General features: G+C 43.2%; 3 protein-coding genes and 1 pseudogene across 9 annotated transcripts; 2 read left to right on the top strand and 2 right to left on the bottom strand.

The window, feature by feature from the left end:
- Positions 1 to 60877: 60877 nt before the first annotated feature.
- On the bottom strand, positions 60878 to 129429 carry LOC121278348 (sterile alpha motif domain-containing protein 12-like). 4 transcript variants are annotated; one of them, XR_005943119.1, is made up of 6 exons: positions 129292 to 129429; positions 122746 to 122886; positions 119914 to 120106; positions 102964 to 103047; positions 87333 to 87473; positions 60878 to 60940 (listed from the first exon to the last, which is right to left on the bottom strand). XR_005943119.1 is itself a non-coding variant. In XM_041188665.1 (5 exons), the coding sequence occupies exons 2-5, from the start codon at positions 122824 to 122826 to the stop codon at positions 60930 to 60932; spliced, it is 426 nt and encodes a 141-aa protein (XP_041044599.1). In that variant the 5' UTR covers positions 122827 to 122886; positions 129292 to 129429; the 3' UTR covers positions 60878 to 60929. The 4 variants fall into 4 exon arrangements, 3 of the variants coding, with proteins under 3 accessions (XP_041044599.1, XP_041044598.1, XP_041044597.1); XM_041188665.1 differs by lacking the exon at positions 102964 to 103047; XM_041188664.1 differs by lacking the exons at positions 60878 to 60940; positions 102964 to 103047 and adding an exon at positions 63757 to 63835.
- LOC121278502 lies at positions 119488 to 119712 on the top strand (annotated as a pseudogene).
- Positions 129430 to 142414: 12985 nt separating the features above from the next.
- On the bottom strand, positions 142415 to 184349 carry hadhb (hydroxyacyl-CoA dehydrogenase trifunctional multienzyme complex subunit beta). Of its 4 annotated transcripts, none has more exons than XM_041188661.1 (16): positions 183996 to 184349; positions 180443 to 180526; positions 174089 to 174130; positions 173860 to 173956; positions 172632 to 172676; positions 172428 to 172527; positions 166427 to 166514; positions 165966 to 166153; positions 161725 to 161905; positions 154892 to 155013; positions 153909 to 153988; positions 153731 to 153778; positions 153528 to 153615; positions 151789 to 151863; positions 143815 to 143979; positions 142415 to 142802 (listed from the first exon to the last, which is right to left on the bottom strand). In XM_041188661.1, the coding sequence occupies exons 2-16, from the start codon at positions 180507 to 180509 to the stop codon at positions 142764 to 142766; spliced, it is 1425 nt and encodes a 474-aa protein (XP_041044595.1). In that variant the 5' UTR covers positions 180510 to 180526; positions 183996 to 184349; the 3' UTR covers positions 142415 to 142763. The 4 variants fall into 4 exon arrangements, with proteins under 4 accessions (XP_041044595.1, XP_041044593.1, XP_041044592.1 ...); XM_041188659.1 differs by lacking the exon at positions 183996 to 184349 and adding an exon at positions 182737 to 182880; XM_041188658.1 differs by lacking the exon at positions 183996 to 184349 and adding an exon at positions 182495 to 182623.
- LOC121278346 (trifunctional enzyme subunit alpha, mitochondrial-like) lies at positions 183458 to 255089 on the top strand. Its single transcript, XM_041188657.1, has 20 exons — positions 183458 to 183569; positions 197505 to 197546; positions 198734 to 198804; positions 203653 to 203786; positions 212142 to 212280; positions 214678 to 214797; positions 216635 to 216737; positions 217361 to 217483; positions 227497 to 227615; positions 227713 to 227769; positions 228474 to 228583; positions 230367 to 230501; positions 230831 to 231002; positions 231917 to 232003; positions 237122 to 237262; positions 241505 to 241573; positions 246581 to 246776; positions 250521 to 250635; positions 252715 to 252860; positions 254780 to 255089. Exons 1-20 carry the CDS (start codon positions 183500 to 183502, stop codon positions 254923 to 254925), a joined length of 2295 nt encoding a protein of 764 aa, XP_041044591.1. The 5' UTR covers positions 183458 to 183499; the 3' UTR covers positions 254926 to 255089.
- The last annotated feature ends 33269 nt before the right edge of the window (positions 255090 to 288358 follow it).

Raw genomic sequence — 288358 nt, 5'->3', positions numbered from 1 at the left:
TTCTTTTTTTGTGACTTTGTAGCAGTTTGATACTGCTGAGTGGCTTGTTAGGCCATTTCAGGGGGCATTTAAGAGCCAACCACATTGCTGTGGGTCTGGAGTCACATATAGGCCAGACCAGGTAAGGACAACAGATTTTCTTCCCTAAAGGACATTAGTGAACCAGATGGGTTGTTATAACAATCAACAATGGTTTCATGGTCATCATTAGACTTTTAATTCCAGATTTTGTACTGAATTCAAATTCCACAATTACCCTGTGTCTCTGGATTACTAGTCCAGTGACAATACCACTACACCTATGGAGCTCTGAAAGGAGCTGCTGGCATAAGCATTGAGCGCCGTGGTCACTTTCATGGTACTGGCAGTGGATGCCCTCCATGTCCCAGTGGCACCAAATCCTGCAGCAGGTGGTAGGTGTGACTGACTAGTTCCCTAGACATGCGCAGTCTTCGGTGACACTGGTTCTTGGTCACCTGCAGGAAACAAAGGCGGCCTCTATAGGCCCTGGGGTGGTGCTAGGTGCTGACCAGCGATGGCTCGATGTGGCTCTTCAGCAGCGCGTGTAGGAGCACCAGCTGCCCCTTCTTTCTGACAGTGCTGCTCCTCCCTCTGCCCAGACTGGTGCCTCTGTCACTCTCTTCTCCTTCGTCAACCACTCTGTACACCATGAGGCTTACAGCTAGGTCACCAGCCTCCATGCTCCTGATGTATTCCTCCTCCAGAATTAAAGAGAGAGAGAGATGCGTGGGTTAGCATGGTTGTGCTAAGTACCTCTGTTGGTTAAGTCTGAAGGCCTCTTAACACATCCCGGAGAGTGCTGGCCACCACTTGGATGTCCAGAGTTTAGTGCGCTGCATGGCTGCTTGAAACCCCACCCACCTCCACCCCACTCCACCTGACCGATTGGCAGCAGCTTTGCCCATTGGACTGCAGGCTGTGCTCTCAGCTCAGGCACAGGCATTCTCCTAACCCACACTGCAAGGCTGCACTGTTAGCTTGAACCATGGGGGAGACTGGTCCAAACCAGGATGATGACATTGCAAGGGGCAGTGAGCACCTCCACCAGTGACTGTTCCATGGCCAGATTTCACAAAGAGTTTGTACAATGTGCGCAGTTGTCCAATTGTTCCGCAGTCCACTGAAACACTCATTAGTTTGCAGCCTGTGCCTGAGGGGTGAAAAGCTCTGGAGCATTTGATGGCGCTTCCAGGCCTCTGCGTTGCTTGAGTGGATCAGCTGGAGGCTCGACTCCAAGCCTGTCAATGCGGCTCTGCCTGAACTGTCTCAGCTACAGAGGAATGGTCACTTTATACAAAGCTTCCCTAACATGTGGCCGCTTACCTCTCCACCCCACCACCACACATGCTTGTTCCCAACCATCAACCAGACTGCAGCCCTTCCCCCCTCACCTCAAACGGAGTGCTGCACCTTGCCCATCACACCCCCCACCAATCCGCCTCAACTGCAATGCAACCCTTGCCCCAGCACTGCACGGTCAGCCAGCCAGGTAAAAGCGACTTGCCTCTGCCCTTGCCTGAAAGCGCCAGTGTCTCAATCTTCAGGACCAGTAGGTAACCCTCATGAGCGCTGCACAATATTACCATGCACTCACCTTCAAGTTCCCCTCGAAGTGCAGCTCGCTAGGTGCATGCCTTATAAAAGCTGTTGTGAAACACATTGGCAATTGCGCCGACTTGCTCAGACAATCCAGCATGGGGGGGGGTTTGATTCCATCGAGCTGGGTTTATAATGATATGCAGAGGTATTCCAACATCAGGCAGCAGGAAATGTGGCCAGCCTTTGGCGGGCGGAGCAGACAATTTCAAACGTGTTTCACGACGGCATGAAGCCACTTGTTGGCCTTCCCGGCATATTATGCACTCATGCCCCCCCATAACGCCCACCGCCAGTGGGCATGGACGATTCCGTCCACAGTTTTCCATTGCCTAGTCTGCCAATGAAGACTACATGGACCGCACATTGCCTGGCACCTCTCCCGACCTTGCCACCATGGGTGGCCCTACCAGGAGCAAGGAGCTCCTGATAGCATCACACAAGAACTCATCAGAGCACACAAGCTTCTCAAACACATCAAGGTGGTGTCTACAGAAGGGCCACCAATGGTAAAGCCAGAGTTGAAAGTCTGGAAGATCTGTGCTTGGACACAAGTCTTGAGCTGAAGGAATTGTGGGAAACCAATGGGCCTTACCCACATTCAAAACCAAATTGTGCGGCTGGCAATGACTCAGGCCCTGCCACTGAAATCCCCATATAATCAATATGGATGTTAAAATATTGTTCAGTATTTATTCATAGGAAAACGTCTATCTCCACAGAGAGTTGCCACTTTGGGTCTGGTTTTTCCATGTTGCTCCAATGACATCACTGATAGTAAAATAGTCCATCTGTCTCAGAGCAGCTCCTGTCATTACAATGAGTTTTGACTTTGGACTCGCCTGACAGCTAATCCACAGTCACGTGTCCCATGAAAGTGCTCGGTCAAATAATCCAGGAATTCCAGATGTCGACAACTCACAGTCGTCGCTTTGCAATGAGTCTGAAGTTGCAGTTCCTATCTCAATCAATAAAACCATTCTGGGATGCTCGTCTTTAGCAAGTCACTGGAATGGTCTACTGGAGAAGAACAAAACATGGGTAAGATGCTGTGAGGAAAGCTATTACTTTTGAATTAAAAATGAATCCTTTCTTTAAAAGAAAATGTGACATAAAACTGAAATACTTTATAAAACAAAACTTTGGACCATTACAATTATTAAAACAGAACTGAAGTCATCTGCATTTTTACTTCCATTTTTATCCTAAGTGCACTATTAATCCTAAAGGGAATGAAACACAATTAATCACTCTACCATTGCAATGCTTTTAAAAAGACCCCTGTATGAGAAAGAAATAAACTATACACAGCTCAGTAAGTGGTAAACCATACAGTGACCTTGTATTATTTTACTGCTGCTATAAAATATTTGCTGTGTTGAGTGATTCATCTTCACATTCAAGTCACTTGAAGTTTTTGTCTTTGCACTGCAACCTTTTACCTGTTAAGGATTATTTTTCAAATTTTTCAGCCCAATCAAGGCACTACAATTGATGGAAATTGGTCAACGTTATAAGGAAAGAATGATTGTGAAGCATGTTGTCACCTCTCAATTCTTATGGTTTAGCTCTTTTACACTATTGAAATTACTTCTGTTGGGAACTTAATATTTTCTATGAATTTAGATGCAAGTACCTTTGTGATATTGAAAGACAAGCATTTGATCCATAGCATCACCGGGGTTTTCAGAATGCCTGTCAGAATGAAACCTAGGGCGGGATTTTGTCAGTACAGTGGAGACAGGCCGGAGGAGTAACAAAATGTCAGTGGAAGGCATCAGGATAGAAGCCCAACATGATTACACCATGAGTGAAGACTCTGGAAGGCTGGTGGATTGGCGGGTGGAGGTCAAGCCCGAAGACAATGGGAAGGTAATTCAGCCTGTTGCACAGGAAATTTATGGTGGCCTTAACCAGCTTTTTAGATTTACACAAGAACAACGGAGCTACAGAGATAAAAACAAAAAACTGCGGATGCTGGAAATCCAAAACAAAAATAGAATTACCTGGAAAAACTCAGCAGGTCTGGCAGCATTGGCGGAGAAGAAAAGAGTTGATGTTTCGAGTCCTCATGACCCTTCAACAGACCCAGTGAGGGGGACCATTAGAAAGGGGAAATCTTCAGCCACAGGAAGAGAGGCTACAACACCCGGAGAGGCACCAGGGATCATGATGCTGGAAGGAAATATGGAAGGGGAGGGCGTGGAGGGGCATGCAATCAGCCAGATGTGAGCAGATGTTGCTGCCCACCAGAGAGAGTCATAAGCTCTAATTCCTGCAAATGGCGCTGCATAAATGTCACTGAAAAGTGCACCGCTCCAGGGATGAGGTCACTGGGCCGTGTGCGATGATGGAGAGTTGAGTTCAATGGGAAGGTGTGAGAACCAATTGCCTTTGGTGGTGAAGGTCACTGTGATGGTGAATTTCTCTGCTTCAGGGTCATTCCAAGGACCTACTGGAGATATCTGTGGGATCTCCCAGACCGTGGCTCATTGCTGCATCAAGATGGTCACCAATATGTGTGTGGTTTCACACCAATCTGCACAGCCAGGCTGAGAAGGCTGTAGGATTTGGGGCCATTGCTGAACTCCCCAAGGTCCAGGGTGCTATAGACTGCACACACGTGTTATCAAGGACCACACAGGCCAAGCAGCATCCTTCAAACACAGCTCGATGTACAGCTGGTATGCGACCATCGTAAATGGACCCTTCAGGTCTGAGTGGGTTTAGTGAGAAGCTGTCACAATGCTTGCATACTAAGGCAACCCCAGGTGCCTGACCTTTTTAGGCCATACACTTGACTTCAGGTATGAACTTTGGGTGACATGGGCTACCTGGTGAAGACATGACTCCTCACGTCTGTGTAGAGATGCAGAGGAGAGATACAGAAGCTGCCAGCGGACAACTCAAGTGACCGTTAAGCAGGCCATAGGGTTCTGAAGATGCTGTTCGGATGCCTTGATTGATTGTGTGGAGCCTGTCAATATGCCTCAGCAAGGGTCTAGAGCAGGGTTCTTCATTGCAAGGCCCTCAAGCCAGTGACGGCTCCCATCAACACTATGTCCGTCTCCCCAGCCAGTGGTGCAGTGCTGCCAGAGCAGAGTTCTGGCACCTCCATCCAGGGCCTGGAGAGCAAAGTGCGGTGGAGCGGAGTGCCAAAATCCCGGAGAGGAGAGACTGGCTGCGAGGTCTGGGGCCCTGGGAAGGGGGTCCGGGAATGAGCCTCTGCGGAGAGGAGCCCCAGGTCATGGGAAGTGGGGTGGGAGGAAGATGCTGACTGCTGAGTGTGTGTGTGGGAGTGAGAGAGTGGGTGCATGAGTTGGAGTGAGAAGGTGAGTCAGTGCGTGTGGGAGTGAGAGGGTGAGTGACTGTGTGTGGGGGTGAGAGTGAGTGAGAGTGTATGTGTGTTTGTGTTTGTGCGTGTGGGGGTGAGTGTGTGTGGGAGTGAGAGAGTGAGTGACTGTGTGTGAGAGTGAGAGGGTGTGTGTGTGTGTATGTGTGTGTGTGAGAGTGAGAGGGGGTGTGTGTGTGTGTATGTGTGTGTGTGGGAGTGAGAGGGAATGTGTGTGGGAGTGAAAGGGTGTGTGTGTGTGGGAGTGAGAAGGTGTGTGTGTGTGTGTGGGAGTGAGAGGGTGTGTGTGTGTGTGGAAGTGAGAGGGTGTGTGTGTGTGTTTGTGGGAGTGAGAGGGTTTGTGTGTGTGGGAGTGAAAGGATGTATGTGTGTGTGTGGGAGTGAAAGGATGTATGTGTGTGTGTGGGAGTGAAAGGGTTTGTGTGTGTGGGAGTGAAAGAGTGTGTGTGTGTGTGGGAGTGAGAGGGAATGTGTGTGGGAGTGAAAGAGTGTGTGTGTGTGTGGGAGTGAGAAGGTGTGTGTGTGTGTGTGGGAGTGAGAGGGTGTGTGTGTGTGGAAGTGAGAGGGTGTGTGTGTGTGGGAGTGAAAGGGTGTGTGTGTGTGAGTTTGTATGTGTGGGAGTGAGAGATTGAGTGATTGTGTGTGGGGATGAGAGTGAGTGAGAGTGTATGTGTGTGTGTGTTTGTGCGTGTGGGTGTGAGTGTGTGTGGGAGTGAGAGAGCGAGTGAGTGTGTTTGTGAGTGTGTGTGGGAGACCTGTTTGTATCCAGGAAATGGGCCCACTCCCTCAGGAGGGAGCTGATCCTGACAGTGGCCTCCCCCTGGGGAAGCACCGCCTGGCATTTCGGTGCAGTCTGCTACTGGAAGTGTTCAAGAGGCAGTCGCTATTGCAGTAGGATGTGGCGTACAGGAGAGCACCTCCAGCTCACCAGGAGAGAGAAGCACATTCTGCAGATAAATCCCTCACCCTAGCACTGAGACATGGCCAAGTCAGCCCACTTCAAGCCTGCATTCCCCCAGAAAGAACAATGGGAAGGATTTTCCCGCCGTTGGGGAGGAAGTTCAGGAGCGGGCGCGCCTCCGATTGGTGCCCCCTATTGGGGATGCGCCACCATTTTACGTCTGCAAGCCAGTTAAGGCCTGCCCAGCGTGACATCTGCCACGTTATGTGCACCCTGTGTGGGTCGGGGGGGGCTTTCCCTCAGCCGGGAGTGTGCTCTTTCGTGCATGTGTGCAAAAGAGTGCACTCACCTCCCTGAGGCTAAGTGCTGCCTCAGGGAGGTCGGTGCCAAATTCAAAAATGGTCAACGTAGAGAAATGAAATTTCCCTGACATGTCCCCTCGTGTGACATTGTCACATGAGTTGGGACATGTCCATCACTTTTAAGTAAACTTTTATTAGATGTTTAAAAACCTACATGAAACCTCACCCTGCCCGTGGATGAGGTTTGATGCTTTCTCTGAAGCCCGCCAGGGCTCCCGGCCTGTCCACCAACCTTAAGGTTGGATGGGCAGGTCCACTAACTAGTTCAATTAGTTTATAAATGGCCTCAATTGGCCGCTGACAGGTCGGTGGGCGCACAGCTGATTCGGCTGAGCCCCCGCCAACCTGAAAATTGAAATGACGCGGGGTGACGCTGGGAGTTCCGTTCAAATTCATCTCGCCTCATTTTACATGTCGGTAAGGGGGCCCCGCCCCCTGCTCGCTGACCTCAATATCCTGGCCAATGTATTCTGCTTTTCAATTAATGTCCTTTCTTCCTTTGTGTTATTACAAGCAGGAGTGAATCAGGCAATGGCCTCTATTACAGTAGACCATGTGGCTTTCACATTGCTGGCTTTTTAACTGAAGTGGCTTGCTGGAAAAATAGTGAAGATCAGGGGTCTATAGTATCGTGGAGCTGTACTCTGCATAACTTGGCATAACAGAAGGGAGAAGCTTTGAACAATGATGACAACCTGGACTGTGACCCCTCCTCCAAGGATGAGGATTTGAAGCAGGCTCATGACCAGCTGGACCGTAATGAAGAGCTCGAGGGACTGTGGGCAGGACGCAATGACGCAATGATATACGGGCAAGGGAGGCTCACAACTCACTAGTACCGTACAAAGTTCTCATGAGCCTTCTTTACACATGCAATGCAATCAAATAAATCTTCCACCTTCTATTGCCCTGTTACCCATTCCTTAAGTGCTCTTCGCATCACACAGGATCCATCATTACATCAGGTCATGACATGGGAAATGCATTAACCTCACGCAGTCCTGCTTTGCATGCCCTTTGCAAGAGTCAGTAGTGAATAAAGAAGTAAAGGATTCTTTTTGGGGTCCAGTATATCTGGTTTCATTAAAGATGAATAAACAGCAAGGTGATGTCAAACTACAAGTTATAACGCCGTGAAACTCAAATGCAACTAAACGGACTTTCTCACATGCTTGGGGTGCTCCTACTGCCTTTCCAGCGGAAATGGAGGCAGGTGCTGACCTTTCTACCCCATGGCTTTCAATGGCTGTGGTGGTCTTGAGGGCCCAGACACAGATGCAGGAGCCACCTCTGTCACCGCATCTTCTTGAGAGACATTGGTGTCACCAACAGAGAAGATGGGGACCTATTGTCCACACCAGGATTGCCCTGAGAGGAACCCCTAGGTACTCAGGTATTCATTCCTCTACCCTTTCAGGGCACACTTGGCCCTCCCTGCTCTCCTGAGGAGTTTGAGTGAGTGGCACTGAAACAGGTATCTCATATCCCTCCCATCCAGCCATTGTTCCACAGAGCTCATAGAAACGGTGATGGTATTCAGGCCTACACACAATTAAAGCATCCACTGGGTGGTTTGCTGGATGAGGCTCTCCATGGGGTTGCCACCCACTCAATGGAGGATGTCATGCACACACACATGCCAGAGACATGGCTTCACTCATGGTCTGGATGGACTCCTCGCTGTTCACTCATGGATGAGAATAGCTTATAAAAACTCCCCCAGATGCTCATGTACCTCACTCTGCAGGTCCAACATCTGCCACCTCATTGTTGACTGCAGAGGCATGTCATTAGCCTGAAGCTGAGTATCGCCACACCCCCTCACAGCCCGCTCGGTATGATTGGTTGCAACTGTCACAGCCTCCATCAGCTGCACTCCAGATCGTGACCCCTTTTGCTACTTGTACATGACAACCCACGTATGAGAGAGTATCTGTGTTGGTGGAGGATGGGGGCGATGATGTGATGTTGTATCCTCTGAGATCCCCTACTCCTCAGAGTTGGAAGGTTGCCTCACAGGTTCTGCAGCTGGTGGTTCTTGTCCTTGACCTGTGTGTGAGGGAGAGAAGAGTGATGACAGGGCAATACATGTTCCAACATGCTCTCCGGGTACTCAGCATCTGCAGCTCCATGTGAGCGGTGGTTTAAGGATGCAAGCTTAATGATATGCACTGCACTCAAAAAATTATCTTTTGACACTGCAGCTAAGTGCACAAGGTCAAGCCTTGGCTGCTGACCCATTCCACAATCTCTGTCCACGCCCTTTTTGCCTGGCAAACCAATCTCTTCCTGCCAGCCCGAGGGAAAGTGACTTCCCTCCAAGCTCTTGCCGCCTGGAGGAGCAACTCGATGCAGGAATCAGAAACTCTGGATGCTACCCTTGCTCTGGCCTGGTCATTTCCCCATCTCGGCTTCATCTCAGATTCCTCTGGTGCTGCTGCTTTTTGTAGTATTGCTGGCCGACTTTTAAAAATGGAACCGGCCTTGCCTGACTAAGCAGTATCGACCCGCTCCTGCCCCTCTGAACTGCCTGGCTCCCATCCCCTCCGGTCATTAATTCGATGGGCTGCATTTTACGTTCCCCCTACCAGGGGACAGGGGGGGCAGGTGGGTGCCAAAATCAGCAGCCCACCCACCATATTTAAATACACCATGTTAATACATAATTGTTAACAAGCTCAACTGATGGTGGACAGTAGGGCAGGAGGGGGCAGCTGCTTTTTTATAAGATGTTTTCAAAGGATGGGGAGGGAGGGAGTTACGATCTTCCGGGGTGCCCTTTGCCTATCGGGGGGGCAGCCCTCCGAAGAGAGTAGCTCCCCCCTTTCTTCCTACCCGCATGCTCTATGAAACACCGCCCCCGCCCCCACCCCCAAACTGCCCAAAGCCTCCCAGCCCGAAACCCCTGGACGTACCTGTCTCCACGGGCCTTCCTCCTATTGCTGATTGCTTCTTGCTGCTGCCGATACTGCTGGAGCTGCTGGCCAACCCGACTGGCCAGCAGCTCCCCAGGACGGGCGGCTTCCTCACCCGGTGAGGGTGGGTGGGGGGGGTGGGGAAGTTCCAGCCTGCGCCAACTCAGCCCGCCCGCGGCACGTTATGGCTGTAGGGTGGGCTGGCACGGAACAGGACAGCTCCATGTCAACTCTGCTTCCAGGGGGTGGGGGGCTGGGGTGGTGTTATCCACCTGCCCTCTTCGTAACACGCTGCCCAATATCACCCTCCCACATCTGTCCCACACCCATGTGACCATGTCATCCACCTGAGGTCCAGACATCTGGACTTTCTTGGTGCTGATAACATACTGGCCATAGAAACTGTGAATCACAAGTATGCCTTTGTAACTTTTCTTTTAGTATTATATAGTTAAATTTGCATAAATACATAGTTTTTGTTCCTAATTGACCAGTTTATTCTGTTACAGCTTTTTCTTTAAAAATTGTAGAAGAGGAAAAGAAGCCCTTTGATATACAGAGAATTCCCATCATCTTTCCTTTGGAAAAAACTTGCTTGACTTTTTTTAAATATTTTTGTACAGTACTGACTTCCCACAGGAAACTGCAATAGCATCTCCAGCCCCCTCCTGCATCAGTTCACTGATGGAGGTTAGTGGCAGGAGGCAGGATGGTGGGCATTAGGGTGTTCTTGGAGAGATTCCATTGATTTCAGCCAAAGCTCATAAGTCAAACTACCTTGAGGCCGAATCAACACCAATGAAAAATCCAAGACACCAACTACGATTTAAATCAATGCAACCACTCCTGAACTCATATTGGTCATCAGCCAAGTATACTTCACTGAAACAGCTTGTGAGTGCACAATTGCCAAGTGCTTCCCCATCAGAGTGTTTTTTTTCCAGGGTCGGTGGAGGTTTTTGACTGATTGAACACAGAACCACTCTAGCCCCCAGAATCTTGGACTGTTGCCTGTTGCAACATTTAATTGAAAGTCATTTAAATATATTTTTTACCATCCTTACCAAGGGATTGTATAAACTATTAGCTAAAACTAAATATTACCCAATATTAGCTACATGTATATATATATATATATATATATATATATAAAAACTCATCTATGGCTAGGAGTCAGGACAAGTTACTGCTCAGCTATCTGCTTCTATTTAGACTTTTTTCCTAAACCTGCCCAGTGTTCATCACCGCAGTTTCATAGATAAGTATCACTCTAACCATTCTGCTATGTGAACGGTTCCTAAGTACTAAGATTGATGTTCAATATCAAGCTGGTAACCCTGCTTTGAGGGCTTTTCTCTTGCATGCTAAATAGAAAAAAACACATTTTAACCAACACACATTTTAGTTACAGATATTACCAAGATAAACATGCCTGCGAGTGGCTAGTGTCAAGATTCAGGATATAATTTTAATCGAACCAACCCAGCAGGACACTGACTGGATCAGCTGGGCACTGGATTTCACACACCGCCCGATGTTATTTCCCATTGACTTCTGATTTAATGCCTTAAGTTTTCTATTGGTTAGATTAGGTTCAAACTACCCCTGAATTCTTGGCACCAGTCTCCAATTAGCTCTGTCTTCCTAACACCTGGGGCTGAATTTGACAGCCCCCCTGCCGAGTGCATGTTCATCGGTGGGAGACGTGTGACATATGTAGTAGGATGCCCAACCCACCTCCTTCCTGCCCACCCCTGACCTCTTCCCCATAATACGGAGGGTGGGCAAGCCACCACTAAGCCACCCACTCCTAGGCCTATTGAGGCCCTTAGTTACCAAGTTAATTGGCAGTTAAGGGCCTCAATCTGCCTCCACTACCACATAACATTGGGCAAGTCGGGCCACGGTGCAACGATCGTTTTTGAAATGGCTTCTTTGAAAAGATGGGAAGGAAGGGGGCACTCATAAATCGGGCAGTGCCCTGTGAGCATTGGGGGCACCCTCCCCAAGATGTCACTCCACTTGATTCCTTCATGTCTGCTCTCTAAAACCTGGTCTCCAAAACCTCTTCCCCCTCCCTAGGTTCTGCGATCCCTCCCTGTCCTGAAACCCTGGGACTTAGCTCTCTCCGGTAGCCATCAACTCTTCTTCCTGCCCCTCCTTGAAGTCCTGGCGGCGCCCAGTGCCGAGCTGCTGGGACTGCTAGAACTGCCCGGTCAATCAGATTGGCCAGCAGCTCACGAGGGTGGGTCTGCCTGTCCACTGAAGGGCCAAAGTCCGACCTGGAATTTTATCGCTGAGGGGCAGGGCTTTTTAAAAGTCAGTCCACTCAGGGCTGACTTTCCTTTTGGGGGGGTGGGGTGGGGACGTGGTGGGGTGGGGAGGTGGGGGTGGTTGGGGGCGGTGCAAGTAGTACGGCCCCCATAAAATCCAGCCCCTTGGGGTGGGGAGGGTCTTGCCAGACACAGAGCCTGCCCTTTCCCTCTGTCCCTGGGCAAACCGGCAGGAGTTGGAGTTGTGTACTTAGAATGTGTTCTTAGCCAACCTGGTCTCAGGCAGAATCTATCTCCTACGTCCCCATTTTAAACCAGATGTGCTGGAAGATCAGCTGTAAGGTTAGTTTTTTCCCACATCAATTGAAACATGGAAAATTGAAACTTCCGAATGGAAAAGCTCCTTTCACACAACAAACTTGTCTGGTTCTGGTATTAAATGACTGAACTTGCCATAGAGGGATGTGTCAGTTCCAGTCTCCTTTCGCCATTGTGTCATCTTGGAGCAACCTTGACCCAAAGAGGCCCCACATCCCACCCTTTTCAGATCATTAGGTAATGTTGGTTTCGTATCTTTCCTAGAACAGCAGGGTCAAGCAAGGGGCAGAGTTGGATTCTCAGGCCGTCTGTTAAAAAAACCATGTACATAGACAGAGAGGGAGAGAGTCCTGGAGAGAGAGAGAGAGAGAGACGGGGACAGTAGCTGCTACAGCCAGCAGAGGGGAAAAAGGCTGTTTCTCTGTTAGCCCCGAGGTGGAATGTGGGGGGGAAGAGTTCGCTGGTCAAAGAGATGGAACCCATGGAAATTTAAGGACACTAGAAGATTTGTCCTGGCGTGGTCAGCAGTAGGAATCAGCTGAGTGAGCCACACCACTGAAGGCTGTTTCAGGATTTCTTGGAAAACTGAGGAAAGGACTTCGACAGTCACTAGACATTATGAGTCAGTGGAAAGAGGAAAAGTGAGCCCATTGGAAACCAAGAGTAATTTTGGACTGATTCTGTAAAGACTGCAACTCTGCAGAGACTGTACTGTGTAACATATAAATGTGGCACGGCATTTTTGAGTATGTTGGAATGCTAATAATGGATTTATTTTCTGTAGTTTAGTGCTTTCGTTGCCTACTAAATAATGCTTAGTCAAGATTGATTTTATTTTGTTTGTTACATTAAAAGTCTTAAAACATGAAATCTTGTTGTGTGATCCTTTTAGTTGGCCACTGGGAATTAAAATCTCTTTTTCAAACAGTTATCAATTTCTACAGGGATCAGAACAACAGTAAAAGGCCATTCAACCCATCTGGTCTATGCCCAATCTCTATGCTTCACATGTGCCTCCTCCTACCCCTACTTCACCTAACCCTACCTGCATATCCTTCTACTCCTTTATCCCTCATGCGTTATCTATTTTCCCTTAAATGCATCTATGATGTTCACTTCCACTACTTGTGGTAGTGAGTTCCACATTCTGACCACTCTTTGGTTCAAGAATTTTCTCCTGAATTCCCTATTGGATGTATTAGTGACTTCTATTAGTGACCCTAATTAATTACTCAGAAAATGTATTGTTTGAATTGAATTTACAGCCGCAATGCAGTCAGGAAAGGCAGCTCTCTCATCCTCACCATTCCCTCCCTCCATGCCCATCTTCACTTCACTCCCCAGGAGGCAGTCATTGACTCTACAGACCCCTCCCTTGCCCATTCACCTGGACAGTACCCACCTTACTCCCTCCTCCACCCTTACTCCCTCCTCCACCCTTACTCCCTCCTCCACCCTTACTCCTTCCTCCCTGTGTACTCCTTCCCCTCCTGCACTCCTTCCTCCTCCTGGACTCCTTCATCCCTCCAAACTCCTTCCCTTACACCTTCCTCCCACCTTAAACCCAGCTCCCCAGTTGCCGCATTCTCCCCCATTACATCCTCCTCCCTGTACTCCCCACCCCTCGAACCTCACCGCCTCGACACCTTCATTCCGCCCCCTCCTGACCACATTCCCCCAACACCTTTGCTCAGCCCCTCCCAGCCTCTGCCCCAGTACACATTCCTCTCCCAGTCAAACTTAGACCTTCCTTTCCCACTGCCCCCAGTACACCTTCCTCTCTCACTCACAGCTGGACCTTCCTGTCCCCCCCAACCATGATGATCAGCCAGAGCAGCCAAAGGCCAAGGCCCTGGTCCCCTGAAGCAGACCCCAGACATGAACAGAGACTTCCCACCTTCCGTGAGCTGCTTCCATGAGAACCCACCCAGCGTGCGATGTACGTGTTCCTCCAGAGTCCGGTAGCTGTAAGGCTCCAGCGCTTTCAACTCCTCCAATGCCCTCGATGTGAGCAAGGCCCAAATGGTAAATCCCAACTTCTGCACTTCAAGATGTGCTCTGGGCTGACGTGTTCTCCCGCTGGCTAGGGCAGGGCTAATAATAAGATGCAGATGTATTAAAATGACGTTCCCAACATGACCCACCATTGATGGGCGGAGTGGACGATTGCAAACTGGTTTCACAATGGCGTGAAGCCAACCTTTGGGCCAGCCATGATGCCCGGTGCCAAGGAGAATTCTGGCCAAGGAGGAAGAAGTTCATGAAAGCTCATCTCATTTTCTTCCCTCGCTTGTATTTGCTAACAACCTTTACATGTTGTGACTTTACCATGTTTTTTCCAAAAAAATATGTTAACGTGGCTCGAGCTGGCAACACACTTTCTAATCAAAGACAAGGGAATTCTATGAATTTTAATTTAATATTCAAGCTTAGACTGACAAAATATTTGAGCCAGTGGGAATACAGCATTAAGAGTATTTTTATCAGCATGAACAGCCAAAACAGTCTAGAGCTAAGGAACTAAAAGGGTGCAATTGCACTGCCCTCTGTAGGCTATAGGCCACCAGCTACTGGGAAGGACGTAGAGGAACAAATCTGCACAGAAATTACTGAGAGATGCAAACATTATAGAGTCGCTAAAATGGGGGGCTTTAATTACCCAAATGTAGGCTGGGACAGTGATAGTGTAAAGCATGGAGAGGGGCAAGCGTTTCTGGGTTGTGTTCAGGAGAATTTTCGACAGCAGAATGCATCCAGTCCAACAAGAAATGATTCACTGCTAGGCCTGGTTCTTGGAAGTGAGCTGGGCCAAGTACATCAAGAGTCTTTGGGGGAACCTTTAGGAGACAGTGATCATTGTATCGTAAGGTTTAGGATGATGGTAGAAAAGGACAATGTGCAATCCAGAGTAAGAATAATTAACGGGGGGAGAGCTGAATGGGGCAAGAACAGGTCTGGGCTGGATAGACTGGAATGAAAGGTTGGTGGGATGGACTGTAGCTGAAAAATGGGCTACCTTCAAAAATAAATGGTTCAGGCACAGTCAAGGTATATTCCCTCAAAAGGGAAAGGTAGGACAAACAAATCCAGAGCTCCCTGGATGAGAAAGGAGATGGAAATTAAGATAAAGGAGAAAACGTGTGCTTTTGACAGGTGTCAGGTAGAAAATATAATTGAGAACCAAGTGGAATACAGAAGGCCAGAGGAGAGGTGAAGAAGCAAATAAGAGAGGCAATGAGGGATTATGAGAAAAGACTGGCAGCCAACATAAAGGCAAATCCCAAAGTCTTCTATAGGCAGTTAAATAGTGAAAGGATGGTAAAAGGAGGAATAAGGCCTATAAGGGACTAAAAAGGGGATTTACACATGGAGGTGGAGGGCATGGTTGAGGTGTTAAGTGAATACTTTGCTTCTGTATTTCCCAAGGAAGCAGATGCTTCCCAGGTTATGGTGAAAGAAGAGGAAACTCTGTCACTTGATAAAGGGGAAGTGTTGGATAAACTGTGGGTAGTTAAATTTGACAAGGCACCGGGACCAGATGAGATGCATCCAAGAATATTGAAGGAAGTGAGAGTGGAAATTGCAGGGGCACTGGCCATAATCTTTCAGTCTTCCCTAGACCCAGGGAAGGTGCCAGAGGACTGGAGAATTTCAAACAATACACCCTTATTCAAAAAAAGGGTCATAAGGATAAACTCAGCAATTACAGTCCAGTCAGTTTAAATTCAGTGGTGGGGAAGCTTCAAGAAACAAGTGTTCAGGATAGAATTAGTAGTCACATGGAAAAATTTGAGTTGATTAGGAAGAGCCAACATGGATTTCTAAAGGGGAAATCATGTTTAGCTAACTTGCTGGAGTTTTGGGAAGTGGTAACAGAGAGGGTTTATAAGGGTAATGTTTTTGATGTGGTGGACACGGACTTTCAAAAGGCATTCGATACAGTGCCACACAACAGACTTGTGAGAAAGGTTACAGCTCATGAAATAAAAGGGACAGTAGCAACATGGATACAGAATTGGCTGAGTAATAGGAAACAAAGGTAATGGTCAATGGATATTTTTCAGGCTGGAGGAATGTTTGTAGTGGAGTTCCCCAGGGGTCGGTTTTGGGACCCTTGCTTTCCTCTTATATATTAATAATCTAGATCTTGGAGTGCAGGGGACAATTTCAAAGTTTGCAGATGATACAAAACTTGGGAGGATTATAAACTGTGAGGAGGACAGTATAGAACTTCAAAAGGACATAGACAAGTTGGTGGAGTGGGCAGATAGGTGGCAGATGAAGTTCATTTTAGAGAAGTGTGAGGTGATGCATTTTGGTAGGAAGAACATGGACAGACAATATAAAATAAGGGGTGAAATTTTGAAGGGGGTGCAGGAACAGAAAGGCATGGGTGTATATGTGCATAGATCATTGAAGGTGACAGGACAGGTGGAGAGATCAGTGAATAAAGCATATAGTATCAAGGGCTTTATTTATACGGGCATTGAGTACAAGAGCAGGGAGGTTATGCTGAGTTTATACAAGACACTGGTTAGACCTCAGCTGGAGTATTGTTTACAGTTCTGGGTGCCACACTACTGGAAGGATGTGAACACATTGGAGGGAGTGCAGAAGATGTTTACAAGAATGGTTCCAGGGCTGAGAAACTTCAGTTACGAGGATAGATTGGAGAGGTTGGGACTGTTCTCCTTGGAGAGGAGAAGGCTAAGAGGAGATTTGGTAGAGGTGTTCGAAATCATGAGGGGGCTGGGTAGAATAGATAGAGATAAACAGTTCCCACTTGTAAAATGATTGAGAACGAGAGAGCTCAGATTAATGTGATTTGCAAAAGAAGTAAATGTGGTGTGAGAAGAAACTTTTTCACACAGCGAGTGGTTCGGGTCTGGAATGCACTGCCTAGAAGTTTGGTAGAGATAGGTTATATTGAGGCATTCAAGAGGCATTGGATGATTATTTGAATAGAAACAATATGCGAGGGTACAGGAAACAGGCAGGAGAATGGCACTAAGTCATTATGCTCTTTTAAAGAGCCAGTGCAGACATGATGGGCCAAATGATTTTTTTCTGCGCCAAAGCAATTCTGTAATTCTGTGAAAACACATGATCCCAGGAGAACCTCAACTTAAATGTAACACTAAGGAAGTTTCTCTATGCCTATACAAAGCCTTGGTTAGACCATATCTGGAGAACTACGTATAGTTCTGGGCACTGAACCTTAGAATGGATATATTGACCTTGGAAGGGGCCAGAACTGAACAGATTCATGCAAATCTTACCAGCACTCCAAGGATTAGGCTGAGAAGAGAGATTATAAACTATGCTTGTGTTCCCTGGAATATACAGGTTTAAGGAATGATTTGGTTGAGCTTGTTAAGGTTTGAAAAGAATTGATAGGGCAGATAGAGAGAAACCTTTTCCACTAGTGGGACAGTCTAGGACAACTGGATGAAGCCTTAAACTCAGATCCAGAACCGTTGGGAAAGAAGTCAGGAAACATTTCTTCATGCAAAGGATGGCAGAGTGTGGGTCTCTGGTGCCATCAAAAGCAGTCAATTATCACTGAAATAATAATTTTAAATCTAAGATCATTAGATTTTTGCTAGGCAAGGCTATGAATGGATACGGAACTGAGACAAGTGGATGATGTTAAGATACAGCTCAGCCATGTTCTAACTGAAAGGTAAAACAGGTTCTAAAGGCTAAATGGCTTACTCTTGTTCTTATCTTCCTCTTGCCATCCAGTACACTTTCTTGAATGGCAGATGACCATCAGCCAATGAGGTGATTAATAAGCTCTAGATCATGTAGTATCCATGTGATATCAAGAAACTGCTGAAGGCACTGGATATTACAAAGGTTATGAGCCTTGATAATGTTCTGGCGCTAGTAATGAGTGTTTGTGCTCCAAAAGTAGCCACACCCGCTAACCAAGCTGTTCCAGTACAGGTACAACACTGGCATCTACCCAACAATGTGTAAAATTGTTCACGTATGTCCTGTCCACAAAAAGCAGAACAAGTCCAACTCGACCTATCAATTTATTCTCCATCATCAGCAAAGTGATGGAGGTGTCATCAAAGGTGCTATCAAGCGCTACTTACACTGCAGTAATCCAACTAACACTCAGTTTGGATTCCGCAAGGGCCACTGAGCTCCTGACCTTATTGCAGCCTTGGTCCAAACATGGACAAAAGAGCTTAAACTCCAGAGATAAGGTGAGAGTGACAGCCCTTGACATTAAGGCAGCCTTTGACCTAGTGGTAGTGTCAAGGAGCCCCAGCAAAATTTAAGTCAACAGAAATCATGGGGGAAAATTTTCCACTGGTTGGAGTCATACCTAGCTCAAAGGAAGATGGCTGTGGTTGGTGGAAGTCAGTCATCTCAGTTCCAGGACATCACTGCAGGAGTTCCTCAGGGTAGTGTCCTCAGCCCAACCATCTTCAGCTGCTTCAACAATGACCTTCCTTCCATCATGCATTGAGAAGTAGGGATGTCTTCTGATGATTGCACAATGTTCAGCAACATTCGTGACTCCTCAGGGAGTAATTTGCAATCACTGAAGCTCTGCAAAATTACTTTACCGCCAAGTTGGGTGCATAGCCCTTTAAATAACGTGAGTGCAGGGCCCATCTTGCAGCTCAGAACCAGCTCTTTGTGGAATGGTGCACAATTTCAATGCCTGGAACTGCATTGTCCAAATTAGGCATTTTGACATCACATCAGGCAGTAGGACTACATGGCACCAGGATAACACTCTTCTGAGGTTTACGATGCTCACTGGGGACCCCTGAATGGGCACCTTTCTCAGGAGGGAACAGCCAATGGCATATTGTTCCCCAGCAAAAGGGTGCTAGGCTTCCATAGCACCATTGATGATAATGCTACAGGGGTGAAATTCATTCTCTCAGACTTTACATCGAACTTTTAAATTGTGATTTCAATGTATTTAATTGCTTGGGGCTTATCTAGGTGGAAACATTATATTACTAGGTGCCTATACTTTCAATAAGCAACTCACATTTTATACAGCATTTATAACTTTTTTGGATTTACAGCTCTTACATCAACAATAACACATTTTCATTGACAGCAACAATCACATCTGACTGTATGATACAAGAAGCAGCCATCAATCGTTAATGCACAAAAAGGTTATCAATGATAATGTAGACATTCTGATAGCTTCTTAAATGCTTCATAATTAACTACAATCAGTTAAGATACCAAATGCTTCATTTGCTGAAGACATTTCCTGAATCACAAGCTTTATCTATTAATTTTTCAGCACCATGGACAAATGATGTATAGCATTTCATGTTCACATCTGTCAGAAGGTTTTAAAAGTATTTATTGCATCCTGTGCTACCGGAATTCTCTTAGAGATTCTTAGATTAAAGGGATAATTTTGCGAGGCTTTGATGACTGCCTGGAGGCTCAGGAGAGACTCACTGAGAGTCACAAAATCAGCCCAATAATGTTATGGACATATCTCTGATCTGTGTTCCCATCTAGTCTCACCAAATTGCCCATTACTATTTTAAAGGGAGTCATTTCATGAATAACTCAAATAAATTTCACCCTTATTCTATTTAATTACTTATTTATTTGCTGATAATTTGAGGATAGGAGCAAGTAAGGTCTTGCCCCACTAGCAGCACTTCCACATCTGTGTTAGCAGCTTGTAAGTTACATCCACATTCCAGACTGGAGCACATTATCAAGCCTGACACTTTAATTCAGTACTGAGAGAGTGCTGCATTGTCAAAGGGTTTTGTTTTTGGATGGGACTATTATGCTTTGAGATCCTGCCTGCCTGCTCAGATTGACCCAAAAAATGCCATAGCATTATTTAAACAAGAATACAGAGTTCTCCCATGTCCTGGCCAACATTGGTCTCTCAAGTAATATCAAAAACATAGTCAATTAATTTGCTGTTTGTGGACCTAACTGTGTGCAGACTGACCACTGCGTTTGCCTACTTAACAGTAGTAACTACACTTTGGATGCGATTTGTTGGTGGTGAAACACATTACAATGTAGGGCATAATAAAGCACTATAAAGAAACATGTCTTTCTCAGGATAATGAAATGATCCTCTTCACAATTGAAGTAAGATCCTTATATTTGGATTGAACTGGACCAGCCATGTAAAAATTGTGGCTACAAGAGCAGGTCAGAGTCTAGGAATTCTGTGGTGAGTAACTCACCTCCTGGCTCCCCAAAGCCTGTCCACCAACTTCAAGGCACAAGTCAGGAGTACAATGGAGTACTTCTCACTTGCCTAGATGAGCGCAGTTCTAACAACACTCAAGAAGCTTGACACCAACCAGGACAAAGCTGCCCGCTTGGTTGGTATCACAATCACAAACATTCACTCCCTCCACCACCGACGCACAGTAGCAGCAGTGTGTGTACCATCTATAAGATGCACAGCAGCAATTCACCAAGGCTCCTTCGACAGCACCTTCCAAACCCACGACCACTACCATCCAGAAGGACAAGGGCAGCAGATAGATGGGAACACCACCACCTGGAAGTTCCCCTCCAAGTCACTCACCATCCTGACCTGGAAATATATTGCCGTTCCTTCACTGTCACTGGGTCAAAATCCTGGAACTCCCTCCCTAACAGCACTGTGAGTGTACCTCAACCTCAAGGACTGCAGCAGTTCAAGAAGGCATCTTCTCCAGGGCAGTTAGGGATGGGCAATAAATGCTGGCCTAGCCAGCAATGTCCACATCCCTTAAATGAATGAATGAATAAAGAAAAATATCCCATTCCCTCCCCCCCACCCAACACCACCACCAGCATCGCACCACCACCAACCACCCCCCCACACCCGCCCCCCCCGCCCCCCCCCCCGACCTGCCGCCCCACACCCAGTAAAATTCAGATCAGTTGGAAATAGGGACTGTACTTTGAGATCTGGGGCCCAAGTGACATTTTGGCAGAGCCTCCTCAACTCTGCAGTTACTGGGCCCATGAGTCTCCTGGAATAAAAAAAACTATTTACATAAAGCACTCAAGTTAAAAAAAAGTTTTCAGAGCAACTAATGATATAGGGCACTGAGCAGGAGTTGAAAAGATTTAGGCCTGGACTTTCATAGAGATATGGAGGCTCCATGACATATACAAAGTCATGATCAGGCCCCCTGTCCAGAAACGCCACCCCCAACATCTGCCAGAAACCACTTTCGACAAGAGGGGAATGTGGGCACAGTGTGACTCCCACTTGTGGGAAGCCTAAACTAAGCAGGGCAAATTGAACTCAGTACTGAGTTCAAACAGACGCTATTTTCACTAGAACAAAGGCCTTATCCTGCAGTCTGGGAGTTATGAATCTTCAAAGAATTTGCAATTGCCCATTAAGGGTGGATAAGGTCTGTCAAGTTATTAAAATAGCCAACCCTTTAAAAATTGAAAAAAACTGCCTGTCTGGGTCTGCAAAATGTTAAAAAAAATTAGATCCAGTGGTTTTAATAGCTGTTGCTGACATAACTCTAGTGCTATCATTGTAGCAATAATAGTGGTGAATTGCTTTCCACAACTTATCATTCTCACAGTGGGGTTTGTAAGTTCACAACTTGATTGACAGCTCAAAGGTGTTATTAAAGAATTTGTTGTTTTTTTAAGTGGGCTTATGTTTGCAAAGGTCTCCTTTATAAGGGATTAAGAACTTAAGGGGAATTAAATTTGAAAGGGCTTTCATGAATAAGAGCTTTTTTTCTCTAGAATGGAGTCTGTCATAGATATTTAGAACTTTATTTTATTCAATCTCAGGAAGACTTCTGAGGTCTGCCCATGGTGGATACTCAGTGCATTGGCATGGAAGATGTAAGAGCAAAGGGTGGTGGTGGGTTGGGAATAGGAATTGGCATGAGTTGGCACTAAGTTGGCATAGGGGCTATAAGGGGCCATGGGGGCGGATGGCGGTCATGAGTTGGCATGGAGGTTATGAGGGTCCATGAGCAGTTGGAGGCCAGGATTGGCATGGAGAGTTCAAGGTTAAGGCGCCGCACATTCAGGTGAGGGCACAGATAAGCTGCTTTTTTCTGGTTGGCTGATAATGCGATGCTGGGCCAAGGGCTGCACTGTGATTGGGGCAACTTGGGGGAGGTGGTGCAAGGGCTGCCCTGCGGTTGAGGCGAGTTCGGGGGGGGCAAGTGCACAAGCATGTGCGGGGAGTGGGGGAGGGAAGCAGCCACACATTAGGGAAACCTTGTATAAAGTGACCATTCCTCTGCAGCTGAGACAGTTCAAATGCAGCCACATTGACATGCGTGGGTTCGGGTCTCTAGCTTATCTGACCACTCAAGCAATGCAGAGGCCTGAAATTGCCACCAAATTCTCCTGCACTTTTCACCACTTGGGCACAGACTGCAAACTAATGAGCGTTTTGGGTGACTGGGCACATTGTACAATCTCCTTGCTGAAGCTGGCCGTGGAACAGTCATTGCTGGGAGGCGCTCACAGCCCCTTGCAATGTTATCATCCCGGTTTGGACCAGTATCCCCCATGGTTCAAGCTAACAGTGCAGCCTTGCAGTGTGGGTTAGGAGAATGTCTGTGCCCGAGCTGAGAGCACAGCCTGCAGTCCAATGGGCAAAGCTGCTGCCAATCAGTCAGGTGGAGTGGGGCGGAGGTGGGTGGGGTTTTGGCCAGCCATGCAGCACACTAAACTCTGGACATCCAAGTGGTGGCCAGCACTCTCTGGGACGCATTAAGGGGCCTTCAGACTTAATCAATGGAGGTTCTAACCCATACGTCTCTCACTTTCATCCTGCAGGAGGAATACATCTGGAGCATGGAGCCTGGTGAGCTAGCCCTATGCTTCGTGGCTTACAGAGAGCGGAGATGAAAGAGAAGAAAGCGACATCAGCGCCTGGCTGGGCAGAGGGAGGAGCAGCACCCTCAGGAAGGAAAGACAGCTGGGGCTCCCACTCGCGCTGCTGAAGAGCCACAGTGAACCATTATTGTTGAGTGCCAAGCTAGACCCAGGGTCTATAGACGCTGCCGTTCATTCCTGCAAATGACTGAGAACCAGTGTCGCTGAAGACTGCACATGTCAAGGGAACTGTTCAGTCACATCTGCGAGCTGCTGCAGGATTTGGTGTCATGGGGACTTGGAGGGCATCCATTGTCAGTGGCCATGAAAGTGACCTCAATCCTCAATTTCTATGCCAGTGGCTCCTTTCAGGGTTCCATAAGTGATCACAAATCACGAAGGCACCCAACTTTGTGGATTTCGCCCAGGACCAGGAAAGTCAGGATGCAAGAGTGATAGGATTTGCCCAGATCTCAGGTTTCCCACAGGTGCAGGGTGCCATCGATTGCACTCACGTGGCGCTCAGGTTTCCATCACAACAAGCGGGCAACTATGTCAACTGCAAAGGCTGCCATTGGCTAAATGTGCAGCCGATGTGTGACCACTACAAACGCATCCTGCAGGTCTGCGCACCGTTTCCTGGGAGTGTCCAAGAATCCCACATTCTCAGTCGGTCTCAGATCACAGGCATCTTCCAGGGTGCACAGGGGCTGCAGGGGTTGGTTCCTCAGGGACAAAGGCTACCCAAAGAGGTCGTGGCTGATGACAGCTTTGTGCTGGCCTCAGACTGCAGCAGAGCGAAGGTGTAATGAGGCTCATGCTGCAAACCTGCAACTTGGTGGAACAAACCATCGGGATGCTGAAAATGAGGTTCCGGTGCCTGGACCGATCTGGTGGAGCCCTGCAATAGGGTCCACAGAGGGTGTCACACATCATCGTCACCTGCTGCACCCTTTACAACCTGGCGCTGCGACAGGGGGAGCAGCTGGATGAGGAGGAATGGAGAAGCTGGACATCTCCTCCGATGAGGAGGGTATCAACGGTGATGAGGGTGAGGAGGTCCTCGAAGGCAAAGGATGACGGCAATGTGGCCCTCGCACTAGCCAATCAAGGCACACACGCTCGGGAGGCCCTCATAGCTTGGATTTGTGGAGGATGATGATGACATACAGTGAGGAGACACCATAGATCCTCACATTGCATCTGTGAACATTTGATTCCAGTCTGGCTGATGGCAGTGTACATAGTGATAAGGCTCCTGTTATGCAGATGCAGCAGAGGCCTTAATAGTCTCTCGATTCCAGGAGGATGATGGAGGCGTTAAGTGAGGTCACTCCATATATCTTCACATAGCCTCTGTGAATGTCTGACTCCTGCCTAGCCAAGGGCAACTCGCTTGCTTTCTGTGATCAGTGTCATATCATGGAGACACAGCCATGAAACTTGAAATACACCTTGGTCTTTTGTCAGCCTTCAGCACCTGACCCCTTCAGGAGCACAGCATCACTGGTCACAGATGCTGAAGAGATGCTGAGAGCACACAGAGAGAATGAGAGAACTCTGTGATGCCTGCCCCCAACATTCTGGCAGCAATAACCAGCTCCATCGAGGTGCAGGCATCAGTAATGTGTCCAGGGAGTGTTAGGCCGAACTTTGGTCTGAAGGCTGCACAGACACAGGGAAGAGACCCTGGACTAAGATACCTACCTTTATCTTGTGCAGGAAACAATGTTTCACATCTGAGTGATACAAACACTGCTCATCATAAGAAGGAGCCATAGGTAGGGAGACATTATTGGGAATTAATTTAAAATAGCGAACAATATGTTCAAGTGATTAATACCCGTGCCCAGGCTATGGAAGTACATCTTCTTAACCTTCCTAACCCTGCCGCTCCGTCTTGGTGCTCCGCAAATATTCACTGCGGAGGTGGAGACAGCCTGCTGACCGATTAGCCCTGTGTGTGATGACCTTGATGGGCATCCTCTGGAGGGCCGAAGCCTGGAAAGCCCTGACCTGCTTTTGGGATCCTGCTGTGCTGCAGTGACACCCTCCTCAATCTGTGGAGCTGGAGCTGACGGGACCACAGGAAGAGGGGATTCAGATGGGCCGGTCAATCCTGGAATCACTTGGGTTGATGGCCTCGGGATGTCGGATTGCTGATCCTCCTCCCTATGGGTGCCCGAGGGCCCCTGGCTGATTCCTTGAGGAGAAGGGGAAGCTAGACTGAGATCGAGCTGCCTCACACCCCTCTCGTGTGCACACTGTTGGGGCCAACTATGGTGTCAACAATTGAGTTCAGCCCGGGGAGCAGTGCACGACCGATGTTCTGGGCCAAGGTCTCCTTGGCAGCCACCATCCTACCAGTGCTGACCTCGGTGAGTTAGTATGCCGGCACTATCACCTCTGGCTGAAGGTGAATGGACTCCTCCATCCTGCCTTGCAATCTGAGGAGTGCAGCGGACATCCCTTCCTGATGTTCCTGAGGTTGTCTTTGCAGCTCCAGCAACTGTGACATGACCCTGTCCAAAGGCTCGTCATCTGACTTGGACTCAGCAAATTTCTGGCCTCCAGGGAAGTCCCTGCCTCCATCTGCTGTGGATCAGACAGTGCGACGTGTTCACCAGATTGTGGTCCCAAAGCTATTCTAAAGCAAGGTCCCACCGAGGTGTGTGTCTCGGAGCTGGTGGAGGGTGTGGGTGAGTTTAGTGATGGGACTTCAATGAAAGTTCCTTCAGATTCCTCTTCAGAGGTTTCTTCAGGGTTTGATTGGAGGCCCTGGGTCATGAACTCTGTCGGCTGTTTCCCAGATGTGCCTGTGAAAACAAGGGGAGATAATTAGTGCATGGCAGTGGCCTGTGAAACAGGACACATCACTCACAGCATGGTTGTCCGATGGATGTTGCACTGCTGGATCCTCACTTGGTAGAGCAGCACCGACCTCACCGTCAGCACAGGACCGGTCCCGGTCATCGCCGGCCAGCTGGGTGGCTCTGATTTCAAAGTCCGTGAGGACCTTGATTTCAGCCATTCCTCCACCAGTCTGTGACCTCTCTCTCTTGTTGTGTGCCAGCTTGTCCTGCATGAATAGAGATGGAGAGAGTGTAAAGAGGACGCCTGCCAGGCCAGATGATAAATGTGCCTGGCCTGTGTGGGTGGTGAGTGGTCCCATATGGATGGGATGAGGACAATGAAGGTGTGTGTGAGGGAGTGAATGGCGATGTCCCTTGAACTGGCAGTGAGTGAGGGCCCTGTGGGTGTGTGATGGGTTTGTGAGTGTGTGAGTTGAGAGTGATGAGAAGAGTGACTTACCCTGGCGGAACGGAGAAGATCATTCATCCTCTTGCTGCACTGGGTGGCTGTCCTCTTTTGCAGGGCATTGGCACTGACCACCACTGTCCCCACCTCCAGTGCTGGATTGGTGATGTTGCTGCCCCTCCTGCAGCTAGAGTGGGGGTAGAGGACATCACGTTGAGTCTCCACTGCATCCAAAAGGCGCTCGAGGGACTCATCATTAAACTAGAGAGGAGGTTCAATCTACTTGCCTTTCGGGGCCTTGTCTTTCCTGCAGCAGAGTTTGTCTGGAAGCACTGAGAGGTGTGCACACGGCTGCACCTTTAATGTGGCACCCAGCATGATGAAGTGGCGAGCTAATGAATTGGTGGGCAAATGAGTGCTCGCCCGCCATCAAAACGGACTGTATCCCAGGAATGCATTATTAATGAGGCGGGTTTGGGATGAAACGGCATGAAAAGCCACTACTGTGGCCGGCAGGTAAAACATCCTTTTCCCTGCCCGCTACTGCAGTTAGTGCAAATCTGGGACACTTCCACCCTTTAGTTACTGGTCACAGCAAGCTTGTGGGGTGCCCTATAGGATGAACATGATGGGGGGAGGTGGTGGCCTTGTTTGGAGAGGCTTTTTAGGCCATAAAGTTCTGGATTGACTTAAGCTTGTGAAACGTGAAGGGTGAAGGTGGGTGTCTGGTGAGAAAAGCATTTTGATTGCTCAGGGTATATCCAGAAGGAAGAATAATATTACTAGGCACTTAAACTTTCAATAAACAATTCACATTCTATACAGCATTTATAAATCTTTAGGGTTCATATCTCTTACATCAACAGTAACAAATTTCCATTGACAGCAACCATCACATCTGACTGTGTGATACAAGGAGCAGTCATCAATCGTTACTGCAGACAAAGCTTTATCTATGATAATGTAGACATTCTGATAGCTACGTAAGCATTTCATAATTGGCTACAATTCACCCTCATAGTAATGAAAACATATATAGGAGCCTAAGCAAAGTTTCAGTTGTGGCAGGTGCCAATCTTAGCAATGGCCCATTGGTTTTACAGCATAACTCAGGGTTGAGCAGAATGGCAAAGCCTATGAATCATCAGGTTCCATCCAGGCGGGCAGCTGAGTTTCACTGAGTCAGAATATAAAACAGATTGGGTGCTGGGAAGAAGAGGAAAAAATGCCTTCAGTTTGGTCAACATTCAGCTGTAGTTAATTTTGGATCATCCAGGTTTTCTTGAACAGATGGATTGTATCTCAATAGCCCTGAAATCAGTGATGTGTTAGAGAGTTAGAGTTCTGATTTTCTTTTACAAAGAAAGAAGGCACTAACTGCGAAATTCATTCTTTAATTTTATTGGAAAATTATATTCCATTTCTTACTTTCCATAGTGGCCGGCAGGTGAGGGTGTCACAAGAGGAAAGCACAAAAGTGAAAGGACAAATTTATCTGAGGTCAAAAGAACGCAGTGAATACTAGAAATGTGAAATGAATTATTTAATGAAAAATTCTTTCTTAGCTGCTCAGACTAGGAAATGTGCTTTCAATTAATAATAATGCTCAGCAATTTTGCTGATAGCACCATTAAAAAGGTGAATTTGCTGCTCGGGATGGTTTCCAAATGAATAGGAAGAAAACTGGTTTAACTTTTACTTGCTTTTTCTTACTTCTGACCTCATTGGAAACTGTTTGCTCCACCACCATGGAGCCAAACGTGTTGCTGGTGGCTCTGCTTATCAAACAAGTGCGGAAAAGAACTTGGGCATGAAATCAAAAGACGCATTAGGAAAACCTTGTATAAAGTGACCAGTCCTCTGCGGCTCAGACAGTTCAGATGCAGCCACGTTGACATGCTTGGAGTCGGGCCTCTAGCTTGCCTGCCCACTCGAGCGATGCAGAGGGATGAAATTGCCACCAAATTCTCCTGAACTCTTCACCAGACTGCAAACTAATGAGCGTTTTAGTGGACTGGGCACATTGTACAATCTCCTTTGCTAAAGCAGTCACAGGCGGAGGTGCTCACAGCCCCTTGTAACGTTCAGGTTTGGACCAGTCTACCCCATGATTCAAGCTAACAGCGCAGCCTTGCAGTACGGGTTAGGAGAATGTCTGTGCCTGAGCTGAGAGCACAGCCTGCAGTCCAATGGCTGAAGCTGCTGCCAATCGGTCGGGTGGAGTTGGGTGGAGGTCTTTTTCTTTCTTTATTCATTCACGGGATGTGGGCTTCGCTGGCTGGGCCAGCATTTATTGCCCATCCCTAACTGCCCTTGAGAAGGTGGTGGTGAGCTGCCTTCTTAAACTGCTGCAGTCCATGTGGTGTAGGCACACCCACAGTGCTGTTAGGGAAGGAGTTTCAGGATTTTGACCCAGCGACAGTGAAGCAACAGCGAAAAATTTCTAAGTGAGTGACTCGGAAGGGAATTCCAGCTGTGGTCTTCCCATCTATCTGCTGCCCTTGTCCTTCTAGATGGTAGTAATCGTGGGTTTGGAATGTGCTGTCTAAGTTGCCTTGGTGAACTACTGCACTGCATCGTGTAGGTGGTACACACTGCTGCTACTGTGCGTTGGTGGTGGATGGAGTGAATGTTTGTGGAGGTGGTGCCAAACATGTGGGCTGCTTTGTCCTGGACGGTGTCAAGCTTCTTGAATGTTCTGGGAGTTGCACTCATCCAGACAGGTGGGGAGGATTCCATCTCATTCCTGAATTGTGCCTTGTAGATGGTGTTCAGGCTTTGGGTAGTCAGGAGGTGAGTTACTCATCACAGGATTCCTAGCCTCTAACCTGCTCTTGCAGCCACAGTATTTATATGGCTGGTCCAGTTCAGTTTCTGGTCAATGGTAACCCCCAGGATGTTGATAGTGGGGGATTCAGAGATAGTAATGCCATTGAACATCATGGGATGATGGTTAGATTCTCTCTTGTTGGAGGTGGTCATTGCCTGGCACTTGTGTGGCATGAATGTTGCTTGCCACTGTTCAGCCCAAGCTTGTATATTGTCCAGGTCTTGCTGCATTTGGACATGGACTGCTTTAGCATCTGAGGAGTCGCGAATGGTGCTGAACATTGTGCAATCATCAGTGAATATCCTCACTTCTGACCTTATGATGGAAGGAAGGTCATTGATGAAGCAATTGAAGATGGTTGGGCCTAGGACACCACCCTGAGGAACATCTGCAGTGATGTCCTGGGACTGAGATGACTGACCTCCAACAACCACAGCCATCTTCCTTTGTGCTGGGTAAGACTCCAACCAGTGGAGATTTTTCCCCTGATTTTCATTGACTCCAGTTTTGCTAGGGCTCCTTGATGCCACACTCGGTCAGATGTGGTCTTGATGTCAAGGGCAGTCACTCTCACCTCACCTCAGGAGTTCAGCTCTTTTGCCCATGTTTGAGCTCTGTCTATCACTTGCTGCTTATGCTGTTTGGCATGCAAGTAGTCCTGTGCTATAGATTCACCAGGTTGACACCTTATTTTTAGGTATGCCTGGTGCTGCTCCTGGCATGCCCTCCTGTACTCTTCATTGAGCCAGGGTTGATCCCCTGGCTTGATGGTAATGGTAGAGTGGGGGATATGCCGGGCCATGAGGTTACAGATTGTGTTCAAGTACAATTCTGCTGCTGCTGATGGCCCACAGCGCCTCATGGATGCCCAGTCTTGAGTTGCTAGACTTATCAAAATTTACCCCATTTAGCACAGTGGTAATTCCAGACAACACAATGGAGGGTATCCTCAATGTGAAGGCGAGGCTTCGTCTCCACAAAACTGTGTAGTGGTCACACCTACCGATACTGTCATGGACAGATGCATCTGTGGTAGGCAGGTTGGTGAGGATGAGGTCAAGTAGGTTTTTCTCTCTTGTTGGTTCCCTCACCACCTGTCACAGACCCAGTCTAGCAGCTATCTCCTTTAGGACTCAGCCAGCTCAGTCTGTACTGGTGCTAACAAGCCACTCTTTGTGGTGTGACATTGAAGTTCCCCACCCAGAGAACATTCTGCGCCCTTGCCAGATTCCAGATTTTTACTGAATTCAAATTCCACCATTTGCCGTGGTGGGATTCGAGTCTAGCTCCCAGAGCATTACCCTGGGTTTCTGGGTTGCTGGTCAGCAACAATATCACTACACTACCACCTCCCTGCTCTCAGGCAGCCATGCAGCACACTAAGCTCTGGCCATCCAAGTAGTGGCCAGCACTTTCCAGGGTGGGTTAAGGGGCTTTCAGACTTAACCAAGTGAGGTTCTTCGAACACCCAAGCTAACCCACGCATATCTTTCTTTCATCCTGCAGACGCAGTACATCAGGAACATGGAGCCTGGTGACCTAGCTGTATGCCTTGCGGCTTACAGAGAGCGGAGACAAAGGAGAAGAGGGTGACGGTGGCATGGGGCTGGGCAGAGAGAGGAGCAGCACCCTCAGGAAGAAGGGGCGCTGGGGGTCCCGCACATGCTGCTGAGGAGCCATCACTGTCCATTACCTAGCTAGACCCAGGGTCTATAGACATCCTGCAGATGACCAAGAACCAATGTTGCTGAAGACTGCGCATGTCTAGGGAACTGGTCAGTCACATCTGCCAAGATTTGGCGCTATGGGGACATGGAGGGCATCCACTGCCAGTGGCCTTGAAAGTGATTGGGGCATTCAATCTTTATGCCAGCATCTCCATTCGGTGCTCCACAGGTGACCCCTGTGGGATATTGCAAGCCTCCGCCCACAAAAACATCCATGAGTTCACGGATGCCATCTTATGGAAGGCACACAACTTTGTGCATTTCACCCGGGACCAGGAAAGCCATGATGCAAGAGGATTTGCCAAGATCTCAGGGTGACATCGACTGCACTTACTGCACTCAGGTCTCCGTCATAACAGTCAACTATGTCAACCGCAAGGACTTCCATTCGCTGAATGTGCAGCTGGTGTGCGACCACCACAAACATATCCTGCAGGTCTGCGCACAGTTCCCAGGGACAGTCCACAACTCCTACATTCTAAGTCAGTCTCAGATCCCTGAAGTCTTCCAGGGTCCACAGAGGCTGCAGGGTTGGCTCTTCAGGGACAAGAACTACCCGCAGAGGACGTGGCTGATGACACCCGTGTCTCAGGCTGCAGCAGAGCGAAGGTGTAACGAGGCTCATGCTGCAACTCGCAACTTGGTGGAGCAAACCATCGGGATGCTGAAGATGAGGTTCTGGTGCCTGGATTGCTCTATTGGAGCCCTGCAATACAGTCCGCAGAGGGTGTCACGCATCGTTGCAGTCTGCTGCATCCTTTACAACCTGGCGCTGCAACAGGGAGAGGACCAGAAACAATGTGCTTTGAAAGTGACATCGTCTTCCATTGGGCTTAGTGAATTGCTTACAATTGCTGGCATAGTTTTGATAGATCTTATAATACCTATACAAGTAGATATTTGTTGATATTCCGAGCATGCAGCTTGTATTTTTAGAGGTATGTATAAACAACATTTTCAGAAATGGCTTACAAATATTAAAAAAGGACATATTAAAAAAAACTATTGTCCTTAACAGGCAAGCGGAACACTTGAATCTCTTATAACTGTTTTTTCGAAAACCATGGTAAAAAATAAAAAACAAAGACTTGCATTTATAAAACACTTTAAGAAAAGAAGTATTTAGATGAACACTTGAAACGCCATAACATACAAGGCTATGGGCCGAGTGCTAGAAATGGGATTAGAATAGATAGGGGCTTGATGACTGGCATGGCCTTGATGGGCCAAAGGGCCTGTTTCAGTGCTGTAAAGCTCTAGGATTCTGTGACTTTTCGTGACCACTGGGTGTCTCAAAGCACTGTACTGCCAATGCAGTATCTTTGAAGGGTAGTCACTGTTGTAATGCAATGGCCAATTTGCGCCCAGGAAACTCACACAAACAGCAATGTGATAAAGAGTGGATAATCTATTTTTGTGATGCTAATTGAGGGATCAATATTAGCCAGGGCACCAAGATCTTGTTTGAAATAGTGCCATGGGATCTTTTATCTCCACCTGAGCTGGCAGATGGGGCCTTGGTTTAAAATCTTATCTAAAATACATCACCTCTGACAATGCAGTACTTCTCCAGTACTCAGAACACCCAAAACAATTCTGTCTGAAAATTCAGGCTCAAATAACACAATAAAACAGTCGAACATATTATGGGAAATTGTCATTGCCTTTTCCGACTGTCACCCAGTTCATCTGCTTCCCTAAACTCGGACGCAGATGAAGTGGGTCACAGTAGGAAAAGGTTGCACAGGAAACTTAAGTTACCTAGCATTATGTACAGGAAGATCTGAATGAAATAGTGACAATGGGCAGACAGCTGCAGGAGCTGGCAATGAGAAGATTGTGATGGCTAAAATTGTGTAACATCTTGTGATATCATAACCTGGAGCTGAGTTTTTCAGCTAACGGTGTTTCCCATCCAACACCAATAAAGTTGACAGGAAACGCATTCCCTTCACATCAGCCATTTAATGCACCATGGAGCTATCATTGGCTGGAGGCAGGACTTCTCACTTTGGTGGAGGTCACACCTCAGGGGGCATCCTGGCAGCTAATTGGCCAGCGGCTCAGCAGTCCTGACAGTGCCACCTGGAGTGTGGCCATTGCGGGGACTGCAAGCAGTCGCCAGTCTAAGTGCCAGGGCCACAGGACAAGGTAAGTCTAGCATCTCGCAGCTTGTAGGAAAGGAGAGCCAGGCAAAGGGTGGGGAGAGCTGGGGATCATGATGGCAAGGCCAAGCAGGAAGGGAGTGGGCAAACCTCTGTGGTGGGGGAGTATGCTTGATCTGGAAAGGGAGCCAGTGAGGGAGGCACCCCCATCTCTCCTGCCCAAGATCTGAGCAGGTTCACCTGCTGAGCCTCCACCCATCCCCCCGTCACTGAACTCCTCCCGCCAGTCTTAGTTGGGGTGGGGGCAGGTGGGGCACCATAGACCTCGCCCACCTCCCTTAAAATTGTGGACAGGTCGGGACCGGGCGGTAGACGGGAAGGCATCTCGGGGAATTTTACAGGACCCTGCCTGCAAACTGCTGGTGGGGTATGAAAAAATTCTACCCCTGATTACAATGGCTGATTGACCAAAATCTTACCTGCTATAGAAAACAACAATGTCATCTATTGCGCTAATTAGGAAGGCATGACTGCCAATTAGCAATGGTATGGAAGGAAAGGGAATGCACAAAAAAAAAGAGCTGGAGGAATGCAGAATTCTGGAGGGTTTGCAGAGCTAGAGGAAATGACCAAGGTAATGCCAGTAAATATGAGGATAAGAATGTTAAATTGGAAGGTATTGAGAGACCTGGGACCCATGCATTTCAGCAGGATCAAGGTTCCTCAGCACATGTTTAGCAGGTGAAGAATAGGAGATCACTGGATGGGTTGTTTGATGAATGGGGTGATGCTGGTGGTTTTGACAGCAAGCCAGTATCTGAGTACACTCTTAACAATACATGCTTAAGTAGAGACAAAGATACCTATAAACCAGCTTTTACTAGTATCAGTAAAAAACTGTGAAAAGCATATTAACAGAAAAAACAGATATGGAGAATCCCTGAAAGGCTTTGAATGACTGCATCTCCGAACTTTACATTAATTTTTAATTTTACGTTACTAACTGCTGATTACTTATAAATAGAACAAAAGCCCAGAAACCAAACCATCCAATATACAATAAAATTAAAACTTCTCCCGAAAGCAAAATAATTAGGTTTAAATACTGAAATTTCAAAAAGAACCTATGCTCTATGGATTGTTATACATCCCGGTAGAGGGCTCAGAGAAGAAAAATGCTGCAGCTGCTCAGATTCATTCATCATTGTACTCTCTAGTTATTCAGCAAAAAATAAAAATCAGAACTACAAAATTAAATTAAGGTAGAAGCAACATATGATTTATATTACTGCAAGACTGAATCTTCTATTAAAAAAGGAAAAAAGCTTTCAGTACACATGGATCATAAATAACATGGAACAAATTAGGTAGGAAACATCACATCAACCTGGAACAGGCCTACCCGGTCTGCCTTGCCTTGACCTGTAAATGCTGCAGATCCACTGTTTTTTAAAGCAAAGATAAAGCAACCTCCAAAGGTCTGCTGATGTCAACAAAATATATCACTCATACCGTGTGCTATTCAAGAAAAACTAATTTTCTATACCCTGATAATAAACTACACTGCACTCTGGCCTTTCTGGCAGCCTGCCCATCACAGCCAGGGCTATGTCCCTCAGGTATCTTGACAAATGGCTGATCCAACAGCATTAGCCACATTGAAACTGGAGATGTTCCCCAGGTCTGACAGGAAGGTTTGTATTCTAATGGAAGCCTGACAGCTTGCTCGATTGCTACCTTCTATCACAAATCTTCACTCAGACCTCCGATTTTATTACTAACTCTTCAGCTTTTATTCTCAAAGGTAAGAAATAGTAATCATGCTCTCCACAGTCATCAATGCTGTAAGTATCATTACAAATCAACTTCCTGTTTTAGATAGAGGATTGTGAACGAGTTTTTAAATGCGCAGTCTGGTGACCAAAGGTTGTGTTTCTTCTAGTTCTTAGATTCAATTTACCCTTTCCAAGAAAGGAGGGAGAGGGAAGAAACAGGGAAATACAGTTCAGTTAGTCTAGCATCAGTCATTGGGAAAATGCTGGAGTCTATTATTAACAGATAGAAAAATATAGCATGATTATAATAAATCAACATAGTTTTACTAAAGAGAAATCCTGTTTGACAAATTTATTAGTCTTTTGAGGCTTTAACTAGTAGTATAGATAAATGGGAACTAGTAGATGTAGGATACCTGGATTTCCAAAAGATGCCACACTAAAAAGGTTAATAAGCAAGACAAAGGCTCATGGAGTTGCAGGTAATTTATTAGCATGGATAGAGGATTGGTTAATGGACAGGAAGGAGAGAGTGAGCATAAATGAGGCATTTTCAAGTTGGAGGCTGTGACTAGTGAAATGCCACAAGCAAAAGGAAGGCAAATGGCATGTTGACCTTTATTGCAAGGAGATTGGGTACAGGAATAAAGAAGTCTTGCTACAATTGTGCAGGCTCTTGCTGACACCACAAACTGTGTGAAGTTTTGGTCTCCATAGTTAAGGAAGGATATATATGCATTGGAGTTGCTACAGTGAAAGTTCACTAAATTGGTCCCTGGGATGAGGGATTGGCCAATAATGAAAGGCTTAGTAAGAAACCTATATTCCCTGGGGTTTAGAAGAATGAAAGGTGATCCTAATGAAACATACAAGATTCTAAAGGGGCTTGGTAGGGTGGACAATGAGAGATTGTTTCCGCTGGTCGGGGAATCTAAAACATGGGACAAACTTTCACTTAGGACTGAGATGAGAAGAAATTACTTCACTCAAAGGGTTGTGAAACTTTGAAGTTCTCGACCCAGAGGATTGCAGGTGCTCCATCATTGAATACAGTTAAAGCATGAGATAGACAGATTTTTGGTCTGTCATTGGAATCAAGGGATCTGGGGGGGTAAGTGGGAAAATAGAGTTGAAACCCAAGAATCATATTGAATGGCAGAGCAGTCTTGATGAGCCATATGGTCTACTCCTGCTCCTATTTCTTATGTCCTAGTGCTCTTGTGTACCCTGGTTAAAATTTGGAACATTCAGGACAAGTCAAAAAAAAACTAGACTTATTTCTCATTAGCTCCATTTTGCCTTTTTACACAAGTCGGTGAGCCAAAGATTTCACGTTGCAAACTGCTTGATGGTGAAGTTCCACGTATAATCATTTCTAAAGGTAAATTTGAGACACCTCTAGACAAAAGAAAGGTCTGTGTGATTGCAGAGTCCTTTGTTTTTCTCTGTCATCTGTGATTCAGTTGGTTGCACTTTTGCCCAGGGCCAGAAGGGTTGTGGGTCCCAGCCCCAAACCAGAGGCTGAATTTTTGTTGCCACCAAAAATTGGCTCCGAGTTTCACCAGGGCCTCCCCTTAGTTTCATGGAAACTGGTTTGGCTGCCAATTAGCAAACACAGGGGTGGGAAGGGAAGTGCGAAAACCCAAGTGGGAGCCTGATTTACACAGGACCTGGCAGCAATTACTGTGGCTGGTATTTGAATGCTATTAATCCAGACTGGAAGAGAAGAGAAGATTTGTATTCAAGAGTGTGAGAGCCAGATACCTGATGTTTTCGTTGATTCTCTGAGGCAGGCTTGGGTGTCCTGCTGCAGACTATGAGGGAGAGGAGGGAGTTTCTCTTCCCGGAAGGTGTCAGGAGGAATCCGCCAACCCAGGCAGGCTAAGCAGACAGAGATGGACGTCGCTGACACGATGCAGGGGAAGTGTGGCCCAGAGAAGTCGAATCCAACGTTGGAAAAGGTTTAATGATTTGGTTACCTCTGGCCAGGTGAATGCAACACCCAATCCTCAGGGCAGGCTTCTGGTTATTCACCCCCAGCAGACACATTACATGAGGAGCTGCAATGCATATGCTGCTCCTGAACATGGGAGGGGTGTGAGCCCAGGGCACCTACTGACCCCTCAATAAGATTCACAGCCATAGCGCTGCTGACGTGCTGAGGACTTTGCCAGCACTGATACGTGCGCTGCTTCTATTGTATTGGAGTAGCTGTTATTGACCAGTGAGGACAGCAGTGCCTTACCAGGCTTCTCTTTTGTGCTTGCAGGAAAAACAGGTTCATAAAGCTTAGGAAAGGGCCCAGACTGGTGGAGGAGTCTCCTACCTTCAGGTCATCCCACCGAGAAGGGAGAGATGGGAATAGCCAGGATTGCAGACCATGATGGAATCACTCAGACATAGTGAGATGGGCACTTGTGGTTGAAGTGGTGATTATGGAAGTCAAATGCATATTAGATGGTGCACTGCACTCCACCCCAACCAACAGTACGTCAAACCCTGACTTGCATTAGGAAGCCTCAGCGCTGCGGGGGCTTCTGCTTTTCCTGTCTCTCTCTCATGACCTCTTCTCGTGTCAAGACAAGGAGACCATTTCCTTCACCATCACTGGGCCAAGAGCAGTAGTAGAGGTCCAAAGAACTCTCAATCCTTACAAGCATACAGTCCACCAGCACAGGTGCAGTCACCTTGGTAGGTCTTCGTGCTCGGTTAGATGGGTGGCATTAGTCTGGAGGAGGAAATGCTGGTGGCACAGGAGGCTGTGGGCAATGCCCTGCATAGCCCTGCACAGATGGGCACAGATGCAAGGTCGCAGGAGTCACTGGAAAAGAGGTTTTACATAGACCAGCAGCAGCATTTATTCTCCCACGTCAGGGATTCCTGGGGCAGAAAAGGAGGAGGCCATCCAGCTCAGGTACACTACCGTGGTTCAGGACATTCAGCGCATGAGCTGCTCCACTGAGAGATTGGCTATCTTCATGGGCAGCCAAATTTGGTAGCCAGCGGTGGGAAATCTGCGGCCCGTGGGCTGTGTGTGGCCCATCAGGGTTCTGAGTGCGGCCCGAGAGACATTTTGCTGACTGTTGCTCACTTTGCCAGATTCCAGTGGTTTCCAGCGGTCAGCGTAGTTTTTTTCCGATTGGTTTAACTAAAGTGATACACAAGTAAAGCAAGGGCCCTTTAAGTGAGGCGTGTGCTGATTGCACACAACCTTGACTGTGAGAGATGTGCCCACTCCCTCTGCATCCAATCAAACCATTGCCACGGTTCAATCTCAGTGCATCCTGCAAATTCTAGGCACGCAAGCGCAGTTAGCAAAATCACCCTATCCCAGGAGACCGTCTTGGTTACAACACCAATGGACGTGGGAGGTGGCGCTTTTTTATGTTACTTTTGCCAGTAATTTTTAATCTGCCTTTAATTATATAATGGATTGCTTTGTGTTGAAGTGGTGTGATAAAGAAGGAGAATCAAGTGCAAAATCAAAAAGTACAGAGGAAGAAGAAGTAGTCAAATAGAGGAAAATCGGAGACCAGGGCAGAATGGTAAAAGAGAGTTGGGGGCTGAATTATTTTGTTACTGAATAGAAAGGGAGGCCGTTTTGCTAAATTTGCAACAAGGTGATATTTTCTATAACTCGTTATGAAATAATCAACGTGTATTAAACATATTTAATCTTATTCATGGGGTCATGGTTAGTGCACGTGCCCGATTTCAATCTTGCAGCCCACTGAGATGAAGGAGGACCACTCATGTGGCCCACTCACTAGCCCAGGTTGTCCATCACTGGTGGTAGCCCTTGGAGGTGTATGCAGGAATTGCATACTGATGTGCACAGGATGCTGGGTACATTGTGTAGCAGGACTGGTTAGTGGCACTGGATGGCAAAGAGGTGTTTGGATGAGATGTCAGTTGACCCAACTGGTGCTCCGTTCCGGACATCTGAAGCACCAGCTAAGGGCTGCGGCTGTCACCAAAGAGGACGGAGATGTCATCCCTCATGGGGTGCCTTCACTATCCTTGACCTCCTTGGCCCCTCTGACACAGGGAGGATCTGTGGAGCAGGGCCCAGTGATGGAGGCTGGCCCTGCAATGATTCAGGTACAGCAGCCTCTAGAGATGTCCCCACTGGCCCCTCCATGACGAGGATACCCCATGTTTCTCAGCCATAGGCAGAGACAAGTGAGTTGGCTGCCACCATCCACTCCAGGCCGCAAGGGATGCACCTTATAGAAGTGGTCGAGTTAACCACATAATGCAAGCACTGAGTGGGCCACTGGCATGTCTACTTCCTGTAACTGTGTACTGTTTCCCTTAATGAACACCATCTATATAACGACACTTGAAATCAGACCTGTGGGCCACCTTTTATTAATGGTCATCCAAGAAAAGAGATATGAGGCGGTGAAAGAGTACAAGGATTCTTCAACTATGACAGTGAAACTTCCGTGCAGATTTGTATCCTTCTTTGGTGGTAAGAGTTTACATGTTCCAGACTGCATCTTCAATGGAAGTGTTAGAACAGGCACCTCAAAGTGAATTCCACAGTATGCCATTCCCCCTGATTCAGAGATGCTCAGCTGAAACATTCCTGGATCAAATGATCCCTGTACTAATGACATCCTGATGAGACCCTCAAGCCCTGTGTTGGGCCTGGCTACCTCCCTGTACACCCAGGGCACTTCACTGTTCTGTACCTTCCCCTTCCACTTCCTCTTCATCCTCATCTTCCATATCCTGCTCCTCTTCTTCCTCCAATGAGCTGTGTCTATCCAGGGTCTCACCGTCCACGAGGTCCACACTCTCCTGGAGGGCCATTATGGAGAGTGCAACAGACTAGCAAAATGAGCAAGATCCTTGCAGGAATGCACGGCAGGCCCCCACTAAACCAACCTAGTCCCTGGAACCACATCTTCAGAAGTCCATAGGCCTGTTCACTGGTGGTTCAGGTGAGTAGGTGGGTTTGGTTGTCTCATTTCTGTGCCTCTGTCTGGGGCTCTCGTAGAAGGGTGAGTAACCATCTCTACAAGATTGCTATTATTGTCCCTAGAATCTTTTTGTGGTGTTAGGGGGATAGAATGCAGAGCTGTGGCATGCTGGACTGCTGAAGGATAAAGGAATCATGGCAGCTGCCAGGAAAGTGAGTACAAATATAGAGGAAGCTCCTGTTGTGATCACAGACCAGCTGAACAGTGAGGGAATGGGAGCCCTTCCTGTTAATGAATCTGAATGGTCAGTCACCGGGTGCCTTGATGACTACATTGGCTGCAATAAGTGATGCCTTCTCCCTGGGGGATTCCAGTATTGGTGGTGAAACCCAGTGCTCTCCGAGCTTGAAAGGCCCTATCTGTCTGGAATTGAATGTACTGTCTAACTCTCACAAGTAGGGCATCATAGACCAGTGAGATACAAATAGTGTGCAGCTGTTTGTGAGGTGCCACCAAGGTCTGCAACTGATCCTTGAAAAGCACCAGAAGTGAAGACGTTGGAGGCCACAGTGACTTTGACAGCTACTGGCAAGGAATGTTGATCAGTGCTGCGAGGTTGAAGTCCTCATTGACAAGGGCACAGAAGTCTGGGATCATTTGCTTGCAGAGTCACAGTCACTTGTGGCGCTGGTTCTATGCCATCTCCGAGTAGTTCAATCTTCACCTGTAGATCCTGCACTGGGGTCATGGCCTTCATGTCCTTGCTACCCCTTGTCCCTCTTCCCTGCCCTCTGGAAGTCCAGTGCTCTGTCCTTCCTGTGGTGGGTGTTGCTCCTCATTGTTACCTGGCCCAAAACCTGTAAGTCATACATTGCCCCAGTGCCAGCTGCAGACTTCCTGGTGCTCGGGTGCTCCCCCTCCCCCAATTGCTTGTCAACCTTGGCCTCCCCTCTTATGCCCCCACAATTCCAAAAGGGTGACAACCCATTATCTGAAAGCTTATTGCCCAGTTCTCCCTGCCACCTGTGCCAATGGTACCTGTCTCCTAATGGAGAAGTCTCCCTCTGCATCGTTCACCCTTTTATGTGGCCCAGTTAATTCCCAATGGTCATGACTGGCTCCTTGCTGTGTAGCTGCCTCCATTCAGCTCGTCTGCCTCAGACAGAGCATGAAAATAGTGCACCCCGTGAAAACCACAACATCACCCTTAACAAGCTCTCAACCATCTTATCTGGCCTTCATAATGAGGCCTTCATAATGAATCGCCCAGGATCACAGGTTCTCCCCACCCCCCTCCCCCATTCCCACCCTGGTGAAAATGGCTGGCGCGGGAATGGCTGTTATTTCTGACCCCTGCCGGCCTTGGCTCTCACCCTGAAAACTCAGGGGTAAGATTTAAGCTCAAGAATCAAAGCTGACACTCATGTGCCTTATTGAGGAAGCACTGAACTGTCAGAAGTGCCATCTTTCCAACGTGGTGTTAATCTGAAGCCCAACTTGCTATGTCTATTATCAGAATGCTCTTTGTGGGATCTTGCTGTGCCAAAATTGGATGTTGCACTTCCTACGTGACAACAGTGACCGCACTTCAAAATTAATTCATTGCCGGAAAGTACTTTGGGATATCCTGTGGTTGGGAAAGGTGCTATTTAAAGGCAAGTCTTTTTTACTTCTTGAGCTGTGTTAAAATGGTATTACCTATCACATACTTTGCCGGGATCAATCGGTTCGGAAAATCGTATTCCGGCACAAACACAGTAGGCTACCAAGGCAGTTCCACAACAAAACAGGATATTTAAGCAAGTGAGTCAAAGGTCATAGTGGATTTGGTCAAAAATAAAGCCCAAGAAGAAGGCATTCACTAAGATTAAGGTCAGTGATATATTAAAAAAAACCTGAAAGCAATACCAAAAGCAATGATGAGAATCAAAAACAGTAGATAGACGAAGAAGAGGCATGGTCACTATAAAAGGTATTAATTATTTGGAAAGGATTAGAATATAAAAGCAGGGACGTGCTGCTGAGACTTTATAAGGCTCTGGTCGGACCACATTTAGAATATTGTGAGCAATTTTGGGCCCCGTATCTCAGGAAGGATGTTCTGACCCTGGAGAGGGTCCAGAGGAGGTTCACAAGAACGATCCCAGGAATGAAAGGCTTAACATATGAGGAACGTTTGAGGACTCTGGGTCTCTACTTGATGTGTTTAGAAGGATGAGGGGGGATCTGATTGAAACTTACAGAATACTGAAAGGCCTGGATAGAGTGGACGTGGGGAAGATGTTTCCATTAGTAGCAGAGACTAGGACCCGAGGGCACAGCCTCAGAGTAAAGGGAAGATCTTTTAGAACAGAGATGAGGAGAAACTTCTTTAGCCAGAGAGTGGTGAATCTATGGAATTCATTGCCGCAGAAGGCTGTGGAGGCCAGGTCATTGAGTGTATTTAAGACTGAGATAGATAGGTTCTTGATTGGTAAGGGGATCAAAGTTCACAGGGAGAAGGTGGGAGAATGGGGTTGAAAAACTTATCAGCCATGACTGAATGGCAGAGCAGACTCGATGGGCCGAATGGCCTAATTTCGGCTCCTATGTCTTATGGTCTTATAATAAAGGCTTTTGTAATCACATCAAAAGAAGAGCATAGTCAAATTGAATAAAGGCAGCAATTTTTCAGCATAGAATAAAAGAATGGCCGAGGTGCAGAACAAGAATTTTGCCTCTGCCCTGATAGATGAAGGTGAAGGTGAAGGTGAATAGTTGGTTTAGCCATTCCCCACTAGATCTGGCTGGACCATGTAAAGCACTATCGGTTTCTGCTCTTATCTTCCAAAACTGCTCATCATACCGGTGAAATGCAAAAAAAATTCCAGCCTTCTTTTCTCCTGTAATATTAAACGCAGTGAGCTCATTGACTTTTTTGTCACAAAGATTGAGACCACCTAATCAGCTGCCTCTGATGCTTCCCCCCTCTGAGGTATCAGACTGCTCATTTGACATCCTTTGAAGAATAAGCAGAAATGTCCCCGAACTAAATATTGGGAAGGCGAAAGCAATTTTCTTCAGTCCGCACCACAAACTCTGTTCCCTAGCTATGCACTCCATCCCTCTGCCTGGCGACTATATGAATCTGAACCAGACTCTTCACAAACTTTGTATTATGCTGACCAAGTCTCCTTCAACAGCACCTTCCAAACCCACGATCTCTGCCAGCTAGAAGGATAGCAGATGAAGGGGAGCACCACCACCTGCAAGTTCCCTTCCAAGGCACACACCATCCTGACTTGGAACATGATCGCCACTCCTTCACTGTTATTGGGTCAAAATCCTGGAACTCCCTCCCTAACAGCACTGTGGGTGTATCTACACCACTTGGACTGCAGCGGTTCAAGAAGGCGGCTCACCCCCACCTTCTCAAGGGCAATTAGGGATGGGCAATAAATGCTGGCCCAGCCAGCGATGCCCACATCCTGTGAAAGGATCATAAAAAAAAATTTGACTCCAAGGTGAGCTTCCGAAAACATATCCGCGCCATCACTAAGACCACTTATTTCCACCTCAGTAGCGTTGCCCAACTCTGCCCCTGCTTCAGCTCAGCTGCTGCTGAAACCCTCATTCGTGGGCAGAGTTTTTAGGTCTGCATGGGGGGGCGCACTGGACCCCAATCGGACACGGAATCGCGCGAGATGATGTTGGGTGAGCGTCGCGTGATATTTCAGTCAGCGGGCACACACGAAATTCGGAAGCGGGCCCACCGACAATTAAGAGGTCCTATTAAGGTCATTAAAGTTGGAATTGTCTCCGATTTTTCCAGGTCCAACTTTACGGTTGGCAGATGGGCGAATCAGCCAGGCAGGCTTTGCATTTTTCATGAGACCTCATCCAAGGGCAGGATGGGGTTTCCTTTATTAAATAATAAAAAAAGATCTATGGACAGCATTTTTATCATGTACATGTCCAGGTGACTGATTCTGATGCGTGGACATTTTTTTTCCTGAGCTTAAGAACTTTATTTAATTGTTTTCAAGTCTTCAAATCCCTGAGGCAGCTCTCTGTCTTCAGGGAGTTTTCATTCAGTGCTCGCCCTTACCTGGGCTTAAGTCAGCACCCACCCTCCTCCCACCCTCGCCCTTGCAACGCTGAGCATTTCATCAACGGCCGTTAATTGGCCAGCGAGCGTGAAATCACAGATGGGGGCCGATCGCAATCAGCGGTCCGTTCCCTGACTGATCCTGGACCCGCCGATCGCAACCGCCCACCCGCCGACCTCAAAGTTCTGCCCCATGTGTTTGTTAGCGTGAGACTTGACTATTCCAGCAGACTCCCGGCCAGCCTCCCACGTCCCACCATCTCTAAACCTGAGGTTATCCAAACATCTGCCGCTCGTGTCCTAACTCACACCAAGCTCTAGTTCACTCATCACCCAATGTTCACTGACCAACACTGACTCCTGGCTAAGGAGAGCCTTGTTTTTAAAATTCTCATCCTTGTTTTCAAATCCCTCTGTGCTCCCTACCTGTGCAATCTCCTCCAGCCCCACAGCTCTCTGAGGTATCTGTGCTCCTCTAGTTCTGGCGTTTTGAGCATCTCCAATTAATGGCCAAGCCTTCAGCTGCCAAGGTCCTCAGCTCTGGAATTCCTTCCCTAACCGCTTGACCTCTTTTTTCTCCTTTAAGACGCTCCTTAAAACTTTTCCCTCTGAACAAGTATCTGCCCAAATAAACTCCTCATGTGGCTAAGTGTCAAAATTGATTTTATAATGCTCCTGTGAAATGCCTCGGGATATTTTACTACACAAAAGGTGCAATTTAAACTTGTTATTGCTGTTGTGTGAAAGCAGGGCTGCAGAAAAAGCAGAGAATTGGGGAACAATTAATAGGCATAAATATCAACATTTTCCAAAATACTTTGGAAGCAGGAATTGTAACGAAAGAACAGAGTGTCAACCGTTACAATCTTGTTGAAAAAGGGGAAAGTAACTAATAAGACTAATATCCCCATATCAAAATTAATAAATGGCTAGAGACATAATAAGGAATATTTAGGTAAACGCTTAGAAAGATATGGCTAATCATCAGCAGTCAACATGAACTTGTAAAAGGCAAATCACGTTCAAAGACTTTAATCACATGCATGATGGGAATTACTGAGCTTCAGGCCAAGAGAATGCATTGTATTTAGATGTTTGACAAGCATTTGATAAAGCTTTTCAGTAGTGACCTGTTGCAAATATTAAGTGTTAAAAGTAATATTGTAAAAAAAACAGGGAGATAGCTGAATGCAGAAAGCAGAGAATGGGAGTAAATGGGTGTTCCACAGATTGGCAAAATGTAGCTACTGGCTTGGCCAAGAGATATCTGTTAGGACAAAAGCTTTGATATGAGCTGCAGACAGTATTTAAATTTGCTAATAACACTGAATTAAAGGTACAGCTAACTGTTAGGAAGAAAGTTGAAGACTACAGGACAAAGGGAATTGCCAAATACTTAGCAATTAGAGCTTGATGTAAGTGAAAGTGTATCCGTTTTTTTTATATAGTCTTTCACAGGATGACGGCATCGTTGAATAGGTCAGCATTTATTGCCCATCATTAACAACCCTTGATATGGTGGTGGTGAGCTACCTTCTTGAACTGCTGCAGTCCATGTGGTGTAGGTACACACACAGTGCTGTTAGGAAGGGAATTCCAGGATTTTGACTCAGCAACAGTGAAGGAATGGTGATATAGTTCCAAGTCAGGATGCTAAATGGCTTGGAGGGGAACTCAGAGGTGGTGGTGTTCCCATCTATCTGCTGCTCTTGTCCTCCTAAGTGGTAGAGGTCATGGGTTTGGAAGGTGCTGTCAAAGGAGCCTTGGATTTTGCTGCAGTGTACCTTGGAGATGGTACACACTGCCGTCATGGTGGAGCTGATGGTGGAGAGAATGAATGTTTAAGTTGGTGGATGGGGTATCAATCAAGCGGGCTGCTTTGTCCTAGATGGTGTTGAACTTCCTGAGTGTTGCTGGATCTGTGCTCATCTAGGCAAGTGGGCAATATTCCATTTCACTCCTGATTTGTGCCTTATAGATAGTGGACAGATTCTGGGGAGTCAGACAGTGAGTTACTCTCCACAGAGTTCCAGCCTCTGACCTGTTCTTGTAGCTACAGTATTTATATGGCTGGTTCAGTTCCTGGCCATTGGTAACTGTCAGGGTGTTGATAGTGGCAATGCCATTGAATTTAAATGGGAAATGCTTATATACTCTCTTTTTGGAGATGGTCATTGCCTGGCACTTCTGTGGTGCAATCTTGCCGCTCACCAGCCCAGACCTGAATGTTATGCATGTCTTGTTGCATAAGGACACAGAGTGCTCCAGTATCTGAAGAGTCGCAAGTGGTGCTGAACATTGTGCAATCATCAGCGAACATCCCACTTCTGGACTAATGTTACATAGGAACATGGAAAATAGGAGCAGAAGGAACTCATTCAGCCCTTCGAGTCTGCTCCGCCATTTCCCAATCTATCACCATTTAAATAATACTCTAACATTCTGTTTTTCCTACCCCGAAGTGGATATTTGCCCACTCACCCAACCTGTCCAAATCACATTGAAGCCTCTTAACACCCTCCTCATCGCTCACATTCCCACCAAGTTTCATGTCATCAGTAAACTTGGAAATATTACATTTGGTTCCCTCATCCAAATCATTGATATATTTTAAATAGGTGGGGCCCAAGCACTAATCCATGCGGTACCCCATTAGTCACCACCTGCCACTCTGAAAAAGACCAATTTATTCCTACGCCCTGTTTCCCTGTCTGCTAACAAATTTGCAATCCATGCCAATATATTACCCTCAATCCCATGTGCCTTAATTTTACACTCTTGTGGGGCACTTCATCAAAAGTTTTCTGAAAATCCAAATACATCACATCCACTTGTTCTCCCTTATCTATTCTGTTGGTTTTGCCCTCAACAATTCCAGTAGGTTTGTCAAACATGATTTCCCTTTCCTAAATCCATGTTGACTTTGTTTAATCCCGTTGATATTTTCTAACTGTCCTGTTGTTACAACCTTTACAATAGACTATAGCATTTTCACTACTACTGATGTGAGGCTAACCGGTCTGTAATTCCCTGTTTTCTCCCTCCCTCCTTTTTTTTTAAATAGCGGGGTTACATTTACCACCCTCTGATCTGCCGGGACTGTTCCAGAATTTTGGAGGATGACAATCAACAAAACAACTATTTCCATGGCCACCTCCTTCAGTGCCCTGGGATGTAGATTATGAGGCCCCTTGGGGATTTATCAGCTTTCAGTCCCATTCATTTCTCCAGCACTATTTTTTTAGTAATACTAATTTCCTTCAATTCCTCCTTCTCACTTGACCCTTGGTTCCCTAGTATTTCTGGGAAGTTATGTGTGTCTTCCTCTGTGAAGACAGAACTAAAGTAGTTGTTTACTTGCTCTGCCATTTCCCTGTTCTCCATTATAAATTCTCCCGTTTCAGACTGTAAGGGACCTACATTTGTCCTTGCTAATCTTTTTATTTTTACATACTTGCTATAGGGCAGGTCATTAATGAATCAGCTGAAGATGATTGGACCTAGGACACTACCCTGAGGAACTCCTGCTGCGATATCCTGAGACTGAGAAGATTGACCTTCAACAACCACAACCATCTTTCTTTGTGCTAGGTATGACTCCAGCCAATGGAGAGTTTACCCCCTGAATCCCATTGACTTTGGTTTTGCTAGGGACCCTTAATGCCATGCTGGGTCAAATGCTTGATGTCAAGAGCAATCACTCTTAACTGTTGCAGGAAAAAGGGAAGAGAAGGCAATTAACCTACATGGGGCAGTTCTCAATAGAGTGGGGGATCAGAGAGTTCCTGGTATGCAGGTGCTAGAGCTTTGAAAATAGAATTCTAAGTGTAAATAGCCATAAAAGGAATAAATGCGTTTTTTCATTAAGATGCACTGACTACATAATGAACTGCTTAAAAAACAGAAAACGCTAGAAATGCTCAGAAGTCATACATCATCTGTGAGGAGAAACAGAGTTAACATTTCAGGTCGTGATGACCCTTTACTAGAAAGTTTGTAGTAATAAATGATGTTGGATCATTGATGTTGAATGTTTAGCTTCTGAGGACGTTAAGAAGACACTGGGTGGGATTTTCGAGCCCCAGGGATCGTCCGGCCCCTCCGAAAGTCAATAGCCTTTCGACTGGGCTGCTAAATCTCCCAGGGCAGGTCCTGCCATGATGGGGCTAAAAGATTCTGGCCATAGGAAATGAAACCAAAGCCAAGCTCACCAGGACAAAAACAAGGTATCACCACTGCCAAGATCAATTCATTAACTATTGAAGAAGGGTTGAAATATTCCTCACCTGGATCCCTAAGGATTGGAAATTGGTTGCCCACGATACAGCAGCGATTACCATTCCCAAACATATAATTGGCTGTGAAGCACTTTGCCCTGAGGTCACGAAAGGTGCTATATAAATGCAATTTATACTTCTATACTTTCTCTTGTTTCTTGATCTCTTCAGATGGTATGAATTGCATTCAACTTACTTTCCAGTCTCAGGAAGTAGTCGTATGAATGGAGATTCCCTGCTTAAATCTGGGAAAATGAAGAAAGTTAATGCCAAAGTTCCGTGGGTGCTTCAGTTTGTAGCCTGAAGAGGATTGTCAAAGGGATTTTTGACAAGCAGGTTCAGTTGTCAAAATATGTCAAGAGTAGCTCAAAAGAAGGCCACCTCCAACTGACATATAGTTTCACCATCTCTCAGAAAATGATGAGGCATTTGAGAGCCAGCCAACGTACCGAGCTTTTGTCAAAGATTTCCATTTTGTTTTATGATTAATATTAGTGCATCATAAGTCCTTGGGTGGAATTTTCCAAGCCCACTGATGATGGGTGTGATAGATGGTGTGCGCAGAAAGTATGGCGGGACCCACCTCACCACAGCGTGAAGGTAGGTCACCGATCTTCCGCTCAGCCTGCCAATGGCAGGCCAGATTTCCCACCATCAGTCGGCGGGGAGCTAACTATAATACATTGGCATATAACTAAAAGACCACCCCGCCAGGCTCTTGGAACCCGGCCATATCGTCCGTCCACATTGGCGGGAAAGCGCGTCGACATGTTTCACAACAACACGCAGGAGACATGCACTTGGCGGCCTTCACTCTGGGGGGAACTGAGGTGAGTGAGCAGCAGCGTTCTCCATGGCTCGCCCATTATTTACAGGCCTCAGGGGCGCCGGGGGAGGGGACAACTGATGCCTGGCCCCGCAGGCGACTGCTGAGGGGTGGGAGATGTCTGGGGGCAATTGTTGGCCACGGTCAGAGGTGACTGCTGATGGCGGGGGGCGGGGGTTCAAGTGCTGCCCTGGCGCTGCATCCAGCACACAGGTGGGGGTCAGGGTAAGTGAGGGAAGTGGCCGCGCATTAGGGACACCTGTATAAACTGACCAGGCCTCAGCAACTGAGACAGATCAGACGCAGCCACAGTGATATGATTGGGGGTCAGGCTCCCAGCCTGCCTGCCCATGCAAGCAACACAGAGGCACCAAAGGGCCACCAAATGCTCCATACCTTACCCCCCACCCCCTGGCATAGACTTCGAGTCCGCCACCACTTTATTGGACCGTGAAGCAGTTGGACTGCACACATTGTACAATCTCCTCGCCAACACTGGCCATGTAACAGTCACTGCTGGAGGTGCTCACAGCCCCTTGCAATCTCAGCATCCTGGTTTGGACCAGTATCCCCCATGTTGCAGGTTGACAGGGCAAACATGCAGCGCACTCTCTGGCCGTCCGAGGGGTGACCAGCACTGTCTGGGAAGCATTAAGGGGAGGTCACACAAGGCCAGGAAAGTACAGCCATGATAACCACGTCTCTCTCTCTTTCATGCTGCAGGAGGACCATGTCAGGATCATCGAGTCTGGTGACCTAGCTGTGTGCCTGATGGCCGACAGAGAGTGTAGAAGACAGAGGAGAGAGTGACTGAGGCTCCTGGCCGTGCGAAGGTAGGAGCAGCAACCTCATGAAGAAGGTGCAGCAGGGGGTCCCACACACACTGCCCAGGAGTGACAGTGAGCCATGGCTGGTCAGTGCCTAGCAACACCCGGGGTCTATAGACACCGCCTGCCATTCCTGCAGATGACTGAGAACCAGTGTCACCGATGACTGCACATGTCTAGGAACCTGGTCCCTCACATCTGCCACTTACTGCAGGACTTGTCGCCAAGGGGACATGAAGGGCATCCACTGCCAGTGGCTGTGAAAGTGACAGTGGTGCTCAATTTCTACACCAGTGGCTCCTTTCAGGGCTCCACAGGTGACCTCTGTGGGTTTTCACAATCCACCACCCACAAATGCATCCATGAGGTCACAGATACCATCTTCTCCATGGCAACAACTTTGTGCATTTCGCCCAGGACTGGGACAGCCAGGATACAAGGGCCATTGGATTCACCCTGATCTCAGGATTCCCACAGGTGCAGGGTGCGATCGACTGCACTCATGTGGCACTCAGGTCTCCATCACTACACTCGATGGACTTCATCCACCACAAGGGCTTCCACTCACTGAATGTGCAGCTGGTGTGCGACCACCAGAAATGGTAGCTCCTTGGAGACAAGGGCTACCCACAGACAGTACGATGTGCTCACCAGATTGTGATCCCAAGGTTATTCTAAAGCTAGGCCCCACCGAGGTGTGTGTCTCTGTGCTGGTGGAGGGTGTGGGTTATACTGTGATGGGACTTCAGAGAGGGTGCCTCCAGATTCCTCTTCAGAGGTTTCTTCGGGGCTTGATTGGAGGCCCTGGGTCGTGGACTCCGTCAGCTGTTTCCCAGATGTGCCTGTAGAAGCAAGGAGAGATAATTAGTGCATGGCAGTGGCCTGTGAAACAGGACACATCACTCACAGCATGGTTGTCTGATGGATGTTGCACTGCTGGATCCTCACTTGGTAGAGCAGCACCGATCTCACTGTCAGCACAGGACCGGTCCTGGTCATCGCCGGCCAGCTGGATGGCTGTGTTTTCAAATTCTGTCAAAACTTTGAATTCCGGTATCCCTCCACCTGTCTGCGACCTTTCCCCCCTGTTGTGAGCCAGTTTGTCCTGCATGGATAGAGATGGAGAGAATGTATCAGGACACCTCCTGGGCCAATGATAAATGTGCCTGGCCTGTGTGGGTGGTGAGTAGTCCCATGGTCAGGATGAGGACAATGACGATGTGTGTGTGAGAGAGTGAATGGTGATGTCCCTTGAACTGGCAGTGAGTGAGGGCCCTGTGGGTGTGTGATGGGTTTGTGAGTGTGTGAGTTGAGAGTGATGAGAAGAGTGACTTACCCTGGCAGAACGGAGGAGATCATTCATCCGCACGTGGCACTGGGTGGCTGTCCTCCTCTGCAGGGCCTTGGCGCTGACCACCACTGCCCCCGCCTCCCAAGCCCATCCTGCGGCCAGAGCGGAGGTACAGCACATGCCAGCGGGTCTCCAGGGCATCCAGCAGTCGCTTAAAGGACCAGTTGTTGAAGCGGAGTTGGGGGGGAGGGGGGTGGAGGCTGCAGTCTTTTTGCCTTTATTGGTTATGGCTCCCCGGCAGCGGTGGTGAGTTGGTGGCGATGCGCACTTTGCTGGAGGCTGCCTTTTAAAGATGGCGGCCAGTGTGATGTAACAGCGGGGTGACGGTGAGCAGGTGAATGAGAGCCCTCTCACCATGGAAACAGCGTGTTTCACGGGAGTGAATATATAACGAGGCAGGCTCAGGAAGATACAGCGTGAAAACCCACCATTCTGATCGGTGGGTAGGGCCCCATTTTACCCACCCGCTACTGCATTTAGTGCAATTCTGGGAAAATTCAGCCCCTTGAGTGCTTAGTGACATTTAAAAGTTTAAGCCTTTGCAGTAACAAGCATCATACCAATTTTTACTTTTGAAAATTAAATGCATAAAAGATAAAAATGCCTGTTTTTAAAAATGGACAAAGGCTAACTCATCAACCACCCGGAACATGACATCCCCTTGCATCGCATGAACATTCCAGTCAAGCCGACACAAAGGACTAGCAGACGAGATGTCTGTACTAGCCAGCTCTGGACAAAGACTATTGACTCATCATATCCAACATTGTGCTAATAGTTCCACAGTTATCTGCTTAAAGTACAGTGGGTTTTAACAAGGGTCCTTACAGTACATCGGTAGCTGAATGGCTCGACTCTGTCACATGGCCGAGGCTTGAGTTGTTTGAATTGCTTTAATTATCCAGCTTTTGGATTCTGTCTTCTGCTGTGGTTGAACCTCAGAGTGACAATATTTACTAGTGTACAAGGTGGATCTACCAGGAAAGACAGAAGACACAAGAGGGAATGGATAATTACACATGGGTGTTCCCCATTCTGCTACATTAGTCTAATGCTGGTGACCAGAGACATGATGTTGTACGGGTACTGGACCCCGTATCCAGGAAGCTTGGGACCTAGGCCTAGCACGTGCTTATAATACATAACATAAAGTATGAACAATAAAGAATAAAGGGGTTTTATTCAAATTGCAATCCAGGGCGCCAGCTCCAAATGTAGTCAGTTGTCGGGTCCTTCTGGATTTTGGGGCACCGGATAAGGGGTTCAGTACCCGTATAGCATTGAGGAATTACACTGCTTATGCTCTCAGTTTACAAGCAAATTGTTGAATTTTAACATGCTAAGTTATGGAGGTGTGCAATCTGCCTTTTAACTTAAAGTGTATTAATGTAATCAGTATATTGCACCTGATTGATTAATGTTTAGTATTAAAATGGCACTAATAGTGTTACAAGTATTAGTAAAGAAAATTAGGTTTTTTTTGCCTAACTGTTAGTGTTACACAACAGCTTATATAAGATAGTTCAAGTAAGCAAGATCTCTGCTAATTAGCAGACTTGGATAGTAAATTCCCCAACAATTTCTTGTTGAGTTTAAGGAAAAAGAGTTAATGATTCATCTATGCCTTTTAATTCCGGTTCCTTGATAAGTTTACTAAACACAGCACTTTTCTTATTTGCTGATTAACAAAGGGACCTCATGCGTAACATGCGATAAGCGATATGTACAGTGGGGAGTGCACTGGGACACAGATTTATCGTGACTTAACCTGCAGTTGCACCAAATATCTCATCAGATTATCAGAGGGAGAAAGAAATCCAATTACAGAATTAAATTTTGTAGAGTTAGAAATTTTCGAAGGAGGAAATGTAAATATAGGGGCCAAAGCTCCTGTGGAATGGCAATCACTGTCGGACTGCAGCTCTGCTCCTGTTTTCTTACCTCCGACTGGAGCTCCACATTTCGAGCCAAGTCTTCCGAAAGGACCTGCTGGGAAATGAGGAGCACAGCTGCTCCTGGATCACTTCAGTTTGTGCAGGATTGACAGAGGAAATGAAGCCACATCACCGTTTTGTGGCACGAGCTGCTGTATACCGATAAGTTTAAATGTCCCTTTGTTTAAAAGCCAAGCTACAGAGAGAAGGTAAGTGAACGAGAGAGTAGGATGGATCCGGGCTAGGGGTGGAGGGAGGGGGCAGGGGCGGGGTTTGCGTCAGGTGGTCGGGACAACGTTGGGAGGTCAGGGGGCTTGGGTGGTCGGTGGGGGTGGGGTGTGTTAAGCGGTAGTCAGGGATTGGAGTTAGTGAGGGGGGGGGCAGGGGGTAGTCGAGTTGTCAGAAGGGGTCAGCGGGTGAGGGGTAGTTGAGGGGTGGGGTTAGTTGGTGGTTGAGGGGGGGGTGTAGTTGTGGGGTCGGAGGATAGATGGGGAGTGGGGGATTAGTAAACGGTGGGGGCACTGGGGAGGTAGTCAGGGGTAGGGGGTGGTCAGATGGTCAGCGGAGGCCAGGGGGTGGGAGTGTAATCAGGGGCTGGGGGTAGTCGGGGAGTCTAGTAGGGTGTCCGGTGGGTGGGTGGGGTGGGGTGGGGGGGTTGGGGGATGTCAGTAGTATAGTTAACCAGAATTAGAACTGGTTTAATGGGTCGTAGCCTCCAAGCTCCCTAGCGTCAGATTTGGGGGTACCCCAAAGATGCGCTGGGGAATCCTTCTGGGAAGTGCTAACATTCTCTGGATAATTGCTGTGGCTGGAAACCATTGAAAATGTGGTTTAAATCACACATTTCGGATGGTTCTGCCGGGGTTACCCCAATAGTTACCCAGAAAAGGTTAGACGAATTAAAACCTCTTCTAACTTCTGGGTAACTATTGTAAAGACCCAGACCGATCCCGCCTTGGGACTCCCCCCATTGTCCCCACTCCCCCACCCCCTGGCCCCAGGAGACTCCCCCCACCCCTGGCTAACCACCTACCAACCCCCTCCCACAGCATTTCCCACCTGCCAAACTCCCCATGGGATTCCCCCCCACCCGCATGGGACTCCACACCTGGCACCACCAAGCCCCACTCCCCCCCACCCACCTCCACCACCCCCCCCACCCCACCCCCACCCCCACCGCAGGCCAGACTCTTACTCCCCGACCCAACCTACCCAAACCCCTGCCAAACTTCCAACACCCCCCAGCCCCTCAAATATCTAACCCCCCCCCAACCCCACCGAATGTCCGGCCTGCTCCACCCCATCCCAACATCAGACACCCACCGCATCCCTCCCGGATATCCAGCCAAGCCCCACGATTGTCCCGCCCACTGCATCGCCTCCCAATGTCCAACACCCCCAGGACCCTCCGAATGTCTGACCCCACCCCCCCACCCCGCCAACCCCCCAAAATGTTCAGCTCGCTGCACCCCCATCCGACTCATGTCTGACTCATCCCAAAACCGCCCCCGATGTCCAACCCGTTCCCCCCATCCCCACCGGACCTCTGAACAGCCCCCGCCCCCCCGAAATTCCTTTTACCTTCCCTCAGGCACCTACCTTCTCCCTGGCCTGTCGGTTTCTAAGGGATCTTCAGGCCAGGATTGTTAGCTTGTCGGGCGGACATGGTGAGCGTGGGGGGCCCGGGAGTGGACACGACGCTGACCACGGCCTGCGGTCAGGCCCCAACACCGATTTCACGCCGGCTAGCTAATTAACGACCAATCAGCGTGAAACACACGCTGCAGTGCTCGGCGCTTCCAGGGTCGTGGGGGTGGGTGGGGGGTGGGGGGGGGGTGGTGGTGGCTGGGAGGAGGGCAAGGGCGTCGAAGTTCACCCAATGAAAGAAGACTTATAAATTTTATATATATGTTGGAAAACCTCAACCCGCCCACCGACGAGGTCTCCTAAAGAAAGTCCAAAGTCCACTTGGCCTTCTCGCCTGCTCACCAGCCATAGGGTTTGACGGGCAGGGAAAAATCTCATTCAGTTAGAACTTCAGAGGCCTGAAGATGCCGGTTAATTGTCGACGGGTGCGCTGCCGATTCTGGCGCACGCCTGCCAGCCGAAATATCACCCGGCGTTTTACGCTCGACCGGCTCAGTGCAAATTCCTGCCCTTAAACTTACCCTGCTTTACAGCAACTAGTGCCGTAAGAAAGGGGGCGCAACCTCCTTCAATTCGACAGAGCTAGGCTTCGGCGCTGGACTTTGGAGTCAGCTGCACTGCCTGGATCTCCCCCGGCCTGCGGTGGTGGTATTATCTCAGGAATGTGCTAATGGGAGCATTAAGGGTAGCAAGCAGGACAAGATGGCCCTAGTGGGGGTGGGGTGGGGTTGGGGGGGTGGAGTGGGGGGGAAGGGATCGAAATGGGCCAAAAGGTGGAGATAAAACAATAGATGGAAATACATTTAAAAACAAGTGGGAAAAGAAAAATATATTTGTAAAAAAAATTATAAATTATTGGAGAAAGGGGGATTGGAAAGGGGTTGGGGATGGAGTTCATGATCTGAAGTTGTTGAACCCAATGTTAAGTCTGGAAGGCTGTAAAGTGCCTGGTCGGAAGATGAGGTGCTATTCCTCCAGTTTGCGTTGAGCTTCACTGGAACAATGCAGCAGGCCAAGGACGGACATGTGGGCATGAGAGCAGGGTGGAGTGTTGAAATGGCAAGTGACAGGGAGGTCTGGGTCATGCTTGCGGACAGACCGAAGGTGTTCTGCAAAGCAGTCACCCAGTCTGCGTTTGGTCTCTCCAATGGAGAGGAAACCGCATTGGGAGCAACGAATGCAGTAGATTAAATTGAGGGAAGTGCAAGTGAAGTGTTGTTTCACTTGAAAGGAGTGTTTGTCCCTCCTGGACACCCTGGGCCACTCCTCCATCACCCCCTACACCTCAATCCCCTCCCACGGCACCTTCCCATGCAACCGCAGAAGGTGCAACACCTGCCCCTTTACTTCCCCCCTCCTCACCATCCAAGGGCCCAAACACCAGCTCGATGGTGGTTCTTACGAGCAGATTGCTTCAGCCTCTGTGCCTTGGTTTTGGGGTCATATATAGGTGTGATTAGCCACCTCTTAAAGGATATACATTGTGCCTAGAAGCCATCCACAAAGTCTTGGTGGAGACTGCCAGAGGATGAAGGAAATATGGCATCTGCCAGGATAGCGAGCACACACAGTATAAAACGCTGGTTAGGCCCCAACTAGAGTATTGCGTGCAGTTCTGGAATCCGCATTATAGGAAGGATGTGATTGCACTAGACAGAGTGCAGAGGAGATTTGCCAGGATGTTGCCTGGGCTGGAGAGTTTTAGTTATGAGGAGAGATTGGATCGACTGGGGTTATTTTCCCTGGAGCAGAGGAGATTGAGGGGGGACGAGATTGAGGGGGGACATTATTGAGGTGTAGAAAATTATGAAAGGCATAGATGGGGTAGACAAGAAGGAACCTTTCCCCTTGGTGGAGGGGTCAATAACCAGGGGCATAGATTTAAGGTAAGGGGCAGGGGGTTTAGAGGGGATGTAAGCAAGAATTTTTTCACCTAGAGGGTAGTGGGAATCTGGAACTCACTGCCTGAAAGGGTGGTGGAGGCAGAAACCGTCATAACATTTAAGAAGTATTTGGATGTGCACTTGCGATGCCATGGTATACAAGGCTATGGGCCTAGTGCTGGAAAATGGGATTAGAATAGTTAGGTACATGTTTGATGGGCCGAAGGGCCTTTTTCTGTGCTGTAGACCTCTATGACCCTATGACACATGCTTAAAGCATTTGTTGCTGTCACATGCAACTGAACACTTAGGGCGTAGAAGCCTTCCTGTTGATGATCACACTGACTGCTCATTTGGCATCTTGATAGCCACACGGGCGCAATTGATGATGTATTGAATCTGTGGAAATCCAGCAACAGAGATGAATCATACTGCCCTTTGTACCTGTGAGGTCCTATCTGGAATTGTCCATTCTACCCTACATTCGTAAATATAGCATCAGCAACTGCAATATGCAATGACATGCTGCCATTTAAGAGCTACCACTAAGATCTATGGCCATTCCAGATCCAACATGGATCCCATGTCTTCCCTCAAAAATTGTAGGCTAGTCTATAATGTACTGACAAGCTCGTTACCAGGCTTAATTGGACATATGCTCAGAATTAGTTGGGTTGCCAGGTCCTATCTTCCTCCCTCATCATAAGAAATTCTGACTATCAGGACAGATTCAAAAGCTGGCACTGTAGTATAAAGGGTTAACAGATGGGGTAGGCTAATGTAAAATGTAGATGACGATGTGCTACTGACACTAGTCAGTCATGTGTTAGATTTTCAAGGGAGAGTATGGAATCATGCCTAAGAGCTACTTGCCTACTCTAGAACCTGTTTGGAAGTAGTACTGATAAACAAGTGTTAAGCAGATACCAAAGTATGCCTGCAGTGTCAGAAATACCTGGAAAAACTCAGCAGGTCTGGCAGCATCGGCGGAGAAGAACAAAGTTGACGTTTCGAGTCCTCATGACCCTTCAACAGAACGGAACATTCCGATCTGCTGAAGGGTCATGAGGACTCGAAACGTCAACTTTGTTCTTCTCTGCCGATGCTGCCAGATCTGCTGAGTTTTTCCAGGTATTTCTGTTTTTGTTTTGGATTTCCAGCATCCGCAGTTTTTTGTTTTTATGCCTACAGTGTGTTTAAGAGCCAACTCCCATGCTTAGAGTCCAAGGCAGATCTCAGAAAATGGTGGCAGCACAGAGCAGGCACAACAGCCTGAAATTATATACACGCCGACCAGATCTGGCCACCAAAATCCTGCCCCATATAATTCTAAATGTTACATGCAGCAAACTTTTTACCTACTTTGGTCATTGGCTTATGTAATTTTGCCTAGAGGTTCAGACAGGAGTGTAAGAACAATTTCACACAATTAAAAGTGGTTTCTTCCAACACTTGATTTATTTTGAAGCCTTTAACATTTCCATTATAATGATCCATGAATAAAACACAAACAAACAACACTTAAGAATGGAAATTTCATCATATCCTACAACGCTTAATATCATTAAAACTCGACCACGAAAGAAATGCTCCATTCTTCAGTAGGTCAGTATGTAAAAGAGCATAGGAAACATAACTTTTCATTCCATCAGCATGCCTGACCTCCTTTGACAAATGTACATCAGGAGTAGGGGGACATGACTATATTTCCATAGTATGGTAACGCTGATAAATCTAAACCTTTTGCTGTGCCTTATTTACAAGACAGTTTTATTGATTTCTTCGTTCAGCCAGAGCTATGAATAAATTATGAGGCAGTGACAAACAACTTACATGTGTTGATGAATGAGGAGGGAAGAAACTGGTTTTATATGCAATTCATTTAATCTTACATTCGAAATTCTTATGGCAAGTTGGTCATTGCTTTCTGTAAACAATGCACCTCCTTCATCTTTCAACTGCAAGATTAGCAACCTCTGCAAGTTATCCTTCTTAAAATAGATTTGATTAAACTGCTTCCTCAAGAAAAAATGCAAGTCACAAAATAGGTTATTTTTTGAAGTATATATTTTCATCCTTTCTTGAAGAAGAGTTGTTTAAGCCCTATGTTCCCCTCTGTCTATTGGAAGAGGAATAAATACACCTGCTCTGGAGAACTCACGCAGATTCGAAATATTAACTCTCCACAGATGCTGTCAAACCTGCTGAGATCTTCCAGCATTTTCTGTTTTTATTTCAGAATTCCAGAATCCGCACTATTTTGCTTTTATATTATAATAAATACATGCGGCTTGGTTCCCTTAGTATTTCTTAAACCAAGGCAACTGGATGATGGATGAGTTCAAGTTTAAAGCCTAGTAACAAATGTGAATGGAGAGTCTCATCAATTTAATTCACGTCTATAGCTAACGGAATAACTGATAACCAATAGATTAGGGCCATCCAATGGTTAGAATTTACATCAGTTTTCAGAAGGCATTTGATAAAATTTCAGAAGAACTCAAGGAGTTTGTGAAATTAATAGCAATCTGGCTGGCTGGATCAAAATGGATAAAGTGTGTCCAGTGACCAGTGATCCATGGAGGCCTACAAAAGTTCCTCTCTGTGCACATTATTTATATATTAATTGAAGGTAGGCATGTCTTTTCTCAGAATGCCAAGCTATAGGACATTGATAAACATAAAGGAAAGCCACAACATGCAACTGGATATTAATGCAAATTAATTAAGATTCCATGGCTCAATTCTTCCCACTAAATGTAAGGTGGTGAATATTGCAGCAACTGATGGGTACACAATGAATAAATACTACTGAACAACCTAGTGAAACTGCAAAAAAAAAATGATTTGGATATAATCATTGATCATTTGGCAAAACAAATGCAGTAACTTTGCTTGATTATCAATGAGGCTATGTGTAGAACATTATACACAATTTTAGACAGCCTTTCTTCAAAAGGATTTCAGCATTAGAGGTGGTTGAGAAAAGAGTGACAAGGATGATTCCGGGATTTAGAATTGTACTTTACAAATAATGGGTCAGTATGGTGGGAAAATTCAGCCCGAGTCCCACAGCAAGGTACTCCAATGTGCTTGCATTATTGTGTTAACTAATATTTTTAACAACTGTCCACTGCATTTCCAAAGGGGGTATGTTTTCCTTGGGCTGGATTTTATGTGCCCCCGCTACTGAGTTTGAAGGTGGTGGGGCAAGTAAATCCAGCAGGTGGCCTTCCCGCCTCCTATCCTCCACCCCTGATCTGTCTGAAACTTTACAGGGGGCCGGGGGGGGGGGGGCGGGGTGGGGGGGGGGGGTCTGCCTGCCCACACCTGAGCCCTTTGAGGTCCTTACATGACCAATTAATAGCCACTTATAGATTTCATCCTGCTACCACTAGTATTTAGTTGCACAGGCTGGTGTTAGGCTGGGTGGGAATCTCCTTTGCAGGCCCCTTGGACCCAGTGGAAGCACCCTCATCCAAAACCACATTCCCCCCTTTATAAAATGCATGGCAGGTGCAGTATAATGTGGAGAAATGTGAGGTTATTCACTTTGGTAGTAAAAACCGGAAGGCCAATTATTATCTGAATGGCTATAAATTGAGAGAGGGGAATGTGCAACGAGACCTGGGCGTCCTTGTACACCAGTCACTGAAGGTGCAGCAGGCGGTAAAGAAGGCAAATTGTACGTTGGCCTTCATAGCCAGAGGATTCGAGTACAGGAGCAGGGATGTCTTGCTGCAATTGTACAGGGCCTTGGTGAGACCACACCTGGAATATTGTGTGCAATTTTGGTCTCCTTATCTGAGCAAGGATGTACTTGCTATAGAGGGAGTGCAGCGAAGGTTTACCAGACTGATCCCTGGGATGGCAGGACTGACATATGAGGAGAGATTGAATCGGTTAGGATTATATTCATTGGAGTTCAGAAGAATGAGGGGGATCTCATAGAAACCTTTAAAATTCTAACAGGACTAGACAGGGTAGATGCAGGAAGGATGTTCCCGATGGTGGGGGAGTCCAGAACCAGGGGTCACAGTCTGAGGATATGGGGTAGACCATTTAGCACTGAGATTAGGAGAAATTTCTTCACCCAGAGAGTGGTGACCCTGTGGAACTCGCTATGTTTTAAATTGTATGTTTTAAATAAGTAGTTAGATATAGCTCTTGGGGTGAAAGGGATCAAAGGATATGGGGAGAAAGTTGGAGCAGGCTATTGAGTTGGATGATCAGCCATGATCATAATGAATGGCAGAGCAGGCTTGAAGGGCTGAATGGCCTACCCCTGCTCCTAGTTTCTATGTTAACCCTCCACTCTGGCCTCTTGAGCCCAGCTCCCATACCCCTCACCATGGACCTCCATCCCCAGATTTACCTGGGCTCCTCAGTGTGGTGGAACTGCCTGTCATCTCAGCAGTGGCCACCGCTACGGACTGGCACTGCTGGGACTACAGAGCTGCCATCCAATCTGATTGGCTGGCAGTTCTCCGAGGCAGGACTTCCTGCCAAGAAACAGGTATGAGTCTCACCATAATTCAATCAACGCTGCTCCCAGCATTGGGAAGACTCCCCATCCAACATTTTAGCCGGGACATTGGAGATCAGGGCATCCCTTAAAATCCAGCCCCTTGCAATGATAGCCAAGTTGCAAGTTTTATTCTAGGTTGAAACCAAAACTGAAAACCTGGTCAGCGAAGGCTGTAGGTGCTGATAAATCAGATTGGGAAGGAAGGAAGAGAACTGCATCTCAAAGTACTTCACAATGAATGAATTAATTTGCGTTGTAAGCAATCTGGCAGACAGTTTGTAACCAAAAATGTCCCACGGACAGTAAATGAGATGAATAACGTTTTTATGTTTAGGGTCCAAGGAGGAAAGTTGGCCAGAACAGCTGCCAGGCATTGGGTCTTTAATGTCCATCTGAAAAGGCAAACAGGGATGCAGTTTAAGATTACATGTAAACTTGAAAACTTACAAAGCAATGCCCCCCCCCCACCAACTCCCCCCCCCCCCCCCCCCCCCCCCCCCCAGTATTGTACTGAAGTGGCAAGGTTAGGTAAGCAAGGCCTGAAATATAATAGTGGCTATAATATATAATATAATACATTCTGGGTGAAATAGCCTATCAGAATCTTTGTGTACAATAAAATCAAGGATATACTTTAAGTGTTTGCCGTTATGAACTATGGATGCATTTACTTTACTGGTTTAGTGAGGCATAATAGATACTGATTCCTGTCTCATTAAAAGTTTCAAGGAAAAATAGCTGCTAAAGCTGGAGCGATGAACACTAATTTATCCGATTGCAAATGGTGTGAAGGGTTATAGACTATTTAATTATATTATAGACTGCTTAATATGAGCAAACATTTAGAATGCACGCGTGGAGATAAAATTACTGAACATTTAGAAATGCATGAGTTAATCAAGAGGAGCCAACAAAGATTTGTTAAATGTGTGTCATGTTTAATTACATAATGGAGATTTTTGGAAATGACTGAATGGGCAGATGGAAAAATAGCAGTGAGTATGGTACTTTTGCTTGTTTATGTATATATCAAATATCTTGCAACATTTTTCTATGTTAAAAATGCTATGGAAAGACAAAACACAAAATATAGTAGGCTCTTCTTATGGTTTATTCGATGCAGGAGGTGGAAGGCTAGCTCAGTCTGGATTTTGTCAACAGTGTGCTTGTTCCTGAAGTCCTAACCAGAATTGGGCGCCACTTCCGCACTCTCTCTTTTACTGTTTCCCGCACGATTATAAATAAAATTCTCAGTGCCAATGCAAGCGTTTGAAACATGTGCAATTAGATGGCAGGATAAGCTGTTCATTGGTGAAACCCACCATCAGCTGATAATGTCACATCAATGGGCATGCTAATGAAAGCGCCTCCTGTTGAAGCAGGGATGCTGTGCATCGCAGCCAGGGCACGGCAGTGCTGGAGACTGACATATTCACCTGGGTTTGATCCCATCAGACCCAATGTCTGACCTTCGAACCAGACGAGCCCCAAAGTTCAGGCGATGCCTCCCTGCAGGTTCTCCTCCAGGCTGTCAGGGAAAAGGCAGGGGGTGTGCTCTTTCCTGAAGATGGCATCAGAAAGCCCACCCTGCCAGACCAAGGCGGTCTGAACAGAGGTGGCAGAGGAGGTGAGCAACTGTGGAACGACAAATCAAACCTGGGTCCAGTGCAGGAAACAGGTCAACAACCTGCTCCAAACTGCAAGGGTAAGTGCCGGTGTCTCACCTTCAGCAGGCGTCTCCTGTGTGGTCATTAATAATATATATGTGTAAGTGGACAGCTATGCCAGAAGAGTGATTGTGTGATTAGCCTTAGTGCCATATGGTAACTGAGGCCAAAACATGTCTTTTGTGTGGACTTGGATGCAATGTGTGAATGTCAGGCCAGCATGTATGACGAGGATGCATGCAGACAGGGGACATTTGTTACATGTCGCTAACTCTGCACTTTGTCATACAGAACAAGCAGACCCACAATTCCCAGGAAAGGAGACGGACACGGACAGGAGAAGGAGCTCCTCCCATGGCTGTGGACTGGTCCTTGGATGATGATGACCTGTAGCGGAGAAGAAAAAACACAGATGGTGAAGCTGGACAGGCCAGGTGTAATGAAGACAAGCAACCATCCTGTTGTTAGCAAATGAGCACACACAATGGATGCAGTGAAACGTAAAGTGCTCAAATGGTAACTGATTCTTAATGTGACTCTTTTTATTCTCCACTACAGGTCATCATGAATCGAAGACCAAGCAACAGCCAAGGGAGGAGCCTAAAGACTCCACCTCTGGGGACAAAACAGCCACTGCTCCAGAGGATGCTCAGTTATCTTCCTTATCATCAACCCCCACCACCAGCACAATTACACCCACACAGTCTGTGGAGGGTTCACCTGTAGATTGGGGAGCACAATCTGGTAAGTATACCGCAGACAAGTCCCAGTAGGTGCGGGTGGATGTGACAGCTGGGTCCCCAGACGATCAGTGGCTTGCTGGGGACCGGGCCCCTACTGAGGCCGATGCTGACAACTGACCTCTAGTTGCGGCCACAAGAAGGCTGCTGCTCACGCAGCAGAAGCTAGGGGAAAATATATCAGATGCTAGGGATCCCGTGCAGCTATGCGTGGGTATGGACGAGTCCATTCACATCATGAGTTCTGCCAGGCTTCAGGCATTTGAACATATGGCTTCATCCATGGAGAAGATGTCAAGGAGAGCCATATAGCATAAAGGGTTAATGTTAAATATGTAAATAGAGCGTCTAAATCATCAGTGATGTAAGATCATGTGGCAGCAGAGCACGGGGAGAGATAGTTCTATGTAGAGCCTTGTGCTGAGTCTGTATTGAGCATAGTTAGTATAATGTTCAATAAAAAAGGTAGAATTTACCACCAGCCTTGCCTCCAGCATTATCTGTAAGTGTAGCTCATGGACAACCCCATCTAAGACCCACAATGATGACAACAGATGGTAGCAGTGGAAAACATGAAAAAAGAAATAACCAGTGAAGAACCCAGTGACTGGAAGAAGCAACAAGAAAAATGACTGCAGGACAAGGACAGCACAGGAAATTCTTGAATGAAACTCAAGAAAAGGTTACAGTGAAGGGAAACCATGGAGAAAATCCTACCTTTACCAGAGTGCTTTGATCACATGGAAGCCCCGATCAAGTCAAGAAGTGGCACTGGCATCGTAGGTTTACTAGGTACGGAACAGCTTTGGAACGAGCAGAGAAGACTAGCAAGGAATAGGTCAGTACTTTACTCTACACCATAGGCAGTAGTGCAGATGACCTAATTATCAGACAGGGCATAAAGGAAGAAAGAAGCAACATATGAAGAAGGTTTCAAAGCCTTTGATACCTATTTTAGTTTTTGGAGAAATGGCATTACAAAGAGGGCAAAATTCAATAGACACATCCAAAGACCAGGAGTGAGCGTAGATTCTTTAATTAATGATTTAGATTGATCAACTGAGAATTCTGAATGTGGAGCCCTGAAAGATGAGTTAATTCAGGTTCGCATTGTTGTAGATGTCTTAGAAGAGACTTCATCAGATTTCCCATGGCTGAGGGAAGATTTGACCCTATCGAAGGCTGAGCAGTTAATGAGGCAAGCGGAAGTAAGACGTCAAAACCAAATTTTCATTTAAGCCACGAAAGAAATTTCGTAGACAAAAACAGCTGAGACAGTGCCCTTTTCAGCACATAGAAGTGGCTGGGAACCAAAACAAAAACCAGGAGAAAATGAAGAGGGTGAGGTAGCCCCATTATTCAGTATTCGCGTTGTGGCAGAAAGAGGCTGCATCGGGGCAAAGAATGTCCCACCAAAAATGCAGAGCGCCATTCCTGCAAGATGGGCCATTTTAAAATGATATGCCACAACAAAAAGCTCTTAACTCGAAAATTAAAGGAGAAATAATTAAAATCATGTACCACCTAAGAAGTTAAAGAAGAAAAAGATAATGAAGTGCCATTCATGGAAGAAATTAAGGATCCAATGGGAGCAATTGGAGCACAGATATTATGGTTAATGAACATAAAACCAATGTCTAATTAGACACTGGAACAGGTGTTTATATTCTTTTAGCACTGATCAGTGGCTAAAACAAAACTCCTTCCAGCTATTGACCATATGACTCAATGGCCTAGGAGGCATTCAACTGTGAATCAAAGGACAGTTGACTGCTATACTCCAGTACAGATCCACCACAAAGAATGATCACTATTAAGTCGAAAAGCTTGCATAGATCTACAACTCATCTTTTATCTTTATTCATTCACAGGATGTGGGCATCACTGGCTAAGCCAACACTTATTGCCCATCCCTAATTGCCCTTGAGAATGTGGTGGTGAGCTGCCTTCTTGAACCACTGCAGTCCATGTTGTGTGGGTACACCCAGTGCTGTTAGGGAGGGAGTTCCATGATTTTGACCCAGCACCAGTGAAGGAATGGCGATATATTTCCAAGTCAGGATGATATGCGGCTTGGAGGGGAACTTCCAAGCAGTGGTGTTCCCATGCATCTGCTGCCCTTGTCCTTCTAGATGGTACAGGTTGTGGGTTTGGAGGATGCTGTCTAAGGAGCTTTGGTGAATTCCTGCAGTGCGTCTTGTAGATGGTACACACTGCTGCTACTGTGTGTCTGTGGTGGAGGGAGTGAATGTTTGTGAAAGGGGTGCCAATCAAGCGGGCTGCTTTGTCCTGGATGGTGTTGAGCTTCATGAGTGTTGTTGGAGTTGCACTCATCCAGGCAAGTGGAGAGTATTCCATCACACTCCTGACTTGTGCCCTGTAGATGGTGGGCAGGCTTTGGGGAGCCAAGAGGTGAGTTAATCATCATAGGATTCCTAGCCTCTGACCTGCTCTTATAGACATAGTACTTAAATGGCTAGTCCAGTTCAGTTTCTGGTCAATGGTAACCCCCAGGATGTTGATAGTGGGGGATTCAGTGATGGTTATGCCATTGAATATCAAGGGACAATGGTTAAATTCTCTCTTGCTGGAGATGGTCATTACGTGACACTTGTGTGGCATGAATGTTACTTGTCAGCCCAAGCCTGGATATTATCCAAGTCTTGCTGCATTTGGACATGGACTGCTTCAGTATCTGAAGAGTCATGACTAGTGCAGAACATTGTGCAATCATCAGTGAATATCACCACTTCTGACCTTATGATGGAAGGCAGGTCATTGATGAAGCAGCTGAAGATGGTTGGGCCTAGAGCACTACCCTGAGGAATTCCTGCATTGATGTCCTGGAACTGAGATGATTAAACCTCCACAACCACAGCCATCTTGCTTTGTGCTAGGTATGATTCTAACCAGTGGAGAGTTTTCCCCCTGATTCCCATTAAACCCAGTTTTACTAGGGCTTCTTGATGCCATACACAGTCAAATGCTGCCTTGATGTCAAGGGCAGTCATTCCCAGCTCAGCTCTTGAGTTCAGCTCTTTTGTCCATGTTTGAACCAAGGCTGTAATGAGGTCAGGAGCTGAGTGGCCCTGGCGGAACCCAAACTGGGCATCAGTGAGCAGGTTATTTCTAAGCAAGTGCTGCTTGATAGCACTGTTGATGAATCCCTTCCATGCTTTACAGTTGATCTAGAGTAGACTGATTGGGTTGGATTTGTATTTTGTGTGCAGGATATACATGGGCAATTTTCCACATTGCCGGGTAGATGTCAGTGTTGTATCTGTACTGGAACAGCTTGACTCGGGGTGTGGCAAGTTCTGGAGCACAAGCAACCGGAATATTGTCAGGACCCATAGCCTTTGCAGAATCCAGTGCCTTCAGCAGTTTCTTGATATCATGTGGAGTGAATTGAATTGGCTGAAGACTGGCATCTGTGATGCTGGGGACCTCCAGAGGAAGCCGAGGTTGATCATCCACTCGGCAATTCTGGCTGAAGGTTGTAGCAAATGCTTCAGCCTTATCTTTTGCACTGATATTCTGGGCTTCCTCATTATTGAGAATGGGGATATTTGTGGAGTGTCCTCCTCCAGTGAGTTGTTTAATTGTCCGCCACCATTCATGACTGGATCTGGCAGGACTACAGAGCTTAAATCATATCCATTGGTTGTGGTATTGCTTAGCTCTGTCTATTGCATGATGTTTTTGTGGTTTGGCACACAAATAGTCCTGTGTTGTGGCTTCACCTGGTTGACAACTCATTCACCTGGTGTTGCTCCAGGCATGCCCTCCTGCACTCTTCTTTGAACCAACGGATTCAATGCAGAGTGCAGCCAACGCCAAGTGATGTTCTACTGTTAAACACCACTTGGAGGAAGCACTGAGGGTGGCAAGGGCGCAGAATGCACTCTGGGTGGGGGATTTCAATGTCCATCACCAAGAGTGGCTTGGTAGCACCATTACTCACCTAGCTGGCCGAGTCCTAAAGGAAATAAATGCTAGACTGTGTCTGCAGCAGGTGGGGAGGGAACCAACAAGAGGGAAAAACATACTTGACCTCATCCTCACCAATCTGCCTGCCGCAGATGCATCTGTCCATGACAGTATCAATAGGAGTGACCAGTGTACAGTCGCTTCAGAAATGAATTCCTGCCTTCATGCTGAGAATACCCTCCATCGTGTTGTGTGGCTCTACCACCATGCTAAATGGGATAGATTTCAAACGGATCTAGCAACTCAAGACTGAGCATCCATGAGGCGCTCGAACACAATCTGTAACCTCATGGACTGGCATATCCCCCACTCTACAATTAGCACCAAGCTAGTGGATCGACCCTGGTTCAATGTAGAGTGCAAGAGGGCATGCCAGGAGCAGCACCAGGCATACCTAAAAATGAGGTGTCAATCTGGTGAAGCTACAACACAGGATTAATGCATGCCAAACACCATAAACAGCAAGTGATAGACACAGCTAAGCGATCCCATACAGATCAGATCTAAGCTCTGCAGTCCTGCCACATTCAGTCGTGAATGGTGGTGGACAATTAAACAACTCCCTGGAGGAGGAAGCTCCACAAATATCCCCATCCTCAATGATGGAGGAGCCCAGCACACCAGTGCAAATGATAAGGCTGAAGCATTTGTTACCATATTCAGCCAGAAGTGCCGAATAGATGATCCAACTCAGCCTCCTCCGGAGGTCCCCAGCATCACAGATACCAGGCTTCAGGCAATTTGATTCACTCCACGTAATATCAAGAAATGGCTGAAGGCACTGGATGCTGTAAAGGCTATGGGCCCTGACAATATTCCAGCAATAGTACTGAAGACGTGTTCCAGAACTTGCTGCTCCCCTAGCCAAGCTGTTCCAGTGCAGCTACAACACTGGCAACTACCCAGCTATGTGGAAAACTGCCCAGGCATGTCCTGTACACAGAGAAACAGGAAAAATCCAACCCGGCCAATTACAGTCCCATCAGCCTACTCTCGATCATCAGTAAAGTAATGGAAGGGGTCATCAAGAGTGCTATCAAGTGGCACTTGCTTAGCAATACTCTGCTCACTGATGCCCAGTTTGGGTTCCGCCAGGGCCACTCAGCTCCTGACCTGATTACAGCCTTGGTTCAAACATGGACAATAGAGCTGAACTCCAGAGGTGAGGTGAGAGTGACTGCCCTTGACATCAAGGCCACATTTGACCGAGTGTGGCATCAAGGAGCCCTAGCAAAATTGGAATCAATGGGAATCAGGGGGAAAACTCTCCACTGGTTGGAGTCATTCCTATAACAAAGGAAGATGGTTGTGGTTGTTGAGATCACTCATCTCAGCTGCAGGACATCACTGCAGGAGTTCCTCAGGGTACTGTCCTCGGCCTGACCATCTTCAGTTGCTTCATCAATGAGGTCAGGTATGGGGATGTGCGCTAGTGATTGCACAATGTTCACAACTCCTCAGTTACTGAAGCAGTCCATGTCCAAATGCAACAAGACCTGGACAATATCCAGGCTTGGGCTGACAAGTGGCAAGTAGCATTTGCACCATACAAGTGCCAGGCAGTGACCATTTCCAACAAGAGAGAATCTAACTTAATATTCAATGGCACTGCCATCACTGAATCCCCCACTATCAACATCCTGGGGGTTACCATTGACCAGAAACTGAACTGGACTAGCCATATAAATGCTGTGTCTATAAGAGCAGGTCAGAGGCTAGGAATTCTATGATGATTAACTAGCCTCCTGGCTCCCCAAAGCCTGCCGACCATCTACAAGGCATAAGTCAGGAGCATGATGGGATACTCCCCACTAACCAGGATGAGTGCAGCTCCCACAACAATCAAGAAGCTCGACACCATCCAGGACAAGCAGGCCGCTTGAATGGCATCACATCCACAAACATTCACTCGCTCCACAATCAATGCACAGTAGCAGCAGTTTGCACCATCTACAAGATGCACTGCAGGAATTCACCCAAGGCTCCTTTGGCAGCACCTTCCAAACCCACGACCACTACCATCTACAAGGACAACGGCAGCAGATGCTTGGGAACACCATCATCTGAAAGTTCCCCTCCAAGTCACTCACCATCCTGACTTGGAAATATATCAGCCATTCCTTCACTGTCGCTGGGTCAAAATCCTAGAACTCCTTCCTTAACAGCACTGTGGGTGTACCCACACCACATGGACTGCAGCGGTTCAAGAAGGCAGCTCACCACCACTTCTCAAGGGCAATTAGGGTTGAGCAATAAATGCTGGCCCAGCCCATACCTGTAAATGAATATTAAAAAAAAGATAAAAGCAAAATACTGCGGATGCTGGAAATCTGAAACAAAAAGAGAAAATACTGGAAAAACTCAGCAAGTCTAGCAGCATCTGTGGAGGGGAAAAAACAGAGTTAACATTTCGAGTCCTTACGACTCTTCTTCAGATATCCTGGCCTGCTGGTAGCGGTAGAGTGGGGGATATGCCGGGCCATGAGGTTACAGATTGTATTTGAGTACAATTCTGCTGCTGATGACCCACAGTGCCTCATGGATGCCCAGTCTTGAGTTGCGAGATCTGTTCGAAATCTCTCCAATTTAGCATGGTGGTAGTGCCACACAACACAATGGAGGGTATCCTCAATGTGAAGATGGGACTTTGTCTCCACAATGACTGTGCGGTGGTCACTCCTAACGAAGCTGTCATGGACAGATGCATCTGCGGCAGGCAAATTGGTGAGGGTGAGGTCAAGTATATTTTTCCCTCTAGTTGGTTCCCTCACCACCTGCCACAGATCCAGTCTAGCAGCTATGTCCTTTAGGACTCAGCCAGCTTGGTTATTATCGGTGCTACTGAGCCACTCTCGGCAATAGACATTGAAGTCCTCACCCAGAGTATGTTCTGGGCCCTTGCCATCCTCAGTGCTTCCTCCAAGTGATGTTCAACATGGAGGACCACTGATTCATCAACTTTTGAATTGGAAAACCTTGGGCAAACCAGGAAAGAATTCCCAAAAAGCTTGAGAACTCTTCTGAAAACTGAAAACGGCCTATCGCATCACATTGAGACCAGATGCAAAACCGGTATGCTTGTTCACCCCAAGGAAGGCTCCAAAACCACTTTTACAGAAGGTGAACCAAGGAATTGAGTCAATGCTGCATCAGGGAGTCATCTCACCTGTAACCAAACCCACTAGCTGGTGTTCTGGCATGGTTCCAGGACTGAAAATTAATGGCTCAATACAAACCTGTGTTGACCTTACACAGTTAAATAAGGCAGGGAAAGGAAAATCCACCCAATGATATCTGTGGGCAAGAGTCTGGCAAAGCGAGCATTTTTACAAAGTTGGATGCAAACAGTGGCTTCAGGCAACTACCTTTAGATGAGGAATCCAAACCACTGATTACATTTATTACACACTTTGGGAGATATTGCTTCAATTGCCTATTCCTTTGAATCGCATTGGCACAAGAGATTCTTCAGAGAACAATGGCAGGCATTTTGGCAGGATTAGAAGGGGTCATCTTCCACAAAATGACATACTGATCCACGGGTCTACCACACTGGAGCACAATGCAAGAGTGGGAACAGTGTTGCAATGCTTGCAAGAAGCAATGAGTGTGAGTTCTCACAACTGACTATTCATTTTCTGCACACACTGCATCGTACACACATCAGGCATCAGGGCTGATCCTCAAATGACCAAGGCAATCAAAGTTTTCCATCACCTGGTAACATTACAGAGTTCCAGCGTTTCATGGGATGGTTAATCAAATAGGGAGGTTCCTACTCAAACTGGTACATGTGAACAACCCATCATGATAATTGCTCAGGCAAAACCAAGAATAGTGTTGGAAGAACATCAACAGCTCTCATTCCAAAAATTGAAAGAATTGCTCATTTCATCAGACATATAAGACCATAAGATGTAGGAGCAGAAGTAGGCCATTCTGCCCATCGAGTCTGCTCTGCCATTCCATGAGATCATGGCTGATATGGTAATCCTCAAATCTACTTTCCTGCCTTTGCCCCACAAGCCTTCATTCCCTTACTGATTAAAAATCTGTCTATCTCAGCCTTGAATATACTTAACGACCCAGCCTCTACAGTCCTCTGTGGTAAAGAATTCCACAGATTGACTACCCTCTGAGAGATAATATAAATGACATAGATGACTATGTGGGGGTAGGATTAGTAAGTTTGCAGATGACACGAAGATTGGCCAAGTGGTTAACAGTGAGGTTGAATGTCTTGGGCTACAGGAAGATATAGATGGGATGGTCAAATGGGCAGATAAGCGGCAGATGGAATTTAACCCTGAATAGTGTGAGGTGATACACTTTGGAAGGAGTAGCTTGACAAGGAAGTATTCAATGAACAGCATGACACTAGGAAGTTCTGAGGAACAAAGGGACCTTGGCGTGTGTGTCCATAGATCTCTGAAGGTGGAGGGGCATGTTAGTGGGGTGGTGAAAAGGGCATATGGGACACTTGCCTTTATCAATCGAGGCATAGATTACAAAAGTAGGGAGGTCATGTTGGAGTGTATAGATCCTTGGTGAGGCCACAGCTGGAGTACTGTGTGCAGTTCTGGTCACCATACTATAGGAAGGATGTGATTGCACTGGAGGGGGTGCAGAGGAGATTCACCAGGATGTTGCCTGGGATGAAACATTTAAGTTATGAAGAGAGGTTGGACAGATTTGGATTGTTTTCATTGGAGCAGAGAAGACTGAGGGGCGACCTGATCGAGGTGTACAAGATTATGAGGGGCATGGACAGGGTGGAGAGGGAGCAGCTGTTCCCCTTAGTTGAAGGGTCAGTCACAAGGGGACATAAGTTCAAGGTGAGGGGCAGGAGGTTTAGGGGGGTTGTGAGGAAAAAATTTTTTACCCAGCGGGTGGTGACGGTCTGGAATACACTGCCTGGGAGGGTGGTGGAGGCGGGTTGCCTCACATCCTTTAAAAAGTACCTGGATGAGCACTTGGCACGTCATAACATTCAAAGCTATGGGCCAAGTGCTGGTAAATGGGATTAAGTAGGTAGGTCAGGTGTTTCTCACGTGTCGGTGGAGACTCAATGGGCCGAAGGACCTCCTCTGCACTGTGTGATTCTGTGATTCTGTGAGAAGAAATTCCTCCTCATCTCTGCTCCCCTTATTCTGAGATTATGCCCTCTGGTCCTAGACTCTCCCACAAGGGGAAACAACCTCTCAGCATCTACCCTGTCAAGCCCTCTCAGAATCTTATATGTTTCAATAAGGCCGCCACTCATTCTTCTAAACTCCAATGAGTACAGGCCCAACCTACTCAACTTCTCATAAGAAAATCTCTCCATACCCAGGATCAACCTAATGAACCTTCTCTGGACATTCCTTAGATAAGGGGACCAAAATTGTTCACAGTATTCCAGGTGTGGTCTAACTAGTGCCTTGTATAGTTTTAGCAAGACTTCCTTCTTTTTATACTCCATTCCCTTTGAAATAAAGGTCAACGTTCCATTTGCCTTCACTGTTACCTGTTGAACTTGTATGTTAGCTTTTTGGATTCATGCATAAGGACTCCCAAATCCCTCTGTGTTGCAGCCTTCTGCAGTCTTTCTCAATTTAAATAATTTTCAGCTTCTCTATTCTTCCTGCCAAAGTGCATAACCTCACATTTTCCCTCATTATATTCCATCTACCAAGCTTTTCCCACTCATTTAACCTGTCCATATCCCTCCGTAGGCTTCTTGTGTCAACCTCACCACTTGTCTTCCAACTATTTTTGTGTCATCCTTAAACTTGGCGATAGCACATTCACTTCCCTCATCTAAGACATTAATAGATATTGTAAATAATTGAGGCCCCAGCATTGATTCCTATGGCACACCATTAGTTACAGGTTGCCATCCTGAAAATGCCCCCCTTATCCCAACTTTCTGTCTTCTATTAGTTAGCCAATCCTCTATCCATGCTAATATACTACCCCCAGCACCATGGGCTCTTATCTTATTAAATAGCCTTATGTGCGGCACCTTATCGAACGCCTTTTGGAAATCCAAATATATTACATCTACTGGTTCCCCTTTATCTATCATGCCTGTTACCTCCTCAAAAAATTCTAATAAATTTGTTAGGCATAATTTCCCCTTCATGAAGCCATGTTTACTTTGCTTGATTAGATTAGGTATTTCTAAATGCTCTGCTATTACATCCTTTATAATAGCCTCTAACATTTTCCCAATGACAGATGTTAAGCTAACTGGCCTATAGTTACCTGTTTTTGTCTCCCTCTCTTTTGGAATAAGGGCGTTAACATTGGCCATTCTCCATCCTCTGGGACTTTTCCAGAATCTAAGGCTACTTGGAAGATTACTACCAGTGCACCCATGCTCTCAGTAGCTATTTCCTTTAATATCCTAGGGTGTAACCCCTCAGGTCCAGGGGACTTATCAGCCTTTAACCCCATTAGTTTTCCCAGTACTTTTTCTCTAGTGATAGTTATTGTATTTATTTTCTGCACCACCCCCCTCCTCTTTTTCCCCTTGATTATTTAGTATTTTTGGGATGCTATTAGTATCTTCTAACATGAAGAATGAAGCAAAGTATTTATTCAACTGCTCTGCCATTTCCTGGTTCCCTATTATTATTTCCCCAGTTTCATTCTCTAAGGGGCCTATGTTCACTTTGGCCTCTCTTCCTTTTTATATATTTAAAGAAGCTTTTACTGTCCATTTTTATATTACTTGCTAGTTTACTCTGAAAGTTTATTTTCTCGCTTTTTTTTTTGGTCATCTTTTGTTCCCAATCCGCTAGCTTACCACTAATCTTTGCCATATTGTATGTTTTTTCTTTCAATTTGATACACTCCTTAACTTGCTTGGTTAACCATGGTTGATTTAATCCCTTTCTTGAATCCTTCTTTCTCACTGGGATATATCTTTGTTGAGAGTCATGAACTATTTTCTTAAATGTCTGTCATTGTTCATCAATCGATTTCCCAGTCCACTCCAGCCAACTCTGACCTCATTCCATTGTAATTACCATTATTTAAGTTTAGCACAGTTGTTTCTGACTCAAGTTTCTCACTCTAAAACCGAATGCTCAATTCTACCATCTTATGGTCACTGTTTCCTAAGGGATCCTTTGCTCCAAGATTATTTATTAAACCTGCCTCATTAGACATTACCAGAACCAAAATAGCCTGATCCCTCGCTGGATTCACAACATATTGTTCTAAGAAATGGTCCCGAATACACTCTATGAATTCCTGCTCATTTCCACCTCAGCCAATTTGATTTTCCCAATCTGCATGAAGATTAAAGTCACCCATGATTAATTTACTGCCTTTTTTACATGCCTTCATTATCTCCTGATTTATTCTCTGTCCTACAATATAGCTACTGTTAGGGGGCCTATAGACTACTCCCACCAGTGTCTTCTTCCTCTTGTTATTCCTTATCTCCACCCATATGGATTCCACATCTTCTGATCCAAGATCCTTTCTAGCTATCGTACTTAGTCCATCTCGTACTAACAAAGCTGCCCCACCATCCTTTCCTTCCTGTCTGTCCTTTCAAAAAGTCACATACCCCTAAACATTTAGTGCCCAGCTTTGATCTCCTTATAACCATGTCTCCATAATGGCTATAAGATCATAAGACCATTAACCTCTATTTGTGCTGTTAATTCATTTATTTTGTTCCAAATACTACGTGCATTTAAGTAAAGAGCCATTAATTTTGCCTTTATACCATTTCTTTCCTCTTTTGACCCTATCTGCTGCCATTTTTTTATGTTTGTACACTCTGTCCCTTCCTGTCACGCTCTGGGTATCATTACCTAAATAGCTGCCCTGCAGGGCTGCCATATCCTTTTGCTTTGTAATCCTAAGTATCTCCTCTCCAGAACCCTTCCCCACCTTTATTTAGTTTAAAGTCCTCTCTACAGCCCAACACAGTTCAAGTGAAGCCTGCCCTACCGGGCCAGCTCCCTTCTGCCCCCGTACTGATGCCAGTGCCCCATGAACTGAAATCCACTCCTCCCACACCAATCTTTGAGCCACGCAATCAACTCCTTGACTTTATTTACTCTATGCCAGTTTGCCCATGGCTCAGGTAGTAATCCCGAGATTATTACCTTGGAGGTTCTGTTTTTTAATTTAGCTCCTAACTGTTCAAATTCTTTCAGCAGAGCCTCCTTTCTAGTCCTGTCAATGTTGTTGGTACCAATGTGAATGATGACAACTGGATCCCTCCCCTCCCACTCCAAGCTCTTCTCCAGCTCTGAGGAGATGTCCTTAACCCTGGCACCGGGCAGGCAACACAGCCTTCGGGACTCACACTTACTGCTGCAGAGTACAGTATCTATCCCCCTAATTATACTGTCCCCAACCACCACTATGTTCCCATCTCCTCCTCCCACTTGAATGGTTCCCTGTACCACAGTGCCATGGTCAGTTCACTCAACCTCCCTGCAGTCCCTGCTCTTGTCCACACAGCTCACAAGAACCTTGTAACTGTTGGACAATTGCAGGGCCCAAGCATCTTCGAACACTACCCCCTGGGTCCCCAAACCTGTTTCACCTGCAGTCACACCCTCCTGTCCCTGATCACAGGCCAAATTTGAATTACCTAATCTGAGGGGTGTGACCGCCTCCTGGAGCAACGTGTCCAGGTAACTTTCCCCCTCCCTGATGTGCAATTCGGATTCCAGCTCCTTAACTCGGATCCAAAGTCCCTCAAGCTGCAAACACTTGCTGCAGATGTGTTCACTAAGGATCACCTTGATATCCAGCAGCACCCACATGCTGCAGCAGCAACACATCACCCATCCTGCCATTGCTATCATATTTTAGTCGATTTATTAATTAATTACTCCAGTGTCCTCACTCTTTAGACTTTATTATAATTTTTTTTATACATAGCAGTATCGATCTTATACTTAACAAGCTATCTTTAGGAAAAAGAGAAAAAAAAGACCAGTGATATTGTCACACTATGACCCAGAACTGCCCACAATAGTTGTTGCAGATGTATCAGCAACTGGAATAGGAGCAGTAGTCTTTCAATCCAGAAAGATAGAGCAGGCAGACCAATATATTATGCTACTTGGTCATTGACTAAAATGAAACAAAGTAACACTGTAGCCGAAAAAGAGGCATTAACAGCCACATAGGTTGTGAGAAGTTTACTGACTTTGTCTTAGGTCTGCAGTTCACCATCAAAGTAGACAGTAAGCCATTGGTCACCTTATTAAATACCAAAGAACTAGCAAATATGCCAACTAGGGTCCAGAGATTTCGGCTGAGACTCATGAGGTTTAATGCCACAACCAATTATATGCAAGACAAACAGCAAAACATCAAATGCATTGTCACGCAAGTCATGTAGTTGGATTTCTAGAAGGTATTTGATCAGGTGCCACATCAAAGGTTTTAATGAAAAATAAAAGCACATGGTGTAGGAGGTAACATATTAGCACGGATAGAGGATTGGCTGGCTGGCAGAAAGCAGAAAGTATGCATAAATGGGTCTTTATTGGATTGGCAGAATATGACGAGTCGAGTCCCACAGGGGTCTGTACTGGTGCCTCAAATTTTTACAATTTACATCAATGACTTAGATGAAGAGAGTGATGATATGGTAGCTAAATTTGCAGATGACACAAAGATAGGTAGGAAAGTATGTTGTGAAGAGGACATGAGGAGGTTGCAGATGGATATAGATAGGTTGAGTGTCATGAAGCTATTAATGTACATAATATTATTGGAAAATATTTTTCTTTTAAAATAGAGGTTTAGGCTGTGGGTGTGTCTTAATTGGATTAAAACCAGCTAGTCTGAGTGCTTTAATGTGTACTAGTTTTGAGATGTAAACAGGGAGATAGAGTGCATTTGTATTTTTTTGAATAGAGCATTCAAGAAGGCAAGTGAAATTTGGCACCTAGCTAGCAGAGACCAAACAATATGTTTATATTACTAATAAAATTGGTACAACGAAAGGAGTTTTATTGTTAGTAGAGGCTGGTGATATAATGATAATTTACATTCAATGAGCTGTGCTAGGGTGGTCCATCTGGTTCTATTCTTTTTAGGCTTTTTAACATATTGATATGACTGAGTGGCTTGCTAGGCCATTTCAGAGTCAACCACATTGCTGGTCTGGATCTGGGGTCACATGTCAGCCAGACCAGGTAAGGATAGCAAATTTCCTTCCCTAAAGGGCATTAGTGAACCAGGTAGATTTTTACAACAATTGCTTCATGATCATCATTATACTTTTAATTCTATCTGTCGTGGTGGGATTCGAACCCAGGTCCCTAGATCATTATCCTGGGCCTCTGGATTACTAGCCCAGAGACAATACCACTATGGCACCGCCTCTTGTCCCATTGTGATATCATGGCATCATTGACATATAATTAGCAACCCTTGGACAATAAGGATGCTACATGAAGAGGGAGAGAGATGGAGAGAGGGAACGAGAGAGTGTGTGTGTGAGAGAGAGGTAGAGAGGGAGAAGGAGAGAGAGAGTGAGAGAAATGCTTTCCACAATTGCAGACAGTGAAAAATGAGCATGATTGAACTTGAAGACCTAAAGTACAGTTCTTCTTAAAATATATGTTGGAGTTCAGAATCTGCCTTTCATACAATTGCAGCATATTAACATGGCAATCCTGAAGTTGCAATCTGTAATGCATTGCTCCAACACAGGCTACTATGTGGAACTACACCATTCCCCCATCCCCCCCACCATCCAGAGCTTACAATCAGAAAAATCAATTGATATGGTGAAAACCTTCCCTTCTCTGCTCTCAGATTACAGTTGAAAACCCCTAAAAAGTTATTCATTGTTCAATCAGTTATCACTGGGTTTTTAATAGTGAGCTATTGACAACTAGTGAGCACCAACAACTAGTGTAGAACAACTGATCCTGTCCTGAAGAAATGATTTTGTATTTATGTTAAGTGTCTCCATTATGATTAATTCTAGATTTTTTGAAGTAGGCTTTTAAAAAGGTTTGCTAATATTTTAGTCTCTATCTTAAACCCATGTGTATAACCCAAACATGATTTCACACTCTGTAACATTTTTAAAAGGTGGTTTAATTATTAGTGCTTTTCATTTCCTGCTTGGCAATCTGTGAGAGTTCTTTAATGCAATTGACTGCTTGGACAGCTTGATGATGTCACTGCAGCTCGATGATGAGAATCCCCCTTAAACTATGTTACGATCAATTGTATGGCAAGGGCCAAAGCTCTCGTCACAGAGATCACAAGGTCTCTCCATGCAGCTTTCTTCAAGGTCCATGGTGAGCGTCTTTGCTTCGTCACTGACCACAGAATCCAGGCCAAAATTTCCATCTCTGCGAGCAAAACTTTAACAATTTCATGTCAAAAAACATAACCTTAGAAACACAAAATGGTATTGTAGACAAAGCAGTCCTTGACCTACCGTCTTCTAACTTATTGTACATGTTTCAATTTACCTGGAAGGCCAGACAGCAGGTTCCTAATTAAATATTTTACTGAATGGACTAATGGTTTTAACAGTATATTTATGCCTCTTTGGACAATATATTTTGCAGATGCTTTCACGGATTAATTTTAGCAAAACCTGAAAATACTGAATTCCAGACTTATTGCGTACACAACAGCAGTACTCTACTAATGATAATATATGAAACTCCTATGAAGATGCCTTTCCATTAGTTATTTTACCTTACAGTTCAGTCATGAATTGACTAATTCAAAACATGACTTCATACACATTTACCATCATCTATGTGAACTCCTGAGAAGTCAGACAGAAAATCCTCCCACCTTTTGACTGCAATTATATGCCAGCAAATTAATTAACCTCCCAAGAGCTAACTTCTATAACTTTCTTCCAAGATACACTATATCTTTTCATATAGATTATAAATTAAATTTAACTAACATGCACAGTAGCAGTTTATAGTTAAAATAATATTGTTGCAAAGTCAATAATGTAATAAGTCACTCCACATTGCTAATGGATGAACTTTTCTCTTTAAAATTACTATTAACAATGTACTGAGCATTGAAATAATTAGTACAGAACACTAAGAGAAAATTTACTTTTTTGCCTTACCTGTAATTTAGATCTGATCTCTGTTGCATACTATTAACATGTTGATGCAAAGGTTCATCAATATTGTCAAGCGCTTTATATTCTCACCCCCAGTAACATGAGGTAAAAGCACACAGGTTTATAAATCCCCAAAATTTTAATTTTATTTTCGAAAGCAAAATCCAATTAACTTGAAATTCTAACTGTTCTTCAGAGTTACTGTGTAAAGCATGTTGCTCCATATGCACACACAAGTGAAATTAGTGAATCTTAATTGTACATTCGACATCTTTCATCAACCTGGATAACATATGGGAGCACTTTGCGGTTACGCTGTTGATTATAAGTCACTGACAATGTTTCATTATCTCTGTACGTCTAAAGCTCCAATCCAACATCTGAGAGTGGATTTACCTCCCATTGACAGGTTAGCAACAGTGCAGTACTTCCTCATGCCCATTTCAATCCATCTCCAGTGTGCTGAAGTTTCCTCTTAGGGCCATAATTTTACATGCAGAATGGGGTGGCAGTCATATTAATACCTTTCCTCATTGGGTTACTGCTGCTGGGAAAGGAAGCAAGTCAAGTGCAGTTGCCACCTTAAAAAGGTTGCAGCCAATTAAAAGGTGGACATGGCTTTTTGCATAATGGCAGCCTTAAAGTCTCATCTGCAAGAATCACTAACACATTTATGGGTATCATAAGGGCTATAGGGAATGACTCATGAGGGGTCAGGGCAGACTGCATTCAAAGGAGGAAGCTGAAGTAGTTGGTCCAACCTCCACTACCCCGAAGTCCTAACACAGCTTTAAAAGAGATTCATTGTCTTCAAAAGAGTAGCCAAGGGAAGTCACTGTTCTCAATATCCATCCTGTACTAGTAGCAGAAGCTTCATATACCCTTCTTTGTGGCATCAGTTTTGTGCCAGAGAAACTGACTTATTCAATGGGAATCTCTGAAAACATTAAAGGACCTCTGTACCTCAGAAGAAATCCATGACGCACACTGACTGGTTCACAAGGGGTTTGTAGGGCAATTGATTTAAAGGGATAATGCAATTAAAGAGATAATGCAATTCTCATCATGGGATGCATGTGAGGTGATGCATTTTAGTGGGAAGAACATGGACAGACAATATAAAATAAGGGGTGAAATTTTGAAGAGGGTGCAGGAGCAGAAAGACTTGAGTATATATGTGCATTAATCATTGAAGGTGGCAAGACAGGTGGAGAGAGCAGTTAATAAAGCATATAGTATCCTGGGCTTTATTAATAGGGACGGAGAGTACAAGAGAAGGGAGGCCATGCTGAATTTATATAAGACACTCGTTAGAACTCAGCTGGAGTATTGTGTACAGTTCTGGGTGCCACACTATAGGAAGGATGTGAACACATTGGAGAGAGTGCAGAAGAGGTTTACAAGAATGGTTCTGGGATGAGAGTCTTCAGCTATGAGGATAGATTGGAGAGGTTGGGACTGTTCTCCTTGGAGAGAAAAAGGCTGAGAGGGGATTTGATAGAGACGTTCAAAATCATGAGGGGGCTGGGCAGAGTAGATAGGGAGAAGCTGTCCCCACTCATAAAAAGATAAAGAATGAGGGGACACAGATTTAAAGTGACTTGTAAAAAAAGCAAATGTGACGTGTGAAAAAACTTTTTCACACAGCGAGTAGTTAGGGTTTGGAATGCACGGCCTGGAAGTGTGGTGGAGGCAGGTTCAATCGAGGCTTTGAAGAGGACATGAGATGATTATTTGAATAGAACCAATGTGCAGGGTCACGCGGAAAAGGCAGGGCAATAGCGCTAGGTCATAATGCTCATTTGGTGAGCTGGTGCAGACATGATGGGCCAAATGGCCTCCTTCTGTGCTGTTAAGATTCTGTGATTCTGATTCTGTGTGCTTATAAGGGAGAAAGCAACTTGTATTCCTTGAACACTGGCCAGAAGTTTTCGAATGCCAGAGTTTCCCTACCCAACATCCAATGAATCGGCGGCAAACACATTGTCACCAATACTGGCTGCCTGCAGCCATTTAATGCTCCAAAGAGCAATAATTGGCTTGAGGAGAGATTTCCACCTCTCACTCGCGAGGAAGTCACACCTCAGGGAACTGCGGCCAATCTGATTGGCTGGTAGCTCTCCAGTCTCAACAGAGTCACAGACGCTGCAATGGACAGAACTGGAACTGCAAGCAGTACACAGAGTATAAGTCCTGGGAGTTCTTGACTGGGTAAGTTTGGGGTCTCAGAGTGGGGAAGGGAGGTGAGACTCGGTGGGTATTGGACCGTGGTGTTGGAGTGTTGGTGAAAGATCATTTGGGGGGCGGGGGGGGTGGGGGGTGGTGTAGGAAGCACCCTCAGGAGCCAGACATTTTGGGGTGGCACCCGAAGTTGAAACGAGGCTGTTGATGGACGTGGCCCTCCCCTACTTCCTGCTCAAGGCCGGAGCAGAGTCACTTTTCGGGCATTCACCCATGCCCTGAACTCCTCCCAGTGGCCAGAAAACTGAGTTGATTAACTGGCCAATTAAGGGCTTCAATTGGGACAAGGGCAGGGGAGTCTCCCTCACTGTAAAATTGTGGAGAGGTCGGGAAAGGGCAGAGCCCAGTGGAAAGGCCATCCGAAGATGTTTAAGGCCATCCTCCACACCCTCAAACCCATCGGCCAGGGAAGGTAAAATTACAACAACTGTGTTTGTTGCCTGCAAAAGAAAGATAGAGAAAAGGAAGGGGAGATTGAGAAGTGGAGACAGTAGCAACTAAGCAAATAACCATGATTTTGTTGATATCATTCACAAGCTCCTCTCTGTTAGTGCTCAAGATGAAGGTAGAAGTTGCAAAGGAGGGAAGCCTGATGAGATGGTTGTTAATGCTGAAGAGAAGTTTGGAGGCACATTTTCTAAAAGGTCCTGGAATAAGAAGAATTGATTGTGGTGAGCGAGAAGCGGTATTGCTGGAGGCAATCATGCCAAACTGGGAGGTAAGTAGCCAAGGCAGTTGATTCCCAACATGCTCTCTGGTCTGTAGCCCAAAGACTTAAGTAGCACAGCTGGAACAAATAGCGAGGGTGCGAGAGACCATTATGGATATGATGGAGACAAGAATATAGATGGAAGGAAATCTTGGAAATAGCAATATTAATATGGACGTTGGCCCAGAGAGAATGTCAGAAACTTGCGGGATTGAGGATATTTTCCACTGCACAAGGAAAAAAACGAGAGAGAAATGGGGTTTCAAATAGACAAGAAGAAGAAGCTGAGGAATTGGCTGAGGAATGTCCGAGTGTCTAAGGAATTAGTTGCAAATTGCCTGATCACTGACCAAAAACTGCAGACAACTCAGCACTCTTGATTGGAGATTGGAGGAATTAAGTGGCAAAGTGTGTACTGTGGGACATTTAGTGAGAAGTTTGGGATTGAAAGGGAAAAGAAGGGGAGCATGAGAGAAGATGGGTCAGGGTAGAATCCTAGTGCAGGTTGTGGTCTCCACAAATGAAGATTTGTGAACACCGAGGCTGTTTGAAAATAAGAAGGATGCTCCCAAAGGCCGGAGAAGAGTTATAGATGATTAAGGATCATGAAGAAAACAAGCCTCGGTCTTGTTTGTGAAGGAGAAGATGTTTTACAAAGTGTTTTTTTCTCACAGTCTGGGACAATCCATTTCCTGAGCTGCGTGATCCTAATTTTTGTGAATAAAATGATGGGCAGAATCTTCTGTGGAGATGCAATCACCGTCAGATAGCCACTCCACTCCTTTTTACTTACATTAGACTGGAGCTTCACATTTCTCACTCGGACATCTGACCCAGGGCTACTGGGAAACGTGCAATGTAGTTATTCCAGGAGGCCTTCAGTGCAGTGCAGGATTGCCAGAGGAAACAAAGCCACATCCCCTTTTTATGGCATTACCAGTAGGTTTCAATGGCCCAGCCACTTTAATAAGCTAGGGGAGAAGGTAAGTGCTTAGGGTAAGTACTTGAGTGGTAAGGTAGGTGGGGGTGTTGGTTATTGGCGGTGAGGTGGAAGTGGGGGGCTAGCCGGGTAGTGAGCGGCTAGTGAGGTGGCGGAGGTAAGGATTTAGCCGGGGGGGGTTGCCATGGGGTATAGTTGGGGGTGCAAGGGATAGTTGGACGGTTGTTGGGGGAGTTGGGGTTTGTTGGGAGGTTGGGGGTAGTTAGGGGTGGGTGGATGGGATAAGTCAGGGGTGCAGCCAAGGGGGCAGGGGATAGTCAAGGATTCAAGGGCAGTTAGTCGAGGGGTGGGGTTTACTTTGGAGGGCCCAGCAGGGAAGGGGAGGGTCAGGGGGATCAGTACCATGGTTACCCAGGAATTTGAACCGGTTTTAATCCTTCTAACTTTTCCTGGTAACTATTCTGCTAAGAGAGATGGAACCAGTTGAAGTCTTTGACTTTAAATCAGAGTTTCGGAGGGTTCCAGGTGTAGGGTAATTGCCCAAAGGAAGTTGAAACTTCCCAGGCAATTCCCATGCAGTCCTTGTGTGGGGGCTTCTGAGGGATCCCCCAGCGCAGATTCCGGGTACCTCCGGGTTACAACCCTCCAGAGAATGGAAGATCTGGGCCAATGTATTTTTCTTTTGTAAAATAATAACGTTGAATTAACTATTCTTATATTTTGTAAAGGAAAATAACATTTTGTGCCAATTGTATCAGCCAGAGGTGACGCAATTTCCTCAAGCAGATGGCTGTTCTATATTGTCTAGTGATATTCCGTGCTGTTAGTGAAAGTTTAACAATTGAAGAAGGCCAAATCTAAACGAAAAAAGAAAACATATTAAAACTATTTAGAGTTTACAGTGTTTGGTGTTGATTACTGTGCTGATAGGTTACAAATTACATTCACCAGGTTAAAGGTATCTGTGTTTTATCAATAATAATGTTCATTTGCGAAGAGCAGTGGGAAACCAGGGGGTTGGGAAGCCTACAAAGACCAACAGAGGACAACTAAAAAAGAAATAAGGAGGGAGAAGATTAAATATGAGGGTAAACCAGCCAGTAATATAAAAGAAGATTGCAAGAGTTTTTTTAGATATATAAAGGGTAAGAGAGAGGCAAAAGTGGACATTGGGCCGCTGGAAAATGACGCTGGAGAAGTAGTAATGGGGAACAAAGAAATGGCGGAGGAACTGAATAGGTACTTTGCGTCAGTCTTCACGGTGGAAGACACGAGTAACATCCCCAAAGTTCAAGAGAGTCAGGGGGCAGAGGTGAGTATGGTGGCCATTACCAAGGAGAAGGTGCTAGGAAAACTGAAAGGTCTGAAGGTGGATAAATCACCTGGACTAGATGGATTACACCCCAGAGTTCTGAAGGAGATAGCTGAAGAGATAGTGGAGGCGTTAGTGGTGATCTTTCAGGAATCACTGGAGTCAGGGAGGGTCCCAGAGGACTGGAAAATCGCTAATGTAACCCCCCTGTTTAAGAAGGCAGTGAGGCAAAAGACGGGAAATTACAGGTCGATTAGCCTGACCTCGGTCGTTGGTAAGATTTTAGAGTCCATTATTAAGGATGAGATTTCAGAATACTTGGAAGTGCATGGTAAAATCAGGCAAAGTCAGCATGGTTTCATCAAGGGGAGGTCATGCCTGACAAATCTGTTAGAATTCTTTGAGGAGGTAACGAGTAGGTTAGATAAAGGAGAGCCAATGGATGTTATCTACCTGGGCTTCCAGAAGGCCTTTGACAAGGTGCTGCACAGGAGGCTGCTCAGTAAGATAAGAGCCCATGGTGTTAGAGGCAAGGTACTAGCATGGATAGAAGATTGGCTGTCTGGCAGGAGGCAGAGAGTGGGGATAAGGGGGTCCTTCTCAGGATGGCGGCCGGTGACTAGTGGAGTTCCGCAGGGGTCAGTGTTGGGACCACAACTTTTCACTTTATACATTAATGATCTAGATGAAAGAACTGAGGGTATCCTAGCTAAGTTTGCAGATGATACAAAGATAGGTGGAGGGACAGGTAGTATTGAGGAGGCGGGGAGGCTGCAGAAGGATTTGGACAGGTTAGGAGAATGGGCAAAGAAGTGGCAGATGGAATACAACGTGGGGAAGTGTGAGGTCATGCATTTTGGTAGGAAGAATAGAGGCATGGACTATTTTCTAAATGAGGAGAGAATTCAGAAATCTGGAGTGCAAAGGGACTTGGGAGTCCTAGTCCAGGATTCTCTTAAGGCTAACTTGCAGGTTGAGTCGGTAGTTAGGAAGGCAAATGTAATGTTGGCATTTATTGCGAGAGGACTAGAATATAAAAGCAGGGATGTGCTGCTGAGGCTTTATAAGACTCAAGTCAGACCACATTTAGAATACCGTGAGCAATTTTGGGCCCCGTATCTCAGGAAGGATGTGCTGGCCCTGGAGAGAGTCCAGAGGAGGTTCACGAGAATGATCCCAGGAATGAAAGGCTTAACATATGAGGAACGTTTGAGGACTCTGGGTCTGTACTCGATGGAGTTTAGAAGGATGAGGGGGGGATCTGATTGAAACTTACAGAATACTGAAAGGCCTGGATAGAGTGGACGTGGGGAAGATGTTTCCATTAGTAGGAGAGACTAGGACCCGAGGGCACACCCTCAGAGTAAAGGGAAGACCTTTTAGAACAGAGATGAGGAGAAACTTCTTTAGCCAGAGAATGGTGAATCTATGGAATGCATTGCTACAGAAGGCTGTGGAGGCCAGGTCATTGAATGTATTTAAGACCGAGATAGATAGGTTCTTGATTGGCAAGGGGATCAAAGTTCACAGGAAGAAGGTGGGAGAATGGAGTTGAGAAACTTATCAGCCATGATTGAATGGCGGAGCAGACTCGATGGGCCGATTGGCCTAATTTCTGCTCCTATGTTTTATGGTCTTGCCTACAAAAAAATGCAACACTTACATAAAAAAAATTAAAAGCAAGCACTTATAAGCTGCAGCACAGTCTAAGTCCTCTTTCTGTCAGCTTTGATTAAATGTTTCCCCCTGAGGTATATTTCCTTTTACTGCAAGTCAGCAGTTCTTTGATGCATTATTGCATCATCACGGGAAATCAAGTGCCAAGAGTTTCTGAAACAAGTTATTAATCACAATCTTTAATTCAATATCAGGTTACAAAATCCCCTCAAGGTATACAATAGCCACAGCTCCAGCAATTAGTTATGTTCATAGAGGAGAAAATGCATATATATTACACACATATAATAAAAAAAGTATGAAACAAGTGGATTGACCTGTTAACATGAGTCACCAATCATAATCATTAGTCCGAAGCTTTGGTAACTTTTAAAGGAATAGTTAGAAAAACTGAAGTACATACCCAAGTGCTTTTGTTTATATTTTGTATATTACTGGACTACCATTATGTGCATTTAAGCTGAAAAAAATCTTGTTAAAATATTAAAATTCATTGCAGAAGGACACCCCTACCTCTGCTTTGCTCCTGTCCCACCATTGACTCCAATGTAAATTAACTTTGAACACAGGACCAAACAAGTTATATCAGCCACTAAACCTGCAATGGTCCCAAAACACTAGTTCCTCAGGCAGCAATATGTTCGTCCCAAAGACAAAATGCAGACAGGACACACAGGGCTGGATTTTACAGGGTATTATCTTCTCTAACCCTGGCTAAAAAGTTGGTGGCGAGCCTGCCCATGGCAAGAATAGCTGCCCTGCTGTCATTTAACAGTCAGTTGGCCATTAATAAGCTGGTGGCCGGATTTCTGCCCCTCAGGAGTAGGAAGTCATGCCTCAAAGAGTTTTTTTTAATTCTTTCACAGGATGTGGGTGTCTCTGGCTAGGCAAGCATTTATTGCCCATCCCTAACTGCCCTTGAAATTCTCCATGGCAATGCCTTGGCCAATCAGACTTGCCTGATTTGAGTTTAAACAAAAACTTGGCAGTTAACTGTTCCCTGGTGCATTCTCCACAGAAGGCTGTGGAGGCCAGGTCATTGGGTGTATTTAAGACCAAGATAAATAGGTTCTTGATTGGTAAGGGGATCAAAGGTTACGGGGAGAAGGTGGGAGAATGGGGTCCACTTGCCGACCAGTCAGCACCCTCTTCTCTTGCAGTATAAATTGCTGATGGTATTCTGTCCTAATGAGTGCAAGACAAAAAGCTTCAACGTCTCTTTTTTCAGCAATACTCAAATACTGTATCACCAAAGGACTATTCATATTATTTTTAAAGTTCTTGCACAGATGTGATCCAAAGCATCAGCAAGCCATGCTCATTTAACCTCATTCCTAAACCCACAAGTAGTTTGTTGGTGGTGCTTTAATTTATTTCATTAAAGAAGGAGCAATTATTTGTGCCCAGAATCCTGATTTATTCATACCTGCAAAGGCAGCACTCAGACTTTCCACATCATCTTGTATACGCAGTTGCAATATTTCCTTAAGCAATGATTGACGATGGCTCTCCTGGGCAATGCCCATTTGTTCCAACTTTCCAGCAGTGAGCCTCAACAAAGCACGTCCTGTTGATTATAAATTTTATAAGTAAGCACTTACTCATTTGGATGGGTTTACTTATTTATAATGGCAACTTCTGAAGAGTGATAACATATGGAAAACTAATTCTGATTACAGTTTAATCACTACCTTGCAGAATTAGAATTTTCATTAACTAGAAGCAAACTAACACCAGTTTAAGAAACATCTCCATAATTTTTTTTTTAACAAGCTATGATACCAATTTCAACTTTTTCTTAAAAACTGACATGTAAAGCAAAAACAACCTTAGCCAATAATTAGCAACTGCCAATTTTAATATTTGCTTTAACCAGGATTCGAATGTGTGTGCTGTTCTAGGTCTTTTTTTTAAAAAAAAACTGAGCTGTAAGAAAATGTAAACTTCTGGCAACAAAAAAAAAATGCAAATCTCATTTTTAATTTGCAAAGAAGAAAATTACACTATCTGTATCCTGAACTGTTTCGGAGAATGATGTTGCAATTTCAACAAAGCAGGTAATGAACTTTTGGCCTTTCAACTTTAAAGAGCTTTGATGACATAGATCGCTCAGTTCCACACTGAAAGCTGAAAAACAAGTTAAATTCTGCAGAGTGTCAATAAGAACACATTACTCAGACAGAACACAGTTTATGAGGGTCAATAATTGCTATCAGTGTCACTGTCAGCTCCAGTTGTAATTCAGGACAGCAAAGCATATCAAGTTAAATTACTTATCTTCCACATGGCCTTCGTCTGAATGTGGTTTATCGCTCACGTTCAGCCAAAATAGGCTAGAGAGGATGTTAATCATAGGCAAATGCCCTCTGACTTGCACTTGCAGTAGCCTTGCATGAACTATATGATCATCTTGTGCTTTGTAACAGCCCAAATCATTCAGCTCTCTTCAACCTTAACTCTTAGCACCAGAAAGAGAAGGAAATACACACACATTCATTAATGCATTTCCTGTGATATTGTTCATGCTAAATTGGATGATCTGCTGAATTATAAAGGGCAGAGACGTAATACAGAATGTATTTCCTTCTGAGATGCAGCTGTGTCCGTTTAAGAGCACAATGTCAAGTTACGTATTACAGTAAATGGGGACTCAGGTTATTCTGAGTTTATCTGTATGTTGACAATGCACTGTGGACACCTGTTTTGTTTAAAATAAAGACTCGACTGCTGTCCCCTCCACCCATGTGACTAGGACCCTTCCCCCATTGCTACTGGGACCATCCTCCCAGCTCCATTGCACGCACCACCATTCAAACTCACCCCAGGGGCTGAGATACCAGAGGTCTCAGAAAATGTGTTGGCTATATCATTTCTAAATCTACTATTATGTTGTTTTCCTAAGTATTAATTATTTGAGCCCCCAAAAGTCAGTAAAATGATGCTTTTTAAGTGAAAAATATTAGTGTCAGTAGGCATTATACTTCAAACCAAGTGGTATTTTGAATCACCAGCCTTTAGCATAGCTAGAATTTTATTATGCAACAGTTTAATTATTTAATACAAGCCTATTAAAAACATGAATTACAGAAAACTTTACTTACTTCTGACTGGGGAATGGTATATGGAGGGGCCACTGCTTTTCTTGATTTATATTAATAACCTAGACCTGAGGTACAGGGCACAATTTCAAAATTTGCAGATGATGTATGACTTGGAAGTATTGTGAACTGTGAGGAGTATAGTAATAGACATCAAGAGGATATAGACAGGCTGGTGGAATGGGCAGACACTTGGCAGATGAAATGTAATGTAGAGAAGTGTGAAGTGATACACTTTGGACAGAAGAATGAGGAGAGGTGATATAAATAAAAGGTACAACTCTAAAGGAAATTAAGGAGTAGAGGGACCTGGGTGTATATATGCATAAATCATTGAAGATGGCAGAACAGGTGGCAGTTAATGAATTATACTGAATCCTGGGTTTTATAAATAGGGGCATAAGGTATCAAAGTAAATAAGTTATGAACCTTTATAAAACACTGGTTCTGCCTCAACAGGAAGGATGTGAAGGTTTTAAAAAGGGTGCAGAAAAGATTTACGAGAATAGTTCTAGATGGCTTCAGTTACATGGATAGATTGACGAAACAGGGGCTGTTCTTCTTGGTAGACAGAAGGTTGAGAGGAGATTTGTTAGACATGTTCAAAATCATGGGGGGTCTGGATAAAATAAATGGGGAGAAACTGTTCCCATCAACAGAAGGTCGAGATTAACAGAAGGTGATTAACGAAAGAACCAGAGGCAGCATGATGAGAAACTTCTTTGTGCAATAAGGAGTTTAGATCTGGAATGCACTGCCTGAGAGTGTGGTGGAGACAGATTCAATTGTGGTTTTCAAAAGGGAACTGGATTATTATCGGAAGAGAAAAGGTTTTCCAGGGCTACATGGAAAAGGTGGTGGAGTGGGACTAGTTGTAATGCTGTTGCAGAGAACAAACATGGAGACGATGTGCTGAATGGCCTCCTACTGTTCTGTAACCATTCTATGATTCTAGTATAGATATATATTCAAGGAACATGATAAACATACGAGGAAGAAAGAAGCCGAAGGTTACCCTGATAGTGTGATCAAGAAGGGTAGAGGAGGCTTGTGTGGAACATAAATAGCAACATAGATGGGGTGGGCCGAATGGCCTTCCTATGCTGTAAATTCCATGTAAAGCTGCCAGCAGGGAATACACTGCATCACATATCACACAGCCCCACGTGCGATATAACGGATAGCCAATTACCAAGGAGATCTTACTATCCAACGATGAATATTAAAACCTTTAAGTAGAAGGTGCCAGAGTGGTGCTCTGATGCACTCTGGCAGCCCCACTCCAGAGACTTCAGCACAAAAACACAAGATCACATCCCCATTTTGCTTCCTCAGGCCATCACAGCCAAGGAATTAATGTTCAGTTGGCAAACTCAGGAGGGCATTTGGGGATATTGATGCTACTTTAGACCCTGGGAACCTTGAGCCTCAAAGACCCTGAAATTCCTGTTTATGAGCTGTGTGCAGAGAGTTGTAAGGTCTGTATTTTTTTCACACAGTCAGAGAGCTGTACAAGAGAGTTACTGCTATCACTGCCGCTGTACATTGACTCAGAGACATTCAGCAGCAGCAGAGGGGGCCAGGACCCTGGGCTCAGCCTTCCCTCCACCACCTCTCAACCAACCCAGGTTCCGAATTCACAGCCACGCTGCGAGCACCAGTCAACTCTTACCATCCAGCCTGAAGTCAAACCCTCCAAAAACTTGTGGCCAAACTTACCCTTATACTCCACATAAAAACGCAGACAAAAATCACTTGACATGATTCCCGCACCAGTCACCCCTGCATCGCAAGTCATGCAGCCCCATGTGGTTGCGATATAACAGATAGCTGATCAGCAAAGGAGAGCTTACCATCCAGCGGTGAATATTAAAGCCTTTAAATAGAACGTGCGTTGTTGTGCTCTGGCAGCACTACACCCTTGGTTCCAGCCCCACTCCAGAGACTTCAGCACAAAAAAACAGGATCACACTCCCAGTACCTTACTGAGGGAGCGGTGCACTGTTGGATGGTCAGTAATGAGAGACCACTACCATGTCAGACGGTCAGTGCAGAGGGAGCACCGCACTGTTGGATGGTCAGTAATGAGAGACCACTACCATGTCAGACGGTCAGTGCAGAGGGAGCACCGCACTGTTGGATGGTCAGTAATGAGAGACCACTACCATGTCAGATGATCAGTGCAGAGGGAGCATCGCACTGTCGGAGGGTCAGTAATGAGAGACCACTACCATGTCAGACGGTCAGTGCAGAGGGAGCACCGCACTGTCGGAGGGTCAGTAATGAGAGACCACTACCATGTCAGACGGTCAGTGCAGAGGGAGCACCGCACTGTCGGAGGGTCAGTAATGAGAGACCACTACCATGTCAGACGGTCAGTGCAGAAGGAGCACCGCACTGTCGGAGGGTCAGTAATGAGAGACCACTACCATGTCAGACGGTCAGTGCAGAAGGAGCACCATACTGCCGGAGGGTCAGTACTGAGGGAGCATCACACTGCTAGAGGGTCAGAACTAAGGGAGCAACATTAAAATAAATTTTCATATGTCTTCCAAAGATACCACAGCCACAATTTTAAAGGAAAACACTGAGTGCTCCCATTGTGTCCAGGCTAATATTTATCATTTAACAATTAAGACAGATTTTCTGGCCATTATCTCATTGCTGTTTGTGAGGGCTTAGTGTGCACAAGTTGGTTGTCTTGTTTTGAATACATTTCAAAAGTGCTTCATTCATTTTAAACAGAAACCGGGTGAGTGTGTGGACTTCATATAAAACAGAGAGTGGGGGGGGTGGACTTAGTACAATAACTAGAAATGATCTTGGATCGGAAGATGTGGAATCCATATGGGTGGAGGGAAGAAATAAAAAGGGGAAGAAGACACTGGTGGGAGTAGTTTATAGACCCCCTAACAGTAGATATGCTATAGGACAGAGAATAAATCAGGAGATCATGAGGGCATGTAAAAAAGGCAGTATATTAATCATGGGTGACTTTAATCTTCATGCAGATTGGGAAAGTCAAATTGGCAGAGGTAGCCATGAGGAAGAGTTTATAGAATGTATTCAAGGCTGTTTCCTGGAACAATATCTTGTGGATCCAACCAAAGGTCAGGCTATTTTGGATCTGGTAATGTGTAATGAGGCAGGTTTAATAAATGATCTCAGAGTAAAAGATACCCTAGGAAATAGTGACCATAACATGGTAGAATTTAGCATTCAGTTTGAGAGTGAGAAACTTAGTTCAGAAGCAACTGTGGCAAATTTAAATAAGGGTAATTACAAAGGAATGAGGGCAGAGTTGGCTGGAGTGGACCGGGAAAGGAGTTTAGCAGAGAAGACCACTTAAGAAAATAGTTCATGACTACAACAAAGTTGTATCCTAGTGAAGAAGAATGATTATAGGAAGAGGATAAACCAACCATGGTTAACCAATGAAGTGAAGGATAGTATCAAAGTGAAAGAAGAAACATACAATGAGGCAAAGATTAGTAGTAAGCCAGAAGATTGAGAAAGTTTTAAAAACCAAAGAAAATGACCAGCAAAAAAAATAAAGAGAGAGAAAATAAACTTTGAGGGTAAACTAGCAAGTAATCTCAAAATGGACAATAAGAGCTTCTTTAAAGATATAAAAAGGAAGAAAGAGGCCAAAGTCATTTTCAGCCCCTTAGAGAATGAGGCTGAGGAAATAATAATGGGAAACCAGAAAATGGCAGAGGAGTTGAATAAATACTTTGCATCAGTCTTCATGGTAGAAGACATTAATAGCTTTCCAAAAATACTAAATAACCATGGGGCAAAAGTGGTGGAGGAAATAAGTACAATAAATATCACTAGAGAAAAAGTACTAGGGAAACTAATGGGGCTAAAGGCTAATAAGTCACTAGGACTGATGGATTGCATCCTAGGATATTAAAGGAAATAGCTGCAGAGATAGTGGATGCACTGGTAGCAATCGTCCAGGTATCCTTAGATTCTGGAAAAGTTCCAGAGATTGGAAAACTGCCAATGTAACACTTTTATTCAAAAAGGGAGGGAGACAAAACATAGGTAACTATAGGTCAGTTAGCTTAACATCTGTCATTGGAAAAATGTTAGAGCCTATTATAAAGGATGTAATCACAGAGCATTTAGAAATGCATAATCTAATCAAGCAGAGTCAGGTTGGCTTCATGAAGAGGAAATCATGCCTGACAAATTTATTAGAATTCTTTGAGGAGGTAACGGGCAGGATAGATAAAGGGGAACCAGCAGATGTAATATATTTGGATTTCCAAAAGGCATTCAATGAGGTACCGCACAAAGGCTACTTAATAAAGTAAGAGCCCATGGTATTGGGGATAGTATATTAGCATGGATAGAGGATTGGCTAATTAATAGAAGATAGAGAGCTGGGATACGGGGGACATTTTCGGGATGGCAACCTCTAACTAGTGGAGTGCCACAGGGATCAGTCCTGGGGCCACAATTATTTACATTACATATTAATGACTTGGATGAGGGAAATGAATGTATTATCACCAAGTCTGTGGATGACACAAAAATAGGTGGGTATACAAGTGGTGAGGATGACACAAGGAGTCTACAGAGGGATATAGACAGGTTAAGTGAGTGGGCGAAAGATTGGCAGATGGAATATAATGTGGGAAAATTTGAGGTTATGCACTTTGGCAGGAAGAATAGAGGGGCTGAATATTACTTAAATGGAGAAAGACTGAAGAAAGCTGCAGCACAGAGGTCCTCGTGCATGAATCCCAAAAAGCTAGCATACAAGTTCAACAGGTAATAGGTAAGGCAAATGGAATGTTGGCCTTTATTTCAAAGGGAATGGAGTATAAAAGTAGAGAAGCCTTGCTAAAACTATACAAGGCACTAGTTAGACCACACCTAGAATACTGTGAACAGTTTTGGTTTCCTTATCTAAGGAAAGATATACTGGCATTGGAGGCAGTCCAGAGAAGGTTCACTATGTTGATCCTGGGTATAGAGGGATTTTCTTATGAGGCGAGGTTGAGTAGGTTGGGACTTTAGAAGAATGAGAGGTGACCTTATTGAAACATGTCAGATTCTTAGAGGGCTTGACAGGGCTTGCTGAGAGGTTGTTTCCCCTTGTGGGAGAGTCTAGGACCAGAGGGCATAATCTCAGAGTAAGGGATCACCCATTTAAGACAGAGATGAGGAGGAATTTCTTCTCTCAGAGTGTAGTCAACCTGTGGAATTCTTTACCGCAGAGAGCTATAGAGGCTGGGTCGTTAAATATATTCAAGGCTGAGATAGACAGATTTTTAATCAGTAAGGGAATCAAGGGTTATGGGTAAAAGGTAGGAAAGTCGAGTTAAGGATTATCAGATCAGCCATGATCTCATTGAATGGCGGAGCAGACTCGATGGGCCTAATGGCCTACTTCTGTTCCTACGTCTTATGGGCATTCACTTCGGAACAATTTGAGTTGCTGAAAGATGCTACATAAATGGAAATCTTTCCTTTGAGAGGCAGAGAACACTATTACATCCTCCAGTCAATGGCACTGTTCACTCTTCACTGTTGATAGCACAATGCATTCTGTTTAGTCCCAGTCACCCAAACCAGGCTAAATATTCCTGTGAAACTAAAAATAATTTTACAAAGTTCAAGATGGTAAAGGATGAAGATGACACTTATCCTCATGTGGGATCTAATTGCCCTCTCCCAGCACCATCAGTCCCAACAGAAGCACAGCCCAAGTGCTTAGAGACAGCTGCTTGGGGTTATCCATGCTGCTGGGAGCTAAGTGTCTCTCTGTTATCTTCGTCTGCAGTGAAATCCCTGCAGGCTGGAAAGGCTTTTAAAGCGCCAAGTCTGGTTGAATTTGATGAGATGAAGTGATGTGGGTTAAATCCATGAAATATATCAGTTTACATGCTGACTCACTGCTAACTTACTGTACACCTCTTACTCACCCCACTGGTCACCCAGTTTCTTAGTTTCAGTTCCGAGGCTGAAGATTTGATGATGCATAATTGCAAAAGTGGCAGAGAGGAGTCAGATTAAAATGAAAACGTCACTGTTCAGTCAAATGACAGAACGGTTGGGTGGATGGAAGTGATGACCTGGTCCCCTTGAACCGAACCAACCAGCGGTGAATATTAAAGCCTTTAAATAGAAGGTGCCAGAGCAGTGCCCTGGTGCTCTCAGGCTGCACTGCACCCCTGCCCATCCCCCACCAAACTGCGCTCAATGGAACAAGACCTTGAGCACTTATCCAAAAGATCGTGTTGCAGTTGGGACAAGAGGATTGGCTGTCATGAAGTGTCGATGGCAGAGGAGGCCAGTCAAAAAAGGGCTGGGAACCTGTGGAAAGTTTAATCCCGGCAGTGTGGAATTCTGCAATATTTCAAATACATACCTAGTTCTACTTATTGTATCTCAAGTCACTGCTTGAAGCAGTATTAAGGAATATTTTGCTGCGTCTGTATGCTCCTCTGCACAACCAGACGTTGAACCTTGCCTAGATCTCAACACCAGCTTGGGGGACGGTGGCAGTTCCAAAGGCTGACCAGCTTGTCAGGACAGTCGAGTAGATTTTTTAACCAGGGAAAACATTCACTAACCCACCCTCAACCCAGTTGCCACGCCCTCCTTCTATTACCAGATTCACTTATTCGCCTTGTTGCGTACTTACTACTCTTTCATGTTCGGTTTTGCTCCCACCCCTCATGGTCTACTCACCATTGAAGGAACCCCCATTATCATGTACTTGCGAACAGCACTCACAAGCCCTCTCAGTGTTCTCACTTAATAAATGACTCAAAGTTGCTCCTCCTGCCGCATTGCTCAACTCCAGAGCCCTGACTCACAAGAGAGGTTCAGGAGAGGGAAGCATTAAAAAGTGGGAGCATTAAAAAAAAAGACTTGGATTATAACAGCCCCAGCCCAGCACTTCTGCACCGTTGGAATTTGCACTTTCACAACCCCGGAGCTCTGGCATTGAATCAGATCTGGATCTTGAAAGGGAACACAGGTTCGGGAGATGGAAGTGGTGAGAGGGGAGTCAGGAAGCAGGAGATTCAGCGACAGGGTGGGTCAGGCACAGGGAGGTGATGACCTGGTCCCCTGGGAACAGGAATCATTCGGCAATGACTATTAAAGCCTTTAAATAGAAAGTGCCGGAGCAGTCCTCCAGTGTGTTCGGAAGGTTGGGCACGAGGAGAGGCCGCGAGTCGGAGGATTGGGGAGGGGGAGAAGCTGCAAGTTAGAGGGTCAGGGAGGGGAAAGATTTGCAGCAACCAGGAGTATAAGGGAGTGGGAGATCCAGGAAGCAGGGTCAGCAGCAAATAGGAGATACTATAAGAAGAAGCTTACATTTTTCTTTTATACTTATTTTATGTTATTTTGAAAGTTATTTCATTTACCAATGTAGGAATTTAGCAATGTAAAGTATTTCAACCTACAGGGTGTAACGTTTTCATGTTTTCTTCTGTTAAGGAATGTCCTACAGAACTTAACCCTGGCTTTAACATTGATTCCTATGGGAACTGAAATTTCACTTAAAGTAATTTCACTTATGGTCGCAATTTCTAGTGAGGATTTACTGTACCTGTTTGACCAAGCTTTTGGCCATCTGCTCTTATAGCTCCTTACATGGCTCAGTGTCAAATTTTGATCGATAACACTGTTGTAAAGTGCCGTGAAACACTGGGCTATATAAATGCATGCTATTGTTGCAGTGACCTTTTCCACCTTATTTGTATGTAATGTCCCTTTGTTACATTTACCTTTTAAGTTCCTAATTATATTTATTATGCTTACCCATTCCCAAATTTGATCTTTCGAGTTCTCATTTTGCAGTTGCCAAGGAGTCACTGAGAAGCAAATCAGTTTCACGGGGAACATTTAAGAAGAATTATTCACGTAGTGGAAAATTCTGGCTTGCCTAAGGGTTGCACTCTTTCTCAGACCCTTCAAGTTCAGATGCTTGATATGATGGACATTGATGGAATCTATCCCTCATACCCGAGAGTTTAACAGCACAACTTTGTCCTGACAAAAACTCCCCACGATCTGTCAGGCTTCCCAGGGTTGGGCATATTTCACTGAGGAAGCATTTGGGCAACAGTGATCACAATATTATATGAAGTCTAGCTATTGAAAAGGACAAGGAAAAATCAAATGTGAAAATATTTAACTGGAGGTGCCAGAGGTTTTCAAAGGTTAAGCCTCATTCAAAAATTGGGAGATAAACTTGCAACTATAGACCAATCAGGTCTGGAGGGGAAACGTTTGAGAGACATTAATCCATGACAAAATGTATTAGCAGTTGGAAAAATATGGGTTAATAAATGAAAGTTAGCATGTATTTGTGAAAGTCAAATAGCTTTGTTTAAATAACTTGATTGAGGCCTTTGAAGTAATAGAGGAATAAGTGTAGTGCGATTGATGCTGTGTATATGGGCTTTCAAAACGCATTTGATAAAGTACCATATAATAAACTTATTAGCAGAAATGAAGCCCATTTATCCACTGTAACTCCTACTGCTGACTGGAAAGGCATCAGAAACAGTTGCATATGTGCACTTGGCCCAAACTGCAGCTGTTGGCACATGCACAGATTCACTCATGGAGCTGCCATTGTACTCCAAAACATTGAAGTATATTTCACAAATTACTAATTACGTTGGGATAACCTCAAAATGTTTACAAATCATTAGAATGAGATGCTGTCATTTTATATAAATGTACGCACTTAAAGATGCAATATTGTACTAGAAGACTCCTAATTATAATATATCGGGATTAGCTACTGGAATACATTAAAAGGCAAGAAACTAAGTGAAATTGCAGTTATATAGAGAAAAGGACAGTGTAAGACTCCAACTTTAACCACTAAACAATATTTGTCCTTTGAAGTTGGAAAGGCTTTGTGCAGGGAGTTACTACACAGTCCAGTTAGCTCAGTAGGTAGGTAATGAGACTCTTAAGCCCAGGGCCATGGTTTTAAGCCCCACATTGGGTTAAGTTTTTTAAAAACATTTTATTCAAAATACTTTTTATTGATTTTAACCAATGGTGAAACTCCACAGTTAAAATTTGCAAGTTTTGATTCCCAAGAATGGATCTCATCCAAAGTAACTGATTGCTGGAGAAAAAGATAGCTACTTTTGCCATAACAGTTAAAATGGTTGCTCTCTGAGTAGTTGCAATATTTTCCATTAACTGGCTTTGCTGTAAGATAGACAGTTATAAGACACCAGCTTGCCAAAAAAATGCATAATTCAGTGACAGAAAGCAGAGCTGCACTTAAAAACATATCTCACGTTGAACAGCCTGACACTACATCTGCACATGTGCAGGAAATGCTCTCCCTAGTGTTGTGGCATGAATAAACACAGCCATATTAATGACATGGAATTGCCTATTCAAGGCCTAATTTCAAAGCTGGCAGACAAATTGTAGCTCAGAAATGTAGGCCCAGATTTTTACTCCCAGGTCGGGAGTGCAGAAACAGGAGAATTTCCAGCTCATGGCATCAGGTCAAGCATAGGCAAGAAAACCTCCTGCTGAATACCACGTACCGCCCTCCCTCAGCTGATGAATCAGTGCTCCTCCATGTTGAACATCACTTGGAGGAAGCACTGAGGATGGAAAGGGCACAGAATGTACTCTGGGTGGGGGACTTCAATGTCACACCACCAAGAGTGGTTCGGTAGCACCACTACTGACCTAGCTGGCCGAGTCCTAAAGGACATAGCTGCTCGACTGTGTCTGCGGCAGGTGGTGAGTGAACCAACAAGAGGGAAAAACACACTTGGCCTCATCCTCAACAACCTACCTGCCCCAGATGCATCTGACCATGACAGTATCAGTAGGATTGACCACCGCACAGTCGTTGTGGAGACAAAGTCCGGGCTCACATACCCTCCATCATGTTGTGTGGTGATACCACCATGCTAAATGGAATAGATTTCGAACAGATCTAGCAACTCAAGACTGGGCATCCATGAGACGCTGTGGGCCATCAGTAGCAGCAGAATTGTACTCGAACACAATCGGTAACCTCATGACCCAGCATATCCCCCAGTCCACCATTACCATCAAGCCGGGGAATCAACCCTGGTTCAATGAAGAGTGCAGGAGGGCATGCCAGGAGCAGCACCAGGCTTACCTAAAAATGAGGTGTCAACCTGGTGAAGCTATAACACAGCATAAGCAACAAGTAACAGGCAGGGCTAAGTGATCCCACAACCAACGGATCAGATCTAAGCTCTGCAGTCCTGCCATATCCAGTCGTGAATGGTGGTGGACAATTAAACAACTCACTGGAGGAGGCGGCTCCACAAATATCCCCATCCTCAACGATGGAGGAGCCCAGCACATCAGTGCAAAAGATAAGGCTGAAGTACTTGCTACAATCTTCAGCCAGATGTGTCGAGTGGATGATCCACTTCAGCCTCCTCTGGAGATCCCCAGCATCACAGATACCAGGCTTCAGCCAATTCGATTCACTCCACGTAATGTCAAGAAATAACTGAAGGCACTGGTGCTGCAAAGGCTTTGGGCCCTGACAATATTCCAGCAATAGTACTGAAGACTTGTGCTCCAGAGCTTGCCACGCCCCTAGCCAAGCTGTTCCAGTACAGTTACAACACTGGTATCTACCCGGCTATGTGGAAAATTGCCCAGGTATGTCCTTTACACAGAGAAACAGGAAAAATCCAACCCAGTCAATTACAGTCCCATCAGCCTACTCTCGATCATCAGTAAGGTAATGGAAGGGGTCATCAACAGTGCTACCAAGTGGCACTTCGTTGCAATAACCTGCTCACTGATGCCCAATTTGGGTTCCGCCAGGGCCACTCAGCTCCTGACCTTGTTACAGCCTTGGCTCAAACATGGACAAAAAAGCTGAACTCCCGAGGTGAGGTGAGAGCGACTGTCCTTGACATCAAGGCAGCATTTGACCGAGTGTGGCATCAAGGAGCACTAGCAAAACTGGAGTCAATGGGAATCAGGGGGAAAACTCTCCACTGGTTGGAGTCTTACCTAGCACAAAGGAAGATGGTTGTGGTTGTTGGAGGTCAGTCATCTCAGCTCCAGTACATCACTGCAGGAGTTCCTCAGGGTAGTGTCCTCGGCCCAACCATCTTCAGCTGCTTCATCAATAACCTTCCTTCCATCATAAGGTCAGAAATGGGGATGTTCGCTGATGATTGCACAATGTTCAGCACCATTCACAACTCCTCAGATATTGAAGCAGTTCATGTCCAAATGCAGCAAGACCTGGACAATATCCAGGCTTGGGGTGACAAGTGGCAAGTAACATTTGCACCAAACAAGTGTCAGGCAATGACCATCTCCAACAAGAGAGAATCTAACCATTGCCCCTTGACATTCAATGGCATTACCATCACTGAATCCCCCCACTATCAACATCCTAGGGGTTACCATTGACCAAAAACTGAACTGGAATACCCATATAAATACTGTGGCTACAAGAGCAGGTCAGAGGCTAGGAATCATGTGACGAGTAACCCACCTCCTGACTCCCCAGAGCCTGTCCACCATCTGCAAGGCACAAGTCAGGAGGGTGATGGAATACTCCCCACTTGCCTGGAGGAATGCAGCTCCCACAACACTCAAGAAGCTGGACACCATCCAAGACAAAGCACCCTGTTTGATTGGCATCACATCCACAAATATTCACTCCCCCCACCACTGATGCACAGTAGCAGCAATGTGTACCATCTACAAGATGCATTGCAGGAATTCACCAAGGCTCCTTTGACAGCACCTTCTAAACCCACGATCATTACCATCTAAAAGGACAAGGGCAGCAGGTAGATGGGAAACCACCACCTGGAAATTCCCCTCCAAGTCACTCACCATCCTGACTTGGAAATATATCGCTGTTCCTTCACTGTCGCTGGGTCAAAATCCTGGAACTCCCTTCCTAACAGCACTGTGGGTGTACCTACACCACAAGGACTGCAGCGGTTCAAGAGGCAGCTCACCGCCACTTTCTCAAGGGCAACTAGGGATGGGCAATAAATGCTGGCCCAGCCAGCAAAGCCCACATCCCGTGAATGAATTTTGAAAAAAGAAACCCAAGGACACTCTGCTGAATGACAGAATTCAAGACGAAGTGAGTGAGCTTCACAAAGAAAAGGGAAACCTGTTGAAAAACCTTCACACACAGCAAGGATCCTCCGGTTAAAGTTTGTGCCTCTGAAAAGTCACAAAGAGAAACGGGAAGAATTTAACATCTCTCTGAACAAACTGAAGAACCAACTGGCAGAGAAGATGCAGCAAAGTTCAAGTTTCCATGGGGAAGCCAACAGATATAAGAAGAAGGAGACAGAAGTAATGTCGTGAGATAAATATCCTGGTATATACAAAAGGTACAGAAAAGTTAAGAGGAATTTAGTAATTATAGTTTGGATAAACATAGGACTGTAGCTTTAAGAATAATCCTGTGTTGTAAGATCACATGATCTGTGAAAACTAATGTGTTAGCAGTGCGGGGAACATTTAGGAGAGAGTTCTTCTTTCATTATGGAGTTTGATACACATGTGTAGTTGCTGCTGCTGTCTTGTAAATAAAGTTAAACATGTCCACGAAGAAAATTTGTTTGGTATATGTTATAGAGTTGATCTTCCAAAGCGATAATTCTATTTCCCTATATCAAGAGTTCCAAAATTATGGGTCGTGACCCCCAGTGAGGTCAGACAATGAGCCTTTGGGGTCACGAGCTTCCTCCATGAGGTGGCAGCATTGGCGGCCATGGAGCAGAGACTCAGATGGGACAGTCCTGGGTTCAGCTCCAAGGCCGTTAACATGCACACATATAATTCTCTTCTTAGCAAGGTTTGGTGGGCATCACCTAATGAGATGAGCTCCAAGGCCCAATCGCTGCCTCCAACAGAGCCTGCAAAACATTTCTGCCTGTTCTCCAACTTCCATCCTGCTTTAGCCCCTCATTATAACAACTCCAGCCCCGCCCTCACCACTCCAGCTCCGCCCTCACTGCTCCGGCCCCACCCTCACCGCTCCGGCCCCACCCTTACCACTCCAGCCCCGCCCTCACCACTCCAGCCCCGCCCTCACCACTCCAGCCCCGCCCTCACCACTCCAGCCCCGCCCTCACTGCTCCAGCCCCGCCCTCACTGCTCCAGCCCCGCCCTCACCGCTCCAGCCCCGCCCTCACCACTCCAGCCCCGCCCTCACCGCTCCGGCCCCACCCTTACCACTTGAACCCCGTTCTCACAACTCCACCCTAGCATCTCCATTCTTACTCTAGCGACATAGTGGGAAAGAGTTTGGGAAGCACTGCCCTACATTGGCTACTTAGGACTTGAGTAATATTGCTACTTGGAGTCCTATTCAGGATAGCTTTCAGTGGTTTTTTTAAAAATTCATTCATGGGACGTGGGCTTTGCTGGCTGGGCCTTCCTTTGTTTAATGCCCATCCCTAATTGCCCTTGAGAAGCTGGTGGGCTACCTTCTTGACCTGCTGCAGTCCCTGTGGTGTAGGTACACCCACAGTGCTGTTAGGGAGGGAGTTCCAGGATTTTGACCCAGCGACAGTGAAGGAACGGCGAGATATTTCCAAGTCAGGATGGTGAGTGACTTGGAGGGGATATTACAGGTGGTGGTGTTCCCACCTAACTGCTGTCTTTGTCCTTCTAGATGGTAATAACCATGGGTTTGGAAGGTGCCTTGGTGAATTCCTGTGAGCTGTGTTCATTAGGAACGGAATTGAAATTGTACAGGTTATGAGGATTCTTTAAAAAAATCTATCATCAAAACTCTTAAAAAGGACACTGCATCTGTAATTCTCTTCTATAAACAAGAAAACAGTCTGTCATTAAATCAATGATTTTATAAACTTATTCAAATAACTTCTGCCATTTAGGTTAATGAGAACTTAGTAAGATGAGGAAGAGAGAAAAGGTTGTCTGCAAAGGCAGCAGTCAGTAAATTACCTTGGGCCTTTTCCATAATTGGCAAATGTCAGCATTGGCATTGAAGGGAGAGCAGATTGCTTGCCCTCCATCTTGATTAAGGAGCTAAATAGAAAATAATTTAAATATGAAATAGGGTAGAAAGGATAATTAAAGAAAATTAACATGCTGTTACTGATTATAGTACAGATTAAAAATGCAAATTCAGACTTGAAGATTGCACTATCTGAAGCCAGGAATTCAGTATGTCAACAAATATAGACTTTAATTTAATTTTGTTTGTCCCATTCCACCATATAGCATTTTAGTATGCATGAATGGCTTCCACAATAAAGTTATACAGACTTTAAATCTTAGACAGTTTTGTTCAGTTCTTGCCAAACAAGACAATTCAATATCCAGAAAGAGATCTGAAGAATTTCCACATAAAACAGATGCATTCTTAAAATGGATTTATTGTAACTGACTGAAAGATCACACTTTAAACTTTATATTAGTGACAGGAAATCAATTTTGAAGAATGATCCCAAATCTGTGCCTTCTTAAATCTTTGCTGTGTTTCATGCTAAACTGAACTGTGGACGTTGTAGTAATTGAAGCTGTAGCCTTTCCTACTGCCCATCAGGGGTCATGTGATTGTTCTTGGAGACTCCGACCAATGAGCCCTAAGTGTGGGTATTCCAGGGGACGTGGCTTTCTAAGTCGAGGATCAGGTTCAAGTGTGTAGCTTTTGAAAAGCTCTCTGTAATTAAGTTATCTGTTTCAAGCAGAAACCTGTCCAGTCCGTCAAGCCATTACAAGCATTGCTTAAAAGGCTGAAGATCAGTTGAAGGTTTAAACAAACCAATTGAGGCACATAGCAAAGTTGTCTCATCAACACCTGAAGTAGAGTATTCAAATGAGGAGTGTACAAAACCATACCTCAGCTCTTACAAGCAATGGTTGTGATGGTGATCGCATGCCATAATTTCTAATTGGGAGGAAACGACTCACGTTCCTATGACCTGGGTATTCTGCTGCAGGGAGGCAACTCCGCCACCTCCAAAGTTAAGGAGATGGTGGGCAGGCGCCTTCTCATAGCTGACCTATTGTACAATAATGCTCGGGTCCAGTTAATCAATGTGTATGCCCCAGCTCAAAACAGTAAGTGGTTGGTCGTCCTTCAGCAGCTCCCACTGCTGCTGGTGACATCCAGGCCAGTCATCCTAGGTGGTGACTTCAACTGCATCACCAGTGCGGCTGGACAATATGGCAGGGCCAACCACAGACTGGATGCCACGTCCAGGTTCCTGATGGAAAAGATTCCAAGCTGCACGATGTCTTCAGCAACCCTGCAGATGGAGCGCAGCAGAGATACACCTGGTCACAGTCAGACGGGTTCATCTGTTCCAAGATAGGCTTCCTGTTTGTGTCCCGAGTGTTTACAGTCAGAGCCGGAGTTCTTCTCTGACCGCTGCCTCTTACTGGCTGACTGTCACTTACAGGAAGGCCAGAGTGTTGGCAGAAGAACATGGAAGCTGAATGTGAAACTGTTGACCCCAGAAAATATTGAGGAACTCAAAATGGATTACAAAGGTTTCAGAACCATAAAACCCCTCTTTGAGTCCCCGGCGCACTGGTGGGAAATGATCAAGGCGAACATCGAGGTTTTTCATCCTCAGAGGGGTTCAGAAGGATAGAAGGGAACAGAAGGAAATGGTCCCATGCGTACAGAAACTGCTGCAGCTGCAGTCGATGGGGGTCGATGTCAAGGAGGAACTCCAAGGGGTGAAGAGCCAGCAAGCTTTGCTCTTTGCCTCAGAGTCCTTCAAGATCATCTTCCAGATAGAGTCCACACTGTGGAGCGGGGTGAGATGTGTTTGTATTTATTCTTCCAAAAGCTAAACACAGAGAGCTCTGTGATCAGCAGCCAGAAGGAAGAAGACAGCTCATTAAAGTCATCGCAGTCTGACATTTTGAGGATCAACAAATCCTTTTATGCCAGGCTGTATGACATGAAGCCCACAAATGGCACAGCCTCCCAGTCCTTCCTGTCCTCTACCACAGAGGTCTTAGATAACAGTACGTGGGACAGTCTGGATAAACTGCTAACTTTGGATGAGCTGACTAAGGCCCTCAAGTCCTAGGAGAAGAGTAAAACTCCCAGAAGTGATGGCTTACCAGCTGAATTCTATTCGGCTCTGTGGAACTGGATTGCGGAGACCTGCTAGAAGTGTACAAGAGTACGCTTCTGGCTGGCAGCATATCAGAATCCATGAGGAAAGGCATTATCACCCTCATCTACAAGTAGAAGGGGGAAAGGGAAGAAATTATAAATTGGAGACCCATCTCACTGTTGAATGTGGACTATAAAATTCTGTCCAAACTCATTGCCAATCAAATCAAGTCTGCTCTGGAGTTGGTGATCCACCCTGACCGATAGTCTCATGCTACTCAGGGATACGATTGCCTATGTACAGGACAAGGGTGAGGACACCAGCCTCATCAGCCTGGACCAGGAGAAGCCCTTTGACAGAATATCACACAGCTACGTGGATGTGCTCTCTAGTATGAGGTTTGGGGAGGGAATCCGCAGCTGGATTCAACTGCTTTCTGCAACCACCATCTGGAAATTCCACTCCAAGCCATTTACCATTCTGACTTGAAAATATATCGCCATTCCTTCACTGTCACTGGGTAAAAATCCTGGAACTCCCTCCCTAACAGCACTGTGGGTGTACCTACACCACAGGGACTGCAGCGGTTCAAGAAGGCGGCTCACAATCACCTTCTCAAGGGGCAATAAATGCTGGCCTAGCCAGCGATGCCCACATCCCGTGAATGAGTTAAAAATAACATCAGTAGTGCAAAATCTGTAGGTACGAATTGGAAAGCTTTCCAATTAAATCTAGAGTCAAGCAGGGATGTCCACTCTTCCCTGTCCTGTTCATGTGTTGCATGGAATGTTTTGTTGAGTCAATCAGGAAGGATTCGGGCATAAGGGGAGTGATAATCCCAGGCAGTGGAGGCACTCAGGTCAAAGGCTCCCTGTACGTGGATGATATCGCCATCCTCTGCTCAGATCCACTGATGAGAACGTTCAGTTCGACCAGTTCGATCTGGCCTCGGGAACCAAGATAAATCGTGGCAAGAGTGAAGCCGTGTTCTTTGGGAACTGGCTTTACCGATCCTTTGTCTCCTTCACCATCATGTCAGGCTGCTTGAAGGTGCTGGGCATATGGTTCAGAGGGACCAGGACATGCGCTAGAAACTGGAAGGAAGGAGTAGCTATGGTCAAAAAAAAAACTGGGCATATGGGACCTCGTTCCCTCCCCAATGCAGGTAAGAGCCTGGTAATCAGGTGTGAGGCACTCTTGGTGTTGCTGTACATGGTGAGGTCTGGCCCAATCCTCACCCCTGTGCTGTGGTGATCGGCTGAACCATTTTCTGCTTTATCTGGAAGTTAAAAATGGACCATGTTCACAGGGACATGATGTACAAACCTCTAGATAAAGGGGGAAAAGCGTACCCAACATCACTCTCATCCTGATGGTCATCTTTGTGTGTGGCTGTATGTTGACCCTTGATACACAAGCACTACATGCTAAGGTCCTATCTGTCCCTGGTGTTGCGATGGATGGGTCTGGCCATGCTGCCGCAGAACACCCCAAGTAGTATCACCTATCCTTCATGGAAAAATATATGCAGAGAAACATCTTTGACCGCAAGGCCTTCAGGCAGTGGTCTGCACTTAATGTCCTAGGGGCCCTGTGGGAAAAAGAGATGGTGGATCCTGTTGGATAATTCCCTGAGTAGCCTGTCAAAGTCATTTAGCAGAATGCCTCATCACCAGAACTTTCAAACAAGCACCAAGACGTAGCTTGGCTGTTGGTGAGGAAGGCCCTCCCTGTCAGATCTTTCCTACATGCCCGGAGTCTCACCCCCTCCACAAGTTGCCCTCAAGATGGCTGTGGTGGGGAAGAGACCATTGTTCACCTCCTTCTGGAATGTGCCTTTGCAAAGAAGGTCTGGAGAAGGGGGCAGTGATTTTTGGCGAGGTTCACCCTGAGCAGCTCTGTGACACAGGACTCTGTGCTCTATGGGCTGTTCCCAGTGATGCATCCTGAGAGGATCATCAACTTGGTGAAAGACGATCTTTGATCTGCCCAAAACTTCTTGGTCTTCCAGTGCAAAGAGTTGTCCTCGACCAAGTGTTGCAGATCGGCACATCCCAAGGTCCAGGACTATGTGCTGATGGATGCACTAGAGCTTGGGGCAGCCATCACAAGGGGTGCAATGGGGAAAGATTGCTGTCTAAGACCTTTTAGCCATTGTGCACTGAGGGGCTGGAAATTGTATAAAAGCCTTCGAGCTGTATGACCAACACTGCATGTATACAGTGAATATTACATACATTACAATTGTATTGAAGCACATCAAAGTTCGACATGATCTATGTAGAAAACTTGAATATAATTGCACTTTCAGTCATGACTGTTTTGAAATGATTTGTTATGTTCTTTTAGATATTTTATGAATAAAGTATATTTTTGTAAAACAAAAACTAAATGTTTAATAGATCAACTAATTTTTCTGTAACAATAGTGGGGTTAACTGTTACTAAAAGATAAACCTGACAACAACTTCTGACAACACACATGCGCAGTTAAACATGGAGATCCAGAAATTGATACTTTGCTCTTCCACAGGGTGCAGGTTTTTTTTTTAAAGAATAAATATTAATTGTTTAGTCTGTGTATTTCTCATATCTCTTTTCGTTAATTTTATCTGTACATCATAACCTTTATTTAGCTTCCTAAATGATTTAAATGTAATTTATATTTCCTGATTTTATTTATTCTTTAAAAAAACCTGCAACTTTCTGACTCCTGCTACCTATTTCTAGAGTGAAAATCCAGCCCTACCTTTCAGGTCGATAACTAATTTTTAGTTGCACTTCGAGATTCTAAACCATGAAGGAATATTTTAAACACATTGGCCCAGAGTTTCCTGGAGCTGTGAGCTCCAGTAGATTCCTTTCCCCCTCACTCCACAGCTCAAAGACATTTTCCCTGCGAGTGTTTGCTAATAATAGCACAGTGAGGGCGATTTGGGACCCTCGTGAAGGATGAGGCCAACAGTCTACCTCCTTAATCAATCAGATTTAAAGATTGAGAAAGAAACCGAGGGTCAACAGAGAAAGGAGGGCGAATTAGTCCCAGAAATGAGAATGGTTGCATTATGTTTAAAAAGGGGAAAAGCATTTATTTACTTTTAAAAATGTGTAAGAACAATTTACTATTTGTGGGGGAGAGATTCCAAAGTTCAAACGCTTCCCTCTCACGGTGGATAGTTTGATCGGCATTGCAGGAACATAAATATCCTCATTAAAAGGTATTTACCTACTATTAAGTACCAGCCCTAACTTTCTGCTGTGAGTTTAATGGACAATGAATGTGCAACTGCTGCAATTTTGTGAGATTTATGCTGAGGTTAAGGCATGTTGCTGTTTCCCCAAGGTTAAAACCTGAGCTGTGTAAATCATCCAGCCACTTGTGGTGATTCGTATTCCACAAAATATCTCTTCTTTGCCACTAGTTTCTGGGTGATTTACATATGAATAATAGCAAGTGCCAATAAACTCGCCTATTACCTTGGCTGCAAATCCTGGGGCATTTTATGTGCATTGAGACTTAGCATTTATTGACAAAATACTATTGGGCAGTCAGGTCTTTGAGTGATTTTATAGAATCCTGGGAAATCTGGAGGGTCCTTGCTGAATTTGAGAAAGCAGCCTCTAAAAACTAGGACAAATAATACTACCTCGTATACGTAAAGTTAGGTAGCATAATTGGGTATCTTAGTGCCAATAACATTATAAATCAGACAGCTTGGTCAGCCTGGAAGTTAATGGATAAGATCATTTGTATAGAAAACATGCGATTCAAACTGGAGAAATGGCTCTTAAGGAAATATCAAAATATGATTTATGGGTCTAACTGCACCCTAAGCACTATAAAAGTTAAGGATATAAACATTACCAGGGATATCGACTCTCATCAGGATATTTGAAAATTGATCTGTTTCAGCTTCAATTGTGTCAGCCTCTAAATTGTGCCAACATTTACAAATGTGGTTAACCAGATAACCAGATGTGATAATAACCAGATAATCTATTTTGTGATGTTGATTGAGGGATAGATATTGGCCACTGAAGGACACTGAAGATAACTCCATGACCATAATAAAATTAACTGGCGTATCAGATTCACAGGGCCCAGTTAACTCTCCACTATTAAATTATTCTTAACCAGATGTGTAAAGCAGCAGAGGGACAAGCTGCACTGCAATGGCATCTTATGAATCTCAGGTGTAAACGGTAAAAATCCAACTTTGTCTGTATATACGTGTGAGGGGAAAGAACGATTACTCAGATTCTTCTGATCCACTTAGACCGGTTGTGTCCAATGCATTAGCTTCTCGCCTCATGAGCTAATTGGGAATACACGTGACTAGTTACATTTTCCATGAGGAAATAAAAGAGTAATAGACACCACTGTTTGGCATATGAACTGAATATGCTTATTTGAATGGTATTTTCAAATGCGCTTTAAATTTACTGTCTGTTTGTTGGCAAAATGGCAAGACAAAAAAGCAGAATGTGCAAGTTATCATCGTACGTGCTTTGCTTCCTTGGTTGCTTCTCACAGGCTATCTGCTAAAATAATGCATAACATGGGGCCAGATCTTCTGAGGGGTGCCAATCACAGTCAGAGTGCCAACACTCTCCTATTAACTTGCCCCCAGGTCAGGAGCTGCATATTTTTTGCTCACTCTTCCAACCTGGGCCTGGTGAGAAATGTGAGGTGTACTTGGCCCCCCCCCGAGTCCTCTTCTAGTGCAGGGCAGCAGCATTAGGGCAAGTGAAGCCCCCCACCACCCCTTCCTTTTACAGCACTAGCCATAAGACGGGTCAGGTGCCGTTGATGAATCGGGAGGGTTGGATGGTCAGTCAGGGGATGGGGGTGGTTAGTATGGTGGTCAGGGGTCATAGTCGGGGGAGGGGTGTCAGGAGGTCAGGTGGTTGGGATGTCGTGAAGGTTCGTTTGGAGGGTGGGGGGCACCTGCACCATAGTTGGCCAGGACTTGGTTTTAATCTTTCTAACTTTTCCTGGTTAAAGAGTCCAAACCATCAGAAGCCTCTGATTTAAATCAGTTTGACGGTTTCCAGTGCAGGGTAATTACCCACTGGGAGCTTAAACTTCCTGGACAATTCCTGTGCAACCTTGTGAATCCGCCGCCCCCCACCCCCAGCTCATCTTCTGGGATACCTCAGGGAATGACTTCCTGGGGAACAGGTATTCTGGGCCATGGTGAAAACGCCAGAGGTCAGGATCTTGGAAACACCAGCATTATATGCACTTCTAACTTTTTGAAAAAAAATCAGTCATCATGGTCAGCTCAAGCAATCTGAATAAATGCACCAAAAGAATTCAGGCCCATCCAATACAGGCAACTGCTACAGGGCATGTCCTGGCAATGGGTAAGCAATTTCCAACCATTCCCTGAACGAAGAGCACAGGCAGACCTGGTGTGTGTTGTTGTGCAAACCAATATTCTCAATAATCACTTGATAAACTCAAAGTTTCACTTGCAACTGTCAGGCAAAAGCCTAGAACCTACAATAAGTTATGTTGTTGTTGACAAATTCATGCCAGAATTCTTAGCATTGGTGAAAGAGAAGGACTGCAATGTTTCAAACTGAGTGGTATTAGAGGTTTGTTAAATAAATATAGATGAAGTACATACAATGCCAGCAAATGCAAGGAATTTTTCTTTTAAAACTAACATTAGTGCAAGTGGCCAAAATGCTACCACGGCTTAGTCCAAATATCAGACATTCCAAGAGTATATTCCATATTCACCAGGTACACTCTATTACCTACATTTATTTATAAATTGTCCCTTGGCAGGAACTGACTGTAGGTGTCTCCTATAGGAGTAAAAACGCATTTAACAAAACACAGACTCACAAATCATCACTGTTTGTACTCTAGTGCCACCTAGTGTCATCAAAGCAGAATTGTGTCAAAGCAAAAGCAATGAAAGTGATCGGATTAAAAGTAATTTTTTTTTGCACAGGCAGATTTCAAGTCCTTGGGTTGAGGATTGAACAAAAATAAAGTTCTTGCTCAAATACTCCTGCTGTGACAAACTGATGTACGCTGGTTTACAGTGAGATTTCTATGCTTGCTTCATCAATGGCACTTGGAGCATTCCTGGTCATTTCAAAAACAGTATTTTAATAGACATCCATTGTGAAAAGAACCAAACCAAAAACAGAAATACCTGGAAAAACTCAGCAGGTCTGGCAGCATCGGCGGAGAAGAGCAAAGTTGACATTTCGCCGATGCTGCCAGACCTGCTCAGTTTTTCCGGGTATTTCTGTTTCTGTTTTGGATTTCCAGCATCCGCAGTTTTTTTGTTTTTATCTCTGTGAAAAGAACCAACTTGCTGCCATATGGGAAATACTCTGCTTTTAGTTTACCCGTTTCACAGAATGTTCCAGAAGAAACCGAAAGTTTAGGAAGATTAACTAGCTCATTCTTTGTCACTGTGGGGTCAGTTGTGACAATGAAAAATTACACATTCAGTAATTTAATGTTAGGCAAAGATCATATCATTGCTGAATGATGTAACTCTGTTGAGCCTACAATAAGCTCTCTCTAAAAATGTTTTGCACTGTTAGGCATACCCCATACTAGAACAGAACTGAAATGCAAAACTTAAAAAATTAGTTTTAAGCATTTGAAAAGTCAGAATAGTCTGGATTTTGAACTGATTTGTTTTTCTGTTGATTCAAAACTTTACTAAAATATTACCCCCAGCTAAGGCTCTACAGCTGAGTTCATCTATAACTCATACATCATGGGCTGAACTTTCCACTCTGCATGCTGGGCCTGACATGCTCGAGCGCAAAATAACGCGCGATGATGTCAGGCGAGCATCTGACATCATCGCGCACTCGCACAACATTTCGGTAGGCGGGCAGAGATTCGGCAGCGCTCCCACCGACAATTAAGAGGCCTATAAAGGTCACTAAAGTATGGGTTAACAGGGATTTTTCGCTGCCCGTTCAACCTTACAGTTGGTGGGCGGGCGAGCGAATCAGTCAGGCGGCCTTTGTATTTTTCAGGAAACGTCATCCGGGGGCAGGTTTGTGGTTGGGGAGGGTTTAAACTAAAACGTCAGGGGCGGGGGGGGGGCGGTGGGAACCTATGCAAGGAGTCAGAGGAGGGGGGAAAAAAAGGAAAAGGCGGTGGAGTTGCATTGCTGGTTAAAGAGGAAATTAACGCAATAGTGAGGAAAGATATTAGCTCTGATGATGTGGAATCTGTATGGGTGGGGCTGAGACTAAGGGGTAAAAAACATTAATGGGGGTTGTATATAGACCCCCAAACTGTAATGGTGGTGTTGGGAATGGCATTAAACAGGAAATTAGAGACGAATGCAATAAAGGAACATCTGTAATTATGGGTGACTTTAATCTGCATATAGATTGGGCAAATCAAATTAGTAACAATACCGTAGAGGAGGAATTCCTGGAGTGTATACAGGAGTTCTTCTGGACCAATACCTTGAGGAACCAACTAGACAACAGGCCAAAACAAAAACAGAATTACCTGGAAAAACTCAGCAGGTCTGGCAGCATCGGCAGAGAAGAAAAGAGTTGACGTTTCGAGTCCTCATGACCCTTCAACAGAACTGATTCTTCAACAGTTCTATTGAAGGGTCATGAGGACTCGAAATGTCAACTCTTTTCTTCTCTGCCGATGCTGCCAGACTTGCTGAGTTTTTCCAGATAATTCTGTTTTTGTTTTGGATTTCCAGCATCCGCAGTTTTCTGTTTTTATCATTAGAGAACAGGACATCCTAGTTTGGGTATTGTGTAATGAGAAAGGAATAATTGGCAATCTAGTTGTGCGAGGCCCCTTGGGGATGAGCAACCATAATATGATAGAATTCTTCATCAAGATGGAGAGTGATGCAGCTGATTCTGAGACTAGGGTCCTGGATCTTAATAAAGGAAACTACGATGGTATGAGGAGTGAGTTGGCTATGATGGATTGGGAAACGTTACTTAAAGGGATGACGGTGGATAGGCAATGGCAAACATTCAAAGAGCACACGGCTGAACTGCAACAATTGTTTATCCCTGACTGGCACAAAAGTAAAATAGGAAAGGTGGTCAAACCATGGCTTACAAGGGAAATTAGAGATAGTATTAGATCCAAGGAAGAGGCATACAAATTGGCCAGAAAAAAACAACAGACCTGAGGATTGGGAGCAGTTTAGAGTTCAACAAAGGAGGACCAAGGGGTTAATTAAGAAAGGGAAAATAGAGTATGAGTAAGCTTGCGGGGAACAGAAAAACTGACTGTAAAAGTTTCTATAGGTATGTGAAGAGAAAAAGATTGGTGAAGCTAAATGTAGGTCCCTTACAGTCATAAACAGTGGAATTTATAACGGGGAACAAAGAAATGGCTGACCAACTAAATACATACTTTGGTTCTGTCTTCAGAAAGGAAGACACAAATGTTGGGGAGGACAGGGTTTAGTGAAAGGGAGGAACTGAAAGACATCAGTATTAGTAGGGAAATGGTGTTGGAGAAATTGATGGGATTGAAGGCCAATAAATCCCCAGGGCCTGACAATCTATATCCCAGAGTACTTAAGGAAGTGGCCCTAGAAATAGTGGATGCATTGGTGATCATCTTCCGAGATTCTGTAGACTCTGGAGCAGTTCCTACAGATCGGAAGATAGCTAATGTAACCCCACTATTTAAAAAGGGAGGTAGAGAGAAAACACGGAATTATAGACCAGTCAGCCGAACATCGGTAGTGGGGAAAATTCTAGAGTCCATTATAAAAGATTTAATAGCTGAGCACGTGGAAAACAGTGACAGAATCGGGCAGAGTCAGCATGGATTTACGAAAGGGAAATCATGCTTGACAAATCTACTAGAATTTTTCGAGGATGTAACAAGTAGAATTGATGAGGGGGAGCCAGTGGATTTGGTTTATTTGGACTTTCAGAAGGCTTTCAACAAAGTACCACACGAGAGTTTAGTGTGTAAAATTAAAGCGCATGGGATTGAAGGTAGTGTATTGAGATGGATAGAAAACTGGTTGGGAGACAGGAAACAAAGAGTAGGAATAAACGGGTCTTTTTCCGAATGGCAGGCAGTGACTAGTGGGGTACCGCAGGGATCAGTGCTGGGACCCCAGCTATTCACAATATATATATTTTAATGATTTAGATGAGGGAACTAAATACAATATCTCCAAATTTGCAGATGACACAAAGCTGGATGGGAGGGTGAGCTGTGAGGAGGATGCAGGGATGCTTCAGTGTGATTTGGACAAGCTGAGTGAGTGGGCAAATGCATGGCAGATGCAGTATAATGTGGATAAATGAGAAACAAAAACAAAAATACCTGGAAAAACTCAGCAGGTCTGACAGCATCTGCGGAGAGGAACACTGTTAACGTTTCGAGTCTGTATGACTCTTCAACAGAACTAAGTAAAAATAGAAAAGAGGTGAAATATAAGCTGGTTTAAGGGGGGGTGAGACAGGTAGAGCTGGATAGAGGACCAGTGATAGGTGGAGATAGCCAAAAGATGTCATAGACAAAAGGGCAAAGAGATGTTGACTGTGGTGATATTAGCTAAGAAATGTGCTAATGGGGCTAATTTTTAAATGTATTTCCATCACCTATTTCCATTATTTTTAAATGTATTTCCATCCATTGTTTTATCTCTATCATTTAGCCTATTTCAATCCCCCCCCCCACCCCATTCCCACTAGGGCTATCTGTACCTTGCTCATCCTGCTTTCTACCCTTAAAGTTTCCATTAGCATATTTCTTAGATAATATCACCACCATCAACACCTCTCTGTCCTTTTGTCTGTGACACCTTCTGGTTATCCCCACCTATCACTGGCCCTCTTTCCAGCTCTACCTGTCCCACCCCATCCCTTAAACCAGCTTATATTTCACCTCTTTCCTATTTTTCCTTAGTTCTGTTGAAGAGTCATTCGGACTCGAAACATTAACTGTGTTCCTCTCCGCAGATGATGTCAGACCTGCTGAGTTTTTCCAGGTATTTTTATTTTTGTTCTAGATTTCCAGCATCCGCAGTATTTTGCTTTTATCTTAGTGGATAAATGTGAGGTTATCGATTATTATCTGAATGGCTATAAATTGAGAGAGGGGAATGTGCAAAAAGACCTGGGTGTCCTCGTATACCAGTCGCTGAAGGTAAGCATGCAGGTGCAGCAGTTGGTAAAGAAGGCAAATGGTATGTTGGCCTTCATAGCGAGAGGATTCGAGTACAGGACCAAGGATGTCTTGCTGCAATTATACAGGGCCTTGGTGAGACCACACCTGGAATATTGTGTGCAGTTTTGGTCTCCTTATCTGAGGAAGGATGTACTTGCTATAGAGGGAGTGTAGCGAAGGTTTGCCAGACTGATTCCTGGGATGGCAGGACAGACATATGAGGAGAGATTGAGTCGGTTAGGATTATATTCACTGGAGTTCAGAAGAATGAGGGGGGATCTCATAGAAACCTGTAAAATTCAAACAGGACTAGACAGGGTAGATGCAGGAAGGATGTTCCTGATGGTGGGGGAGTCCAGAACCAGGGGTCACAGTCTGAGGATATGGGGTAAACCATTTAGGACTGAGATGAGGAGAAATTTCTTCACCCAGAGAGTGGTGAGCCTGTGGAATTCGCTACCACAGAAAGTAGTTGAGGCCAAAACATTATATGTTTTCAAGAAGGAGTTAGATGTAGCTCTTGGGGTGAAAGGGATCAAAGGGTAAGGGGAGAAAGTGGGAGCAAGCTATTGAGTTGGATGATCAGCCATGATCATAATGAATGGCAGAGCAGGCTCGAAGGGCCGAATGGCCTACCCCTGCTCCTAGTTTCTATGTTTCTACGGGATGAGGTTTCTGATATTAAATTTTTTTTAAATCTATGCACCGAATTTTTATAACGTCCACGCACAGGTGACTCATTCTGATGCGTGGATATTTTTTTCTGGATTTTAAATTCCGTCTTTATTGATTTTAAGTTCATCAGCTCCCTGAGGGCAGCTCTCTGCCCTTCAGGGAGCTTTCCTTGCACGCTCCCTCGTGCCCACGCTGACTTCAGCGTTCACCCTCTTCCCACCCCGACCCTGGCAGCGCTGAGGTTTTCAGCGCACCTTTTCACGCTGGCTAGCCGTTAATCGGTCAGGCAGCACATAATCATGATTAGGGAACAAGCGTGGTTGGTGGTCTGTTCCCGATTGCAGCTGCCTGCCAAACCAAAAATTCTGCCCCATGGCTGCGAACAATTACAGGCACTATTACAAATAAAGACAACAAAGTACACCACATATTTTGATCCATTTGCAGCCTCACTGGTAAGGACTATTAAAGTATTTGACTACAACCTGAATATTTGAAGATGTGGTCGATTAAATTTAGTCATAAGCAGTACTTGTAACTTTTCAATGGAATATCACTCCCCCATCATTTTACTTTCCTTCTACCTATAATTATATTCAAAACAATTAAAAAGGTCTACTTTTAAAGGTAGACATATGCCTCAAGAGGGAGGGAGGGTACACCAAGCAGGACTTGGAGAGAAGCGTTAGGAAAGATGACTGAAAAGTTGTGGTGATTTGGGAAGCATCCTGGAGATAAAAATGAAGTTAAGACAGAAGGATTTAGAAAAAAAGAATACTAGAGTGCAGGTTTGCCACGGCTGTAGGCTCTGGCACTGATGATGGAATGAAAGTGCAAAGGGAGGGGAAATATACAGTTCATAAGTCAGAAAAGCAGAGGGTGCAAGTTGGTATATGGAAGGTTGCAATAGTCTGATGAAGTGAGGCATTGGAGGGAATTCTGAATGTGCAGATTCTGAAATGGATGTATTGTGGAATGGAGGATGAAAAGAGGTCAGTGAGGACAGGGACTTAGTACAGCACAGATGCCAGCACAGAACTCGAGATGTGTTGGAATTTTGGGCAGGGAAAATCGAAGGAGGCTCATGCTAGTAATGAAGAATAAGATGACTAATGAGATGAGAGCTTTAATGATGGCTGGGAGAGAGGTAGGGAATGCTGAAGTGGAAATAAGCAGTAAAGCCTTGCAAATCAAACATGCAATGCCCTAAAATTATAATTGTTCATTGTGCTTGAATAACTTGGTCTTCTACAAGTATCTTAAAAAGTCTAAAAATTATTGAAAATATTGTTGTATTTCCACATTTGGTTTTTTCCACAAATAATCCTAGTCACAGCCAGACAAATTGCCATTTTGCAGGAGAATTGAAAGACCTGAGATTATGACAAAAATGTTTTGCAGAGAAGGACACCATAGGCCCAAAGATAAGGGGACCAACATCTTGCCTTTGACGATCCTACCAAACAGGTGAATGTTTATGAAGCAATAGCAGGATGTTCTACAGAGCTATCTTTGTACAAATCATAAATGCCATGAGAACTATTTCAAAATACTAGCCTGTGATTCATAGGTCAATGTGCCATCCACATGTCAAGGCAATTACTATGCTACCATGCAGATTATCACCAAGGTGCGCAACAAACTGCTAAAGTTGCATATGAGGTTAGGATAATTGGTTAAACAGCTTAACACTTCAGTTAATCTGCTAATAATGCTAGCGAGAAACTAACAATCTTCATCACAGCTCTGTGGATATTGACAGTCACAGCTGCCTCCAGCATTCTGAAGCACAGTCTTCTGGAACCATGAGACAAGCATCATGTTGTTCTTTGGCTGATGATCTTCTTTCAACTCCCATCTGCATACCAAAACAGCACTTACTCAATTTGTCAGGCCATATAGCTGATTACAAATATGTACTGGATTATCAGAAATTTCAACCACCACTTCCTTTTGTGACTCATTATTTTCAATTATTATGAAAGTATGAAAGCTACCCAACGCTGATTTCATCTTAACATTAAACATTAATAAAAAAATCAGCCTCCAGGGAGTTTCTAAACATTTTATAATAATTAACTTCCTGTGCAATCACATGGTAATTGATTGCCATTAAACAGGCTTCTGCATTAAACAACAAAGCACCAATCTAAATTTAAAAGCAGTCCCGACATTACTACACCATTAGGAACAAAACAGCTTATATTTCAGAATTTAGTTTTGTTTGATCCAAACTGCAAATCTAATCCCAAAGCTGCTAAAGGGTCAACTTTCTCTCAAATGAATGGAAGTGGAAATAAATTGTCCCTTACTTATCTGACAGTCAAGCGCTAAATATCAAAATGCTATTTTAACTGCTGTGATTATGGATGGTCCCTCCAGTTTGTAATTTTTCGCCATTTCCATAAATCTTGGATTCTTTAAAACTTTTGAAGATTGATTTTGGAGGAAAAGCCAATTGACTATTGGTGGAAACAGCATGAACACCTACTGTCAAAAAATAAAGCTGCATCAGGGCCTTTCTTTAGGAATTAACCGATACCTTTCAAAGGAGTTCAACAAGGTACAAGATGTATGTCTTTATATTCTGAGCCAGAAGAGCAAAAAGTTTGCTTTTCAGAGCTTTTTAAATGGTAAGTACAGAAGATTAGAGTAATCACAATTTAACAAGGTATAAACAGCTTATTGAGCAACTGAGCTCACCAAAAAAAAACCTACACACCAGATGATGAGAAATTGGTTATTATCAACTGCGCACTATAGGTTGTTGCCCATTCTAAGCACGGGCTGTATAGTGATATAGACTGTACTCCACAAGTTGAAGCACATCATCATCCCTAAAATGTGATAATTGAGCCAGGAACACCAATGATCAAATAGATTATTTTAATTCAGAGAGAAAATATATTTAATGCATTTTCTCAGCAGCCAAAAAAAAAGAGGCACGAGCACATGACATATCGCTTGTGCTAGCTTTGACTGGCTTAATAAGCACTGAACTAAATTATTTACAAATTTGCCAGCATTAACAATTCACGCACAAGTGAGACAAATAATGGCACAAAGACAATAACTTGTTCCCTGCATTTACAAGTTTTTGCAATTTCAAAGTAATCTTCAAGCACAATGCAGCTAAGAAAGATTATGATACAAGTTATATCCCAATTGATACTTTGCCCCTCTTGTAGTCACTGAAAGTATTTCAAGATCATGTTACCAATCAATAACAAGGCTAGCTTCAAATTTGGTTTGTGAACAGAGCCTTGCTTTTAAGTTGTCTTTCCTTAGTTCTGTTGAAGAGTCGTACGGACTCGAAACGTTAACTGTACTCCTCTCTGCAGATGCTGCCAGACCTGCTGAGTTTTTCCAGCCATTTTTGTTTTTGTTTGGGAAGTCTCTAGCTCTTTTCTGTTTGTGAATAGAGGAATATTTTGAAAAAGCAAAAGGAGGTAACGACAGTCAGGTCTACCAACAGGAAGCTCCAAGAGAAAGCTGTGGCCAGGATCAAGTGTATGCAGGAGAAATTATTTTATTTGTTAAGTAAGTCAAATCTTCTCGGCCTTTTGGCTAAGATCAAGTGTAGCATCTGTCCTTATCAGTTGCAGAGGATTAGGGACGGGCAACAAATGCTGGCCCTGTCAATGATGCCCACATCCCATGAAAGAGTAATAAAAAAGATTAAAGTAAGTGAATCTGATCATTGCTCTGTATTAAACACAAAACGCTTGTGCTGGTTACAGGTTGACATAGCACTATGATATGACAAGATCCAAGGTGAGGCCTTAAATTTCAAACCTTATGTTTTCACATTCACAACTCCCTTCACGGTATGATGTCTAGAAACTTGAGGGATGGCAGGGGTGAAATAGAGAAAATCTTAAATCAAAGCAAAACTTTTGCTATAGTCACTCACAAAATGGGTCTGTGCGAGAAAAAAAAGGTCACTTCTGATTGGCTTATTCTAAACTCTTACCTGAGATTGCATGTTCAGATATTGCTTCTACAAAAATGGAGCTTTGACTTGGATATTGGCTTCTAATCCACTTGCACACTTCATCCTCTGTCCACAAGGCAACAGGCTTATTTTGCATTGATCTGTTTTGCACTACTCGAATCTTACATTCTTCAAGTTCAAGCTGATTCCCAGAGTTACTAACAGGTAAAGTCTGTCAGATTGAAATAAATGTTAGAAAATACCTACTGCATCCCACATCAAGTTAAAGAATTAACTACTGAAGCAATTAAGTAACTATTTTGGCTGAACAACAATTTCTGAAAATGTGTAACTTTGTTATGTTGGCTGATGCATATTCTAAATATTTGAATATTTAGAACAACGTAACCTCTCCCCAAAATTGTCATAAAAATATAAAGTCACACAAATGGCAAGGATTTTAAATATATATATAATACAATTTATCAAAATCTGGCTTTACTGTACAGAAACAAATATTGTCATGGTTAATATTTAAAGAAGTACTGAATTAGATTGGACGAGGATCAGTAATTAAGTTAATTAGCACCAGCTCAGTAGTTCTGAATATTGACAAGCTTTTACCTTGTTGATTATGTTTAGAAAAATATTTTAAATCAAGAATTCATAATGTTCAATGTTTAATACGTAAATAGTAAAACCTCAAGCTAATGAATACTGAATTACAAATTGCATTACAAATATTGCCATTTTTCAATTCATATCACATGCCATGATGGTATTTTTAAAAATAAGCCTCTGAAATAAGTAGCTCCTTGTTCATTTCCAAATATCAAAATTAAAAAGTGACTTGACTCTGCTAAGAATATTGTGGTGATCAATGCCAGAGAACGAGGGCAGCATAAATTCCCTCAACTCAGTATCGGATTGGTTCCTTGAGAGCCATTTCATCAGTTTAATCAAGGTGAAATGTTTTTGTCACAGTATAAGAGTTGACATGAGAACAATATTGTGTGTCAAGGTACACTGCAATAGAGACAGTGAGCAATACCTCACTATTGTGAATCTGAAAAGCAAATTGGTATTTCGTTTAAAAATCATCATTCAGGTCAAATAAAGCGATTCAAAATTAGTTTTCCCAAGTTCACATTTTATGATAGAGATAAATAACTTAGAAGGATTTGGCTTTATTTTCAGAGGATGACAGTGAGGCTGCTTCAAAACGTTATTTCATAAATGGCAGAACATGAGCTTCGAATCTCTAGTGTAGCTGATGCTCAGCAAAAGCAAAATATTTCCTCAAAAAGAGGAGGAACAGTCACCCTGAGCAACTTTGTCATGCACATTGGCTGATAATAGATTGCCAAAGGCAGAAGCCTCAGAGGATTCTGGCTAGGGAAGGTGTATAAAGCAAAGCTGACATCGGGAAGTGAAAAGAATGGAAGAGAAAAATACCATGAACTCCAAAGTCAATGCTTTTTAGTAAAGTTGTACAGTACACGATGTATACAGATACTCAACTTAATGCACTAATAGATCCACTATTTCTATATTTAAAAACAACCTAATGAAGATGACAGGAAAAGTCACAAATTTGTTTGAAAATTTTAAAGATCAATGTGTTGAAGTGAATTAATTGTCATGGATAAAAAAATTGGAATTCCATCTGCAACCATTTTCAAAATGGATAAAAAGAACATCTATATGTGAACTTCATTTAAAACCAAGCTACAATTTTTAACTTCTTACTTACTCCTTTTTTTTAAACATATCTTGCACCCCACACAAATCATTGGCCAGGAAATCAATGAGTCAATTTGTTCTATAGTTTATAACTTTGTCTATTATAGAACGTAACAAACTGCTGAGAAATTGCTGAGAGAAGCTCAGGTTGAATGGATTTACAATTCACCATTCCTATAGGATTTGGGATCACTCCGCAGAAGTACCCCACATGGTCTCGCTGACATTAGAAACATTATTCTGGGAGAGTACCGCATCCCTCATTTAGCACGCCTAATGTGCTCCTAAAAAAAAGTGGGCTAAATGGAAGTGTGCTAAAAGAAAAGCACTTTCCTATAAGAAAATTATGTAATAAGGGTGGATTATGTTCCTGACCTGTAATTTTTATATTTAAAAACCTAATGGCTGCCTTGAATATTACTGGCCCAAAAATCCTCTGACTAACTCCTGGTGCCATGCCCATGGTGTGGACAGCTATGGTCTTCCATTGGATTGATCTATGATTATGCTTGGCAAAGTACTGCAGTGGCTTGCCATTGCCTTCTGCAGAACTCCTCTGTTCTTACCAACTGCCCTCAGGCATTTGGAAGGATTTTGGTCTCATTATGAACACACCAGCAAATCCTGGAGTGCAACATGAACCTGGAGCTTCTGGCCCTGAGACACTACCATTGCACCACAAGGCCCCCTAAATAACTTAATAACTCTGAATAACTTACAGTATTAATTCTTTCCCTTCTGCTCACCACTTTCCACCTCCAGCTTGCTGACTCTTCTACTCCTTGCTCCCCACCCCCCAAAGTCTCCAGCTCACCCCCTCTCCCCGACCCTTTTGTTTGCCGCCTCCCTGCCCGACCTTCATACTCACCGTCTCTCCTGCTCGCCGACCATCCCTGCCAGGAGTGTCGGCAAGTGAGAGAGGAGGTGAGTGGGACGGTTGAGGAGGGAGGCGCAAAGCGGCAGTTTGCTTTTAAAAAAGACTCAGGAACCACACCAAAACAAAAAGGGCAGAAGCACTAGTGGGGGACATCCCTAGTTTACCAAGCACACTAAAACAAAAATATGTGATTAGATTGTGCTTTAAATGAGGGACACATGCAACTAAAGTGCTAACTGGTGGCTACTGACCTGTAAATGGTGGTCATGGTGATGCACTGGTTTTGTTTGGCAGGGTTCAAAATGTGGCTCTGGGACATCTTCACAGTCCATTACTGAATGACAAATATGTGGTTCTGAAATAAAGTCCCAAGATCAATAACAGGCTGTAACCTATTTGCAAAACAAAAAGCATTTAGTCCACTGAATACCAAAGCAGTTTTCAAAATACAATTTGAAAACCCTAAACTAGTAGACAGATGATCCGTGAAATTGTGTTCTTAAATCAAGTTCTAAGACATCTTACAGGCCAGTTAAACACTGTTGTTTCTGGGCTTAGCACAGCTAATTTTGTTGGCGCAAAGTCCAGAAACTCAGGAACAGAATTTTGTTTTTAAACCTGCTTTTGCACACAAGAACACAAGAGGTATGAGCAGGAGTAAACCAGGTGGCATGTTGAGCTTGCTTCACCTTTCAATATGATCCAGGCTGATCGTGGGTTTCAACTCCATTTTCCCATCTGCTCCCCATATCCCTTAAATCCCTAAGAGACCAAAAATCTGTCTATCCCAGCCTTAAATGTATTCAATAATGGAGCAACCACAACCCTCCGAGGTAGAGAATTCCAAAGATTCATAACCCTTTGAGTGGGGTAATTTCTCCTCATCTCAATTCTAAATGATCAGCCCCTTATCCTGAGACTGTGCCCCTGTGTTTTAGACTCCCCGACCAATGGAAAAATTATCTCAGTGTCTACCCTGTCAAATCCATTCAGAACATTGTAGGTTTCAATCAGATCACCTCTCATTCTTCTAAACTCTAGAGAATATAAGCCCAATTTACTTGGCCACTCATCACAGGACAACCCCCTCCATCCCAGGGACCAATTTAGTGTGCACTGTTCATACCTTACAGTAAATGGTCAAATACTATGTCACATTTTTAACAGTTAATTGGTTGTATCTTTTAAAATATGAAGATAATGGCTCAAATGTTCCTGTCTCCGGGTCATCGGATACCGGATGTACAATCCAAAATATGCGCCGGGACCCTGCAGAACATATTGACCTCCATGAGAATTGCCCAGGAAGTTTCAAATTCCAATCAGCAATTCCCATGCTCCCCATGACCCTCTGTGAATATCTCTGACTCTGGGTTAGAGTCAGAGAGTTTGAACAGTTCCAAGGGACTTAACTGAATAGTTACCCCAGAAATGGACAGAAAAATCCTAGTCTAATTCCTGGGTAACTACAACACTGATGCCCCATTCAATCACCCTGACCTCCCCGAATGCCCACTCAAACTCCTGACTAACCCCCCTTACCGCCTGACTACCCCCAACCTGACCTGATAATCCCCCAGACCACCCGACTAACCCCCAACCTGACCCAAAAAAGACCACATACCCAGCCATCAGACTGCACCCCATCACCAGACCTGACTGCCCCCAAGCATACAACTACCTTCCCGACACAACCCTCTCCTGACACACCTATCACCTCACCCACCTGCCACCCTGCCCACTGGAAAACCTACTTAAATGCCACCTCACCCACCTGCCCATCTAACAATCTACCCACATACCACCTCACCCACCTGCCTCATCCACCTACCCACTCTATAACCCTAGCCCATCACACATTCATCCATTCACTAACATTCATACTGGATGTTTAAATTAACAATACCGCAGTCAGTATCATAAAAAGGGAGCATGCCTTGTCTTCTCTCAAACCTCCCCCACTCCCCCCACTACCACACACACCAACCACCGCACCCGCCCCCCCCCACCTCCACCCCCAGCCCACCTCTCTCCCTGACTCTACAGGATTGCAATGGAGTTCTCAGAGGGAAGCTGCACTCTCTATTTCTGGAGAAGCCGGATTCAGAAGACCAGGCAAGAAATGCAGAGCAGAATCAAAGAAAGGTGGTAGAGAAAAACCAGGTAATTACAGGCCAGTAAATCTAACATCAATGGTAGGAAAACTATTGGAAAAAATTGTGAGGGACAGGATTAATCTCTACTTGGAGAGGCAGGATTAATCAGGGATAGTCAGTCAGCATAGCTTTGTCAGGGGGAGATCATGTCTAACAAATTTGATTGAATTTTTCAAGGAGGCGACTAGGTGTGTAGATGAGGGAAGTGCAGTTGATGTAGTCTACATGGACTTCAGTAAGGCTTTTGACAAGGTCCCGCATGGGAGAATGATCAAGAAGGTAAGAGCCCATAGGATCCTGGGCAATTCGGCAAATTGAATACAAAATGGGCTTAGTGGCAGGAGGCAGAGGGTGATGGTCAAAGGTTGTTTTTGCAATTGGAAGCCTGTGATGAGTGGTGTACCACAAGGATCGGTGCTGGGACTCTTGCCATTTGTAGTGCATATTAATGATTTAGACATGAATATAGGAGGTATGATCAGTAAGTTTGCAGATAATATGAAAATTGGTGATGTCATAAATAGTGAGGAGGAACGCCTTAGACTACAGGACGATATAGATGAGCTGGTAAAGTGGACACAGCAGTGACAAATGGAATGTAATCCTGAAAAGTGTGATGTGATGCAATTTGGGAGGACTAACATAGCAAAGGGATACACAATCAATGCTAGGACCCTAGGAAGTACAGAGGATCAGAGGAACTTTGGTGTAAATGTATATAGATCCCTGAAGGCAGCGGCACAGGCAGATAAGGTGGTTAAGAAGGCATATGGGATACTTGCCTCTATTAGCCAGGGCATGGAATATAAGAGCAGGGAGGGTATGTTGGAGCTGTATAAAACGCTAGTTAGGCCACAGCTGGAGCACTGTGTGCAGTTCTGGTTGCCACATTATAGGAAGGATGTGATTGCAGTGGAGAGGGTGCAAAGGAGATTCACAAGGATGTTGCCTGGGCTGGAGCATTTCAGCTATGAAGTGAGCCTGGATAGGCTGGGGTTGTTTTCCTTAGAGCAGAGAAGGCTGAGAGGGGACCTGATAAAGGTATACAAAATTATATGGGGCATAGATAGGATAGATAGGAAGAAACTTTTCCCTTAGCACAGGTGTCAATAACCAGGGGACACAGATTTAAGGTAAGGGGCAGGAGGTTTAGAGGGGATTTTAGGAAAAGTTTTTTCACCCAGAGGGTGGTTGGAATCTGGAATACACTGCCTGAGGGGGTGGTAGAGGCAGGAGCCTCACAACATTTAGGAAGTATTTAGATGTGCACTTGAAACGCCATAGCATACAGGGCTATAGGCCAAGTGCTAGAAAATGGGATTAGAATGGATAGGTGCTTGATGGCCAGCATGGACACAATGGGCCAAAGGGCCTGTCTCTGTGCTGTATAACTTTATGACTCTATGAGAATCAAGGCTTGGAAAAGTTCGAGTGGATCAGTAAACCGACGATACTTGAGATCCGGGCTATTGGCCAGGGTTTTGCTGTCGGTGACAAAGCAAGGGCTCTTGCCATTGCCCTCAAAGAAAGCTTCAGGGAGTTCCAATGAGCACTGTGTGGAAGCCTTTCCTCTCTCAATTGCAATTGAGTTAATGGGGATTCCAAGCATGGAGCAGCAGTGATGTCATCAAGTTGTGCAAACAGCTAATCACATTAAAGAATTCTCAGACGGCTAACCAGGGATTGAAGAGCAGTAAAATCAAATCACTTGTTAAAAAATTTACACAGAGCAAAATAAAGACTGGGTGGTATGCATGTCTGAAGGTAGAAGTTCAATTATCGTGGAAAAAGCCTTTAAAAGTTATGTCAAAACTGTATTTATAAAGTCTAGTAATGAATCTTAAAGGAGACATTTACTAACATTCCATAAATATAAAATTATTTTAAAAGCAAAATACTGCGGATGCTGGGAATCTGAAACAAAAGGAGAAAATGCTGGAAAAAAATCAGCAGGTCTAACAGCATCTGTGAAGAGAAAAACAGAGTTAATGTTTCAAGTTCATATGACTCTTCTTCAGAGCTAAAGAGATGTAAAAGTGTAATGAAATTTATACTGTTTAAGGGAGATGGAGCAGGTGAAGCTGGATAGAAGGCCGGCGATAGGTGGGGGCAAAGCAGAGGTCAACAAAGATGTCATGAACAATAGGACAAAGGGGGTGTTAATGGTAGTGGTAAGGGCTAAAGGAGGTGCTGAAGGTGGCATTAAGGTAAAAAAGCAGAATGTGATAATAGCAGGACAAGGGTAAGCACTCTGGAAAGAGCAACATGAACAAGTGACAGATGGTCCTTGTGGGGATGGGATGGGGAGGAGGGGACGGTGGTGGGGACAAAAGAATGAAAGTAGGATAAAAGGGGGGATAAAACAATGAGTAAAAATGAAAATAAGTTAAAAAACTAAAAGTAAGTGGATAAAAAAATAAAAATTAAAAAATAAGAATGAATATTGAAAAAAGGGATTTAAAATGGCGTGAGGATGGAGGAGGGAGTTCATTGGAACAATGCAGCAGGTCAAGGATGGACATGTGGCCATGAGAGCAGGGTGGAGTGTTGAAATGGCAAGCGACAGGGAGGTCTGGGTCATGCTTGCAGACAGACCAAAGGTGTTCTGCAAAGCAGTCACCCAGTCTGTGTTTGGTCTCTCCAATGTAGGAAAGACCAAACACAGGCTGGGTGACGTTTTCGGAACACCTTCAGTCTGTCCGCAAGCATGACCCAGACCTCCCTGTCGCTTGCCATTTCAACACACCACCCTGCTCTCATGCCCACATGTCCATCCTTGGCCTGCTGCAATGTTCCAGTGAAGCTCAATGCAAACTGGAGGAACAGCACCTCATCTTCTGATGAGGCACTTTACAGCCTTCCGGACTTAACATTGACTTCAACAACTTCAGACCATGAGCTCCCTCTTCCATCCTCACCCCCTTTTTTTATCCCTTTTTTTCAATATTCATTTTCATTTTTACATTTTTATCCACTTATTTTTATTTATTTTCATTTCTATTCATTGTTTTATCTGCACCTTTTATCCTATTTTCGATCTTTTGTCCCCACCACCGTCCCATCACCTCACCCCATCCCACCTCCACAAGGACCATCTGTCACTTATTCATGTTGTCCTTTCCAGAGTGCTTACCCTTGTCCTGCTATTATCACATTCTGCTTTCTATCCTTAATGCTACCATCAGCACCTCCTTTAGCCCATACCACTATCATTAACACCCCCTTTATCCTTTTGTTCATGACAAATTTGTCAATCTCCTTTGCCCCCACCTATCGCTGGCCTTCTATCCAGCTTCACCCCTTTTAAACAGTATAAATTTCATCACATTTTTGCATCTCTTTAGCTCCGAAGAAGAGTCATACGGACTCAAAACGTTAACTCTGCTTTTCTCCCCACAGATGCTGTTAGACCTGTGAGTTTTTCCAGCATTTTCTGTTTTTGAATAAACTTACTTTTTCAGGGCCAGATCAGTTGTTCAGCAATAGTTATTCCTCAGATTGCCATTAAAAAAAAACCCTATTACACCTGATTGAAAATGGCACCACTTTAAAATAGAGTTTCTAACAATCTTGCAAGAACAGAAAAGGGGAAGTTCTCACCACATCAACTGATTTCAGTGATATCTGGGTCTGGGTGGCAGTGGGTGAGGGGGCAGAGTGAAATGGGTCCAGAGCACAGCCTGTGACAGCCCCCGCTTTCAGGATTTCTGTCTTAATCTGCTCATGTGCTAAATCCAGAGTTTGCAGTCCCAGTTTCAGAGGATTAATGACGGCGAAAGTATTGTTCCGAGTTCACCATGAAAAACCCATTGCAAAATCCGGGCCATTGTGTTTTATTAATGTATAAACACTTTGGATTAATAAATTTATAATAAGATTAATAATCCAAAATCATTGAATCCGATTGATTGCACAATGTCCACAATAATTCACTGACACACCCCATGGTAACATCCCCAACTTGCAGAGAGAGTTCATTCCCAAAGTCATCAAAACTTCCTGCTTCTCCACCGGTTCCTTATTGCAAGTCTGTATGTGATGGATTTCAACCTGCACTGTCCCGGAACAGACCTACTGTAAGAAGCAGCTTCTCCTCTCGCCCTTCTCATTATATACCCTAACGCATTCATTATTCTTCTTTCAGGAAGATTATTCAATCAGCAACATCTCATCGGACCATCAAGTTAAGGTCAGTTCCTCTCTCAGCAACAGCCTAGACAATGCCATTCACATCTCAAGGCGACGACGCATCAAATAAATTAATTCACTTTGCCGATATTCCTAATCAAATTCAAAGCAGGTTTGGCACCCGGTGTTTATTTCAACACATCAGCAGCTTTTCCTGAAGTATTACCCACTCCGGCCGTTTGACTCGTAACCTTGCAACTTAACCTGGGTGAAAGGTAACGCTTTCCCGACACTAAAGGAACTGGTAATATGTCCATAAAGGCCCGAGTCGCTCAAATACTGTTGACTGCTCTCTCTAGTTTTAAATTTAAACAGGAGAACACAAATAAAACAAAAGCTAACTTGGTTGTGACCTGGTAGCGCTCGAACATTTAACTTCAGTTTCACAGGCGATCGATCATATTACTCCCGAACGAAATAATTGTTCATTATGAGTATACACATTGCACACACCTGGCTCTGCACCCGGAGCTCACACACCTGGCTCTGCACCCGGAGCTCACACACCTGGCTCTCTACCCGGAGCTCACACACCTGGCTCTGCACCCGGAGCTCACGGTGCTCACACACCTGGCTCTCTACCCGGAGCTCACACACCTGGCTCTGCACCCGGAGCTCACGGTGCTCACACACCTGGCTCTCTAACTGTAGCTCACACACCTGGCTCTGCACCCGGAGCTCACACACCTGGCTCTCTACCCGGAGCTCACACACCTGGCTCTGCACCCGGAGCTCACGGTGCTCACACACCTGGCTCTCTACCCGGAGCTCACACACCTGGCTCTGCACCCGGAGCTCACGGTGCTCACAGGTGGTCGGAAGGTGCTGCACACACCTGAACCCGGCTCTGTCACTCACGCTAAACCTGCGCGCGCAACCAGCATATTGTGCAACCTGTTTTGTTCATTGGGACCGCAAACCAATCCTTTTGGGTTGAAAGATGCGATGTGGAGTATTTGGATGTCGCCACTCAAGGGAATTCTTAAATGAGTTACTTTGTGTATCACCTTGGTGACTGTGATGTTTACGTGGGGTTGCCAACTCGGGTTTGACGTATTCCAGGGGATTTGAAAGTGTAAAATATTTAACTTTTTGCTTCACAGTGAAATGATTAACATAATTTCTAAATCAAAGAAAGAACACAAAAGGATAGAAAGATTTAAGGACAAATGCGTTAAAATAAAAAGCACTTTTGTGATGTCTCTACAGTATTGACCGCAACGCGAAACAAAGGATTCAGGATAAGTAACTTTAACTAAAATTTTCATGCAATGTTATTAGTTTTTACAGTATATAACATAATACATCAATGAAACAAACCTAACTGAATTCACTGACTCTCGCGCCCCACCACTAAATTGCACCTACAGAGAGGCGAGGCTCAATCCTCAGAGAGAAGCACCAAAGCTGCCTGACTCCCAATGTAACCCATTAAACCACAATGCACACCACAAACTGCCCTCACTCCAGTTTGTGCCTCTCTCCCCCTCACTCCCTGAGTTTGTGTTTCTCTCTCTCTCCCCTCACTGCCTGAGTTTGTGTTTCTCTCTCTCTCTCTCCCCTCACTCCCTGAGTTTGTGTTTCTCTCTCTCTCTCTCTCCCCTCACTCCCTGAGTTTGTGTTTCTCTCTCTCTCCCCGTCACTCCCTGAGTTTGTGTTTCTCTCTCTCTCTCTCCCCTCACTCCCTGAGTTTGTGTTTCTCTCTCTCTCTCTCCCCTCACTCCCTGAGTTTGTGTTTCTCTCTCTCCCCTCACTCCCTGAGTTTGTGTTTCTCTCTCTCTCCCCGTCACTCCCTGAGTTTGTGTTTCTCTCTCTCTCCCCTCACTCCCTGAGTTTGTGTTTCTCTCTCTCTCTCTCCCCTCACTCCCTGAGTTTGTGTTTCTCTCTCTCTCCCCGTCACTCCCTGAGTTTGTGTTTCTCTCTCTCTCTCTCCCCTCACTCCCTGAGTTTGTGTTTCTCTCTCTCTCCCCCTCACTCCCTGAGTTTGTGTTTCTCTCTCTCTCCCCTCACTCCCTGAGTTTGTGTTTCTCTCTCTCTCCCCTCACTCCCTGAGTTTGTGTTTCTCTCTCTCTCCCCCTCACTCCCTGAGTTTGTGTTTCTCTCTCTCTCCCCTCACTCCCTGAGTTTGTGTTTCTCTCTCTCTCTCTCCCCTCACTCCCTGAGTTTGTGTTTCTCTCTCTCTCTCCCCCTCACTCCCTGAGTTTGTGTTTCTCTCTCTCTCTCCCGTCACTCCCTGAGTTTGTGTTTCTCTTTCTCTCTCTCTCTCCCCTTCCCCAGGCTGCATTCTCTCTCCCTGCTCTTTTCCCTGGCCCAATCTGTCTCAGAATCACAGAATTTTAACGGCACAGAAGAAGGTGATTCAGCCCATTGTGCCTGCACCGTCTCTCCAAATGAACATTATGACCTAGTGCCATTGCCCTGCCTTTTCCTGTACCCTTGCACATTGTTTCTATTCAAATAACCGTGCATGCCCTCTTGAATGCCTCCATTGAACCTACCTCCACCACACTTCCAGGCAGCGGATTCCAGACCCAAACCACTCATTGTGTGAAAAAGTTTTTTTTTTTCTCATTGTCTTTATGTTTCTCAGTTTGTCCCCCTCACAGTTTCTTTCTCAGAACTCTCAAGAGTTTCCAGGCAATTGATTTCCTTTGGCTCACATGCTTCATCCACACTCCCACACTCTCGGCAATGGAAGACTGTGTTCCCATTAGCTGGTGGACCAGCAAGGCTCAGACAACTCAATTTGGTTGCAAGCCTGGACTGCCAGAGAGCTGCATGAACCATGCAAAGAGGAACTGTTTCTCCCTTGTCGCCATGTCACGATAGCTATTCATCCAATACTTCAGTGCAGCATTGAGGGAGGTGCCATTTTTTTGGTTAAGATGTTAAACCAAGGTTCAGTCTCCCTCTCCATGATTACTATTTCAAAGAAGGGCATGCAGGAGAGTCCTCCCAGTGTCTTGACCAGTTTTATCTTTCAATCAATTATCTGGTAGTAAATACTTTTGGAAACCCTGAGGACATGAAAGGCACTAATCAATACAAGTTCTTTCTTTAACAAAAACAGAATTACCTGGAAAAACTCAGCAGGTCTGGCAGCATCGGCGGAGAAGAAAAGAGTTGACGTTTCGAGTCCTCATGACCCTTCGACAGAACTTGCGTTCGAGTCCAAGAAAGAGTTGAAATATAACTTTCTTTCTTGCATTGTTCTGCTATTGAGAGTTCTGTAGGTATTAATCAAATGTGCATTATGCTAACGTTCAATTTGATTTTCATATGGACCCAAGTTTATTGTGCTTACAATCCTGAAGCACCAGCCAACTAAGATTCCCAACTCTGTTCTGTTGAAGGGTCATGAGGACTCGAAATGTCAATTCTTTTCTTCTCCGCCGATGCTGCCAGACCTGCTGAGTTTTTCCAGGTAATTCTGTTTTTGTTTTGGATTTCCAGCATCCGCAGTTTTTTTGTTTTTATTCCCAACTTTAATGTTGAATCTGTAATGTGCAAGAGTGAACCACTTTAAAACAAGACGCAAAATGAAGCAGTAAATGTTGAAAAATGTGAATGTGAACTATTCTATTAACACATGTGAAATTATTCCCCTATCCTTAAATACCAGAATAGTATTGGAGAAAAATAAGGAAGTCATTGAATTTGTTGTTTTTATGTGGGTTCTTGTACATGACAGCTGTCACATTAATGCAAATTAACATGTCTAAATGTGCATGTGTGCCAAGCAAAATGAATGATCTTGTGTGCTACAGATACAGTTAACATATCCCACTACAGATTTTATGTGATGCTATCACATATCATTTATCATTTATGATTAATCCAAGTTATCTTATGCACTAAAAGTTGAATTATCTAGCTATTTGAATTAAGCTATGTAAACAACACAGCAAAGTTGGAATATTGTCCTAATGTCTCAAATTATTAAATAAGTTGATTTTATAACATTTGACTTTAGAGGATTAGAGTATGCAAATAATCGTTTGGTGATACAGAACTTGAGTCTTGCTGAAAAAAGAGACAAGATGTCGAGGCTTTTTGTCTTGCACTCATCAGATTCACAAGAACACCAAATTGTAAAGCAAACAACAAGTTATACTGCATGAGAAGAGAGTGCTGATTTTTTGGCAGTTGGACTCTGATTGGTAGAGGCATTGCCAAGGAGAATGCACCAGGGAACAGTTAACTGCCAAGCTTTTGTATAAATTCAAACCAGGCAGCTTGTAAGTCTTTCCAATTCACCTGATGGCAGGCAATAAGAACGGGAGAGTTTTTTGGTCAGGCAACTGCAGAAGGCAGTGGCAATTCACTTCAGTAATTTGCCAAGCATAATCATGGACCAATCTAATGGACATCCAGGTTTACCAATGGGCACAGTACCTAAAGGAGGAGGAGGATTGCTAATATGGAGCGAAATAAGTGATAATTCAGCAGTGACACAAATGTGGAGTACACCTGTAATTATTAAGTGTTCTGCTGTTACTTAAAAGAATTACGCATCAATGAGAGTTGGTAGCATGAGGCAAAATACTTCATCCAATTTGAGATTGTTATGTTGTGTTGGCCAGAGGGAGTATTTTCTAACAATAGGTGGTGTATGACTGATTCTGTTGGAATGTACAATCGTAAATATTTTCTTGAAAAAGTAGAGGTTTATGGAAATTGTTATTTTGATACATTTCTTTGAAACAATATTTTACAGGGGCTTAGAAATAATAATGAGTGGGCGATAAATTTACTTCAAGTTTAGATCATTTGTTGTTAAGATTTCTGGAATTTTTGCCTATCTGTTCTTACCTGTTCAAACACAGCCCAGACTAATATTGAAATCTTTCCTTACATAAGAATGTTCCTTCAGCATAGACATGTTGAAACATTGCTGAGTGTGGTTTGCTAATGAAAAGTTTAGTAAAGCATTTCTTCAGTACTGGGGGAACAAGTAGAAATCAAAGATCCCTGCTACATTTTAAAATACATTTTTCTTTTATTTCAATTTACCATTTACTAACCTGGGACATCTCACAACTTATGTTTAGAAATTTGTTACTAAACCCCAAGAATAGTAGTGGCATTCTTGAGTATAAACAAATATAAGATGGCCAGTGTGATTTAAGGCGAAAATCAAACTTAAGGTATCAGTAACTACAAAATCAAAACTTCAGAGCTTTTCAAAGTCATTCACATTCCAATTCAATTACTGTTTTAGATCCCTGCCAGACATTGCTTATTATACATAATAGGTAGTGTTAATAATTATTGCTACAACTTGTTTGAGTTATTTCCTGAAGCTATCTTCTACGTTTGTCTAGTATTGTTCAGCTGCTGGCTGGCAAAACACACCTATGTTACGGTAATAGGGTTTATCCATTATGACAGATTGAATCTATACAGAATTATATGCTTATTATTAAAGTGATGTGTATAAGATATTTTGGGACAGCAGACCTCAGACCTTATGTAATGGTATCTGGTGATTTGGAGTTGTACTACTGAACAGTAAATTAGGATGGGGTGTTGGAGAGCAGTGCACATGACTGCTGAAAGGATTTGGAAAGAAGTTTGTGAGAGATGTTTGATAATTGCTTCCTGGAACATAAACAAATTAAAATGGATTTTTCTTGATGCTGAGTCAGCTGTACAGTGTTATAGTCTGAACTCCAACCTGCACTCTCTTCCAATTAAACATTTCACATGCCACAGCTGTAAGTAAATAAATAGATGTGCACATAGCTTGGAAAAGAACAGTGGCTTAGCGTGGAGAAGGGATGTAGAGTTATGTAGGCTATGGACCAAAGTTCCAGATGGGGTCAAGATGCAAAAGTATTGAATCTCCGGTCAGTGCAATGAAAAAATGAGAAAGAATCTGATTACATTGGGATGTGTGTGTCTGTGTGTATGTTACTGTCCATGTGTAGGATGAAAGGAAAATAAGAATTTTTTTTTCAAACAGCTAAAGTGCAATTTCACCCTGTACGTTTGAGTAAAAATAGCAATTGTGCTTCTTCTCCAGTCCTTTGCCTAAAGGTAGATCTGACCCACAGTGCCACCTTCTCTAGCACAGGTAGGCAGGTCCTGAATCTACTTCAACTGGAATAGAGATCAAAACCATTCTGTTGGCACCAATCTGATCCACACTGGCTGTCCAGCTAACTGCACCCGCCCTCGCAAGGAGTCCAGGTTGCTATGGCAGCAGGCACTTTTACATGCATGTTGCAGTCCAGAGCTATGAATAGTGATGGCAAAGACGTTTTTCTCTCTATCACATGGCTGACTGGAAATCTCTCCCACTCTTACCATTGGCATAATTTAAAATGATTTGCAGATTGATACTCAACCTGTTTGTCCAAGTTATGAATGCACCCTCCTTAAACATCAAACCCTGGAGTGATCAAGTACCGGAGAACCCGGAGCATCTGGCTCAGAGGCAGGAACACTACCCAATGTGCCACAAGACCTCTCCAATTAGCAGTTGTGCTAAAGCCCACTAATAAAAAAACTCCTCCTGTGTCCACTGCACTATTGAAACAAGTTTTAAACTACAAAGGAGTGGATCAACCATTATTAAATTCAGGAGAGCACACCAGACTATATAGCTGCATATAGAAATAAATGCACAAGGAATGTCCAGTAATAACAAGTGCTTATGTTTTTCCAAACTCCTGTATTTTTCAGGACTTTGGAAGCTTGAAAAAGATTTTTATTTAAACAAACTCTTGGCAGTAAGGTAACTAAAGATAGCTGACACGGGGTGCCTTTTACCTTTCATTGATCCATTTTTGTCCAGTGAAAAATTAATTGCTAACACAAGGCTACACATCTCCTCATACAATTTGAAGATTATTTCTGTACTTAGTAGTGCAAATATAACTTGTGTGTAGTTCTTACACTACTGTTATCCTCTGGATATCTTTTCTTGTGCCATGCACAAAAGTCCACTTCCACAAACACATGCTCTTCTTGATGCTGAGTCAGCTGTACAGTGTTATAGTCTGAACTCCAACTCTTTTGAGTACAAACCTGTTTCCATCTGTTTCAGATGAAGTTACATCATTTCATAGTTTGCCATTATGAGATTTGAACTCTTGATCTTGGGGTTACAAACCCAGTACCATAACCACTTGGCTATTTAGGCCAAGCCCTAGTCTGAACTCCAACCTGCACAGTCTTCCAATTAAACATTTCACAAGCCACAGCTGTAAGTAAATAAATAGATGTGCACATAGCTTGGAAAAGAACAGTGGCTTAGCGTGGAGAAGGGATGTAGAGCACAGAACTGTGCTTTTCTCCATCGATGCTGCTAGACCTGCTGAGTTTTTCCAGGTATTTCTGTTTTTGCTTTGTTTTGGATTTCCAGCATCCTCAGTTCTTTGCTTTTATAAGAAAAGATGTGGACTGTTAACTTGAGTTAAGTAATTTGCTGCCTTTAATAAATCTGTTATAAAAAACATTAAAAGGCTACAATAATTCAAACTGTCAATCAAAGTAGGGTTCAAATACACAAAGATCGACACGTTCCCAACTCTTTTTGTAACACCCTGTAGAACAAATGCAACATTGTCACAGTGGGCGAGATATTGCTGCTCCCCTTAGTGGAGTTGCCATGACACATCTGCAATATTTGTTAACGTGAATTGCAGCTACATATTAAATGGAATAGGTATATGTATTTCACATACATATGAACAGATAGGAAACTGTACAATGGACGTTAAAAATATTTTGGTTAATCTTAGTACAAAAGTATAATCTGTCAATTGTGCTCACTACAAATAGTCGTGCACACAAATGCTTTTAACGTTTAGGAAAATCTTGTCTGGATGGACATAGCGTATCTAAAAAAAAGTTTTGTGATTGTAAATATTGTTAATTTACTCACCTAAGTTATATGTTTTCTGCAGTAAATGGCTTTTCAAATTGACTATTTGGACAAACCCATCCACTGTTATGGTATCAAGATACACAGGCCAAGAAGTTCTCCAGTTCAATCACTGTTTTGTGTTGAGTAACTAGTCTCATCCAACAGTAGGGCTAATACTGTTGACCTCAGAGTCCACAAGGTAGGAAGGGGATGAAAGGATATTAATCTAAATGTTAACTCTCGTTTTTCTCTCTACAGGTTCTGCCTGACTGCTTAGTATTTTCAGCATTTTCTGTTTTTATTTCAGATTTCCAGCATCCACAGTATTTTGTTTTTTTATGCAGCTAAATGATGTTTATTTTATACTTGATGGAAAATGTATGTGTAATCGAACAAAGACTTTTGCAGGTTTTGTTCCTGTCAGAGTTCTGTGCTTCCTTCCTTTTCAGAGAGCATGTGCATAGGAAACTGGTACTAGCAGCCTCAATTGCTTCACTTAATTCACAATTCCTTGTAAGAAATTTTTACATTTCCTATGTTTTATGAAGGGCAGAATACATCAATAAAGAGCAATATAATAATTTTGGTGATTTAAACAGAGTTCAATTACTATAATATAAAGAAGATGGTTATGCTAGACCATCTGAAGATTCTGCAATACAATGTCTACCTTCACTACATGCTCCAACTTTTTAATATTGTTAAAAATAATATACTCAGTCAAGTTTGCACTAACCTTTCAAAGCTTGGTGAACTTTATCAATAATAACTCTTAACATTTGGTTATTGAAAAAACAAGTGCTATGGACGAGAGAGGAGAGATAAACTGAAACCCTCAATTCCCTTCCCTTCTGTCCATAATTAGTGTGGCTTATTTTTGAAAAAGATATGTGTTTCTAAACTCCTATTAGTGTGTGGTCAATTTAAAAAGTGCCAGCAAGAGACTTCTGTAGGTTCCAGCAGCAGACTTCTGTGGGTTTAAATAAAGAGGATTATTTATTCACATGCTGATCCCAAAAATTCTAAATACAATGTCAGTCACACACAATACACTCAAGAAAGATAATTAAATAAGATAATGTGTTTCTACAATTAACAAACCAAAAGTATAGTTAATGGTTTATGTATCTTTGCTTCTCCAGTGGAGAAGGAAGATTTCTCACACTCTTGAATTTGTAGTTCAGATAGCTAGGATTACTATAGGGTATCTTCAAAAAGACTGTCCAGCAGGTCATGAACTCGAAGTAAGCCAGCACAAAGACAACAGTTCATCATAGTGCAGCTTGTCACAGAGTGTGAACTTGGGAATTTGGTAAGGGAATTTTAAGGATTAAATTTAAGGATTAAACTCTTTCTAAAATTTAGTCTAGTTTGCATTCAGAATTTAACCACAATTTACTGTTAAAGTTAAGTATCTTTCAGTGTTAGTCAGGGATAAAAAAGCTACAGGAGTCATAACTGCAGTTAGTTAATTTGGTAGCCAGTTTGAACTAGTTTCTCTAGCCAGCAGTGCTAACTCATCTCTGTAAGATTTCAGTCAGTATAAATAGAGGTGGCCTTGCTAAGTGCACAAAGTAAGCCAGCTCGAACACAGCAGCTCATCATTGAGTGCAGCTAGTCACAGAGTGCAAACTTGGGAATTTAGTGACTAAGGGAATTGTGTGCAGTGAGGGAAGAGGGAAGCAGGTAAGTGGTTGGTTGCTGAATATTTTGCTCATTTATCTTTCAAAACTTGGGCAATTCAATAATAATTGTAAGGTTTCATTTGTAGTAAGGTTTACTATCATTAATAAAGCTCACTGGGTGAAGTGTGGTTCATTAATTATAAATTATTTTAAAATCATAATAAATTAATTAAAACATAATAAAGATGGCAGAGCAGGTGATGTGTTGCAACTGCAGAATAAGTGTTCCTGGACACCAGTGTGATCCAGGGTAAACACATTTGCAGTGTCAGCAGTTTGAGGATCTTCAGCTCAGAGTGATCTAGCTGGAGGCTGAGCTACAGACACTGCGGATCATTAAGGAGGGGAAAGTTACTTGGACACTTTGTTCCAGGAGGTGGTCACACCCCTAAGGTTAAGATCTTCTGATTTGGTCAGTGATCAAAGACAGGAGTGTGTGACTGCAAGTGATGCAGGTAAGAGGATCGAGAAAGTAGAAGTGGAGAGCCTCAGCCCTCACAATTGTCCAATAAGTTTGAGTTTCTTGGATCTTGTGGGGACGAAAGTTGGGGCTGCAGAGTGGTTGAGTGAACTGACCATGACACTGTGATACAGGAAGCTTTTCAAGTGGGACAAATTAATAGAAATGTAGTGGTAATCGAAGACAGTAAAGGCAGAGGCCAAATGGTCTCCTTTAATGCTCTAAGATTCCTACAAAGTATAGCCATGCAAACCTAAAATTACAGGAATGAGTTATTTGTAGCTTCTGAACGTCCTTGTAGTTTTGGTATTTCTATGTTGGGCACACTTTTTGGTCAGTGGTATTTTTAATACTTCTTTTGTCCTGTAACTATTAGCATAGAATTGATTTCCATAATGTATTATACGTATTGGCTTCAAGTTGAGAAACTCGTCAAAACTTCCTTTCTTTTCAAAAACTTTGAGCCTTTTCTGCTAGTTAATTAGATCACAGCCACTGTGATTGTAATCCAACATCTTCTCCACTTTCTAACCCTTATTTCCCATATGGATAGAATGTGCATGGCCTTTTCAGGCCACCCAGACATTCCACTCTACATGCTTTTAGAGGAGGGGAGCAACGTGCTTTAATGGTCCAACCTAATGATCTGGATATGAACAAAAATCCATCCTCCATGTGGTTGATATTAGAATTCACTTCCAGAGATCTGAAGAACATCTTTGCTACTTTTTCATACAAACTGGCTTATGGCGATTATATACCTTATAAAAGTAAGAACAATTTGTGAATGACTTTTGAAGTTCTACTTTAGAGTGCATTGTAAGTAAGTATGGACACACTTGCTTCCTCTAAGGGTTTCTTATTTTTAACTGAACTGTTGCGTCCAAGGATAAAACCAGGGTATGACAGCACAAATAAAAACAGAAAATGCTGGGAAAAAAGTCAGCAGGTCTGGCTGCATCCACAGAGAGAGAAACAGAGTTAACATTTCGAGTCCATACGGCTCTTCTTCAGAACTGGTGTTACTGCACAAGTTTGTTTTCCTAAACAAGTGCCTTTATATTTTTCTTTCCTAACCAGTGGATGGGTGATGCAATCTTTAAAATAATTCCCAAATTCACTCCATCAAGGACTTGAATGTCATATTTGTTACTTAATTGGTCAATGAATTTTTTCCATAAACAATGAAAAACCTGCAAAGTAGTTCATTAGATGGAAAGATTTCTCAATATTTTGTCCTAAATACGTTCATCCCCAATCAAAATAACTGCAGAAGTTTCACTTCAATATTTCAAAAGACTAGTGTCACATGAAATATTAAAACCAATTTAAATTTATCTGTTAACATATTGCAAACAGCTGATGACTTTACATTCTGAAACTCCTAACAGTGCATTACTCACTCATCTAATACTAACCCAATGTTGCTTTTTAGCTCACAATTGGAATTGTTTTTAAATAAGAGACCATTTTTAGTTTTTTGATTCTTACTAATACAGTTTAACCTCATTTCATTTACCACACTTAGGTAGCCCTGGTGAATATATTCCAACAATGGCATTATTAAAGGATCAATATTAATTATAAACCAAATATGCAATATTGAAGATGAAAATTACTATCAATGTTCGTGATCAATAATCAAGTTCATTTTTGCAATATGTAGGTCTCATCCGTATCTCTAGGAGAAAAGCAGGGCATAATTTGAATATTTATTGGGGTGATGATAATTATTCCTGCTCTGCTGTAACCCCATATCAAATACAAGCAAACACCAATACAGCCAATAGTTTAAGTTGTTCAATGATGATCTTAAGACCAAGTTACTTTTTCAATATTGATGTCACTGGGGTAAACATTTACAACAGAACAGTATATTCCTTCAAAATGCTATTGATTTGTGTTGCCTACTTCATAAACAACGGTAGACTTTAATAATGGAGACAATTTCTAATTTATGTAACAATGGTGGAAATCTAATGTACAACAAACCTTCACACAGGTTTTATGCCTATATACAGTGGGTGAAGCATTTGTTAACTTAGAGGTCTTTTAAAATGTAAAGTGGTAACTTTTAAATGGGGAGGTCAGAAAATCAACACACTGTTAGCAAAGTTGACATTTAGGTAACAGCTTTTCAATATGGCCACTGATGGAAATACTTGGGTCCCCCTGCTTCCCAACACCCCACCCTCCCATTATACATGATATACATGTTTGATCCATTACTAGGTAGTTTTTAAATAACCTGTCAACCGAAAGTCATAATATCTTGCAATCACATTGAGGCTTTCAGCAGATGAAACATCGATGTCGTTGTTACCCTTAAACATAACTATTCCAACACAACCCTGGCTAACCTCCCAGGTGCAATCCTCTGTAAACTTGTCACCCAAAATTCAGCTGTCCATGTCATAACTTGCATTAAGTTCTGTTCACCCATCACTCTGATGCTTGTCAATCTATATCGGCTTCTGGTCAAGCAGCACATTGATTTTAAAATCTTTATGTTACTTTTCAAATCCTTCCATTCCCTCAACCCTATCTTTCCAATCTCTTCCCACCTTACAATCCTCAGATATACCTATGCTCCACAATTCTGACCCTTTGAGCATCCTGGATTTTACCTAACATTGTGGGTGTGCCTTCAACTGCCAAGGCCCTAAAGCTCTAGCATTCTCTCCCTAAACTCCTCTGCTTTTCTCATTCTTTAAGGTGCTCTTTACACCTGCCTTTTTGTCCAAATTTTCGGGTATCTGTCCTAACATTTGATCTGGCTTGGTATCAAGTTGTTTGATATTAGTCCTGCGAAGTGCCTTGGGATGTTTGACTATGCTAAAGGCACTATATTAATTATTTTACAACAAAAACAACTTGTATTAACTATCATTTCACAACTCATGGTGAAAGGGTAGTGTACTAATTTAGTGTACCATCCAACTCCTCTGACCTAGTGTTTCCAAAGAATGTTCCATCAAAGATTTAACTTTGTAACTCATATTCCAGGTTTTTAAAAAGGTAGATAATAATGCTGGGAGGGCATTCTTACCAATGACTTTTTAAATAAAAAAGTCTGACTGAAGCATACAGATCCCTGCTGCTGAAACTGAAGTATTTCTGTGCATTTATCAAGAGTTATTATAAATACAGGGTGGTGCAGTGGGTTAGATAGATATTATCCCTTACAATTATAGGGCTGAAGTTCAAACCAAGCCTAGGATCATATGATAAAGAGGCCTCTATGTACTGGCTGTAAGGTCACATGCACAATGGGTTTGGGAGTCTTAATCCAATGCTTATTCAACCTGTTAACAAAGTACAAAATTGCCACTAATTTAACACTAATTTGTCAATCTCATGCAAGAGATTTTTCATGATGATTAGGAGGAGAAAATCTTATAGTGTAGTAAGTGTTTTGTTTAAATGGAAGCAAACACCCATTTGTGTGGCGGACACAATATATTTAAAAGTCAGAAATATAATTCTATTTCCTTCCTAGTGTTTGGATAGCAATTTAAGATGTTTGTATTTTAAAAGAGAGGTAAGTCCACACAGTTAATAAATTTACTATTTATTAAAGAATAAGGCACACAAAAGCTGTTACTATACCTCTATTCATCTGCATATCCAACTTATTCTTAGTTCTTACAAGCTAAGAATGGGAACTCATTCTGGGCTTTCAGTCAGAATTAAACTTCTAAGATACAGAAACAAAATCATTTACTAAAAGACCTTCGGAATTCCTGATTTTAGTGACGGATCCAATGGTTTAAATTTTTATTGACAAACGTGGGTGGTATTTTCAAAATTTATCTGCTCAGGCTAGCAGAATATCTTGGCTTTTCTTCATTTAATTCTCCACTGCATTGGAATGGCATTGATTGAATTCTAAAATCCAAAACATCTTTCACTGCTGGGGGTAGGTTTCAACGATCATTCCGTGACCCTGAGAAGAGAAAATGCAAGTTATCAAGGGTCGAGTGACTAATCCGTGAAAGAAAAATAACATGATCAAAATTTACTTCCGAACAAATCATTCTGAACAAAGTTAATCATAACCCCGATGTGCTGGGCATTTGGATGCCCAGATCATCCAGCAGCACAAGGGAAACAGATTGGTCTGTATCTGAGGGATGAAAGAAAATGTTCTGTACTCAAATACATTTTTTTTTCTGCTTACCAAATGCAATCAACAGTTTCAAGTCATGAAATTGTTCAAGTTATGTGCTAAGTTGAACAGCTACCAAGAAAAAGCAATAATTACAACTTAGATGAGATACCTAATGCAGTATTCTGCAGCATGCAGCAATGCCTAATGGTTTAAACTCATGTAGGCCATAAGACATAGGAGCAGAAATTAGGCCATTCGGCCCATCGAGTCCGCTCCGCCATTCAGTCATGGCTGATAAGTTTCTCAACCCCATTCTCCCGCCTTCTCCCCTGTGTATGTAGACAAGGCGACAGTAATTATTTGTGGGTTAAAATAAATATTTTCTGAAGGCACAGATATACTACCATCGTCAGAATATGGGGCTGGTATGAACTCAAAAACATCAGAAAAAAAATTGAGATTAATATTTAGGACCAATATCTTTCCCTGTACAAATAAAATAACGGTATTTGTAAAAGATATCATGTGGCCAATAGTAAGCTGCAAAATTCGATTGCAATTCACAGAAAATCAGATACGACTTAATATTTCAGCTGAACACAAAGACAATGTAGTTTTTTTAAATTCATTTTCAGCCAGCTTCACAAGATAATGAGTTTTGCAATAGTGAAGCGTTTTAAGGTGACGGTGTAGAAATGATTTTGTCAGCTTTTGCTATGTTGTAATTTGGACCACTTGAAACAACATTAACAGGTTACTTCCAATTGTGAAATACTTAGCAACTTTAAATAACTATTAACTGCAATATTAAAGTTGAAATATACATGATGAAAAATAAAAGCCAAACCTGTCCTCCAGCAGCACAAGCTGCAACCAGTGCATACTGTCCACCTCCCTTGATCAGTCGATGAGCAGCCGTTGTCACAAGGCGGCAACCGGTGGCACCAAAAGGATGTCCCAAGGATAATGAGCCACCCCAGCAGTTAAACTTATCCATTTTAGGAACACCGACCTAGTAAAATTTCAGAAATTACAGAATAAATTGGAAGCCACAAAAAAGGGTAATTCGTTGGTTGTGTTTAGATTAGGCTTCCCATATTGTACTTTTCAGTTGTGCTGAATATTTCAAGACATTTTAAAGGACTAAAGCTACTGATTTTGGCTGCATTTCTGCTTATAATTCACTTTCACCGCCTCCTGATCATCCAATCACAGTATTGATCACCTGTTTCGATGGTATGGACCAATATTTAAGTATCCGGAGATATTTAATTGCAATTGAAGTGAATGAAATGTGGGATGACTGTGGCGTTCTAGGAGTAATCACACTGATTTCAACATCCAAAAGCAGTTTGGTTTATAAACTGAATCTTCTTATGGTGTCCACGGACAGTCTATACATGGCCCAGCCAGAACTGGACATATTTTTGCGCCTTGTTGTTGAATTCGGCAAGATCTGCAACAATGCGGGTCCCTCTAGTGATAGGCATTGCAGGAGATGTTGCATAGTCTGTGGCTCAGTTCCACATTCACAAGTTGTCAGGCTGGTTGTATATCCCCATTTGCTTAGTGACACCTTTGAACGACCTACACCAGTCCTAAGTCTTTTAAGGCACTTCCAGGTTGCCCAGTTGCAATTGTTTCAACCCTGTTTCAACCAATTCTACCACCACCATGCACAGCAAGTAGTGTAAACTGAATGAAAATATCGATTAAACTAACATATTATGGTAAGTCCTCATTTAAGTTGTGGTTGCGTTTCTGAAATAGCGACTTTAGGTGAAACGGCTTTAAGTGAATCACAGCTCCCATAGGAATCAATGTTAAAGCCAGAGTTAGGTTCCTTCGGACATTTCTTGCCCAGAAAAAGCAACGTACAAGTTGAAATGCCGTACCGTGCACGTGCAGCACTGCATTCCTAGCTGGAATAACTTGCAAAATAAAACGCTGCAGAATATTAAAGAAATACAATACAGTATACAATAAAAATATGCTCACCATACAGCCACCTGTGTTACACTTTTAGATTGACCAGGCAGAAGTTGTTTGGTGCAGTTATCAGCTGATGCCCCAGTACCTGCACCGATCACTTTCTGCCACTAGATGGAGCCCAGGACCTCAGGCAAAGACAGAGGACCGGAGCTGAGACCCATGAGCAGGAGTGAGGTGGAGGCGGGGGGAGTCCCAGGCATGGGAGTCGGAGACGAGACCTGGGAACCGTGGAGAAAGGGGTGCTGAGGGTAACAGCAGGGGCAATGGGAGAAAAGTTGTGAGAGCAGGCAGGCCACAGAAGAGGAAATCTGAGGCAAACGGCGTTAAAGTGGAGCTGGCAACATTAAATGGATATACTGATACTATTTTATTTTGCGACGTTAAAGCGAAACAATATTAAATGACGCAATGTTAAGCGAGAACTTACTGTGGAGCCATAAACAAACATCTTATATTCAGACCGCTACTTACTGAAGATCTCAGTTGAACAAAATGCTTTTAAATATTTTGAACTAAATATCTCACCAAAGCAATACCTCAATGTGATCACTCACCATCGGGAAGAGCAGAGAGGCAGACCTGCACAGGGCGGGGAGAGAATAAATACAGCCCAGGGAGCGCAGCCTACATCACTCACCTTCGGGAAAAGCAGAGAGGCAGACCTGCACAGAGCGGGGAGAGAATAAATACAGCCCAGGGAGCGCAGCCTACATCACTCACCTTGGGGAAGAGCAGTCGGAGAGGTGGACCTGTCGGGTGCTCGGAACCAGCCCGTGCTGAGTTCAAAAGGAGAGTGAAAAAAACAGACTGTGACATCACAGGAAAGAAGCAATTTGATTTTTTTTTGGAGAGGTTAGCTGTTTGGTGAGTATCTGGTAAATGTTTACGGTTTATTCTATTCCTAAGGTTTAAAATAAAATAGGAACTGTACTTTTGGCAAGGTTTACTAAATAGGGCCAAGTAATACAAGATTAATAGAAGTAAAGCAAAGTAAAATAAGTAAACGTAAAATAAGTAAATTGAAGCCATGGCAGGACAGATCGGTCATGTGGAATGCGTGGCCTGTAATATGTGGGAAGTTGTGGATGCTCCCGATGTCCTAGATGACCACATGTACAGGAAGTGTCACCATCTGCAGAACCTTGAGCTCTTGGTTTCAGAGCTCGAGCGGCGGCTGGAGTCACTGTGGCACATCCACGAGCCTTAGAGCTACATGGATAGCACATTCAGGTCACACCGCAGCTTAGGAGCCTGGAGGTAGAAAGGGAATGGGTGACTGCCAGGCGGTCCAAGAAAACTAGGCAGGTAGCGTAGGAGTCCCCTGGGGTCCCGCTCACAAATCAGGGATGAATATCCTCGCACGGAGATTTGCTAGTGCTGTTGGGGTCGGGGTGGGGGGGGAGGTGATTTAAACTAGATTGGCAGGGGAATGGGAACTTGAGGGCAAATCAGGGCAGGGAACTGGAGATGGAGAATTAGTGAATGATTCTGAAAGACAGAAGCAGCACCAGGTTAAAAAGTGTACAGCACAGGAATCTAGCAGTGTTAAAAGGTATATATGTAAATGTAAGGAATAAAGCAAATAAAACCAATGAGCTGAGGGCACACGGACACATGACAACGTGATATTGTTGCTATAACGGAAACTTGGCTTAAGGAGGGGAAAAAATAGCAGCTCAAATCCTGGATGTAGAGTTTTCAAACAGGATAGGGAAGGGGGTTAAAAAAAGGTGGGGGTGGAGCATTATTGGCTAAAGAATCAACCACAGCTATGAGGAGGGATGATATACTAAATGAGGCCATACGAGTCAAGCTCAGAAATAAAAAAGGGGCAGCCACGCTGCTAAGAGGGTACTATAGACCCCCAAGTAGTGGAAGAGAGTCAGAAGAGCAAATATGTAGTCAGATTTCTGAGTGCAAAAACAATAGGGCAGTAATAGTTGGGGACTTCAACTACCCTAATATCAATTGGGATATGAATGGTGTGAAGGACACAGTGGGTGCAAAATTCCTGAACTGCATTCAAGAGAGCTTTTTTAGCCCGCACGTAACAAGCCCAATGAGAGGGGGTGGAATTCTAGATTTAGTCTTAGGAAATGAAGCTGGGCAAGTGGACAAAGTAGCAGTGGGGGACCATTTTGGAGACAGTGACCATAATACAGTTAGATTTAGCATCATTATGGAAAAGGACAAAGATAGAACAGGAGTGAACATTCTAAACCGGGAGAAGAGAAATTTTACGAAGCTCAGAGGTGAACTGGTAAAAACGCACTGGATACAGCTACTGGATACAGCTACTGGATACAGCTACTGGATACAGCTACTGGATACAGCTACTGGATGGGAAAACAGTGTCAAATCAGGGTGGGGGGGGGCATTCAAAAGCGAGATTCTACAGGCAGAGTGTAGACATGTCCCTACAAAAAAAAAAAGGGTGGTAATGCCAAATCTAGAGCCCCTGGTTATCCAGAAGCATACAGGCCAAGATAAAGCAGAAAGAGAGAGCTTATGACAGTCACAAAAGACTTAATGCTGTACGAAGCCTAGAAGAGTACAGAAAGTACAGGGGTGAAGTAAAAGTGGAAATTCGGAAAGCAAAGAGAGGATATGAAAAAATATTGGCAGATAAAATCAAAGAAAACTCAAAGATGTTTTACCAGTACATTAAGAGCAAGAGAATAATTAAGGAAAGGGTAGGGCCCGTAAGGGATACACATGGTAACTTGTGCGTTGATGCTGAAGATGTGGGCAGGGTTCTCAATGGGTACTTTGTCTCTATCTTCACTAAGGAGAGGGATGATGCAAGCATTCTAGTTAATGAGGAGTGTGAAACATTAGATACAACAAGCATAGTGAGAGAGGAAGTACTGGAGCAACTGGCATACTTGAGGTTGGTAAGTCACCAGGACCAGATGGATTGTATCCCAGGTTGCTAAAGGAAGCCAGGGAAGAAATAGCAGATGCTCTGAGGATCATCTTCCAATCCTCACCAGATACAGGCAAGGTACCAGAGGACTGGAGGTCTGCAAATGTTGTACCATTATTTAAAAAGGGTGCAAGGGATAGGCCAGGAAATTATAGACCAGTTAGTCTGACTATTATTGGAATCAATTCTGAGAGACAGGATAAACTGTCATTTAGAAAGGTATGGGTTGATCAGGGACAGTCAGCATGGTTTTTTTAGGGGAAGATCGTGTCTTACTAACTTAATAGAATTTTTTGAAGACGTAACAAGGAGGAATGAGGAGGGTAGTGCAGCGGATGTTGTCTACATGGATTTTAGGCATTTGACAAGGTCCCACATGGCAGACTCACTGGAAAAATGAGATCTCATGGGATACAGGGGAAGGTGGCAAGTTGGACCCAAAATTGGCTCAGGAACAGGAAAGGGGAATGGTCGATGGGTGTTTTTGCAAATGGAAAACGATTTCCGGTGGTGTTCCACAGGGCTGAGTGTTGGGGACCTTGCTGTTTGTTGTATATATTTGTTTAGACATAAGTGTGGGAGGTATGATTGGGAAATTTGCAGATACACAAAAATAGGCTGTGTAATTGATAGTGAAGAGGATAGCTGTTATCTCCAGAATAACATCAATGGTTTGGGTGAGTGGACAGAAAAGTGGCAAATGGGATTCAATCCGGAGAGGTGTGAGGTAATGTGTTTGGGGAGGGCAAACAAAGCAAGGGAATACTCAATAAACGGGATGATATTGAGAGAGCTTCAGGAAGTGAGAGACCTTGAAGTGCATGTCCACAGGTCCCTGAAGATGGCAGGACAGGTGGACAAGGTGGTAAAAGAAAGTATATGGGATGCTTTCCACCATTGGATGAGGTATTGAATACAAAAGCAGGGATGTAATGTTGGCACTGAATAAAATGCTGGTTAGGCCACAGCTGGAATTTTGTGTACAGTTCTGGTCACCACATTACAGGAAGGACATAATTAATTGCACTGGAGAGAGTACAGAGAAGATTTATAAGAATGCTGCCAGGGCTTGAAAGTTGCAGCTATGAGGAAAGATGAGCTAGGCTAGGGCTGTTTGCCTTAGAACAGAGAAGGCTGAGGGGTGACCTAATTGAGGTGTACAAAATTATGGGGGGCCTAAATAGGTAGACAGTAACATTTTGTTTCCCCTAGCTGAAGGGTCAATTACCAGGGGGCAGAGATTTAAAGTGATTGGTCGAAGGATTAGGAGACATGAGGAAAAACTTTTTCACCAGGCGCCTGGAATTCACGGCCTAAATTGGTGGTTGAGGCTGAAATGCTCAACTTATTTAAAAGATACTTGGATCTGCATCTGAAGCACTGTTACCTGCAAGGCCACAGACCAGGCGCTGGAAAGTGGCATTAAAATGAGTGGCTATTTTGTTTTTCTGGCTGGAACAGACATGATGGGCTGAATGGCCTCTTTCTGCGCCATATTCTATGGTGCCCAATATTATTCCGCTGATATCTCCTTAGTTCAACGGCAGTACTCTTACCTATTAGTCAGAAGCTTGTGCATTCAAATCCCACTCCAGAGACTTGAGCACAATTGACACTCCCGTGTAGTATGGAGGGAGTACTGTGCTGTCAGGTGATGTGACATTAAAATGAGGCTCCATCTGACCTCATAGATGAATGTTAAAGATCCCACTGTACCATTCAAAGAATAGCAACGGAATATTCCCAAACGACAAGGGCAAAAGTTATCCTTTAACCAGCATCACTAAAGCAGACTGATCATTATCTCGTTGCTGTTTGTGGGACCTTGCTGTTTGCAATTTACCTGCAATTGTTTCCTACATTTCACAGAAGAATTTCATTGTAAAGTATTTTGGGATGTTCCGAAAGGTGCTATATAAATACAAGTTCTATCTTTTAAGATTTCTGTTGTAGGAGCATTGGCCAGGATTTTGCCATTTCACGCCGATAAAGGTCCGCCCAGTGCGAAACGCATGCTGCAGCGCTCAGTGCTGTGTGTTTGTGGGGGGGGTGCGAGAGCGTGAACTTCCCCGCATGCGCTTGCAGGAAAAGCTCCCCGAGGCACAGAGCTGCCTCAGGGAGATGAAGATTTTAAGAAATAAGAGTAAAGAATTTCAAATTGTTAAAAAAACATGTCCCTCATAAGCAGGAACATGTCATTAACAAAATGTTTAAATTTTAATTTAATTTTTAAATAGCTGTTGGAAACGACGTCCCACCTGTGGATGAGGTGTCCTAAAAAAATCCAAAGGCCGCTTGGCCTTTTTGCTTGCCCACCAACTGTAAGTGAAAAAAATTCTTTCAATTATGACTTTAATGGCCTTAACAGGCCTTTTAATTGTCAGTGGGCACGCTGCCAACTCCTGTGCGTGCCCACTGACCGAAATATCGCACGAGTCTGTGATGACATTGGGACGCTCGATGTCAGCATACATCATTTTACGCTGGTTCGGGTCAGACACCCACCCGCCCGATGAGCGTAATATTCTGGCCATTGTGATTGTTTGCTTAAGTTTATATATATGTTTCTATTAAAAGGTAAACTGGAAGAATTTTCTATGACTGTTGTAGAGTTGCAAAATTGTAGAGCTCAAATGAATAGGGTTGTAGAGTTGAGTATTGTTAACTACATGATAGCCACTTTGTCATTATAGACGAATCACATCCTACTAATCAATTCCACAAGAATACACAAGTCAGAGATCTATTCAACATTAAAATTGCTGGGTGGGTTGTAATATTTCATTTCAAAACACATGTAATATGTCTGGAAATATGAAATACATGTCAGGCTCCGTCTATAGGAAAATCCATTATAGAAGTGCCCACATGTAACTCCAGCACAATTATGTCAACAGGTGCTGTGGTGATGGGTCTTTAAAATGTTAAAAGTTCTGGTATAAAGCACTGCTTGCAAAACCTATACTGGCAACATTTTTCCAACCCCAGGAGTCAGCATGCAGGTCTATTACAAAGTCACTGGATAGCATCACAGGAACTTGTCTACCATTTTCATTGGCATCAATGGGAGGATAAATGGTAACAACTGTACGCTTGAATAAAACTTGAATTCTGATGTTTGCTTTTAAATTCACAGCCCCTACAAAAGCAGATTTTCCTGCATCCTAAGTCATTGATAATCACCCAAAAGTCACTCAAGGGATAGAGTGAAGGGGCTATCAACCAAACCGATACTCGTCTGGCTGAAGAAATAGAGTAGCTGACCAGAACATCCTCTCTCAGAGGAGGTTGCTTCCCCCAGTACTATACAATGTAGTTCCTCTGTTTTTGCTCTCACACCTTCATCCCTTCCCAATCCTCTAACTCTACTTGATACTAATGCTGTATGTGGTCTTGCCAGCTATGTGTGCAACAGGACAATAGGTCAGTTCAAAAACATATAATTTCTCTGATTTCCCCACTTTTATTCCTAAATTTGATCACTTTATATTTTGAGCTCCTTTTATTAAAATGTTTGTAGCTCTCATTCTCTGCACCCCGACCCCCATAGGACAGATCCCAGCCCATGCAATCTGCTCTTTGCAAACTGAATTTCCTTGACAATATCAGAGTTCACTCAGCCAGCCCTTCTGTTGATCTCACTTGAGAATAGCAGTGGAGTTGAAGGAGAGAGATTAATTAAACAAGTGGAGTTAAGAAGCAAGTTAGAAGAAATGGATTCGAGAAAAAAAATGAATGAATGAATCAAAAGGACAAAAAGGCAAAATAAAAGCATGTTCCAAATTTATTCTTTGTCATTCTAGCAGTTCCTTCCCAAAATGTGGAATGCAAATTAAGATTTGAATTCCAGACTGGGATAGTGCTTGTGTAAATAAATAAAAAGTAAGCTCAACTTAAACGTACCCTTGACTTTCTGCCCATATAAGTCTTTGCAAACCAGTCAGAGTCCATAGCTTTCATATTAGAGAGGATCTGTGCCTGTTTAAAACAAAGTAAAATTTAAATTAATTACATTACATATAAGGCTATAAATAATAACCAGTACAGACACCACCTTGGTACAGCACTGAATACTCATGAGTATGATATGATGACTTACTCAACTTCATCTCAAATGTGAGATGTAGGCCAATCCATGTTTCTATTTTACAAAGTCTTCTCCAACAGGTTTCTGCTCGTGTCAGCATCACACACTAATATAAGTATTCTGCCAACATTTATATGGGTAGCGCTAGTTAAACCAGGCATGACCTGCTGAGATGGTAGTCCTGATAATGAAAAATTTTAAATGCAAATAATCTAAAGATGGGTCTTGAAGATTTCAAATGATGGAGCTGTGACTATTTCCTTTGGCAGTTTGTTCCATAGTGGGATTGTCCTTGGGAAGAAAGATTTTTGATATTGGAAACAAATGGTCTTTGTAGTTTGTGTGGATGACTACCTCAGGTTTTGTCATTGCCAGAAGGCACCAGGTACTTGTTTTCGCCAATACCCATCAATCCAATCCATATTTTGTAGAACATGGTCAGTCTATTTTTTCCCCTCCTTTGATGTAGCGAATCTCATTCCAAATCTTTAATTAAGTATGTGACAGTGTACTTCCCATACTGATTTGTGCAGCATGTCTTTAGATCACTTTAATCTTATTTATATCTCTTGCCATATAAGAATCCCACAGTCCAGGATTGGACGAACGAATGTTTGGTAAGCTGTAACTGTGATATTTTTGTTGCAATACCAAAGATTCCTCCCCAAAAATCCAAGAACCCTGTTCACTTTGGATATTATCGACTGAATGTGGAACCCCCGTAGAAGACTGTTTTCAAGATGAACCCCCAGATATGATTGTGTATCTACATGAGTATTCAGTTACAGAACTTAAAACTGTTGGTGAATCCTTTTCTTGGTGATACATATGACAAAGCAGTTTTTGGCATTGAATGCCATCTCCCACTGGTTTTGCCATTCTTGCAATTCCAGAAGATCATCTTGCAGTGAATTGATATGCTCGAGTTTTTCCTGATGCTTAAAACACCCAGTCTTCTGCAAATAGTCACATCCTTTTTTTAAAAAAAAAACTTGTTTATATATGTCAAGAAGAGTAAAGTTCCCACAGTCCTGCCCAACGATACCGTGGGAGTACCTACACCACACGGACTGCAGTGGTTCAAGAAGGTGGCTCACCACCACCTTCTCAAGGGCAACTAGGGCTATACAACATATCCTGGCCTTGCAAGAGGTGCCCTCATCCCGTGAGCAAATAAAAAGAAATGCTGCTACCAGGCTGAGAGATCTCTGAGAAAAAAATCCTGTTTCATTTAGGATAGTCCATGCCTAATCATTCAATTTTTTTTTTCAAATGCAATTTTGTGTGGGATATAAAAGGTCAGGAGAGAAGTCAGCCTTTGAACTAAAGATGGATATCAATCTATCTCACCCTATTAATCAAAGTCAATGCATTTTCATTCTGCTTATTTGTTTGAAACACCCAAAATTGTTGATAAGCTGCCTGGCTACTGGGTTTTCATCAGAAAGCAAAATAGATTTGGTCACAATTTTCTCCACTATCCAAAGCTGTAACCAGTTTGCATTTCTTCACACAGTTCTCTTGTTTCTTTACATATTTTAATGAATGAACTTACTGCAAAAGCTTCATGGAATTCAAAGACATCAATGTCTTCAAGAGCTAATCCAGCTTTTTCCAAAACCTTAGGGGTGGCATATGTTGGCCTAGGATTAAAATAAATTTATTCATTTACTGTTACAAAATTAAATCCTTCTTACAGGAAGAAAACTGCTGGAAAATTGAGTTTAATAGTCAGCGAGTATTAATAAAAGAATTTACCCTAGGAGCAACTGGTCTTTAGGATCCTGGGAGACATATACAAAGTCCCTGAAATAAACCAAGATATTAATATTGTATTTATTTTAATATACATTATAATATAAAAGACCTTACTGTGACAAATTTATACTTGTTTATTCTATTCCTCTGCTCTAGAAAAAAAAGATAGCTTTCTTACCTCAGATATGCAAGTGGTTTGTAGCCCATAGCCAGTGCTTTATCTTCAGACATGATCAACACTGCTGATGCACCATCAGTCTGAAATTAAGACCAGGGAAATGTTATCCTCAAGGACCCGTCTGAATCTTGGAATATCAAAGAGTTCTATAAATTTTCAAACACAATGGGCTGAATTTTCCGGAGAGCGACAAAGGCTGTCAGATTGCCACAGATTGGTGGGGAAAAGAGTGGCAGGGTAGCGTGGCAGGCAGGTAGGGTGGTGAGGTCAGGTCAAGGCGTTGGGTGGTGAAGTCGGATCAAGTTGGGTCGAGGAGAGGCTGCGAGGTGCTCAAATCGGGTCAGGGTGACCATCGAGATGGAGACACCACGTCTGCAAAGACCCATCAAGGGCAATGACCTCAGGAGAATTTGAGAGTCACACATCCTGTCCCCATTAGCAAGGCATCAACACCATCACCTAGGATATTCAAGACAGGGTTCCCAGGCTCATCAAGCTACAGTGGGAATATGCTTTAAACTCAATCACTTGAACAATCAAACCCTGGCTGAGAGGGGGGGGGGATTCCCAAACATGAACTGATTCAGTTACAAGAATGAATACACTAATGACAATCATGTTTGAATCGCTGAGAGAGTCATGTCATAGGCCCACCCATTGTGTGTTTAAGCTTCTATTTTCTCTAGAGTAAGAGGACAAGCAGCTGAGACACTGACAAGAGAAGACCCAAGTAGGGTACCTCTTTCCCCCCTCTTTCTCCAACCTAGCTTTTGAACCCTGCTTGCTGACCATGACCACCTAGGGATGCCCTGCTGCAGCAAGACACTTCTTGCAAGATGAACAATAATAATAATCAACATGTGCCTGCAATGACAGGCAAGAAAGAATCCAATAAACTGCTTTAAAATCGCTTTCCTCTCTCTAGTCATTGTCATAATATTTCTTCAGTAATTCACGATTATTGTCTTGATGTAAGTCATTACCAGGAATGAAGCATTGGCAGCAGTAATGGTTCCATGTGGTTTGATGAATGCTGGCTTCAATTTACCCATCTGTTCAACTGATGATGGTCTAATTCCATTGTCTTTGGTGACTGTATGACGACCTGATTTAAAACAAAATGCATAAATAAATAATTCAAATCCATTTCGAATTACTTAGCCATACAAGTCCACCTCCCGCCGCCCCCCCCCCCCCCCCCCCCCCCCCCCAAGCAAACAATAATTTGTTTGATGTGAATTACAATCCTTTTATTTGCTCCAATATAGTCTTAACATACCAAAGGATTTATAACAGCTGGCAAAGTTTTGTGCAAACAGGTAGACCAGATTGCTGGGGTTAGACAACCCAATGGAAAGCAAGAAATTGACAAATTTAACAGTTCTTACTTATATCCCCTGAAAGCAACACTAATAAGAAAACCATTTTGATGCAGTGACTTACTTTGGCTGCTGACAACTCCACTATCTTGTTTCACAAATTCAGGAGTGCGAGACAGAAATGCATGGGAGCTTTAATGATATAATAGAAGTTTGACCTGTACATTTATCTTGATTGCTTAAAATATTATCCTTTGAAGTCAGATTTTGTAGGCCCATCTCCAAAATGGACAGTGGATGGAGAATAGATAAGTACAATATACTTAAAAATAAATAAACAAATAATCGCTAGAGGAATCCTGCTTGATCGCTATCAACTGAGTTCCTAATGAGCTAATTCCAGAGCACAATATTGCCCCAATGTGTAATTAATTGTAATTTGACTCAAAGGCAGCAAGGATGGAAAATGTTACACTAGTTTAGTAAGGCTCCTCTGCTGAGGTGGACGCTAAGGTAAGTTGGGCGAGCACGGAGAAGCCTTTATCTTTACCCTCAATTGACTTGTATGAACAAATAATGTAGATGAAAAATTTAACCAAAATTTCTAGTGCCCAGTGTTCATGGGTTATCTAGGTGCAAACTATTATCCAAGACATGAACAAGCAAAGAAGTCCTGTCCAACAATCTTGTGTGTCCTGGGCTGATGCATGACAGATTTGGCCAGATCAAGCAGCAAGCTACCACGGAGGGTCCTTCTTGTAAACCATTCAATGGTCTTGTTAAGAAGTCCGATTGGAGGGTCTACAACTGGAGATCAAACTAATGCCTCTGGATTTCCAGATGGTGTCCCATTCAAGGATATAACAGGCTTGTTGTTGCTTTGCTTTCACGATCAGATGTCGGGATTAAATTAGATAACTCCAGAAAATGGGCGCAGGGATCATGATGCACGATTAACCCTAACCCACTGTAGGCACGATGCCAAATTTGTGCTGTCTGTTCATTTTCATGATTGCCATGTGCAGCCAACACTCCTCATGCTGCTCAGCGGCTGCACCATCAGCAAGGTGCCCAATATTGTTAGCATCCCGCATGAATAAAAGTTAGCTTTTAAAGGGGAGGTGTGTTGTGGTTGTTGGTGTTCCGTTTATTCAAAATGTTGTGCTGTGAAAAGATTAACAATGTCGAAAACAGTAGAGAGCATGCTCCAAGGTTTTCTGACATTGTACTGGAGGTCTTGCTAGAAGAGAAGGAGATATGTCCCATATCCACAAGGGATCCACAGGTCCTCCAGACACTTGTTCAGAAGGTAGGGGCAAGAAATAGCTGTGGGGGTCAAAGCCAAGGAGCTGGATGCGGTGCAGCAAGTAGTTTAATGATCTCACACGAGTTACCGGAGTTACTTAGTGCATCTTCAGCCAGATGCCATGCCCACTAATTGAATCATTAGCCCATATCACTTCCCAATTCACTACATCCCCACCACTCATCTACAACAATCTCCATCAATCAGGACTTGTACTGAACATCATATGCTTTATCTCACTTCACATGTAGCTCTGTTGCAAAGCTCGTACCAACCTTCTGTTGGGGGAGGGGGATCTTTAAACTAATTTGGCAGGGGGACAGGATAGGGTGGTACAGTAAGGAGTGATGCATAGCCAAATTGCCAAATATAAAGAGAAACTAAGTCAATCTGGAAGGCAGAGCAAATATAGACCCGTTAAGGCACAAGGGGATAACGTGAGGCTGGATTGCATCTATTTTAACGCAAGGAGTCTTACAAGTGAGACAATCAATTGAGGGCCTTGATTAACACATGAGTATATGATATTGTTGCTATCACAGAGACATGGTTGAGGGAAGGGCAGGACTGGCAGCTCAATATTCCGGGGTATAGAATCGTCAGCATGACGGGGATGGTGGAAGGGGTGGGGGGGGGGGCATAAAAGAGGTGGAATTGCATTATTGATCAAGGAGTCAATTACTGCAGTAAGGAGGGATGGTACCTTAGAAGGTTCCTCAAATGAGGCCATATGGGTAGAACTTAAAAACAAAAAAGGGGACAATCACTTTGCTGGGAACGTACTATAGACCTCCAAACGGTCAGTGGGAGATAGAGGAGTAAATATGTAGGCAAATCTCAGAGAAGTGTAAAAATAATAGGGTAAGAACGTTAGGGGATTTCAACTTCCCCAATATTAATTGGGATAGTCTTAATGTGAAAGGCTTAGAGGGGGCGGAATTCTTAAAGTGCATCCAGGAGAGCTTTTTGAGGCATCATGGTAGAAAGTCCTACAAGAAGAGGGTGGTATACTTGACCTAATCTCAGGGAATGAAGCCGGATAAGTGGTAGAAGCGTCAGTGGGGAATAGTGACCATAACGCTAAGATTTAAGGTTGTTATGGAAAATGACAAAGACGGAGCAGAAATAAAGGTCCTAAATTGGGGGATGGCCAGTTTCAATATGATAAGACAGGATCCGGCCAAAGTGGAAGGGGAGCACTTGTAGGAAAATCTACATCAGACCAGTGGGAGTCATTCAAAAAGGAAATAGTGAGAATTCAGGGCCAACATGTTCCTGTAAAAATGATGGGTAGGACCAACAAGTCCAGGGAACTATGGATGTCAAGGGATACAGCGGATTGGATAAGGAAAAAAAAAAAAAGAGGCTTATGGCAGATACAGAGGGCTGAAACAGCAGAAGCCCTAGAGGATTATAGAAAGTGTAGGGGGTACTTTAAAAAGTAATCAGGAGAACGAAGAGGAGACATGAAAAAACACTGGGGGGCATGATAAAAGGCATTTTATAAATATATTAAGGGCAAGAGATTAACCAGGGAAAGAGTAGGGCCCATTAGGGACCAAAGTGGCAATCTGTGCAGGGAACCGGAGGTAAAGTTTGAAATGATTACTTTTCATCTGTGTTCACTATGGAGAAGGACAATGTAGGTGTAGAAATCAGAGAGAGGGACTGTGATATACTTGAACAAATTAGCATCAAAAGGGAGGGGGGATTAGCGGGTTTAGCGGGCTTAAAAGTGGATAAAACCCCAGGCCCAGATGTGAGGCAAGGGAGGAGATTGCAGGGGCTCTGACATTAATTTTCAAATCCTCTATGGCCACAGGAGAGGTGCCAGAGGACTGGAGGACAGCAAATGTGGTACGATTATTCAAGAAGGGTAGTAGGGATAAACCAGGTAATTACAGGCCAGTGAGTCTAACTTCAGCGGTAGGGAAATTGTTGTAAAAAATTCTGAGGGACAGGATTAATCTCCACTTGGGGAGGCAGGGATTAATCAGGGATGGTCAGCATGGCTTTGTCAGGGGGAGATCACGTCTAACAAATTTGAGTGAATTTTTCGAGGGAGTGACTAGCTGTGTAGATGAGGAAAGTGCAGTTGGTGTTGGCTACATGGGCTTCAGTAAGTCTTTTGACAAAGTCCCATGTGGAAGAATGGTCAAAATGGGATCCAGGGCAATTTGGCAAATTGGATCCAAAATTGGCTTAGCGACAGGTGGCAGAAGGTGATGACTGAAGGTTGTTTTTGCAATTGGAAGACTGTGACGAGTGGTGTGCCGCAGGGATCGGTGCTAGGACCCTTGCTGTTGTAGTGCACATTAATAATTTAGACGTGAATATAGGAGGTATGATCAGTAAGTTCACGGGTAACACAAAAATTGGTGGTGTCATAAATAGTGAGGAGGAAAGCCTTAGATTACAGGACGATATAGATGGACTGGTAAGATGGGCAGAGCAGTGGCAAATGGAATGTAATCCTGAGAAGTGCGAGATGATGCATTTTGGAAGGACTAACACAGCAAAGGGATATACAGTGAATGGTAGGACCCTAGAGTTACAAAGGGACTTTGGTGTACATGTACGTTGATCCCTGAAGGCAGTAGATAAGGTGGTTAAGAAGGCATATGGGATATTTGCTTTTATTAGCCAAGGCATAGAATATAAAAGCAGGGAGGTTATGTTGGTGCTGTATAAAACGCTAGTTAGGCCACAGCTGGAGCACTGTGTGTATTTCTGGTTGCCACACTATAGGAAGGATGTGATTGCACCAGAGAGGGTGCAGAGGAGATTCATCAGGATGTTGCCTGGGCTGGAGCGTTTCAACTATGAAGAGAGACTGGATAGGCTGGGGTTGTTTTTCTTAGAGCAGAGAAGGTTGAGGGAGGACCTGGTAGAGGTATACAAAATTATATGGGACATAGATAGGGGAGATAGGAAGAAACTTTTCCCCGAGTGGAGGTGTAAATAACCAGGGGGCATAGATTTAAAATAAGGGGCAGGAGGTTTAGAGAGGATTTGAGGAAAAGCTTTTTCACCGAGAGGGTGGTTGGAATCTGGAACACACTGCCTGAAGGGGTGGTAGAGGCAGGAATCTCACAACATTTAAGTAATATTCAGATGAGCACTTGAAACGCCATAGCATATAGGACTACGGGCTAAATGCTGGAAAATGGGATTAGAATAGATAGGTGCTTGATGGCCAGCACGGACACGATGGGCCGAAGGCTCATTTTTGTTGCTGTATGACTCTAGATTCTATATCTCTCAGCTGGCACACACTTTGAGCTATTCAACCATGATAGCCATGTCACCCAAAGAAATTGCACAACACTGAAACACATTTCTTTCTTGCAGGAGAAGATGTGCATGATAGCAAGAATTAACAGGAGGAGTAGAGGCGAGCCTGCACATTTTAACCCCCATAGAGGAGATCGTGCTAGCCATTATGGGAACAGTAGCAATGGCATCAAATCAGTGAAATATGACTTTGCAAGCTATGCATGTTATTGATGGTCATTAGACATGCGCGCACAAACCCCTTCACAAATATGGTGTCTGCCGCTGTTCCCGTTGGAAGTGCGTATCTGTGTCACTGACACTTTATATATATTATGAGGTCTTGTAACACCCCTAAAAGGAGGGTGCTATAGGGCCCAATTTCACCGTCCAGGAGTTTTTCAGCATAATCTAGTCATTGACATGCATTGAAGATGCCTGATAAGTAGGAAATCAGGAATGCCATTAAAAAGTAATCTTATTTTAAGGAGGCTGAACTTGTGGGAAATAGATACAGCAAAATACCTTTTCTTAAAAGGGGCATGAGGGATCAAGGGCTGCTCTTTTGAAGCTTGTCGATCAGCAAAGGGTGAAATGGCAAAAGAATCTGTGGTGATTATTTACTTACTATTTTTTTTGTTAAATTCAAACTCTTACCAAGCAAGTGAATTAAGTGTAAGGATAATATTTGATAGCAGGTTATTCAAAACCGTCGTAAATCACTGGTAAAAATAAGTATATAATACAATGTGAAAAAGGCACTAATTCATTAGACAGAGTTCAGTCATGGATAATTTTATTGCTTAAGGCTTTTAAGTTACAAAGAAAGACTGAGTTTATTTTATTTTAATTTGAGGAAAAATAATGATAGGTAGTGAAATGGAGAAATGTCGGTTGAAAATAGTTGGCACGGGTTGAACATTCACGTAATAGTGAGTTATATGAGGAAAGGTCACTGACCTAAAGCGTTTTAACAGTTTCTATCTCCACAGATGCTGCCTGGCCTGCTCTCCAGCATTTTCTGCTTTTATTTTAGATACTCAAGGGTTTCACGATTAATTTTGGCATAAGAAAATTCATAGAACATTCATGCAAGTAAATAAGTGGTATAGAATTGAAACAGCAAAGGTTTTTGTCATTGGAATTTATATTATCTCTTTCAAAATTGCATTATACGGCACTTAAAATATCTGCTTATATTCCTATGCACCAGAATGCCAAAACAGTACAATACGAGTAATCTGAAAAATGCACTTATCCAAAGCACTGTTTGAACATTGTACACATCGATCATTGTCAGCAGAATGCCTTTAAGAACAGGGGAATTTTCCTGGAATTGTGGTCAACATTAATCTACAATCAAACCTGAAATATATTTCGCTTTTTACGGGACCCAGTACAATTTGGCTGCTGCAAATTCCCACAGTACAACAGTAACCACACTTGAAAAGTCTTCACTGGTTGTAAAGATCTCTGGACTTGTGGAGGTCATGAACAGCACAATTTAATTCAAGTCTTCCTTTGATCCATGTGTTCCCATATTTGTATTTTCAGCTATATATTTAAATTTAAGCATATATTGTTAGAGACACTTAGTAAAGCTGATTTCACAGATGGAGATAATTCAAGGGGATTCTCCCTTGATTCTAATGCATCGTTTGCCACCCCTAGTTGGGCAGTGGTGATGGAAGTTCTTGAACCACAGCAATTATTGTGGAGATAGCACTCCCAAAACAAAGAGGACTATCTTGAAGGCCAATCAAAATGTGAAAAGACATATTACACTCTTAAAAGTAAAGCTTTTTAAAACTATACACATAGAAGAAAACTAAAGGCAAATGCTTGCAGCTAACAGTATTTGACCAGAGTATGATTTCCAGTTCTATGGTTTGCAAAAGACTTCTGTAAATATAATTACCTGGCACCTTGAATGGGATGACATCTTTCAGTAGCTTCTCGGTCTCTGCTTTCTTAGCCAAAACATGGGAACGTAAAGCAAATTCATCTTGTTCTGCACGTGACACACCAAATGCTGCTGCGAGTCTATCTGCGGAGTGGCCCATAGTCTCACTGGTGGAAAACTCAGCTACAGCCGGGAGCTGGAGAAATGATTATATGACTAAGTTTAGTGTTATATTTTGACTGAAATACATTTGCACTATTCTGTCAGTGCCTGTTGCACAAATTAGGATTTGACCTTTAAATAAATGTCAAATTTCCAAAGACAACTCGTAATCTTTACAGCAGCGTTAAAAAAAATTCCATCCCTATCCCAAATGCAATAGTTTTTTTATACCTCACCATCATAATTTTCACCCAATTTTAAAGGAAGGCAAATTGGAAGATGTAAACCATGAGGGTCAACATTCCACATTTATAAAGAGGAAGTTTAACAACTGTGCAATGCTTCTGTAGTCAAGCAAAGTTAAACAAATTCATATTTGTCTACATCACTGTTCATTATAGGTTAGAATAGTTGCACATTTTACCGTTGATGTAAAACACCTTTATACAGGTCTGAGAAACACCTTCTAGGCTTTTCAGGGATTGTGCAATCTCACAACAGGATTATTTTGTGTTTTTTCCAAAACAGGTATGGGAAAACAGAAAAACAAAGTCAAGCTACACGAGTTCTTTGCATCCAGCACCGCCTTTGCATTACAACCCTTCTTAATGTAGAGGTGGTGCTGTTCAGATGCTGCAGTGGAATCTGCTCTCTCTTTGCACAACGGAACGGATTCTACACTACTTAGAGCAATTAAGTAACGGTTGTACATGCACAGTGATGTAAAATATATGAACAGACTACACGGTCTCTTGGGCCTTTTCTCTATTACCTTAAGTCCATGGTTGAATTTTTACACAAACTCCATTTTCCTGCCCTACTGCTGGGTTGCCTAAGTGCCTAATAATCCCATAATCTCAGTTATGAACACACTCAATGCCTAAGTATCTACAATTCTCTGCAGTAGAGAATTCTAAAGATCCACAACCCTCTTGAGTGAAAAAAAATGTCTCCTCATCTAAGTCCTAAATAGCTGACTCCCTAGCTTGAGATTACACCCCCGTGTTCTAGGCTCTCCAAGCCAGGGGAAACAGCATCTCAGCATTTAATTTAACCTGTTAAACCTTCTCCGAATTTTGTACATTTCAATGAAATCAACTCTCATTCTTCTAAACTTCAGAGAATATAGGCCATTGAACAGTCTCTCATCCCAAAAATCAACCTAGTGAACCTTTATTGCAACCCCTCCCTAAAGCAAGTATATCTTTACTTAGGTAAAGAGACCAAAACTATACAAAGTATTCCAGATGTGGTCTCACCAAAATCCTACATAATTGCAGCAATACGTCCTTACTCTTGCATTGCATCTTAGTTGTATAAAGGCTAACATCTTATTTGTTTTCCTAATGGCTTACGTACCTGCATGCTAACTCTGTGTTTTGTGTACATGGACCCCAAAACGAAATATTTACCAGTCTTTTACCTTACAAAATAAAAAATTCTGCTTTTCCACTCTTTCTACCAAGTGGATTATTTCACACTTCCCCACATTATCTAACATCTGCCACCTTCTTGCCAAAGCACTTGAGCAGATTACATCCCTTTATAGCCTCTATGTCTTCCTCACAGCTTATTTTTGCACATAGCTGTGTATAATCAACAAACTTTGATTGTAAAGAGGAGCACTAAACCTTTTGGCATTCCACTAGCTACATCCTGTCACCCTGAAAATAGCATATTTATTGCATCCTTCTGTCTGCTAAGCAATCCTCAATCCATGCAAATATATTCCTTCCAACCTCATGAGCTACAATTTTCTTTCCATAAAGCCATGTTGATTCTGCCTAATCATACTGTGACTTTCTAAATGCCCTGTTACTCCATCCTCAATAATAGATTCTATTTGAGATCAAGCTAACTGGTTTATAGTTCCTTGTTTTCTCTCTCCTTCCTGACTTGAACAGCACAATTACTTTTGCTACCTTTGTTACAATTGTGAGATTTAAGATTATGATGTTTTGGAACTGTATCTTTAACAATGCCTGTTCTGCATTCTGCCCAATAGCCCTGTGTGGTTTGATTGTGAGAGATCAAAAGGCAGCTTAGATTGTTCTACTGAGTAGAAGGTGCAAGATATTTGCACTCGGAGACAATGGTAACAGTGTGAGTTTACCATGACTGGATGCGGAGTCCCAGAAAAGTGTTATAGGTATCTGGTTGTAATATTCGTGCTGCAAACTGTCCATTTACTTTTAAGATGAAAAGGTGTTGGGGTCAAGAATAGCTAATTAGGCATTTCCATCTGAATGCAAGGTCAATGGGTTTCACATTACCATGGGGAAGGTGGCCCAGGAAGCCATTTTTGAGATCAGGTTAGAGGCTTCCCTACAAAAAGAATATCACAGCGAGACAGCAGAGGTTCTGTATGGTCAGCAGAGAGAAAAGGCTGTTTGGCTTTGCAAGCTACCATAGCCAGGAGCGGGTGTGAGACAGTCTCCAATTGCACCCTGCAGCCTTCTACGGATTTCAGGAGATTTATCCTGGTATGTCCTGGGGAAGAATCATTGAGACAGGCATTATTATTATTATTATTAGCCCGGCATAGAATATAAGAGCAGGGAGGTTATGCTGGAGCTGTATAAAACGCTGGTTAGGCCACAGCTAGAGTATTACGTGCCATTCTGGAATCCACATTATAGGAAGGATGTGATTGCGCTAGAGAGAGTGCAGGAGATTTACCGGGATGTTGCCTGGGCTGGAGAGTTTTAGTTATGAGGAGAGATTGGATTGACTGGGGTTATTTTGCTGGAGCAGAGGAGATTGAGGGGGGACATGATTGAGGTGTATAAAATTATGAGGGGCATAGATAGGGTAGACAGGAAGGAACTTTTCCCCTTGGTGGAGGGATCAATAACCAGTGGTCATAGATTTAAGGTAAGGGGCAGGAGGTTTAGAGGGGATGTGAGGCAGAATTTTTTCACCCAGAGGGTGGTGGGAATCTGGAACTCACTGCCTGAAAGGGTGGTAGAGGTAGAAACCCTCATAACATTTAAGAAGTATTTGGATGTGCACTTGCGATGCCATGGTATACAAGGCTATGGGCCTACTGCTGGAAAACGGGATTAGAATAGTTAGGTAATTGGTTGACCACAGATTCGATGGGCTGAAGGGCCTTTTTCTGTGCTGTAAAACTCCATGACAGGCTTTAATGCTGGTGATGGATTTAAGAAACTGTCCGAAAACTAAGGAAAGCCCCTTGAGACGGTCACTGAAACTTGCTACTTGGCAAAGTGGGGATACAGGAACCTGTTGGAAGATGGGAGCAACTGTGGACTTTTTGCTCCAAGAACTGTAATTCTGTGGAGAATGCAATATATGATAAGTTTAAAAGGGGAATGTTTCTCTCTGTACTTTAAAGTATAATTTGCCTACAAAAAGAGAATAGTGTTCAGTCAATCGTGCTTTTAGTCTATTGTTAGAGTGAAAGTTATAAAATGTGAAATCTTGTCATGTCATTCCTTCAGCCAGTAACTGGAAGTTAGGATCTCTATTTAAAAGTTAGTGGTCTCTATAGAGATCGTAACATCTTACAATCTTACAATCCACCGATCTATTTTAGAGTCTAGAATTTTGGATGATCAAAACTAATGCTTCTGCTATCGCTGTAGCCACCTCCTTTAAAACCCTAGGATATAGGCCACCTGATCTAGAGGGCTTGTCAGCTTTTAGTCTCATTAAATGGTATTTTAAAAGCTACAAGTGACTTCCATTCTCGGTTAATTTCACTGTGAAAACTGCATCAATGGTTTGCATAGGCAACCACATAAAGTAACAAGTGTTAACGATGAGAAGCAGCCATTTATATCTTCCAACAGCAGCACTAAAGTAGTGTTGGAAAACCACCTCCTGAAATCTGGTCTATCAACAGCTGCACTGTTTTTATGCCACAGTTATCACAATCTCAGGTGCTGCTATTTATGGAAACTTGATTTCAGGTGTTTCTACATGAGAGAAATAACATTACCAGGTACAACTAGACATAAGCTTTGATATAAACTGAAACAAGCTCAAATGATTTATTTCAATATGGTAACATTTTGAAATCTACAACTGTTCTCTTTCCCACCTAATTTAAGAATGCGTTGTATTAATACCTCAGGAGCAAAATAGTCTGGGCGGATTTTTCCAAGGAGAGACAATCTCTGTCCCATTGTCTTAGCTCTAGTAAGTGATAGTAAAGTCTTCCTCATTTTTCTGCTGTGACGAATTGGAACGTCTGACATGAACTCCACACCACCAGCTATCACTGTTTCACACTGACCAGAGGCAATTAAGCCAATAGCTGCAATACAAATACAACAACATTAAGATTACTGGAGAAAGTTAAAACTGTTCACAGAAGTTCTATTTCCAAAAAATAAAATCTCAGAAAGCTGGCTCTGTTGTAATCCACACATACCTCAGGACAGTTGAGAAAACCAAATGATTTATACAAATAGGGTCCCTTCCAAAGAAGCATACAAACAACTTCCAAACTTGTTGAACTTATGACCGCCAGTTAACATTGGTCACCCTTCTAACACTACACTTGATGTGCCAAATTCTTTGCACTTGCCTGTGGTCATCGCCTGATTTGAGGAAATGCAAGCCATGGTAACTGTGTGGGATGGAGTTTTATCAGAAAACCCTGCTCCAAGCGAAGCCTGTTAAAACAATAGCAGCAATGAGTAAATGATGGAACAGAAATAAAGCGGCATTTTGCATTATGATATGAAATGTATCTATTTCAGAAGTCAAATGGATTTAGCTCAGTCCCTGTGACATTCTTTTTGTGGGGTATTTTGTACTAATAGCTACAAAAATGATACATCATAAAGTCTGGGACAGTTAAAGATGTTCCTCAAAAATCTAGAGTTAAGCCACATTATTGGAATAATGCAGAGAAAACTTTGCATTTCCTCAGCAACGCTATATCTGACTTCTTAAATACCATTTAACTTGCGGTTGCGGTTATGTGCGGCCAGTTTTTTCAATGAGAGTTAAATTTAATTGTTTTTGCAAGATCGTGCATGCACAATATTTAAGCCAGAAGGGATATTGACTGTTGTCTTCTTTCTTCAAGTGAATAAAGTCCCAATTTTTCAAAAAGCAGTATTTTGTGGATGCTGGAAATCTGAAAATGAAAGAGATGATGTTGGAAATACTCAGCAGGTTATGGCAGCATCTATGAAGAGAAACGGAGTTAATGTTTCAGGTCTGTGACAGATGAGAGGTCAATTCTATTCCTCTCTACTGATGCTGCCTTAACTGCTGAGTATTTCCAGCATCTTCTGTTTTTAATCCCATTTTTCCAAGCATTTTTTCAGAACTATAATCTCTCATTTCTGATGCAATTCTAGTGAATCTTAGCTGTAGCTTTGCCAAGAATCTAATATCCTCCATTCCTGTAATAAACTGGCCTGAGCCAATTTCAGCCTCATCAATGCCTAAAAAATTCAATACTAATTTTATATGCATAAACATTCAAAATTCCTTTCTTTGGCCTTTACAATATCTGAACATCCATGTTTAAAGATTTAGGTATTTGTACCACTCCACCTTTCAGTTCTTCCATTTTGGTAGCAGTGATGGATTCTCCAGTCGCTTCGACAGACGAACGTTCATCAAAAAAAGCGACTAATTTACTGTCTAGGTTGATGTCATCTTATGTGTGACGTTAGGTCAAGTCTCAATTTGCATAACCGATTGCAAGTATTGCATACGAAGTCAATGTTGGGACGGATGGATGGAGGCATTGGCTTTGTGCTGCACTCGCTTATCCAAATTGGCCTCCTCAAATGTCAAAATCGCATGATGAGACTTCTCCATTTGGGTCAGCCAAGGTTGTTTTGTTCCCCCCACATGTTGGGATCCAGCTTGCAAGCTCAAAGATTGGCTTTCAGATTGTTTGTATTTCTAAGTTTGTGGTGCGGGTTCCAGCGCTCAGCTGGCTGTACAGTACTGCCTTTGGTATACGGAATCTTCCATGTAAATCACATGAGTGACCCACGAAGCTGAACTCTGATGAGCATGCTCTCAATGCCAGGTACGCAGCATTTTGCAAGGACCTCAGTGTTAGGGATTTTGTTCTGCCACCTGATGTTGCAAATAGATCTTAGAAAATGAAGCTGGAGTGCACCTAGTTGCTTTGTGTGATGCCAGTAGGTTATCGAGGGTCTCGCAACCATAAAGAAGTGATGTACGAACCACTGCCCGGTAGACTTTGATCTTTGTTCTGAGACAATCTCCATGCTCTTTCCAAAGTCTGTGCGTGACCCTGCCAATCGCTGAGCTTGCTTTTGCCAGTTGATGGCTGATTTTGTCATCCAGCATTGTGGTATTAGAGAGGATACTCCAAAGATAGCAAAACTTCTGTACTGAACAGTGCATGTGTTGTTTATTGAGACTTTGGGGACTTGGAATATGTGGCCGGGGGTGGGTTAATACAAGGTCTCTGTCTTCTTCAGACTTATTGTTAGGCCAAAATGTTCTGAGGCTAGGGCAATGCAATCAACAAGCAACTGAATGTTCTCCAGAATTTGTGCTAGGAGAGCGCAGTTGTCAGTGAACAAGACTATTAGCAGTATGGTTCTTTTTCCCACCCCCAAATTGTACCAATTTAAATGTTACCGCATTGAACTGTACCTGCTATGTATCTGTCCAAACTACTAACCAGTGTCTTCCTGCAGTCTATTGCATTCTCCCTTAGCTTTTTGCTCCCTCATTTGCTATCAGGACACTTTGCTCGCAATCCTCTTGCGCTTATATTCAAATTATTTGTATAAATAGAAGTCAAACTAAGCAGCCAGGCAGACCTCAGAGCAGACCACTGGCCACATCTCACCAGTCAAAAAGCATCAATTTATCATGACTCTTTTATTTCTATCTCCCAGCCAATGATGTAACTACATTCTCTTTATGTTTTTATTTCCATAACTCTCTCAAGCAACCATACATCAAGTTCATTCTGAAAATCCATATATACATCAATTACATCCTCTTTTTACAATACATTTCTCAAAATATTAAATCAGTTGAGTACAACCTGTCCTTCACAAGTTTGCTACCGTTCCTCCTTAGGCCTTTTTAAGTGTTCAAAACGTCCATTTTATAGACTGGAGAGTAGCAATTATCCAAATCTGTACTGCTGCTGATTAAGCCTCAGAACACTTCAAAAATTTCAACACATGCTACGCACAACTTTCTGGCCATTATGTTAAACAATTGAAAAATATTGAAATTTTTGAAATGTGCTCTTCACAATGAGGCTACTAGTAGCACAAAAAGTGTTTCCTTCAAAGTACACCAAGGCAGCAGCTCACCACTACTTTCTCAAGGACAATTAGGGCTGGTCAATAAATGCTGGCCTTGTCAGTGGTGCCCACATCCCATGAATGAGTTTAACAAAACTAAACAGGAAGGACTAATTAACCACATCATCACAATGCACAAAAATGAAAAAAAATACTCCATTCCCTAACACTTCCCATCTTCAGCAGCGATTTCGGTAAAGTTTTCTGGAGATTGAAAGCTACAAAGCAACCTGTTGAAGATGGCCGAGTGCTCATCTCGCCTATAAATTGGCAGGAAAAGGTGGGCACTGATGCAATTTATATTTGTTGGCTACAACATTGCCATATTGCGACCTAAAGGTCATCAAATCATAGCTTCTTGCTGTACTATTCTATTTGGCAGAATCTGTGCCTGCTCTTTCAAAGGACATTCCAGTCAATCCCACTCCCCTCAGCTCATTCCCGAGATCCCTGCAACTTTTTCTCCTTCAAGCATTTATCAAAATCCTTTTCGATAGCTACTATTGAATCTTCAGCCATCACGCTATCAGGCAGAGCGTTCTGAATCCTAAGCAGTTGGTGTATTAAAATGCCTTTCCTCATATTGTCTCTGGTACTTTTGCCAATCATCTTAAATCTATGCCCTCTTGCTACCGACTTTTCAAATGTTGGAAACCATTTCTGCTTATTTATTCTATTTAAGCCCTTCATGATTTTAAACCCCTCTATCAAATCTCCTGTTAGCTTTCTCTCTTCTAAAGAGAATAACCCTAGCTTTGCTACAGCTAAGTCCCGTATCTCTGCAAGCAAAAAGAATATGTTCCAGCCTTGCGTTTTTTAAAATTACTTCTTAGGGAGCCTCTTGGTCTCCACTGCTTTCGTCATGGCAATGCCTCAGCCAGAGTTGACTTGCCAACCAATTAGCACCCTTTTCTCCTGTAGTATAAATTGTTGTGATTGAATTTTGGCATTCTTGTGTCAGCTCTGACGAGCGCAAGACAAAAAGTTTCAGCAACCTATCTCTATTTCTGTCAATATTCAAATCTCTGCAACTATTCTAATGAATCGCATCTGTACCCTCTCCAAAGCCTTCAAATTCTTCCACAAATGTATCGTCCAGAATTAGACACAATACTGCAGCTAGGGCCAACCTAGACTTTTATACAAGCATTACTTCCTGACCTTTGTACTCTACACATCCAATTATAAAATCTAGGATCCCATATATTAACTGCTTTGTTAATCTATCCTGTCACCTTGAAAGATTTGTTCACAAAGATCCCACCCCCCCCCACAAGTGTCTCTCTCTCCTTGCACCTCTTTAAAAATCATACCATTTAACTTGTATTACCTCACCTCAATCTTCCTACCAAAATGTATCACCTCATATTTCTGTTGAATTTCATCTGGCAAGTGTCTGCCCATTCCATTAGCCCAGACCTTACTGCATAAGGACACTGGCTGCTTCAGTACATGAGGAGTTGTGAATGGTACTAAATATTGTACAACCATCAGCAAACCTTCCCATTTCTGACCTTATGATGGAGGAAGGATTCAAATTAGTCCTCCTTTAGATAAATATTTATATTCTAGATTGCTCCTCATCCTTCATAATTAATCTAAACATAACAATGCTATGACCAGTATTTCTGATATGCTGCCAGACTATGACATTCTCCCCTTGATCCACTTCATTCCCCAGGACTAGATCCAGCAATAGCTTCTTCATTGTTTGGCCGGAAGCATACGGAGATCAAAAAAATTCTCTTGAAATTCTTCCCTTTCTCTGCCTTTAACACAATCATTGCTTCATTCATTATTGGGGTAGTTAAAGTCTCCCGTTACGACTAATCTATGGTTCTTGTATCTCTCGGTAACTTCTTCACAAATCTTCTCTCCCTCCCACCATATGGCAGCCTTTAATATACACTTAGCAGTTTCTTTGTTGGTTCTGAACTTCAATCAAATAGCATCTTAGATTCTTTGATCTCTGAAGGACACTCTCTTTCCAGCACTATAATATTTTCCTTAATGAAAACCGCTATTCCTCCTTCCCTATCTTACCCAAATGCCTTGCACCCAGGAATAATATGCATCCAATCCTCCTCTTTTTTTTGAGCTAGGACTCAGTTTTTGCCACATCATATTCCTATGTGGCTCAATGATCTTATTAACCATACATTGTGCATTTACAGATATGCCTAACATAGAAGTCTTTGTATTTTCTATGGTCCCATCTAATCCTATATTATTTATAAGTCTTGTCTTTCCTAGTCCTTGCTTCTAATTTATAAATATTGCATTTTGGTGGCCTAAACCACCACTGAATTAGTTTAAATCCTTGTCCGCAAAGATATGGGTCCCAACTCCGTTCAGGTATAACCTATCCATCTTAAAACAGGTCTCTCCTGCCACAGAACTGTTTCCAATGTCCCAGGAATCTGAAGTCCTCCCTCCTGCACTATTACTGTAGCCATATATTAACTTGCCATTTTTCCAGTTTCTACTCTCATTCGTCTGTGGCACTGTGGACTAATCCAGAGATACCTATTTTTGAAGTTCTACATTTAAACTTATTTCTTAGCTCCTTAAACTCAGACTGCAAGACCTTAATTCTTTTCCTCCCCATGTTAGTCCATGACGTCTGTCTCTTCCCTTTCCCCTGCAAAATGTTCTGCACACTCTCAGTAAAGTGAAACAGGCCTCCATTGTTAAAAAAGTATTTTTACCCATGTTAAATTCTGTAACTTGTATTTTTGTAATACTTAGACAAAAAAGAAAAGCATCCAGTTAGAGATATAACCATAACCCACAAATTTGAAAAACAAATTTATCACTACTCTTTGCTTTCTGTCTCAAAGTTTTCATTAAAAATCTAGGGGGTTAACTCCCAAAACTACAGAGTATTCTTTTCAATGAAAGCCAACAGCTTGCACTAAGGTCTGGTTTGTTTTGGCATACTACTATTCATGACTTACGTACAACTTAAGTAGCAGTAATTGTTGGTATATAAAGTCAGGGTTCTCTGTTACGATCTGTGAACCATGCTGTCATTTAACTAGGTATTGGGCAGAAAGAGGTACATTTTGGAATAGTAGCATACATGGCATCCACTTACAAGTGTGAATGCTGATATTAAACTAGAGAAAATTTCTAGTATAAAAATTGTGACAGCAATCATTTTACATTACTGTGCTGTTAACTGTCGCAAGACATGCTGAATCTTGAGAAAAGAAATAAAAACGAAAATAACAACCACCTTAAAACTGTAGTATTCTCACATACCTCTCGAGCAACATTGCTTGTTTTGACCTCCTGAATAACAGTACCAAACACTATATGGTCAACTTCTGCTTTTGGAATGCTGGTCCTTGTAAGTAGTCCCCTAAATAAATAAAAATGTTGTCAGTTTCCATAACAAGATTTCAGTATTCCAAAATGGAACACAACGTATATGGAAGAAGTCCAAACATTGATCATCCCACTTACTGTAGCGCTGCTCTGGCCAAATCATGTGGCATCAAATCTGTATATCTACAAGAGCACAGATTCAATATATTATCAACATGTAATTAGGCTCTTAAAAAGTTAGATAAAAATCCATTCTGGTAATAAACAGAATCATACTTAGCACTGAACTATCCATGACTTGAAGATTCAACTTGCCTACTAGCCTGAAGCATTTTTTTTAAGCTCCAGTGAATTGAAAAGGATTATTTTCCTTCTATTAATACTTTCCATTCTTCCAGCACTCCCATTCTTCAATATTATTCTGCAAATCCAGTGTAAATATGTTACTGGACTCAGCTGCTTTGGTTAATGGTTAAGCATACATATACAAGTACATGCAAACAACGGACAATCAAGCCACAGCTGCAAATGGAATATACGCCCGCATAAATGACTATTCTCAGGAGAAAAAAGGTAAGGAGTGCACGGCAGAGAAGAAAATCTAAAGATAAATTCCAATACATTCAAAGTCATGACCTGATGGCCCCACAAACAAGCCTTTAGACACTCAGGGCCAGATATTTGTCTTTGAGGCAGGAATCAGGAGGAGTTGGGAATTTTCCCCAACTGCACGATCCCAACTCCATCTTGGCATTGCCCACCTGCTGCATTTTCATCCAGAGGTGGCAGGGCACAGGCTGGAGAGGGGCCTGCTGCCTCCTGGGGCAGGCCTGAAGCAGCAAGGGAGGCGGGTGCATACCAAGACAGATAGGTTCAAAGGTAACTGTAGCAACAGAAGCAGGACAGAACCCTATGCTCGATCACTGCATTGAAACCATTAAAGCCATTCTAAAGCCTTAAATACATACTTAAAAACACATCATACTGATGGGCTGAATGGCCTCCTTCTGTGCCATAAATGATTCTATGCTACCTAAAAACCTGTTAAATTTACCTGTCAAAAGGTTTCTGATTTCAGATTAGGGTTTCTGGGGGGGGGGGGGGGGGGGGGGGTGGTTCTGAAATGCTCACTCCAACAATGGAGCTGGCAAGATCGGGAGTACTTCGTGTGGGCTCGCTACCCGCACCCTTATCCAACAATGGCAAAAATTGCTGGAGATGGGAATCGGGGCAGGGATCCTGAAATCGGGCCCCGCCCCCCATTTTTAAGGCCTCCTTTGGCCTCCGTTTCGACTCAGGCAGAGACATGAAAATCCATCCCTAAGTGTGATATGCAGATTCAAACCACATAACCCTTAATACATACGTGGTACCAGACATCAAGAATGGAATTCGGACACCTTCAACAAGGACAACATTTCTCAACCCTGGTTTTGCTAGAGTTTTCTTACTGGTTGATTGTGCTGTTGGACAGAATTTTAAGACAATGTAAATTTATATCACCAAAACATTTAACAGTCAAAGCCAAGCATCGAATTAACTAGTAAGTAAATGCATGCCAGCGATTAGAAAAGATTGGTAAGAAAGCACTGTACCTTGAGGCTGAGTGTGAGGTACTGAGCTCAACAAACGTGCATCTAGTTTCAAAAGAATGATATCGTCAGTAAAACTTGCAGCTTAATTGTCTCATTACTGATGTCTGAAGCAACTCATTTACACAGTGCCTTTAACATAATAAAACATACCAAGACATTTCACAGGAGTATTATAATAAAGCAAAATTAGGCACCATGTCAGTTAAGGTGATATTAGAGCAGATGGCAAAAGTTTGGTCAGAGGTAGGTGCCATGAAGCTATTCATGTATATAATATTATTGGAACATATTTTTCTTTTAAAATAGAGGTTCAGTCTGTAGGTGTGTCTTAATTGGATTAAAGCTTTGATGTCTCCTAGTTTTGATATGTAAGAGAGATAGCACGCATTTACATATTTTTGAATAGAGCATTCAAAAAGTGGGGTGAAAACCGACACCTATCTAGCAGATACCAAGCCATATGTTTATATTACTAAAAAAATTGGTACTATGAAAGGGTTTTATTGTTAGAAGATGCTGGTGATAGGCATAACTTCAGCAGTTGTGTGTGTGAAGAGCAGAGGCAATGTAAGATCAAAGCTTGTAAGCCTACCACTGTGCCTGCAAGGAACCAAAGTGAAAGGAACTTAATTTTGAATTTGTAAGGTGAAAATGCTTTGCCTGATGTTTGGTTAAGTCTATGGGGTTTCTGTTGCCTTAATGGAGATTAGTTTGGGAGTTTGCTACAAGTTATGTAGCCATGTGTATATATATTTTAACCTGTTAAATTAAACATTTTATTAATGTAAAACTTTGAGAACTGGTGGTCTGATTCCTGAATTTAGAGTCGCATCTCAAACGTAGCACTTAAAAACTATAGGCTATGACAGTTGTTTGAAGTTTCCCTCTGTGATTTTTAAATAACTCAGCTTTGCCAACTGCATCGGCCATAACAATAGGTTTTAAAGCAAGCTTCTTAAAGGGGAAAAGAAAGGTATGAGAGCTGGAAAGGATTGAGGAGGAAATTCTAGAGTTTAGGGATTAGGCAGCTAAATGTAAAAACATAAGAAATAGAAGCAGGAGTGGACCATACAGGATCGTTCTCTATAATTTTTTCCATCCACGTGCAGAATGAATTTTTGTTACGTGCGCTAATGTCAAGGTAATGGTGGATGTGCACCACCAGCAGGAACAAAAAAAAACTATATATACTTTAAAAAAATTACCACAGGCATGGAAGAAGAAAGAATACCGCCCCCAGCCGTTGACACAGTAACATGCTCGTCCACAAATTACCAGATTTGCTGAATTCAATTTTAAATTTACCATAGTGGCATTTGAACTCTCAACCTCTAGGTTTTAAGTTCAGTACCATAAACACTACACTAAACTACCATACGTGAGATGGTCATTTGTTAGTTTTCATATTGTAGCTTGTATTTTAGTCATTCGATGGAAGAAAAGTTGAATTGGTAGTCATGGCTCAAGACATGACAAGGATCTTTTGTTTTAACCCGACAAGCTCAAAACAGAACAAGCTAAGGTGGCTTGCCTTTTGAAATAGTAGAAATTCTCTGAATTTGAAGAGGGCTTGGCTCTAGTGAACTAGAAGGTGAAGGACAGGGAAAACACACTGTGTCCTTGTAAATTAAGTGAATATTGAAGGGGAAAACTACATCAGGAACTGGAGAAGAGAGCACAGTGCTGAAGAGAGAGTTGTGAAGAGAGAATGGAATTCCAGGAGTGAGAATGACTGCTGAGTTAGTTTTGGGGGAAGTAGAGACATTTATTTCACCTACAAGCTTTTTTTAAGATTAAAAACCTATGAATTGCGAAGTGATAAACCAGTTCACTATTTTTAAAGTAAACTGTCTTTCAGAGTACATAAGAATTGGGGAGAAGTAGGCACCATTTAAAATGTCGAGATAACCTAAAAAGAACCTTTGCATTATTATTTAGAGATCTGAGCGAGAAATCCAAAACTTTTCACAAACTCCTTAGAACATCCTGTGTGTTTTTAACATGTCGCAGGTCTTTGGGATTAATCTTCCTTTTATAATTATACAAAACCAGCTGCAGTACAATGGTTAGATCAGTGGTATTAGCTGGCCCAAAATCCTCTTACTAACTTTTAGTAACTTACTAACTCCTTTGACTTACCTCCTTGCTCATCGCCTTCCACCTTGCTGCATCTCGATTGCTGCTTTCCTCTCCAACCCTTCCACTTGCCGCCTCTCTCCCCGACCATGTCTGCCACTTTCCTCCCACTTGCCGGATCCCTCCCTGATCCTTCCACTTACCACCTTGCCCTCACAAACCATCGCTGTGATCGAAGCCTCAGAAAGTCGGCATTGAGTGAAAGGGGCTGTGATTTGGAGGGTTGCGGACGGAAGCAGTGAGCAAAAGAGTGGACCACCGGAAAAGTCAAGTGCTGACATAGCTTCAGGCTCCAGGAACTGACGAGAGTGAAGCTTTGCTGTTAATTCTACCTGATTAATCATGCCAGGCTCATCTTTTGCCCATTACTTTCCTGTCGTGGAGCTTGTCTTTCTCATGGGCTAGAGTGGCAGTAAACCATCAGGATGTGCACAACTGCAATAATTAAGTTCATGGCATTTGATGGGCTGTTGCATAGTCACCCAGGCAAACACCTTAGAGGGAACACCATATTGTAAGTCAAGCCTGCTCAGCCATTCAATACAATCGTGGCTGACCTTAGGCTCAATTCAATTTTCCCACTTACTCCAAATCCCTCAATTCCCTGAGACACCAAAAATTCTGAAAATCTCAGCCTTAAATATAATCAATATACAGCATCAGAAACCCTCTGCAGTTGAGAATTCCAAAGACACAACTCTTCAAGTGAAGAAATTTCTCCTCATCTCAGTCCTAAATGATCACCCTGTTATCTTCCCCAGCCAGCAGAAAACAAGCTTTCAGCATCCACCGTGTCAAACACTTTCAGAACCTTGTACGTTTCAATGAAATCACCTCTCATTCTTCTAAGCTCCCGAAAGTGTAGATCCAATTTACTCAGCCTCGCATTTTGGAAACCCCTCTCATCCAGGGACCAATCTAGTGGACCTTCGTTGCCTCCAATGAAATAGCCTCCCTTAAATATGGAGACCAAAACTCCACACAGTTTTCCAGGTGTGGTCTCACCAAACCCCTGGACAATTGTACCAAGACTTCTTTATTCTACATACTCCAATCCCCTTGCAACAAAGACCAATGTGCCATTTGCCTTCCTAATTGCTTGCTGTACCTCCATGCTAACTCTTGTACAAGTACACCCTAGTGTCTCTGAACATCAACATTTATAACTTTCACGCCTTTTAAAAAATATTCTGGTTTACCTTTCTTACAACCAAAGTGAATAAGTTCTTTCTTACCACATTATACTCCATCTGCTATCTTGCTGCCCTCCCATTTAACCTGTCTAATTAGCAGCACTCCAACTTGAAAAAGGCCCCATTTATCCCTACGCTTTGCTTCCTGCTAATCCATCCTCTGTCCATGCTAATATATTACTACAACTCCAAGAGCCCTTATCTTGCCGATTAACCTTCTCAAATGCCTTTTGGAAATTCAAGTATATCACATCCGTTTTCCCTTTTGTAAATCCACATCGCCTTTATCTGATCATACTATCCTTTTCAGAGTGCATTGTTGGGGCTTCTGGCACTTTCCCAATGACTGATGTCAGGTTAACTGACCTGTAGTTCCCAGTTTCTCACTCCCTCCTTTCTTGAAAGCAGTGTCACATTTGCCAACTTCCAATTTGCTGTTTCCAATTCCAGAATCTAGGAATTTTTTGGAAAATCATAGCTAGCACATCCACTGTCCCTGCAACTCTCTTTTTTGGAACCCTAGGATGTAGGCCATCAGTTCCTAAGAGTTTGTCAGATTTTAGTCCCTTAAGTTTCTTCATTTCCTCACTTTTTAGCTCCTAGGTTAACCTCTATTTCTGGCACATAACATGTCTCCTACTGTGAAGACAGGCAAAATATTTGTTCAAAATCTCTATTTCCTCATTCCCTATGATAATTTCCCCTATCTTTGCTTCTCAGGGATCAACATTTACTTTAGTTGCTCACTTCCTTTTTCTATATTTGTATTACAACCTACTTATAAATAAATTATTGGCTAGTTTACTCTCATATTCTATTCTTTCCCTTATCATCTTTTTGGTGGCCCTTTGCTGGTTTCTAAAACATTTCCAATGCTCAGACTTAGTAATATTCTTTGCAACATTATAAATCTCTTCTTGTTGTTAATACTTTCCTCAACTTTCTTAGCAAGCTACAGATGGATCTTTCTTGCTGAGTTCTTTTCCAATGGAATATATTTTATTGAACATTTTGAATTGTTTCTTTAAATGCTTCCCACTGTTTATTTACCGCCACATCTTTTAGTCTATGTACCCAAGCAACCTTAACCAGCTCTCAAGTCATACCTATGTTATAGACTTTAAGTTTAAGATTCTTGCTTGTGATTGAAGTATACTGCTTTCAAATTTAACATGGAATGATCACTATTTCCCAACTGATCGTTTATGATGAGATTACTAATTGAACCTGCCTCAATATACAATACTGGATCTAAAGTAGCTTTATCCTTAATTGGTTCCACAATGTATTGCTCGAAGAAAAAGCATTCTTCAAGCTGAAGGCAGGACCATCATGATAGAGCGATTAAAATCAGCAATGCACGAGCCAGAACTAGATGAGTGCAGGTAGCTCGTACAGTTGTGGGGAGGGAGTAGATTACAGTGAAAGGGAGGGGCGAGATATATGGAGTTATTTGTAAACAAAGGTGAGAATTTAAAAATTGAGGCATTGTTTAGCCAAGAGGCAGTGTAGGTCAGCGAGCACAGGGGTGATGGGTAAATAGGACTTGTTGCAAGTTAGGACATGTGCAGCGGGGAATGGGATAACCTCAAGTTTATGGAGGGTAGAATATGGGAGGCCACCAACATGTACATTGAAATAGTCATAACCAGAGTTAATAAAGGCATGGATGAGGGTTTCAGCAGCAGAAGAGATGAGGCAGAGACAAAATCAGACAACGTTAAAGAGGGAGAAATAGGTGATCTTAGTGTTGGCATGGATATGTGGTTGAAAGCTCATCTTGGGATCAAAAATGACACCAGGTTGTGAACAGTTTGGTTTGGTCTCAGACTGTTACCAGGGAGAGGGATGAAATTGGTAGCTAGGGAATGGAGTTTGGAGCAGGGGCCAAAGATAATGGCTTCAGCCTGCCCAAATATCTAATTGCAGGATATCTCCAAATGTAAAAATAAAAAACTCATAGCATGAAACATTGTTGCAGTTTTAAATGAGTAAAGAAATTGGTAATTTCAAGAGGTACCTCAAGATACACACTTAATGCCCTTAAATCTTTGTATTCTGATGATTTTCAACTTCTCAGACTAAAAGAAGTAAATCTTAATTTCAGGGGAGTAGTAATAAGATTATCAAGTATTGCCACACAGCTTTGCAATGACTTCCCTAAACTTTACATAGTTGATGTGACAAGAAACAAACGTACATGAAAGCTTTGTAAGAATATGTGAAAATACACATTATGTAATGGTAGTACATCTCCCCATTTTATCCCAGACAGCACAATTACAATCAGCATTATCTGGGGGCAGGGGGAGAAACTGTTCCCAAATCTTAATCATGTCACTCAGCCATTTACTTAGAGATCTACTAGATAAAAAAGGAATATTTTTTGTTCTTTATGCTCTTCATCAAATAGCAAGGCATTTAACGCCTCCCCAAACAGCACAGCTAAGAATGGGAACTTGGCAGTGTGAGAGAAGGTGAACGTGCATTCTCCCATTCAATGGTTTCTTACCTTTGTGCTCCAGCAGGTGCCACCGCTGACAATACCAGATATTAAAACAATAAGAGATTACTGAATGACGTGAAGTACTGGTACTGAAGATACAAAATCGTCCCATGTAGGAAGGGTTTCTACAAACTGTGGAAATACTTGTAGAGATCCAATTGCAATATGTTGCATTGGTTTGTTACTTTTAAATATAAGTGTATTCCCCCAAAATATATGAATTTTTGACTCTCCCCCCCCCCCATCCCATTTTAATCAAACATCCTCAATTTGATCTGGGTAAGATGAGATTGTGGTTTATCGGCATTCTCAACAAATATGGGAGAGCAAATACCTTTCAAAACCACTCATATCTTCCTCCCTCCACAGTATGTAATTTTGGAAGGACTGGATGGGTCACAATGGTGGAACCTCAGTACCCAAAAAAAGCCAGCAGGGGATGGCATTTAAATCTCATAGTTCAAAAACTATTTTTTGGAAATAAAGAATATTCCAAAATAGTACTGTACACATACTTACTTAACTTTGCAGCCCACGACACACTGGTTGGGACATTTCTGAATGCGTGAACCAACATGGAAGCCATGATTTAAAGGTTAATTTCTATTAAAAGAAAGCAAGTTTTAATCATGACAGATGCTCAACAATAATCTAAAGATGTCTATTTTTTTCCAACTAGGAATAAATTGCACAAGCAAATTTCAGGAGACATGATGTCTGGCTAAGGAGACAATGACTGGCATGATGACCAAGCAACACAGAAAGGGCAATGCCACAGTTTTAAAAACTCATGGTTTCATCTTCACAGGAATGCCATAACCCAAAGATGCAATTAATATCTCAGTCCCGAGATTGAGCCAAATGTTTTTTAAATTACACTGCTGACTATGATGTGTTCCTGACATACAACACAAAAGTCTAAAGAAAAGCTACATGTGGACTTCATAGAGTTACTTAACCACCAACATGATCAGAATTGTTTTAGTGAAAGTGAACCAGTTTCATGCAATCAAATTTTTACCTCGGCAGAAAACAAAAAAAAATGATAAAACTGTCTCAGTAAAACAAACATAGCAATGACAATGTCACAGCCTTGTAATGGACACCTCACGAGTGAAAACATTTATCATCACTTGTCATGACATATCCTCTTACATAGGCAAAAATAAGCAACATTACACTCGCGTCACATGAAAACCAGGTAGAAAGAGACCAGACAGAGATGGGCTTTGAAGTCCTCACCTGCTCCTGTGGCACTATAATTCTTAATGCGTACTGTGACAACCAGGTAGAAATTTTACCATTTGCAAACCACGATAAAGCAGAAAACTTCCACCCGCAAAAAAAAAAGCTAATGACTAATAAATATAACCACTAATAGACTACGCCGCCTGGGCTTAGAGGGCCAATGTACCAAGGGTCAAGACTGCAAGGTACAGTTTGGACACCCTTGGGTGACATCACGATAAATTAAATTATGGAACAATGTAACTTACATGAACAGGTTTACCGCTATCCCATTTATTAGCGGCTTATTTGCAATAGGGGGAATCGATCAAAGAGCTTTGCTGAAAAGGCTTCCAAGCTGAGCGCAGCACTATAATTTAAGAGAGCACGGTAACTTCCCCTGTAAGAAGTCAATACTGTCAAAAATAGGACTGCAACAGGGACAGAGCACGCAAACCTAACACAGATTGACAGTGAATCCATAACGTTGACTCACTGATGAAACCAGCAGTGTAAACACTGCCGATCACAGGCACCAAGTGCGGCACAGCCAGAGACAGCAACTGGCGCAACAAACACTTTAAAACCCGCAGCGTTCACAGACCCTGCCCTCCCTCCACGGACACACACACACACACACACACACACCCCCCCATCCAGGGACACGGGAACGGGGGGAGCAGGGGGGAGCGGGAGCAGCAGAGGGGCAGCGGGGGGGGGGGGAGGGGGCAGGGGGAGAGCAGAGGGAACAGGGGGGGGCAAGGGGGAGCAGGGGGGCAAGGGGGAGCAGGGGGGCAAGGGGGAGCAGGGGGGCAAGGGGGAGCAGGGGGGCAAGGGGGAGCAGGGGGGCAAGGGGGCAGCGGGGGGGCAAGGGGGCGGCAGGGGGAGAGCAGAGGGAACAGGGGGGGCAAGGGGGAGCAGGGGGAGGGGGCAGGTGGAGAGCAGAGGGAACAGGGGGAGCAGGGCGGAGCGGGGGGCAGCAGGGGGAGGGGGGCAAGGGGGAGGGGGGCAAGGGGGGGAGCAGGGGGAGGGGGCAGGTGGAGAGCAGGGGGAGCAGGGCGGAGCGGGGGTCAGCAGGGCGGAGCGGGGGGGGTCAGCAGGGCGGAGCGGGGGGGGGGGCAGCAGGGCGGAGCGGGGGGGGGGCAGCAGGGCGGAGCGGGGGGGGGCAGCAGGGCGGAGCGGGGGGGGGGCAGCAGGGCGGAGCGGGGGGGGGCAGCAGGGGGAGGGGGGCAAGGGGGAGGGGGGCAAGGGGGGGAGCAGGGGGAGGGGGCAGGTGGAGAGCAGGGGGAGCAGGGCGGAGCGGGGGGGCAGCAGGGGGAGCCGGATCCTCCCCCTCTCACTCACCGAGCGCAGTCGATCCCCAACCGACAGCTTCGCCACTGTCTTCCGCCCGGGATGGCCCAGCTCTCTCCGCTCGCTCCGGAAACTGGCCTCTCCCCTCCTCTCCCGGCCTCCCCGCCCCCCCCCCCCCCCGGCTCCCAGAAGCTTCCAGCCCCGGCGGAACCCGGAGGACCCCTCCCAGTCGAACCCAAATTCCGCCTTGACCGCAACCTCGCCACGTTTCACCCGCGCCGCACGGCCACTACCTTCCAGCCCCGCAGCGGATGAACGTGACGTGATATTCAGGAGTGATGCTGACGAGAAGCAGCTGTCTGGTGTTGCGGGCAGCAGATATTTTTTTTGTGCAGGCAGCGTCGAGGGTTGCCCTCCCCACGCCGCTGCTGAGCAAGACCCCGGCTGAGGGGGCGGGACTGAGGGGGCGGGGCGCGGCGGGTCGAAGGGGTTGAGCGTGCTGAGGGGGCGGGGCGAGGGGGGTCTGAGGGGTCTGAGGGGCGGGGGTTTGAGGGGGCTGGGAGAGGGGTGTGAGGGGGGGTTGAGGGGCCGGGGCGAGGGGATAGGGTGCTGAGGGGGCGGGGCGAAGGGGCTGAGGGGGCGGGGCGAGGATGCTGAGGGGTCGGGGCAAGGGGTGTGAGGGGGTTGAGGAGGCGGGGCGAGGATGCTGAGGGGGCGGGGCTAGGGTGATAGGGGGGGATGAGGGGGCGGGGTGAGGGGGGGACGAGGGGACGGGGCGAGGGGGATAGGGGGATGAGGGGGCGGGGCGAGGATGCTGAGGGGACGGGGCAAGGGGTGTGAGGGGGTTGAGGAGGCGGGGCGAGGATGCTGAGGGGGCGGGGCTAGGGGGATAGGGGGGGGGGATGAGGGGGCGGGGTGAGGGGGGGACGAGGGGACGGGGCGAGGGGGATAGGGGGATGAGGGGGCGGGGCGGGGCGGGGCGACGAGGATGAGGGGGCGGGGCGACGGGGATGAGGGGGCGGGGCGACGCGGCTGTCCGTCCGGCCGGAGCTGCAGATGGAAATGGCGGCGCGGGTGACCGGGATCATGAAGCGGCTCTCGTTACTCAGGCAGCTTCGCTACTCAGGTACAGCCTCAGTGCAAATGCAGAGTCCTCCATGGTGGGAGGTAAATGATTTATTCCGGTCCTGATGGAGATCCAGCCCCTCCCCCGCCCCACCTAACTACTCTCTTTATAACTTAGTCACTGAAAACTCAGAGGCTTCTGGACAGCAAGGCCGTTTTACCGCTGGCGGGTAATATAACTTAATCCATCACGGCTGCGGTTGCCCTGTTTGCAGGAATTCTTGCAATAAAAATGCAGTCCCCGTTCACCGACCGATGCGGCTAAGTTACTCCCGCCGGGGCCGATCCCTAAATTAAAAATGTCGCTGGGTCTTTTCAATCAGAAGAAGAAACCCCCGATTATTCGCCTCTTCCCCCCCCCCCCCCCCCCCCCCCCCCCCCCCCATAAATAAATAAATAAATAAATAAATAGACCTTTTACGGTTACCTTTCTCCGTGGGTTGAGTCTCCAAAAGTGGAGACCGTGCTTGGTGCGGAGCAGACCGTCCTCCCGAAAGGAGAGGCCGAACGTTTCGCTTCGTTTTGTTTTGTTTTATTTTCTCAAGAGGCCACGTCTGTTTTTGAGCTAGCTTTACACCTTTGGAGGAAACGTGCAATTTTCAACACTACCTGAGTAACTAACTAGCTTAGCTGTTAAGCTTGCCTCAGTTTGGTAAACATTTAACATTTGAGTCGGAGAGTTGTGGGTTCGAACACTGCCCTAAAAATGGGACGAACAATGCATGTCAAGCAGTGAGTTATCCGTGAACGAGAGGCGAAAGAAAATGGCTTGGTCTGTCTGTGGTTCTGCAGTTCAGGCGGATGTTAAAAATCCCATAGTCATACTTGAAAAAGAGCAGTGTTTTTTTGCCTGTGGCTTCCCTCAACCAAGATGACTGCAAACCAATTTAACGAGTCATTCATCTCTTTTGAGTTCTTACAACTTTGTATTTAATGGCATGCACAACAATCAATAAAAAGAAAAACTCTCAGACTGCTTGTTGGAAGTGGTTTTGATAAAGTTACTAAAGTGAAGGTCAATCTTAACAATTTCTACTGTAAAGGCGGTGGCATTTTGCAGGAAGGAGGGCATTTGCTAGTAACCTCTTCCCTAAATGTTGATTATCTTCTGTAAATTTTGGATATATAAAGAAGCCTGAGCATTTTGGCAGTGAAATCTAAATTCAGCCCAAGAAAATTTAGTGATAGTTGGAGGGAAAGTTTGCAAATCATGCTTTTGAGAAATAAAAAGTGTGTTACTAAAATCTATCATGCTAAGCCTGCTCTTTTGGATTAACTGTAAACACCTAGATTTTGCCATCAAGTATTTAGCAAAATACCTCAGTAGTCCTGTAGTACTTCTCATGGTAATTTGACAAAAAGACGAATGGAATTGGGAAATGCTAAGCATTGTTTTGATTTTAATTTTAAAAGCCCTAGGTTATAATCAAGCATGCAGCTCTTGTAATCAGATTTAATGCTGGGTGTAGGGAAAAACCTATTAATATATATTTGGTTACTTTTATTGTAGACTGTTGATTCAGAAAAGTTATGATAAAGTGTTCATCAAAGTGGTTCTGGAAGGGGATAAAGACCTAAAATGTGTAAATAATTTACTCATAGTGAAGTCTTTGGAAATTTTCCTCGGTGATCAGCAAACAGTAAAATGTTGCACAAACGTACAATAAAATTGTAAGACACAGACCATAATATTTAGTGGAACTTGAATACTTGGTATATCAATGTTAAATGTCTTCAGAAACAAATGCAATTTGAAAAATGGCAGGAGTAGCCAACTGGCATCTGGTGAGCTCTGTGCTATTCTTTTGCCATTGGAGTGGAGTTCTTTGTATTTGCTGATGGATTATCATGATGTGTGGAGTGCACCATGATATTGAGTGCAGTATTCCTTTTCAAATGTAGTTGTTGTGCATGGCCAGTTTTTTCATGTGATCCCTTTGAATATTACAGTAGCCATGCATGCATTGTGTTTATCACAGAACAAGGCCTGCATGGTACCTTCTAGGCTGCTGTGCAGCTGCATTCCTGCAAATCTTAGAGAAAACATTGATTAAGTGTTTCTGTTCTAGCCCAATTAAACAATGTGATTAAGACTTTTAAGGCCCATTCCAAGATCTTGACACCTAATCTAGGCTGATACTTCAAGGCAGAATTGAGGAAATGGTGCATTGTTGGAGGAAATAAGAGTTATTAAATCGAGGGGGAATGTGAACAATCCTATGACTCTAATTGAAGGGGAGCAGGGAGTTCTCCTGGTTTTCTTACCAACATTAGTCTGCCCACCAATACAACCAAAGCTGGGTAACTGGTTGTTTATACATTTGCTATTTAATATGTGTAAATTGACTATATGCCTAAACAACAGCAGTGATTATATTTTTAAAAACTTATATAGTGCCTTTAACATAATTAAGCATCATTAGGCACTTCACAGAAGAATCATAAATATGACATCAAGCCACAAAGGGTAATTGAATGGCAAAGCAGATTTGATGGGCCGAATGACTTACTGCTCCTACATCTTATGGACCTAAAGCTTAGTCAAGGATGTAGACTTTGTGTTTTAAAGGAGAAAAGTAAGGTAAAGAGGGTATTCCAGAGTTTAGGGACTAGAAACTAAAGGCTTGACCACCAGTGGTGAAGCCAGAATTAGAGGAGCACGGATATCTCAGATGGATGTGCGGTTGGAGGTGATTACAGAGTTAGGAAGGGGTGAGGCCATAGATTGACTTGAAAACAAGTTGTGAATTTTAAAATTAAAATGATGCTTGACTGGGAGCCAGTGTAGGTTTTTTATTCGTTCATGGGATGTGGACATCGCTAGCTAAGCCAGCATTTATTGCCCATCCCTAATTGCCCTTGAGAAGGTGGTGGTGAGCTGCCTTCATGAACTGCTGCAGTTCATGTGTTGTAGGAGCACCCACAGTGCTGTTAGGAAGTGTTCCAGGATTTTAACCTAGCGACTGTGAAGGAACAGCAATATATTTCCAAGTCAGGATGGTGAATGACTTGGAGGGGACCTTCCAGGTGGTGGCGTTCCTTCTAAATGGTAGCGGTTGCAGGTTTGAAAGGTGCTGTTGAAGAAGCCATGGTGAGTTTCTGCGGTGCATCTTGTAGATGGTGCACACTGCTGCCACTGTGTATCAGTGGTGGTGGGAGTGTATATTTGTGGATGCAGTGCCAATCAAATGGGCCGCTTTGCCCTGGATGGTGTGGAGCTTCTTGAATGTTGTGGGAGCTGCACTCATCCAGGCAAGTGGGGAGTGTTCCATGACACTCCTGACTTGTGCTTTGTAGATGGTGGGCAGGCTTTGGGGAGTCAGGAAGTGGGTTACTCTCCACAGAATCCCCAGCCTCTGATCTGCTCTTGTAGTAACAATATTTGTGGCTATTCCAGTTCAGTTCCTGATCAACAGTAACTCCCCAGGATGTTGACTGTGGGGGAGCTAGTGGTGGTAATGCCATTGAATGTCAAGGGGCGAAGGTTAGATTCTCTCTTGCTGAAGATGGTCATTGTCTGGCACTTAGTTGGCAAATACCATCTCACCATACATCACCCTAAGTGTGAATATTGTTCTGGTCTTACTGCATATGAACACAGACTGCTTCAGCATCTGAGGAATCACGAATGGTGCCGAACATCCCCACTTCTGACCTTATGTTGGAGGGAAGGTCATTGATGAAACAGCTAAAGATGACTGGGCCTAGCACACTACCCCGAGGAACTCCTGTAGTGATGTTTTGAGACCAAGATGATTGACTGCCAACAACCGCAACCATCTTCCTTTGTGCTAGATATGATCCAACCAGTGAAGAGGTTTCCCCCGATTCCTATTGATATCAATTTTGCTAGGGCTCCTTGATGCCACACTCGGTCAAATGGCGCCTTAATATCAAGGGCACTCACTCTTAGCTCACTTCTTGAGTTCAGCTCTTTTTTCCCATGTTTGGACCAAGGCTGTAATGAAGTCAGGAGCTCATGATCCTGGCGGAACCCAAACTGATCATCAGTGAGCAGGGTATTGCTGAGTAAATGCCGTTGATAGAACTGTCAACACTATCACTTTGCTGATGATTGAGAGTAGACTGGGGTGATAATTGGCTGGGTTGGATTTGTCCTGCTTTTTGTGGTCAGGATATACTTGGGCAATTTTCCACATTGCTGGGTAGATGCCAGTGTTGTGGCTGTACTGGAACTGGGATTCAGCTAGTTCTGGAGCACAAGTCTTCAATACTATTGCTGGAATGTTGTTAGGGCCCATAGCCTTTGCAGTGTCCAGTACCTTCAGCCATTTCTTGATATCATATGGAGTGGATTGGATTGGCTGAAGACTGGCATCTGTGATACTGGGGACAACAGGAGGAGGTTGACGTGGATCATCCACTCGGCACTTCTGGCTGAAGAAAACTGCAAATGCTTCAGCCTTGTTTTTTTGCACTGATGTGTTGGGCTACCCCATCATTGAGGATGGGGATATTTGTGGACCCTACTCCAACAGTTAGTTGTTTAATTGTCCAAAGTCATTCATAATTGGATGTGGCAGAAATGTAGAGCTTAGAACTGATCTGTTGTGTGATTGCTTAGCTCTGTCTATGACATGCTGCTTCTGCTGTTTGGCATGCAAATAATTCTGTGTTGTAGCTTGACACCTCATTTTTAGGTATGCCTGGTTCTGCTCCTGGCATGCCCTCCTGCACTCTTCATTGGCTGTGAAGTGCTTTGGGAATCCTGAGAACATGAAAGGCACTGTTCCTTTTTGGTATCTCCATTTCTTCCTTAACCATGTCTTTCACAATTGGAGACAATGAAACTCTGTTGTCCTAATATGACTTGTTAGGTTCTTTTAGATGTGTCCCAAAATCCATGCACATATGCAGCACTTATAACGCTGAAAGTCATCAAGATCTTCAAACAGTGAAATGGCATTGGGAGTACATCATCTAAAGTAGTCAGATGCAACAGATATTGTGCAAAGTAACTTCTCACAAAATTTTGATCTGGATATGTCTCTGTGGTTGGCAATGGAGAATGGTCTGTCTCTCCCCAGTTTGAAAACTGGGTCAGTGTGGAGACAGCAGATATGTGGCCTGGAATTGAATGAGAGGAACATTTTCTCACTTATTCTCTAGTGACAGGGGAAGAAAAGATTACATAGCATATGCAGCACTGAAAGAGGCCATTCAGCCCAACTAGTTTGTACTGGCGTTTATACTCCACACAAGTCTCCTCCCATTCTATCTACTACATCTCAGCCTTTCAGTATATCTGTATCTATTCCTTTTTCTCTTGTGTATTTATCCAGTTTCCTTTTGAAAGCATTTAAGCTATTTCCTCATCTATTTTCTGTGGTGGCAAGTTTCACACCCAACCAACCTCTGAGTAAGAGAAATGTCTCCTTATCTCTGTCTCTAGATTTATCACCTGCCTGAAGATACATCATCATTCCCTAGGAATATGAATTTCCACTCTCCCTTTTCTGGATTTGCAATCAATTAATCACTCATGGGTGGACTAAAGTTCCTTAATACTGTAATGCTTACCTGATTTGTCTATTGGAAAATCTTGTCAGCCCTCTTAGTTGATTACACTATTAAAGTATTATTGAAAAGAAGGCTGACGTCAGTAGAAAATTGTGCAGCAAATGATGACCCTTTTGACGGGTGCTCCTAACTGCTCGGGTAGCAGATGAATGAGAGCAGAGCCCAGTGCAGAAACGAGAAGAAACTGAGGACAAATAAAATGAGTGAAAAAGGGGAAAGAAGTATTTTAACAGTTCATAAATAAGTAAAGAACCAAGTTGGGGTGGCTTCTATTTGCCCTGATGTGTCAAAATTGTAAACACGTTTTATAAAGAATAAAAGAATGTTTGTGTGGTTTGCACAAGCTAGTTGCACATAAAAAATTTTTGTTCAAAATCTCGTCAAATCTTAAAAGATGCAAGATGTCAGAAAACAGAAAATTGCCGTAAAAATGAAATAAATTTTAGTCATATATGTATAAAAATACTAAAAATAAAACAAGATATCTGTATTTGAAGTAAGTGCACAAAAGAGGATAAAAAAGAATTATTTTAATAAACTTCAAGAAAAACAAGGATGGAAGAGCACATAATGCAAAAAAAAAAGAGGAAAATGGACATGGTTGGGAAAGGTACAGTAACTTATTGGTCGGCTTGAGCTCTATATCAAGATTTATGTTAATGAACTAGATCTGGCCTCCAGTGTATTGGTAAAGGTACCTCCTTCTAGATAAGATATTTCATTGAGATCCTATCTGTTTCGACAGATCAGCCAGTTAAAGACCACATGTAACTCTTCATGGAAGAACAGAGTAGTGCTAGAACTGGAACTGCTCCACATTTCTCTCTCAACTGAAATCTTCTAAAAACCCACTGGAACATTCGTTCTGAACTTTTGTGAGAAGTTACTTTGCGCAATGTTTGCTGCATTTGACTACTTTAGTCAATGCCATTTTACTGTTTGAGATCTTGATGAATTTCAATGTTATAAGTGCTGCATAAGGACATGGATTACATTAGGAAACAGAATTTTATAGCCTCCAATTGCAAATGACAGCATCTCAAATGAATTTTTAATTCAATTGCTCCATATATGTATCTTGCATTGTCTAATACGTACCGTATAACTTTTTTCAAATTTAATGTTTCAAAAGTTAAATGAGAACATTTTCTTTTGAATCTCGCGGCTAAAAAAATAATGCAAGGATACTCCAGTGAGTGTAGAACTGAGCCTTTTCCTGTGGGGGGGAAACAAGGTTACTATGAAGATATTAGCTAGATAACAATGAATGGTCATCCTCAATCACTTATTAATTAGTTTTAATAGACCACATTGCCTTGGTTCTGCATTTTTCCTCTGTGTCCTTTGGAAAGATGTATTTTTACTACAAATTTGGAGTCAATGTGAAGCAGTTTTGGCTTTGTATCAACAGACTTTAATACTCAAGTGTAGTGAACTGACAGTATGTGATTTCCTCCTCTAAGGACTCTCATTACTCTTGCTTTGGGATGAGTTTGGAGCCTTACTGCTTAACACCATGCTAGGGTTGCATGCTAAATGCAGCCATAAAAAGCACTTCTCTCTTTGCATTTTGTACTTTCTGTTGTTCTTGCTCAGTTCATCCTCCTGGCCATGAAAATATTTTGAACTTAAGTAAATACTAACCAGCAGCAAATTTTAATCAAGCTGAGCAGCACCAGTATTTGTGGGAGTGGTAACTAAAAAAAGGACAGATGATCTAATCTGCAAATAAGCATTCATGTTGGAGGTAGGACAAAGGTCATCGCAGCTCCATTTTGCAGCATGAATATGAAACGTGTAAAGAATCTGTGCCAAAGTTCAATGCTTAAGTAATAGGCAGGATCTAGCAGACTTGGATGATTCAGGGGGTCAACAAGTTTAGCATTCCCATTGTGTATGAAGGCTATTTCATATAATTGGACCATCACCAAAGCTTACAATGAAATAAATAATTGCAAGGTTAAATTCTATAATTGAACAGAATATATGTGGTCCATTTCAAAAAATGCAATAGCTGAATCATATTTGTGTGGTTAAAAAAATAAGTAAATCTTTCTCATAAATAGGACTGCAACATAGATCCTTGCTATTCACTTCTGAGTGAAAATTACTATCTTTAAATGAGAAAGGCAAGATTGTCATAGGATATCTGATGTTTGTGTTGTGTGCTGTTTTCGTTTCCTATCTTCCAAGTCACTCTTTTTCCTCAGTATACATGGCCTTCAGGCAAAAGATCAAAAGTTAGTTTAACCTTTTATCTTGCTTAGTGTTGGTCCAAGATACTGTTCTTGCACAATTAATGTGATCGATGCAATTTGCTTTGGTAACGGAACATAACATGGTTATTTAGTAAGATCATTAAATGGGAGAAAGGTCATTCAACAAAAAATATTGAATCATGGCCATATCTTTTACTTCTCAAATAATATGACATGCCACACATTTACGAAAGTAACTTTTTGTTTCAGTGGCTGATATGACAAGCTTCCTTTTAAAAATTAGCACCGTTGGAACAGTTCTATGTAGGAGCAAAGGAACTAAATTCAGAAATAAAATACACCAGATATTGGAAATCTGAAATAAAAACCGATAATGCTGGAAATACTGAGGACAGACAGCACCCATGGAGATAGAAACAGTTTTTGAAACGTTATGGAAAAGGACAAGGAGCAATCTACAATTAAAATAATTACTTGCGGGAGGGGCAGTTTCAGTGGAGTGAGAATGGATCCGGCCTAGGTAAATTGAAATCAATGGCAATCGTCGGGTCACCTTTTAAAAAGGAGCTAGATCGGGCACAGTCAAAGTACATGCCCATGTTGGGGAAAGGTAGGACAAATAAAGCTAGATTTCCCTGGGTGATGAAAGAGGTAAGAAAATAAAGTGAAGCAGAAAAAGGGTACATATGACAAAGGTCAAATTGATAATACCTGTGAGAGTTAGGCTGAATATAGTAAGATCAGTGAGGAAGTGAATACATTATTAAGAGCAGCTAAGAGTGTAAAATAAAAGCAAAATACTGTAGTTGCTGGAAGTCTGAAGTAAAAACAGAAGATGCTGGAGATACTCAGCAGGTCAGGCAGCATTTGTGGAGAGAAAGAGCTAATGTATCAGGTTGATGACCTTTTTATCAGAACTAAACTGTAATGTTAAAATTAATTATAAGAAGAGACTGGCAGCCAGCGTAAATAGGAATCCAAAAGTCATGAAAAGATGGTAAAAGGAGGAGTAGGACTGATTCAGGACCAAAAAGGGGATTTACACACGGAGGCAGAGGGCATGGCTCAGGTACTAAATGAGCGCTTTACATCTGTCTTTACCAGGGAAGAAGATGCTGTTCTTGCACGATTGATGTGATTGATTCAATTTGTTTTGGTAACTGAACATAACATGGTTATTTGGTAAGATTATTAAATGGGAGAAAGGTCATTCAATGGAAAAAAATTGAATTATGGCCATATCCTTTTATTTTCTTCTCAAATAATATGACATGCCTCAGATTTAGGAAAGTAACTTTTTGTTTCAATAACTGATATAACAAGCTTAGTGAAGAAATCATAGTGAAGGAGGAGGTAGTTGAGTCTTTTGATGATCTGCTTCTATCACTGCTTGTTTGTCCCTACAACCACACCCCCCCCATCCACTTCTCACTCCCCCCCCCCCCCCCCCCCCCCCCACTACACACACACACACACACACACACACACACACACACACACACACACCTTAAACCAGCTTATATTTCAACTCTTTCTTGGACTCGAACTCAAGTTCTGTCGAAGGGTCATGAGGACTCGAAATGTCAACTCTTTTCTTCTCCGCCGATGCTGCCAGACCTGCTGAGTTTTTCCAGGTAATTCTGTTTTTGTTTTGGATTTCCAGCATCCGCAGTTTTTTTGTTTTTATCTCAGTAGTTGAGACACTGGATGGATTAAAAATTGAGAAGAGGAAGTATTACAGCCAGCCTGTGTACTTTGAAGTTAAGTCACGAGGACCGGATCAAATGTATCTGAGGATACTGAGGGAAGTAAGGGTGAAAGTTGCAGAGGTAATGGCCATAGTTTTTCAATACTCCTTAGATACAGAGGACTGGAGAATCGCATATGTTACACCCCTGTTCAAAAAAGGATAAGGATAAGCCCAGCAACTATAGGCCAGTCAGTTTATCTCCATGGTGAGAAAGCTTTTAGAAATGATAATCTGGGACAAAATGAACAGTCACTTGGACAAACATGTTCAATGAAAGAGAGCCAGCATGGATTTGTGTAAGGGCAAATCATGTTTGACTAAGATAAAAGCAAAATACTGCAGATGCTGGAAATCTGAAACAAAAGCAGAAAATGCCTGAAAAACTCAGCAGGTCTGACAGCATCTGTGGAGAGAGAAACAGAGTTAACATTCTGAGTCCATATGACCCTTCTTCAGAGCTAAAGAGAAGTAGAAATGTGATGAAATTTATGCTGTTTTTGAGGGGGGGAGGGGCGGTGGAGCAGATGAAAAGCTAGATGGAATGTAGCGATCGGCGGGGGCAAAGGAGAGATTGAGAAAGATGTCATGAATGAAAGGACAGAGAGAACGTTAATGGTAGTGGTAAGGGCTAAAAATGGTGCTGACAGTGGCATAAAGGTAAGAAAGCAGAATGTAATAATAGAACAAGGATAAGCACTCTGTGGAAGAACAGCATGGAACAAGTAACAGATGGCCCTTTTGGGGGTGGGATGGGGGGAGGGGGCAATGTTGGGGAAAAAAAGAAAGGGGGATAACCAAGGGGATAAAACAATGAATAAATGAATAAAAATGAAAATAAGATTTAAAAAAAAAAGAGATGTGAATCAGAATAGCTGAAACATCACAAACTGCTTCCATCCAAACAAAAAACGGGGCAGAATTTATGGCCTGAAATTGTTGAAATCAGTATAGGAAGTCCCCCTTTTAATTTGTCCCGTTTTAAGTCATTCAGCTTTAACGTCGGTCAGTTGATAGGGCTGATTTACGCATTTGGCATCGGGAGTTCTGTCTTAACAGCAATTTGCACTGGGTCTGACATGATCATGTGACCTGATTGCCATTTTGGAGCAGTTTCTCCCACTCCCCGACCCTGCTAGTTGCTGCTGCCTGTCCTGCTCGCCTGGTCACCCCTGCCAATTTAAGACCACATTCAAAAATCTTTATCTTGCAATCAAGTCTGATGATGGGAAGTCATTTGTCAATCAGCAAAAATCTTAATTTCATGAATCAATTTTTTAGACAGTATACAAACATAGTTTCTGGTTACTAATAGATGGAGGTGTGAAAAGGGGTGGGAGTTTAAGAGAATCGTATGGGGTTTCCTTGTCCTTGCATTCTGTCCCACTAGTCTCAACATTCAATGGTTCATCCTCTGCCATTTCCTCCACCGCCAACATGATGCTTTCAAACACATCTTCCCCTCCCCTTTCAGCATTGTGTATAGACATCCTGGCCCACACCTCTATCAAACCCAACACTCCTCTTCCCTTCCCACGATTCTTTCCCATGCAAATGCAAGAGATGCAACACCTGCCCTTTAAACACCACCATTTCACTGTCTAGGGCCCCAACCACTCCTTGCAGTGAAACAGCAATTTGCTTGTACTTTTTCAGTTTAGTATACTGATTTGCTGTTCATGATGTGATTCTACTGCTATAAGCTGTTTTACTGGGGAGGCCAAATGCAAGTAGGTGACTACTTTTCAGAATGTCTCCATTCATTCCGCAATCGAGAACCCGATTTCCCTACCACCTGTCATTTTCATTCTCTATCCCACACGGACCTCGGGTTCCTAAATTGTTCTGATGAAACTCAACATAATCTCAAGAGCCAGCACCACATCTTTGGATTAGGCACTTCACTGCTTTCCAAACTCAATACATTAAGTCCTCAATTAACGTTGTAGTTGAGTTCCTGAAAAGTGCAACTTCAGGCAAATCAGATTTTCCCATTCCAACCAAAATAAAAGCTGTAGTTATGTTCTGTAAGATCTTTCTTGTTAGAAAAAATAATTAAAACATTATATCCTGTAAATTGAAAAACTTTGCATTGCTAACATCGCAGGGTTCAATCCCTGCTTCAACTGAGGTAGACTTGGGGCCTGCCTCCTTGCCCTGATCTGTGGTAAAATCATGACATAAGCTGTGATTTGGTGACCCTCAAATAATTGAGGATGCTTCTTAGAGGAGAAGAAGAAGCAATTCTCTTGTGGTGCTCATGATGAGTTGAAGTTATTGCAGGGAGATAGTTAACATATTCACAAAAAATTTGTAAAGACCTTTTTAAATCAATTCAATTCAATAGTGTGTTCGACTTTGCACATCCAAGACCCCAATGCCTTTATTCCAATTATTAATGAAGATTGTAAAAAGCAGCCTAATATACACTCCCTTTAGAATTCCACAAGTAACTGGTCCCCACGCAGAACCACTGCTATAAATATCAAATTGTCCTTACGAGAATGCGCCAGTAAATCTAATAACTTGCTGAATAACTTTACCTGGTTGGTAACATATTATCTTTTCCAGAAGCCACGTTGAGATTTGTTTGAAACACTTCATCCATGTAATCATGTCTAATGATGCTTGCTTATAACCGAAGCTAATGAATCTAAAATGTCCCAATTCTGACTTGATGCCCTTTTTAAATATCGGCGTCATGTGGGCCTCCTGTCAGTCCCTGGAAACAATTCAAGATCCCAGTGAACTCATGTTAAGTACATGAGCATGAAGCTCCCATTTCTATGAGTACCTTTTGAATACTGTTAGGAGCAAAAGTCTGATCCTTTTAGAAAGTTGTGAAGTTAATAATTTTATTTCTTAGTGATGATTAACCTTCCTTCACGCACACACTTCAATTTCATTTTGTAAATTTGGAGTTAATACATACCGAAATTTGTAGTGTAAACTGCTACTTTGCTTGGCCTCAGCAGGGGTTGGAGAAGGTGGGGTAATGCCTATTAAAGGACTTGGTGGATTTGAGTCAGAGTGGGGAAGATTTCTCTTTTACTTGCCACTGTACAGGTACAATGTCTCAAAATCGGCAACCTCGGGCCTAAAGCCATGCCAGATTTTGAATCTTGGAGGATTTTGGGTTGGGTGGTTTGGGCCAAACCGGGTCTGGAGGGGTCAAGGGTCACTCGAAGTGCAGGAACATACCAGCGTGCAAGCGGTGAAGTGGATAACTAGTCTGGTGCCAATGCAGTGCTTAGCTGAATTGTCCAGGTGTTTTTATTTTAGTCAATTGAAGTTGATGTATGACACGTTCTAAAAATGTCCAGTTTTTGGATGGCCGTGTTTGAGACATTGTATCTGTCTGATATTTTAAATTAGCCAGTAATGGGTTATCTCTGATTAGCATAAATCTGAAGCGTGAGCAGAAATGCATTTGATAAATTTGAAGAGCGAAATAGATGTTTTTGCATAGATTTCAGTCAAATCTTTCACAATATCTTGTGTTGAGCACTTCATAGGGTACTATGTTAATAAAACAGCATCTTCGTTAGCTGGGTTTGCGAAAAGTGAATTGTTCAGAATCAGAAGACAAGATTGAAACCCTGCGAGGTGGGCTGTTGTTGAAGCTGCCCAAGTTGGAGTGACTTTTGGAGAGAATTCAAAGGTGAAGCTTGGAAACCTTCATTAGAGAGATGGTGTTTCAATGAGATTTATTGACTTAGTATTACTGATGTCTGTGTGGGTTGTTGAGAAATCTATAGAATCTGTTTTGGTTGCATTTGGAATTTGTTGTGCAGTGTGCACTGTGTTCAACCACAGTTCACCTGTTAATTCAAACGTACCTCATGTTAACCCTGAATGTTAGTGTAAGATAGATATTGTAAATCTTTCTAATCTTGTATAGTAAGGTTTATTTTATCCATGGAAAATCCCGTGGAATCTTGTGGCTTTATTCACTTAGTAAGTGTCTTAAATCTCAAACTTTGTCTACTTTAAATAAAACATTATTGGCCCCTAACTGGATTGTGCCAACAATTTGGGAGCCTGGCCAAGGATCATAACAACATGTAAAGAAAATAAGATTGTGAGATAATAAGAACTAGGAGCAGGAGTTGGTCGTTCGGCCCCTCGACCCTGCTCCACAGTTCAATAAGATCATGGCTGATCAGATTGTGGTCGTCTGCACTTTCCTGCCAACCCCCCCCCCACCCCCCATAACCCTGGACTCACTTATAAACCTGGACTCCTGAAACATTGAATCAAGGTAGTGCCCGTTTAAAAAAAATTCTTTTGGCTTATTTAGAGTTAACTTTTTTTTTGTTTTTTTTTTTTAAATACTCTTTGGTTTAAAAGAAACTTGATTTTTGCCTTCCTCAGAAGTTGACTAATCTTTAATATATCGTGTCTAACTGCTGAATCCTTTGTATTACAGGTTATACCTGTCGCCATTTCACAGTTTCTTCAATTATGATGGGTAAGTATTTTCAACAAGAGGATCAGAAGCAAGCAGTTTTCCAATTTTGGCAGTAGTTTCATCACACTTCCTGTCCACTCACAGACTGTTAGACTAATGATTTGCAGAAGCAGAATGATTATACTGTGTAACAGAATAATTTTTTAAAAATGACATGCTTTTATATAGTGCCTTTCACAACCATGGGACTTTCCAGTGTCCTTTACAGCCAGTGAAATACTGACTGAGAAACGGTCAACAAGCAGTCAACAATTTTGTCCTTCTCAAGCTTCAGGCTTTCTCAAAGTAAAAATTAAGTCCAGCAAAACTTTCCTCCAGATTTATTCTTTCAGTAGAATGAAACAGTTTGTTAGTGTGAAACAGGAATCTTGTCCTTCTATAATAAGATTGTGTTATATTTATATATGCTCCACTTAAAAGGTGATACGTAACATTGTAGCTTGTGATGCATGCATCCTCCACCACATTTTATATACCAACAAGCATTTTATGATAATGGATATTATATTTTAATTAGTGACACCTGAATTAATTTGCATAAATTCAGAGGAAATTTCTTGGAATGCTAATGAGAATTTTAACTTGCACAGCCAGAATGATTGGATTCCAGACACATATTACACCTGTAGCTCACAATATATAGAGCAATCTAATACTCAATCCCAACAAGATTGAAGGACAACATGATAAATTTTTAATCCAAAGAACAGCGTAGACCTACAGATGTTGAGACAATGGGCAATTTTCTGTTTGGAAACTCAGGAAGGCATCCATTTTGAACATATACTAAAATAAATAGAAATAACAGGAACAAATCTGGTTGAAGATTTTGGTCCATAATTTGTATGAGCCCCCACCTGGCAAAAAACCCCTTTTCATCATACTGCAATTGACATGGTTCCAATTTTCATGCAATTTGTTTATAAATATCTGCCTCTGCAGTTCTTTATTTATTGAGTGCTACCACAGTCCATGGTAAATTGCCTGCATGTTATGCAGCAGCATCCTTTCTTCAGGAAAATGTTTGCATTCCACCATATCTAGGCACCCCCACTACACCGTGCCCCCCACCACCCCCAAATGTGGCACCGTTCTTCAATATTCTAAGAGCACTACAAAGTACAAAATTCATTCTTTTTTAAAAAAACAGTTCCTGCATTTTGTAAACTTTATCCTCTTTCTTGCAGAGAGGGCCTTTGTCAACTGTGAAACTAAAGGTGATGTTGCCGTTGTGCGATTTAATGCACCAGATTCTAAGGTAATAACTAATTTGGATCTTTAATTCCTTTTATTTGCTGTTAATATTGAATGAGTATAATCATTAATTTACCTGCTACAACAAAGAATAAAGAAAAGCTGGATTTCATTTAACCAATAACTTATTGCTGAATTATAGAAGATATTTTTTGTGTTTTCTGTAGTCATTCTGCTGCTTATTTATTCTGATTGAAAAGCAATCCCCCAAATTTCGTGGAAATTTCAGTTGATGTGAGAATTGCTGCCCTTGATACCAATGCAGCATTTGATCAAATGATCCATTAAGGAGCTCTGACAAAATTGAAATCAGTGGGAATTGAAGGCGGAGGGGATGGGCTCTCCACTGGTACCATACCATAACAAAAAGATTTTTGTGTTTGTTGGAGGTGAGTCATCTCAGTCCCAGGAGTTTCTTAGGATAGTGTCCTAGGCTCGGCCATCTCCAGTTGCTTCATTAGGGATCTTCCCTCCAATGTGAGATCAGAAATGGGGATATTCATTGATTGTTGCACAGTGTTCAGTACCATTTGTAACTCCTCAGATACTGAAGCAGTCCATGCTTGCATGCAGCAAGACAGGAACAGCATTCAGGCTTGGGCTGATAAGTGGCAAGTAACATTCACACCACACAGGTGCCAGGCAATGACCATCTCCAACAAAAGAGAACCTAATCATCTCTCCTGGGCATTCAACAACATTACCATGCTAAATCCCAAACCCCCCCCCCCAAATCAACATTCTGGGGGTAACATTGACCAGAAACTGAACTGGGCCAACCATATGAATAATGTGGCTAAAGGAGCAGGTCAGAGGCTGAGAATCCTGCAGTGAGTAGCTTACCTCCTGACTCCCCTAAGCCTCTCCACCATCTACAAGGCACAAGTCAGGAGTTTGATGGAATTCTCTCCACTTGCCTGGATGAGTGTAGCTTCAATAATACTCAGGAAGCTCGACACCATCCAGGACAAAAAATGTCTGCTTCATTGGTACTCCTTCCACTACCTTCAACATCCACTCCCTCCACTAGTGGCACACTGGCAGCACTTTGTACCGTCTACAACATGCACTGCATCAACTCATCAAGTCTCCTTTGACAGCAAGTTCCAAACCTGCCATCTCTACTACTTAGAAGGATAAAGGCAACAGAAATATGGGAACACCACCACCTGAAAGTTTCTCTCCAAGTAACATACCATTCTGACTTGGAAATATATCACCGTTCAGGCTGAGTGAGTGGGCAAATATATGGCAGGTGAGTGTAAGGTGGATAAGTATAAAGCTATCCACTTCAGTTGGAAAAACAGAATGGCAGAGTATTATTTAAATGGTGATAGATTGAGAAACGTTGATGTACAAAGGGACCTGGGTATCCTTGTACACCAGTCAATGAAAGCAAGCATGCAGCAAGCAGTTAAGAAGGCAAATGGTATGTTGGCCTTCATTGCAAGAGGACTTGAGTACAGGAACAAGGATGTCTTACTGCAGCTGTACAGCGTCTTGTTGACACCACACCTGGAGTATTGTGTGCAGTTTTGGTCTCTTTTCCTAAAGAAAGATATACTTGCCATAGAGGGAGTGCAGCGAAGGCTCACCATACAAATTCCTGGAATGGCAGGATTGTCATATGAAGAGAGATTGGGCTGACTAGACCTCTACTCACTGGAGTTTAGAAGAATGAGAGGACATCTCATTGAAATGTATAAAGTTTTGATAGGGCTGGCCAGACTGGCTGCAGGGATGATGTTTCCTCTGGCTGGGGTGTTCTAGAACAAGGGGTCACAGTCTCAGGATATGGGATAGACCATTTAGGACTGAGATGAGGAGAAATTTCTTCACTCAAGGAGTGGTGAACCAATGGAATTCTCTACTACAGAAGATTTTTGAGGCCAAGTCACTGAAGATATTTAAGAATGAAATAGATTTCTGACATTCATCGAGGAGTATGGGGAGAGAGTAGGAGTATGGTGTTGAGATAGAGGATCAGCCATGATCATATTGAATGGTGGGGCAGGCTCGAAGGACTGAATGACCTACTCCTGCTCCTATTTTCCATGTTCCGTCTTGGTTGCTGGCTCAAAATCCTGGTGCTCCCTCCATAACAGAATTGTGGGTATACCTACTCCACAAGGACTGCAGTGGTTCAAGAAGACAGCTCACCACCACCTTCTCAAGGACAATTAGGCTGGATAATAGATACCGGCCTTGTCAGTGTTGCCCACATCCTATAAAATGATTTTTAAAAATCAGCTAAGGTTTTATAAAGGCAAGTTTTCTTTCTCGTATGCTCCTACTTCAAGCCTTCCTCCAGTAGAGGCTTGAGTGCCATTACTGTTAAATACGTACATGGATCTATCATGGAAGTCAATTAAATGTACTAATTTTGAAGGAGAACAATCAGTTTGGCTTTTCATTTCCAGGCCAAGTTTTAAATCCAGCGTAGACTAAAGTGATGAAAGTTCTTCCATCTGGATGTATGGAATACTAAGTGAAATACGTTTTTCTATTCTCTGTACAATTCCCAATATGCCTGGCTTAATTTCAGTACTAATTGGCAATATTAATCATAAAGACAATAGGCTTGCTGGTAGGAAATACTGGAGCAATAATTCTGATGTGAAGCTGAGTAGAGGTAGCTTTGTTCTGTCTCTAATTGTGTTTGCAGTTATCGTTAATGCAAGATCTGGACCGCTGTATTTTTGCAGTCTAGGATTCTGCCGTAGAGATTAAAATGAAACCGAAAAAGCAGGCTTCCACTGAATGGAGTCGTCTTAATTCAGTGGAGAACCAAGCTGAAAACGAAAGTACAGGGGAACTGAAACAGGAAATAACAGAGGCAAGGAGAGTGTATGATATTATATTAGTGGGTAACCTAAAATGGAATCCAAAAGTCCTTTAACATATAAATAATATATTGGGACCAGAAAGAAGATCTTTTTATGGAGGCAGGGAGAAGAACTGAGGTACTAAATGAGCACTTTGCATCTGTCTTTACTTTAACAAAAAATAGGAAGCTGCTAGCATCAGAATAAAGGAGATAGAGAATTTAGGTAGGATAAAAATAGATAACGAGGAGATACTTAAAAGGTCAGCAGTTCTCAAAATAGAAAAGTCACCCAGTCCAAACGGGATGCATCTTAAGTTGCTAAGGGATGTAAGGGTGAAAACTGCAGTAGTTTTGATCACAATATTCCAATTATCCTTGGATTTTGGATTGGTCCAGGGGACTGAAGCATTGTAAATGTTACATCCCTGTTTAAGAAAGGGGTGAGGGATAAGCCTAACATTGGTGAGGTGGAAAATTTTAAGAGACCATGAGAGCATTAACATTCGTGCTGGCTTTCATTTGTTAATGGCAAATCCTGTCAAAGATGGATGAGGGTAGTGCAGTTGATATACTTTCAAAAGTCATTTGATAAAGTTTGACATAATAGACTTGCAAAATTGAAGCCCATGGAATTAAAGAGCCAGTGGCTGCGTGGGTGCAAAATTGTCTAAGAGGCAGAAAGTACTGGTGAACAGTTGTTTCTCGGATTCGGAGGAAGTACTGTTGGGACCGCTGCTGGTTTTGATCTGTGTTAATGAGCTGGACTTGGGTATACAAACCTTGATTTCAATTACCGATGACGCAAGACACAAATATAGTAAACAGTGAGGAGGTTGGTAACAGATGTCAGAAGGAGCAGACTGCTAAAATGGGCAGACTCTGGGTAAATTAAAATAAGTGATTCATTTCTGTAAAAAGAATAAGGAGAGGCAATATAAACTAAAGGTGGTGCAGGGTCTTTGGGGTAATTGTACGCACATCCCAGGTGACAGGACAAGTTGAGGAGACTTTAAAAAGCTGTATGGAATTCTTGCCTTTATAAGTAGACGTATAGAGTACAAAAGCAAGGAGGTTTTGCTAAATGTTTGTAAAACGTTGATTATGACCCAACTGGAATATTGTATCCAATTCTGGGCAGCACAATTTAGAAAGGATGTCAAGGCCTTAGAGAGGGAGTCGAGGAGATTTGGTACCAGGAATGAGGGACTTCTGTTACTTGGGGAAATAGAGATTTTTTTTTGTTTTAGAGCAGAAGGAGGTTATGGGCGGATTTGCAGAGGTGCTCAAATCACCCCTATACTCAACTGGGCCTACATTGGTTTTGAGTCCCTGATAATCAAATCCCTTCATGAACACTCTTCTCCCCAACTCTAAGTTTCTCCTGCCCTGAAACTTTGCAATCCTTCAAGTTTGGCCTCTTATTCACCTGCTGCCACTCACTTCATTGGTCACCATTCCTCGGCCTTTTCAGGCTCAAGCTCTGGGATTGCTTCTCTATAGCTCGCCACCTCCTTCTGTTTTAAGCTCCTAAGTAAAACTCAGCACTTTTAACAAAGCTTTTGGCTATCTATTCAAATAAGTCCTTGGGCTTGGTGTTAACTTTTATGTGATTTATTCTCCTCTGAACCACCTTGGTAAGTTTTGCTATATTAAAGACACTATATAAATGCAAGTTGTTAATGTATATCTCATCCTGACAAGTTTTATCAAGACAAATTTTCACAATTCTTAAAATTATTTTCAAAAATGCTGGTTAAAAACCTGGTGTAACAGTTGTGATTCCACATTGTGTAACTCCTATATTTAAGCCTAAGGGACAAATCTGCTGATTACATACACCTTGACTCTTGGGAATGTGTTAGTGGCAAAGGAACAACTGATGTTGTTTACCTGTGATAAATGTTTGTGGAGATATCTCTGATTCCTTCACTGCCTTGAATGAGGACTGGTGAAGTGCAAATTGGAAACTAAGGATTGAGATCTTCAGAAAAATAATGTAACTCAGTTTCTTTTTGATCCTGATAGGTGAACACTCTATCTAAAAATCTGCAGTCAGAGTTTATTGCGGTGATGAATGAAGTTTGGGCAAATGATGCTGTTCGAAGTGCTGTCCTTATCTCATCGAAACCAGGCTGCTTCATTGCTGGTGCTGACATCAAGTAGGTTACATTTTTAAATATAGCTGCAGAGATCAGTTTCTGTATAAGATGTGCTTTATGATCATTTGTATATGCTTATCTCATTTTAAAGAGAGTGCAGGAGCAGAGAGGATTCATAATCACAAAACTTTGAAGGTTACAGGACAATTTAATAAACCTGTTTCTTGTTATGGATCCATAAACTTGCTACGGATCCTAAGTTTTATAAATAGGGGGCATAGAGTGCAAAAGCAGATGTTATGCTAAACTTTTTATTAATCACTCGTTACAAAATTAATAGTGACATGAACAATTGCGGGTTGATTAAAGAAACCCAGCATGGATTTCTTAAGGAAAAATTGTTTTTAACTAATTTGCTGGAATCTTTGAAGAGGTAACAGAGAGGGTTGTTGAAGGTCATGCAGTTGATATGGTGTACATGGACTTCCAAAAGGAGTTTGACACAGTGCCACACAACAGACTTGTGAGCAAAATTACAGCTCATGGAATAAAACCATATCAGTAACAGTAGCAACATTGATATGGAAGAAAAAACAAATGCTGGAAAAACTCACCGGGTCTGAAGGCATCTGTGGAGAGAAAAACAGAGTTAATGTTTTGGGTCCGTATGACTCTTCTTCAGAGCTAAAGAGAAGTAAAAATGTGATGACATTTATACTGTTTAAGTGGGTTGGAGCAGGTGAAGCTGGATAGAAGACCAGCAATATGTGGGGGCAAAACAGATTGACAAAAATGTCATGAACAAAAGGACAAAGGGGATGTTAATGGTTCTGGGAGGGAGAGGTAAGGGCTAAAGGAGGTGCTGATGGTGGCATTAAGGTAAGAAAGCAGAATAGATAATAGCAGGACAAGGATAAGCACTCTGAAAAGAACAACATGAACAAAGTCTTGGTGGAGGGAGGGGATGATGGTGGGGAAAAGAGATCAAAAATAGGATAAGTGATGGGGATAAAACAATGAATAAATGAATATAAATGAAAATAAAAATAAGTGGATAAAAAATAAAAATTAATATTGAAAAAAAGGGATGAGGATAGAGGAGAGAGTTCATGGTCTGAAGTTGTTGAATTCATTGTTAAGTCCGAAGGCTGTAAAGTGCCTATTCGGACGGTGAGGTGCTGTTCCTCCATTTTGCCTTTGGCTTCACTTGAACATTGCACCAGGGCAAGGACGGAGCAGGATCGCGAGTTGAAATGGCAAGCGACAGGAAGGTCTGGGTCATGCTTGCGGACAGACTGAAGGTATTCTGCAAAGCAGTCACCCAGTCTGCATTTGGTCTCTCCAATGTAGAGGAGACCACATGGGAAGCAGCGAATGCAGTAGACTAAATTGAAGGAGGTGCAAGTGACATGCTGCTTCACCTGAAAGGAGTGTTTGGGCCCTTGGACGGGGAGGAGGTAAAGGGGCAGGTGTTGCACCTTCTCCAATTGCATGGGAAGGTGCTGTGGGAAGGGGATGAAGTGTTGGGGGTGATGGAGAAGTGGACCAGGGTGTCCCAGAGGGAACGGTTCCTATGGACTGCCGATGGGGGGTGAAGGGAAGGTGTGTTTGGTGGTGGCATCATGCTGGAGTTGGCAGAAATGGTGGAGGATGATCCTTTGAATGCAGAGGTAGGTGGGATGAAAGGAGAAGACAAGGGGGACCCCATCATGGTTCTGGGAGGGAGAGGAAGATGTGAGGGCAGAGGCGCAGGAGATGGGTTGGACACCGTTGAGGGCACTGTCAGCCACAGTGGGTGGGAAACCTCAGTTAAGGAAGAAGGAAGACATGTCAAAAGCGCCGTTTTGGAAAGGGGCATATCAGAACAGATGCAACGGAGGCAAAGGCACTGAGAGAATGGGATGGAGTCCTTACAGGCAGCAGGGTGTGAGGAGCTATAGCCAAGGTAACTGTGGGAGTTGCTGGGCCTGTAATGGACTGTGGACAGTCTATCACCAGAAATTGATACAGAGGTCAAGGAAGGGAAGTGTCGGAGATGGACCATGTGAAGATGATGGAGGATTGGAAATTGGAAGCAAAATTGATACATTCTTCCAAGCCCAGAATAGATTTTTAAAAATTGATAAAAGAAGCAAAAGATACATAAGGGAAAAAAAATTCATGAGGCAAATGGTTAAGGTGTGGAATGCACTGCCTGAGTATGTGGTGGAGACTGCTTCAATTGAAGCATTCAAAAAGGAATTAGACTCTGAAAAGGAAGACTGCAGTATTACGGGGAGAAGGTGAAAGATTGGCACTTTTTTATTCTGGGTATCGCTGGCCAGGCAGCATTTATTGCCCATCCCTAATTGCTCTTTTGAAGATGGTGGTGAGTTGCCGCCTTGAACCACTGCAGTCCATGTGGTGTAGATATACCCACAGTGCTGTTAGAAAGGAAGTTCCAGGATTTTGACCCATCGACATTGAAGGAATGGTGACAACAGTTCCAAGTCAGGGTGGTGTGAGGCTTGGAGGGGAACTTGCAGGTGGTGGTGTTCCAAAGTATCTGCTGGCCTTATCCTTCTAGGTGCTCCAGATCGTGGGTTTGGAAGATGCTGTCGAAGGAGCCTTGGCGAGTTGCTGCAGTGCATCTTGTAGATGGCACACACTGCTGCCACTATGAAGCCATGGAGGAAGGCTTGAATGTTGAAGGTGGTGGATAGGGTGCCAAGCAAACGGGCTGTTTTGTCTTGGATGGTGTCATGCTTCTTAAGTGTTGTTGGAGTTGCACTCATCCAGGTAAGTGGAGAGTTTTCTAGCACACTCCTGACTTGTGCCTTGTAGATGATGGACAGGCTTTGGGGGGGGTTTAGGAGTTGAGCTACTTGCCACAGAATTCCGCGCCTCTGAACTGCTCTTGTAGCCAAAGTATTTATATGCCAGTCCGGTTCAGTTTCTGGTCAATGGTAACTCTCAGGATGTTCATAGTGGGGAATTCAGCTATGGTAATGCCATTGAATGTCAAGGGGAGATGGTTAGCTTCTCTCTTGTTGGAGATGGCCATTGTCCGGCACTTGTGTGGCGTGAATGTTACTTGACACTTATCAGCCCAAGCCTGAATGTTGTCCAGGTTTCACTGCATATGGGCACAGACTGCTTCACTATCTGAGGAGTCACAATTGGTGCTGAACATCATGCAACCATCAGCGAACATCCACATTTCTGACCTTATGATTAAATGAAGGTCATTTGGGCATGAGACACTACCCTGAGGAACCCCTTAAAGGATGCCTTGGGACTGAGATGATTGACTTCCAACAGCCACAGCCATCTTCCTTTGTGCTAGATATGACTCCAATCAGTGGAGAGTTTTCCCCTTGATTCCCATTGATTCCAATTTTACTAGGGCTCCTTGATTTGATACTCGGTGAAATGCTGCCTTGATGTCAAGGGCAGTCACTCTTGCCCCTCCTCTGGCAGTTGCAGACACGATGGGCTGAATTGTCGCCTCCTGTGATGTAATGCTTCTGTGATGCTTTTAGACGGAATATTCTGTCCAATTCTGGGCACCATACATCAAGAAGGAGATATAAGTTTTAGTGCAGGTGCAGAGGAACTTTACTGAAGCAGTACCAGTGATGACGTACTTCAATTATGTGCAGAGACTAGAAGAGTTGGTATTGTTCTCTTCAGGGCATAACAGGTTATGAGAAGATTTAATAAAACTGTTCGAAATTATGGAAGGTTTTGGTAGGGAGAAATTGTTTCCACTAGCAGAGAGATAGATAACTACAGGACACAAAATTTTCGATAATTAGGAAAAGAACCAAGTTGAGCAATTTAATTATGCAGCAGTTTATGACCTGGAATGCACTGCTTGAAGTGGCCGTAGAAGCAGATTCACTTGCAACTTGAAAAGGAATTCGAAATATACTTAAAATTTGTAGAGGTGCGGGCGAGCAGACATGAGACTAAGTGGATAGCTCTTTCGAAGAGGTGGCAAAACGAGCCAAATGGCCATCTTGTGCTGTAGAATTCTACCTTCTCCATGTCTTTTTAAGCACCGTGGCATACAATTTTTTAACTTTTTCTCCTGTTGATAGTGTTTTGCTGTTTTTAATCTATTGACAGTTTCCACCTTTTCTGGCACGCTTAACCAGTAACAATCTTCAAGAGGAACCGTAGCTTTACTTATTGCACAATTTTCAGAATTAGATTTTGGAGAAAAATCCAGAAGATTTGGATAGATTATCGGGGTGGTGACATGAATCTGGATTAAATAGCTGTTCACATATTTGGAGACTACATATTTCTTCTTTGATCAAATTAAGAACATTGTAATTTTGTAAATGCCTATTATGCTATCGTCCCCCTTTTCCAATGAGGACCAGCCCAACTTATTTAACATCATTTCCTTATATATCCATATATAAGGTATTTTTCTGTGTATGAATGTAGATTATTGCTGATGACTCATTCTTGAGATCTGGCCTCACCATGATAAGCCAGTATATTACAATATTGCACTTACTTCACGGGTAATAGCATTTTTATGGCATAGTGACCAATTTTAGACGCAATCCTCAAAATAGAGTACAACATTAATGTGCTTTTTTAGTTACATTTTATCTCTTGGGTTCCTTGTATACCTCTTTCATTGCAGTTATTGAGAAGGTTGATTTGTTTCCGCTGTTGTTAGTTTGTTTCCATTGAACATGCTTTTTTTGTTTTTGAAGTTGGAGGGTGTACCCACTGTGACCACAGTCACCTTTAGCTATTTCATTGTAGCAGTATATCCAGCAGCATGTGATCTGTTCTGGATCTTGCGCTGTTGTGTAAATTCATCTAAAAGGAGAAGTCAGATGTTACTACTGCAATTCAAAAAGCAATGTGTAGATGGTGTATTGATGGATATCAAAGATGCATATTTTCATCTTTTTTTCCTAAGAAATTAAGAATTTGAAACACAAGTAGACCATTCAGTGCTGTTAGGGAGGGAGTTTCCAGGATTTTGACCTAGGGACAGTGAAGGAATGGATGAATATAGTTTCAAGTCAGGACGGTGTGAGACATGGAGGGGAATTTGCAGGTGTGGTGGTGTTCCCATGCACTTGCTGCCCATGTTTTTCTAGGTGGTAGAAGTCAAGGGTTTGCAAGGCGCTGTTGAAGGAACCTTGGCAAATTGCTGCGGTGCATCTAGAAGATACTGTGCACTGCTGCCATACAGTGCTTGTGGTGAAGTGTGTGAATGTTAAAGGTGGTGGATGGAGTGCCAATCAAGTGGGCTGCTCAGTCTTAGATGGTGTCGAGCTTCTTGAGTGATGTAGAAGCTGCACTCATTCAGGCAAGTGGAGGGTTTTCCACCACACTCCAGACTTGTGTCTTGTAGAAAGTGGGCAAGCTTGGGGGAGTCAAGAGGTGAATTCCCAACCTTCTACCTTAAGTGGCTGGTCCACTTAAGTTTCTAGTTAATGTTGACCCCAGGGTTGATCATAGGGAAATCAGCAATGGCAATGCCATTGAATGTCATGGGGAGATGGTTAGGTTCTCTCTTGTTGGAGATTGTCGTTGCTTAGCAACCGTGTAGTGCAAATGTTACTTGCCACTTATCAGCCCAAGTCTCAATGTTGCCCAATTAAGTAAAGTAAACAAAGCTACTATTACCATGTCTAAATGGTAAAATGAAGCACACGATTCTTGTTTGGCTGCTAATTGCAAGATCATCCTTGAAAATCAATGCAAGATCATCCTTGGAAATGTATAGGTACAATAATTACACGGCTTGGCCTAAATAGCCAAGTGGTTATGGTACTGGGTTTGTAACCCCAAGATCAAGAGTTCAAATCTCACAATGGCAAACTATGAAACAATGTAACTTCATCTGAAACAGATGGAAACAGGTTTACTCAAAAGAGTATCAAGAGTTCAAATCTCACAATGGCAAACTATGAAACAATGTAACTTCATCTGAAACAGATGGAAACAGGTTTACTCAAAAGAGTATCAAGAGTTCAAATCTCACAATGGCAAACTATGAAACAATGTAACTTCATCTGAAAACAGATGGAAACAGGTTTACTCAAAAGAGTATCAAGAGTTCAAATCTCACAATGGCAAACTATGAAACAATGTAACTTCATCTGAATAGGAACAAATGGAAACGTGTTTGTACTCGAAAGAGTTACAATAATTACACATCCAGCTAACCATCAATGCTTTGTAATTTATTAAACCACCTTAAATTTGGAGTTTCTATGTTATTGAAATTCCTGGAGCTTTTGTGGCAGTATGTACTCAGAGACTGAGAGTATAATTGGTGGAGTATGTTGTGTTGTATTCTTAAAACATATTCCATTTTGTTTCATATAAGATGTATAACTGGAATGTATAGAGGTATTTTTTGTTCAAAGGGCAGTAAGCTGGACAGCAATAGGTTCCAAAATTACTGTGATTCAAATAGAAGTGTTGCACTACATGATTTAAGCCCAGCGATGTTGGATTTAATTTTGCTATTCCACTGAGGTAAATTAGTTATCTTGGAAAATACATGTAGTATCTATATGCCTCAATCCAGATGTGAACAAAAGAATTTAAATGGACAAAAAGTGGTGAGAAAATTGATTTTGATGTGATTTCAATATGTCACCAAGGAGCCCTGGCAAAACTGGAATCACTGCAAAAATCTCCAGGAAAATGGTAGTGGCTGTTGAAAGGACAATCATTGCAACCTTAGGATGTCACTGCCACAGTGTATCAGGGCAGTATCAGCGACCAAATCTTTTTCAGCTAACTCATAAATAATTTTCCTTCTGCCATAAGGTCAGGAACTGGTAGCAATTCTAGTGTATACAAGCATAACTGCTCTAATAATCAAGCAGGCTGTGCCAGTTAGTGGCAATATCTAGATGAATAGGTAACATTGATGCCACATAAAGACCAGTCTATTTCCACTTTCAACAATAAAAAAGGTAGCTATTTCTCCCAATCTGAACAGCACCATCTCCACTATCAGCATCCTGGGGGTGACCATTCCCCAGAACCTTAACTGAACTAATCATATCTACACTGCAGCTGCAAAAGCAGAGCAGAGATTCCATATTCTTTTATGAATGGCTCACCTCTGTACCCCTCAATGCCTCTCACCATCAACAAGTCAAGAATGTACCGCATTAACAGCATTCAGACTCAACACCATACAGGAATAATTGGCAATCTAGTTGTGCGAGGCCCCTTGGGGATGAGCGACCATAATATGATAGAATTCTTCATCAAGATGGAGAGTGACGTAGTTAACTCTGAGACTAGGGTCCTGAATCTTAATAAAGGAAACCACGATGGTGTGAGGAGTGAGTTGGCTATGATGGATTGGGAAACGTTACTTAAAGGGATGACGGTGGATAGGCAATGGCAAACGTTCAAAGAGCACATGGGTGAACTGCAATAATTGTTTATTTCTATCTGGCGCAAAAGTCAAACAGGAAAGGTGGTCAAACCATGGCTTACAAGGGAAATTAGAGATAGTATTAGACCCAAAGTAGAGGCATACAAATTGGCCAGAAAAAACAACAGACCTGAGAATTGGGAGCAGTTTAGAATTCAACAAAGGAGGACCAAGAGATTGATTAAGAAGGGGAAAATAGAGTATGAGAGTAAGCTTGCGGGAAACATAAAAACTGACTGTAAAATTTTCTATAGGTATGTGAAGAGAAAAAGATTGATGAAGACAAATGTAGGTCCCTTACAGTCAGAAACAGGGGTAGACCATGTAGGACTGAGATGAGGAGAAATTCCTTCACCCAGAGAGTGGTGAGCCTGTGGAATTCACTACCACAGAAAGTAGTTGAGGCCAAAACGTTGCATGTTTTCAAGAAGGAGTTAGATATAGCTCTAGGGTGAAAGGGATCAAAGAGTATGGGGAGAAAGCGGGAGAAGGCTATTGAGTTGGATGATCAGCCATGATCATAAGGAATGGTGGAGCAGTCTCAAAGGGCCAAATGGCCTACTCCTGCTCCTATTTTCTATGTTTTTAGGACAGAGTAGTGTCCTTCATCAGCATCTTTGCCACTGTAGTTTTTAATTTATCTCTTCACTACTATTTATCCCTCCATTACCTATATAAAGTGGCTACAATGTGTACTGCAACAATTCAAGTTTAATTTGACGGTATCTCCCACACCCAAGATCAGTATCACTGAGAGGGACAAATGGCAAAGTCATTACCTCCCGTTTTTCTTCTAAGTCATACGTTATCCTCACTGTTTCGTCATTGCACCCGCATCAAAGTTCTGGAATTCCCTAACATCATTGGACATCATCAGCCCAAGGACTACAATGGCTGCAGCATTGCCACATGCTGAGAACACCAAATAAATCATTTGAAGAGGTGCTATGCCAGCTTTAAAAATAGCCATGTATGAACTCTATTTTTATTTTCAGTATGATAGAGGAATGTAAATCTGTCGAAGAAGTGACACGATTATCCCAGGAGGGGCAGAAATTGTTTGAGAAGATTGAAAAATCCACCAAACCTATTGTAGCTGCTATCAATGGTTCCTGCCTTGGAGGTGGCCTTGAGGTATGGGATGTGTTTCAACTTGTACGTGTAACCTAACCAATTGAAGAGAAATGTTTGTCTTACCTGATATTTTGGACTGTGCACTCTACATACCTGCCCTTGCCCCATATTCTTTAATAAATTTGGCTAACAAAAATTTATCAATCTCTGATTTAAAATTAATGGATGCAGTTTTTTGATGAGGTAATGCACTGTATGTTGGCTTCCAAAAGACATTTGATGAAGTGCTACATAATAATCTTCTCAACAAAATTGAGGTCCGTGGACAAAAGGAACAGTGGCAGCAGCACTGATACAAAGTTGGCTGAGTGACAGGAAACAGAGTACTAACAGTAACTGTTCTTTGGACTGGAGGAAGGTATGCAGTGAGGTTTCCTATGGGCCAGAATATGTGCACAAATTATTGAAGAGGCAGTAGGCTGAGAAAGTGATTAAAAAAGCATAAGTGATCCTGGGCTTTATAAGTCAAGACAAAACCAAGTTATGATGAACCTTTTATGACGCACTAGCTCAGCCTTAACTGAAGTATTGTGTCCAATTCTGGACACTGCATTCTAGGAAGGATGTAAAGGCTTTAGAGAGGGTACAAAAAAGATTGTTGTGAATGGTTCCAGACACAAGGGGCTTCAGTTGTTAGGATAAATTGGCAAAGCTGGACTCTTTTTAGACAAAAGCTTGAGAGGAGATTTCATAGAGGTGTCCAAAATCATGAGGGATCTAGTCAGAATAGATAGAAAGAAGCAGTTCTCTTTGGCAGAGGGGTCAAGAACATTGGTTTAAGATGAATGGCAAAAGAACCAAGGGTGACATGAGAAAACATTTTTTTTATACAGGGATTGGTTAGGACCTGGAATGCACTGCTTGTGATGTGGTGTAAACAAATACTAGTGTAACTTTTCAAAAGGGAATTTGATGAGCACCTAAAAAAAAAAATGCAGATTTACAGGGAATAAGCAGGGGAGTGGGAGTAGCTGAATTGCTCTTGAAGAGAGCTAGCAGAGACTTAACAGGTTGAATGGCCTCTTGTGTTGTAACCATTCAATGATTCTATGGCAATTGATCTAGCATCAGTTGCCATTAATGGAAAAGAGTTCTGAACTTCTACCATCTTTTCTTTTGTAGAAGTATTTCCTAGCTTTAGTTCTGAAAGATCTGGCAAATTTTAAACTATGCCCTTAATCCGTGCTGAAAAAGGAATAAACTATCTACTCTACCTGTCCTCTTTAATATCTTGAAAAGTTCGATGAAATCACCCCATTAAGGTCTAAATTGCAGGGAATATGACCTTAGCTTGTACAATCCCTCCTCGTAATTTAGCCCTTAGAATCTATAATTTGGTAAATATTCAAAACTGTCAGTCTCACTGTAAGCCACATGAATAGATTGTATATTAGAAATATGGGAAAGAATTTTCACGTCGGTGAGCAGGGGTGGGCCCCGACATCACTGCGCGTCATTCCGATCATTCGCTTGGTGGGTGGCGCCGGAGGCAGCTGCATGCCCGCCAAACTGTCAAAGGCCTGTTAAGGCTATTAAGTAGACTAATTAAACTAATTCTCAACGCTGCCCATCCAACCTTAAGGTTGGCAGGGGGGCAGGCGAAGAGCCCAAGCGGCCTTTGCGTTTTGCATGAAACCTCATTCACGAGCGGGATGAGGTTTCATGAAGGTTTTATTAAATTAATATTTTTCACACAATTCATAAACATGTCACAGCTCATGTGACACTCACATGAGGGGACATGTCTAAATAATTTTATTTTTTCTTTATTTGAAACTTTCATTTTGATCTTAATTTCCCTGAGGCGGCTCCATGCCATGCATGTGAAGGAGCGCAGGCCCCGACTCTCCCTCCTCCCCCCACCTGCACAGGTTGCGTTGAGCACTACCAGAGGGGCATCATGCTGGGCGGGCCTTAATTGGCCCACCCATGTAAAATGGCGGCATGCAGCCGATCGCGGGCAGAGATTGGCTCCCGACCGCCCACCCGACAGGGAGAAAATTCTCCCCATGAATATCAAACTTTGCATTGGTGGAACGCAACTTATGGCAGAATACAAGAAGCTTTAATCTGTATTCAACATGGAAAGCTTGACGTTAGCAATCATTTTGGAAGTGTGGGGAAAAAAACAAATTAGTTTTGGATTTTCATCCTATTACTCTCTAAGCTAACCTGTTGAAGATGAGTGCTCAGATTCTCTATTATATCATTGACAGAATTGTGATTCCTTCAGCTGTATAATTGAATTGGTGGACAGCTTTCACTGCAGGATAAAGTTCGTAATTTAATCAAATTACATTGTGTAATTTAATCAAATTACATTGTGTAATTTAATCAAAATAGTGTAATTATTTTTGTACTCTGTTACAGAAGCTAACTTATTGCCTGTGTTTGTAGGTCGCCCTTGCCTGCCATTACAGGATAGCAACAAAGGACAAAAAGACAGTACTGGGCGCTCCAGAAGTCATGCTTGGTTTACTGCCAGGAGCTGGCGGTACTCAGAGGCTGCCAACGATGGTAATTAATTTTTAATATGTGAATTCAATTGCAATAGAAACTGCATTGAGAAATGCTGTTTTTGATTGTCAAACTTGCATCAAAATTCATGCCAGAGCACCACAGTATAACAAATATGACTTTGAGAAAAATACTAATGTAGGTATTATTTTCCAAAATACATACACACACACACACACACACACACACACACACACACACACACACACATACCCCCATATATATAAAAAACAAAAGTTGATTTTGGCGACTGTCTATAAACTCTTAAAACATTGGCCACAGTACATACGTGCATATCAAAAGTTAGGAGATAGCTGAGGCATATGTTTTACACAGCTCATGTTCCTCCTAAATAAAAATACCTGGAAAAACTCTGTTGAAGAGTCATACGGAGTCGAAACGTAAACTATATTCCTCTCTGCAGATGCTGTCAGACCTGCTGAGTTTTTCCAGGTAGTTTTATTTTTGTTTTTGATTTCCAGCATCCCCAGTTTTTTGCTTTTATCATGTTCCTCCTATATTTAAATAGAGAGTATGCCATGCTCATTCTATAGATCGGTTAACCTGTCGGCAGTGGGAAGGATAATGGAATCTTTTCTCAAAGACATAATTGAAAAAACTCTAGAAAACAAAAAGAAACAGATGGCACTGATTTCAAAAGGAATTCTCATGCTTGGCTAAACTTGTTGAATTCTTTGACGAAGTTACAAAGGGTATATAAGAGTAACGCAGTAAATGTCATAAATTTGGATTTTTGAAAGGTCTTTGATAATGCACTGCACAGTGAACTCATAACTGAGATCAAAGCAAAGGGTTGGGGGAGAAAGTAGCAGAATGGAAAGCAAGCTTAATTGGGTACAAAATGTGGGAAGTGGTTTTCCCACAGGGATTGACGCAGGAAACACTGTTCACGATTTACATGAATGATTTAGCCTTAAGAATCAGAAGCACAACTTCAGCACCGAATTGGGAGGTGTACTTACTACAAAGGAAGAATATGACAAAATACAGGAAGATGTTAAGTTTACAGAATGGGTGCCCAATTAACAGGTAAATTTCAGTGTAGATAGGTGTGAGATGGGGCATTTTGGTCGCAAGAATAAGGAAGCCACATATTGCTGGACAGTGGCGTAGAGAAGCAAAAGGATCTAGGTGTACAAATGCACAAATCACTTAAGTAATGATGCAGATTAATAAGGCCATGGGGAAAAAAAGCAAACCAAGCACTGGGGTTTGTTTCTAGAAGTATCGAATTGAAAACATAAAAATTTATGTTAAACTTGTTTCAAACCTTGGTTAGACCACATTTTGAGTGCATAGTTCTAATTATAAAAAGAATAGATGTTGGAGAAGGTGCAAAAAATATTTGCATGGATGATACCAGAACAGCAAGGATATATACTTATCAGAAAAGGTTGAACGGGCTGGAGTTATTTTCTCTAGAAAAGTGAAGGTTGAAGGTTACCTGAGAGCTCTTTATGTTACTGAAAGGGTGGAGAAAATGTTTCCTCTTCCGTGAAGTTAAAACTGAGATCCTAATGTAAAACAGTCTCTAATAAATCCAGTAGGTGGTTTTTTAGCCTACGAGTGTGGAACTCGCTACACGAGGAACAGTTGTAACACATAGCATGGATGCGCTTAAGGAAAGCTAGAAAAAACACCCGAAAGAGAAAGGAATAGGAAGGGTATCTGATAAGGTTAGATGACATAGGGTGGGGGAAGGCTTGTGCGGAACATAAACACTGGCATAGACCGTTTAGGCCAAATGACCCATCCCTGTGCTATACACTTGGTGTAACTCAATGTCCTAATTTTTCTTGAACTGGTTTATTATCAGGTTGGTCTTCCTAATGCTTTTGATATGATGTTGACTGGGAAAAACATTCGTGCAGATAAAGCCAAGAAGATGGGTTTGGTTGACCATCTAGTTTCTCCCCTTGGTAAGCTTCTATTCAAAAATATCCAAGCAATGGGTATTCCGATTTAGCAAGAGCAAATGTATTAACTTGCTCATTAATTATTTTGCTTGCCTGAACCAAGTTTGACTATATACAAAAGTAAACAAAACACTTGCATATTGTAAATATTATCACTATAAACATTAGTTGATGCAAACATTTATTGACCTTATCTTCTCGATTTTGTACAATAATTTCACATTGCTTTATTCATTGTGATTACATATTACATAATGATGTTTGAAAAGATTGTTGAAATGCTTTTGTCTAAAAATAACTTTTTTTAAAATCAAATGTGGTCACACTGTTGTTAATGAGAACCAAACTAACTTAAAATTGACTGAGTTAACAATTGAGTTTGAAAAAGCTTGGTGATTTTTTAAAAACAAATATCATTGAATCCAAAATATTGCCCTTGTGAGCAGTTCATGTTTTCTGGACATCTTCTATGAAATTAGATTTAATCAAGTCCCAAAGTTGAAGGAGCGCTATTAAAATGTTTTGGCAAAAAGAATGCCTGTGTTCTAGAGTTAATTTAATTTGTGAATATAGTGAATAATTTCCTGAAATAAATTGATATGCATAATTTTGTAAATTTTTCATAGGACCTGGCCTCAAGACTCCAGAAGAGAGAACAATTGAATACTTGGAAGAAGTGGCAATTGATTGTGCCAGAGGAATAACAAATAAGCAGATTTCCCTTAAAAAGAATAAAAGTCTTATTGACAGTAAGTACTTGCAACTGAAAAGCAATAATGCTTGTTGTGTACCTAATAGCTTTTCATTTATGCGGACTTCTAACTATTCTCCAATGCTATGTTTAACAAACTCCTGTAGACTTTTTCTGGCTTGTAAGATGGGGTGCTTCACTTTAATTTGCAATGTTTGTGGTCAAGCTTTCAAGATTACAGTGTCAAGACACTGTAGGTCTGATTTTAACCAATTCAAAACCCCCACCCACTACTTGCACAACATTAAAATCGGGTCCTGTCTGCTCATTGAACTTGCTCATGAAAGCTAGTTCTTCTCCAAAACTAATACATAACATACAGTAAAATCTATTGGAATAAAGTAAATTCTTTGAGGCTTTATTCCTGTTTGTTCACCAGCTTCCCTGAAGGCTGACCTAGTGGTTCTTTCCAATAAGTAGCTGAGCTATAGAGTAGAAAGGTTTAATTATTCTAGTGAGTTTACAAAATTGCAGTTAGTTTGATGATAGGGGACTACAAATTGTCTGAGTCACTGTTAGAAGTGACATGGAATTAGACAGAGTCCTTGTCTATGAATAACAGTGACTCTTGTTAAAATTGGTTGCCTGTGAATATAGACTCATAGACGTTTACAGCACAGAAGGAGGCCATTCAGCCCATGGTATCTGCACCGTCAACAAAGATCTGACTACACTAATCCCATTTTCCATCACTTGGCCCATAGCCCTGGAGGCTATGTGGATATCTAAATACTTGCTAAATGTTACGAGAGTTTCTGACTCAACCACCCTTTCAGGCAGTAAGTTCCACACTTCCACCACCCTCCTGGGTGAAAAAAATTCTCCTCATTTCCCCTTTTAGTCTTATACCTGCTTAACTTAAATCAATGCCCCCTAGCTATTGACCCCTCCACTAATGGAATCCACCCTATCTATGTCCCTCATAATCTTATACACCTCTATCAGGTCCCCTCTCAACTTTCGCTGGTCGAAAGAAAAACAACTCCCAATCATATACAATCTTTCCTCATAGATCAGACCCTCCAGCCCTTGCAACATCCTGTCAAATCTCCTCTGTACCCTCTCCAGTGCAATCACATACTTCCTATAATGTGGTGACCAGAAACACGCAGTACTCCAGTTGTGGCCTAACCAGTGTTTTATACAGTTCCAATATAACCCTCCTACTCTTGGGCAGAATTTTTCCGTCAGTGAGCTGGGGGTGGGGCCCGCTCACCGACGGGGAAATGACGAGGGATGATATTGGGAGGAACCCCCAACGTCATCCTGCCCCATTTAAATATTCAGGAAGGCGGGCGGACAGTGAAATCAGCTGCCCACCTGCCAACCTGTCAGTGGCCAATTGAGGTCATTGACAGGATCATTAAGCCAATTAAAGGCCCTGCCCATCCAACCTTAAGGCTGGTGGGCAGGCCAGGAGCCCCGGCGGGCCTCTGAGAAAACATGAAACCTCATCCACTGGCGGGATGAGGTTTCATGTCTGTTTTTAAAAAGTTTAATAAAGTTTTTGTGACATTTATTAACATGTCCCATCTTGTGTGACATTGTCACATGAGGGGGACATGTTAATAATGTATTTATTATTCTATTTTTGAAGTTTGTAACGCTGTCAGTGATCTCCCTGAGACAGCACTTAGTCTCAGGGAGCAGTGAGCTCTTTCGTGTGCATGTGTGAAAGAGCGCACTCTTGACAGTTGGGGAATCCCCCCCACCCCCCGCACAGGGAGTGCATAGCACTTCCTGCTAGGCGGGCCTTAATTGGCGCGCCCACTTAAAATGGCGACGGGGCTCGTTTCGGCCGCGGCAATCGGCTGCCTGCCCACCCGCTGATGAACCGATGGGGCCCGCCCATCAAGGACAAAATTCTGCCCCTTGTATTCTATGCCTTGACTGATAAAGGCTAGTATCCCATATGCCTTCTTAACCACCTTATCTACCTGCCCTGCTACCCTCAGGGATCTGTGGATATGAACACCAAGGTCCCTCTGATCTTCAGTACTTTCGAAGCCCTGCCATACCCTTGCCTTATTAGCCCTCCCCAAGCGCATTACCTCACACTTTACCAGGTTGAATTCCATTTGCCACTGCTCTGCCCACCTGACAAGTCCATCGATACCCTCCTGCAGTTTACACCTATCCTCACTATTTACCACCCCATCAATTCTTGTGTCACCAGCGAACACTTTGATCATACCCACCCAACATTTAAGTCCAAATCATTTATGTACACCACAAACAGCAAGGACCCCAGCACCGAGCCCTGCGGAACCCCACTGGAAACAGACTACCAGTCACAGAAACATCCCTTTACCATCATCCTCTGCCTCCTGACCCTCAGCCAATTTTGGATTCAATGTGCCACTTTGCCTTGGATCCCATAGGCTCTTACTTTCTTGTCCCGTCTGCCATGAGGGACCTTATCAAAAGCCTTGCTAAAGTCCATGTAGACCACATCAAATGCATTACCCTCTTCAACACTCCTGGTCACCTCCTCAAAAATTCAATCAAATTGGTCAAACATGACCTTCCCTTAACAAATCCATGCTGACTATCCCTGATTTAATCCATCCATCTCCAAGTGCAGATATATTCTATCCCTCAGAATTCTTTCCAGTAACCTCCCCACCACTGAGGCTAGACTCACTGGCCTGTAATTTCCTGACCTATCCCTTCCCCCTTTTTTTAATAATGGGACAATGTTAGCAGTCCTCCAGTCTTCTGGCACCTCACCTGTGGCCAGAGAGGATTTGAAAATTACTGTCAAGGACCCTGATATCTCTTCCCTTGCCTCCCTCAACAGCCTGGCATACATTTAATGCAGGCCTGAGGATTTATCCACTTTTAAGGCCACTAAACCTGCTATTACCTCCTCGCTATGTTAATTTCCTCTAATATTTCACAGTTCTCCACCCTGATGTGTATACCTGCATCATGCTTTTCCATTGTGAAGACCGACGCAAAGTATTTATTGAGGACTGTACCCATGTTTTCTGGGTCCACACACATTACCTCTTTGGTCCCTAATTGGCCCTAATCTTTCCCTAATTATTCTCTTGTTCTTTATATATTTAAAAAGCCCCTTTTGGTTTTCCTTTATTCTACCCACCAATGCTTTCTCATGCACTCTCTTAACTTTCCTAATTTCTTTTTTAAGTTTCCCCCTGCATTTTTTATAGTCCTCTATGGACTCTGCTGTATTGAGCCCTTGGTATCTGCCATAAGCTTATCTTTTTTTCTTAATCCTAAGCTTTATGTCCCTTGACATCCAGGATTCTCCGGACTTGGTGCCCACCGCCCCGACCCTTTTGTCTTTACGGGAATGTATTTGCCCTGTACTCTTGCTATTTCCTCCTTGAATGCCTCCCACTGCTCTGATACAGTTTTATCTGCAAGTAACTGCTCCCAGCCCACTTGGGCCAAATCGTATCCCATCTTAGTAAAAATAGCCTTTCCCCAGTTTAGAACTTTTATTCCTGCCCCAACCTTATCCTTTTCTATAACTACCCTAAATCTAGTTTATGGCCACTATCTCCAAAATGCTCCCCCTACTGATATGCCTTCCACCTGCCTGGGCTCATTTCCAAATATTAGGTCCAGAACTGCCCCCTCCCTTGGGCTTTCTACAAACTGGCCAGAAAAGTTCTCCTGGATGCAGCTTAAGAATTTTGCTCCCTCCCTACCTTGCACACTAAAACTATCTGAGTTAATATTTGGATAGTCAAAATCCCCTACTATTACTGTCTTCTTATTCTTACACTTCTCTGAACTTCGATTACATATTTGATTCTCTATCTCTCCCTGACTGCCTAACACCCAACAGCGTGTTTGCCCCTTTTGTGTTTTTTACTTCTATTCATTTGATGATCCTTCCAAGATATCACCCCCCCACCCCCGGCCTTCGATATTGCAACACCTCACGGCCCTCCTCCTCTATCTCGTCTGAATACCCTATAACCAGGAATGTTGAGCTGCCAACCCTGAGTCAAGTCTCGGTCATATCTATATCATCATATTCCCACGTGCCTCAGCTCGTCTGACTTATTACTCAGGCTCATTAAAATATATTACATTTAGCCTTGCTAAACTTACTTCTTTCTTATCTAGCCTGTGTTTCCTCTGTATCTAGTCAGGATACTTACAGCTGGGCTTGGTTGTCATTTCTTCCATTACTTCCCTAGTCTAATCGCCTGCCAGGCTACCAGATTTGTAAATTCACTAGTTAGCACTCGGTTTACTATTTCTCTAGTTCAAACCGGTTGTTTGTTTGTATGTGACATTGTTAGAATATATATATCATTGAAGAATACTTCATTCATTGTCTGATGTGAGTGTCTCTGACAAAGCCAGCATTTATTACTCATCCCTAAGTGTCCTGGAGAAGATGGTGCTATGCTGCTGCCTTTTTGAGTCTCTGCAGTCTATCTGGTGAAGGTGTTCCCAGTGCTATTCAATAGGGAGTTCTAGGATTTTGGCCTAACAACATTGAGGGAATAGCAGTATATTTCCAAATCTGGATTGGTGTATTACTTGAAGTTGAATTCCCACGCACCTGCTCTCCTTTTTTTTTACAAGCTGGTAGAGGTTGTAGTTTAGCGAGGCTTTGCTAAAGAAGCTAAGGCAAGTTGGTGTAGTGCATGCAACACTTAAGCCACAGTACACCAGTGGTGGAGGCAGTGGCTGATTATGATAACTAAGTGTTTTGTCCTAGGTTTATTTCATGGTATTTTGAATATTCTCTATTTATACTTAGAGATCAGCGCCCTATTCATCAGATTAAAAATTTACCTCCTTCACCACCTGCCCTCCGTGACTGCAGTGCAGACCATCTACACTATGCACTACAACAACTCACTAAGCTAATTTCAACAGCCATCTCTCCCATCAGAATGAGGGCAAGAGGCCCACGGAAGCATCACCATATGTCAAGTTCCCATCCGATTTGTACAATATCATGATTTGGAAATACATTGTCGTTCCTTCATTGTTAAGAGGTCGAGGTGCTGGAGCTCCCGATAGGTGTGGCACTGTAGGAGTGCTTTCATCATGCAAACTGCAGCAGTTCAAGAAAGCAGCTCACCATCACCTTCTCAAGGACAATTAGGAATGGACAGTAAATGTTTGCCTTGCTAGCAACATCCATATCCGATGAATTAATATATAACTTTTTTAAAGTTTGTATGCATGAATATACAAAAATGCCAAGCAGGAGAAACACATTGGTCCATTCAACCTGTTCTGTGCAGTTAAGATCTGTAACATGTCACTGTATGCAGGGGAGACCTAAATGAGATGTATAAACATAGAAAAATAGAAGCAGGAGTAGGTCATTTGGCCCTTCGAGCCTGCTCCGCCATTCAGTATGATCATGGCTGATTATCTATCTCAAAGCCACACTCCCGCTCTCTCCCCATACCCCTTGATGCCTTTAGAGTCTTGAAATCTATCTATTTCCTTCTTAAATATATTCAGTGACTTGGCATCCACAGCCCTCTGTAGTAGAGAATTCCACAGGTTCACCACCCCCTGAGTAAAGAAGTTTCTCCTCATCTCAGTCCCAAAACCCTGTATCCTGAGATTGTGAACCCTTGTTCTAGACCTCCCCAGCCAGAAGAAACATCATTCCTGCATCCAGCCTGTCCAGCCCTGTTAGAATGTTATATGTTTCAATGAGATGCTCTCTCATTCTTTTAAACTCCAGTGAATACGGACCTAGTCAGCCTGTATTATGAGGTGGCTAGATAGTGGATAGGAAGGCCCTATCCCCCTTGGTTGAGGTGTCCATAACCAGAGGCCATAGGTTTAGGGTAAGAGATTGGAGTTTTGGAGGGGATTCAAGGGGGACCTTTTTCACTGCGTGTGGCAGGGATCTGGGACACCCTACCTGAAAGGATGGTAAAGGCAGAAAGCCTCTTATCATTTAAAAAATACCTTGATTTGCACTTGAAATGCTTTAATGTTCAAGGCTACGGATGAAGCGCTGGAAAGGGGGATTAGACTGGATGGCTACTCGTCAGCTGGCATGGACACGGTGATCTGAATGGCCTCCTTCGTGTTGTAAGTTTCTATGGTATGTTTCCCACCCATTTTGAGCCATGTAATCTCCAGCAGAAGGTGAAAAAACATTATAAAACCTCAGGAAAAATGGAAATTCCCCTCCTCTGAGGGGAAAAGGAATGGTGATATATGGCGGGGAAGCGACCACACAGGCCAGTTGACCAGCTTCCAATGAGTAGTAGTACAGGGGATTCGCTGGTTAGTTTTTTTTAATCAAAAATTCCTTCTCAGAAAAATATCATCCCTGGAGCCAATCTTGTCATAAACAACTTGTAAAATATTTGTTGATTTTCCATTCAGCTAGAATCCAATACATCAGTCTGCGTTTGCAAATACTAACACTCCAACAGTGAAACTTATAACTGGCTAGGACAAATCTAATTACTGAAACAAAAGTATAATGTGATCAGAATAAATATGCATAAAGGACATTACAGAAATTTGGGAGAGTGACATTTTACTTTCCAAAACTAGCAGAGACTGCAAAGCATTTGTAGTGAAGTCTTTATTGCAACAGTACTTCTTTAAATACAGGATTTCTAGTTAATTCACCAAAGATTTTAACAGAAAAAAATTTCTCGCTCTGGAAAAAAAACCACATTTGTGTGTCTATGTTTAAAAATAGACCTAGGAATATAAATACAAATTTTGTCAAGTGACTTGTTTATAGTCATAGAACATGAAAGCCAAATTTGGAACCGTTTTCTCCTGAGTTAAGAAAGCAAGTTTAAATCTGATGGAAAACAAAAACAGAATTACCTGGAAAAACTCAGCAGGTCTGGCAGCATCGGTGGAGAAGAAAAGAATTGACGTTTCGAGTCCTCATGACCCTTTTTGTTTTTAAATCTGATGGACACCGTTATTCAAGGAATAAATGCTTTGGCCAGAATTCTTCACAGGAACGGTCACCCCGCCAGCTGAAAAGCTGGGTGTGCAGGACAAGCCCATATCAGCAGGGACGGGAAGTCACAACCTGATTTTACGGCCATCTGGTTAAGTGGCTCAGATCGTGGCTTCTTCCCCCATCTGGGAGGATGTTCAGCAGCAGCACCCCCCACCCCACCGCACCCCACCCCACCCCACCCCAGAGCTGCCAGCCAATCAGATAATCAGCAGCTCTCCTGTCCCAGCAACACCACCGGGAGCGATGCCATTGCTGGGACTGCAGCCAGACCTCCACGAGGAGCACTGATGATGGTGGTAGAGCAGTACTGTGAGTGGAGTGGTTTTGCTAAGGGGGTTGGGGGACTGCATTTGGGAGGTTAGTGGGGGAGCAAACAGTTGATGGTCAGTGTTTGAAAGGCAGGTGGGTGGGGGTTGCCTCCATTGGGCATGGTGCTCAAACAGGAGACCCTCCCCCCACCAGCCTGCAGCCTTGCCACCAGGGTTTACCTGGTAAAATTCTAGCTGCTGTGGGAGGAGGCCCTTAAGTGGCCACTAATTGGCTACTTAAAAGCCTCAATTGACCTACCCCACCACTGGTAAAATTCCAGTGGAAGTGGGGTGAGCCTTAGACATAAAACCCTGACTTCATTTCCTGGAAATATAATTGTGTTTCAGCATCTATCATCAAAGAAAACAGCTTCTTAGCTACCAATCTCGTTCCATGATAAAGCCCTTATTTAGGTTTCAAGTTTCCTAGCACCATTTTAACTGCTCCTAAGTTAAGCAGTGGCATGCTCATTGGTGTTAGCATGTGTAGAAACTCCAGAGAAATTCATTGATAGAACTCGGGTGATATATTTTAATTTGCCTGACAGCCATTCTAAAACTTTTTTCATTCAAGTTAGTGAATCTTCATTTTTAGCAGAAAGAATAGCTTTTAAATAATTTGTATTCAATAGTTGTCATTTTGCCACACTTAACCAATTCCATTATATCCATCCCCATCCCATGCCATCTCCATCCAATTCTTGCTATTCCATCCCTCTTGGAAACAATCACTTCAGCAAGGGTAACTTTGTTGTGGGGCTTCCCTGACCTCTCTGTTTTTATTCTCCATGAACACCACTCACCACCTCCGCCACCAACCGTTGGCAGTCATATATTCATCATGCACTCCAGTGCTCCGTGTATCTCTGCATGCGCCAGGCACCATCCATCAATATGAGTCCCCTTAAACTTACCAATCAAAAAACCAAGTATTATTATTGTCGATTCAAAATCCTAAAGGTCTCTCCAAAACTTTGCACCACATGACTTTTTACAGTCTCCTTCAGACCTATGCCCTAGTCCAGTGCCTCCCAATGTTTTCCCATTGGGATTCCCACTTTGCTCCCAGAGGCGGTCACACCCCACAGATTAGGTAATTCAAATTTGGTCAGTGATTAGGAACAGGAGGATGTGACTGCAGGTGAAGCAGGTATGGGGACTCAGGGGGTGTAGCATTCAAGGTGCCTTGGCCCCTGCGATTATCCAACAATTACGAGGTTTTTGCAAGCTGTAGGGATAGATACTGTTCTCTGCAGCAGTGAGCAATAGTCCCAGGGTTAAGGACACCTCAGAGCTGGAGAGGAGCTTGGAGTGGGAGGGGAGGGATCCAGTTGTTGCCATCCACGTTGGTACCAGTGACATTGATAGGACTAGAAAAGAGGTTCTGCTGAAAGAATTTGAACAGTTAGGAGCTAAATTAAAAAGCGGAACCTCCAAGGTAATAATCTCGGGATTGCTACCTGAGCCATGGGCAAACTGGCATAGAGTAAATAAAGTCAAGGAGTTAAATGCACTAGTTAGACCACACTTAGAATACTGTGAACGGTTTTGGTCACCTTGTTTAAGGAAAGATATACTGGCATTGGAGGCAGTCCAGAGAAGGTTCACTAGGTTGATCCAGGATATGGATGGATGTTCTTATGAGGCGAGGTTGAGTAGGTTGTGCCTGTACTCATTGGAGTTTAGAAGAACGAGAGGCGAACTTATTGAAACATGTCAGATTCTTAAGAGACTTGACAGGGTAGACGCTGAGAGGTTGTTTCCTCTTGTGGGAGAGTCTAGGACCATGGGCATAATCTCAAGAGTAAGGGGTCTCCCATTTAAGACAGAGATGAGGAATTTCTTGTCACAGAAGGCAGTGAATCTGTGGAATTCTTTACCGCAGAGGAGTGTAGAGGCTGGGTTGTTAAGTATGTTCAAGGCTGAGATAGATTTTTAATCAGTAAGGAAATCAGGGGTTATAGGGAAAAGGCAGGAAAATGGGGTTGAGGATTATCAGATCAACCAAGATCTCATTGAATGGCGGAGCAGACTCGATGGGTCGAATGGCTTGCTTCTGATCCTAGGTCTTATGGAGGTTTCAAAATTGCCGTGACCCCTCAGGCCTGAGAGAGCAGAGTAGGGGAGCGGATGGCAAAGTTTTTAATCTTTACATATTTTTAAAGATTTGCCTTTTTAGTGGGTTTCTTGCCGCAGGAATCGGGCCTCGAGCATCAGCCAGTTAGGACACGCCCACCATTTTTTTTTTAAAAAGCAAGGATTTAAATGGGCCCCGCAACTGTTAACATTCACTTGGAGCTCCACAGCAGTCACTGGTGCTGCAGAGCTCGTGACCCCACAATCTCGTCTCATGACCCCCAGTTTGAGAAGCCCTGTCTTGGCCTGTATCCTACAGTGTTTAAAGCTGGGCTCTTCTGCAATAATCTCACCCCACACCCCTTTGTAGACATTGTTTATGTGATGGCAGAGTTTTCAGCATCTAAGTCCAACCTGTTCAAACTCTCTCCCTAAATTTCGGCTTTATTTCTTTGCTTCCCCGTTTTAACATCCTCCTCAACCCTTCTTTTCAGACATGCTTTTGGTTCATTCTTTAAATTCTACAACTGCTTGGTTTATTCTTTCTAAAGCACTTTGTGCTATATGTTTAAAGCACTGCACAAATGCAAATTACAGAATGTCACGAGAATTTGTATACCAAATAGTAAAAGGGAATTTTTATTTTCTAAACTTTAATTATTATTGCAGGGGTGCAGTCATGGGCTTTGAAATTCCCTATAATCAGGGAACAAGTGTACAAAATGGTAGGCAAAAGGGTGATGGCACAGACCAAGGGACTCTATCCTGCCCCACTGAAGATCATTGAGGTAAGTTTAGAACCATATTTCTTGAGGTTAATTAAGCTTAGATAAGTAAAATAGTGTGAAATTCAAATTAGTGATTTAACATATTACTTCATTTAAGGTTGTGAAAACTGGATTAGAGCAGGGATCAGATGCTGGTTATCTAATTGAATCACAGGTAAGGTAAATGTATTAAACTTATAAAATCATGAGATTCTGGGAAAAGCTAATAAGATTAGAATCAAATTATGCCGAGAACGTAGTTGTGAGATGCATTGAAAAGTGCTGTAGAAGTGTAATAAGGATTAAAGATTAGCTTAAAAAAGAATGCAAGGTCACTCAATGCCAAATATCTCTTTATCCTGACCAAAACTTGGGCCTTCAACTTCAGTTTCTAAGGTTTGACAAAAATTCTCCCTCTAATTGCGTCTCTTCCCATTGCTCCATTGTCATTGCCACTCACATTTTACCTTGTAGCAATGTGTTAGATATTGCATCAATTCAGTAGTGGGTTTTTCAAGTGAATACAAGTTAAAGTTTTATTCCTCAATTGAAGTTTATGACTTAATTTAAGTGGTTTCATAGCATAACCATAATATTTAGTTTTAACTTAGTGACTGTAGCAGTTGTGCTACAAGGGAACTAAACATTATAACGGGTGACATGCAGCTTACTTGTAACAAACCATTTTGGCTCATTTTGACCGTCTTAGTTGCAATATTACAGAAACTTGATACCTAACTTCAGAATTATATTTTATTCCTTCAACTAATTACGCCTTTTTCATATATACTGTTGAAGTTGTTAACAATTTACAACAGACCTTCTTGATAAAACCATTAAGTTCTGGACCCTGGGAAATCTCTTTCATTTCTTGACTAGAAATTTGGAGAACTGGCGATGACAAATGAATCAAAGGCACTGATTGGACTTTATCATGGTCAAGTAGCATGCAAGAAGAACAAGTTTGGAAAACCACAGAAGGAAATTGAGTATGTACATTTCTTTAACAAAATGGATTTCTGGTGTTTTCTTTCTAAATCTGGCCATGAATGTTCAAAGGTTTCCTTTTCCTGTGTGATTTTTGTCATGCAATATCATTGTTAAAACACTAATATTGCTTTAACCTGAGACCTTGGTTTATAATTTTAAAGATAATTGACTTCAGTTGATAGCTCAATTATGGTCTGAAAAATGCAGCTCTTTGAAAAACCATTATAGGAGTGGTTTTTTCTGAAAATAGGATTGTTGGCTTGATCAGAGTAGTGCCAAATTACACTGCTCTGTATAGAAATGTTAGATCATGTCAGCTGCCTGGTGTTCTGGTCAATTTCTATTTGTTTAACCAGGGGTAAACCTTGTAGTGAATAGTTTCTTTAATTACCTTTTTATAATGTGTCTCTTCTGTAGGCAGCTCTTGAATTGGATTTTATGCAATGATACAATAACATATCCTCCATCTCGCAGCCACCCCCCCCCCCCCACACACCACACCACACCACCACTCCAGCTATGACTTTGGTTTCAGTCTTGCCAGTATGGCTTATTTTCAGTCCTCTAGGGATTAAGGCCTGATTGCAGTTGTTCTGATTTATCTGAGAAATATATTTCTGTTTTCAAAATTTTCACAAAGAACCAAACAGAAACCTCACTGGCTGATATTGGTTTTAAATGGAGGATAGCATTCTTTCTGTCCTCCATTTACGCAACTGTCAGTGACCAATGCTTGCAAACATCGTAATTCCTGTGTTTGGTCATAGTTGGTGCATTGCCTGCAAAGATGAGGGAAAGTGGAGGGTGAACAGTTTAAGTGATGGGGATTAATTTTTTAATTCACTGTGTGGTGTGTGCCTCTTGCGGCTAGGTGCTATTTCCATAGTTGCTCTATGTTCATGTCACATACTGAATTGTCCAAATTTTTGATAACTCACCATTCTCAGAGCTCCTTATTTGGCATGTAATGCACCTTCTTGGAAGCTTCTTAAAATGCAGTCTTTTTTACTTCCATATATGTACTTAGTTCCTCTGCATCATTAACAATTAGTGACCATGATTAATTATGGATTATTAATTTTGAATTTGGAGCAGTAGTGATAGGGTTTTGTTTATCCTATATGATCCAATGGCATTGAACTACATCTTTGATCTCTGAAGTGCCATCCAAATTTAAACAAAGGCCCAGATTTTGCAGCAGATGGGCTTAAACAGCTGTTCAGCACTCTTTATACTTAGCCATAGGCTTTTACACTGGAAAGCCAATTCAACACGAAGTCTTCTATAGGGAACCTTGAACCTATGTGAACATGATAAGCAATGGTATCTGCTTAACCAGTCAGATTGGAAAATCATTACTGAGCCATGCAGCATTTGAATTAAGAAGTGTCAGTTCAGGATATTTAATTCAATGTAAAATCATGGGCAGAAAGCAAAATAGAGTGGGAAAGAAAGATGGGACCCAGAGAGAAAAAAAAGAGACAAAGAGAAAGTAAAAATAAATTATTCCAACAATAATTAAAATCTGAAGGAATGATACTCCACATTTTTTGCTCTGTCAGAGATGTTGTCTCACAGTAATTAAAACTTAAAATGGCGTTAAAATTTGCCTACACTGGAATGGATGAACCCTAACTTTTTCTGACGAGTTTAGTGTGTACTTACCATAGAAGTACTACAACCACCATGTTTTCCAAGCCGATAAGATAGAGAAATAACATTCTTTTTATTTATAATTTCAATATGTGTTATTTATGTATTACAATTTACCATTTTCTTCAGGAAAATTGCTATTTTGGGTGCTGGTCTAATGGGAGCTGGTGTTGCACAGGTCACAATAGACAAAGGTACTTTAACTATCTTAAAAGACACTACATTGGAAGGCCTTGAAAGAGGTCAACAACAAGTCTATAAAGGGTAGGTAACCTGTTGAGTGTGATATTTATTTGGTGATTTTACTGAATGTCTTTTGAATTCCGATATTGGAATGTTACATTGTTAGATGATTATTGTTCAATCTTGGTGCTTAGGTAATGTTGAAAAACTGTTTTCTGTTATTCTATAATGTTGTAACATTGATTTGTTAAATTATATGGAATGATAATATTTTTTTAGATTATTTTGAATAATGCAAGTGTTCATTCATTTATTGGTGCAGAAATGCTTAATGTAGCATGTTTTCTATCATTGTGAGCATTGATAGGTTAAAACTGTACTATAATAATGGCTCTTTGGAATCCTAACAGACTGAATGATAAGGTAAAGAAAAAGAACTTAACATCATTTGAGCGTGATAGAATCCAGTCAAACCTGATTGGTCAGTTAGACTACAAAGGATTTGAAAAGGCAGACATGGTAATTGAAGCAGTTTTTGAAGATATGAAAATCAAACACGCTGTTCTGAAGGAAGTTGAAGCTGTAAGTTTTTTTTTTAAATCAAAGCATATTAGATCAAATCTTGTGTATTGCTCAGTAATTATGTATTGCAGTTGAGGAAGAGGTTTCTCAATTTGGAGTCTGACATTTGAAGTTTTGACCTATTAGGCTAACATTTAAATATCCCCGCTTAACAAAAACCTGGCAGAATGGGAGTTAAAATTTGTTTTGCTGCTTGGAGACACCTCTGAAGCTGCCTTAACACTGGACAGTTGAACTCTCCCTCTGACCTGGGTCGATGCTACATAAGTTAATGAAACTTGGGGATCTTCGTGCAGAAAACACCCTGAGGGAATTTTAACTCCGTTGTGTCTGTTGTGTATGCTCCAACCAATAAAACCTGCCTTAGCAGAAGCAGGACCCCCACCCCCCAAAGGAATAAGTAGAAAACTTATTGCTATGGCACCAGAAGGAATAGGAATGCTTCTCCATGCTACTGAAGGCAAATATAGTCCTCTGTTGACCGCCCCCCCCCACCCCCCGCCATCATTTTCCTTCGCACTTGCAAAACATACTGTAACCCCATCTTGTGATTTACTTGAGTGCCTCAATGCCATTTGATCTTTGCTGGACAGCAGCCAGCCAGCTGCTTCTCTATACCTTTTAAGATAGACTGAGTTTCCCATGCCAACTAAGTTTAGGATCTCTCCCCTGCATTCCACCTGGTAGTTGGCAAGTAGAATTTTACAAAGAGAGTAGCAGAACCTGCTTTCCACTGTCCTCTATGATGCATCTTCCTCATCTGTAGAACACTGACCTGCTCTGTAAAGTTGCCTAATACTTTCAATATGCTTGCCTATAAACTTATAATACTTTTCTTTTTGGACACAAAATTATAGATTATTGATGGCTAAGTTTTTTAAAAATTCAGTACTGTAATTTTTTTTCCCTCACAGGTCGTAGCTCCTCATTGTATATTTGCTAGCAACACATCAGCTCTTCCAATTTCTGAAATTGCTGCTGTCAGTAAGAGACCAGAGAAGGTAAGTTGTGAATACTTGGCTGGTACTTTCTCCAAATATTAGTGAACAAACTTAAAGTTAAATGGATCCAAGCCAGATAGTGAAGTACGAAGCAAGACACAGATCTTTTCCTTGTTTAGTGAGTTTATTCACAGGATGCAGCATTACAGATCTCTGCCTCAAAACCGCCACCCCATTGTCCAAACTGACACTCTTTGGTCCAAAAATAAACAAATTAACAAAGTGACAACACCTTAACAGGGCACTGTAACAAAAGGCAAATCTTTAAATAGACGTTTCCTTTAAAGTTAAAAACAAAAAAACTGCGGATGCTGGAAATCCAAAACAAAAACAGAATTACCTGGAAAAACTCAGCAGGTCTGGCAGCATCGGCGGAGAAGAAAAGAGTTGACGTTTCGAGTCCTCATGACCCTTCGACAGAACTTGAGTTCGAGTCCAGGAAAGAGCTGAAATATAAGCTGGTTTAAGGTGTGTGTGTGGGGGGCGGAGAGATAGAGAGACAGAGAGGTGGAGGGGGTTGGTGTGGTTGTAGCGACAAACAAGCAGTGATAGAAGCAGATCATCAAAAGATGTCAACAACAATAGTACAATAGAACACATAGGTGTTAAAGTTAAAGTTGGTGATATTATCTAAACGAATGTGCTAATTAAGAATGGATGGTAGGGCACTCAAGGTATAGCTCTAGTGGGTTTTTTTTTTTATTTTATATAATGGAAATAGGTGGGAAAAGGAAAATCTTTATAATTTATTGGGAAAAAAAAGAAGGGGGAAACAGAAAGGGGGTGGGGATGGGGGAGGGGACTCACGACCTAAAGTTGTTGAATTCAATATTCAGTCCGGAAGGCTGTAAAGTCCCTAGTCGGAAGATGAGGTGTTGTTCCTCCAGTTTGCGTTGGGCTTCACTGGAACAATGCAGCAAGCCAAGGACAGACATGTGGGCAAGAGAGCAGGGTGGAGTGTTAAAATGGCAAGCGACAGGGAGGTTTGGGTCATTCTTGCGGACAGACCGCAGGTGTTCTGCAAAGCGGTCGCCCAGTTTACGTTTGGTCTCTCCAATGTAGAGGAGACCACATTGGGAGCAACGAATGCAGTAGACTAAGTTGGGGGAAATGCAAGTGAAATGCTGCTTCACTTGAAAGGAGTGTTTGGGTCCTTGGACGGTGAGGAGAGAGGAAGTGAAGGGGCAGGTGTTGCATCTTTTGCGTGGGCAAGGGGTTGTGCCATAGGAGGGGGTTGAGGAGTAGGGGGTGATGGAGGAGTGGACCAGGGTGTCCCGGAGGGAGCGATCCCTACGGAATGCCGATAAGGGGGGTGAAGGGAAGATGTGTTTGGTAGTGGCATCATGCTGGAGTTGGCGGAAATGGCGGAGGATGATCCTTTGAATGCGGAGGCTGGTGGTAGGAGAGAAATGGAAAGCAATGAAGGTGAACAAGGCAACAGAGAAATCCGGAAATCTTGTCGCAGAGAGGAACAGAACTTCTTCAAGGAGGTATCCGGAAATCTTGTCGCAGAGAGGAACAGAACTTCTTCATTTACCTCCTTGAAGAAGTTCTGTTCCTCTCTGCGACAAGATTTCCGGATACCTCCTTGAAGAAGTTCTGTTCCTCTCTGCGACAAGATTTCCGGATTTCTCTGTTGCCTTGTTCATTGCTTTCCATTTCTCTCCTACCACCAGCCTCCGCATTCAAAGGATCATCCTCCGCCATTTCCGCCAACTCCAGCATGATGCCACTACCAAACACATCTTCCCTTCACCCCCCTTATCGGCATTCCGTAGGGATCGCTCCCTCCGGGACACCCTGGTCCACTCCTCCATCACCCCCTACTCCTCAACCCCCTCCTATGGCACAACCCCTTGCCCACGCAAAAGATGCAACACCTGCCCCTTCACTTCCTCTCTCCTCACCGTCCAAGGACCCAAACACTCCTTTCAAGTGAAGCAGCATTTCACTTGCATTTCCCCCAACTTAGTCTACTGCATTCGTTGCTCCAAATGTGGTCTCCTCTATATTGGAGAGACCAAACGTAAACTGGGCGACCGCTTTGCAGAACACCTGCGGTCTGTCCGCAAGAATGACCCAAACCTCCCTGTCGCTTGCCATTTTAACACTCCACCCTGCTCTCTTGCCCACATGTCTGTCCTTGGCTTGCTGCATTGTTCCAGTGAAGCCCAACGCAAACTGGAGGAACAACACCTCATCTTCCGACTAGGGACTTTACAGCCTTCCGGACTGAATATTGAATTCAACAACTTTAGGTCGTGAGTCCCCTCCCCCATCCCCACCCCCTTTCTGTTTCCCCCTTCTTTTTTTTCCCAATAAATTATAAAGATTTTCCTTTTCCCACCTATTTCCATTATATAAAATAAAAAAAAAACCCACTAGAGCTATACCTTGAGTGCCCTACCATCCATTCTTAATTAGCACATTCGTTTAGATAATATCACCAACTTTAACTTTAACACCTATGTGTTCTATTGTACTATTGTTGTTGACATCTTTTGATGATCTGCTTCTATCACTGCTTGTTTGTCGCTACAACCACACCAACCCCCTCCACCTCTCTGTCTCTCTATCTCTCCGCCCCCCACACACACACCTTAAACCAGCTTATATTTCAGCTCTTTCCTGGACTCGAACTCAAGTTCTGTCGAAGGGTCATGAGGACTCGAAACGTCAACTCTTTTCTTCTCCGCCGATGCTGCCAGACCTGCTGAGTTTTTCCAGGTAATTCTGTTTTTGTTTCCTTTAAAGTGTTGTTTCTGGGGCTGATGATGCACTCCAGCATAAGTCTCTTTATAACTCTTTCGAGTACAAACCCGTTTCCATCTGTTTCAGATGAAGTTACATTGTTTCATAGTTTTGCCATTGTGAGATTTGAACTCTTGATAATCTTTTAAATGTTTTTAAACACGTTTCCATCTGTTTCAGATGAAGTTACGTTGTTTCATAGTTTGCCATTGTGAGATTTGAACTCTTGATACTCTTTTTGAGTAAACCTGTTTCCATCTGTTTCAGATGAAGTTACATTGTTTCATAGTTTGCCATTGTGAGATTTGAACTCTTGATACTCTTTTTTTGAGTAAACCTGTTTCCATCTGTTTCAGATGAAGTTACATTGTTTCATAGTTTGCCATTGTGAGATTTGAACTCTTGATACTCTTTTGAGTAAACCTGTTTCCATCTGTTTCAGATGAAGTTACATTGTTTCATAGTTTGCCATTGTGAGATTTGAACTCTAAAGGTTGTAAATGCTAGGTCTGGAAGCATCATGGTGAAGCTGTAACTCTTTCGAGTACAAACACATTTCCATCTGTTCCTATTCAGATGAAGTTACATTGTTTCATAATTTGCCATTGTGAGATTTGAACTCTTGATCTTGGGGTTACAAACCCAGTACCATAACCACTTGGCTATAAGTCTCTTTATATGTGCCCTCAGTCCTTAATCAAAAAATGCCCATCACCTGTATATCTTTAACAACATAATTAACCAACCATCAACCAAGGCATTAAAAGTTCAAGACAACAACAAAATGCAAAGCACAACCCCAAATTTGGAAATTATGTATTCCTTCTTCACAGGAATTGGAATTTAGAAACCTTTAAATTAGCAATGTAATAAATTATCCCATTTAACATTTGAAATCCAGTGGAGTAGTTTTTGAGCAACTGTATTTGTCAAATTTTTTAAACTGAGTGCTGCATATTTTAGAAAGTTAAAATTGCAAAAATAATGTTGTAAGTTGAAGGCATTTGAAAGTGAAAACATACTAAATTGTAATGCAGCTATATCCATTTTGAGGTAGCGACTTAAAGTACACACCTTACTCCAGAACTGGCCTCATTATAGATCTGTTCCATCAGAGTAAGTTGTTCTCTTTTGTAGTCCAGTGCCCTCTGATGCACTTAAGTACCTAATATAATTATCTCTCACTGACCTTCAGAGGTTTCCAAAAGTATGATCCATGATAACTCCCAAATCTTTCCATTTTTAGCCTCTGTCAGTGAAGTTTTCCATATTAAGATTTACTGTTGCCTGTTGTAAAAGTTGGCGGTTAATTGGCTAGACAGTTAGCGTGTGGATCAAATTAGCACCAATGGCACAAGGTTCGATCCCCATCCCAACTGAGGTAGAGTTTGGGGATCTGCCTCCTCAGCCTACCTGTAGTAAAAATCACTGCACTTTGCTGTGGTTCGCCTTCAGACAGAGAACTCAAGAAGATGAAAGTTACAACACAGCAAATTCTACCAGCGAGTCCATGTAGGCATTTATTATCCATGCAAGCAAATAGTTTATTTGTCATCCAATTCCCATATTCCTTCAATCCCTTTTCCTTAGCCCAGCTATCCAATCTAATTTAGAATGTTGACATAGTTTCAGTCTCCACTAATAACACTAGAAACGAATTCTACAGCTTCAACTCTGTGAAGAAATTTCTCCCATTCTCTAATTTAAATCTCTAGCATTTAACCTAGTATCTATGGCTTCTTGTTGCTTCAACTAATAGAAACAGTTGCTTAATTGGCTGGATAGTAAAATGAGCATTTTGAATAGCACTGGTAAGGAGGAGTCAGCATTGTTTTATTAATAAATAATGACAAAGCTATTCATGTTAGGCAACTTGGAATTTCAATGTCCATGGAATAATTGTTATATTTCCTCAATGGTTTGCGAACTGACTTTGAACTTTTTTTGAACGCCTTTTCAAAATCCAAGCAAACTACCGATACTAGAAGAGGCCACCTATGGCATTAACTACCTCACTAAAAAATTCTGGTAGCAATTTAAAACATTATTCAGTGTTAAAACCATGCTGATTACTCTCACTGATACCAGTGCTGTTCAAAATGTTCATTTTTGCTATCCAACAGACTGTCCTCAAACATTTCTACTTAATGGATACTAAGCTAACCGATCTGTAATGATCAGACTTGTGTTGTCATATTTTTGAATATTGGAATTACATTTGCCAAACGACTGATACTTCTCCAATATTTATAGATCTCTGGAAAAATATCAATTGATGGAATATTTACTATATTTTGAGGTTAATGTGTCCTTCAGGATTACTGCTTAAAGCCCATTATTATTTTCCCTTTATACTCTGATGTCTAGGTAATTGGAATGCACTATTTCTCACCTGTGGACAAGATGCAGTTATTGGAAATAATCACCACAGATAAAACCTCCAAAGAGACAACTGCGGCTGCTGTAGCAGTTGGCCTTATGCAAGGAAAAGTCATCATTGTAGTAAAGGTAATTTACTTGTAACCTTTTTGTATTTCATTTGACCTACACTTAACTCCTATGGCCTTAAACTATAGCTTATTCTCAAACATGTATAAAATTATTCTATATGTGAATAAATCTGTCAAGCTGGACTTTTTCATTAAAGCACAAATTAGCCCCATGAGGTTCTTTTTTTTTAAGTTATGATACTGATTTTGAAAATAAGACAACCTCTCACTGTCTTGTTTCCTCCCTGACCTGTTATAATGGGTGGAGAGCACATTTTATAAATTCGCTTTTCACCCATGGATATAATTTTTCTTATTATAGTCCTTTTCTGCTCAGCCACCACACTATTGCATTTTGTACTCATATTCATGGGCCTCCTGTCATCACTCCTCAGTTTAATGGGTGGGTAGTGTTTAAATCTTTAGTAAGTTCAGTTTATGATAGTTGAGCAATGGCTATGCTAGCATTATGTATTCTGCACATAGCTAGCAGACAGTTGTTACATAGGGATGGGAGGGAGAGAAGCAGGATTTGTAACATTAGGCACAAAATTATATATTCTACCCTGCTTACTCTCATGGCGAGAGTTTCACTTTTTTTCGTAATTGGTCATTTGCTTATGCTATGCAAGTGTCTTGTGAATTAGCTAACTGCTGGTAACAAAGATCTAAAACCTTTCAAATTCAGTTTCCATTGACATGATCCTTGCTGCAGGGTTAAAGTAATTTAGTTTTAGATCTAATGTGAATCTGGCAAGATAACAACTGAAACTTGGATTAAAGGATTTCTGCTCAATATATTTTATGTAGAATATGTTGCAGGATTGTATTATTAGTCATTGTTTAAGTGCACATTTGTAGATTTGCAAAGCAATATGGCACTTTTACATCTTGTGCTTTGCAATATTGAACTGTTTACTGTCGCATACGTTTATGGTGATATTGAACATAACTTTTGAGAAGTGCTGTAATGGAGCTGATTGCTTTGATTTTTTTTTTACTAGTGCTTTGGATTGGAATGACAAAATATTTTGTAACTAGAAGTGTAGTACTGAATAGTTTTTACTTCAAAGTAATCCAAAATCCTAATGGAGAGGAGAAAATCCCATTAATTATTAATCTATAGTGAAGTTTGATGTATCAATCTACTTTAATTGAACCTTATCAATTCAGGTATATCTAAAATCACAATCACAGCTGTGGCTCTGTTCAACATATGGTTGACAAGCAAATGAGTATAATATTGTCACAAGAATTTGGAAGTTAGCACATTTGGAGAATTGTTTCAAAATAATCTGGGCGTCATTTTGTAGCTTTGGTTACTTAAAGGTGAAAAATATGATCCCTTCAACTTTGTAAAAGCTGTGTAATACTTTAGACCAAATGAACAATATTGATCCATAATGCGTACACGTGAATCTGATGGCATTTGTGATTAGTTAGATTTGCCCTTGTAATGTTTTATAATTTTTAGGGAGCAAGTTGCTGAAACTGCAAGCTAATAATGATGCAGTGAAGGAAACAGGACATCTGGAGCTTGATTGAAGGACTGTGAAATGAACAATACAAGGACTGGGAAGGAAGTGTAAATCAGAATGGGTGAATTGAATGCCAAGTCAGGTGTAGAAATAGAGAATGAAAGAAAGATTGAATTAAGAGAAAGAGAGGGGGGGGGGAAAGAAACAAAAAAATATCCAACAGGTAAAAGTTGAAGGAATGAGACTAAATACTTGTAGCAGTTAACTTTCAGTGCCAGTGTGGTTTGTTGGCAATAATTAACACATCATTAAAAGAATTTCTTACAGCTAAACAGTCTCGATTAAATATGTGCAAAAATCCTTAAATGGCTCCAAAAAAGCATCGCTTGAGACCAACTCTAACTTTCTAGAGCAAACCTAGTTCATATGTACTGCTCAAATACAGCAACTTGACGCCATTCATTCCATTAAAGTTGAACCAGACAGCGCGATACCATTTTTGTGAAACAAATGATGGAGCAGTCCATCATAGACAGAAACTTTTGAATTTGTGTTTTAATGGCACATCTGCCTTTGCCCGAAGTTGCTGTTGCACTTTCACATAAATGAAGGAGAGCGCTGTTAACATTTTGCTGATATGTTAACAGCAAATTATGGGCCATTATATTCATTAAGTAAACTGAAAGCATTTTGTGAACTTAAAGCAGTATGTGGATAATAGTTATGCTTTACTATATGTAAGTGGACAAAAAGTTACGTTCCATGTGTGTTTCTGTTGTAATGTTAAAGGCCTTGTATGATATCTGTTTACACCGCACAATGAACTGCATTTGCACTCAGAGATAAAAACAAAAAACTGTGGATGCTGGAAATGCAAAACAAAAACAAACAGAAATACCTGGAAAAACTCAGCAGGTCTGGCAGCATCGGCAGAGAAGAGTACAGTTGACGTTTCGAGTCCTCAGCGAGTTCTGTTGAAGAGTCATGAGGACTCGAAACGTCAACTGTGCTCTTCTCCGCCGATGCTGCCAGACCTGCTGAGTTTTTCCAGGTATTTCTGTCTCTGTTTTTGTTTTGCATTTGCACTCAGCAGTGTGTCAACATGAATACCAGACCTTTGATCTGCCACTAGATGTAGCGGTTGTGTAGCCACCTTTTGGCACAGTTATAGTTTGCGGTCTTAGATGGAGGACACTGTTGTCTTTGCAATCCTATTCAGTTCAGTAGTGCTTCATTGCTTTGTCTATCTTCTGCTTGCATTTTTGTCCCCTAGATGACATGCCCATTCTCTATCAAAAATGGTAGCTTGTGTCTAACTGTGCTCAGGCTTCATTGGTCATCCATGTGTTGAAGGTGCAAATGTTGATTGGACTGGGTCATCAAACTTTTTTTAAAAAAGAGTGCTATTCACCTAACCATAAATGCTGTTATTATGAATACTGTTTGCTTCGTGCTGACAGCATTTTGGAGCCAGCCATGCCTGCATCAATAAAGATTCAAAATGTAGGATCACATGATTTTGTCTATTAATTTTTTCAAATTTGATTGCTTTGCTCTATTTAAATTGAGAGAAATATGGATTAATGCAGGTTTAACAGTTGCTTAAATATCACTGATCAGTTGATAGATTGAGATTTTATTTGGACCCTTAGGTTAGGAGTTGACTGAAAGTTAAAAATCTAAGTATTTTAGATGTAATCTATCATAATCAAAATAAATTAATCATTGTACTTGTTACCCTTTTAGAAACTTTCTGCTAATCTCACTAGACAAACCAAAATGAGAGTGAAGAAAAAGCACAGTTTTATATGATTTGCATCTAATCAATGTAGCATACTGTGGATTTTTAAATTTATTCCTGGGATGATTTATCACCCATCCCCAATTGCTCTCGATCCACCTCCCTGATCTGCTGCAGTCTCTGATGAAAGTACTCCCGCAGTGCGATTAGGTAAGAAGTTCTAGGATTTTGACCTTAAGCGTAGCCACATTGGTCAGAACTCTCTTGGATCTAATATTCTTTAAGCCTGGAGTCTTGCATCCTGCCCCTCTGTCTCTCTCGCTCTCTCCTGAAAATTGACTCTGCTGAAAAGAGATGCTCCTTGCTCTGCCACATACTTCTAAAACTAAAAGCTAAAAACCCTGCTTAAGACTATAACCACACGCACAATCTACTCACCCCTATAATAACATCTTCGTGACCTTACTATTCTATTGTTTATCTCCCAGGCACCTTAGTCACTTGATCATTCACTGGAAGCCAGGTGCTTTACCAGCAGTTAGCTCCTAGAGAAACCAAGTTCTTAAAAGGACCATCACAATGACTGAAGTAAAAAGACAAACTAAATTTCATATAGTGCCTTCTTATCTCTTCCATGAGACCAAAATGATCTGTATACACAAAGACTTAATTTGAAATGCAATTTCTGTTATGTAGGCCAACTTAGTAACCTTTACTGGACACAAAAAGCACTCAATACAGCAATGATAAAGAAAAATGATAAATCACTTTTTTTTTGGTAATGGTGGTTGAGGGAACCGTTAGCTGAGACATGAGGAGAATCTTTTACTCCACTTAGCATTGTGTAGTTGGATCTTTTTTAAAAAAACTGCAGTGCCAATCTCACCCAACAGGTAAACCTGATTTTAAAGACTCTTCTGAAGAATACATGCCGGTTAGATGCCTGTCAGAAGAATTTATTTCAAGTACTTGCTTTTGTGCGTGGATGCGAGCCTTTTGATTATAAAATGTTGGATTAAAAATATGACTTTATTTTCTTTAGGATGGCCCTGGTTTTTATACCACAAGATGCCTTGCACCTACATTGGCAGAAGCACTCAGAATCTTGCAGGTTTGTTGCGTTTGTTTTAGGTTGAATTAAAAATGCTGCTTTCTGTGAATCTTTTCCTAACATTTTATTGAAAAATAGTATGTAAGTTTAGCTTTTTATAAACATACATACATAATGAGAAGTTTTTGCAACAATTACTAACAAAATGCAGCATTGTCTTAAAAGTGTGAAGTGTTTCTGTTGTAGTCCTTGTAAATTTACACTGCAGAAGAAACTTATTTCCATTAAATCATGATAACTTACTGAGGACAATAGTATGAATTATTTATTATAAAATTCTAATGGCTATAATTTGCCAAAGTAGGAATTGTACCAGAGGGATCAGAAATTAAATGAAACCAACATAAAAATTGTTCATCATTGAGCTTTTATCCTTGTTGAGTGCCCACCAGTAAATCCCTTAGCATGGCCTTAGCAGCCATGATTTATTTCTTCCAGAAATTCTATTGCCCTCACTCTGACTGTGTAGGTTTAGAAAACTCATCCAGCATTCCAGAGTTTGTTCTTGATCATTCTTCAGTGATCCCTATTGTCAGAATATGTCTGCTATTCAAGCTTGTCTGTGCTGTGTCCTAATAATAAGCTTAAGATGCTGCCATCTGTACAATGACCATCAAAACAAGATTCATTAGAGCAACTGGCACTGACTCACATGCTAGCAAGATTCACCTGCCCCCAGGAAAGTAGGGATGGGAATTTGAGAAGAACTATTTGCTCTCATTGAGCTGAGTGTGATATTTTACATTGATTTATTAAATTTCTCAAGCTTATTATAATTATTCATGGAGTATTAAGCATAATGGGAAATGTATGCAAAGCCTAAATTGATGTCCTGCTGCAAAAGCAGTCTCAGATTTAGAATACACATCCAAAGCAGCTTACTCTTAAAGCAAATTTATTTTGTGGTTACCAGTTTTTACCCAAGTTCATATTTTTTAAGACTAAAACAAAAACAGAATTACCTGGAAAAACTCAGCAGGTCTGGCAGCATCGACAGAGAAGAAAAGAGTTGACGTTTCGAGTCCTCATGACCTTTCGACAGAACTTGAGTGAATCCAAGAAAGGGGTGAAATATAAGCTGGTTTAAGGTGTGTGTGGGAGGGGTAGGGGGGGGTGCGGTTTGGGTGGGGGGAGAGAAGTGGAGGGGGTTGGTGTGGTTGTAAGGACAAACAAGCAGTGATAGAAGCAGATCATCAAAAGATGTCACAGACAACAGAACAAAAGAACACATAGGTGTTAAAGTTGGTGATATTATCTAAACGAATGTGCTAATTAAGAATGGATGGTAGGGCACTCAAGGTATAGCTCTGTTGGGGGTGGGGGGAGCATAAAAGATTTAAAAATATTTAAAAATAATGGAAATAGGTGGGAAAAGAAAAATCTATATAATTTATTGGAAAAAACAAAAGGAAGGGGGAAGAAACAGAAAGGGGGTGGGGATGGAGGAGGGAGTTCAAGACCTAAAGTTGTTGAATTCAATATTCAGTTTGGAAGGCTGTAAAGTGCCTAGTCGGAAGTTGAGGTGTTGTTCCTCCAGTTTGCGTTGGGCTTCACTGGAACAATGCAGCAAGCCAAGGACAGACATGTGGGCAAGAGAGCAGGGTGGAGTGTTAAAATGGCAAGCGACAGGGAGGTTTGGGGTCATTCTTGCGGACAGACCGCAGGTGTTCTGCAAAGTGGTCACCCAGTTTACGTTTGGTCTCTCCAATGTAGGGGAGACCACATTGGGAGCAACAAATGCAGTGGACTAAGTTGGGGGAAATGCAAGTGAAATGCTGCTTCACTTGAAAGGAGTGTTTGGGCCCTTGGACGGTGAGGAGAGAGGAAGTGAAGGGGCAGGTGTTGCATCTTTTGCGTGGGCATGGGGTGGTGCCATAGGAGGGGGTTGAGGAGTAAGGGGTGATGGAGGAGTGGACCAGGGTGTCCCGGAGGGAACGATCCCTACAGAATGCCGATAGGGGGGGCGGTGAAGGGAAGATGTATTTGGTGGTGGCATCATGCTGGAGTTGGCGGAAATGGCGGAGGATGATCCTTTGAATGCGGAGGCTGGTGGGGTGGGACAAGGGGGATCCTATCATGTTTCTGAGAGGAGAAGACGTGAGGGCGGATGCACGGGAGATGGGCCGGACATGGTTGAGGGCCCTGTCAACGACCGTGGGTGGAAAACCTCAGTTAAGGAAGAAGGAGGACATGTCAGAGGAACTGTTTTTGAAGGTAGCGTCATCGGAACAGATGCGATGGAGGTGAAGGAACTGAGAGAATGGGATGGAGTCCTTACAGGAAGCGGGGTGTGAGGAGCTGTAGTCGAGGTAGCTGTGGGAGTCAGTAGGTTTGTAATGGATATTGGTGGACAGTCTATCACCAGAGATTGAGACAGAGAGGTCAAGGAAGGGAAGGGAATTGTCAGAGATGGACCACGTGAAAATGATGGAGGGGTGGAGATTGGAAGCAAAATTAATAAATTTTTCCAAGTCCCGACGAGAGCATGAAGCAGCACCGAAGTAATCATCAATGTACCAGAGAAAGAGTTGTGGAAGGGGGCCGGAGTAGGACTGGAACAAGGAATGTTCCACATACCCCATAAAGAGACAGGCATAGCTGGGGCCCATGTGGGTACCCATAGCCACACCTTTTATTTGGAGGAAGTGAGAGGAGTTGAAGGAGAAATTGTTCAGTGTGAGAACAAGTTCAGCCAGGTGGAGGAGAGTAGTGGTGGATGGGGATTGTTCAGGAGATTCCTGAACATTCCTTGTTCCAGTCCTACTCCGGCCCCCTTCCACAACTCTTTCTCCGGTACATCGATGATTACTTCGGTGCTGCTTCATGCTCTCGTCGGGACTTGGAAAAATTTATTAATTTTGCTTCCAATCTCCACCCTTCTATCATTTTCACGTGGTCCATCTCTGACACTTCCCTTCCCTTCCTTGACCTCTCTGTCTCAATCTCTGGTGATAGACTGTCCATCAATATCCATTACAAGCCTACCGACTCCCACAGCTACCTCGACTACAGCTCCTCACACCCCGCTTCCTGTAAGGACTCCATCCCATTCTCTCAGTTCCTTTGCCTCCGTCGCATCTGTTCCAATGATGCTACATTCAAAAACAGTTCCTCTGACATGTCCTCCTTCTTCCTTAACTGAGGTTTTCCACCCACGGTCGTTGACAGGGCCCTCAACCATGTCCGGCCCATCTCCTGCGCATCCGCCCTAATGCCTTCTCCTCCCTCCCAGAAATATGATAGGATCCCCCTTGTCCTCACTTATCACCCCACCAGCCTCCGCATTCAAAGGATCATCCTCCGCCATTTCCGCCAACTCCAGCATGATGCCACCACCAAATACATCTTCCCCTCACCCCCCCCCCCCCGCCCCCCCAATCGGCATTCCGTAGGGATCGTTCCCTCCGGGACACCCTGGTCCACTCCTCCATCACCCCTTACTCCTCAACCCCCTCCTATGGCACCACCCCATGCCCACGCAAAAGATGTAACACCTGCCCCTTCACTTCCTCTCTCCTCACCGTCCAAGGGCCCAAACACTCCTTTCAAGTGAAGCAGCATTTCACTTGCATTTCCCCCAACTTAGTCTACTGCATTCGTTGCTCCCAATGTGGTCTCCCCTACATTGGAGAGACCAAACGTAAACTGGGCGACCGCTTTGCAGAACACCTGCGGTCTGTCCACAAGAATGACCCAAACCTCCCTGTCGCTTGCCATTTTAACACTCCACCCTGCTCTCTTGCCCACATGTCTGTCCTTGGCTTGCTGCATTGTTCCAGTGAAGCCCAACGCAAACTGGAGGAACAACACCTCATCTTCCGACTAGGCACTTTACAGCCTTCCGAACTGAATATTGAATTCAACAACTTTAGGTCTTGAGCTCTCTCCTCCATCCCCACCCCTTTTCTGTTTCTTCCCCTTTCCTTTTGTTTTTTCCAATAAATTATATAGATTTTTCTTTTCCCACCTATTTCCATTATTTTTAAATATTTTTAAATCTTTTATGCTCCCCCCACCCCCACTAGAGCTATACCTTGAGTACCCTACCATCCATTCTTAATTAGCACATTCGTTTAGATAATATCACCAACTATAACACCTATGTGTTCTTTTGTTCTGTTGTTTGTGACATCTTTTGATGATCTTCTTCTATCACTGCTTGTTTGTCCTTACAACCACACCCCCCCCTCCACTTCTCTCCACCCACCCAAACTGCCGCCCCCCCCCCCCCCCCCCCCCCCCAACACACACCTTAAATCAGCTTATATTTCACCCCTTTCTTGGATTCACTCAAGTTCTGTCGAAGGGTCATGAGGACTCAAAACGTCAACTCTTTTCTTCTCCGCCGATGCTGCCAGACCTGCTGAGTTTTTCCAGGTAATTCTGTTTTTGTTTTGGATTTCCAGCATCCGCAGTTTGTTTGTTTTTTAAGACTAGTATTGTGTAGTACTGAAGTAAAGGTTTATGAATTTAAATTCCAATTCATTGACTTTCTTTCCACACCGAAATGTTTTCATGTCTTTTAAACTGAGACTTGTAGCTGCAAGTGAATAACTGTGTTTGGATGTCAGAGTAACTGCTAATGCTGTAAACACAGTAGCTTAATTTTATGTATGGCAGCATCATGTATTGGCCCATAGATGTCCAGTGCACAATGCTTTAATATTAAAGCAATGGTATTTTGTGGGACAAAGAAATCAAGGTTCTACCTGAGTATTCGTTTTTGACAATTTTTCTCGAGGGCTCTTCTTAGCTAGGTTCACTGTGTTAATTTTACCATAGCCTATATATTTTGAACTAAAGTAGGAGAGCCTAATTTCTTACCTCATTAAAATTTCCTAGCTATACTTTTCATAATGGAATAAAGCATATATTGTATGAACTAAATTGACATTTCCTCTAAATAATCTTTTGAGGAGTAGTAATTTTTAGGATCAAGTTTATGAGGGCAATGGGCTTTTGATTATTGCAAATTGAAACTAAGATGCCAATAACTTGCATTCCCAGGAACACGGTGATCCAAAGAAACTAGATGCAGTTACAACTGGCTTTGGGTTTCCTGTGGGCACTGCCACGCTGATTGATGAAGTTGGTATTGATGTCGCAGCGCATGTCGCAGAGGATTTGGGAAAAGCTTTTGGCTCTCGAATGTCTGGTGGGAACGCTGACCTATTAAAGGAGATGGTTGCAAAGGGATTTTTAGGTAAGCAAAATTAGCTGTGATATAACAAATCTATGGACACAATATGGAGATAATTCTTACTGATACCAATGAATAGGACGTTTGCTTCCACACGTGCAGTGATATCTGTTATTACCTAGCTCTATTGCAATATACCACCAGGTTCTAGAATTGAAATTCAGTTCTTTGGTTATGTTTCACAGGAATAAATTTGGCCCAGTATTTATCAGCTGATTTCCTTTTTAGCTGGTCCTTTGTTTCAAGTTTTCTTCAGTGTTGCTTTTATAGCTGATTCAACGTTGCTGTCCCTATTTTAGAGAGCAGTCTGTTTTATGTATTAAATTCCTCAGGCAAAACATGTCAGTTTGTGTTATTGCAATCACCCAGCCTCTGACATCTAAATTGATTGATACCATCAGGTAAATACTAGTCAAAAGCAAAAATCTGCGGATGCTGAAAATCCAAGACAAAAACAAAAATACCTGGAAAAACTCAGCAGGTCTGACAGCACCTACAGAGAGGAACACAGTTAATGTTTCGAGTCCATATGACTCTTCAACAGAACTAAGGAAAAATAGAAAAGGTGAAATATAAGCTGGTTTAATGGGGGATGGGACAAGTAGAGCTGGTTAGAGTGCCAAATAGGTGGAGATAACCAAAAGATGTCATAGACAAAAGGACAAAGAGGTGTTGAAGCCGGTGATATTATCTAAAGAATGTGATAATAAAGGTACAGATAGCCCTAGTTGGGGGTGGGGTAGGGGGAAGGGATCGAAATAGGCTAAAAGGCAAAGATAAAACAATGGATGGAAATACATTTAAAAATAATGGAAAAAGGTGGGAAAAGAAAAATCTATATAAATTATTGGAAAAAAAGGGGATCGGGATGGGGATGGAGGAGAGAGTTCATGATCTAAAATTGTTGAACTCAATGTTAAGTCCGGAAGGCTGTAAAGTGCCTAGTCGGAAGATGAGGTACTGTTCCTCCAGTTTGCGTTGAGCTTCACTGGAACAATGCAGCAGGCCAAGGACGGACATGTGGGCATGAGAGCAGGGTGGAGTGTTGAAATGGCAAGCAACAGGGAGGTCTGGGTCATGCTTGCGGACAGACCGAAGGTGTTCTGCAAAGCGGTCACTCAGTCTGCGTTTGGTCTCTCCAATTTAGGGGAAACCGCATTGGGAGCAGCGAATGCAGTAGATTAAATTGAGGGAAGTGCAAGTGAAATGCTGCTTCACTTGAAAGGAGTGTTTCGGCCCTTGGACAGTGAGGAAAGGAGAGGTAAAGGGGCACGTATTGCACCTTCTGCGGTTGCATGGGAAGGTGCCGTGAGAGGGGTTGAGGTATAGGGGGTGATGGAGGAATGGACCAGGGTGTCCCGGAGGGAACGATCCGTGCGTAATGCCAGGGGGGATGTTGGGATGATGTGTTTGGCAGTGGCATCATGCTGGAAATGGCAGAGGATGATCCTTTGAATGCGGAGGCTGGTGGGGTGATAAGTGAGGACAAGAGGGAGAGGAAAGTGTGAGGGCGGATGCACTGGAGATGGGCCGGACACAGTTGAGGGCCCTGTCAACCACCGTGGGTGGAAAACTTCGGTTAAGGAAGACATGCCAGAGGAACTGTTTTTGAAAGTGGCATCATCAGAACAGATGTGACAGAGGCGAAGAAACTGAGAGAATGGGATGGAGTCCTTACAGGAAGCGGGGTGTGAGCAGCTGTAGTCAAGGTAGCTGTGGGAGTCGGTCGGCTTGTAATGAACATTGGTGGACAGTCTATCACCAGAAATTGAGACAGAGAGGTCAAGGAAGGGAAGTGTCAGAGATGGACCATGTAAAAATGATGGAGGGGTGGAGATTGGAAGCAAAATTAATAAATATTTCCAGGTCCAGACGAGAGCATGAAGCAGCACCGAAGCAATCATTGGTGTACCGGAGAAAGAATTGTTGGAGGGAGTCAGAGTAGGACTCGTACAAGGAATGTTCCACATACCCCATAAAGAAACAGGCATAACTGAGGCCCATGCGGGTACCCATAGCCACACCTTTTATTTGGAGGAAGTGAGAGGAGTTGAAGGAGAAATTGTTCAGCGTGAGAGCAAGTTCAGCCAGACGGAGGAGAGTAGTGGTGGATGGGGATTGTTCGAGCAAGAAATGCAGAGCGATCAGACCATCCTGGTGGGAGATGGAGGTGTAGAGGGATTGGATGTCCATGATGAAGAGGAGGCGGTTGGGGCCAGGGAACTGGAAATTGTTGATATGATGTAGGGTGTCAGAGGAATCATGGTTGTAGGTGGGAAGGGACTGGACAAGGGGAGAGAGAATGGAGTCAAGATAACAAGAAATGAGTTCCGTGGGGCAGGAACAGGCTGACACGATCGGTCTACCGGGACAGTCCTGTTTGTGGATTTTGGGTAGGAGGTAGAAGCAGGCCGTCTGAGGTTGGGAGACTGAGGTTGGAAGCTGTGGAAGGAAGATCTCCAGAGGAGATAAGGTCAGTAACAGTCCTGGAAAGAATGGCTTGATGTTCAGTGGTAGGGTCATGGCCCAAGGGGAGGTAGGAGGAAGTGTCTGCGAGTTGATGCTCAGCCTCTGCGAGGTAGAGGTCAGTGCGCCAGACAACAACAGCACCACCCTTGTCAGCAGGTTTGATGACAATGTCAGGGTTAGACCTGAGAGAACGGAGTGCAGCAAGTTCAGAGAGAGACAGGTTAGAGTGGGTGAGAGGAGCAGAGAAATTGAGACGACTGATGTCATGCCGACAGTTCTCAATGAAAAGATCAAGAGAAGGTAAGAATCCAGAGCGAGGAGTCCAGGTGGAGGGAGAATATTGGAGGCGGGTAAAAGGATCCGTTGAATGGGGAGAGGACTCCTGCCCAAAGAAGTGAGCATGGAGATGAAGGTGGTGGAAGAAGAGTTCAGTGCCGAGCCCGAAATTCATTGAGATGAGGACGTAAGGGTATGAAACTGAATCCTTTGCTGAGCACTGAACATTCAACATTGGAGAGGGGAAGGTCAGGGGGTATGGTGAATATTAGTCTTGCACATTTTGCCCCTTATATGATTTAGCACAATTCTATGCAACAGTCCTTAATTTGTCTTCTGTGTTCAGTTTATCCTAGTGCTCTGCTTGATTGTCCAAGAAAATTTGTTGCAAAGTGATAAAGTGTAATGTTGGTCAGTCCTTCATCTTTATATGGTTGGGTTGGGTCTCTATAGTTGAGTACCTTTCTCTGTGAAGCATTTCATGGACCCAGAGCCTTCTGATCAAAATCTTGCTTCTCTCGTTCCCCCTGGGTTCTTCCAGTGACTTTCTATGATCTTTGACCCCTTGTTCTCCATTATTCCAAAAGTATAAACAATCTTTCACATTTTTCCCACTCTCAAATCTCCAGGTTTCACTCAAGCCTTCACTGACTGTTGATTTCTCAGTATCATTTCAACTCATCATATTCCTGCTAACCACGCGACTGCTAATCCCAGCTTTGCAGGAAATTCTGGGCACCACCCCCTCGCCACTGCCCAGTATCCCCCTCCAACCCTGACCCACATTCCTCGGTGGACTTGTTCTCTTTTTTTTTAAAGAGTAGATTGTGATGAAGGGGTTGACAATGTTGGTTCTAGGAAATTATTGACAAGTATAAAAGACTTGTGAAATTTGTCTTTGAAACAGTTAAGTGTTACTGTAGCAATTGTATGTTATAGGTCTCTGATTCATATGTACCAGAATAAAGTAATCAAATTCCGTTTTAATTCTTTCAATTTTAGGCCGTAAGACAGGAAAAGGTTGCTACCTTTACCAGGCAGGTGCGAAAGGTAAAACTTTGAATCCAGGTGCTAAGGAAATCCTAGGCCGCTTTAAACTGCCCGTTAACCTTGAGGTGTAAGTAAGATGTAAAATATTTTGCAAACCCTTCCTTCAAATGCAGCACGCCATTCCGTTGTTCATGATAACTTGGACCAACAAGTGACTGATAATAAGTAGTCCATTAACTTCTCTTTGAAGCTTGCATTTATATAGCACTTTCATGTCCTCTGAATGCCCCAAAAAGCTTTTTACAGCCAATGAATTACTTTTGTCATTATGTATAACTGGATCAGTGGAATGGCCTGTTCTGTCACACGTTGGGAGATCAAGGTTTAAAGAAAAAAAGAAGTGACTTGCATTTAAATAGCGACTTTCATAACCAAAGGATTTCCCAAAACACTACAGCCAGTGAAGTATTTGGTAAATTGTAGTCGTTGTCACTACACTTTGTCAATGTGTACCCTCTAAGCTGCATGATTGCGCAGCAGGGTAGCAATCTGTAATGTACCACAGAGAACAAATAGTGCACAAACAACATTCCCTTTTAAAATGCACGTGTACACAACCACGCAACGATCTTGTAGGCTGTGCACTGCAACAAGCAGAAATTAGAGGTCAGATTGGTCACTGTTATAATGTGCAGTTAGGCTCTGTACTTACAGTTCTTGCCCCTTGTGCCTCTTCTACGACCTTATATTTAATTTCTTCACAACTTGCAACCTTCAACTGCCCAGGTCCTATAATCTAGAATTCCGAACCTAAAGCTTTCTGCTTCTCTACCTTGTTCTCCTTTAAGATGCTCCTGTAAAACCTACCTCCTTGACCAAGCTTTTGGACAACTGTCCTAATAAACCCTAACTTACTGTCAATTTTTGTATGCTAATGCTCCTGTGAAGTACCTGGGATATTTTACAATGTTAAAATGCTATATAAATGCAAATTGCTACTTTGGCCCACACTGCAATGGATGTAGCTAAAGTTCAGCTGATTTCTTACTGAATGTAAATTTTTTAATAAGTTTGTTTAAATGCAAATACCCATAAATGTTCACTGGTTTAATGTTCTGTGGATGTTTAAGCAGTTTGTAACCTAGGTAAACATACATGTAGCATACTGTTTTCCTATTTTAATGTGTATGGTACAAATGGAGCAGTCTTGCGCACTGGCCCAGATCTTCCAAGCAGCAGCAATGATTATCAGATTGCAGCTGCAATCGAAAATTCCCCTGACTTGACACCGCTCCGCTTTTCTTCCAGAGTCTTCTAAGCCCGGCTTTCCCAGAAATGTGCAGAACAGCATCCCTCGGGAAATTCCGTTACAGCAAAGTAGACTCGGGGGAAGACAAGACGTGTCCCCTTTTTCATGATGCTAGTTGCCATATGGTAACTTCAAATGTTTAGCCTGAATGTTAGTGAATGGGTGAGTGGATGCGTGGGTGGGGGTGTTGAGGTGAGTAAGTGGGTAGGGTTAGGTGGGTGGTGAGGTAAGCGGGTAGGGGGAGGAGGTGGGTGAGTGGGTATTTGCCAGGTGATCAAGTTGGGTCAGGAGGGATAGTCAGGTGGTTGGCAGCAGAAGCATAGATGGGCCAGGAGGTGTAGTTTGGTGGTCTGGGGTGTAGTTGGGTCAGGTTGGTGGAGGGTTAGTATGAGTGATCAGGGGCTCAATTGTGTAGTTACCCAGATGTTAGACTAGGTTTTAATCTACTAAAATTTCCTAGGTAACTATCTAGGTAAGTACCGCAGAACTGTCCAAACTCGCTGAATCTAACTCCAAGTCAGAAATATTCATGGAGGGTTCCAGGGAGCAGGGGAATTACCCATCAGAATTGATACTTCCTGGACAATTCCCACATAGGTCCGCACATCAGGACCACCACAGTTTCCTGACATGCATCTTCAGTCATGCAGCTGGTCTCCAACGATCTGGATACTGAAAGATTTGGCCCAATGTTTCTATATGTTCAGGCACTGATGTTTTATACTATGCGCACGCACGTGTACTTATGGAGAACAGAGAATAGTGGGGACATAGAAATGAAGTCTGCTCTGATATTGTGAAAAAATTTTCAGCATGTAAACTTTGAAGTACTCTATTTTTCCCTCTTACTATCTTGTTGCAGTTGAGAATTTACTGACTCATTTTCTCCCTTTTCAGTTCATCAGATGAAGATATTCAGTTGCGACTGGTGTCAAGATTTGTGAACGAGGCAGTACTGTGCCTTCAAGATGGAGTATTAAGTGACCCAGTTGAGGGAGATATTGGTGCTGTTTTTGGCCTAGGGTTCCCACCATGCCTTGGAGGTAAAGCATTTGTTAAATTTGAAAGGACCCACTACTCTGTATTAAGCATTTAAGATTCAAGATTTTGTTTTCCCAGAACTGTGAAAACTTATTATTTTTTTTTAAAAGTCTGCTAAATATGGTCCATTTGATGCAAAGTGAATTGTAAGTTTACCTTATTTTGTTAGAAAATTCTATGGAATTTTAACTGAGGGATTACTTTTTCAAAGCAAAGTTTAAAATTGCTGGATACCATTTGTACAAAATTGAGCACTTTTTTTCCTTTGGTGCTTTTTTCTCTTCAAATTCCAGTAATTTTATTACTTTTCTGTTAGAAGTAACTATTTTCTTTGATTGACATAATTTGTTTGAGGTAGAGTTGTTAGTGAAGTAACAAATACAAGAGACAAAATGTTCCCATTTGTAATGTCTTTCACTTACAATCTAATAGTTGATCAAATGGAAAAGATTTGTCTAGGACATCATTCTAGCAAAGCAGACAGTCCAGTGGCAATGTCAAATTACATCAAGTTAAATGGAGTTAGGGGGCAAGAAGGGAGTGCGGGAAGTGGAAAACATGGGTAAACAGGAAAATCTGAAAAATTGAAGCTTAATTGGGCAGAGTCCACTCACTTTTCTGAATATGCATGAGCAGCTTGTGTAGCGTGGCCATGTTTTCCATCCTTTCTATGTAGGAAATGCTGGTAACACTAGTGAAAACTTCCAACACATATTTAAAAGATTACTCATTGTCCTTTATTAAGAAAGCATCCCTACAATAATACTGGCGAGTGAAGCAATACATACCATTGGTTTCTGTTCCCTATGGCTATCTAGCAACATTTGTATAAGTATGGAATGGGAGAGAACAGATTGGGTGTGGCAGTGGAGATCCTGTGGTTGAATAAGTTGCTGACAATATCTAGACTGAAGTAAATCCGAGTTACTTGAGTGAGGCACTGACTAAACCTGGCACCCGTTGAACTGTACAATTCAGAGGAGTGAAAATTGAATTTAGTTGTGGGGAGGAGAGGAAAATAATGTTTTTTTGATTTGCTTTAGGAGGAGTGGAAGTATACTCTACACATTCCTTTTTCTGTTTCAGTTCTCTGCCCAAAGGCAGGTCCGACCCATAGCACTGTGACCTCCACCACAGGTGGAGCAAGGAGGCAGGTCCCGAATCCTCCCAGTCAGAACTGGGAATCAAACCTATGCTTTTGGCACCAGTCTGATCCACACCAGCCGCCCAGCCAACTGAGCCAACCAGCCCCCAAGGAGTCCGAGTTGCTCTGGCAACATACACTTTACATGCTTGCTGTAGTCCTGAGCTATGAATGGTGATGGTAGAGGTTCCAGTTTTCTTTACATCGCATGGGTGACCAGGAATCTCCTCTTATCACCTGCCATTGGTGTACGTTGGAAGGATTTACAAGTTGATAATCAACCTGTTTAGCCACATTATGAACGTGCCTTCTTCAGCCATCAAGTTGTGGAGTAAGATTTGAACCTGGAGCTTTTAGCCCACAGGACTTTTGACCCACTGGGCCACAAGACCACCACCTACACAATTAACCACAATTTCAATTATTGAATATGCTCCCTTCCCCCCCAAAGTATTTTTTTTTAATTGGGTGCAAGTACTGCTGGGACTGTGTATTTTAACTGGTCATAGAGTTTATATTTAGCTGGATGAGAAATTTTGAATATACAGTTTGATTTATCATAGCTGTTCTGACTCAGTGATGCATTTGAATGAATCATGCAAAAAAAATGGTCAACACACCCACTTGTGGGAAATAAGTCTCGCTGATAAGAGACAATATTATCACTATAGTAGCCAAATATTTGCAATATATAAAACAGGAATAAGTTTTGCAGTATTATACACAGTAATTCATTCAGAATCAAATTAATTTTTAATGGGGTTTCATCCACTTTAGGACCATTCAAATTTTTGGATGCCTATGGAGCAAACAAACTGGTTGATAAGATGAAAAAATATGAAAGTGTTTATGGCAGTGAGTTCACACCTTGCCAGATGTTGCTGGACTACGCTAAGGACACGAGCAAGAAATTCCATCACTAAGATGAAGCTTGTACCTATCTACATAACAGGATTCATCCAATAAAAATGTACATAATTGCAGAATGTGACCATTTTCAAAAGGTTGCAATCACGTTTCTTGGATACAAGGGGAAGTTTTATCTGAACTGTTGATTTCTTTAACATTAAATGATATACAGTCTGAATATACCTGTTTCTAACATTCAATATTTTAGTCAACTAGCTTTGATTAGTACCGTCAAAATCGCAACTTATTCAGCAGCACTGTTTTATAACGTATAATTTCAATGCTGTTCAGTTTTGCTCTTAATATGTTTGAAGATTTGTTTCCAGCGATTTTTTTTTTTGTGTGAAGCCTGGTAAGTTCATATCAAATTTGTCTACTCCTTGAGAGTAGCAATAAGGCCATTCCAATGCAATGTTATAAATATTTTTTAAAAATTGATTATAATACTCTGTCCCTTATTAAATAATACAAGGATGGCTTGGTGCTTATCATGTTTTGAAAAAGGTTGTGGGTTGGAAATCAGGCACAAAAATCTTTTTCAAGAGGAAGATGATTAGTTTACCAGCCAATAAACATTGAAATTTGGCAAGTGAGCCAAATACCATTTGAATTTAAAATCTGAACATTTGTTTTAAATGCAACAATTGTATGACTTCATTAGAAAGGAACAGTTCTTGCATTTCCAGAGCCATTGTCCATGTTAAGGTAATACATATATGATCTAGTATTATCCAACTCTCCTGATCAGCCAAAGACACTCCAAATGCTAGTTGGCAAATATAAAACTATATAATTGTTTTTTATTGCTGCCTTGTAATTAAATATCAGCTGTAAAGTTTTTTTATGATTGGGCTAATGGGAAATTTCCCACACAGTTAAGTTGGTAAAATCATTGTTTAATCATATGAACAAGGATTGATACAATCATAATCTTGGTTGCTACTATTTAGCCTCTGATGGCAAAAAGGGAAAATAGCATTAGCAAATGTTCCCACTCCTGTTTGAAGTACACTGACCTTTGTTAAAACTGTACATCTCATGTGATGCTCCTATGTCTGAATAGTCAAGCGTAGAAGACTGAAGAAAGGTGATTTGTAGGGTGGTCTGTAGTTTGGGATGTCCACATATCACCAATTCTGTCAACTGAAACTTGCACAGTAAGATAAAACTGGAATTGTAACAGTCTGATTTTTTAAAAAAGGTTAATTCCTGTCTCTGGGTCAGGTAGTCTGATCACATTGCACTTAAATCTTCTGAAGAATCATTTACCTCAGAATGTAGCCTTGGTAAAATTCCTAAACAGCCAAAATACATGTCGAAAAATACATAAGGAGCACAGTGAATCACTGTATGAAATGGATCATTTTATTGTATTTCTTCTGTCCTGCATTTAAGGGGAGGGATTATTAGTTTTATTAACTAAATACCTTGAAATAATTGTTGCAGCCTTGGAATCAAGTGTTGACTAATTTACACTCTGTAAAATGTCCATTGCTTCTGGAGTCTCAAGGATCTAACTGTCCTCCTTTATGTGCTGTCCTTTGGCAACATGTCCTTTAGGCATGGCTTCAGCTTCCACACACATGCTGACAACACCCAGCTCTACTTCTCCACCACATCTTTGACTCCTCCACTGCTCCTACTCTTTGTGATATCCAGTTGTGGATGAACCATAACTTCCTCTAGTTAGACATAAGGCTGATTGTAGCCTCCATCTTTTGTTCCCTAACCACTGATTCAATCCCACTTTCTAATCGTTGTTTTAAACTGAATGAGACTTTTTCTAACTTTGGCATCCTATTCAACTCAGAACTTTAAGCCGCCACGTTTAATATCTCTTCCTTTGGCTCAGTGTCCGTTTGTGTCTCCCTGTAAAACATAAGAACTTAGGGGCAGGAGTAGGCCATTTTGCCCTTCAAGTCTGCTCTGCTATTCGATAAAATCATGGCTGATCTGGTTGTGGCCTTAACTCCATCTTCCTGTCTTCCCCCTAAAATGCATCACTCCCTTGTCTGTGAAAGATATATCTAACTCGGCCTTAAATGAATTCAGTGATCCCGCCTCCACTGCTTTCTGGGGTAGAGAAATCCACAGGCTAAAGACTCAAGGAAAAGAAAATTCTCATCTCCATTTTAAAATGAAGACCTCTTGTTCTTAAACAGTGCCTCCTAGTTCTAGTCTCCTCCGCAAGAGGAAACACCCTTTTCGGTATCCACTCTATCCTGTCCCCTCAGGGATCTTTTATGTTTCAATAAGATCACCTTTCATTCTTCCAAACTCCAGTGGGTATAGGCCCAACCTGAGAAGAGTAAGGGGAAATGTAATAAAGTCTAAATTAGATTTAATGTGTTTGTGTTGACGTGCGGATTGTGGTAAATAAGGTTGGTGAGCTGCAGGTGCAGGTAGCCACGTGAAAGTATGATCTTGTGATAAATGAAAGCTGGCTTAAGGGCAGTACTGAGTCTTAAATATTCCTGGATGCAAGGTGTTCAGGAAAGAGAGGAGGGGTGGCAGTATTGATTGAGGAGAATATTTTAGTGCTGGAGAGAATGAGCATCCTAGAGGGTCAAACACAAACTATTTGGTTAGAGCTAAGAAACAATAGAGATATCATTACATCACTGGGTGTATATCACAGGCCAAAAACAGAATTACCTGGAAAAACTCAGCAGGTCTGGCAGCATCGGCGGAGAAGAAAAGAGTTGACGTTTCGAGTCCTCATGACCCTTCGACAGAACTTTTTTGTTTTTATCTCTGTGTATATCACAGGCCATTAACTAGTGGGAAAGGTAGAGAGGAACAAATCTGCAAGGAAATTAGAGTGAGGTGCAAGAATTATAAATTAGTTATAGGGTATTTTAGTTATCCTGATCTATAGACTGGGATAGTAATAGTATAGAGGGGCAAGAGTTTCTAGAATGTGTTCAGGAGAATTTTCTATGTCGCTATATTTTCAGTCCGAAAGGAAGGAGTCATTGCTGGATTGGAAGTGAATAAAACATAGTAGGGACACAGTGATCATAGTGTCATAAGGTTTAGGTTGGCTATGGACAGGGAGCAATCCAGAGTAAAAATAATAAATTGGGGGAGGGTCAACTTGAAAGGGGTAAGAACAGATCTGGTAAATGGAATGGAAGTTTGGCGGACAAAACTAATGGAATAAAGGCTGCTTTTAAAGAATGTACAGTCAAGGTACATTCCCATGAGAGAGAAGGGTAAGGCAAACAAGTCCGTTTCCCTGGCTGATGAAAAAGATAGAGAGTAAGATGATGCTGAAAAAGGATACATAGGACAGATGTCAAGTGAATAATACAATTGAGAACCAGGCTGAATACAGAAGATTGAGGAGAAGTAAAAAAGCAACTGAGAGAAACAATGTGAGAAGGTGAAAGGAAAGTATTTTATAGAGGTATATAAATGGTTGGTAAAGGAGGAGTGAGACCAATTAGGTACCTAAAGGGGGGGTTTATAAATAGGGGTTGTTAATTCACCAAGACCGGATGAGATGCTTCCAAGGATACTGAGGGAAGCACTGACCATAATCTTCCAATCCTGCACAGATACCAGGATGATAAGAGTGAACCGGACAACTGCGTATGTATGTTGTAGCCAATTGCTCAAAAAAGGGTGCAAGGATAAGTTCAGTTTAACCTTGGTGGTAGGAAAGCTGTTAGAAATGATAATTGGAGACAAAATTAGGAGTCATTTGGACAAATATGGGTTATGAGGATCATGCCGTTGACATGGCATACAATGACTTCCAAACTGCAAAGTTAGAACTCATGGAATAAAAGGGATGGTAGCGACATAGCTACAAAATTGGTTGAGTGACAGGAAAGAGAATGTAGTGCTAAACAGTTGTTTTTCAGACTGGAGGAAAGAATATTGGGGATGGATGCTTTTCTTGATTATATATTAAGGTCCTAAACTTTTAGAGGGCACAACCTCAAAATTTACAGGTGACACAAGACTTGGAACTGTTGCGCACGGAGAGAAAAATAGTCAATCTCCAAGAGCACAATTTTCTCGTCGGTATGCGGGGGGAGCGGGTGTAATGACGCATGGTGATGTCGAGCGTGCATCCTGACATAACCGCGCTCCATTGCAATATTTTGGTGGGTGAGCACGCGATGATCTCTGATGTGCGCCTGCCATTGATTAACAGGCCACTTCAGGTCCTTGAGCCACTAATCGAGGGCCCTTGCAATCTTCAGATCGTTGCACGGGCAGGTGGGTAGGCCACATTTTTATAAACCTCATCCGCGGACGGGATAAGAGAGGTGAGTAGGGTCGTGAGTGGTCTTTGATAGACATTTATATCCTTGTCTGTGTGAGCAGGAAAACTTCAAATCTCTTCACAGCTGCTTTTACAGGAATAACAGGCTTCAGGTCAATACTCTGGAGTAAACATCATTCTTGGGGCCTTGCTGGTTTCAGGAAGCCTTCCCTTACCCTGGGAATGGGAGTTGTGCTCTCCACTGGAGGCACCTCCTCTGAGGAGGATGGGAGGGCCAGAAGGGGTAGGAGGCCAGGAGTCCATACTCAACCTCCAGGGGAGGCACCTATGGGAGGACAGGTGCAGGCACAAGGGGCGCAGGGCCAATGGGAAGTACAGGGTGGAAGGGGCCACAGAAGATGCATCTATCCTGCTGCCAGGGTATACAGGCAGCGATGCAGCTACCTCAATATGTCTGAGGTGCAATGCCAAAGGAGGCTCAGTGTCTAAAGGGAGACAGTGACCTCCATCTGTCAGATGATAGGCCCTGAGATCTGCACCAACTGTGTGGGTGGGCACCCCATGCCAGTGGTGTTGAAGGCCACAACTGCCCACAACTTCTAAGCCTCCAGCTCTTTCCAGGGGTCTGTGGGTGATCTATGCAGAATCTCCCAGTCAGCTGTCCACACGTGTCAATCAGGTGACAGATGCTCTCTTCAAGCATGTGTTAGACTTTCTTTCACTATGCTGGGATGATGCCAGCCAGACAGAGTGAGCCTGAGGCTTTGCAGCAATTGTTGGGTTCCCCCGTGTCCAGGGTGCAATCAGACTGCACACATGTGGCCATCAAGGCGCAAGCGGGTCAGCCCGGTGCCTTCATCAACAGAGAGGGATTTCACTCTTTGAACATGCAAATAGCGTGTGCTCACAGGATGCTGATTCTGCAAGCCTGTGCTAGGTACCCAGAGTTCCCATGACATTTACCTCCTGAAACACTCCCAGGTGCCGAGGCTCTTCAGTGCTCCAGCCCGGCTGCGTGGATGGCTGCTGGGTGACGAGGGCTATCCCCTCAGAAGGTGGCTCATGACGCCTCTCCGTCATCTAAGAACAGAGGCTGAGCAGCGTTACAATAGGAGCCACAGCACCACACGGGCTGTGGTAGAGAGAACCATTGGTCTTCTCAAGATGCACTTCCGATCCCTGGACCATTCAGGGGACGCACTGCAATACCCCACAAGTGTGTGTCGCTAATGGTGGTTGCATGCTGTGCTCTCCACAATCTGGTGCTGTAACAGGGGAACGCAGTGGAATAAGATGATGTAGACTTGGATGCTCCAGCTGCACATGATGAGTCCAGTAGTGAGACTGAGGATGAGCACATGCAGGAGAACACAGGGGATAGACGCTGACCCAGGCAACCTCCAGGGAGGTAGGGACGTCTGGGAGATTTTGATCCAATGAACCTTCAGCTAGCACACCACAGTTCAACCTTCAACACATGCCAGGGCTGCAGGTTCCAAACCCTATACCTGAGAGCAACATCTGCCTGGTTAGGAACATTAACTATGTGCCTTGTTAATAAAGCTCAATGACAAACAAGTCACTCATAAAATCATGGGTTCCTGTCTGCCTGCAGAAGTAAGGGATCACCCTGAGCCTTGTTCACGTATGAAGCATTTAATAAATTCACAAAATAAAACAGAAAAGAAACTTAATTCAAAGGTGTTGAGCATCACACCAAATTATAATCAACTAATAGTGGGGCAACATAAAGCCACCAGTGAGAAGCCGGTGGTGTGCCTAACATGCCTTAAGTTTACGTTTTCAGGTGCTGTGTCTGGATACTTGCCCCTCGTGGTGCTGGCATTGAAGACAGCCTGCTCACTGTGCCGTCCTGTTGGCTTCGATGACCTTGGCAGGCATCCTCTGGCCCATGGAACCTTTGATGGCCCCAACTGGGAGGAAGAGGCCAGTGGCTGCAGCCTCATCTGATCCCTCAGTCACTGGCAGAAGGGCGGAGGAGCTGCTACCCTCCTCCGGAGCGCCCTGAGAGGAGCTCGCAGCGATGACAGGCAGCTGCTGCGCCAATGTGAGGTCGCTTCGGTCCTCCCTGCTCACCATTGATGGATGGGCACTGAGCTGGGATACTGGGTGCCCAATCCATCTCCCACATTGGCACTGACCAGCTGAGGTCAATGCTGCTGTGAGGGCTTGCTGGTCCGAAGCGAATCCCCAAGAAGCCCTGATTGGTCTCCTGGTGGAGCCTCTCCATGAGAGTCGCCACTCTCTCCATGGAGGAAGCATTACGCTCGGCCATGAGGGTCAATGCATTGCTGACGCTCCACAAGGACTCCTCCAGCACAGAGACCATGCGACGCATCGCCTCATGTATATCTGCCTGATCCTCCTGCTGACTTCCAGCATCTGCTGCCTCAGGGACGACTCCAGAGACACTTCATCAGCCATCAACTGAGCATAAGCCTGGTCCCCAGCAGTCCTCCGACTGCCAGTGCCATGGGCACTCCCTCTCTCCACCTGCACCTCAAGCAAGTGTGAAGCGTCCTCACCGCTGTGGCCCGGGAAACTAGCCAATGGTCTAATCCCCACCAAGGTGCTAGTATCTGCGCTGGTGCCTGCCTGGCAGAGATGGTGTGATGCTGGTGCTTGTAATTCTTTTGGACCCTCAGGTGTTAGAGGCGGCCCCTCTGCCTCCTCGTCCCGGCCCTGCTCTGGTGATGCTGAAAGGAAGAACAAGGACATTTAATTAGTTTAAGTCGAGACAATGTCAATGTGCATGCCTGGCCCCCAGATCAGTATACGCTTATCTTCCCATAATCAATGGGAAACCCATGTTGGAAGCTTAAATCACTAAACATTCAACAGTGGAATAGTTGCAGGGACACACATGGTGACCTCAGTACAAGACACTCTTACCTCCCCTGTTACCCCAGCCTCACCGCCACTGGTGGACCTGGGCGCATGGCACCTCTCCAGCTCCATCGTCTCCTGCTCATATCTGGTTATAATCGCCAATTGAGCCTGGCCCCCAACAGTCCACCTCCACTCTGCGTTATTGTGGGCGGTCTTCTCCTGAAAAGGAGAGAGGAAGCATTGATTGGTCCACCCTGTACCTGGATTGCCATTGCAGCCCTGCCACCCCCACCTGAGTGAAACATTGCAGGGCTCCACTGAATCGTGACCCTGGAGCTGTCGCACGCTCACACCAAGAAGCCAGAGCTGACCCCCCCCCCCCGCCCCTCGCCTTGCCCACATGCTGCCTCCATCATATTTGCCACCACATGCTCTAACCTTGCAAAGCAAGGGCACACAAGTGCATGGAACGCCAAGGGCAGCAGATGGATGGGTGCCCCGCCAGCTGGAAGCTCCCCCCCAGCATGTCAGCAGCCTGACTTTGACATGTTTCGGAGTTCCAGGACTGCGCCTAGGTGCAGATCCTTGAAGTGGTCCCCAAACAGTATTTTGGGTGTCAGCCTAACACATGCTGTGGGTGCAGAACCCATCTCAGCACAACCCTCTCAGGTGGAACTAGGCCTAGGCAATAAATGCTGGCCCACCCAGGGAAAGCCATGAATGATTCAGTGCTGTAACTACATTGAGTTGGGGGAGGGTGGGAAGCCTAACTGCTGTGTTAAGTGACCCATGCCAACACGGAACTCACCCTTCCCGAGTGCAAGAGGTCATTTAAACGCTTGCAGCACTGAACCCAGGTGCATCGCACCACGTCATGTGAACTCATGATCTCTGCCACCTCCTCCCAGGCCCCTTTGGTCATGGGGAGAGGCCTCCTCCCCCCCGTCTCTGGGGACGAGGATCTCACGCCAGGCTGCCACCTCCTCGAGGAGGGCAGCAAGGCACTCGTCCAAAAAGTGAGGGGCACAGTGCCCCGCTGACCTGCCCTCCTGCCTGGCCTGCTCACCAGCAGCGCTCTGGGGAGACCTTCTGCTGACCATGGTTCACAGCCTTTGCAGGGCTGCGGGAGCGCCCTTGGACGTGGCGGCCATTGCAGTCCCGTCACCGTCCCCTCACTCCCGCTGTCCTCGGGAGCCGTGTTTCACACTGGATGGGCCTTAATCGTGCCCGCCCGCATAAAATTGCGGCGCAGGCGGCAATAGGCTCCGCACCTGCTCCTGACCGGCCCACCCGATGGGAGAATGTTTGCCCCCAAGACAGGCTGGTGGAATGAGCGGAAAATGTATTTAGTGCAGAGAAAAAGGAAGCGTTTCACTTTTGTAGGAAGAAGATGGAGACGCAATATAAAATAAAGGCCTAAAGGAGTTGCAGGAGCAGAGGGGCCATGACTGGGGAGTTGGGTAGTTGAGATTTTTGCACAAATCATTGAAGATAGTTGACCAGGTTGAGAAAATAAAGCATAGAGGATGCTGAGCTTTGAGTTGGGGCATAAGAGTACAAAAGCAAGATTGTTACCCTTGAATAAACCTGAATAAAACACTGAATCCAGCCTCAACTGGAGTATTATGTCCACTTCAGGGCGCCACACTATAGGAACGATATGAAAGCATTAGACAGAATGAAGAAAAGATTCACAAGAATGATTCCAGGGATGAAGAATTTTATTTACATGGATAGTTTGGAAAAGCTAGGACTACTCTTCTCGGAGAAAAGATTGAAGAGGAGATTTGATAGAGTTGCTCAAACTTAAGAGTAACTAGGGAGAAATGGTTTATGTTGGCAGATGGATCAAAAAACAGAAGATACTGATTTAAGACAGTTGGTAAAAGAAGCAATGGTGACATGAGGAAAAACTTTTTTTATGCAGCAAGTGGCCAGGATCTGGAATGCAATTCCTGAGAGTGTGGGGAGACATTGTAGATTGGACCTTCAACAAAGAGCTGGTTAATTTTCCGAAGAGGAAAGAAATTGCAGGGTTACAGGGAAAAGGCAGAGGACAGTATGACTGAGAATCGCTCTTGCAGGGAGCTGGCACGGACTGAATGACCTCCAGTGCTGTAACCATTCTATGAATCTATGAAAAATATATAAGTGCTACAAAGCCATTAAGCTATCTCTGAGCCATTCCCTTGATATCCTCCAATCTAATTATTTGTTGAGCTGGCTTCTAGGTGCAGCTCAGCACATCAGACAGGATTGTTTACCACCCGTGTAGGTGTTCTCAAATTATGAGCAACCTATTTTTTTTTAAAAGAATGGAGAAACCCTTTAAGCATTTGGGGATTGAATGAAAGGTACCTCAAAGAGCAGCCTTCATTCTAACTGATGTGAAAGGATAAACAAAGACTTTGTAAATATAGTGCAAAACCGTAAAATGAATAATGATTTTGCCAAGTGATTGTATTCACTTAACCATTCCAGTTTTAACTGCTATCAAATTTGGCAAGAAGCTAACAATATAATGCAAGTTGCAAAGATGTTACATAGTTATGGGTAACAACATGTATATGTCATTTGCTTCATTAATTCCACACTTTACAATGCAGCACAGCAAACCTTTAAAAAGAGAAAGGATATTTTAAAAACAAGTTTACAATTTAGCTTTGTTGATCTTTTTTAAACACTTGTCTTTTAACCGGAGTGCTCAAAATGCTTCTGATGATGCAGAATAGCGTTTCAAGTAGCATGATGTGCATAGAATTACAGGCATTTTTAAATTTCAATATTATTGTCCTCAAATATGGATTTCTACCAGCACTAACAAATTCAACAATTCCAGCATCGCTCTGCTTCCCAAAACACTCACATCTACAGTGAATTCCAACAAGCTCCTCAATTTGGTCCTGAATTTACAATTCTGATGCTTCAGTCACAGGAGCTTTGTACTCCCATCTGGACAAAATCCTGATAGCCTAGAATAGTTACTGTTGCCAGAGGAATTTCTCACGATACTTGACATATATGGCTTACAGCACTGCCACCTTTTTTTTCCCCTGGAAATTCTAAATGATGTCCTGATCCAGGGAGGTCTTGCAGCGCAGTTGTAGCATCCCTGCCTCTGAGTTAGAGTTTCACTTCAGGATTTAATGGCCATTGAAGGTGTGTTCATAACGTGGCCACATTGGTTGATTATCAACCTGTAAATCTTTCCAGCACAGCTGTTGACAGGTGGTAAGAGCGGGAGAGTTTGCTAGTCACCTATACTGTAGAAGACAATGGCAAACCATTGCAGCACTTTGCCAAGCATAATCAATGGATCCATCCAATGGAAGTCTATGGTTGCCAATGCCCTGCTGGGCATGCTACCTGAAGGAGGAGAAGGACCCTGATCCAGAGGCTGTATTTGGCAACATTGAATTGAATGGTCTCCTCTACATTGGAGAGACCAAACGTAAACTGGGCGACCGCTTTGCAGAACACCTGCGGTCTGTCCGCAAGAATGACCCAAACCTCCCTGTCGCTTGCCATTTTAACACTCCACCCTGCTCTCTTGCCCACATGTCTGTCCTTGGCTTGCTGCATTGTTCCAGTGAAGCCCAACGCAAACTGGAGGAACAACACCTCATCTTCCGACTAGGGACTTTACAGCCTTCCGGACTGAATATTGAATTCAACAACTTTAGGTCGTGAGTCCCCTCCCCCATCCTCACCCCCTTTCTGTTTCCCCCTTCTCTTTTTTTTCCAATAAATTATAAAGATTTTCCTTTTCCCACCTATTTCCATTATATAAAAAAAAAAACCCACTAGAGCTATACCTTGAGTGCCCTACCATCCATTCTTAATTAGCACATTCGTTTAGATAATATCACCAACTTTATCTTTAACACCTATGTGTTCTATTGTACTATTGTTGTTGACATCTTTTGATATTCTGCTTCTATCACTGCTTGTTTGTCGCTACAACCACACCAACCCCCTCCACCTCTCTGTCTCTCTATCTCTCCGCCCCCCACACACACACCTTAAACCAGCTTATATTTCAGCTCTTTCCTGGACTCGAACTCAAGTTCTGTCGAAGGGTCATGAGGACTCGAAACGTCAACTCTTTTCTTCTCCGCCGATGCTGCCAGACCTGCTGAGTTTTTCCAGGTAATTCTGTTTTTGTTTTGGATTTCCAGCATCCGCAGTTTTTTTGTTTTTATCTATTGAATTGAATGATGATGGGTGAGGCATGAAAATCAGCTTCACATTAGACAACACTGAATGCAAGAGGGCTACTGTTGTCCAGAAATAATTAATTGTTCTTTTATTGCACATGTTTAACTTTGGCCACCATTTTCTGAATATATTTTAGTGTTGCACTTCCTTCTACATGTTACTGGCATTTGGTCAAAATTGACACTGCAAAAGCATTGCAGATTCTTGCTTATGTTAACAATTAAAAGGGCCATTTTTCCCCCAAAATCATCAAAGTTGGTGCACAACCTGATCAAGTCCATTATGTTTATCTTTTTTTTACTATTTGTGCATTCTATTTTAAATGACAAAGTGCTCTCTGGACTGGCTGTAAAAGAGTCCCAATCGCAGTTTCAACCATGGCATTCACAACATTACCATTGGTGAATCCCTCACCATTCACAGCTGGCGGGAATCACCTTTGACCGGAAACATAATTGGGCCAGTCGTATAAACATTGTGGCTACAAGAGCAGATCAGAAGCTGGGAATTCTGCAGTGAGTAACTCACCATCTACCTCCCCAAAGTCCACCGTCTACAAGGCACAAGTCAGGGGTGTGATGGAATACTCCTCATTTGCTTGGATGAGTGCAGCTCCCACAGCACTCAAGAACCTTGACACCATCCAGGACAAAGCAGCCCACTTGATTGGCACCATATCCACCATCTTAATCACTCCTTCCACCACCAGCACCACACAATGGCAGTAATGTGTACCGCCTATAAGGTGCACTGCGGCACCTCAACCAGGCTTCTTCAGCAGCACGTTCCAAACTCATGACTTTACCACTTACAAGAGCAAGAACAGCAGGCAAATGAGAACACCATGGATGATAATAGAGAAGGAGGTAAGTATGACATAAAAAAATGAATAGATGGAGAAAAGCTGATTTGGAGGGGTTGAGAATAGAACTTGGGAAAATAAAATGGACAATATTGAAAAAAATGATGTATAACAACTGGGAAACATTTAAAACAGTGATCAACAGAATGCAGGGAATATAAGTTCCACTAAAAAGAAAGAACAAGCTAAATAATAGTGAGATTCCATGGATGAATAAAGTCAAAGGAACAACTGAGGGTTAGAAAAGAGGCATACATTAAGCATCTAGCAGATGAATACGTGATAGACCAAATACAGTGATTTTGAGAGAAGCAAAACAATTAGGAAGGCAAAGTGGAACATGAAACTAAATTATGGAACAAAAAATAGTAAAATATTTGCAGCCACATCAATTTAAAAAGGAAGGCTTGCTGGATATATGACTCTCTTAAGGAATAGACAGGATTAAAGCACAGGTAACAACTGAGAGATGACAAATATTGAATAATTATTTCACCGGCATTTACCAGGATGGTAGAACAGATGGACATGCTATTGAATGATACCTATGGTATAATCCTGTCTATCCCTTAAGAGTCATCCAGCGAGTCTTTTTTAAATTGATGGGGCTGTTTCATAATTTAATTTCATGTTCCTTTTTGCCTTTCTAATTGTTTTCCATGATTTCTTGCGCTTTGGCAGGGTGAGTACCATGTTGGCATTGGGCATTTAACCCAGCAGGTAACCTTAGCCTTTGAGGCCCCACATCCCAAGTTTTACTGTCGTGACTGCATTGAATCATGTAGAGCATTTTTCCTACACTGGGTGGGCAAGCGGATAGTGCCCATGCTCAGATCAGCCTGAGTGGGTCATGAGGAGATGAGTTCTCCCCGCACCTTGTGTTGCTCTTAGTCACACATGAGTAGACTGGGGGCAACCTGCAGGAGATGCAGTTAGGCACATACTCAGAACTCCAACACATGTCCTATTCACGGTGATGAGTTTGTGGAAGGGGAGCCTCAAGGCCTCATGGCCAAGAGCCATCTGCTGACCTCGACGCTGCACCTAGTGGCCCCTCCTTGTTATGGGAGCTAAGACCGTGTGTTTCCTAAAGTGATGGGTGCAGAATGTGTCCAAGGGGCCGTTGGAGGGGTGGGGGTTGGGAGCAGTCGTACTATCTTTGTGTGAGTGATCAGCAGTAGCGTGGAGAGGAGGCACTGGAGGCCTGGTATGGGCCACTGTGGTTGGGGTGAGGTGTACGTGTGCAGAGTCCATGTGCGATTAGCCACATTGAATGGTCTCTGTTTCTCAGGAGAAGAATGCTCACAATGCCTGTGAGTGTTCACGGACTGGAGGCCGCCAGGCCCAGCTGATGATTTTAAGCCACTTCGAGCAGGAGACCCTGGAGCTTGAGAGGCGCCATGTGCCCAGGTCCACAGGTGTTGGTGAGGCTGGGGTGGAGCGGCCAGGTATTTGAGGTCCACACTCACATCCACTCTGTCTTCCCACCATCCATAGCACTGATGATTGTTTGAATCGTTATTGTAGCAACATTGCTCATTCACAGACTGATAGAGTCAGAGTGTGGGTCATAGACAAAGGGCCCTCGGCCCTTAAAGATGCGCATGTCCAGCACCTTCCAAAGTCACCTTATCCCATTTCTGGCCACTATCCCCATTGCCGTGTATGCCATGGCATCGCAACTGCACATCCAAATACTTACTATGTGTTAGGAGGGTTTCTGCATCCACCACCCTTTCAGGCAGTGCGTCCCACATTACTGTGTGCAAAAGTTCCTCATCACCTCACCTTAATGTCATCCTCATGCCCCTTACCTTAAATAAATGCCACCAGGTTACTCATCCCTCTGTCAAGGGGGAAAGTTCCTTTCTGTCAACCCTATCTATGCCCCTCATAATGTGACATTATTGAGCTTTATAGCCCCTCAATCCCCTCTGATCCAGGGGAAATATCCCAAGTCTATGCTATGTCTCCTCATAAGTCATACTCTCCAGCCCAGCCAGCATCCTGGTCAATGACCTCTGCACTCTCTCTACTCCAATCACATCCCTCCCATGAAGCGCTGATCACAACTGCACATAGAACTATAGCGATAAAAACAAAAAACTGCTGGAAATCCAAAACAAAAACAGAATTACCTGGAAAAACTCAGCAGGTCTGGCAGCATCGGCGGAGAAGAAAAGAGTTGACGTTTCGAGTCCTCATCACCCTTCAACAGAACTGAGTGAATATTAGGAGAGGGATGAAATATAAGCTGGTTTAAGGTGGTGGTTGGGGGGGGGGGGGGGGGGGTGGGGTTGGTGGGGGGGAATGTGGGGTGGGTAGGTGGTGTGGTTGTAGGGATAAGCAAGCAGTGATAGCAGCAGATAATCAAAAGATGTCACAAAGGAACAAAGAGGTGTTGATGGTGGTGATATTATCTAAACGAATGTGCTAATTGAGAATGGATGGCAGTGCATTCAAGGTACAGCTCTAGTGGGGGTGGGGTGGAAAGACTAGCAGGGCATACAAGATTTAAAAATAATGGAAATAGGTGGGAAAAGAAAAATCTATATAAATTATTGGAAAAAAACAAAAGGAAGCGGGAAGAAATGGAAAGGGGGTGGGGATGGAGGAGGGAGTTCAAGATCTAAAGTTGTTGAATTCAATATTCAGTCCGGAAGTCTGTAAAGTGCCTAGTCGGAAGATGAGGTGCTGTTCCTCCAGTTTGCGTTGGGCTTCACTGGAACAATGCAGCAGGCCAAGGACAGACATGTGGGCAAGAGAGTAGGGTAGAGTGTTAAAATGGCAAGCGACAGGGAGGTTTGGGTCTTTCTTGCGGACAGACCGCAGGTGTTCTGCAAAGCGGTCGCCCAGTTTACGTTTGGTCTCTCCAATGTAGAGGAGACCGCATTGGGAGCAACAAATGCAGTAGATTAAGTTGGGGGAAATGCAAATGAAATGCTGCTTCACTTGAAAGGAGTGTTTGGGCCCTTGGACGGTGAGGAGAGAGGAAGTGAAGGGGCAGGTGTCGCATCTTTTGCGTGGGCATGGGGTGGTGCCATAGGAGGGAGTCAACATGGACGTCCAATCCCTCTACACCTCCATCCCCCACCAGGCTGGTCTGAGGGCCCTTAGCTTCTTCCTCGAACAGAGGCCCGAACAATCCCCATCCACCACTACTCTCCTCTGTCTGGCTGAACTTGTTCTCACACTGAACAATTTCTCCTTCAACTCCTCTCACTTCCTCCAAATAAAAGGTGTGGCTATGGGTACCCGCATGGGCCCCAGCTATGCCTGTCTCTTTATGGGGTATGTGGAACATTCCTTGTTCCAGTCCTACTCCGGCCCCCTTCCACAACTCTTTCTCCGGTACATCGATGATTACTTCGGTGCCGCTTCATGCTCTCGTCGGGACTTGGAAAAATTTATTAATTTTGCTTCCAATCTCCACCCCTCCATCATTTTCATGTTGTCCATCTCTGACACTTCCCTTCCCTTCCTTGACATCTCTGTCTCAATCTCTGGTGATAGACTGTCCACCAATATCCATTACAAGCCTACCAACTCCCACAGCTACCTCGACTACAGCTCCTCACACCCTGCTTCCTGTAAGGACTCCATCCCATTCTCTCAGTTCCTTCGCCTCCGTCGCATCTGTTCCGATGATGTTACCTTCAAAAACAGTTCCTCTGACATGTCCTCCTTCTTCCTTAACCGAGGTTTTCCACCCACAGTCGTTGACAGGTCCCTCAACCGTGTCCGGCCCATCTCCCGCGCATCCGCCCTCACGCCTTCTCCTCCCTCCCAGAAACATGATAGGGTCCCCCTTGTCCTCACTTATCACCCCACAAGCCTCCGCATTCAAAGGATCATCCTCTGCCATTTCCGCCAACTCCAGCATGATGCCACCACCAAACACATCTTCCCTTCACCCCCCGCTATCGGCATTCCGTAGGGATCGCTCCCTCCGAGAAACCCTGGTCCACTCCTCCATCACCCCTTACTCCTCAACCCCCTCCTATGGCACCACCCCATGCCCACGCAAAAGATGCAACACCTGCCCCTTCACTTCCTCTCTCCTCACCGTCCAAGGGCCCAAACACTCCTTTCAAGTGAAGCAGCATAAACTGGGCGACCGCTTTGCAGAACACCTGCGGTCTGTCTGCAAGAATGACCCAAACCTCCCTGTTGCTTGCCATTTTAACACTCCACCCTGCTCTCTTGCCCACATGTCTGTCCTTGGCCTGCTGCATTGTTCCAGTGAAGCCCAATGCAAACTGGAGGAACAACACCTCATCTTCCGACTAGGCACTTTACAGCCTTCCGGACTGAATATTGAATTCAACAACTTTAGGTCTTGAGCTCCCTCCTCCATCCCCACCCCCTTTCTGTTTCCCCCTTCCTTTTGTTTTTTCCAATAAATTATATAGATTTTTCTTTTCCCACTATTTCCATTATTTTAAAATATTTTTAAATCTTTTATGCTCCCCCGCCCCCACTAGAGCTATACCTTGAGTGCCCTACCATCCATTCTTAATTAGCACATTCGTTTAGATAATATCACCAACTTTAACACCTATGTGCTCTTTTGTTCTGTTGTCTGTGACATCTTTTGATGATCTGCTTCTATCACTGCTTGTTTGTCCTTACAACCACACCACCCCCCTCCACTTCTCTCTCTCTCCCCCCACCCAAACCACCCCCATCCCCCCACCCCAGACACACCTTAAACCAGCTTATATTTCACCCCTTTCTTGGTCTCACTCAAGTTCTGTCGAAGGGTCATGAGGACTCGAAACGTCAACTCTTTTCTTCTCCGCCGATGCTGCCAGACCTGCTGAGTTTTTCCAGGTAATTCTGTTTTTGTTACTCTAGCAAAGCTCTCTGGCTCCATCCATAGATTGCCTCCTTGGTCCCTTATGGGTCCTACTCTTCCCCTGGTTATCCTCTTCCCATTGATATACTTTTAGAATATCTTGGGATTTTCCCTTCTTTTACCAGCCAGAGCTTTCTCATATCCCCTCTTTGCTCTCCTAATTGCTTTCTTAAGCTCCACCCTGCACTTTCTGTACTCCAGTAATGCCTCCATTGATTTGCTTCCCTTGTACCTGCTAAAAGCCTCTCTTGGTACCTAAATATTTAAATGAGACCCTGCAGTTAAACTCTTTTCAAGACTCACCATGTGAGCTTGGTTACCCAGGCCCCTGGCACAGACCAATCCCGTCCTGTAATACAACTCTCTGCATTAAGTGTCTATGCCTTCTTGGAAGTTTGTTACCATTGTCCTCACTGCATTTGAGGTCTGTGTCATCCACAAATTTTGAAGCTACGCCCTTCATACCTAAGTTCTGCAGATTAATATGCATCAAAAGAGCAATGGTCCTATCACTAACCCCTGGGGACACCACTATATGCTTCGTTCCAGTTTGAAAATCTATCACTCACCACTACTCTCTGCTTGAAATTAAATAGAAACTCTCTTTTAAGCTCTTTTCAGGTACAGACATTGATTTGGTGACCACATATGACTTGTGCTGAAACAGATAAATAAATGTAAAAATGGATTAACAGTGGGAGTTCTTGAGATCAGTGCACCCAGTTTGTTATTTTTGACAACTTTGTTGGAATTTGAACACTTTGGCATCAAAATAAACAACATTCAATTTAGTGATAAATTCCTACTTACTATTTAGGCCCTTCCTGAAGTAAGACTTTGCTTTCACAAGACACATCAAAAAAAGCTGGTTTTAACTCCCATAAATAATACACATATCATTATGAGAACAGTTTAAAATTTGTTAACTAGGAAACTCCAGTTTCAAAAGGACAAGAATTGCAGGTCAATCCAGCATTATTTTAAAGCCTCAGTGTGTGTGAGTATCCAGCAGGTGGTGCTCATGACATGCTTTATTCAACAATCCACTCTGCAAGCTCTGGGAACATCTGGGGTAACACTTTCGCCCCCTGTTGCGGGGCGGGTGGGGAGTGCTGGAGCGGACGCAGGCTGGCGGGTCTCTGATTAGCGCCCGCAGTCGGGGGCGCACCACCATTTTACACGGGCAGGCCAATTAAGGCCCTTCCAGTGTGACATCCTCCAGGAAGCGCTCCCTGTGAGGGCGGAGGAGAGGGGGAGGAGGGAACTCCCTGAGCTGGGAGTGGGCTCTTTCACGCATGCGTGCAAAGGAGCACACAGATCTCCCTGAGGCTAAGTGCTGCCTCAGGGAAATCGCCTCCGATTCAAAAGCTGACATAAAGGTAATAAAAAAATTTTTCACATGAGTTGGGACATGCCCATAGCTTTTATTTAAACATTTCATAATGATTTAAAAACCCTCATGAAACCTTATCCCGCCCGTGGATGAGGTTTTGTGCTTTTTCTAATTCCAGCCAGAGCTCCCGGCCTGCCCGACAATCTTAAGGTTGGACAGACAGGTCCATCAATCAGGTTAATTAGTTCTTTACTGGCCCTAATAGGCCATTGACTGTTCGGCGGGCGCGCAGCTGATTCACCCACCGAGCTGGAAATCTGAATGACGCGGGGTGATGTCGGGACGCACACCCAACATATCCCCGCGTCATTTTACACAACAGTAAGCGGGTCCCACCCCCGCTTGCCGACCAGAAAGACCTGCCCCTGATGATTTAAAATATCTAGGTGTTTTATATGCTTTAGAAACTATTCATTGTTTCTTCAGAATAAAGAACTGCTAACCTTAGTGTTGCCAAATTTCTAAATAGTGTGGACCCCATGTGAAGTTTGTAACTAATCATAAAAAATAACTTGATTTTTTGAACATGAAGCCACGTTGACTCACACCCATTTCCCCTTGCTTACACAACGCTCTATTAATCAACTTTCCCTGTATTTAATTAAGAACAGCATTCAATTGGAATAGTGAAGTGTATTTTCAAACTGTTGTCAGAAGATGTAATTATTTTCATAATCTTATTTGGAATTTATTGTGAAGTAGAGTAATAGTGGGGTCTATGTCTATGTATGTGTGCATGTGTAGGACTTAATTAAATTGAAGACAGCTCGTCTGAAGGCTTTTATGTAAGAAGAGAAGCTAGGTTTGAAATGCTAAATAGGTGAACATGGGTGAAGCTTTAGAATGTGAAGTGTAAAGGGAATATGTGCATTTTTAAATAAACCAGAGTAGCTTGAATTCAAAAGAGGGGGTGAAATGTTACACCTAGCCAGGAGCAGTGTGTTTATTTTTCCCAAAGATACTATAGAGTATGGTACTATAATAGATTTTTATTATTAGAAAGCTAAAGTCCAAAGACATAGTGAAAAATTGGGAATTTGCATTCAAAGGGGAAAATATGTACAAAGGAGTGAAGGCTGTGTGTAAGGACAGGCATTTTAAGCTCTAACTTGAAAAGCCTCCAGCAGCTAAGCCTCAAACTGCTGTCTGCAAGAATTGAAGTTAAGAAAACTCACTTTGAATTTGACTGTTCAGAGTATTGTGTGACTTTGCCTGGATCTGTTAAAATCTATTTTGTTTTTGCTTTTGTCTTAATGGAATTGTAACTGGGAGTTAGATTAATCAGGGGAGCTGGGAGTTATCAGTAGTAATTTGTAGACCTATGTATTTACTTAAAATAATTTCTTCTATTAATAAATGTTTAATTTAGGTTTGTAAAAAAAACCAATAAGACTTGGTGGTCTTATTACTACTGAATTCATGGCACACATCTTGAAATAAAAATACAAATTGCAAAACAGTTGTGGCAGTTGTTTCAAGTTTCCCTCTGGGATTTGAGCAGCTTAACATTTACCAACTGCTGTGCATTAACATTGTTGAGGATACCTCAACACAGTTAAAGGACACTTTTCTATCACATGCTCTACTTGACTTTATAGCTTACGATTTTAAAATTTGAACAATGTTTTTTTTTTGCCTTTATCATTGCACTTTAAGTGAGTTGTTGTATTTATTGAGGTACAAATGTTAATTGTAGGAAAAAGACATTTTTGCTGAGATGGTCCAAACTTATTTCATTTATTAACCTTGCAACAATCAGATGGAGATTTTCACCCAGGTCTGAGTTGGGTTTGGTCCCAAAGATAAAAGGAGAGTTCTGCAAGACTTAAACAATTTGCAATATTATCCAGTAAGACCCACGTTTTTTTTTTAATTGACAGCGTTCCCATACATTGCTTTTTAGTTGTTTGGTAGTACAGAACTTGAGTATTGCTGAATAAAGAGACATTATTTGTCGAAGTCTTTTGACTTGCACTATTCAGGACAATTTGCAAGAAAATAGCAATGTTGGGAGAAATAACATAATTAGAAGAGAGATGAGAAGAGAGTGCTGATTGGTTGGCAAGTGGACTCTGATTGGCAGAATGCACTAGTGGATAGTGATTGGCATTTATCTGCCAATCATTGTTTGAAATTTAAACCAGGTAGCTTGACTCTAATTGGTCAAGACATTGCCCTGAGGAATGAACCAGAGAATGGCTGTCACTTATTTTGTTTAGCTAAAACAGGTGCAAAGTGTGTACATGTTCTTTCTGTCTGTAAAGAACAGGGCCCTGTGTATTAATACATGTAACTTCTGGTACACTGTGAGCCCAGTTGACAACCTTAAATTCGTTGTCAGCATAATTCTTAACACACTGAGGATTATTTAGCAAATGCCATCCAATCGCGGAATCACATCTGATGTTGGACACTATGTTTTGAGCTTTGCAAGCACAGGGATGGTGGGGTACAGTCCGTACTTTGCCCATTACGAACAGTGTAAGGGACATACTGCTTGATACAGCATATGATATCCTGCAGGATAATGTCTACCCTGATCAGATCATTTCATGCTGTATATTGCGCAATCTCATGAATGGGCCCAAGGCCATCACTTTCAACCCTGAAAAGTGCCAGGTCAACCTCAGATTACAAAACAAAAACAGAATTACTTGGAAAAACTCAGCAGGTCTGGCAGCATTGGTGGAGAAGAAAAGAGTTGGAAGGGTCATGAGGACTCGAAACATCAACTCTTTTCTTCTCCGCTGATGCTGCCAGACCTGCTGAGTTTTTCCAGGTAATTCTGTTTTTGTTTTGGATTTCAAGCATCCGTAGTTTTTTGTTTCTACCTCAGATTACCCTGGAAGGGCAAAGTATCTCAAAAATTTGAGCAACTAGTGAAGCTAGTTGTTTCACGCTGCTACTATGTAATAGCAACATGAGTGGTATTCACCACTAACAGGATGCTGCCATCAGACCAAAAAGCAGTTCTGCATATCGTGCAAATGAGTAATGTGGTGTATGAATTTCAGTGCCAGTGTAATGCTAGGTATATAGGCTGTATGTCCCAAAGACTGGCAGATGGCTTCAAACAGCATGTCCCTTTGCAAATATATGGTAAAGGGTACAAGCTAGGGGCTGTCTCCATGCTTGCTGGTTCACACAGCTCTGTCCAACACTCGATTGACCCTGGGTGTGGGTCATGTGCTGTCGTAGATCACGGTGTGGGCAGTACTGTACTCAGTCCCACATCAACATTATATGTTCCAGACCCTTATACTACACCTCCCACAAGTCTTTATTCAATTCATTTTAAGTGATAATAGTTTACCTTATGTCTTATATTGTTATTATTACCATACATTTACATTGTCATTAGTACATTATCACTCACCCATCTCCCCCTTCAAGTCCTTGAATTCAAAGGTTCAGGTGGTCTGGAGGCCTTATAACCCTTCCATATTGCGTTTGCACTACTGTCGGAGGAGTAGTAGTCTCTGTCACTGCTGGTTCTCTCCGTTGGTTTGGTGTTTGTTCTGGCATCTGGGTATGTTTTCATCCTTTTCTTCCATTCTTTCTTGTTGAACCGCTCTTGGTCGGTCTGGTTGTTGCACTGATCAGTGGTTGCTACTCTAAATAATTTCTTGCAGGGTAGGTGAACATTGTGCTCTTTTTTGTCACTTTTTTCGCTTTTTCTGTTGTTGTGTGGCTAATGGCAATGTCTTCTGTGGTGGACGATGAGCATTCATTCCTGTGACTAGAATAAGGTTCAGTGGTATGCTCACCTCTGTGTTTTGCTGTTGGTAATAGACGGCTGCTACCAGGTTCCAGCATCTTTTGTGGCTTTGGCATGCTGGCTGGGAGTGGCAGCATATGTTTGGTGGTTGCAGCATTGATCTGCTGTACTGTCATCTGAGTCGGAGGTTGAGGCTCACCATTGTCTTTTACATCCTCCAATGGAGGTGGCGTGGTTACCTCCTGGGTGGTTGGCTGGTCTGACCACTACAGCTCTCCCGGCACCTGTAACAAGAATGGACAAACTGCTCTGCCAAGGGAGAAGACAGAGCTGAAGTCCCAGTCAGGGTACTCTTTTTTTTGTTTGAATAATCAGAAACTTACAGTTCTTTATGATTAACAACAGTGCTTGTCTTGACATCTGCTGCTTTGAGATCATCCAGGGCTACACAGGCATCTCTGTTCGAGGTAGAGTTATGGATGACATACATCAGCTCAAAGATTTGTTTGTCGCCATACATTAGTGGTTCCAGAATCATACCTACGACTCAAAATCGGATTCCACCAGGCCCAAAGAATGGTGTGCCTGTTGTTTGAAGCCAGAGGTCATTTAGCCATGGCTCTTTGTCATTGACCTCACCCAGGAAGCAGGACTGTGTGTCTTCTGAGCTTGCAGTCTTGATCTTATAGTTAATCCTTAGGCCATCTGTGCATTTCAGAATTCTGCCTTGCACAGGTTGCCAGTGTCCAATCCTATTGCACTGAAAGCATTGGCCTGAAATTTCAGGACAGCGATCTTCCTTGTGGGAGTGCTTTACTCCACAGCATTGGTATGGTCACTCTGTTGGCTGTTTCCAGTATTGCTTTTCCTGGCCTGAGTGTCCCTGTGTCTTTGCTTAATTAGCTAAACTGTGAGTTGAAATCTGCAACATGGTTTATTTTCTCCCCTTAAATTGATTCTGTGCTGTTCATGAGTTCTGACTGCCTAACTATCTGGATTGCCCTTTCCAGAGTTAGATCTTCCTTTGCTTGCATTAGGTTAGAAAGTGTGTCGTCCACCACTCCTCACTATTCTGTCTCTGGTAAGTTCAGATTTTAAGTCTCCATATTTGCAACCTTGTGCCATCTTAAACTAAATAGTGGGGGCAAGGAATCAAATTTGGAAGATGTGGTAAACCAAAGAGTAGAGACGAGGCAAGAAAGAAAGGTGCTCATATGGGAAATGATAAACAGACTGACAGGAAGGGACAGAGAGTACAAATCTAAGAGTAAATCAGCAGATAAGGATAGACGCCACAAAAGTAACATTCAAAACAAAACAGATGAACTGATAGCACAAATAGAAATAAATAAGTACAATCTGATAGCCATTACAGAGACATGGCTACAAGATGACATAAATTAGGACCTGAATATTAAAGGGTACGTGACATTTAGGAAGGACAGGAAGTTAGGAAAAGGCAGAGGGGTGGCTCTGTTAATTAATGATGGTATTAACACATTAGAGAGGGATGACCTAAGTTCAGGAAACCAGGATGTAGAAGCGGTTTGGGTTGAGCTGAGAAATGATAAAAGCAAGAAGTCACTTGTGGGAGTGGTGTACATGCCTCCTAATTGTAACTACATGGTAGGACAGAGTATAAAAGAAGAGCTTGTCGGAAAGGTACAGCAATCATCATGGGGGGTTTTAATCTACATATAGACTGGAAAAATCAGCTGGATAAAGGGAGCATGGATGAGGAATTCATCGAATGTTTCCAGGATAGTTTCTTGGAACAGCACATGCTGGAGCCAACTAGAGAGCAGGTTATACTAGACCTGGTATTGAGCAATGAGATGGGATTAGTTGATAATCTCATAGTGAAAACACCCCAAGGTAGCAGCGATCATAATCTTTGAATTTTACATTCACTTTGAGGGAGAAAAGAGTGCATCCAAGACTAGTATCTCAAGGGCAATTAGGGATGGGCAATAAATGCTAGCCTGGCCACTGACATCAAATGGAGCTAGATAAAGTGAACTGGCAATAAAGATTAAGAGATAGGTCAACAGAGGTTCAGAAGAAGACATTTAAAGGGATATTTCAAAATACACAGGATATGAACATTCCAATGAGAAAGAAAAATTCCAAGCCCACCATCCGTGGTTTAACTAAAAACGTTAAAGACAGAATCAAGCTGAAAGAAAAAGCATTTATTTATGTGAAGACAAGTGGCAGGTCAGAAGATTGGAAAGAATATTAAGAACTGCAAAGAATGACAAAAAGATTAACAAGCAGGGGAAAATTAGAGTATGTGAAAAAGCTGGTTATTAACATAAAGATGGATAGTAGGAGTTTCCATAGATATTTAAACAAGAAGAGTTAACAAAGCGAGTGTTGGTCCTATAGAAAGTGCATCTGGGGAATTGATAATGGAAAGCTGGGAGATGGTGAATGCATTAAACAGGTATTTTGCTTCAGTCTTCACTATTGAGGACACAAGCAACATCCTGGAAATAGCTGTAAATCAGGAAATGGAAGGGAGGGGTTGCCGGGGAAACTTGGGAAAGTTACAATCACCGGGGAAGTGGTATTGAGCAAATTGTTGGGGCTGCGGGCTGACAAATCCCCAGGTCCGGATGGACTTCACCCTAAGGTCTTGAAAGAAGTGGCTAGTGAGATAGTTGATGCACTGGTTTTAATTTTCCAACATTCCCTAGATTGGGGGAAGGTTCCATTAGATTGGAAAATAGCAAATGTAACTCCTTTATCCAAAAAGGGAGGGAGACAGAAAGCAGGAAACTACAGGCCAGTTAGCCTAACATCTGTCATAGGGAAAATGTTAGAAGCTGTTATTAAAGATGTTATAGCAGGGCACTGAGAAAAATTCAAGGCAATCAGGCAGAGTCAACATGGTTTTATAAAAAGGAAATCACGTTTTGTTGGAGTTCTTTGAAGGAGTCATGGTGTGCTGTGGATAAAGGGGAACCGGTGGATGTACTGTACATAGATTTCCAGAAAGTATTTGATAAGGTGTTATATCAAAGGTCATTGTGAAAAGTAAAAGCTCATGGTGTAGGGGATAACATATAGGCACAGATAGAAGATTGACTAGCTAACAGGAAGCAGAAGGTTGGCATAAATGGGCCTTTTTCTGGTTGGCAGGATGTGAGAAGTGGTGTGCCACAGGGATCAGTGCTGGAGCCTCAACATTTTACAATTTATATAAATGACTTGGACAAAGGGACCGAAGGAATGGTGGCTAAGTTTGCTGATGACACAAAGAGAGGTAGGAAAGTAAATTGTGAAGAGGACATAAGGAGGCAACAAAGAGACATAGATGGTTGTTAGCAAATGGAGTATAATGTGGGCAAATGTGAAAATGTCCATTTTGGCAGGAAGAATAAAAAAGAAGCTTATTTTCTAAATGGTGAGAGATTGCAGGGCACTGAGATTCAGAAGGATCTGGGTGTTCTAGTGTATGAATTACAATAGGCTAGTATGTAGGTACTGCAAGAAATTAGGAAAGCTGACATTATGGTATCATTTATGGTGAGGGGAATTGATTACAAAAGTAGGGAGGTTATACTTCAGTTGTACAGGGCACTGGTGAGACCACATCAGGAGTATGGTGTACAGTACTGGTCACCTTATTTAAGGAAAGATGAAAACGTGCTAGAAGCAGTTCAGAGAAGGTTTACTAGACCAACATCTAGACTGGTTGGGTTGTCTCATGAGGAAGGGTTGGACAGGTTAAGGCTGTAACCACTGGAGTTTAGAAAAGTAAGAGGCAACTTGATTGAAACCTTTAGGTGGGGTCTTGACAGGATGGATGTGGAGAAGATGTTTCATCTTGTGGGAGAATCTAGAACTAGGGGTCACTGTTTGAAAATAAGGGTTTGATCATTTAAGACAGACATGAGAATTTTTTTCTTTCAGACAGTCATGAGCCTTTGGAACTCTCTTCGACAAAAGGTGGTGGAAGCAGAATTTTTGAATATTTTTAAGACAGAGCTAAGTTGCCATAGTCCCCTCTCTCATCAGAGAGACAAGACGGTGTTGAGTTTAACCTGAGTGTCACCACACCTCAGGTAAGGGGGAAGCTGAGAAGGCAGGGTCTTCATGGATGACCTTAGCTGGTACAGGAATATGAACCTGTGCTGTTGGCATCACTCTACATCCCAAACCAGCTGTCTAGCCAACTGAGCTAACTGAACCCCCACAAAGGGGGTTTGCAGGAATGTGTAGTTAAGGTTACAATCAGATCAGCCATGATCGTATTTAATGGTGGAGCAGGCTTGAGAGATTGAATGGCCTATTCCTGCTCCTAATTCCTATGTTTGTATATATCCTGTACAGATCATTGATGAAGAAAATTGATGGATTCCCTTGGCTGCTAGACTGGCTTGTTAAAGTTTAGCTCTTTAAGTATTTTATTGCTTCTTAGATTAAAATAAACATCGAATGATTTTAGTGCTTTTTCATGTTTAGCAGATGATTCATTGATTCCCTGTCTTTCAATAATGTCATCCGCAATTGGGCCTATCAAGTAAAGTAGTGTGCTAACCTGTTCTGCTTCTGACTTTTTGTCTAAACCTGGAAGTGATGCTGTATCTTAAGAATTTCTTCCTCCAAAGTCTCCAATTATGTGTTGGTCTGGGTCATGGATTAGTCTAAATTGATTTGGAAGTGTGGAATACTGATCCATCATTACATTTTTGAAAAGTGTGTGTTCTGCTTTGAGAGCTTTCTGAATTTTAAGATGGTGTCACCATTCACTTGGAAACAAAGGGATTTCCTGCACTGTCCAGTTTTGGGAGGATCTACTAAAAGGACGATTGCTTTCAGCTTGAAAAATTTAAGCAATGGCTGCTTGGATCGACTAGCTGCAGACTTCTCCATTTCAATGCTATGTTTTAGAGTCACAAAAGGGTCACAAATCCTGGCATTTGCTGGTCTTTCAAGCTGATTCTTTAGCTGTAATTCTTACAAATTAATTCATTAATGAATATTTTTTGTTTTTGGAATGAGCACGGACACCAGGTGATCAGGTGCCAACTCGGGGATCTGGCTTTTCTGATTGAGTTTTTAAATGGCAATTTCTACTTAAAAGTTTCTCAGGCATTTCTTTATCCTGGAATTTCAAAGCTTTAGCTGAGCCCCTGCTTGGACAGTTAACTCTGCAGCCTGGGATCTGAGGCTGGGCTTCTGAAGGATAGTCAATGGAGTCTTCTGTTGCAGTAAGGAGATTTAAACTTCTGCCTCTAGCTTCCAAGCCTTTCTTTGGAGCTTTTTCCTGTCGATTTGTCCTCTGTGCCCCTCTGCTAGAACTTCTTTCCAAGTCAGACTGCTTTGCTGAATTTTTTTTTCTGTCTTCCAGCATTTTAGTTTTTCTCTGCATTTACTGCGACATCTTGGGTTTTTCCATATTCTACCACCATGTTGTGGGGTGTTGGATACAGGTCAGTAGGTCTGAAGAAGTAGTCATATGTAGGTTAACCATAAGTCTTTATTAACTCTTAGGACTATTTACAAACATACAGTAAAGGGTCCAAGCTAGGAACTGTCTCCTTGCTGCTGGTACAAACAGCTCTGGCCAATATTAGACTGATTCTAGGTGTGGGTCATGTGTTTTCCTACATCATTGTGGAAAGTACTGAACACAATCCCACATTAACCCTATATGTGCCTGACCCTTATACTACAGTTTTTGGCTCACACCCACATTTCACAGCATCCACACATATTTCCAGCTATTCAGCTGTGATAAGCATATCACCAAACATATAGCAACACACTGTTTGACATTCTTCCTTTTCTCTTGCAGGATAAAGTCACACATTACAGAAGGTTGCTGCGGGTAATTGTCGGGGAAGAGGCACACTTGCACCTTATGTGTCATTTGGAGGAGACGTACTCTGCATTATAGGGCAGGCAATGACTGCAGCCATTGCACTGGCATCACTAGGAACATTCAGGATGACAGCATATTCTTGTTTTCTCAAATACCACCACTCTGAGCCTGCTATCGGGCATGAAGTGCAAACTGCAGTTGTTATGACCATGCATCACTTGCTTTCCATTTCATCCTCAATATCCGCTCCCCCATTCCACCCTTCTGCATCTTTGCTTTTCAATATGCAAAGCGATCCAGCCCGTGCAGTCTCACCCTGAAGGGCCCAAGACCAGCAGATGTCTGATGTAGAGGCACCATCACTTGAACTGTCGCTCACAGCTACCAGGCCAATGCGTACTTTAGAGGGTAGCATCGAGACAGGATCTACACATGTCCAGTCACTGGGTACAAGTGAGCTACTGCCACACCAGGGCATAAAGGATAGTGAAGGTGCCAGTTCTCTGGAGAACAAAGTCATGAACAGGTTCTGCTGAAGGAGCCCTCGATGGGGCACTGTACAGGAGAACGCTGATTGGCATTTACACAGAGATTTAGGCTGCACTGAGAAGCCTGTCACAGAGCCTGTCACTGTCAAGGAGCATGGAGGAGTCCAGTTTCCAACTTGGCAAGAGTCCGACAGAGCTGGAGCCCATCATTTCCAGGGCGAAAATGGTGGCCAATGTCATGACAAAACTTGTGGATGCAGCATCTCGTGGACAATGGCTGTTTCCACTGCAGCCCAGCCAGAAACCTTCCAAGGTCTCAGTGCTACACTGGAAGATCAGACTGAGGTCAGGAGATCCCTGCTAGGTGCCTCGAAGATTCAGACTGTCACCACTATATCTGTAGATATCAGTGCTCAAAGTGCTCTGCAGGCTCTCACAGCATTCCAGCAATTTGTGCCCCACCAGGGTTACCAGGATCGTTGGGGTGCCACCCTGTGGAAGTGGCAGTGGCTCCATGGTGCATGGACCTGTTGCCCTCTCTCCAGATGCTTCCACCAGAGCCACCCTGCCAGGGTCCTTGCTGTTTACTGTCAGTGAGCCAGCTCAGACTGCTGCTGACCATGCTGAGGTGGTGCAGTCTGGAACCAATTCTTCTGGGCCCAGAGACCCCTCGAGGTCATCCACTAAGGCCATCTGCAATCTCCCCCAACTCAAAGTCAGCAGCTGTCCATACCATGATTCAGCAACTGGGGTTGCACTGTGTGGGAGCACTAGGACAGGCAACAACAGGCACTAAGGGAATACACAAGGATGAATAGTTCAATTTTGCATGTATTATTGTAAGTGTTGTTGGATAAAGTTGTTATACAAAGGTTTTTGTCGTCTTTTGCTTCAAGATTTTGACCAAGAGAAAGTTATTTTGGTCTGTAGCAGAGAGATGGAAAGATGAGTAATTGTGGAGCAGTTGAGAAATTGAGATGTGGTGATGAGATTTCAGGGGAACCAGAGTTTGATTAGCTGCTCACGGACAGCATGTCTGAATAATGGGGTTCTGGATGCCCTCTCCCTTCCTCCCCCTTGAACTCCTGCTCTTCTTCCACCATCTGCTGTTCCTGAGATTTCTGACAGAGACCAGGTGGCAAGGGCAGTACCCTCTTGACAAGAAGATTTGAGGATACAGCAGACCACCCCAAATTTGGATATAAACTCCGCTGAGTATTGGAGGGCTCCCCAGAGCGGCCCAGGCACCAGAATCATTGATTTAGGATGCTGATGGTCCTGCTGTGCTACATCCCTGGAGGCAACATGTCTTTAGTTGTATGCAGGCTTTCCACATGTGGTTAAGTGGCGAAGAGAAGCCGAGATAGAACAAGTCACCCTTGTCACCAAGCAGCCAGCTTCCGAATCATCATGGTGGCTCAAGTAAGGCAGTAAGTGCTGACTGGCGCAGGATAAAAGCATTGTGGCTAAAGGTAGGAAAACTGGCATTCACCAACTTGAACTGCATGGTCGCACACTGGTTGTACATTTAGGGAGCGAGACTCGCTGCACTTGCAGTTTAGCTCCTTGTTAATATGTGGCTCCTGGAGAGCCATGTGCAGTCAACAGTTCCCTCCACCCTCCACCATTGGGAATCCTGCAACCCTTACAAACATGGTATGTCACATCGGAAGTAGAGAAATGCTGTACAGCTGCCACTTGCACCTCCTCAGGCTTCCACAGTGCCAACACCAGTGGCAGTAGAGAGCTGAATGTTATGGTCCTTTACTCTTATGTTCCTACAGTGAGGGGATATGTGTTTTAAATTTAATTTGTATCTTTTGAGGCAGACCCTAACTAAAATAGAAACTGAACTGAAAAGGAACAGGACAGGCAAACATACTAACTGGGAGGGTCAGTTTCCTTTCTAAGGAAACAAAAACAAACTGAGATTTGGAAACCAAAATTTCTGGCAAACTGACCCTGGTTGAAAGATATAAAAGGACCACAGATCAGTCCAAACTGAGCAGTAGCAGGCATCCACTGATGCAGTACAAGCAAGCTGAAGAAGACAGTCTAGAAGCTGAGAGAAGTTGCTGCAGATGTTTCTGTTACTGGAAGATAACGTTGGTGGGTCCACATTATCCAGACCGAGTTGACAGGTTCTGCAAACGTGCCATTTGTGATGAAGATCGTGCCTGTGGAACGCCGGTTGGCTGTGGGCTGCTGTTAGCTGGAGATCAGACGAGCACCCAGAAGGATTGGAGCTAAAATTCTGTGTGAGGAAGACAGAGTTTGAAGGACTTTGTGACTGGGTGTAATCACTAAAATCTAAATGGACTGCCGAGACAATTTGTAAGATCTGTCTTAGTTATATCTTCCATTTAACGTACAATTTATACTTATATTCAACCACAATTTGCCTGTTAATTCATATTTAACTTAGGTTGACTCTGGATGTTAGAGTATAGGTTATCTAAGATAGCATTTAGTGTTTTGCTTTGTTTGGCTCTTATGTAGTAAAAGATCTTCTGTTTCAAACCTTAGAACCATGTGCTTTTATTTTTTTAGTAAATAACGGTCATTCCAACTTCTGTCTACTTTTAAATAAAGTCACTGGCCTCTATTGAGATTGTAACACTATCCTTTTATAATAAGTGCTAAAATACCATTTGATTCCCTAATAGTTTACTGTAACTTGCTGCAATTTGTGTAAAATGACACCCACATCCCTCTGAATACCAACATTTCCCAGTCTCTCAACATTTCAAAGGTATCCCACTCCTCAATTTTTTTTCAACCTAAGTGGATAACTTCACATTTCTCCACATTATGTTCCATCTACCATTTCTCATTTAACCTGTCCAAATCCTTTCGCCACCTCCTTGCATCCTCTTCACACTTTATTTTCCTTCTTAACTTTGTATCACCAGTAAACTTGGAGACATTTTACTCAGCCCCTTCACCTAAGTCATTGACAGAGATTGCGAATAGCTGAGGGCCAACCACTAATCCTTGCAGCGCCTCGTTAATTACAGACTCCCAACCAGAAAATGACCTGTTTATTCTTATTCTATTTTCCATTCATTAACCAGTTCTCAATCCAGGCTAACATATCATCTCCAATTTCATGAGCCATAAGGTAATAATCGGCTGCATTTTATGTGCCTCCAGCAGGCATGTTTCCTGCAAGGAGTGGGGGTGGGGGCACATAAAATAGGGTGGGCGTCCGTATCACCACCTTCCCACCCAACCCAGAGCAGACTGCTCACCATGTTAAAATGACCAACTAAGGGGTAATTAGGCTTGTAATCAAGCCTATTGATCCTAATAATACACTGCCATAATACATAGGGCTGGAGCAGGAAGCCCAATATTTAACCTGAAATGGTTAAAGAGCGGAGGGCGAGTCACTCTTTGGGGGACTGCCCTTTGGCTATCATGAGGCAGCCTCCCTTAAACTGAACCCTCCCTCTTTGTTAAACCCGCTCCCTCTCCTAAGCCACCCTCTCCCTACAACTCCCAATGCCGCCACCACCGCCACCCCTCCCCCACCCCCCTACCCCCTACCCCAATGCTCCCGGCCCAAGACCCTGAACTTACCTTTTGTGGGGATCCTAGGCCTTGGGCATCATTCCTCATCTGCAGTCCCAGCAGTGGCTGCTAATGTCTTTCAGATACTGCTGGGACTGATGGATATCCTGGCCAATCGGATTGGTCGGTAGCTCCAGAAGGTGCTGCCCACTAATCAAGGATTAGTGCTTGGCACTCAGCCCTGGTTAATGAGCCCCGCAGTGCTTTATGGCTGTGGGGCTACTTGGCATGGAGCCTACATGGTTTCCTGGGAGGCGTGCCATTCGTCCCCCAATATTATTCAACCTAATGTCTTGTAGGGCACCTTAATGAATGCTTTTGAAGATGCAGATATACTACATCTACTGATTCCCCTTAACCACCCTACCAGTTACATCCTCAAACAACTCTAACCGATTTGTCTAAAATAATTTCCCTTTCGTAACTCTGTTGATGCTGCCTGACCATCTTCTGATTTTCTAAATACCCTATTCTTATCTTTCTAATAATAGATTCCAGCATCTTTCCTATTACTGATGTGAGGCAATCTGACCCATAGTTCCCTGTATTCTCACTTCCTCCTTTATTAAATAGGGGCTTTATGCTTGATACCTTCCAATCCTTGAAGAATGTTCTAGAATATATAATTCTGTAAGATCAAAATCAATGCATCCACTATCTTTACAACCACCTCTTTTAAAATCCTGGGGTGTAGGCTGTCAGGTCCAAGGGATTCGTTGGCCCAATAATTTCTCCAATACCAATTCTTTACTAATACTAATATCTTTTAAATTTCTAATTTTCCCCAGATCTCAGCCTCCCCATTATTTCCAGAATGTTTCTTGTGTCTTCTACTGTGATAATGTGTTCATTTAATATCTCTGACCATTTCCTTATTTCACATTATAAATTCTCTTCTCTGCCTCATGATTACTCTTGCTAATCTTATCATTTTTACGTGCTTATAGAAGATTTTACAATCTGTTATTATGGGCGGAATTTAAGTGGGTAATTAATGCCCACTTAAGGGCCTCAACCAGCTGCCGCTAGTATTCACCCAGCCGTGAGCGGAGGATGCACCATGGAGGAAGACTGAAGCCGGCTTCCAGAGGGTGTCCATCATTCAAACGCTTTCAATGCCTAATCGAGGGACCCAGCATCAGGAAGAGGGGCACCAGTGAGAGCCAGCCCCCTCCTCTTGCTACCAACCCCCCTGCCAACATCGCTCACCTGTGCCTGGGTCCGGGGCAATCCTAGGCCTCTGGAGGGTGTAGGAGTGACAGCAGCCACTGTGTCCCCCGTGGTGCTGCCAATCAAGGAAGAGCTACCAGCCTCTGATTAGCCAGTAGCTCTCGGTGGCCCAGAATGCAGCCCCCGAGATCCTTGACACTGGGGAAGGACCCCACTGCCCAGTCTTTTATAGCAGGCCCTCCTCCAG

This window comes from Carcharodon carcharias, chromosome 5 (genome assembly GCF_017639515.1).
Source record: "Carcharodon carcharias isolate sCarCar2 chromosome 5, sCarCar2.pri, whole genome shotgun sequence".
Taxonomy (NCBI): domain Eukaryota; kingdom Metazoa; phylum Chordata; class Chondrichthyes; order Lamniformes; family Lamnidae; genus Carcharodon; species Carcharodon carcharias.
Note: the sequence above shows the minus strand (reverse complement) of the source record. Positions and strands in the feature narration are given on the sequence as shown.

What these genes read in the sequence shown, in the direction of transcription:
- hadhb (XM_041188661.1), bottom strand. Translation starts at nt 180,509, where the DNA reads ATGGCTTCCATGTTGGTTCACGCATTCAGAAATGTCCCAACCAGTGTG. An exon ending in ACCTCACACTCAGCCTCAAG is followed by an intron (nt 173,957 to 174,088) that starts GTACAGTGCTTT and finishes TCTGTCCAACAG; the next exon opens with CACAATCAACCAGTAAGAAA. An exon ending in AAAGACCAGTTGCTCCTAGG is followed by an intron (nt 153,616 to 153,730) that starts GTAAATTCTTTT and finishes TTTTAATCCTAG; the next exon opens with GCCAACATATGCCACCCCTA.
- LOC121278348 (XM_041188663.1), bottom strand. Translation starts at nt 122,826, where the DNA reads ATGGACTGTGAAGATGTCCCAGAGCCACATTTTGAACCCTGCCAAACA. An exon ending in ACCATGACCACCATTTACAG is followed by an intron (nt 120,107 to 122,745) that starts GTCAGTAGCCAC and finishes TCAATCTGACAG; the next exon opens with ACTTTACCTGTTAGTAACTC. An exon ending in ATCTGAACATGCAATCTCAG is followed by an intron (nt 87,474 to 119,913) that starts GTAAGAGTTTAG and finishes TATAATCAACAG; the next exon opens with GACGTGCTTTGTTGAGGCTC.
- LOC121278346 (XM_041188657.1), top strand. Translation starts at nt 183,500, where the DNA reads ATGGAAATGGCGGCGCGGGTGACCGGGATCATGAAGCGGCTCTCGTTA. An exon ending in CAGGCAGCTTCGCTACTCAG is followed by an intron (nt 183,570 to 197,504) that starts GTACAGCCTCAG and finishes TTTGTATTACAG; the next exon opens with GTTATACCTGTCGCCATTTC. An exon ending in CCCCACTGAAGATCATTGAG is followed by an intron (nt 227,616 to 227,712) that starts GTAAGTTTAGAA and finishes ACTTCATTTAAG; the next exon opens with GTTGTGAAAACTGGATTAGA.